General features: G+C 39.4%; 1 protein-coding gene across 3 annotated transcripts; it reads right to left on the reverse strand.

The window, feature by feature from the left end:
• Positions 1-22945: 22945 nt before the first annotated feature.
• On the reverse strand, positions 22946-168903 carry mvb12bb (multivesicular body subunit 12Bb). 3 transcript variants are annotated; one of them, XM_056237466.1, is made up of 11 exons: positions 168789-168903; positions 80518-80633; positions 72606-72713; positions 67786-67882; positions 66416-66545; positions 65570-65677; positions 52394-52485; positions 33966-34024; positions 33473-33532; positions 29530-29618; positions 22946-23256 (listed from the first exon to the last, which is right to left on the reverse strand). In XM_056237466.1, the coding sequence occupies exons 1-10, from the start codon at positions 168886-168888 to the stop codon at positions 29571-29573; spliced, it is 918 nt and encodes a 305-aa protein (XP_056093441.1). In that variant the 5' UTR covers positions 168889-168903; the 3' UTR covers positions 22946-23256; positions 29530-29570. The 3 variants fall into 3 exon arrangements, with proteins under 3 accessions (XP_056093441.1, XP_056093440.1, XP_056093442.1); XM_056237465.1 differs by lacking the exon at positions 22946-23256 and having other exon boundaries at positions 29464-29618; XM_056237467.1 differs by lacking the exons at positions 22946-23256; positions 168789-168903 and adding an exon at positions 107739-107761 and having other exon boundaries at positions 29464-29618.
• Positions 168904-288358: the final 119455 nt, after the last annotated feature.

The following is a 288358-nucleotide window of genomic DNA, read 5'->3' on the forward strand; positions in this document are numbered from 1 at the left end:
TCTAAAGACAGGAGGAGAATCAAAGGACGAACTGTAGCCTACATTTCGATAATAACAAGGATAAATTGTGGGCTGAGATAGTCATTAGGTGGACCGTACACCAACAACTGGATACTAGGGACCTATTTAAAGCTTAAAGTATATAAAATACAATAACCTAATAATAATAATAATAATAATAGCTATCACTATAAAAAAAGTTGCTGCCTTATTTTTTGAAGTAGCCTAAATAAATTACTTAAAACCACAGACAGCGGATGACAGAGTCAGATGAAATAAAATGCAGTCCTATTGGATGTCTGGGATAGAGTAATAAGCTACAATCAACTTGGGTGTTTAAGTCATTTCAACTTAAATTACATTAAACTGACTATTAAAATGAGTTGAATCTTGTATAACATAAAAAGGTTGAAAATTGCTTAACTTATTTTGATGAGTTAAAGCAACGTAAAAACATATGTTGTCATAACTTATTGATCGTGTAATTTTTTACAATGTAATAACACAAAAACAGGCTAATTTTCTTTAATGGTGCGATGTAGCTACTGTAAAACATGTAGGCTACTGTATAAAAAAAATCAAACAAACAAACAACTTTTACAACCAAACGAAAAATAATTCTGAAAATGTGTTTAAAATGATAAAGTGGAAGATTTCATTATTCTACATCTGGCAGATCGCCTGTCATGGTTGCTGCCATAATGAGATCACATGACCTGGAAAACATCTTTATTTAACATCTATTAAACATTTCACGTTTCAGAATAATTCGCTATTCGATCGCAGGAAATTCGAAAATGTTCACGTCTTGTTTATGCTGCATCCTTGCAGATATAGGTCTAATTCCAAGCAAATTAGACCGAGTACGGTTGGAACAGAGGGACAGTTGAAACACCCTAAATAACTTGCGTGCTCATCACTTCTATAACCCGTGATTTTTCATGTGTGGAGTAAAAAAAAATCACGAGTAAAAAGAGATGCGCACGCTAGTTATTTAAAGTGCTTCAACTCCCTCTGTTACTCAGTCTACCTGAGTGCATCTTTAATTAAATTACAAAAAAAAAAAAAACGTTTTCACTATTTCCAAATGTAATGTTAAAAAACCTTGTGACTCACCATCATTAGAAAAGATCGATGCATCATTTACCTTGATTGAGGTTCACTGGACATCCTTTGTAATGAAACTAGAGCCCGAGGGTCGTTTTTGAGCCTAAACAAGATTTGTGAAAGGCTCCCCCTTGCGTTTCAATAATGATCTGCAGAGAAACGGTTAGGCCTAATGACAGACAGATTGCTGAGAAAATGTTGAGAAAATCAAACTTATTATTCGAAAGACGTTTGTATAAAGATGTCTGGATTAAGAGCAATTAATATAGAGATTGCATAACTTGTTTGATGCTCTTGAGATACTGGACATTCACAAATATCTGCTCTTGCGTCACAGTTTAAACACAAGACATGTCTGTTAAAAATCAGCTTGCGAACCAGCTAAGTCCAGGAAACTAGCTTAGGCTTGGTTAAGATGTTTTCTTTCCCCAGCAGGGATGTGCTATGAAGAAAGTAATTGCCGCAGAGAGGAATTAACTGTGTCCAAGGCCGTCAGCAATGTGCTGGTGGCGTGACTTGTGTGTTTTAGGGACTTGGCCTTTTGTTTGGAACTCTGGTTTACGAAGTGTTTCATAAAGACGGATCTCATTGGACAAGCATGAAAGGCAATCAGAACGAACGCCTTACATGTTTCGAGTCCCTTAAAAGTCGCTCGACTTCCGTCACTGGTGGCGCAAAGGCCCAAATGTTGTGCCCACAAAAGTTGAAAGGGTTTTAGTGGGCGCACGAGATGGGTTCTGAACTTTGGTCTCTAAAGAATTTTGACAAGGAGGCCCAAAGCAAGAAACGCAAATACATGTGATTTATGCAATGTTGCTTGAGGAACTCTGTTTAATTGTTTTCTTTCAGACACCCCTCCCTCCCTCTCTCTCTCAGCAGCAGGTGTGTGGCACGTGCACCACAGTGAGCGAGAGAGAGGGTGAAAAAGCCAATCTAAACTCAATAAAGGTTTGCAAGCTTTGCTACACTGTTTTAGTTAAACAACGCGGATAATTCGACCACAAGGTAAGAACAACGCAACATGCATTAAGAGGACTTGAACTGCTTGTTTATAAAGAAACGAAATGAATGAAATAATGAAAAAAAGAAAAGAAAAAACAATGTTATTGCAGTTTCCTAGCATACTGTATCTTTGGCTAAAATAAAGCGGCAATGCAAATATTTATTAGGCTATTTATTATTATAATATTATTTATTTAATATAATATTTATTATAAAATGAATATGTGAAATTGAGTGTGCCTATATATGTAATAATTGATCACAGGACAATTAAGAAACATATCAGGGTTTGATTGTTGTGTCCGGTCGCAATAATGTGTTATTCCACTATGTATGAAAAACGGGTAAAAAGCTCGTATAGGCTCTCTCTATATCCATCCAACCAATGAGCCTACTGACAGATTAAAACATGTAATGTTACGCTCAAGAAACGAAAATATAAAATAAAAACGAAGGATAGGCCCTGTTTTGTTTTGTTAAGTGTAGTGTTTCTTTTTCAAAATAAATCAAATCAAATTGAGATAGCATAAATTAGCCCAATCATTTCGTTGAGGGGAGATTTTCCCTCAAGTAGCCTATAATGCGATATATTGAATTAACGGCGAGTTTAACATTGTTAAATTTGCTCTAACTTGTTATAGCCTATTAATATTAATCATATAGAACGTGTTACAACAAATAGCCTGATAAATGATGCAAACAAAATCAAAAGCAACGACAACAATATAGCAAAATTCCGACATCAGCAACAATAATAGCCCTTAATAATAATAATAATAATAATATAGTACTCTGTAAAGGAATGTGCACAAAACTAGTGTCAATTATGACTCTGTAAATGAAGTCTGAAGTGAAATATTGGAATCTGTTTAAGCTAGACACACCTCAGATGTAATCTAATATCTCATTGAAATGATAGCAGTGTTGAGAGTTGAGGCGCAGCGCGATGAGACGCGCTCTGACAGCATCACTGCCATCTAACGATGCAGACTTCGCTTTTGATCGCAACGAAGTAACGTCATCGAAATAGATTTAGATATTTATTAGTGTAGTATCAATCGACAAATTTAGCTAAATGCATTTAAAATGATTTGTAAAGGAAAAAAATGTATAAAAACAAAAATAAATGCTGGACTACTACTTCTGGACAGCGTTCTTTAGATGACAATATAATCAATAATAATAATAACAATACAAAAAATAATTCGTTTAATATAGGAAATGTACACAGAGAGGCTGATTTTGAAGAAGAAGAAAAAAAAACTTTGTCAAACTCGTGCTACAATTTGTTATCATACCGTGTTATCTAACCGATTCTGCGCTTTTAACATAGGCTATAGCAAAATTATGTCTTAAAGTGAAAATTATATATTTTTATAAATATTTCTGGTTTTAATCTCCCTATTCTTTCCTTTAAAGTATATTTTCATTTAAGTCTCACGATTTGCACATTGGCATATGTTAATATAGCCTATAATAACAAGGCTATAGGCTACTGCACATTTAGAACGTTGTCAAGAAACATATGCTAGACACAATCTGAGTTTCGTATCGGATAAATCTTAGAGCTGTTTGGAGCATGCATGTTGATCCTTCACTTATCTTAACAAATCCTGAAAAAAGCAACCCTGCTAATGGCAGTGAGAAATAGACATAGCCTACAGTAAATTGTACGTGGCAGTGAACTTTCATGTTTGGTTCCACTTTGATCTTTTAATGAGTGTTTGCTATAATGAACCATTTCACTTTTCAGAGACAAAAGATAAAAGGCAGCTTTAAGTTATTTTCACTCATTTGAAAACATTCATAACAAAAGCCACTGAACAAGAATTAAATACTAATTCATAATTGAACAATAATTAATTCTACCATTCGGCGCAGCTTTTGTAATACATTTTTCTTTACAAAGTTATTTTCCAGACATATTCGTTATAATGTAAAACCACACACATTCTTGTGTAAGATTATTTTAGGCTAACAATAAATAATAAAATAAAATAGGCCTAATATTAACAAACAATTTACATTACAACGAGTGTAACACTTCGTGTTGTGATGAACAGATCATTTAATGTAGCCTACATGTCATGACTCGTCATACAACTTTTATTAGGCCTAATAATATATATTTTTCTATATTTCAAGTTTTTAATTCACATTAACTACTAATTTACATTAAACATATTCATATTGATGAATGACTTGTATACTGTAGTTCTTATTTCTTCAGCACCGAGTGCAGTTCAGCTACACCGTTTACCCTTGGTGGACTTGGCATCTCAATTTTCAGTGTTATAAAGAGGGTCAATATCGCCCTCCAGTGGCAAATAGACTTTTTACTTGACTTATGATGAAACAAACATATTTTTGAGCCGTCTAGTTCAGATTTATTAATCACTGCACTAAACATATTTAACTTACGGTAGCTGTAAGTTACCGTCAATAGTATTAACAGTAACGTGGTTGTCTACATCTGAGTTTGCAACGTTTTTAGTTTTTGTTGCATAATCAGTATGCACTAGTGCAAAGAATCACATTCTGTGTTTTTAACAGAAAATAATAAATAGGTAACAACATCTTTGTATTTAGGGAAAAAAACATGTTCACAGATGGGGAATTCTGGCTACTTTCTAATGCCACAACCTTTTTGAAGACCAATTTGTTTGTAATATGAAAAAGATAGATAGATAGATAGATAGATAGATAGATAGATAGATAGATAGATAGATAGATAGATAGATAGATAGATAGATAGATAGATAGATAGATAGATAGATAGATAGATAGATAGATAGATAGATAGATAGATAGATAGATAGATAGATAGATAGATAGATAGATAGATATGAAATATAAATCAATATTAAATCCATAACTTATAATAACATAAGTTAGGCCTACTTTAAAGTTAGGAGAGAGACAATGGGACAGAGCTTTTTCTCTGGTCAAATTGACATGCTAATGCTAAAACATGGAACAATAAAATAGAACAATATTAATAATAATCTCAAATAAAGCTAAACTGACTAGCCTGAGAGGAGGACTAAGCAAGAGTTCTTTGCAGCTACTTTTATATTTAAATAAAGTTAGCACATTATGTCCATTCCAACTGTCTAAAATTGACTGTGCCTTTAAAAGTTGATGAACATTCTAAAAAAGTGTCCAAAGAAACAAGGTAAAAATGATTACGTTTTTAAAGGGAAAGGTTTGTGCCAAACGAATTTCACTTCATCCAGAGTCCTCTTATCAAAGGTCGGGATCTGAAGCAGATCAAAGTTAGCTTAAGATGAAACCGACTATTTTTAGGTAAAGCTAACAAAGGCACTGTATTGAGAGAAGATGTGTTTGATTTCTCCATTGAATCTGGAAAATGTCACATGAAAACGTTTGCAGATTTGGGCAAATTTGTATCCTTTTAATGCTAAAGAAATACATACAGCTTTGATATAGCAGAGAGGCAATGGCAATGCACTCTGAATCATGACAATAACACAATTCATCTAGCATTTGCATTGTTGTTATGGAAAAGAGTGTTACGATTTGTGTGAGGCCTGCAACTCCTTATAGAGCAAAGAAGGGATGGTAACGTTTCCCAAACCAGAAGAGATTTACGATGCTTTTCAGCAGATGGTTGTCTTGTTCATTGGGTTCTTCTCCAGACTGATTTATTCATCCCATGGCAAAGCAGGCTCAGTGGCGGCTCCGAGTCTGATTGTAGGATGCGTGCCATTTACAACATACATCCCCTGTTTCTCTTCTGTGGGAGGAATAACTTCAGTCAGAGCTCTTGAAATGAAACGTGTGTAACCAGTCTTGCGGCCTGAAAATTGAGATGTTCTAAATAGATTTAGAGTCGCCACACTGAGGGGAGCTGATGTCTGAAAATTTGTCACTGGTTTGTAATTATGGCAAACCAACAGTGTGCCGTGAAGATTAAAGGGGAAACGTGGGGATCAAGGTACATCAAGACTTCAAGTAAACATCTCAGGTGCTTTGATGAATGACAGCCCTTTGGTCTCTTTCTTTTTATTTTCAACCTACAGTTGGTACAACTCTCACACAGATAATAATAATAATATTAATAAACATAGTTGACGCATGTCCATGAACCATATACTATTATGGCTATATCTTATTATCATTATTATTATCTTACTTTAGATACCGTGGATGGTGGATGGTGATTTTTATTTATTTATCTATTTTTTTATTTTTGCCAATAGCTAATTTTAGATTTCGGTCTTGTGGTGTGACAAATTCATTTTTAGAAATACGTAATATTCCATGTAGTCTCTCAATGAACAGGAGGTTATTAAATCTATATGCATAACAATTTGGTTACACTTTATTTTAAGGTGATGTATTTACTTTTATAGTTAATTAACTATAGTGTACTTACTATAGAGTTACGGTTACAGTTTGTTTTAGGGTTAGTTACTTGTAATTATGCATAATTTACTGTTATTACAATAGTACTACATGTAGTAATGTGTATACATCAACTTAAAATAAAGTGTTTCCCAATTTAAAAAAAAAAAAGGCAAAATGCTGTTTAAAATAGTTTTAGATATTGTATGTCATACCTCAGGACATACAAAATAGTATTTCTTCGTCTTCTTCTAATAATAATAATAATAACAAATATCATTATTATTTAGTGCTGTCAAATCGATTAATCACGATGCATCTCATCTAACATTAAAGTTTATATATATAATCTTATACACACACACATGTACATATATATTATATATTTACAAACTTTTATGTTAGATGCAATAAATCGATTTGACAGCACTATTGTTCATATGTAATTGTAACAAATTCATAGACCGCATTCGCCATTGCCGTGCTACAAATGCAACTCGGAACACATCTCTCAAGGTCTGCGTCTGAGTGGGGATCCCTCCAGATGTTCCTCAGCTGGCTGGATCTGGAGATGAAGATCTGTGCAGCGTCTGTCAAAAGCCAGCGTTTCGAATCTATCCAGCACCCCCTCATCTCTATCAACACGTTCAATGCTCCCTGCATGTGCTGACCCGGGGGTCTCCATGCGTCCCAAGAGAGCAAAAAAATGACTTTCTGAGCACTGAAACCGGTCCAAACACTGAACCTTTTCCCCGTGTGTTTAAGATCACAGATAAATAATGACCTGCAGTGGAGCTGTTGATCTCTGTTTTATGTTGTAACTTGTAACCAAAAAAATGTTACAGAAAACACATTTGAATTCAGCTGAAATCAAAACTGAATGCCAAGATGAAGAGGCCTCTATAAGACTTACTAATGTAATATGAATGTTTGTGGAAAACATAATACAAATACGTTATAATAGTCCAAATTTCACTTCACATCAGAAGTGTGAGGGAAAAAGCCTTTCCAGCGAGCTATGTTTCATCTCACGAGCACTTAAACTCTTCAGATTTGTGGCCGTGTCTTGGCCATCATTTACTGGTCCATCTGCTCGGCTATTAGAGCCTGCAGTTTTGAACCCTCTGAATGGTCAAATGTAGTTACCGGGCTGAAACATGAAGGTGTGAGTGGATTCTGCCCAGGATTTATTGCTGAGGTCTCCCTCATCAAAGGTCAGCGTGGAAGATGGGTTACAGCCTAGAAAAGAACAGACCTGCGGCATTAAAGCTGTGAAGTTCTCAGTCTTATGTAGTTACCAGCTGTCTAATTAACTATTTGAAATAGAGTAGCTCTGTCAGAATCAAGACTTTGGGTAACCAAAGTTATATATTTGATCTATATATTACATATTATATTAAATATATATATATATAATTGAGTTTTATTTTATATATATATATATTAGTGCTGTCAAATCGATTAATTCCGATTAATCAAATCTAACATAAAAGTTTGTTTAAAAATATATATATACGTGTATATATATATATATATATATATATATATATATATTTGTCTGTACTGTATACACACACAGACACATATATACATATAGCCTACACACACACACACACATATATATATATATATATATTAGTGCTGTCAAATCGATTAATCACGATTAATCGAATCTAACATAAACGTTTGTTTACATATATATTTGTATATATATGTATATTCAAAGATGTAAAAGAATAAAGAGAAAAAAAGTATGTCTAATATGTATAGATGTTTGGTTTATTTCAGTGCAAAATGATTATGTAATTTAAAAGATAATAATTGTCTTTGCCATTAAATGTATGATTTAAGCTACAAGGTCTGACCACATAACTATATATCAATGAACAGGAAGTATGTCAATACTAATGAAGTTATTAGAGCACCCCCACCTGGATCTGGACACAAGGGGCTTTGACCCGCTGCGCTTTCATTTACAAACTTTTAATGGCATTTAGCTGATTCATTTCTTCAACTAGATCTCACAAACATGAGTCCCGTATACGAAATGAAACCTTAAACCGTACTGACGGTCATCAAATCAGCTTGAACCATCAACCAAACATAATTAAGCACAGTTTAAAAAAAACCCATCTAAATCAGTCCTGTTCTCTGTGTGGGTTTTAGTCAGGGAAAGAGGAGGGAAAACAGCTCTCTGGGGGAGTGTTGGGAGTAACAAGAAAACAAGCTCCCTCTACAAAATCCCTCTCTGTAGTTGTCAGTGTTTTCCCCCTGGACCACTTTCTGAATCATAAACATCTTAACAGGGCCTGCCTCCCCCGGGAGCCTCTGAGAGTTTCCTACAAGCAGGCTCAGGAGCTGCGCTCTTATTGCATCCAGGTGGCCATGCTAAAAAGCGCTGGTCTACCATAAATGTCCCATAAAATGCAAGTGGCACCTCCAGAGGTGGATAGGGTCACTGCACCTGTCTGTGGACTGAGACTCGATGTTTCCTCTTCCGACTCCACTCTCACGCTCCCTCATTCCTGTTCTGACACTTTGTTTCTCTCTTTTATTGCCTGGTATTGGCTATAATAATTAGTATTTACCTGAAATATAATATAACAATACCTCATACCCAAAGTTATCATTCTAAAAGAGCTAAACTATTATAATATAATATAATATAATAACGTTATTTAAATTGAATTTCAGGCTAAGCACATTCAAATTCAATAGTCTAAATTTAGATGTGAACGAATATACAATTTATTTGGGTAACACTTGTTACATATTACATGTAGTTATTATCGGTGTTGGGTAAGTTACTCTATAAAAGTAACTGATAACTAGCTACTAATTACATCTTCAACAGTGTAATTACTGTAGATTAAAAAAATATTTATTAATTACTGTCTAAATCCCATATCAACCTTGACCAGTTTGGACACTACAAGGATAGACACGAAACTGCTCTTTTATTTCTTTTAAGTAAACAATATAAAATTGAATAAATAATTCTTAAACTGACCAAAGTATTTAAAAGGAGATTACATTAAAACAACATACATTTTAACATTAGACGTTGCATTTTGATGTTAAAACTCACTATTCTTTCATATAGAATTGTCCAATAGTCCGTACAATATTTAATGCAATTACATCAGAAGTGACTGTAATGAAATTACAGACAAATTAAGATGAATCCCTTACTTCACTATTCCAGGGAAAAGTAATTAAATTACATTACATCATTACTTAAGCGTTACACCCAACACTGCTTACTATAATAACTATAAATTATGCATAATTACATGCAAATAACCCTAAACCAATCCTAATCCTAACCATATAGTACATAGTTAATTAATATGAATCAGTACACTGTAACAAGGACACCTTAAAATAAAGTGAACCATAATTGTCATCCACATCTAAAATATTTTATTAAATGACATAATAATAATATTTAGCCTTTTAAAATAAAAAAATATACAACATTTTTTGTTTAATATATTTGTATTTTTATATTAAATAAATATACAGAGGAACCTGCATTTCTCATGATATAACAACTATGACTTCTATAATAGGTATTGAGAAGTTTTGTGTTGCTGGCCTCTAAAATAACACTATTCATTGTATCAAATGATAAGTATACAAATTTGTGGCGTTTTTATAGCATATTGCTAAATCCGTAGCATGTGTCCAGTGGTGATTGGTCCATGGGGACCAGCATCCTTCTGGTCAGGTTTAATTGCCCCTCATGCCTGGACATGGGGCCATGTTGCTTTGATCTCACTTTAAAGGAGCTAATTGATCTCTGTGTTCAAACCACTTTGTGGTGTCCCAAGGGGGAGAAAAGAACGAACAAAAGAATCAAAGCTTCTTTTTTTTTAAGGAAATGGAAATTCAGACGAGGCTGAGGGAAAATTATGACTTTTTCTAGAGGAGAATGAATTAAAAGATTGGTGAAAAACATCAAATACCATGTCTTGAAAGTTAAACTTCCAGACTGGGATGGTGTGTGGGACAGTGAACAAAGAGAGAGAGAGAGAGAGAGAGAGAGAGAGAGAGAGAGAGAGAGAGAGAGAGAGAGAGAGAGAGAGAGAGAGAGAGAGAGAGAGAGAGAGAGAGAGAGAAGGATCACCTCACGCCTGGGCCCATTGCTCCTCAATTACTCTAATGTGACTCATATGGCCGAGGTATTCTGACAGAGAGCGAGAAAGAACCCTTGCACTTGCCTTGCTCTTTGATATCACTCTTTGCTCTGTGCCAGATCCAGACGTGATGGTTTACGTTCCCCCCTTGAGTCCAGTTTGAGCTTGTTAAAGGAGAAGTGCAGAGAAGACCACACGTTTCAATCTCCCTCCACGCTTCTCCTGCAACGGCATGCTGCTCTCTTAACCTTAGATGATGTCACCAACACAGAAAAGCATGGAAATGAATGTACATATGCTTTATGGCTTTTCACAATAACCCTTGTTAAAGGTGATTGGTAAATGAGGAGTCTACGGATGTGTGTGTTGAGCAACGAAGTCCACGGCAATCATTCAGTGCTCGATCCTTACATACTTCCTGGCGAATCTACGCCATTCAATATTAACACTATTTTTTATTTAGAGGAGAGAGGACAGGAAATGATGTGGGGGGAGAGGTCGCTAAACGCGATTTGAACTCTCTATATGTATACAAAGTGCTATAATCGGGTCCCCGGTGCATCTACCCACCCAGAAAACGTGAAAAGTGACAACCAAGTAACTTTGTTTTGGTAAGCCTTTCTCTGCAAGCATGTACAAAAATAAACCGATCAGATTTCGCACGCCTTCTGATTTAGGAAGGGGAACTTATTATAATATTACCGCCCCTTAATCTGCACGTTTCCACCCACGGCGCCATTTGGTTTTCGCAGGCGGCAACAGTGTAACCAGTTCTAAGGCAATGGCAAAAGTTTGAGCAAAGCATACAAACTGCTCTGTCATTGGCAGCACAGACGAGCACACAACACTATTTGACCAAAAAAATTCACAGCTGTCTTTTAAAGACCTCAGGGAACTGTGTCAATTTGTGTAAACATGACGGTACATTGCAAGTCGATGAAATGAATCAATGTAACTCCACAACAACTACATGAATGTATCCACTAACCATTCAGAAACGTCCAGGTGCAGTCTAAAAGTTGCAACCTCTTCCTGAGTCTCGTAAGGCTTCAACTCCGCTACTGGTTATTTCTGAGATTATGGATGAGTGAGAATATTCGCGAGAATCAGAAGCTCGTGTAAAGGATCGGCCCTCTTCTGAATGTGGAGAAACAGCTCTTTTGCATTTAAGGGACACAAACAAATAAACCTGGGGCGTATTTTGAGCTGAAATTTCACACATTCTGGACAAGGGGCATCATAGGCCTATGTCACGTTTAACCAAGGTCATGCAATAAAGTTTAACCCATGCCAACGCATTCTCATCCTTTGGCGTCATATAGGTGACGCCATATGACATTTCATCGAAATCTTACGCACATGGCATCCTTTTGCGTCAATATAACACGCACTGTTATGGGTAGGTTTAGGTCTGGGGTAGGGTACGGTTATGACGCCTTGGGATCTGCATCTCATATTGACGCTAAACGATGCCATGTGCATCGGATTTAGACGCGCGTCACCTGTATGACGCCTTGGGTTCTGCGTCTCATATTGATGCTAAAGGATGCCATGTGCGTAAGATTTCAACGAAATGTCCAAAGCGTCACATGTATGACGCCAAAGGATGAGAACGGGCTGGAAATGCATGGCTGTTTGGACCATCATTATTACATATTCGGGTTTTTAGCGACGCATATCTATATCTAACATGGATGTATCTCTACCTGTCACTCAGGGACGTGCACAGGGGGGTTGCTCAGGTTGCCCAGGCAACTGCCCATATGCCCTTCTCACTCAAGTTGCCCTTCCGAGAAAAAAATTCAATCGTACAATGGATGCAGAATTTCACGTAGGCCTAGATTAAAAAAAAATCGCAAAGCCTCATTTACTTCCATTCGGGCACCGAAAGTGAAAGTCAGTATGAAGGGCAAACGCTGCACGCGATCATAGACTGCACGCGACCGGCGTAGGGCCACGCAAATTACTTAAGGCCACGCCTCCATCTCGTGTCATAGTCATAGCGCGCCGTCAAATGTGTAGCTACAACATCCACGACAAAATGAAGCGAAACTATCCTTCTGGTCACGAAAAGAGGAAGAAGAAAAAAACCATGAGAGTGAATTGCGGGAACAACAATCAGGTAAACTTGTGTTCTCTCCTCTCTAAGTTTGATGTCAGCAAAGTTTGATGTTTTTCGGTCTTGCTAACCTAGCTGGGCAGGCAGTGCATCTCTTGCATCACTTTGTGGCTGACAAAAGTGAGAGTAAAATACAATTATTTATTACGTTTGATTTTGATAAACGACAAAGTGCAACGGTGTTTGTTTACTGCAGCTCGGAAAACATAACCGCGTCGCGTGTGTTATCGTGCGTTCATATGCGCGTTGCCGAAATGAAACTCGCATTTTTCAAGCAGAAATATGTGGAGACCAGACATACTGTACAATACATGCACGTGAATGATGGCACTCCCAATCAAAGTACACATTATACTTTTAAAACAAGACACTGGTTATCTAGTCTCAGTGTAGTTAAAAACTCTAAACAACTGCACTAATTATGCAAGATAGAAAGCAATGTATTGACAATTTGACATTGATTGACTATTGATTTATAGGCTATATTGAATTAAAAATGTTGATTAGCTGGACATACTGGTCAAAATGGATGCACATCCCTCAGTAAATAATAACCATAAATCAAGAATTGCTTCAACATGCATAATACAAAATTAAAAAAATCATACTGATGCCGAAAATGCCCAGGCTGTAGAAAGAACCAAAGTTAATCCCAAAAGCCAAAGCTCAGGGTTATAATTTATTATTTTCTTCTTATTTATGTTTACGTTAATATTCACTTACTTAATAATATTCACTTATTATCTTAACATTCTATAGAAAATACTCTATTCAATAAATACTGTGTGTTTGAACCTCATTCTGTTCTATATTGTTGTACTTATTCTTTGACTGTTTTGTTTAAAGAAGGGAGGATTGTATGGGGGCGCTGAAGTGTCAGGTGTGATTGTGGCAATGGCAAATGGTTTACATAGCTCACGACATCACAGGTCAGGTAGAGGCCCCTTAGCAGAATTTTGCTTAGGGCCCCAGGGAGGTCAGGATCGGCACTGGGTGTAGCAGTCGATTCTGTTCCTTACCGGAATTCCTGTTCCCTTTACGCAATCATACTACAAATCATGCGTAGTTGCCCAGATGAGCAAAAAGCACAATTGAATGTACGGGAAGCCAAAAGGTTAAAAAAGGATTGTGTTTTTTCCGAAATCTAAGCGTTTTTTTTTTTATTAGAAGCGAGTTTTTCCCCATCTGTCAAGAATTCAATCCAGATTATTTATTTTAAAAAAAAAATTTAAAATTAAAAAAACAATAAACAATAATATGAGGAACACTTTTTCTCATGTGTATTTTGGTGACATTTAACATATTGTTAATACATTTTGTATACTGTTTACAAAGTTACATATCATAAACCTGTCATCTTTGACGTTTGCAATCTTTATAAATAATAATAAGACCATAATATGAGGCATTGCGTTTGGACATAAACACGGTCAGATAAGGCAATTTGTATGGGCAAAATTCAACTGAATATATTCCTTCATATAGCCCGTGAGTTTTGGGGGTAGTGCCCTTTTTTTCAGGTCAGAGCAACTGCCCCACAAAATTCCTGTGCACGTCCCTGCTGTCACTAATATAAAATTCTCCTGATATTACAGTAAAAATTAAAGAACAATAAAATTAAGCATATTTTGTTACCTTTTGGAGCTTGTAAAGGTTCAGTTTGAGATGTTTTATAGTTATACCATCATCACTATCCTCATCATAGCTCATTTCCCAGGACATTCTGCATCTGGCTAATATTCACAATCTCCAACATATTCTTGAAACTATCATTTGCAACATCTACAAATTCAATATTTTGATTGCTGACAGCTTCTTCACCAGATCCACCATCAAGTGACATTGACACTAATATTTGATTGCGTTCAGTACTTTCTCTGCAGTAAATCTCTGAGCCATTTCAAGTTTTGCTGATGATATTTCCTATTCTTTTGTTATCTGCCTGCGGTAACTATGAGTGAAACGTCATTTCTTCATTGTGTATCAGACATCGCCACCCTGTGGAATAAAGGTGAATTGCACTTATTCTGTCATCAAAGATTCAGTTTTTGTTGTGCAGAAAAAATATATAGGCCTACTTACACCGTTACACACCTTGGGTCGTTAGCGACCTTAAACAATTTTTACAAAAAATTAATGGGAAAACAGGCATTATATTTTTCTTGTTATATTGTTTATAATGAATTGATTGAGGAACGTTAAGAATGTCTAACTTTAAAAAATTAATGAGGAGGAGGGTATGACGTCCAGGGTCACTATAAAGACCCGAGGTATGCGTTTAAGGGTTAAAGAGGTTTTCCACATTGTTTTTGTATGTATATAAAAAGTATAAAAATATCTATCTTTATCTTTTATTTATTATTATACACACGTTGGGGTTGTGGGTTATATCAAAACTCTCCATACTCCATAGACATAATAACTTTATACTGTAAAAACTTTACAATCTATCCCCTGGACCTAACCACTGCAAAAAAAAAAAAGTTCTGCATTTTTACATAAAAATAATAATAAGTTAGTATTGTATACTGTTTTCATCATGGGGACCGAAGTATGGAAGCTTGTTTCCGCCACAGAATGAAAAATAAAAAAGGTAATTGCGACTTTTAATCTCACAATTGCGAGTTTGAGTTTACATCTCGCAATTCTGACTTTATTTCTCAGAATTGCGAGATATAAAGTCAGAATTGCGTTATATAAAATCACAATTGCGTGTTATAAACTCAGAATTTCGAGATATAAAGTCAGAATTTATTGATATAAAGTCGCAATTGTGTGTTATAAAGTCAGAATTGCGTGATATAAAGTCGCAATTGCGTGTTGTAAAGTCAGAATTGCGTAAAAATGAAGTCGCAATTGTGTGTTATAAAGTCAGAATTGCGAGATATAATGTCAGAATTGATTGATATAAAGAAGCAATTGCGTGTTATAAAGTCAGAATTGCGTGATATAAAGTCGAAATTGCGTGTTGTAAAGTCAGAATTGTGAGATATAAACTATTCTGAGGGGTGAAAAAGTTAATCTTTTTTCCCTCTTAGAATTGGTCCGATAACTCGCAATTGCGAGTTTATATCTCACACTTCTGAGAAAAGATGTCAGAATTTTGAGATATAAAATCGCAATAATGTGTTATAAAGTCAGAATTGCGAGATGTAAACTCGCAATTGTGAGAAAAAAAGTCCGATTTGTGAGATAAAAAGTCGCAATTCTGTCTTTTTTTCTCGCAATTGCGACTTTATTTCTCAGAATTGCGACTTTATATCTCGCAATTGTGACTTTATTTCTCACAATTCTGACTTCATATCTCGCAATTGTGAGATAAAAAGTCGCAATTATTATTTTTTTATTTTTTTATTCAGTGGCGGAAACAAGCTTCTATACCGAAGTGTTCAGATTTCTATTTAAAAAAGTTCTGTTCTTTTGAACTTTCTGTTCATGAATGTGCCAGAAATCTACATGAAATACAAAAATGTATTTAAAAATGTATAGTGGTTTGCAAAAAAAAACCAAAAAAAAAAAAACCAGAACAACTGTTTTCAACATTGATAATAAACATTTCTTGAGCACAAAATGATTCCTGAAGGATTATGTGAAACTGAAGACTGGTGTAATGGCTGCTAAAAATTCAGATTTGCCATCACAGTAATCAATTATATTTTAAAATATATTACAATAGAAAACTTTTGTTTAAGTCATAATAATATTTGACAACATTCCCGTTTTTACTGTATTTTTGATCAAATAAATGCAGCCTGAATGAGCACAGGAGACTTGAAACCCCCCCATAAAAAACAATAACACAAGTAACAATGAGCAGTACATTTGATACAGTATATATTAACCTTTGTTAAAGTTAGTTAATAAAAACACAACTGTTCATTGTTAGTTCATTTTAGCTCAGGGTTCATTAAATAATATAATAATATAATTAAATACTATTTCAATAATGTATTAGTGACTGATTAAATTAACATTCAAATTAATAAATGCTTTAGATGTATTTTTTTAATGTTAGTTCATGTTAACTAATGTAGCTTCATTAACTATTAACAAATGGAACCTTTTATTGTAAAATCTTAACTGACATCAAAATTTGTCTTTTAACAGTAGGTATATATAATCTTCAAATGGGGCATTGTGCTAGATCTGATATCACATAAATGTTTAAAATATTTAATCACTGAATGAACACGACTACACCAACAGAAGTACTTTTTTAGGGTCAGGTAAAAATAGCTCTGCACACTTTTGACATCTTTAGACTGTGTCGCACCTGTAATTTGAAAGAGGAGTTAGCCCACATTTATTTTACAGACATTGGCCGCATTCATCCAAACAGTGCATTGATTCACGAGTTCACACTTACAAATGATCAGAGAATAGATGGTTATGCGTATTTGGCGTGCTGTCCGGGGGGAGGGCTCCGAGCTCGGAAATTGGGCCCGAACCCAGAGTACTCCCCCCGTATCTCTGTTTAGGAAGATAACTAGGCAAGTGTGAGGAGATGGGGTGGTGGAGGGATGCTGAAAACTGTCGAGGAATATGGGTGAGTCGACTGAGTATATTTATAGGCTTTACTCGTGCTGATTGAGTGGACCTGTTGATTACTGATTGCTGACAGCTGGCTGGAATGACTTGATTGTTTGATCATTAGAACGTGTTCCTCCCGAACCTTGTTAATAAAAACATCAATTTTATGATACACATCAGATTGCATGTTTCTTGAGAACCCACAAACGCAGCCTTACTACTAGGCCTATAGCGCTATACACTACAAGAAGAGCTACACACTGTAAAAACTAATATTCTTGATTTGTTATCACAACTTTTTATCTTCTGTCAAATCAACTTAGTTAATGAATGTGGTTCAGATAGCATAATATTTTGAGTTTCTATTTTTTAAACCAATCTCCTTTGTTGTATTAACTCAATTTTTTTATTTCAATGAACTCAAAATTTTAAGGCAACTAGGTAACTTGTTTAAATTAAACCAACAATATTTTTTTACAGTGCACAATCATTTCCACAAGCGTTTGTCATGTAGTACTATGAATGTCTAATGCATATACATGGAGAGTTTCAGCCTGTGTTTTATTAACGGTTTAAACTCTGTAAATTGCATTATAAGGTTCCTCCTCAGAGACCCTGTCCATCCGAAGGGATGAAAGACCCATCACGGGATTCCAGCTTATTCTCATGGACAAGTTTCCATGTATTCGTCTATGTCTTACTTTGTGTGTGAGTGTCTGTGAAAAGAAAAGAGAGACTAACAAGGCTGAGTCCACGTGCCCAGCGATGGATGGCTCCCTCTGCTCTTCTCTACATTGGAAGCAGATGACTATATCAGCGGCCTACAAAAACACAGTCCTGTCCGTTCATGCACACCGAGCCATGGTCTGACAAACCTCTCATCTCTTTCTCTCTCTCCATCTTCTATATACATAATACAGAATGATACAGAGAGAACAAGAAACAGAAACAAACCAATTTCTCATAATGAATGTGCTCATTGATCAACTAGACCTATATATATATATATATATATATAAGGGGTTTGTTTTCTAATTACAAGCATAAAGATAAATAGACTAGCCGAGAATAGTTCGCCTCTATATTTCATGCCAAACCATTCCCTTCAAACACACATGGATTAATCACACTAAACGCTCTGACCAATGAGAGAACCAGTCCTTTTCATTTTACAGTGCGGTCTCAGGATATTATTATTATTTTCCCTATCATAAAGCCATAGCACGGCTGAAAGTAAAACCATGTGAGGTGGTTGTTTGAAGAGGCAGTGATGGTGTGGGTGGGAGATGTGGTTCTGAGAAAGACCCCATATTCAGCCCCATCTGGAGGTGAGGGTCCATGGCGAGGTGACTGTTGACTGGATTTTCATTGCACTTATTTCATTGCAATAAGAGCGTTATATTTTCACCACAGAGTAAGAAAAAAAAAGTTGTTATGGGACCACTGACATAACTATGAGTACATTAAATTATGATGACCACCTATTACTCATCATCACTAGTACTCTGCAACAGTGTGAACAAGACTCATACATAGTTAACCAAACATAATAGAGAAAATGTAAGATTCTTAAAGGTACAGAAGCAAATCGTTGCTGCTGCATGGGCAAAAACCTTGTATCTCCATATTTCATCGTTTTTATTTATTTTCATGAATCATTACTATTGGTCAGCCTTTATATGTTTCTGTGGGATTTGCAAAAACTTAACCAATGAAAAGTATTAAAAAGAGCTTTCACGAAACCTCTTAAAGGTGAACTAAGTAACTTTTTTTACCTTAACCCAGTGGTTCTCAACCCTGTCCTGGCGTACCCCCAACACTACACGTTTTCCTTGTCTCCCTAATCAAACACACCTGATTCAACTCATCAGCTCATTATCACATGGGTTAATGAGCTGATGAGTTGAATCAGGTGTGTTTGATTAGGGAGACAAGGAAAACGTGTAGTGTTGGGGGTACGCCAGGACAGGGTTGAGAACCACTGCCTTAACCGAACAGCTTTGGAGTCATTGTAATGTTTATATTACTGATTTCGTGTTGAATGGTGGTCGTCTCGCACCCCCCTGGTGCCTGTGAGCCGCAAAACCACCCTTGCAACTTTGCGCCGGCGGGCCGCCGGACTCAGTGTTAGGAAGTATCTTGTAATATCAGGTCTCGCGAGGTAACGAATTGCTTTACGGCAGGGGTCTCAAACTCGCGGCCCGCGGGCCATTTGCGGCCCGCGGGGTGATATTTTGTGGCCCCCTACTTGACATTAAAGTGTAATGTTAGTGCGGCCCGTCGTTGCGTGTGCCGCGTTTTAAATGGGCTACCATACGGTGGGTTTGTTGTCAATAGTTGCCATAGACAACCGCTAAATACTGCGCGCCTGGAAAAAATGAGCGCGTCGCTTCAATTATGAGCGCGCTTGCCGCGCACGCGCACCTACATTTGAAATAACGAACTTGAGCTCGCAAAATATGTGAGCGCGATATGTGAACTGCCCCTTGTCGAGCTACCACCAACCAGGCCGCGAGCTACTGGTAGCTCGCGAGCGACGTGTTGGAGAGAGACCCTGCTTTAAAACAATGTGAGAATAATCATTTTGAGCTTGTAATATGTGTCTAACAGGTTGATAAGAAGGTTTGCTTTGATTTGTGCAGTCAGTAATTTGCCTGAGACACTATACATGTGTAAAAAGAATTCAATAAGACGGGCAGACATGACTGCAAATATTTGTATTTCAAAAGCAATAATTGTTTTTCTAAGTATATAATAAAAGGAAATGTGCCTTCCAAAAAAAACATTCAATATCATTAATGTGTTGTATAAAGAAAATAAAAAGGACATAAGCAAATATAAATATTACAAATATGTGTTATAGACAAAGAAAGTTTGTAAAATGAACTTCAACTGTCAGACGGACAGCTCATGAAGAACCAATCATGTACAGAAAGGAATGTTCAAATTCAGAGGAACAGTTCAGAAGAAACGTTAATAATAAAGATTGAGAAGATTGGATCAGTTGTGCTCCTTTTTTGGAATACTTGAATACTATTTTTTGTGGAATACTTGATGCGGCCCATCCTGACCCAGACTCTACCTCCAGCGGCCCCCAGTTAAGTTGAGTTTGAGACCCCTGCTTTACGGCAAAAAACAGATCTGATAAAATTCTGATAAAATGAGCATCAAACAGAAATAACCCGGCGCCGTATACATGTGGTGTTCGAGGCGCACATACAATACAGATTGCCGACAGTTAAACAGGGCGCACGCAGCTCTTAAAGGGGCCATACCTTATTTCCACTCGTTACAGCGTCCATACTGAACAGGTACCGGTGTACAGGGGGAGGGGATCCGGCCGTGAGTGCGAGCCATCTCTGCGTGAGTGCTATTCACGACAGTACAAGTACTCCACAGCGACTCTAGGGGTCGCTGTTTGACAAAAACAGAATTCCTACTTAGTGCTGCTTTAACTCCATTGGCTCCTCAAATTGCCAGTCAAACCTCAACTCCACATGCCTTTATCGTGAACGAACTGCCGCACGCAGTTTGGACGGTCTCTTCTTGTTTGTGGTGCAAGAGTAAATAATAAAGAACTGTTTGGTTGAACAAGTACAGCATTTTCTTTACTCAAGAAACAATATAAAATTTACTAATAATGTTTTATGTATTTGACGAACGGAGAAGAATGCCTTAGTCTAGCATTTGTCATCGAGTCTTAGCCAATACTGTCTTAAAGGGGTCATATAATGCCATTTTTGTACAAGCTAGTATGATTCTTTAGGGTCTAAATTAAAAGTTTGTAATATACTTTAATTAAAAATTCTCATTAGTATGGTAAGAAAACACTTATTTTACTTGGTCAAAAACAGCTCTGTTTTCAGCACGCCGTTTCAGTGCATATGACTTTAAATGATAATGAGCTTTGCTCACCCCGCCTCTCTGTTCTGTGCGTACACGTTTGTAACACAATAACACAATAACCATAACGCGTTGTTCAGTATAAACGTGGGATTATGAATTATATTGAGAACATCATACATAGAAAACATGCCGTAATGTACCCTAAGTGTAAACCTTAGACGCATTCATTGTGAAGCGTGCAGCTAGCGATTTGCAAAGATTAATATTAATATAAAGGTTAATAAAACGTTACACTCACTTCAGTTGTTTTAGAGGTTCAGCAGGAACACGAATAGCTGGTACCGATCCTTTTTTCATGAGCAACTTCGTAGCAAAACCAGCTTTATACTGACCCTCGTTTATAAAGCAGTCTGGTGAGAAATGATTCACGCAAACATGAGAGCATTGACATTGCTCGTGGGGAATATTCCCTTCGAAAACAAACTCAGCCACTGCGTCTTCAGCGGTTCGGATTTAGGAACATTAAAATGACTGCTGTGTTCGTTATTGCACCCAAGAACAGAATACCACAATCGCTTAGACGCCATTCTGCTCATAGACAGTGCTCCAGCATATCAACAATGACCACGCCGGTCCGCACAGACTATGATTGACAGCTGGCTCACAAGCGAGGGCGGGTCTGTGTTGAAACGATGCTGTCAATCAACACTCGTGGGAGGGGCTTCCGAGCGTGTGACGTCACAAAATCGAACGGCTCAATTTGAGGCAGGGGAAAACATATAAGGAGATTAAAACAAAAACACTGGATGGATTTTTATCATTTTATGATGGTTGTGTACAGGCACTGCCAACACACATTTCAGTACAATCAACTTGTAAAAGTGCATGTACCATTATATGACCCCTTTAAATAGCCTGTGTGAGGCACTTTGTTTTTAGGAACTTAAGATTTGGGTGAAATTACAGGAATACAGAAAAAAAACTGGATGATCGCATATCAGCTATGCGATCATCCAGTTTTTTTCTGTATTCCTGTAATTATGGCATAGCTAACAGTAAACTTATAACCTGGAAGTTGATGAACATAATGCGATGCACTTGCTGCCTCAGATCCGGCCGATCTAACGACGGACAAAACAAGCAGGTCCGAAATTCGCTTAACTACATTTGAGCATGATTTTGATAATATGACATATGTTAATAATATAATGACACAGGTAAGTGTCTGATTATAAAGCCACGATATCAGCTTTGACAACGCAGTGTTTAAATCCAGTGTTTTTTTCCATTTCTTGAAAAGTAGCGTTTTTGGAGATACAAGGTTTCTGCCCGTCAGCGATAAAATATAGCCTGATAAATTCTACAGGTCATAAGGAGGGTTAAAAAAAGGTTATGATAAACTAAATTACTGTTTTTGGTACAAAACACCTTTACTAACATAGTGGATAAAATATAGGGATGCATAATCGATAAAAGCCAATATAAAAATTCTATTTCTATTAGGGTTCAAAATAAGACTAAAAACTAATTGTTTTTAATGCCACAAGTCACAACATTATATTGTACAGTGTGAAAATGGATATTAATTTTGATATTCGCTAAAGATTACATTTAACGGTGCTATTAGTGTTTTTAAAGATTAAGTTTGAGTGAGCGCTATAGCTGATGGTGAAGGTGATCTAAAATTTATAAATACATGTGCAATTAAATACCATATGTTAATAACAATATACTAATTAGGATAACTAATAATATACACAAAAAGAAGCCCCACTACATTATAGTGGGCTGTGGTAAACTTCAAAGTAGGCGCTGTCACATATGCTCTCCATCTTCACCAGTCCAGTCATCCAGTCAAAAACTAGATTTCCCAGCATCCCTCCTGTCCCTCACCTCTACTCGCTTGGCAATCACCTGCCCCTCATCAGGACCTGAATAAAAGCACACACCTCACAGTCATTCTTTGTCTGGTCTCCAATACGGCTTTCACTACTTAGCAGTGAAATCTCCTTGTGATACTGTAGTGAACTCCTGTAAGCTAATGTTTGGAACATTACACTTACCTGTCTACTGACCCTACTCCGCCAAGAGGTGTGTGCTCTCTCGACTCTTCACGCTCCAGTCACCACCAGTCCCCCCGTTACCCTGGTAAAAAGGAAAGAGAACCTGTTAGTCAGTATTCATCTGCTCATTATACTGTCTGCTTCATTACTCGCCTGCTTAACTGTGCATATCATCTCTGTCAATGAATACCTGTTTGGGTCGAACTAACTCTCTCTGTCTCTGAATCTGGTATTCCCTGACTGCAGCAGAATGACTATATATATACACACAGTGGTTGGCCAATGAAACGAACACCTGGTTTTAGACTATAATTTATTAGTATGGTGTAGGGTCTCCTTTTTTGCAGCCAATACAGCATCAATTCATCTTGGGAATGACAGATACAAGTCCTTCGCAGTGGCTAGAGGGATTTTGAGCCATTCCTCTTCCAGAACAGTGGCCAGGTCACAATGTGAAACGTTTTCTGACTCGCTCCTTTAAAACACCCCAAAGTGGCTCAATAATATTCAGATCTGGTGACTGTGCAGGCCATGGGAGATGTTTAATTTCACTTTCATGTTCAACAAACCATTCTGTCACATGTTTTGCTATGTGTATTAGTGCATTATCATGCTGGTAGGCCTACATGGCACCACCTTCAGGGTACAATGTTTGAACTATTAGGTTCACATCCTCCAGAATGGTTCAGTAGTCCAAGTGATGCGCCCATCAAGCACAGTAGAGAATACTTTAGGGGTGCGTTTCCTGTACAACGAAATAACTCACTGCTTCACTACCACAGTACAATGCATCATTGAAGAAATCATCCAGCTACTCACGACTGTTTGCCGGAACCATATACTGTCGCAAAGTGGTCCTTCAACCACCTTGGTTAATGATGTCATGTACGTGCTGGAGTAATAACTACTTTTAATGAATCTGTTTGAGATCGAATTAATGCTAGATGTTTTGCGATAAATTACTGACATGGCATCTGAGGACTATTTCTCATTTTTCTCAGTTAGGCTATTTTGCTTTATTTCCAGATTCAATCATAGACTCATTCTTGCTTATTAGAGCACTTTCACACGTGCGCACGCTTAAAATCTCTTGACGAGCTATAACTGTCTTTTGTATGTATTCTAAATAAAAGATACTTATTTTGCTCAAGATAATTTATTGAGTCCACATGTCATGCAAACAAAGAACTATGATTCTAACCACAGCTCGAGAGGTGTCGTTCCAACCACACAACTTTGCGATGCTGTTTGCGAATGTTCATTGGAACTGGTTTCTGGAAACGCCGACTCGTTGAACTATGCTGATAACGACGGAACTTGCTATCGTAGTTGGCTAACGAAGCTTTTGGGAAACGCACCGCAGAATGGTTCAGTAGTCCTTGGAAATGATGCGCTCATCAAGCACAGAATGTTGTGAAATTGCAGCCCAAACCATCACTGATGATCCTTCCCATGCTTCACTCTGGGCAGCAACAGTCCGGGCCGGACTGTTGCTGCCCAGAGTGAAGCATGGGAAGGATCATCAGTGATGGTTTGGGCTGCAGGGGCGGATCTAGGAAAATATTTATGGGGTGGCAAGAGGGGGGCAGGAATTTTTGAGGGGTGGCAACATGGCAGACGTATATATACTGAATTTAATCACAGTTAACACAGTTTGATGAGAAATCGTATGTGTAACACACTACAAAAGGGCATTATTTGTATCTGTTTTGTGTGTGTGGGGGGGGGGGGGGGGGGGGGGGGGTTGGGGGTTGAACTATACTAAAAGTTGAACTATACTCAGTTGAACTATACTCCACAGTGATGAATCCTAAAACAAGCTATAAGCTGCATACCGGTTTTTCCCATGTAAATCTGTGGTGAGTGCAGAGTGCACCTCTGTCCCTCTAGGGGGGTTCGGGGGCATGCTCCCCCGTAAGAAAATTTTGTGCTTTTTAATGTTAAATTCATCAATCTGGTGCACTTTGAGAGTTCAAAATAAAGAGCTCCAACCCATATTCAGTGTGCAAATTGAACAAAAAAAAAACTCAAAACTCTTTTTAGTTGTGATATAGTGTCTGTCTACATTACACTACTATATAATAATAGTTATAATATTAAATAAAATACCCTGTGAACATTCACACGTTTGCTTTATCATAGGCTAAAATTTATCTCCATAAATATTAAATAATATTTTCTTAATTCTGCGCATGTATTTTTACTGGTAACACTTTAGAATACGGTTCCTTCGTTAATGAATAACTACACAGGAACAAATGAGTAACACAATATTAACAATCTAGTAACTACTATTAACTAACAAGAAATTCTGATTAACGAATTAGTAAGTAATAGCGCACAGATGAAAGTGGTAGTTCACTATTAACTAATTGATAACTACAATTTTTTAATGCTTCCCAGATAACTACTGAAAAAGATTAATAATTCACGCAAAACTAATCAATAACTGATGCAGGACAAATGACTAGCACTACATTAACATTAATAACTGCTACTGTAAACAAATACACAAGGTTTATCAATATGTAATAGCATAGCAGACTTATGATTTGGGAAATAATTAGCCTATGCTCTCTCCTAGAGAACTATTTATCAACTGAATCATTTTAAAGAAATGGCTTTTTAAATGCAGTTGTCGGGACCTTAATTGTCCTCTAGTGATTCAATGCCAGTCCAGAGGAATAGTCACGGTGACGGCTGGAACATATTGAGTTATCAGCCATCCAAATATCATATACAGTGATTTTATTATTTAACCTACCTCGCAAAAAAATATGTTTTTATTTATGTCTCCTAGCTCATATACGTGTGTGCAAATATCTTGTGAAGGATTAGAAGATTCTACACTTTAGGATTGGCTTTTCATGTAAGAATCATGATAACTAACTAGTAATGACTCAAGTGTTACTACATAGTTCTAAAGGAATGACTAATTATTTGGATCCGTATTCTAAAATGAAGATCATGGTAACTAACCAGTAATGACTCAAGTGTTACTACATACTTCTATGGTAATTACTATCTAAAACTTCACCAAAAACCTCAAAGCTTAAAAGAATTAGTAATTCCTTGTAGAAGTATGTAGTAACACTTGAGTAATTACTAGTTAGTTACCATGATCTTCACTTTAGAATACGGATCCAAATAATTAGTCATTCCTTTAGAAGTATGTAGTAACACTTGAGTCATTACTAGTTAGTTAGCATGATTCTTACAATACTTCTCTGGGAAGCATTAAAAAAAGTAGTTATTGATTAGTTAATAGTGAACTACCACTTTCATCTTTGCGCTATTACTTACTAATTTGTTAATCAGAATTTCTTTTTAGTTAATAGTAGTTACTAGATTGTTAATATTGTGTTACTCATTTGTTCCTGTGTAGTTATTAATTAACGAAGGAACCGTATTCTAAAGTGTTACCTTTTTACTTACTTACATCAATTGCTCGATCAATATTATTATCACATATTTTACTTTATATTTTTAACTGTACACAAACAACTTAATATAGCTAAGTTTGTGTATATTTTACACGTAGTAAAATACTGTAGGCTACTGCTTATAAACACCAGACAGATAATGATATATGAAACAGATGTTCTTTACTCATCTCACTTGCACAAAATAAATGCAGTAATATAAAGCATAGAAACGCACAGGTGAAATACACTGAAAATGATATATGCATTTAAAAATTTGGTCGGGTTGAAAACTTATCTCTCTGGTAATGGAACTCGGTCGCTGTTGTCTCTTGCTCTCGCTGTCTCCCGCTCTCGCGGTCAGATCACCGGAAGTATTTGCCCACACAATAAAGTACGAACGTCAACGGTCGTCATATTATGCACGGAGCGAATTCACTGCAGTCGGACATTGGAGATTCGCGTTCGTAAATTGTCAAATTGGCCATAACTTTTAATTCGTTGCCGCCAACTGGGGTGGCAGCAGGGGTGGCAAGGCTTTATTTTAGGGTGGCATTTGCCACCCTATGCCACCCCGGTAGATCCGCCCCTGAGTCCGGGTGTTAAAGGATTAGTTCACCTCGAAATGAAAATTTCCTGATAAATTACTCACCCCAAATGCCATCCAAGATGTTCATATTTTTCTTTCTTCAGTGGAAAAGAAATTAAGTTTTTTGAGGAAAACATTTCAGGATTTTTCTCCACACAATTGACTTCAATGGTAACCAAATTGTTCCAAACAGTTTCAAAGGGCTCTGCACGATCCAGCTGAGGAATTGGGTCTTATCTAGCGAAACGAAACGATCGGTCATTTTCTAAAAAAATTAATAGTGCTAAGATAAAATCACTTCTATTATTATTGATCCTTTATGTCGAACAGCGGGGTCTTCGAGTCAAAATGCTTGAAAACCACTGCTCCAGATGTACAGTAGGCTTGTGTTTACCTGACATGTCTTGGTTAGTGGATGAGTTGACTGGGAAACTAAATCCCGGTTTCACAGACAAGGCTTAAGGCTAGTCCCAGACTAAAATGCATGTTTGATTTGTTTTAACAGAAAGTGACTTGTACTGACAAATCTTAAAATATATAAATTAACTGAAAGTAATATAAGATAACTGTCACCAGTAATGTTTTTTTTTTTCTAAAGGCACATTTAAAAAAGCTACTTAAATGTCCTAATTGAATCCTGGCTTAATCTAAGCCCTGTCTGTGAAACCAGGCCTAAATGTTCTACCTTCTCAAAGGAGTGTGAAGTTAGTTGACAGGAAGGACAGCCATGAGACCGTCCTGTCTCCGTGGCTCATGATGTCTAAACGGCCCAGTGAGACAGAACCTGTGCATGTGTGTTTCCTGATGCAGCTGTGCGTTACTAAAATCATCAACACACCAGTGACTCTGACACCCACACACTCTAGAAACCCCTATTAGTTTGTCTGGGGAAAAGAGCAAGAGTGACAAGAACAAAGACAGCAAAAATGCATCTGTGGTCACAAATAAGAGAGAAGCATCTGGGAGAGCTAAAAGTCATTAACACACTTTTTTCTGTACAATTAAACACAAAAGCGGGTTTCTCTGGGATTAATGGAGGTTGATGGGCTGTAATGTTGTGCCAAGGGATGTGAGGGATGTTTTAGATGACTGTTATTGCCAACTACTGTATTTCATATGTCTGGCTTTACAGTGTTAAGCATAAAGTGTACCTCAAGTTACTAGAAATGAGACGGAAAACAAATCCTAGGACGAAGGCTCATAAGAGTGGGATTTTTTTTCTCAGGGTGGTTAATTGAAAAAAAAAAAAGAAAAAGAAAAAGTAACACAATAAGATGAAAGCACCTTCCACATATAGTTAAAAACAATTATATATCACTGAGTATGTTGTGGTGCAAAGTACAAATGAATATACATTCTAAAATGAGTTCTCAATGCAACTTTATTTTTTTGTTTTCAAAGAACTGAATAAACAACATTCATGGTAAGACATTCCTATTTGTGTACAATTGGACTAGTTACTGTTGTTTAAAAATCAAAATAATAAAAAAATATTTAAAAGAAAATCATAATGAAGTAGTTTAAAGGCTTTTTTGGCTGTTTATAATATTAAAATTACATTATTAAAACAACAAAACCACACCATCTGTTTAAAAAAGTACAGAAGCGACTTCTTGAAAGTCTCCCTGAGAACATTTATTAATATGCAAAAATTAAAGTAAAAAGAAACAGTGTTGCAGCCCCTTTCATTTGAAAAAGTATATTCAATAAGAAAAAAATAAAATACTGGATGTACTTGATTTTTTATCCATTTGATCATGTAAAATCTTTATATGGCACGGAGGAGGAAAAGAAAACTGAATGGTTCACAATAAGACGAGGAACAAGAAAGTAAATAAAATTGATGTGAAATATATGGACTCTATGGGTACGTTTACACGACAACGATGTACTAAAAAATTTTCCTTTGTGTTGTTTTTGCGTACAGACAACAATGTTGTCAAAATGATCCCTGTTCACAAGGATCTGCAAAAATGACTAAAAACGCTGTATTATGCTGCCAGGCCAGTAGTTGGCGATATTACTTTCTAAACTAAAGAAACACTAGGCGCCTATAGACTGAACGTGTAATACGCATGCGCATGACGCCACCGTTTCCACATTCACATTTTAATAGTTAACACGGAGACGATAAATAATATCATTTTCAAAAACTTGAACTTTGAAATCCGTTTTCAAAAGCGCTGTTGACTTGTAAATGAACAGTCTAAACGCATAAAAAGTTTTCAGTTTTTAGTTAAAAATTGTGTCGTGTAAATGGCCTCTAAGTCTGCATAAACTCTGATCTTTGGATTGTTAGATGAAATAAATGGAGGGGTTCACTACACTGTTTGCTTCCTTATACCAGTGTTACTGGTGAATCTTCACTCTCTAGAGTCACTGGGTTCATGGGAAGGCAGCAGCGCTGTGTTCATTGTTGAAACAATAGTTGTACTGTAAAAAAAAACAGAAAAAAAGAATTATGACTGGCAATTCAACAGCAAAAAACCCCAAAAAACAATGTCGACATACAATGCTACTAACAATGATAATATTTGTGTGTGTTGCATTGTATTGGTTTTTCCCTCTTCTAGAGTGAATGCAGCATAAACGTCACCATAATTTCATCTAATAGCAACACTTTTTTTTAGTTTTTTTTTACCCCTCTTACAGATCAAATTTGTCTTTACCCAGTAAATGCTGCTGAATGGCGCCCCCTTGTGTACGTGACCAAAAACAGCCATTGAATCATGAAGGCAAACTAACACACCTGTACTAAACAGCTTTCCACAAAACACCATATCTCATGACTTCTCACTCATTTAAGCCTTTTCCTTCCCTCATAAATAAATGTATTACATCTAAAGGCCCTGACATTATGTCCAAATACAGTGCAAATACATATTTAAGACTAGGCACAACTCAAATAAAGACATATCATAAAGGATTATGTTATGCACAGAGAAATCATGTGTCAGTTCACTCAATTAAAAATAAAGAATTTACACAATCACTTACCCCTGCTTTTATCTTCAGTTACATTTTGAATACATAATTATTATAAATTAATAAATATAGCCTATTATATAATTACTGTATAGCCTGTTGTGTAAATAATTATATCATGTTATATAAAAAAACCATAGTTTATAGTGACTAAAATAGGAGGATTGGGAATTACATTATATAAAAGTACATTAGTAATCACATCTAAAGTAATCAAATCTAAAATAAATAAATAAAATAAAATAAAGACAATGAATTGAATGCTTTTACGTAAAAAAAGAAAGCTAAATAAATATGATTTTGAGCTTCATAAAATGCCCTTGTAAGATGTTATGCAGAATCGCAGCACTAGGTGATGCTGGAGGATCACACAACAACATGGTTCTTCCTTTCAGAAATCTCTCTTTCTCTCCCTTTCATCTACCTCAAGGAAAACTGCAAGTTCCACCAACATGTCACATGTCACACGGCGCTTAGTTATAATAAAAAGTCACACACAACACCTGAGTAATAAATAAGCAAGTACGTGTGTGTATGTGCGCGCATGTATAAATGATGGATGGATAGGAATGGGCTGTTATCACAGAGTGCATGTATCACTGCCTGCCATTTTTACACAGGCCCGTGACAGGACAGTGACATGCGGAACATGGGCGGCAGCCTCCGAGATGAGCAGATCTTCATTTCCTGTTCCTGCTCAGAGCAGGTGAAAATATGTGACATGTTGTCTTCATTAATTCCCCCTTCATTTGAATTTCTCCCCGCCTGGGTGTCCTATCAGTCTCTTTCTCCCTCACATGACCATATGTACAGTCACACACACACTCACACGTCCGTTATAGCATGTTATAGGTCTGGTTTAAAGCCATGCATTAGATCACATATTGTGCATGTTTATATTAAATGTTTTATCGTATATTCTAGGTAGCTGAAAACACGCGTGCGCGCACACACACACACACACACATCCTGAATCATTAGCCTCCCTTCAATAACATTTTTCAGCTGTGCAAACTACATAAAGACGTCAGCTCAAATCACTAACTAATTAACACTTAAAAAGACACAAATTAGATATGCGTGGCTAAAAGCAATTATAATCTCTACGAGTTTTGCAAATCATTTGGGAAATGAAAAGAATGCGTAATTGCTGGAACCAACATCTTCAAAAAAAAAAAAAAAAAAAAAAAAATGGCTCAAGTGATGCTTGTTAGGGAGCGGTCTTATCGACGGACCCGATTGTGATTACGACGCTTTTCCGCAATTACATGTGCATATGTTTAATGTCACAAAATGCCTCTTTTTAATGAATGTGTTTTTAATAGAATTAGCAATCAGTCAATTACGATGTGCATCAAGGCCCCGAGCAGAGAAGTTATCATCCAGAGACTAATGAAGGAATACGTGCAGATTCCTACTGGAAATATGCATTCAGCTCCTGGTCTATAAATGCAACTGATTTATATTATACGCTCACTTAAAACTTTTGCAACACTTTACATGACAGAATCCATGTTATGCTCATTACTTATTTCAAAAAAGAATTACTGCATTAATGACAATTACAATATGTGATAAAAAAATAGCACTACAAAATAATTACATTACCATATATATATTTTTTAGTAATAGATCAGTACTGGCACAGAACTATAACGTAAAAAATACAAATACCAAAAATAAAACTTTTTTTGTCACTTCATTGCAGCTGCCTATTCTATAACCAATTATTAACATAATTATCTTTATTTTTGGAGCTCAATTACACCACATACTGAAGAGGAAATAAATAGAAAGATTTCGTATGATGTATCACACACACACACACAAATAACCATGTGACTTTTGGTGCTCACTTACACCACATCAACAGGAAATCAATAGGAAAATTACCTAAATATTTTCATTTAAATATGTAATAATAATTACTGATAATATTTATAATCTATAATTTTTTAAGCTGACTTACACCACATACCAAAGAAGAAATCAATAGGAGAATTACCTAAAATATAATATTATACACAAATACATACACACAAATGTATAGTATTTTATTATATATATAAATATATAGTATAAAATATATACATTTGTGTGTGTGTGTGTGTGTGTATATATATATATATATATATATATATATATATGGTATAAAATATATAAATTTGTGTGTGTGTGTACAGTGTGTATATATATATATATATATATATATATATATATTGCATGCATTTAAGCATGAGCATAAAATGTTATATAACTGTGTAAGAACAATAATAATAATATATTTCCGATTTTTCAATTTTATTTAAATTTTATTTTTATTTTTTTATGTCACAGGGTCATACACAAGCAATATACGACCAACAGTGACTGATTCAGAGCAAGAGCATCCCGGCTTGCAGTTTTGACAGGGTGGCAGGGAAACTGCGTTCCAGGTCGAAGATGCGGCTGAAGAACAATAGCTATGGATGCTCTCACACTGATTCTAATTATCAGGGCAGTCGCCGTCAGCCCTCGCTTCTCCATTAATCTTGTGCTGTCGCGCACCTCACTAAACCCAGTGCTGTTACACTATCTCTGCTTTACTTCATCTGCTGTAATTAATGAATCCCCCCTCCTCGTGTGGGTCTGCTGCTTCTAATCACAGCCTGCTTCGCCATGGAGAGTGTTGATGGGGAGGGGGGGGGTCAATGCGATAGTAAATATGTATAACTAAACAAAGAGAAACTGCCATTTAAAACAAAATCCTGTTGTTTTCACATAATTTATTCTAGATATTCTGTAATGACTTGTAATGAAATGAAAGCCATTATCAGTCTCGCATATCACCAAGTTCATTTTCTTTGAACTGTCTATAAAGTGGCTTGCACTACTGCCTCCTTGCACTACATTCTTATTGCATTATTGCTGTAACTATAATCATTAATATTACAATTTTTTTTTTACAATAATAATCATACTTATTTGTCACTTCATTGCAGCTGCCTATACGCTCTCAAAATTATCATGCGATGTTTGGAGCTCGCTTACTCCACGTCAACAGGAAATAATACTTATAATTTATCATTTTTTAAGCTGACTTACACCACATACCTAAAATGTAATAATAATAATAAAATAAATATCCATGTACAGTCAAAAATCTTGTCTGCTTAGTATGTTGGACGCTGATAATTGCAACAATGACTGAGAGCACATACAGAAAAGCGTTACAACACAAATGTAATACAATATAAAACAATATGCGCATGTGTATAATACAGTATGAGCACCGCAGTCTACCTGAGCATATTTGAACTTACTTCCTCCTCAATCTCTTGTGGTGATTTGATGGCAATGCTCAAGAAATGGACTGGCTCTATCTGAAAAAATAAATAAATAAAATAACATATGAGGAAACATTATGGTGGCGCTCATGGTTAAGTAAGCATGATTAAGATCTTTAATCCTCTCGCTCTCATTCTCTCTCTGACAATAAGAGCAGAGCTCTTGTGACAGGGGCCAAATGGCCCTCCGTGAGCCAGCTCTGTCTGTCTGCGTGTATTCAACAGCTGCAGATCCGTTTCAGGGTTGGGCAGCATCTGGGTGGGATGGGGGGTCTAGCAAAAGTTTGGTTGCGTAAGTAGCATAGCGACAGATTTGTTTGAGCATCGGGACCAGCCCAACATCGCAAGACTGGCTCAACCAATGAAGCTCAACCTATCTGTCTCTGTCCAACCAATGAAAGTCTGGGAAAGGGTTTTTGGAAATTTGTTAAAAAAATGATGATTATTATTTTCCTTTTAAAAAACTTACTTCATCTCTGGTTGTGGAGGTAGATTTTTTGGAGATCATAAAGGGTATATCATCCATAGCTGGAAAGAGATAAGTGATAATGAAGTGGTTATTACTGAAAAACCAAACCTGGACTGGACAACTGCAACTTATTGCATCAAAAACAAAAATTAACTAGACATCCCTGCAGAATCTAAAGAGATAAGTGATAATGAAGTGGTTATTACTGAAAAACCAAACCTGGACTGGACAACTGCAACTTATTGCATCAAAAACAAAAATTAACTAGACATCCCTGCAGAACCCCCCCCCCCCAGCTAAAACCAGCCTAAGCTGACCAGATAAGACCAGCCGTACCAAACCAGCCTGCTAAACCAGATATGACCTGGCTGGAATACCAGCTAAGACCAGCCAAACAGCTTATTATTTTAATAATTATTTTATCAGAGAAGAAAAAGATTGTAGAGACATGAAAGAGAGACATGAAACTAGTACAGTGCAGGGAATTGTTTGCCAGGGACAATGGTCATATACACACTTTACCCAGACAACAACATAGTGTCGGCCCAGATCCGGCCCACATCTGGGCCGACACCATGTTGCTCTCTGGGTAACTCCACTATGGACAAATTAGAGAGTACTGTAATAAAATTCAAAATAACAATAATAAAAATAAAACCAAACAAGTAATATTCCAAACAAACACCAGCAATATTCTGTACTGTTTTCTATGTTCTGAAAAATGCATTTGACTTAATCTAATGGCCGCAAATAGCAGAAGACGGAAAGTTCCCGAATCCCTTCGGAAACTCGCTCAGACAAAGCGAGATGAAAGCCTTTTTTTATCCTCCACTGTATTTGAGTGCCCCCCCCCCCCCCCCCTCACACACACACACACACTCGCTCTCCTCCCTCTTTCCCTGTTAATTACTCTTGATTATTCCTGATCCTGTCTTGTCAGGGAGACGTTCGACTCCAAAAACAAAGCCCCACTCGCACACGTCGAAAGAAAAAGGGGAAAGAGAGAGACAAAACATTCGCCGGATATCAATTTGCATGAAAATGAGCCAGAGTGTTCGGCTCTCGGAGAGAAAGCGAGAGCGGGAAAGAAAGAGAGAGGTGGATTGAAAGAGGACTTGCCAAGAGTGCGGTGGTATAATTAGCATTCTACCAAACAAACGAGCTTCAACAGAGCTATAATTAAGCAGGCCTGTAATTAAGTGTATGCCCTTTATCATAATGATCATGGTTAAAGCGCCTTTGATGGCTGCCAGTGGGTTATTAACGGCGTAACCCTGCGCCACACGGCGCCCACGCAAGAATCAGGGTGTCACGACTGTCAGGCTAAAGAGCGCCCCTTTGTTTATCAAATACATTAGAGCCCAAATTAACACAGGGTGACACGAGCGCACAATAGCTCCCATTGACTGAACTGAAGAAAATGTCCATCCCCTCAAAAAAAAATAATCGGAAAGTGCCTGAGTTTGCTCATGGAAAACATATTGAGTATGGCAACTAACAGCAGCGCTATATATTTACAACAGCACAAGGGATCTGCTGGCATGGAAGGAGGAAACCAGAGGAAATCTTCTCATAAGTTACCTGGAGGTCGACAGTGTAACATTTACTGCTAAAGGCTGGAAGAATATCTTAAACTGTCATACGGTTTCATTACTTTGGCAAAAGCTGAATGCTTCTTTGTCCCCAACTCTTCCAAAATGTGTCCATTATTCTTAATGAATATCTGAACACACATAGGATACCTTGGGGAAAAGGTGAACAAGTTATAAATGATGACAACGTCCCCCAATCATGAGCTCAGTCCACCCTGGCAAAGGTTGGCACTGCATAATTCAAGTACTATTTGTATTTGGGGTAATGATGTGATGCTTTTTTTGTATGCATTTATTCGAAAATAAAATAAAACGCAGTTCATACATACAATTACTTAAACACACCTCTTCTATGATGGGCATGTTTCATAATAAAATGAAATAGTTTTTTTTCATAATATATTATTGTTTTATTAAAAAAAGGGGGGTTACTTATATCAGTTGGATCAGTAAGGATAAGTAGTTTGGCATTATTTATTACAATTACAAAATAACAAAACAACTACTCTACTTATTGAAATATCATAAGTCATGTGATTAACCAAAAAATAAAAAACATTAGGACCTATGTATATATATATATACACTGCCAACCATACGTCTCACCCTAAGAAACCGAACACCTTTAAAGATAAAGGAGGGCCGGACTCATTATGACTAAAATCAAGAGAATGATATACAAGGTTAAACTACTTTACCACAGCCATCAACGACCTACTCAAATAGCCCCTTCGAGCTTCCCTTATGGATATATTTTTAACATCGTTTTGGATACTACCTTTACGGCCATTAGACAGGCCTCTGGGAATGTATCACTCAGCTCTAGAATGGACTATTGAACAACAAAGCGCTTCAAGAGGTCATTTTACCAGCAGGGCTCGGGTAATTGAAAGGAGGATGATAACGACTTGTTTCGGTCCATAAAAACAAGTGAATAAACATGTGCTAAAGCATCACTGAACAACAGCGTGGGGGGAGAGAGCAAGGCTGGCGGGGAATGCATTTGAATCAACATATAGTTGCTAGGAAGGCTTTGATGAAACGAGAATGCGTCGGATGGATGAAGGTGGGACTTGAAGGCCGGAGCATTACCTTTTATTGTTCAAGCATTGCGTTTTCAATCAGATCCCACTTAGTATTCTCCCGCCATTCATACTGGGTGTCCCACACTAATACACACATATATGCACACGCTTTTTGCACACGCTCATGGTCTGACGGTAAGATTTGGGGGGCGATTGTGAGGATAGAAAAATGGATGTGAGTTTGGGGTCATGTTGGGGAGGAGTGTTAAGGTAATGTTTGTCCAGACTGCTGCTGCCTGGACGGAAGTCGTAAAGGTAACGTATGGTGCCTGGCAGATTCTACTCAAATAGGTTAGACCACAGGCAGTCTGATATGTACTCTCCTCTGGAAGAGCATAACTGAGAAGCAGCTTGAAATGTCTGTAGGTACTAAAGCCCCAAAACGCCAGTGTTCAGGATATATACACCTATAAATGCGAAGTGTCGGGCGAGATCACATTATGGAACTTTGGGTCTTTTGTGGTCCAAGTAGTTGTAAAGCATTTAAAACAATTCACTTGCCCATCTAGCCACTTCATTTAATTTCCAGTAGGTACAACAGCAAACCCATGACCTTGGATTTTCCCCATTACAAGCACAAAGCTCTACTAGCTGTGACCAAAACACCTTGTGCAGGTCGAAAAGAGCTCATTGATCTTCACAAGGTTGATGGACACAGATGTGCAGTTCAATGTTGCATGATATCTGTTTATTCAAAACAAATACTACAATAGGGATTTTCAGTCTGCCAATACTTGATATGCGATTAGACCTGGTACACAGGTACCATCATTTCATTAATTGCTGATTAGAGTGGTGCGTTCAGCACTTGGATCGGTTAGAGTGAGTGAATGATGAGGGAGTGCTGAAGTGAGTATGAGTGTGGCTATGAGGATCATTGCCTTATTAATAGCAGTGTCAGGTGTTGTGAAAAATTCCGGCATTGTCATCCCCACAGCCCCCGAACCCTGACGGATGGTTGCTGCAGGCAGAGAAGACTTCCCTTACATGCTGCTATGAGCTCTAATCCTTCACACTTCCATTGTTGGATGCACTCTCACACAGGACTTCCGCCAGCCACACTCGCCACACTGACTCGCACACACATCAGATTTATACGTAGGCTAATGCTAAAAGACTGACAGATGGAGGACTCGGTCAGCCAGTACAGCACAGTTCATGAAACAAAAAAATAATTTCTTCCCCAGAGGATGAGGGTGGGGTGGTGGGGGTTCACAAAATGGTCGATGCAGTGCGAGGATGTCGCAAGGTGCGCCCCAGTGTATAAGAAGGGTTCCTGAGAACACATCATCAGCTTCTTTGTCTTCAGGAAGCCGCTTGTTTGAGTGCTGTGTGAAGATAGCAGTGTGTGAAGAAAGGATAGAAGGTAAGCAGAATAATGGCAAGAAGACAACACAAGCGCTGTGTTCCTGTGCCCCCGTTTGCAGTGAACGGCTCTAGCTCCACGTTTGCTGAGGCAGCTCGCAGGCTACGACCAAGGGACTCTCAGACGGAACTAGTAGAGGAATGTGAGGGAGTTCCCCTCTCCTCTCCTGCTGGCTCCATTGACTTTGAGCCAGAAGCGAAAGCCCTCTCAGCGGTTTCTTCCGTGGAAAGTGAGGACTCATTGCTTGTCTGTGATTCTGATATTGAATTGAATTTATTAAAGGATAGCCTCTTGAGAAGCATCATCTCATTTTCAAGAGGGTCCTATATAATAGATGTGGTGTCAGTAGAAATGGATATATTTAAAAGATCTGTTTCTTGCTCAACACAGCAAACTGCTGAATACGATGAGCTGGTAAAACTTATGACTCGTGCTACAGCCAGACTGAGTTTAAACTGGTCCGGCTCGAAGTGCGAGACAGCGGAAGGTCATTTAGGTCGAAGGTATCGTTTTGGTCGATTGGATCACAAGTAGACAAGGGAGACACATTCCTGTTTACACCTAGTGTTTTAATACGTCTCTTTTGTCCACTTTCAGACAGTTCTGTCATGATTTCTTTGAAGGGAGGGTCGATGGGCGGGTAAATGTATGGGTTTTTTCAGATCTTTCGATCTAATGGACAAAATAAACCCGCACAGTTTCCATATGAACGTGCCAGGAGACAACGGAAAAACATACGGAAAGCATCAGCTTTCAATTCTGCTCTGATAGCCGCAAGACCACACCGAACACTGTAAGTGCGTGTTGGAAATCAGGAATGGTGAGAGAACATTGTGCTTGGTTCAAACTAAACTTGGGTCTCCAGCCAACAAAGTTTAAATCCTGTCTGGCTAGCAAGCTTCCTATAATGTTTACAAATTAAGTCAGTAAGTAACACATTCAACCACATGAGCATCTACATTGAAAGCAATCCGGTCTAATGCGTTTTCAACTACCTCTGAAAGTTGAAAGGGGACAAGCTCAAAATGTTTCAGACCCCGTTTACCCCTGTATTTAGTATTGCCCACTTGTGATCTGATCAACCAAAATGCATCTCAATACCAGGTGTAAACAGGGTCTTAGATGAACGATATCTCCGGACCCCTTCTCCCAGACCTGTGGAGACATCCATACTCTGTCTGCATGGTCCATTCTGCTTCGAGTTATTTGAATCTAGAGGGGATGAGCGAGCAGGGTAATCGGTAGATGCCTTGGGTGGAAAGAAATTGAGAGAATTACCTTTCTCCGGGGACAAAGAAGCAATAGGAGAAAGACATACACATATTGGGGCGCTATTGGTAGGATGAAGAAAGTGGAGGATGGTTAAGCAGGGCTAAGGCCCAAGCTCTCTGCCCATTATTTTTCCTACATTCAGGCAATATAAGTAATTAATGCTCTTTCCATACAACTATTCAGTCCTTCCCCTAACCTTACCTTTTCACCCCATAACACGCATTTAATCTCCTCACACCCACAGCTCACACTGACAACATCCAGCCAAACCACAGGAGAGCAACAGCCGACTGCAGTCTGACTCACTGCAGCAGCAGGTCATGCATAAAGGACAATAGTGCAAGTGGATGTGAAAACTGGAGAAGTTGATAGGAAGGGAGGGATACCCAGTGGGTGTGAACTGCAGATTAGGCACAGAGATACACGGGATAACTAGAAGGACCAGGGCTAAGATGGGACGCTTTAACCCTATGGATATCCCAACAGCTCTCTCATCAAACAGACAGTCTACCAGCAGCAAACCTTCTTGCTTTTAAAGAAAAAATGTGCTTGCCGGCTAAAGACATCTTAGAGACATATTGTCGTTTATTTTGTCGCCTGGGTTTGCCATCTGTGCCGTTCCAATAGAGGCTGCTGCCTGGTGAAGCCAGAGCCTGGGCGAGGAGGTCTGCCCGAGCCCCTCCAAAGCCCAGCCTGGTCATTAGTCAAATTGCCTAATGAGAGAGAATACAAATGGCCCCCTGCCCTGACAGGAGGAGTTTTGGAAGTGTCAGCGCTCCTGACCCGTGCTATGAGAACAGATGATGGCTCGCTGCTATTTTCAGCACCTTTTAATGACTCTGTCGTGGCCCATGCCATTCCTCCTCTTTTTGTCTGATTTTCTTCATTTATTCATTTTCCATCTTAACTTTGTCTCATTGTGCATCGTACTCATGCATGATTGAAGTGAGAAGAATCAATATTTTGCTTTAGAGCAACATGGTACCTGAACTTGCAGAACAGAAAACCCAAATGAAATGTAAGACAGAGATCTTATAAACAAGTACAACCACATGAGCTATTCTTTTGTTGTAACTTAAGACTGTGTGAGACTTGTATACGAGCTATTCAGAGAAATACGGCAACATTTTAATGGACTAGTTTGGACAAAAACTAAAAATCTGTCATTATATACTCGCCCTCATGTCGTTCCAAAACCATTTGAGTTTCATTCAAACTTTGTATAAACATACTGGTTGCTTTTTTCCATGCCATTACAACAAAAAGGGCCAAAGGCTTCACATAGGAGACTATAATCCTATATATGTCTTTTAATAGCTTTGTGCGAGAAACTGAAAAATCTTCCACACCATTGGGCTGTTAACAGATGCAAATAAATCACTGAGTCACTGAGTTAAACTTAAAGGAGTAGTTCACTTTAAAAAAAACTTTTGCTGATAATTTACTCACCCCCATGTCATCCAAGATGTCCATGTCTTTCTTTCTACAGTCGAAAAGAAATTAAGGTTTTTGATGAAAACATTCCAGGATTTTTCTCCATATAATGCACTTTACTGGGCACCAAACGGTTCAAGGTCCAAAAGACAGTTTCAGTGCAAACTGCAAACTGTTCAAAGGGCTTTAAACGATTCCAGACGATGAATAAGGGTCTTATCAAGCGAAACGATCGCTCATTTAAAAAATAAATAACAAAGTTTAAGTTTTATAAGCTCAAATGCCCGCCTTGCTCTGTTCTGTGTGACTCTCCTGTTCGAACTCGTTCATCAAAATGAACGAATCTTTTTTCGAGTCAATTCGTTCATTTCGTTCGTTAAATGAATCAAATGACTCGAAAAAAGATTCGTTCATTTTGATGAACGAGTTCGAACAAGAGAGTCACACAGAACAGAGCAAGGCGGGCATTTGAGCTTATAAAAGTTAAACTTTGTTATTTATTTTTTAAATGAGCGATCGTTTCGCTTGATAAGACCCTTATTCATCGTCTGGAATCGTTTAAAGCCCTTTGAACAGTTTGCAGTTTGCACTGAAACTGTCTTTTGGACCTTGGACAGTTTGGTGCCCAGTAAAGTGCATTATATGGAGAAAAATCCTGGAATGTTTTCATCAAAAACCTTAATTTCTTTTCGACTGAAGAAAGAAAGACATGGACATCTTGGATGACATGGGGGTGAGTAAATTATCAGCAAAAGTTTTTTCAAAAGTGAACTACTCCTTTAACAATGATTTTGATTAAAAAGAAAAGAGTCGCCAGGAGATTCTTAAAAATTCACCTTTTGTAATGGATGGAAAGTTCTATAGGTTTGAAACGACATGAGGTAGAGTAAATTGTTGGGTTTAAATGTTTGGGTGATGAAGTGCACAAAAAGTGAAAGAGCGAGAGGGAGAGATTAGAGAGATAAGGGGGCGGGGGGAGATTTATTAAGTTTATTTAGAAGAGAATTGTTATTTTTCCATCTGGGTGACAAGTGGTCCTTGAAATCTGGTAGAGGGTTGGGTGCCAGCAGGCATCACCCACTGGGCACTGATCTATCCGTCTTCCAGAGTGAAAGAAGAGCCAAATGCTCCAACTGAATCCTGGCAATAAGCACATAGTTCAGAAATACTGTAACGTAATGCAATCCCAGTACCTATCACCTGTTCCATTCCATAAGAGAGGTCGAGAAACATTAGCTTTAGATAAAAATAATCTCTAATAATGTTTTTTATTCCTCCATGTAATGATAAAGAATGCACATTTACATAGAGAGAAATACTAAATACTAAAGGATGCTTTCACAGGATGCTTACAAGGTATTGGTGTCCAGTTCATATGGTTTCTAAGCAACTCTGTCCATTTGAAAAGGTGGTCTTGAGTATGGTTCAAGTGGACAGTACTGTTCACAGTTGGTATGAACACTATCTATCCTAATTTACAGAAGTGAGCCACTAATGAGGTATAATTTGCGTCGTTCCACCTGGAAACACACAGAATTATGCGTTTGGTCACACTTTAGATTAGGGTCCAATTCTCACTATTAACTAACTATTCACTAAGACTTTTGCCTCAATAAACCTCAATAAATTACTGCTTATTAATAGTTAGTAAGGTAGTCGTTATGTTTGGGTGTTGTGTAGGATTAAGGAATGTAGAATATGGTCATGCAGAATAAGGCATTAATATGTGATTTCTAAGTACTAATAAACAGCCAATATCCTAGTAATATATGCATGCTAATAAGCAACTAGTTAATAGTGAGAATTAACCCTAAACTAAAGTGTTACCATACATTTTTCTCAGCTTTTATCTCAGAAAAAAATTGTCTTCGAAGAGCAAGTATTAAAAATGAATACAATAACTGAGTAAATGAAAATGAAGCAATATAAAATAAAAGCAATATTAAAAAAACACAAAATAAAAACAAAACAAAACACAAAAAATAACATAAAAAACAATCAAATAAAATACACATAAAAACAATATAAAACAAATGACAATAAACTAAATAACACACAAAAAGTAAAGACAGTGAAATAAAAGAAACAAAATTAAATTAAAAACAGACACAATAAAAAATGCAATAGAATAAAACTCAAAACATAAAATAGACAGTAAAATAAAAATGCAAAATATAATAATAATAAACATTTTATATATAAATGCGGGTAGGAATTGAACTGATTTGGACCAAGTGATCTATGCATTAGTCTATTATACTAGAGAGATTAGTACTAGCTCTGGCATGTGAGAGGTCTAGAGGTGCTGTAATTCTAGCATAGTGATCTGAAGTTGTTTTGAGACTCTGAGCAAATGAGCTCGGCCTCTCCAGAGCATGCATGAGGGGCAGAGCTGGCAATGGACCCGCCGCTAAATTGCGTGTGCCGGATGGGCCGCAGCAGAAGGCACAATTACATCAAATCCCCTCTTAATTAGCGGTTCTGTGGGTATGCTAACTCACCATGCTGAAGCAGGAGGTAGGGCGTTCTTGGAAAGGGATGTTGAACCATAAAAGAAAGAGAAGCAAATTAAGGCAAGAAAGTGGTGTGAGGGTCACGCATTAGGGTCAGTGCCCGTATTTGTGGGCTACAGTCAGTGTGAGAGCTATTTTGAGCTGAGCTAGCATCCCATACCTCTACTTAAGTTGCACTGGCACTCTACAGTAGACAATCACTGGCATGGAGCCCCAATAGATCCCCTCAGAGCTGGGGAGTGTTATTAAGTTTTCCATGTTGGCGGCTGCAGGGCGATGTAAAGTGGCACCTCGGCCTGGTGAGTAATGATGTGTGCCAGGACTCAGGCAGGAGGGATGACAGCATGAGAGGCCTCGTTGGCAGCCACTGGTGCAGCCATAGGACCATTCATCATCTCTTTAAACCAATCTACCAATGCCGCACCGCCATTCCTCATTAATTATGCTAAGCATCGTAGCATTACGTTCGGCGTGACATGAGGCTCAGTAGACACTGTAGCTTAGATGTGTCATTGAGAGATGAGAGTATGTGCATAAGGTTTGACAGCTGCAGTTTGGCCTAACAAACGGCGCAAGCTACGACACTGAGCCCTGAATGAAGTAACTGTGTAGCCAATCAGGGATATGAAGCAATAGCCTGATTGACTTCAGATGGCTAGATGTTTAGGAACTATACATAAGTGCATGGGGCATAGAACACTGAGAAAACAAAAAACAACAACAAAAACAAAACAAAAACACCAAAAGCAAAGCAAAACAAAACAAAACAAAACAAAACAAAACAAAACAAAACAAAACAGGAAATTATAGAGACCCCTTGGAAAGCCTCATGACTGTCAAGGTCAAGTCTGTTAATTTTATTTTATTTTTTTATTGTAAAATGTCATGTGGTATGACCCCCCCCAAAATGAATTATAAATTTATAATCTAGAATAATAGAAAATTAAATAAATAAATAAATGCATACATACATATATAGGCCTACATACAACCCATAGCTATGACATCGAACAATAAAGAATGATCATAAATTTTGACAACACATAAAATAGCATGCTGACTACAATAAGCATTTATTTTTGAGAGCATGGGTGTGGGAATTTGGCCAGTGTTTTAGAGAATAAACTCTTCATACAGCTGTAGATGAGTCTCTTAATATATTTAGAGACAACGCAGGCAGCACACTTTCAAAACAGCCTTTGGGGGGCCCACTTCCCCCTTATCAGAAATGGCTCCATTCCCCGGAATCTCATTGAGAGTTTAAATCGCACTATGTATTAGGGGCTCGTTAATAACCAACTTAACGAGTCCACAGACCCATTAAAAGATCTTTAAGAGCATATTTGATCATAAATCTCCTTAACCTATATTTAATGGCTGGATTTCGAGGGAAATATTTTTATCAAGTTCTAATTAGATGTGCGATAACAAAGACTGCTGAACATGAGGGCAATGGGAAGGCTAGACAGGCCCATCTATTGAGGGCGGCCATGTTTGATAGGCTGGAGACTAATGAAGGAACAGATCTTATTCTGGGCTGGGAGATGGACGGATGAGGAATGATACCCCGGACTGTGATTAGGCCCACAGGCACGTGGTTCTCATTAGTCTTACGATTGACTTAAATCTCCAAGAAACTTACAGACACATTTAGAAAATAATAGAAGAGCGCATTTACATTTGTAGCATGAATAGAAAAGAAAAAGACTAAATATTTCTCCACTGATCATGATAAAAAGGGGATATCAATGGTATATTAATTGTAATGCTAATTGTATTTTAATGCTAAATAAATACATTAATATCACATCAGAGTCTCTTGTACCTCAAACAAGCTGGGGGGGCAGCAGTACTCTGTCAATTATTGTTGGATGGATGGATAAAAACTTGAGCCAAGTAAACCTAAAAGGGTTTCATTGTGTTTCATGTTTCATTACCCCCTTTCACACATACAGCCTTTACTGGTAAATTACTGGTAAATTACCAGTAACAAATCATGTGTGAACAGGACCTTTTCAAATATACCAATACATTGGTTCCGGCAATTTACCAGTAAGCGAAGTTGTAACATTACAGTTAATTACCGGTATATGCGCTGTGTCAACGCGGAATGAATATTACCGGTATCATGTACGAGGTCAGAACGCGCTGACGCAACAAGTGATTGGGCCAATCAGAAGCCGCTGAAAGAGCAACGTCTCTAAGCCATTCATAAAATTATGACGCATATGATGTGTTTACTCAGCACTGTTTACAATATGTCTTCAAATTGGAGTGATATCGAAACTAAAGCTCTTCTCCTCATCCGGGTGGATGAAGAGATTTGTCAACTACAGTTAGCGATACTGTCAGGTATGATAAAATAACTAGCCTTCTTCAGGAACAAGGCGTAAACTTACGGTTAATGACATCATCACAGAGTTTACCGGTATTTTGGAACTGATGTGTGAATGTTCTGTTACCGGTAAAAATCAGAACGCTGTTGCTTGTGTGAACAGCACATTTTTGAATTTACCGGTTAAGTCGTTCTGGCAATTGTATGGTAATTTACCGGGATTGCTGTGTGAAAGGGGCTATTGACACTACGGAATTAAAATGAATAGGGTAAAACTAAAATGTAAATGTATACATTTTATATGTGAATGTACTCTGACAATAATTATTCTAATGCCTTTGCAATGCCAGTTGCCAGCATAAAAAAACAACAACATGTAAACACAGATCAGACTTAAAATGCTACATACATGTAACAGACCTCGAAAAGGTCGAAGACTTTTGGTCTCCCCCTAAAGGAAGACTGAGAGTAAAGATTCTTAAAGCAACGCTAAGTAAGAATTTTTACCTTAAAATAATGTTTTCAAAATCGTTTCAGTGGTTCATCAAGTCGTGACATGGTGAAATGCACTTATGCCACCACTTTGCGGTCCTTTATCTGATTTATCCACGCTATGTAAGATTGCCAGATCGGGTCGCGTTTCTGTAGTGCGAATGAGACCTAAGAAAACTACAAATTTGACTTGCTTTTCGGCAAGCGGTACAATTGCCGATAGCTGGAGCGTACTCGACAGTAGACTACAACTACACTTTCATAAAATCATGCATCATACTCTACCTTGTCTGTGGCCATTGTTGATTCCAAAGCCGGTGCCGGATAAACAGAGAGCATGTGCGTGCGCGTGCGACATTAGGATGCGGTAGGCTAAATTATTTACGACAGCAGTAATGGACAATTCCGCTTCCAACCTGTGGGGCGACCGCAGAGGAAAAGTCACTTGGTGTTGCTTTAAATCTGGATTAATCCAGAAACAAACATTTGGAAGCAACATCCGTCACAGGTTTAGTGGTATATGCTATCATGCACACAAGCCAAGCAAGTTGTAAACCGACTCTACATTTTCCTCAGGCTCCCTCTACGTAGGCCACGAGAATAAATCATTAATGGCTTTTTTGGAAAAAAAGCTGTATGCAGTCTTTCATGCCCTGTCGCCAACCTGAAGTCCTTGGCTCCCTTTCAGAACGGTTTTATTGCCCCGAAATTGCACGGCTTAAATCGTGTACCCATCGAAAGTAAAACACAGCTGTAAATCTGGTCTATCTCTACTCCCTCCTAGTCCCCCCACCACCACCCATCAAATATCCATACACAATTCATTTAGGGCAATTTAGCTGATGCTAAACAGAATCAAGGTGAACTTTCAATGGGCCCTCAGCTATGAGAGAGGAGGAGCAGAAAAATGGTGGCCTAGCTTTGGGGGGTTTTAATCAACTAGCTCCTCAAGGCTAGCCATCCAGCCATGGAGCAGCCGCACTTAGCAGATGAGTTTTTGTGTCGCTAGCCCGAGTGCGTGTTCTCTAATCCTTCAGCCTAAAGTGTTTTGGTATTGTAAAATATGGCCACACGGGTCTAAAGAGCTGCTGGGCTACACGAGATTAGAGTCACGATTAAAAGCCTATGGGATCCTCCTCGACTGCCAAGCGCTAGCTGGAGCGCTAGTCACGGCGCAGTCTGCACCCGGAGATAAGATGGAACTTTTGTTTGAAACCTGATGAGAGGATTCCTAATGAAAGTGCTGGCCCAAAAATAATCTTTTTTCTCTGTGTTAGTCAATCAAAAAAACAGTGTGGTCGGAGATGGTTAAAAAAAAAAAAAGTGGGGAAAAAGAGAAGTCATTTTGCATAATCAGTGAGCACCATCTGGAACAATTAACGAAATTCCACAGAACTCGGAGGATCAGTCATATTGGCTTATTAAAGATCCTGAATTATAGGAGCAATAAATCCGTGGAAAAATGAAGCGTACCCCGGCCTGTCATCAGTATTTTAACTTCAAATACGCACGACTATTCGATAAGGCTGAAAAGAAGAGATTAATATATGCAAATTAAGTCAAGCATTTAAAAAAAAAAACCCAACAACTGTCTGCCATTTTTTTCCTGTCTCTTATTACGAGCCTTTATGTTTTATTCATACACCAGCTCACCTGTCATTTCATAAGCTCTAATATTATGGGGGTATTATTAAAGTGCGTAAAGTGGCGCTTTAATTGGAAAGCTCTGTTGCATTTTCCAATTATTTGGAGCAAATTAAAAGCAGATGCACATACTTTAATAAGGGGAATAATATCAGTTCCGGAAAATCAAAAAATCATTGTCAATTGCTCTGATATTTTGCAAAGGTAATACTGAAACATCTCTGTATTTATATCTCTCTCTCCAATTACCTCTTAATTGATCTTCCTTTAATGCACTAAAGAATAACTGATTGGCACTCTATATTATATTTAATAAAGGGCATTGTCATCCTTTTTTGATTAATATAATAGATATGGTAATGCAAGTTAACTAGAGGATATTGGATATCTGTGAATATTTTATTATGAGTAGTCCCTGTTTTTTAAAGACAGGGATGAAAATAAAAAAAGTGGCAAAAGTCAAGCTCCTAACCACATATAATACTTACAAAAGACGTTATCAATTTGATGTTACCATTTAGAGAGTCACAGCTCATATGACCACACAACGCTCATTTCTGAGACTTCATTAATACCCCCCCCCCCGCAAAAAGAATATATTCAAATCCGTCACCTCACAGATGTTGCAAACGGACTCTTTTTTCACACTGATTCCTTCGCTAATTAGGAAATATTTCTTTCAACCCATCAAGCTAAATGAAAAATAAATGACACCAAAAATCTGCTTAGCTTCAAAGAGGCGGTGGTGAAACAAAGTAAGAGGTTGAGAAGTCTAGAAAGACCCAACGTGTTAAAATGAGCGTGGACTGTCAAGTGAATGAAGGTTGCCAAATCTATGTGAATTAGTTTTTAATACTCTGGTAATAAATGTCAAAGCACCTGCACCTCAAATCCACACATAATGTGGCTGACGATGACAGATTCCCCGACATGTCGAGTCTCCTACGCTGGGATAGTCTTTAATGCGCTGGTCCTTTTTTTTTTTTGCATGTGTGTGTTTTGTTGGGAAGTGACGGAAGGTTTAATCAAGAAAGCAGGCAATTCATCAATCCTGAAGGAGCTGGTGCTACGAGCCTGACAGAGCGCACATGGTTTTAGCCCAGCTCAAACCTGGCCAGCTGTCAACATCCACACATACATATATGCGCATATGTGTGCATGCGGACTCCCCAACGATTAAGGTAAATCCAGCTGTCTGTTCAAAACCCCACATTTGCTCCTCAGGTCAACTCAATTAATGGAGAAATCCAAACAATATAATGCATAATTATATTGCATAATATATATATATATATATATATATATATATATATATATATATATATATATATATATATATATATATATATATATATATATATAATAATGCATAATTTTATAGAAAATATATCGATTTATAATATATAATTACAATTAAATATTATATAATATGTTGTATAATACTAGATATGTGTGTGTGTGTGTGTGTTCGATGGTAAAAACCTGTTAATTGGTTAACAGGAAGTTTCCTTACTATATACGCTAAATAAATGTAATAGATCTAACCTTACATTTAATGCACTTAAAGTTACAGATGCAGATGCAGAGTTAAATACTGTTACATTTACAAAAGTAATTATATTACAGTGAAAAACTGAGTAGGCCTAATACAGTGAAAAAACGTAAACTGACATTCCCAGGATTGCCTGCGTGACACTTTACAAGTGATGTATTTTCGTTGAAATAACTGTTTCTCCAACTGTTTCTCCTTAGTTTTCATGTAGGGGTTAGGGTTTTATATTACATCTAATGTTGTTAAATGAATGTTTATTGCATTATTTTAGTGTCATGTGTGTTACCATGATGGTCTTGTTACCACCTGTTTTTGGTGGTTGTCAGTGTATTACAAAGGTACAAAACATATATTAGTACTTCAATATGTTGATATATTAAGATTATATCAGTTAATGAAGTGGTTTTTTTTTACTTTGTATTTAAAGGGTTAGTTCCCCCAAAAATGAAAAATCTGTCATTTATTACTCACCCTCATGTCGTTCCAAACCCGTAAGACCTTTGTTCATCTTCAGAAGACAAATTAAGATATTTTTTGATGAAATCTGAGTGATTTATGCAGTCTTTGGGGGTCAGAAAGCTCGCTGATTTCATCAAAAATATAAAGAACAAAGGTCTTACAGGTTTGGAACGACATGAGGGTGAGTAATCAATGACAGAATATTCATTTTTGGGTGAACTAACCCTTTAAATTAAATCTTTAAAACCTAAAATGTTGCTACCATATTTTAGATTTCTGGCAACCACAGCTGCCGTTGCTTTTCCCCCCACTGAATTTCTTTTGAGTGCATATACACACATATATTCAAATTTATTATTATGTCTATCTTATTTATGTATAAGATATGATCCAAAAAAAAATCTACTTCATCAGAGCTGCTGCAGAAACGTTGATTCACATTCCCTCTCTACTATCTCCATTCAATAAAAATACCCAAATATCCACTCTATAACTAGACCACATACTGAACTGCTGCTGAGCTCGTCTGTGAACATAGTTACTGACGGTTACAGAGACGTTGCTAAAGGAGGATCAATAGAACACACTACTTGTGGTGACAGAGTGATGATTGGTGGCAGAGCATGTGTCTGCCTGTCAGTCAAATGGCATTACCATGGCGACATGGAGGCAGAATGCATCAGCCTTCGTGCTGACAGAACCTTTCCTTTCTCTTTGGCCTCACTTGAGAACAAGTCAATCTGCTGTCACTTTAACCACGTCAAAGGCAAGTGGCAGAGTTTAATGTGTCAGTCACTTATTTTAACCACTGAAACCTTGATATGATCGGCGTGCCTATAATCATGCAATTACAGTATGCATAAAATCTATACATGGCTGACTGAAATCTTTGAGGCTGTGTTAAAATCAAAGATGTAAAAAAAAAATTACGAGCGGAAAAAGTTGACGATCTCGCCTGAGAGCCCAATTCGTCAGTCGTTCTGACATAACGTCGAACGTGACTGGCTGAAAATAAACAAAAAGTGTTTCTGTAGAGAATCACCGATTGTACCTTTAAAAAATTATTTTCATGAGGCACGTGGAAATTTGTCTGATCCTTGACGAGATCGCAGTGCAAAGTTGATTCTGCGCTAAATTGTTCTTTTTTTTAAATGTAGATTTATGTAGCAAATGAGAATCGATCAAGTTTATGTCTATATTTTAAGACAAAGGACTTGTTATTGATTTTTCAGTTTTTTTCAGATTCAGATGGGAAATATCATATCTCAAGTTGGGTGTCCATCTTTGAGATAACCACCATATTTATAATGAAAGCAAAAATATTTCAAAATATGATATTATTCATATAATTTAATAAAAATATGTATTTGATACTACTGTAAAGCTTTATTAAATAACTATGGGATCTCATTCAATTCTTTCAGAATCTTTACTTTTTTAAATGATCTTGTTTCTGTATTTTTAAAACAAACATCTTTTAATGACAGTATATTTATTGAACAAAAATGAATTATTTTATATATCAAAATAAACCGAAAATAGTGCAAACTTTGCTAAAGTGATTGTTTTGAACAAGTATTAACTTAGACATTATATAAAACATTATTTAAGCTAAAGTATTTGTATAAATAACTTGTGACTTTTGCCCCATGCTGGTGAGCCTTCTACCCCTCGTGTGGGGTAAAAGACCCCCCTCGCCAACAGATTTTTAAACAAACCACTTTTATGATTTATTTTCACACAAAATCTGTTGCTCCATCAATGTTCAATACATTTTTTAAAAACAATCTGCAATCATAAACTATGGGAGTATTGAAAAGCACATTTTTCTTAGGGTGTGCCTTTAGCCCCATTGTACACTTTATTAAAAAAATGAATAACTAAAAATGAGAAATATATCGATAACACTTTACTTAAAGCCTTAATGTATAATGGATTATAAAGGTATTCATAATGTACGTTATAATGCATTATATCTTTTACTAAATAATTGAAACCAAAGTTAAAATGCATTATAATATGTGCAGATTCCTTGTTACATCTGAGATTGGCTGTTTGTCGTGTGCTTTAATGCATTCTACTTTCTAAAGGCGTAACATGAGTATAATAATATAGTATAACTGTGGTTACAATTATTCATGAGACAAAACAATGCATTATAAGGTCAATTACAAGGCATTATTCATGGTATAAAAATACTGCATTATATATAAAGGTGTTACCGAAATATCTGTGGCTCGTAAATTCACACCACAGGTGTGACCAAATGTTTCTTTTGGACCTGAATGTACCTCAGTACAGAAATATATCTTATCTTTCTCTGTACTATAGATAAGCTCATCCTCACCACATGGTGTCTCTCTCCAGCCAGAAAAAAAGCACACGAGCATGCCTTCAAAGCCAAAACTCAGTTATATTTTGGACCTAAAAGACAGATCTGCAGGACGGTGGTGGTCAGTGGGATTTACACAAATCTCATTCCCATAATGTTTGCATAGAAGTGCACACGTCGTGGTGTGACTGTGTAATTTTCCCCTAAACGTTAGCAATAGTCCTAGGGATGTTGCAAAACTTTATTCAAGACAATGGAAGGTTGTGTAGTGACGCTGTATACTCCGACACAACAGTGCTGACAAAATGTTGAACTCTCGAGATAAGATAAGTTACATTGTAGAGGGACTGACCTGATTTGGTGTATATGTTGTAGATTTGGTGTTCATAATCTGGCCTGACGATGTTCTTTTTAGTTGGACTGGCCGGAGACTCTGGGAATCGTCTAGGTAAGAGAGGCAAAACTCATAACAATGTGCAAAGACAGGAAATAATTAATACATATTTTCAAAAGAAACACTGTATTCAATGTAAAGATTCTAGAAGGAGATATCACACACAGTATTGTATAGAAAACTTTTTCATTCTAGAATTTCAGTGTTCATTGATATAACTGTTTATTTGCACATGCTGCCTGAGGAATTATGAGGGAATTATGCGAATCAGGAAACAACGCAAACACATCCTGCAAAATCTGTCATGAATGCAATTTACACTGTGCAGTTCAAAGTGTCTACGAAGTGCTAAGTTGTGAATGATGCATCAAACTGCTGAGATCTGGCATACTTTACTGGGACTGTACAATATCACTGCGATCCACACCTTAATCAGCTCTTTAAAAAGTTCTTAAAGCTCTTAAAGAGCAAGAATATAAATGTAATAGGAATCTTTGATGGTGGGTCTCCTTCTTTAACTACTGTGAATCACTGACTTCAACTGATCATTAACCTCCCATTTTCTCTCCCTCCATGTCTGTGGCTCTTAGGTGCCTGTGAGCGGTTGTCATGGAGTCATGGTAATAAGAAGAGTTTCCTGAGCCAGGATGCTATAAGACACACACACACACACACACGTTTGGTTTTCCATGTTTTATGGAGATTTTCCATAGACATAATACGTTTTATACTGTACAAACTGCATATTCTATCTTCAAACCCTAACCCTACCCCTAAACGTAGACATCACAGATTTCAGATATTGCCATATTTGTGGGGACATTTTGTCCCAATAACGTAGAGTTTACCACACACACACACACACCTTGGTATAGGTGGTTTACGGGGACATTCCATAGGCATAATGGTTTTTATACTGTACAAACTGTATATTCTATCCCCTTAAACTAATCCTACACCTAAACCTACCCATCACAGAAAAAATTCTGCATTTTTACATTTTTAATAAAAAATCGTTTTGTTTATTTTGGGTTTTGAATTACAAGGACATCGCCATGTCCTAATGTAGGGGGCGTGGCCTGAACCCTGAATACACCAAAATATTAGGACTTTGTATCCTCATAATGTAGGCCAGTGCACGCACACACACACACACAGAGATCAACAACAGCAACAGCCCAGAAACACAGTTTCTCTCTCTCTCTCTCTCTCTCTCTCTCTCTCTCTCTCTCTCTCTCTCTCTCTCTCTCTCTCTCTCTCTCTCTGACAAACACACACACACACACACACCGCATCAGTCCAAGGAGGGTGTATGTGGTTAAGGTCATTAGTGTCACCCTGCGTGGACAGCTAAAGTGTTGGACTTACTTTTCCTTGCAGTATGACACTGGATTCCTTTTATACCATAGGAGTGCTGATGAATCTAATAATTTTGTGGTAATGCTAAAAAGATTCTGCAAACCAAATTATCTGACCAAAATCCAACCAATAATTTACAATAATGAAATGTGATGAATTTAATTATATAAATATCAATAGTATATAGTAGTGGTAGTAATAACTAATAATAATAATTATTACTATTATTTATTAAATATAAAATATTTTATTTTATAATAAATGCTAGTCTTTAAAGCCCATCTTTCAAGTTGAAGATCCCTGTGAATAGATGTGTAGATAAATGGTGTAGGAACTCGATTTGCGTGAAGAAATTAATCATAAATGTGCATTAAAAAAGTTTTTTTAAAGAAATTGTGAGTAAAATTACTTCCGCTGTCAAAAACGCTCTGATCGGACGTGACGCAACGGCCGGTAAATCTCATCTCTTCGTAATGGAGTCAGCCATTGAAGAGGTTGCAGTAGGAGTTCATGTCAACTCTTCCGATGGGCTATTGCCGTATAATTATGAGCCACCTAGGCGAGAGAGGGGTCAGGCAGAGTTAAGGGGAAGGGTAAATGGACAGAGGAGAGAGATAGAGTTGTGGTGTCTGTGAGGAGAATCGGTGGAGAATTGGGCAGGTGTCTTGGTGAGTGACCACAGGCTATAGCTAGCTAATTGTGGCTAACGTTGTCTCCATGTTTATCACATTGCAGTATCTTTAATAAATCATATTTAGCAATATTGCTGTCGACTTTGTTGTTTTTCAAGCATCCATGTATATTGTCACCATCTATGCTAGCAACATGCGTCTTAAAATGTTTAATTTAGATCCCAGATTTTCCGAACTTAGCCGGCTGTTATACTACTCCCATAGTATTTCCGACGGACATTATGTAAATGAGCTCGCATGTACTGCGGAGTATGTGTATGAAAGCAGTTAGTGTTCCGGTTAGGACGGGAATAAGCTGTTCATGTAAATATAGTCATTGTTACAAGGATCTTTTATTGTCATGTGGACTGGGTGTAAGGCATGCAGATAAATGCCATTACCACCCGTTCCCGCCCACCGAATTTCTGACCATTACCACCCGTTCCCGCCCGCGCCCGCCGAATTTCTGACCATTACCACCCGTTCCCGCCCGCGCCCGCCGAATTTCTGACCATTACCACCCGTTCCCGCCGAATTTCTGACCATTACCGCCGTTCCCATCCGGTGTGTAGTGTTTTTCACATACCACCGTGTCTTGTCACCGAGGAGGCAGAGAAATTGCTTCTCTTTGCCTGGACGAAACGTATCCAAGCACGGAAATCTTTGTGTTTCTTGTTTGGAAATCGGTGGACCCGATGACCAGACAAGTTGGAGTGGTTGCATCCAAAACAAACACAAGAATTCACCATTGTGACAATTCAAACCAACTCAACTAACGTTATAACGATAACTACAAGCTCTATTTTCTGTACCACCTCTCAGACTACGTAAACCCACACTGAGAACCAGGGCAGCAACGCCTATTTGTTTGCCTGTCGTTGCGTCATATGACGCGTTCTCTGGAAAAGGGCGGTTTTTTGAGCCTAGCTTAGAATAGGTACACTTTTTCCTGAATTTCTGCCTGTGGGTGTTGTAAAACATATGTATTCTTATGTATGTCTTTTTAAATTGACATTTTCATACAAGATTCTGTATAAATTAAGTTATACAATTAAATTGAAAGATGGCCTTTAAATATACTAAATTTAATTGACCGTTCGCAAAAGCCACGCCCCCTAGTTATTGTTGCTACGCCCGTCAAACAAATGGTCAAACACGACCATAGACAGTAAAAGAAATGGACAGAGCGATCTCATTGGAACTCAGTTGAGACAGTTGAAGCCCACTTTTAGCGATTTTTGAGAACTTCCGTTCCTGACGCGCAGACTCAGACCGACTCAAACTAAGCTTGATGACGTGAGCAACCTGTCTGACAGACGTTAATCTTCTAGTAGCTGTGCGTGAAAACTGCCAACGTTAATCTTGCAGAGACGGGGAACTTGAGCAAAGAGTTCTTTGGCGTGAGTGAGCAGGAGTAAGAATTCCGTTGCTTTTATGGACTCATTATCTATGGGCTTCTCCCTTGACGGGACGTCCCCCCGATTGCCTGCGAGCTTCTCCTGCTGTCTGTACGGTAACTTCTGTACAGCGCGACAGAGTCGAGTGGTTATGACGCAATCGTTAGCCTATTTTTACTAAATCTGTTTCTACGGGGCCATAGTGTAACATAGAAGGTAATGGAGCCCTTTATACATTGTCGTGTTTCTTTAGAAATAAATAATGGACAAATGGAGTCTTTAAACGCCTCAGATGTAAAGTTATTCGCTGTCAAAGTGACGCAAAAAAATGAATGGGAGTCAATGGAAATGCTAACGCAAGTGAAGTTCTGCTACAACATGGCGGCACCCGTCCGGCTTCAACTTCCGGTCGATGGATTACCCCCTTGAACACGACCAGCGCGACAGATTGCCATGACGGGAAGAGGCATACCCCTGCGTGTCAGTGACCTTTTTTGGAGCAATACTTCAGCGATATCCTCCAGATCGAGGCAAAAGGGGTTACAGTATGCAGTGGAGGGATATATTCAAAACATAAAAATACGCAATGAAGGAGACACGACTACTATCGAGGCTAATGCTTACCGGTCTCAAGCTAAACCTGAGAAACCCCATGACCTGTTACCTCAAATTCAACCAGCACAGCCTTGAAGAAGATTTTATAAACTGGTTCAGTGGCTAATGTTTGGAGTTAGAAATATATAACTCGCGCTGCATATTTATTCATTTTGCCTCAGATACAGGATTATTCCTTTAACAAGCAGTTCATTACCACGGCAACCGCTTGCGTGTCATGCTGAATGCGATTTTCGTGTTTAAAAAGTAACTAAACATAAGAGACGGAAAGATGCAGATAACCATAACGGTATATTATTTACGGTTATTTCTATTCGTTACGATATTGATATATGAACTGATGTTGTCAAGTAAGCTTCATGCTTTCCCCGTTGCGAACGTGCACTAACGTTAGTCTACGGGTGCTTCACTGCTGCTCATTTTCCCCTGAGAATATCATGTTAACAACAACCCTTTAGAAAACGTAATTCCTTTGTGGATCCTCTTGATCTGGTTTCTCCATGTTTCTTTGACTAATCTCAGTGTCTCAGTCTCACGCACGCTGCACCCGAGTTAACCATGTTCGACACATTTAACTGGGAGTGGGGCCGTCCACACTGTTTTATCCATTGTAGGCACCGCTCACGTTGTGTTTTCGGCTTTGGAAACGGAAAGAACACAACTCCTCCAGACAATCTCTCGGGGTAACTAGTGTCCGATTTACAAACGCCGTAGGCGCACCGCTTCACCATCTTGCTTGGAGTTTGACGGACCTGCTCACATAGTAACGGTTGCTATGATGTGTGATTGGACAATGGCCGTTTTGTGGGAGGGGCCTGCGAACGGTCAATTGTAAACTGAACAAAAACAAATACTACTTCTACTACATGTATACTTGAAAAAATGCAATTTATTATAAAATGTTTGTAATAATATTAATAATAAAATTAGAATAACATTTGCATAAACAAAAGAAGCCTCTGATGATTTCAAGTCAAACTGCTTAACCATATCAAAGTTTTGGGGAAGAGCAAAAATAGCATGCGCTGCACTTCATGGACAGTTTGAACTTGCTCTCCTCATCAATCAGGCGCTGGTGAATTACACTCTCTGACTCACTCACGGGAATCAATAAATTCAGTGCCTCGCTGCCTGAGTCTCTCTGCATCAGGAGCGCTGCATAATTCTGCTTTAGACATGCTTTGAAGACCAAATGAGCATCTCCAACAGGTTACAGGATGCATCAGATGCATTAAAGTCAGACGGAGTCATGTTTGGAAGAAGATTAGGAGCAAAGTGACACTGCCAAGGGGAGTAAGATGTCATTTAGGCGGCGGGAGAATCCAGAGTTTGAGAGTAAGTTAGGAAGGTAAGTGCAGAAGTGGATGTTGGAAAAGCTTCTGAAATGTGATATCAATGCAAAGCAGGAGATGCCTAGATGTTGAAAATGGAGGGCGGGTATTTCTGAAATAAATAGATGAAATGCTTGAAGTGCTCGGGCCGGGCAAAGGATGCAAATGCAAATCTAGTTGGTTATTTTGTTGTCGAAATCTGCTATGCAAAGACAAAAGACAAATTAGAAAAGCAGTCATATATCCTTTCTGGAAGCACTTTTAGTCAAACACTGTCCACCAGAGATCAACTGTACATATTCATCCGAATAAATGAATGGTAATTGTGGGTCAGATCTAGTTTCCAACTCATGAGTAAACTGAAGACAGGTCTGCCCTGAGTGGCTACTCTGCATTTCTATCAGGTGTGATGAGATAAATAAATGCAGTAATTTCTATCAGAGGCAATAAAACATGCTTCCTGACAGCCTGTGGTATTTATGAACTGAAGCCTGCAACTCAGATTTATTTCTCTCGATGGGGCCGACTTCTCCCTGTTCATCTGCATCAGCATTTGCCCGTGTTCAATTCGGCCCAATGGTGAATTTTTAAAAGGTTGGCATCAATCTTGTGGAACCGATTGCCACATTTAATGAAGACTTCCCTTCGTTTGCAAAGGTTGACTCGAACGCAGGGGGAGAGAAAGCCGGGGACATGGCTCTACGCGCATCCAGACATTTCACAAACAGCCATAAACTGAAAGGAGATGGTCCGGATGCTCTTTCGTCAAAAATGGCCTCAACTACCCCAGTCACTGGAGCAAGCCAAAACAATAGCGAATAATACCGAGCGATACAGAAAATGGAAATGAGATATATTCAGTGAAAAGCCTGTTTACGAAACACAAATCTATTTGGACGTAAAACATCACCAATTTGATAAGGTCAAAATTGAGATAAGAGTTGGTCTTTAGAAAAGTGACCATCTTAAGATTATCTAACATCTTGTATGTTTAAAATGCAGTATTTATATAGAGCAACTCATTGTGCCAGTGTCAAGCACCCAGAAAAAAAACATCTCCAAAACTTTTTGTCTCTGTGCCTCTCAAAAAGTGAAATAAAATCTATGCTTGAATCAATGTAAGTTGCAGGAGCAAGCGTTTCCAATCTTCAGAGCTGTCAAACAGTGTAACCATACTCAATCCCAATTCTTTGCTTTTAACATTTTAGGGTACATTGGGTTTGGGTAGCATATGGCATATCAATTACACATCTAATTCTTAAAATATAAACACGGCTACATAATCAACGGCAGCGCGAGGCTTGCATTACGTCGGCCACTGGAGTTTTGAGTACAATTAATCATCATTCAAACCCATCAGAGCCACAGTGACACAAATCCCAATTTCGAATATCTAAATATACCATAATACCTCCCAGAATTACAAACAGAACTGGGATTAAGATGTAAACAATTGCAACATTTAGCTTGTACACAACAACACACATCAAAGCCTCAAACGGATTCTGTATCTTAAGACATTTTAGATGTTCAACATGCTCCACTTAGATCTACGGATGACGACGAGGCCAAGAAAGATCAGAGTTTGAAGACAGACGAAGGTCTCGAGGCACAAACTCAGAGGACAGTTGATGGTTGATTCCTAATAAGGCCAATTGGAAGACAAGTGGACACAAAGACAAGCGCTCAAGAATATCACAATGCCTGGTAGGAGGAGGAAGAGGCTTGACTTGGGATGAAGGACTGGACAAATTAGAGGAGACAGGCACATTCGAGAGGTGTAGGTAAGACTAAAAGAAGACCAAATTGTGCTCGGACTAACACTAATGATGAAACGGAACACAATTTCATGTGCTTTAAAACTGTTGCACGAACCAAAAGAGTTGCCACAGTATTTACAGGCAAGGCAAAATTACAGCCCGGAAAATTTCAAGGAGGCTCGTAAAAGGAGCCAATTAGTCAGAGTAATCTCAATATCAAAAGCCCAATCCCACATGCTGGAATCTCCACGGGTGGCTGATGAGAAACTCAAGAAGGCATCGACGTAGAAGCGGAAGCACGAGTCCGTCTCGGGGAGGAGACGTCTAGAACATCTGTCACACTGTGGACAAATTTGCCAAAGCCTTCGGTGAGGCAAAGACTGGGATAAAAACTATATATAAAAATAATGCGGCGCGAACTGAGAGGAATCTGGAAGCCGGTGTTTTGACACTCATCCGAGATCCTCGATGACAACACCTCAGCGCTCGCTCCGAGCAGGCAGCCCACACAACCTACGGCTTGTAGACAGCTGCTTTCTGCAGTGGCGGCTTTCCCGCTTGTCATTACCCCACTTAAAGTTCCATGTCAGGTGTGGAGAAGGAAGAATCTTGAAGAATTCCGTAGCGGAATATGGGAGTGTAGAATCTCTAAAGAGCCACAGATCTTTGCTGATGATTCTATTGTTTGTGGCACTGCTCAGTTTGAGTTTACTTGATGTGTATGGAAATTTGCACACTTTTTAGGGCTTTCCGGGAAAGGGTACACAGAAAAGTGTCTGGAAAACACATTTGAGGATGGTGTCACAACAGATCTCGTACAAGCCCTGCCTTCCCTGAGAACTGGTAGATCAGCCATTGTTTGGAGAGCAGATGTTGAGTAGGTGACACGGAGGTCACTGAAACCAACAAAGAGCGGAAACATTGACACCCGTCCATCAGTGCTACTCTAATGCTGCATAGAGTACATGCATTATTTTTTTTGCATTTTTTTGCATCTTGAGATCACAACTTTAATTCCTGTAATTTTGGTAATAGGTAAGTTATCTAAAATAAAATCAACATTTACTTGATATCTTTTATTATAAAATAAACAAAAAATGTATAAATAAAAATAAATTTAATAAAATTGGCCCTAATATCACAGAAATGAAATGGTTAACTTTTAAGGTTATCCTGTGATGTATTACAGATACAGTATATGGTACTAAACGCCTGTTATTACAGACCACGTAGACCTAAAATACAACACTTAATTTGATGCAATATGTCTTTTTTTTTCTTAAAGTGAAAGATCCCTGATCTAGATTGCACACTTTTTTGAAGTAATTTTTTGTTTTTAAAATTCTTCCAAAGTTGCCAATGTGGTTGTATATTTACTGACCTCCAGTAGTGAATCAGTGGAGTGAATCATGGGACGGCATAAAAAAAATCCTCCTGCTCACAATGGGGAATATGCTTGACCTTTACATTTATACCGTTCGGCTTTTGTATATAAAAACTTTCCCTGCCTTACTGTATATTGCCCTATCATTCAGAGAGAAATGCCTGAAACCTTGATTCTATGAAGAAAAAGAGAAACCGAAATATTAACACACGGCAACTTTATGTTCTCTGTCAATCCAGAGGTCAGATTTCAGAGCGAGAGATGACAGTTTTATCAGGACGACAAATGGCAGCAAAGAGGGGAGAAGAAGATCTGTTGTAGACTTTAAAGAGCTCACCCTGAAGAACAACAACCCTAAAATCTATGGTTCTGGAACTGGATTAAACGGGCCTAGTTTGAATGAAATGGGGGTCACAAACTTGACACCAGGCGATATGATGCCAGATACAGTATTCACAGTGCAATGCTAACACCTAAAATATAAGACTATCAGTAAAAATAAAATGTTGCACATTTAATGTACATACTGTATAAGCATTAATATTAGTAATATAAATATAAGCATTTCATCTCCAAGACAAAGTGGAGAAATGAAAAAAAAAAAAAAATAGATTCATGGAAATGCTTTGAAATTTCAAACAGGCAGCAAGGGACACTGAGATTTGAACAAGTTTTTACTCAGTAGTCTGCAAACACAGTGATTAGTGTCCTTGTAGCCTGAGGCAAAAAGGTTTATTTGCAGAACCACCAGCATTCAAAGTTAAATGGCGGGTCATTAAACATTTATTCCTTATTGACTATGCTTAAAACATCCTTCCTATAACTGTAAAAGGCATTTAAATTTGACGGCGTCTTAAAAGAGTCATACAAACAGTAAACATTGATGGGCCTGCAAGAGTTTGTGTGAAATGAGGCAAGAACAGCATCAAACCTTGTAATGCGACATGAACGCAGGCTTTCCTATTTTAAAGCCTCTATTTTGCCATTTTTTGACAACATATTCAGATATGGGCGGCAGTGGCTCAGTGGTTCATGTTGGTTGTCTACAAACCGGAAGGTTGTTGGTTCAATCCTCGTTTCCACCTGACCAAGTGTCGAGGTGTCCATGAGCAAGACACCTAACCCCAGCTGCTCCCGACGAGCTGGATGGCGCCTTGCATGGCTGCCGTCGCCCGTCGGTGTATGAATGAGTGAGTGAATGTGAGGCAAATTGTAAAGCGCTTTGGTGGCCATTGGGTCTGTGAAAGCGCTATATAAATGCAGTCCATTTACCAGATACCTTTAATACCATTTTTGGTTACATCACAGAGGGAAAATAAGCATATAACATATTTTATTTTAAATAAATTAAATCAAATCACAAAAAATCCCATCAAATCATTTGGTGACCTATATTTAACAAATTAAACATATTTTTAATGACCTTTAGCTTACTTAGGTATCATTTACTACTATAATTATTATGAAAGGGGTCCTTGATTATGATTTCACTTTTTTAACTTTAGTTGGTGTGTAATGTTGCTGTTTGAGCATAAACAACACCTGCAAAGTTACGACGCTCAAAGTGCAATGCAAAGGGAGATATTTTCTTTTACAGAAATCGCTTTTTAAGGACTACAACAAACGCCATTTACATAAACCCACGCAACAAAGGGGGTGAGGCCATGTTGGGCTGATTTAGAGAAGAGAACGAGTTGTAGTCGGTGGAAAAAGTTTGTCCTAAGGCTGACATACTTGGAGAAATTTAAATGTATTTTTAACACTGTACCTGTATTACAACCTCAACGTTTGTCATTTTACGGAGAACAGCTTCCAGAAGAGAGTACAATGCAGGCTATTCGCACAAAGCTTCTCTTGAAAGACGTAGCCATTCCCATTTTGTCGGGACAATCTGTTGTTTATGGATCACAACTTGTAAGTATGTCTTATTATTTGTAGTTGTGTTTTCTATTAACAGTTCCAATTATAAGCTTTATGTAGTTGCTATGATAGCTATGATGTAAACGAAGGGCAAAGCGTTGCCCCCGCTAGCCTGCTAACTAACATTACAGTATTGATGTAGTGCTTACTTTAGCTTTTGTAAGCTCTTGCTTTCGTAAGACTGTTTACCGCCCCTTAGGAAAATGATCCATGATTTTGTGATCAATTACTGTTTGCATTACCATAGTTTCCGACAAATATGATTGCATGGTGGATAACATCGTATCTATAAGAAAAAAAAAAAATTGTTAGCTAGAAGTGAGTGGTATTTAACTTTTAGAAGAACAATAAATTACCTCAAATGCTAATAGACATGCACTAAAAGCCACAAAAGTGTTATTCTTTAGCAAATACATTTAGTTTAAGTGGAAGCTAGCCGGAAAACATCTTCAATAAAGCACTTGGTTACCTCTTGTGCCTCTTAACCAAGTTCTTTTTCACAGATTCACATATTGCGGTTGGACATTCACACAGACGTAAGAGCATGAAATGTAATAACACCAAAGTGCACAGTCTGTGATCACAGCAGGTATCGGAGTGGGGAGGCGTGGATCCACGCTTGGAGGTACAATTTATTCTTCTCCAACTTGAAAAGTGGCTTCAAAAGAGTGAAGAATTAACAGGGTGAGACGGAAGTGTGTGAAAAGTGTGGGACTGGATGTAGGATGACTCAGAGACATCAAACGTTTCTCTCCTATAGCTGGCTCTTCCAAAAAAAATACACAGCACAAAGGGCTTTATTCAAGCCACGAAACCACGGTAGGTTTCAGAGGTCGGTTTTGAGCAAAGGTTCAAAGAGCAAAACTTCAAAAAATATTTCAAGTGGACCCCACTGTAAAATCGTATGCTCTTCGCGGGATAAAAACAACCAATGATCACAGAGAATTTATGTGAGAATTGGCCCAAGTCAGATTCAATGCCATATTTAATTTGAAGTGGACTGAAGGAAAAAGATAAAGTTCTTTAAATGTTGTTGGGTACCTGTGTGTTTGATCATTCACCTGACAATACACTGTTTTGTTCACTGAAGTTTGTAGAAAGACATATTTTCTATTCCAAAATCAAGCAAGATTACTACATAGGCAGCATTTTAAGGCATCACAGTCAATACCAAAGCAAATAATGTGTTTGAGTAATTTTTTGGAAAGATTGTATTTATGAGTGAGGAAGTGAGAAATTCTAAATGATCTTTTTTGACTTGTCAAGTTAGAGGCATGTCAGTGAGAAAACATTCCAGACACAATGGATCCACAAGTCTTGAGAGTACATTTTTGTTGAAACATACGTTGCATTTTTCATTAACAATAGAAATTGCATGTTGCATGTACAAAATAAACAATTACAAACGAATATATTAGAATTCAGTTTAAAGCACTTTCATAATTGATAAATAAAAAAGCAAAAACATACCTGATATGCATTTTTTATTTATCATTTTTAAGTATTTTTTGTAGAAAAGGTACATCACCATCTTGCTCTACCCAAAGTAATTTGACTGACTTCACAAATATGACTTCACAACTTGAACAAGAAACTTCCCAGGAGGTTTGAGTGCACTAAAAGGCACTTTGCAAGGAATGATGTACAAAATGATGCTGCTTTTTAAGAATAAATACAAATAAAGATGCATTTAAAATGGCAGAAGAGATGATTATTATGAATTATATACTGAATAAACTGAAAAGTATCGATAGTTTCATAAATACCAAATATTTGTGCTATGTATTTATGGTTCATTAATTAAGCATATTTTTATGTTCATTGGTATCACACACTGAGAGCTTAGCAACCTGCTAACAACTAACAACTTTACTGAAATCAGTTGCTCTGTCCAATTTGTGTTGCTGTCTATGTTCCAGATCAGTCACTTTCGATTCCATGGTTGTTAGGATGTTAGATGACTAGATCTTGGAACAGAGATAATGAGTTGTCGACTGACCAACAACTATAACTTCCAAAGTAGGAAACACTAAACAGACTATATTATCTCTCAAATCCTCAAGCACTGAACTGGTATTGAAATATAAAGTGGCTAAAGCTTGCAGAAATAAAACTCCATCTAAGCTTTATGTGCACTGGCCCTAACTCCAGTGCCAGGACCCTCATTGCCTTCTGGCATGCTTAAATCTAGCACTTTCAGTTGGCACCATCCATATGCCCCCTCCTACCAACCATTGGAGGGGAACAGGGATTGTTTATTTACTATTTACAGAGGAAAAACCCCTCTACTTCCTGCTCATAAATAATTGACATGTTTGAGTTGGATGAGGTACAAAGTCACACTCCCTCTCTGTCTTCTTCCCTTCAGGCTGTGTGTTTATGTGCATGGCTGCTGGGCAGACTGTGTGTTTGTGTTGTGTGTAAGAGCAGACAACAGACTGAGCTCTCCTCATGGCAGTCTCTCTTCACCTCGTGGCTTTTTTGTCTGAGCTAAACTTCGGGTTATCAATGGAAACACACTCAGTTATCTTGTGCTGCATTCAGTTCAACTCGAAAAGGTGGAACTTCCAACTTCCTACATACATAGTAACATTGGAATATCCCACATCCGATGAGACCCAATGACAATGAATCATTTCTCCTCATGAGTTAAGGAATATCCTATTAAAATAGGCTTTATAGTATATGTATTCTTACCTGACGACATCAAGAGCAGTTGTAGAGGAAGAGGAGGTTTTGTGCGTCGTCTCCTGCGACTTAGTGACTTTTCCCAGCTGATACCAAATCCCCAAACTGTTTAGCTCTCTGTGGACAAACCCAGCTGGTTTCATTTTCAAGAACATTTAACTTGTTGCATTGTTACTTAATCTAGTTCAGGTTCACTTGCATTTGGTCCTTTTGTCCAGCTACAATTTGTAATGTTATGATTATGTTGTGTATCTAGGATATCTGATTAAACTTATATAAGATGTGTAGAACGGGCTTCAGTTTACTGGTGTTCATTCACTCTTCAGCTTCACCTCATGCAACTATTCCTTTAAGATGCTTCTTTTTCCAAAATAAGTGTTTTAATTTAAATATTTTCATTTTCGCCACACCCCGCCCCAAGTACCCAAGTACTCGTTTTTGAGATCTATCAGTACTGAAAATGAAAAATTAACAAAAATGACCATCTCTAATTCAAATATTAAAATGTGTAAGACATATCAGGGGTGGCTTTAAAAGCTGTTGGAAAAGCAGCACAAGTAAAGCAAGCGCCCATAATGCCCGAAGCAGGCCGCAGGCACTGAGGGGCACTAGAGGAAACACAAAAAAAACAAACAAAAAAACAGACAGACTAGAAGAACAATCCACTTCGGTTAAAAAAATGACGATTCAGACAGCATAATAAACATGGCTCCAGGATATTTACTTTGGTACTTTTTTTCCCTTAGAGGGAATAGTGACCAAAACATCTACATCAAACACACAAATAATTCTCAGAAAACATGTCATGTTTGTGATATGGACTAACTCGATTTATCCAAATATATGATAGCTTACCCTATAAATGTATAATTAGCAAGGCTGTGCTTTGATTTCCCCTGTATAACCACATCGCATATAGCCGTATCGGTGCTGTTCCTGGGGACCAACTTCACACACAGCCTCTCCTTCTTCAAAGCCTGCTCCTCTGAGAGAGAAAGAGATTTAAGAGTCATAACATAAACAGCCCTAATTATGTCTTTCATTTATCAGCAGTCTAACTACATTTACACCAGAGTTCAAATGTGACTTTTTATGCCACAGACACATAGACTCATAACTAAAACCTACATTACGCAAACATATCGACTGACCTATTTGTCCTTGGGAAGCCTTATAAACAATGACACAACAATCTAACTACATATTATATATATAAACTACCTATTTCCTAAAGGTTTATTCAGACAGACAAGCTAAATTTATATATGCATTAATATTTGAACACCTTATAAATGCAACGTATATGTGCCTTCAGCCCCAAAACATCATATAAGTATATGAAAGCCCATCATAATTGCATAAAAATGTCTTTGGGGGCTAGAGGGGAATCTTCAGTGTCAAGTGTGTAAGAAGGATATAAGGGGCTTGACTGAGAGTGAAATGGCAATATAGTGGCTGAGGCATCTATTAAACATGGTTTTACTACAATAAAGTGGCACATTAAAGCCAGCGCCCAATGAGACTCCATCTTCTTTTTAGTCATTCCTCCAGAACCTGCTACCAGACTCGGCCATATTACTCCTGAGCCCATCCCATTCGTTTTGAGGAGGCGCCGGGGCGAGGGCCGTGTAAATGCAATAATAATGAAAATAATAAACATGCTGCCCTCACTCCCAATGCCAAAATAATATTGCGGCGTTCTCAAAGGCGCGGTGAGAGGAGAAGAGAGAAGACGAGAAGGGGAGAAATACATAGCACTCAAAAAGCACTAAAGCATCAAGGGAATGCATTTCATTAATATTAGATAACCACCATCCACTCCCGCTCTGCACAAATAAATACATAAATAAATAAGCACATCATAAAGAAAAGCTGGGTTCTGGCAGAGATAAACAATGACTCATCGTTCTCCTCTCCTCCTACCTTCGGGGCAAAATGTTTATTTTACTCTCTCGCACTATCATAAATTAAGCTAAACCTGAGCCCATGAAACATTCACATTCACAACCTCTGGAGAAGCGCTCCCTCAGGATGACTACAGAGAAGAGAGAGAGAGAGAGAGAGAGAGAGAGAGAGAGAGAGAGAGAGAGAGAGAGAGAGAGAGAGAGAGAGAGAGAGAGAGAGAGAGAGAGAGAGAGAGAGAGAGAGAGAGAGAGAGAGAGAGAGAGAGAGAAAGAGGAGGAAAGCAAAAAAAAAAAAGTTTATTTTTGAAGGAAACTGCTTACGGGTATCCGTGGTGTCCTGGATCGGAGTGAAGCCCTCTGGCAAACAGTCCTTCAAGTCAATCAACTTCATGTCCACGACCACGTTGCATAATTGCTTCTGCCACAAAATGCAATGATATAATAATGATTATATGAGTTTAAACCATTATAACAATGAGCCTGTTCAATAAAAGCACTTCACAGGGTTAAAATTACGCCTGGAAGTGGGCAGCATTCAATTATGCATGATTCGTACCTACAATGAAAGGCCGCTGTAGTATTTTGCAGACGCGCACACACAATTTTGTTGAATCGCTGCCCTCTTTTAAGCATGCGAGCACCTGTGTGCTAGCCATCATCTTCAGACATGGCAGCCCAGCGCTAGGGCCAGTCGGTGGCAGGCCAAATTGCTTGTGCTTCAGAACAGGGAGTACTTGAAAACAATCAGGAGCTGTTTAGCTGACATTTTCAAGCATGACTTTTCCCCTCAGCCTTGCCAGACTGGACTCATTATGGTTCCATTTTTCGCAGTAATAAATAGCAATAATCCAGCAAAAGCCCTGAAAGAGTGCAGCTAGCGTAGCATGACGTGATGAGTCCGACAATCAGGATGCCGTCGCTATTGTTACCCGGCAGTTATTACCACTACAGACCATTTTTATTCATAGTTCTGACTTGAGGGTACGAATATGGATGAATGCTATTACTATGCATGAGGCATGTTTTTTTTTTAACACTTTTTTTTTTAAATAAAAGACACGGGAGAGATTTTTTCCCATCAGGACCTGACAAAGGGCCATCTACCTCCAACCCTGAGTATGATAAATCACAAACTGTTTACTTCCCACCACATAATTCACTGGCTAATTCTGTAGAATCTGTTTTTGTCATAGACAATTACAGTGGGGGCCACTTTGACTGACAGACAAAATAGCCTTTGTTGATGGCGCTGCCATGTTTTATTAGCGTCAGGGACTTCAAAACAGTGCAGACACACATTTTAAGACTCCATGCTGGAGAGATGGCAGAGGGGACTGATGTGCTACATACTAAAACTGCAGCTCTCATTTAACTTGATCAACAGGCAGGAATTGTGTAAACCAGTCACAGTGGATTGCAACGTCCTCTCTGAATCTCATAATAGGGATCTTAGAAGATGTACAGTAGTTTTCCTGCAATAACAATATAGCACCATAAAAAGTAGGGCGGGACTTGATTTCTCAAAACGAATGTGAGTTTGCTAAAACAATTGCCCTGTTTTCAACCCAGTATTAAGACGAGTTTACGGCTTCACTGTGTTCGTGACACATTCTTCAAATGTCAAATGTTAATATCAGCTGGGAATCACTACCAGGTTGTTGGTAAACACCAGTGTTGGGGGTAACGCATTACAAGTAACGCAAGTTATGTAATCAGATTACTTTTAAGTCCCATTACTTTTAATAATATTTTGCAAGAAAATATTTTAGTTACTTTTTCAAATATAAGTAACGCAAGTTGCTTTGTTTTCCCCTTTATTGACTAACATCTCTGCTGTCCCCATGTTGAGAGAAATCGGGAGAAAGTGTAGAGGCGTTGTGTGCACTTTGTAAACATGATGGTCATTGTAGTTCTAATCTAGACTAAATGTGAGCATGCATTTACTCATCTCACCTTCACAAAAAAATATTTAGTATTCCTCAAAATGAATAAAACAGTGAAATTCAAACTTAGAATATTACACAAACCTGCAATAATTAAAACTATTAAATAACACAAAAATACTTTATGTATTTAAAGCTGCAGTCCATAACTTTTGGCGCTCTAGCAGTTAATAAACAGAACTGCATGAGTCTTCTGGAAGAACATTGTAGCCGGAGCTACTTCTCTCTGTTTATGTCTATGGCGAGTCTTGCGGGTACTGGGCTACTCCGCAGTGGTATGACCCGACCTGTCTAAATTAACCTGAAAATAAACACTTATTATAGGCAATGTTCCCTCTATTTTTTTTTCTTGCTGAGCAAAACTTTTTCTATTGGGCGGACATTTTTCGCCACCTGAGCAAAAATATTCTTTATACCTGACCTGTACAGCATGTAGAAACACAATGGTTTCAACATTCAGTTGTAACTTTTAACTTGAATGTGCCATTTCTATTTAATTTGACCCTTGATGTAACTTATTGGTATTAAATCATATTTTCGAAAAACAAGCTTCTTAACAAATTAAGAAGTCACTAAATGAAGCACATTTTAGGTTACCTGATATTTTTTTACAGTGCTGTTAACTGTACAGTCTTTACCAAGAAATCCTATGAAAAATAATTTACAAAATCTTCTGCAGGACAGTTCAATTCTTTACAATAATAGAATATAGTATAAAAGAAAAGTAAGCTGTTACACCGAGATGGTTTGGGAAAACCATAAAGTGTTTTTGACAGTCAATTAATTGTGTACAGGAAGCATTAAACCATCAAAGTTAAATGATTGTTTATTGCTTATGAATTTCCAATATTTTCTTTAGCAGGGGGTTTCAAACTTTTTAATGGCAAGGAGCCCTAAACAATACCCTTGTGAGATTCTTTATTTAGGCTTATAATATAATAAAATATAGGCATAATATAATATAAAAAAAACGAATTGAAGTATTTGAAGTGATATAATATATCAGTTTAAATGCTTAAATTTGTTAACATTTTATATTATTATGAAAACAAAGCATTTAAATAGATCTAATAGCTAAATATTTTCAAGAAAAATGAATATAATCTAATCTTTTATAATCTAACCATCCCTGAAACTCCCCCACAGACAAAAACATCTATTTAAACTATGTATTTTTAATTTGCACGCGGGTGGGTGTGTAATTGTTACCGTTCTGTGTCCATAACCGTTATTTCCACCACTTTAATCAAACCACTCTTCTTTAAAACATTATGATTTGATTTTATTTCACGTCTATGCGTTTCTCGTTGCCTCTCGTATTGAGCTATTTGGTCCGCACACACGACTCACTGCCAATCACACGTGCTCACATCATTCTCTTTCTATGAAACCTGTAAACTGCATTCACCAGTTTTCTCTCTATAGCGGTTGACCAGAGCACTGCAATTATTTCTCACTTAAACTACAATCAAATGGATTTCCCCACACGTTACGCGTCAGTCCTCTGTGTGTCATTTTATTCTTTTCTGCGCGGCCGCCGCTTAGAAGTGCGCGGCCGAGGCATCAGAAGTGCGCGGCCGCGCACGCGCACAGCTTAGAGGGAACATTGATTATAGGTGTACCGTAGTGATTCAGGATAAGACAAAAAAAAAAAAACGGTTTGGAAAATGGATTCATGATGTACTTGCTTATTATATAAATTTTGTAAATTTTGAACACAAAAAAGTTACAGACTGCAGCTTTAATCTAACTTTATAAGCCAATGTATTTGCTGCTGACCTTTGATGATTCCAATTTAACCATACGAATAAGCAAAAATGACTAACTTCACACTTTTTGTTTCTTTTTTTTTATTGCTGAAGTAAAAGTGTAGAACTTGTATAAACATATATATATATATATATATATATATATATATATATAAATTTGCTATTGATGTGGGATACGTGTAAGGTCAGGGACAGGTTTGGTGGAATGGGTAGGTTTAAGGGTGGGTTAAGGTGTAATTGGGACTACACATTTTATAGATGTTTGCATTCATTCATTTTTTTTTCCTTGTGGCCCCTGGGCATCTGTCTGAAAATCCTTGTAATAGAGGAAAAAAACGAGATTTTGATAGTTATATTATATACTGTATATGTATATATATCAAAATAAATATGTTTATATATATATGGGCTTAAAATAAAACATTTAAAAAATATACATACATTAATCAGTGAAAGGCATTTTGTGGCAACAAAAAGGAAAAAGCAGATGCACTGGTGAGATGCAACACTGAATAACAATGACCCACCAAAACAATCTTATTAGCCACAGCCTATTTTTGTCATCCTCACAAACACTACAAGCAAACCTATCAGCTGGTTAAACCCAATTATGAACACAAGGTGAGTTTCTTTCAATAAATACATAATTTTGAGGGATTTCAATCCAAGACAGAGATAAAGTATAGAATGTTTTCTAAAAAGACATGCTATATGTTGCCTTCGCTTACACAGCAAATTGAGGAACAATAAAGGTAGGGCAACTCAACTTTCCATTGTTCAGCTTAAATGAAGACCGATAACCTAAACAGCATGACTGGGCCACCTGTTTCACTTTCGAGACAGATACCTGCACATAAAAAGATGCTCATTCTCAATTTAGCTCAGCTGAATGGGAGGGAAATGTTCAAATAGTTCCAATTCACAGAGGAATATTTTAAAATAGGTGCTCTTTAGCAAGCATATTGGATGGCTGTTTGATGTGTCATATTTCATAAGCAAGAATCCCCATAACCAAAAGTTTGACATTTTTTGGATGCTTTTTCCATTTTTGATGAATGGCTGGGAGGTATTCAAACTGTCTATAGGGACCAGGTTAATTGAGCTAAATGAAATCGTAAACTACTAACGTGGAGAGTTGCGTTTATGAATAATCATAAACCAAATTCCTTCGGGAGACATGGAGATCATCAACAAATTTTCAAATGCAACCATGTTGGGACTTCAAACCATTCTAAATGCAGAGAAGTATTTGCATTCGGTTTAGATACTTCACTTTAAAGGACAGAACTTATTTTGAAGGAATTTGTGATCAAAGATCTGCGCAGAACCCTAATGAGGGATGGACTGAAGCGAACGGAGCAAACGCACTTTATGACGGCGTGTGAAGAAAAACTTGCAATGATGCTAAAACTTGCACGTTTTCACTTACATTTTTGGATGTGGCAGCTCGGGTGAAGCAGAGATAGCGTGTGACCTTGGATTTGAATATGCTGTCCTTCCACAGGTTGGCGTCGAAGCCATCTGTTGTTTGTGCAACCTACGTGAAAAGAAAAAAAAAAACAGAGAGGAGAATGCATTGAGGTGAGATCGAATTAATGTATGGACGATGTGCATGTTTCTTTTTTTTTTTGCCTTGCTATGCGCCTACTTGCCTACTTGGCTCGCTTGAGCTCTCACTCCATCTCATTAGAGCCCTACGCAAGTGCAGAAGAATCCTCAGCCTCCTAAAAAGGGTAAAAATACCATCGACCCCCCATGGGACAACAAGGATGAGACAAGACCTCACAAAGAAGGCCTTTGAACAAGCTAAATGAGACTTCATTGTGCTCTGCAGAGATCAAGCCTTTCTGAAATACAGTAAAATAATGGCAGTCACGATTTAGGAATTTGCCAAAGGATGTTGAAGTAGAACTGCAATGACAGGAAGTGGAATTTACTAAATTGCAATTCAATGAAATTCAACAATCACAAATTAATGTGTCCAACAAAATGACAAATTTCTGACAAAATTGTCAAAGTCAAATACTGTCAAATCAACATAGCCATCAAAACCACAAAATGTCCACTATATATGTATATGCATTTTTCAAATCATTAAAATTATAAATATAAAAAAATAATCAATATAATGGAATGCATAATTTATATTGAAACTTATAATGGGTATATAAATTAAATCATATAGATGGCATTTCAAGCATTTATTAAAATCACCTAATATTTCTATTAATACCTCATATGTCATGTGTATGATAACATGTTTATGGGTTATTAATACTGAAAAATCAAATGTATTATTTAAAAAAATACACTTACAACAACTATACGAGTTATGTTAAATTAGAATTTAAGAAAGTACATTTCTGCATCCAGTTTGCTACCTTAATTCAACTTTAAAGTGAACTAAAGTGATCTTATGTGAAGTCTTGACAGGCATACATTACGCTCTCAGAAAAGCTAACAGGAAAACAGATAGACTGGTGGACAGAGACAGCAAGAGTATGGTGGGGCTACAGCATCCACAGACGTTGGCTAGGACCAAAGCTCTCAGGAGGAGTCTATACATCAACCACAACATCCTCCTCTCCTTCCCGTCTCCCTCCCCCCTTTACAAGACAACCCGTCCTGGACACTTTTTCCAGGTCAGTGCCCCGCTCCTCCTGACAGCGTAAACAAAGAGCTGGAGCTGTGAAGCCCAAAGTCAAACAGGGAGGAACCAGGCACCAAAGGAGTCAGTATGCCACCGTGCAGCCGGGGCAGGCAACGCAGCCTGAATGTGGAAACAGTTGCTAAGCATTGGGACTAGTAGAGGGAGGGGAGACATCTCTACTTCCCAGAAAAAGAAAAATTAAACACAATCGAAAGACGCTTAAATATAAGTATTCTATGTCTTGTGGATTGCTGTCTGCTAATAGTTGCGTCTGTTTAGAGGTTGTTGATAACGTTCAGAAGCCTAGCTAAAACTAACTAAAAGTTTTGTTCATATTTAGTTGTCTAGCCTTAGTTAATAAATAAACAGATTTGTTTGAAAAAACAAAGTGAAAAATGTGTTTAGTTTAAAAGTCAAAATTCAGAACACTTGCTAAAACTAGCTCTTAAAGGGCACCTATTATTTAAAATTCACTTTTACATGGTGTTTGAACATAAATGTGCGTTGGCAGTGTGTGTACACGGCCACCATATAATGATAAAAATCCACCCAGTGCTTTTTTTAAAATCCCCATAAATCATAACCAGTGTCTCAGAACAAGTCGTTTTCAGATTCTGGGCAATGTGACGTACATTTGCACAAGCCCCGCCCACGACTGTTGACTGACAATGTCGTATTAGCATAGACCCGCCCCTAAGTGAGCTTGTTCACAGTCCGCCATTGTTTCGACGCTGGAGCATGAGCAGCTGTAGACAAGAATGTCTCCTAAGCGATTTCGGTGTTTTGTTGTTGGATGTAAGAATGAACATAGCAGTCTTCATTTACTCCCAACATCTGAGCTGCTGAAGACGCAGTGATTTACTTATGTTTTTCAAGGGAATGCGACCCTCAATCTACCTAAATGCGTTTATGTTCGCGCGAATCATTTTACACCAGACTGCTTTGTGAACGAGGGTCAGTACAAAGCTATGGAGGACCAACTCTACCATATTTAAAAATAAATACAGAAATAAATAAATGCTCAATAAATAAATAAGCATACAATTAATTGCCCCAAAAAATACAATAAACAAATAAATGTAGGTAGAAATTAAATTATACAGTGAGACATAAATGTATATACCTCTTTTAATTAGCTTCTTTATTTATTTACCTTTGTAATAATTACCTTATTTATTTATTGTCCGTTATAATCTTCAACTTTATTTATTAATTACTTATTTTTTGAAGTATTTATTTATGTGCATGTTATAATATTTGTGTCTGTTTTATTCTTCCTTTGTATTTTTTTACCCAATTTATTTCTTCAATGCTATTTATTTCTGCCTGTCGTTTTTACATTTCTGTATGCATTTCTGCCTCATTATGCAAATGAGGAGGGGCTGTGTCTTAAGGGGTCAACTTCTGCCCATTGGTTGGTTAGCATTTTACTGCATCGGTCGAATCTACATGCCACCGGCCGCGATTTTTTTTTTTTTGCAGGGTGGTAGCATAGACTGTAAAAGGGTGGTAGCATAGACTGTAAAGGGTGGTAGGGGAAGACTCGTTAATATTCATTAGGGAACTCATCCCTGATTGTCAATTTAAAAGATACATTTTAAAGTCAAGAAAGTCGCAGTTTGATGTAAAACTGTTGAGGTATAAGACTGTGAAAATACGTAATTAAAAAGACTACAAACCCAAAAGGCACACATTTTCTCTCAATGAATGAAGCTAACTTTACTGAAGCTAACGTCTGTCATTTGTTCTATGGTCTTACGTTATAATCGTAATGTTACGCCGTCATGCCTGAGTGTTTTGTACCAGACTGCACACACACGAGCAGCGGATCTCGCTCGTTGTTTCGCTTCCCGGGAGATGTAGTTCATTGAGCGATTTTCACGTCACTCTTCTGTTTTATGACAAACTGCGACTGTCTTGACTTTCATAATTATCTTTTAAATTGACAAACATCATATGTGTAATTCAGGGCACAGTTCAGACGGAATAAAAAGATAAGTTGTCTCTCACCATTGACTACCATACATATTTTTTCCGAAATAAGGTCCCATGAGCCGGAAGCGGAGGGGAGGGGCTTAGGCTCTCTATGGGCAGAAGTTGACCCCTTAAGACACAGCCCCTCCTCATTTGCATAATGAGGCAGAAATGCATACATAAATGTAGAAACGACAGGCAGAAATAAATAGCATTGAAGAAATAAATAGGGTAAAAAAATACAAAGGAAGAATAAAACAGACACAAATATTATAACATGCACATAAATAAATACTTCAAAAAATAAGTAATTAATAAATAAAGTTGAAGATTATAATGGACAATAAATAAATAAGGTAATTATTACAAAGGTGAATAAATAAAGAAGCTAATTAAAAGAGATATATACATTTATGTCTCACTGTATAATTTAATTTCTACCTACATTTATTTGTTTATTGTATTTTTTGGGGCAATTAATTGTATGCTTATTTATTTATTGAGCATTTATTTATTTCTGTATTTATTTTTAAATATGGTAGAGTTGGTCCTCCATACAAAGCAGGCTTTGATAAAAATGTTGATGATAATGCAAGGGAGAGAGAGAGAGTTTTTGAATAAGACTTTAATGCGCACTTCTTATACTGTTTATTCAGCTCTTACGGTGATTTTCTGGACTAAAACAAATGTTCAATAAAGTTTTGGCCATCATTCGGACGTGGTCTGCTACAACAGGCTTGTACTATTAGTGGATAAAAGCAAGATGAAAAATGAGTTATAACCGTAATTAAACTAAACTATACCTGTTCTATCTCCATGCAGCATATATTCTCTGGCTCTATAGGCATCAATGTCCGACTCTGGTTCGAACTGAACACTGCGAACGTTACTGATAGTTTTGTTTTGATATTTTCATTCCGTGAGATGAGATTGTCCTGACTGAAGCGTGAGCTCTTGAATCTCCGCCCTCTGTCCCGGGAGCGATATTTTTTTTCACAGGATGGTAGGGGAAGACTCATGAATATTCATTAGGGAACTCATCCCTGATTGGTCTTAACCCCAGTGACTGGTAGGTTTAGGGGCGGGGTTAGGGGTAGGTCATCAGACCCCCAGTGACGGGTAGGTTTAGGGGGGGGGTTAGGGGGTAGGTCATCAGACCAATCAGGGATGAGTTCCCTAATGAATATTCATGAGTCTTCCCCTACCATCCTGTGAAAAAAAATATCGCGTCCCGGGAGCAGCAGCTCATTTGCATTTAGGGACACACAAAAACAGCACGTTTTTCCTCACCCCCTAAAAGTGGCAAATTTAACATGCTGTAAAAAATCATCTGTGGGGTATTTTCAGTTAAAACTTCACATACACATTCTGGGGACATCAGAGACTTATTTTACATCTTGTAAAAAGGATGTACAATTTAATAAATAAACATGCTTGTTTACACAAACAAAGTGAAACAGTTATGGTAAATGGACTGCATTTATACAGCGCTTTCACAGACCCAATGGCCACCAAAGCGCTTTACAATTTGCCTCACATTCACCCATTCATACACTCATTCATACACCGACGGCGGTTACTTTTCAATAGTTGCAGTCTGCTGGATACTCAAGTACTGTTAGAAGGGTAAAAAGTTCAAACACTTGCTAAAACTAGCTACTGAAAAATCAGCTTTTGTTTATATTTGGTAGTAAAAAAAGGTTAAGTTTGTTTTTGCAAACAAAGCAAGACAAATAAGTGCTGTTTGAAGCTGTTGATAATCAGAGTACAACTTATTCAAAGTTCAGAACACTTGCTAAAACAAGCAGCTAAAAACAAACAGACCGTTTAAGTTTCTTTTATCTTTGGTTGCATAACATTTCTTTAATAAATAAACATGTTCGTTGTGCAAACAAAGTGAGATGCATTAAGCTGATCGTTTCAAATGATCTGTTTTTTTGAAGTTTGTTAATAAAATACGATAAATAAATGACGGCTGATATTTAGAGTTTAAGAAAACTAGCTACTAAACATCAAATCTTTCAATTTGCATATATATTTTGTTGTGTAAAGGTTGTTAATAAATAAATGTGTTTGTTTGTGCGAACAAAGTGAAACAGTTGCATCCTGCTGCGTGTGATGGAGGGAAAGGCCAAGCGGAACAGGGCCTCTGAGAACACGTTGATGCCATGTGGCGTACACCGGATCCTCAGCGCCAGTGGGCAGAACCCCAGCACCATGCCAACCCACAGACAAGCCGCCAGAGATGGCAACAGTTGGGGACTGGTGGGTGGGGCGGGAAGTGAGAGAGAGAGAGAAGAAAGAAAACGGAGGGAGAAGAGGAAAGCAGAGAGGAAGAACTCTAGCTGCCCGTAAGCTTAACGCAGAGTTGTTTTATACAGTGTTTGCTTTGTGCTTTGTTTTATTCACAAAACTTCCCCTCTCTCTTTCCGCCCCTGGATCTTTTCTCAGTCTTTTTGAGACACACCCACATACACAACAGATACACACACACACACAAAACATTTTCCTAGAGGCCATTGATACCGTTGTCCCAGTTTCCCCTCTCAGCGCTCTGGGATTGCTGAGAGTTGCAGAAGCGCTGGAGAACCAGCCACCCTTGTGTCAGTGCCATCTGAGTCCTAAACAAACACAGGGCACTGGTGCCAAGCTCTGTTGGAGGCCTCATCTGAAAGAGTTGTTAAAATCTATCCTCAGGATATAGGCCGAAGGATTCACGGCTCAGTGCCAGCCAGAGGAAGAGCCGAAATAATACCAAACCAAACCATGTCAATAAATAATGTCTGTGCCTTCAGGGAAGCAAAGTAAATAAAACAGTTAGTAAAACTGTAATTTGATACTGTATAATAAGGCTCTAGCAAGTTTAAGACTGAATCCAAATGCAGATTTATGAAGAACCATCCAGAACAACATGAAAAGATATTAACCACAAAAAAGAACTTACCCATTAATACCTGACAAAACAGAAGAATGCCTGATATAGAATAAGAGAAACCTGAGGGCTTGAATAAACCGAAGCTAAATGGCAAACAAACTAGATGGTGTGACAAACAAAATGATAACCAGTCACAGAAAACAACTAAACAGATAAACTAGAGTTAACCAAACAAATTAATCTATGACAATACTTGGCTGCATTTAAGTCCACGTTTAGGCATTTACTCGCAAACTCCCCTAAGCTCTTCCCCTCAGGGGAATCCCCACCACCATTTTGAAGTGCGTTCAACTTCGTCAATGGGCAAGTGAAGTTTATTTGGACAGACCCTTGACCCCTCAATTTTCAGATTGCGCTTAATTAGTCCCACCCCATACTAATTTCGTGTATGATATTAGCTGTTTTGTCATTTAACTGCATAATACTTGTAGCTACCTTAACCCTTTCCCTGCCATTGAAGGAACTTTCCGTCATTTATGAGACAACGCTTCGCCTCTGTTGACGAAATTTTCCGGCTCTCCACTGTTATACGGTAGGAGGCACTATTATTGCATCTTCTGAAGGAGTTCAGAATTTCCAGATTAAAACACAGGCGAGGAAGAAGCAGAAACAAGCGATAGCATTTGTAAGCAGATGCAAATAACGTGATCATCAACATTAAACAGCATATAAATCAAAACTGCCTAATGTTACCGAATTAAATGTTGACCCAGGACAAGCTATAGGACTGTATTGGGGTGTTGATGGACTCGATCTACGGCATCTATGTTTTGAATATCGTTCGGAATCCCATCCAGACATAGTCTTTGAAAAAACTTTTTTCAGCTTTTTGCTGAAAATGTAGCTTTTTTTTTTATTTTTTATGAAACTTACCCATATTCAGGTGTTAATAAAAAAAGAATGCAAAATTTAAAAGTTAAAAACAGTAAAATGTTATGTTTCTACTTATTGTCTTTATAATTTACTTATATTTTTTTTTTTTTTTTTTTTTTTTTTTATAACGTAAAAAAAAGTAAAAATGCTACAGTAAAAAAACTTTATTGGACAATAAGTTTTACTGCAAAATACTATAAAATGTAATGGAAGTACAAAAAATATGGATTATCGTTCAATTTACTGTGAAGATTTATATTAATTTTTAACAAGACAATTAAATATACTTTAACAGTACAGTATTGATAAAATAAGTAAAATATGGTGATACTTAAAATAGACAGTAAAAATAGACAGTAAAGGGACATTCCCAGATGTTCCTGCATGACAGATTACATTTGATTATATTTTATTTAAATAATTACATTTCTTATTATTTTCAGTTATGTTATTGGATTTTAATAGATGCTTTCTGCCACTGAATAAAAAATAAAAAAGGTAATTGCAACTTTATACTGACTTTATAATTAGCAGCTGCGAGTTTATATCTCACAATTCTGACTTTGGAACTAGCAATTGCAAGTTTATATCTCGCAATTCTGAGAAAAAAGTTAGAGTTGTGAGATCTAAACTCTCAATTGTAAGAAAAAAGTCAGAATTGTTAGATAAATTAACTTTTAACAATTAATTAGCAATTAACTTTTGTATTTTTTTCTTTATTTAAAAAAATGCATTTGTTTTTTTTTATTCAAGCTTCCATAGATGTTTAGGTTACATTGATTATTCTTTATATTTTTTGTGTTATTTTAACTAAATTTAAATTTAATTAATGGCTGCTTATTATATTCTTGTTTATAGATTGTAAGGTCCAAATCACATACTGTATATTTTTAGCAACTGCAAACTCACAATATAGTAGTCTGCTGGGGGTTCTTTCTTGGATGCCAGCACACCAATATCAGAGATGGCTTCAGGCTGTAGCTCTGTTTTAGCACCAGAGATTTCCGGAAGATCTGCCATGCTTGCTGCGAGAGAGAAATAAAAGTTAAAAAAAAACACATACACTTACAATAGTTTATTTTTTATAGCAAAACTAAACGTCGCACACATCCCACTAACACAAATATATAAATAAAGACTAAAATACAAAAAGACAGCAAAATACTTCAGAGCCATTATTAACATGAGAGCATCTATAAAGACCTAAAGTGTAACTTTTTTCAACCTGCTTTGTAAAGTTACGTTTCTTTCCATCCACACGTTTTTATCCGAATTAAGTGATATCGAATGAAAAATGCCTTATGGAAACAATAAAATTCGATTGAATTTCATGAATATCGACTCAAATGAATTACGTACGGTCTCATCGGATTTTATCTTGATCGATATATACGGCTTATGCGATAAACGCTGATGGAAACATTATTTGCCGAATAAATAATGAATTGCGATTAAGTATTAGGTAATTTTATGGTTGCAACACGCCACAAAACATAGAAGAAGAAGATTTAGTTAATTTCCGCCCAGTATTTCCGCTCTGTTTGCGCACACATGGCGGGTGTCAACAAAGACAGATGTAAGTGGACAAAGCAAAAAAAATGCTTTAACCAAAGGGTTTTCGTGAGGTGTCTCTGAACCACGATCTCCCAGAACTGTTTGGAGCGCTGTCGTTCCCACACCACAGGCCGCCACCGTTGTCGTCGGGCATTTACATGCATCTGCATCATCATACCAATGTGTTGATAGCATTGTTGTTTTCTTATTATAGCTTGTTATTACATGGCTTGGTTGAATTCTAATGTAGAATGCAGTCTGTTATTTCTTAATAAGAGACGCTGCTAAGTATAACACACCGTTGCCATGAAAAACAGAGCGTTGCCATGGACGCAGTTCAGAGACGGAACGGACTATTTTCTTTAGCGGAAGCCCTATGAGCGGAAGCAGTACAATCGTTTTTAATATTTTGTGTCAAATTATTGATTTATTTGGTAGGTACATTATCCCGCCATGTAATAAGCGAGATAATGTATAGAGCCTCGCTATACATTATCCCGACCCTTACATATGTCGCCATCAGCTGGCACATAAGCACTATTAGGCTACAACTTGTGCAATATTGATCATTTGTTGGTAGATGGCGCGATCCATTTTGTCTAGCAAAACTTTGTTCGCAAACTTTGCTTTATTCGCATGAGTTTTTTTTACCGAACTTTAGATAATTCGATTGACAAGTGGATGGAAACTTGGCTAATGTCGGTAGTATATGTAGCCTAAATGAACAATGTTTGCTTGTTCTCTGTGTTACATGGACCAAACTATTTACGTTTATTTGCAAAAAGTCCGCTGGATGATCATCTGCCAGGCTTTTCACAGCTTCGGGCTTTCATGAAAACTACAGATTATGCTTCCATATTTTTGTATCCCCACCGATGGACAGTAGGATCGGCAGAGGGTTATTAACAGAGCATTGTAAGGGTATGCTTATAAAAAAAAAAAAAAGATTATTGTACTATCTCTACTCTTTAAACAGAATTCTGTTAATTTGGAACACTATGGCAATAGATTTCATACCAGTACGCAACGCCGTTTTGCTTCAGGGGGTTGGGCGTAACTGACAGAATGGCAGTTTCTCCATTTCACCGGAAACACTGTGTTCCTGGTCATCCAGTTTAAAATGTTGACTACAAAAGATTTTCCATCGCGGCGTTCTCTCCGTATTTACAATTCTTTGCAGGCTTTAGCCACTGCTTATGGCGCGTTGGATACTTCACTCGAAACAGAAAATAACTACTCGGTTACTATCGTAACCTCAGTTCCCTGAGATAGGGAACGAGTATTGCGTAGCTATACGCAGTGGGGAAACTCCTTTTCCTCGATTTACTGTAGCCTATTTGTAAAACGCATTTGCAGCTGCACAGCTAGCACACTGAGCGTCTGACCCGCTCATAGGCTGTGCTGCAGCAACTGCACATCCAATGGCGCGGGCGAATCTGACGCACGACCAATAAGCTAGCCCAACGTCAGAGCCCGTCGAGGGGGCGTGGCCCCGCCTATATAGACCCCAGAATTCGCCATTATAGCAGGTTTATACGACTGAAGCGACAACTTCACCAGTTACCATAGTGCTGAGGTTACGATAGTAACCGAGTAGTGCCCTTTCGAACGGTCACTTCGTATTGCGTAGCTATACGCAGTGGGGACACCATGCAAAACGCCGCACCCTGAGTAACTGGTTGTCCTGCCACTCAGGACCCCTGAGCTAACAGAACAAGCCAGAACCCAATAACATATGCATATACATGTTTATATAACAGACCAGACACAGTCGAGTCTGAATAATATATAAATATAAAGTCAGTAACCACTAACAGAATATACTAACAAAACCAGACACCGTCGGGATTATTAGTATAACTTATTACCGGCCGAAGCGGGTTTATATAAATATGTATGTGATTATGCACAGTAATTTTTGTAGACAAGACCAGCCACTGTCAGGTCTCAATCATACCGAAAGCACCTTCGCCTGCAGGGAAGGTACCTCCATATTATAGAACTTCATAAATGTGGAAGGCGAGGACCAACCGGCCGCATCACAAATATCTTGAATGGGAAAACCAGAAGACCAAGCCCACGACGAGGCCATACCTCTGGTCGAATGGGCCTTGACACCTATGGGGCAAACCTGACCCACTGCGGTGTAGGCCAAAGAGATGGCATCCACTATCCATCTAGACAGTCTTTGCTTAGTGACTGGATCCCCCTTAGATCGGCCCCCTATGCAGACAAACAGCTGTTCTGATTGTCTAAAAGACGCAGAACGCTCCAAATAGATTCTCAACGCCCTGACAGGGCAGAGAAGATTAACCTCCCCATCCTCAGCAGAAGGGGGAAGGGCTAATAGCGTAATAACTTGTGCTCTAAACGGCGTTGAGAGCACCTTGGGCACATAACCATGCCTGGGTTTGAGAATGACTCTGGAGTCATCCAATCCAAACTCCAAACATGCAGGACTCACTGAGAGGCCCTGCAGATCTCCCACTCGCTTGATAGATGCCAATGCCAACAGGAGAGCAGTCTTTAGCGAAAGTGGTTTTAGATCAACCGACTGGAGCGGCTCAAAAGGTGGTCCCCTCAGGGCCCTAAGGACCGTGGAGAGGTCCCAAGGCGGCACCGAAGGGGGCCTGGAGGGGTTAATCCTCCTAGCACCCTTCAGAAACTTTACCACCAGGTCATTCCTTCCTAGTGATTGGCCAGCCACCAGAGCATGATGCGCTGCGATGGCTGCCACATACACTTTGAGCGTGGACGGGGTGCGGCCCGCGTCCAGTAGCTCCTGCAGGAAGGCGAGCACCACCGAAACCTCACATGACTCTGGGTCAATACGATTTCTCGAGCACCAGCTGGAAAAACCCGACCACTTTAAAGCATAAAGGCGCCGAGTAGACGGGGCCCTTGCTTCAGAGATAGTGCTTAAGACCCTGTCAGGCAGGTCCCCGGATACCCGTTTAGTGGCCACACATGGAGGGCCCATAAATCGGGTCGGGGATACCACATCGTTCCGTTGGCCTGTGTGAGGAGATCCTTCCTCATCGGAACAGGCCAGGGGGTCGTGTCTGACAACTGAACCAGTTCCGGAAACCATGGTCTGGATTTCCAGAGAGGAGCCACCAGAAGTACTGGGCATCCGCTCTCGCTGACCCGCTCGATAACCTGTGGGATCATCGAGACGGGGGAAAACGCGTAAAGGGGGCGGCTGGGCCAGAGATGAGCCAGCGCATCCCTGTTTTTCGAGAAGAACACCCTGCAGTGGGTGTTGGCTCTCGAGGCGAAAAGGTCGACTTCGGCCTCGCCGAACCTCTCCCATATTAGTCTGACCGTCTGAGGGTTCAGGGACCACTCGCCTAGGGGAGTGTTGCCCCTTGAGAGCATATCCGCGCCCACATTCTGGACGCCCGGGACATGCGCTGCTCTCAGAGAGCTCAGATTGGCTTGTGCCCACATGAGGAGGTCCCTCGCCATCGCATACAGGTTGCCTGACCTGATGCCACCCTGGCGATTTATGTAGGCCACCACAGACATGTTGTCTGTACGGATCAAGACGTGGTGACCCCTGAGGTTTGACAGAAAAGCTTTCAGGGCCAACCAACTGCTTTCATTTCCAGACAGTTGATATGTAAGCTCTGCTCTGTGCTCGACCAGAGGCCGGAGGCAGGCTTGCCCTCGTGCAGCGCTCCCCAACCCATGTTGGATGCGTCTGTAAAAAACACTTTCCTCCTGGAAACTATCCCCATGGTCACCCCCTTGCGGTACCAGTCCTGAGCCCGCCAGGGAATCAGTGTTCTCGAACACCCTTGATTCACCATAATGCGCAGGCTGACTGACTGCCATGCATGGGTTGGCACACGGCGTTTCAGCCAGTGCTGCAGCGGGCGCATGTGCAGTAATCCCATGTGGAGTACTGATGATGCAGCTGCCATTAGACCAAGCAGTCTCTGAAACCTCTTCAGAGGTGCGCGCTCGCGCGCCCTGAATGCAGCTACCAGCGTCTGCACCGAGAGCGCGCGCTCTTGAGTGAGCCACGCTTTCATTGTCACCGAGTCTAAAACCGTGCCTAGAAAGACCACAGTCTGGCTGGGATTCAGTTCGCTTTTGGCAACATTGATTGTGAGACCCAAGCATTTTAGATGGCTGAGAATCAAATCCCTGTGAACTATTAGTTCGTCTCTCGACTGCGCTAGCACCAGCCAGTCGTCGAGATAATTCAGCACACGCACTCCCTGGCTTTTCAGCGGGGAGAGCGCTGCATCCATACATTTCGTGAATGTACGGGGTACCAGAGCCAGACCGAACGGCAGAACGGTGTATTGATATGCCCTCCCCTCGAAGGCGAATCTCAAAAATGGCCTGTGACGAGGGTCGATCTGAATATGAAAGTATGCATCTTTCAGATCCATTGAAACAAACCAGTCCCCCGGGCGAACCTGCGCGAGAATCTGTTTGAGTGTTAACATTTTGAAAGGCCATCTCATGAGAGCCCTGTTCAAACGCCTCAAATCTAGTATGGGTCTGAGCCCGCCGTCTTTCTTTGGAATTAGGAAATAGCGGCTGTAAAACCCCGAATACATTAGCGCGGGAGGGACTGACTCTATCGCTCCTTTTGCTAATAATTCCTGAACTTCAGTGCGAAGCACGTGATTCACGCCGCTTCTCACCGATGTCTCGATAACCGCCTGGAATTTCGGGGGTCTGCGAGCGAATTGGAGCGAGTAGCCTCGCTTTACAGTGTTTATGACCCAACTCGACACACCAGGGATGGCTTGCCAGGCCATCACTTGTGTGGCTAGGGCGTGACACACTGAATGGGGGGGGCCGCCTAACATAGGGGGACCTGATACCCTTATAATGTGATTTGTGCACATACTGAGTGTTTGACTGACTATATAGGCTTTTGCCCGGGGGGAAGTCAGTGTTACAACCGGGCGGGGGCCGCCTAGTGAAGGGGGACCGTGAACCCGTGTGTTGTGATTGTGAAACATGCTCTTTTTGTGCTTTATTTTGGTCGCCGTGAAAACGGCGTTTGTTTGCAGAGACGCGCTCACTGCTGCGGGCCTGTTTACAATAATAAAATCCCCAGCCGCCTGAACTGAACAGGGAGCTGTGGGAAGTTTTGCTGGTTTCTTCGAGGGTGGTCCGGCTAGCGCGAGACACGAGCCCTCTCTCTTTCCCCTCCGTGCTAGGACGACTTCGGAGGCGCCTGGTCGGCCACGGCGCTGGGTCGAGGGCCTTGACGCCTGGGGAGCGGGTAGCGCTTCGCGGGCCTTGACTGGCGCTGGCTATCAGCCGCAGGGCGGGGCTGAGAGGCCTGTTTCGCCGGCTTGGCTGGATGAGGCGGAGGGACGCTTTCCTGTGCCTCCGTGTACCTCTCCGAGAATCCCTTCACCGCCGGGCCGAAGAGACCGGAGCTGGACACCGGAGCGTCGAGAAACCTCGTTTTGTCGGCCTCCTTGATCTCGGTGAGGTTAAGCCACAGATGGTGCTCGAGCACGACCAAACTAGCCATGTTTCTGCCGATGGCTTGTGCTGTAGACTTAGTAGCACGCAGCGCTAAGTCCGTAGCACTCCTCAGGTCCCGAAAAGTCTCCGGGTCCGGGCCAGCCTCGTCCATGGACCGGAGGAGTTTGGCCTGGTAGACCTGCAACACGGCCATCGTGTGCAGGGCCGATGCAGCCTGGCCGGAGGCGGCGTACGCGCGTCCAGTGAGGGCTGAGGTGTTACGGCAGGGTTTGTTGGGATGAGCGGCTCTAGCTCGCCAGCTAGCTGCAGAGCTCGGGCAAAGATGAGCTGCCACGGCCTCTTCGAGGGGCGGCAAAGACTCATAACCCTTTTCCGCTGCGCCATCCACGGAGGAGAGCGTCGCGGAAACTGCGGATCCCACACGTGCTGAGTATGGAGCGCGCCAGGCCTTGGTTAGCTCCTCGTGGACCTCGGGGAAAAATGGCGCCGGTTTGTGACGCGGGGCCTGCTGGCGCCCCTCCAGAAACCATCCATCCAGCCGACTACGAGGCGGCTCCTCGGGCGAGGCCCACTCGAGGTCGAGGTCCGCGACGGCCTTCGTCAGGATCCGAAGCATCTCGGCGTCGGAGTTCGTCCTGGTCGCTAATCCACTGGCCACCGATTGAGAAGCGGTGACGGGGTCGAGAGAGCCCGGCCACTCGTCCTCAGAAGCGGCGATGGATAAGCTGTCGTCGCGCTCGAGAGATCCGCCGAAGGAGACGAGGCCCGCCACGTGTGAGGGGGGGGGGGGGGGGCGCTGGTCTCCTGCGAACGTGGCGCAGGATGGACGAGGCATACTGAAAAGAATGTTAGCAATATAGAACAAAGGATATAAATGTCGCCGGATAGCCACAGGTGAGACGGCGTCAGGAGAAATCGACGTGCAGGCGAAGTCTGCTGAAGAGAAGCTCGCTCAGGCTGAAAGGCTTGTTCGACGGCGAATGCTACAGTAAAAAGCTCAGGGTAGGGGTGGGCGATATGGCAAAAATATCATATCACGATTTTTTTCAGGAAAATCACGATTAACGATTTTATCACGATTCTTTTTCATGTTGGTTTTACTATTTTGCAAGTGACTGAGCATTACAGACAAACTAATGTCCCTATTTAAAAAAAAAGCCTTATAGGTAACAAAAGAAAAAAGAATGGCAGACATTTAGGCCAAAGTGGCGTAGATAAAAATCTTTATCATTATTTTCTTTGTTATTAAGAATTAGGAACAAAGATACACATTAAGCATACACAACTTAATATACAAATGAAATAAACAGTGCTTTATTTTTTCAGCTACAGTAGGGGTATTTAACAGTAGCATTGAAGAAAGTAATTAGGCTAAATGAACAAATACGAAAATAAAACACAACATAGACTTCACTGTATAAATTATACATTGATTATTATTAAAGCTACAACTAAAGTTCTCAGTCAAGAGCAGTGAGTGATTTCCTCTTTGTGTTTTGTAGTTTTATTAACATTAAAGGGATAGTTCTCCCAAACATTTTAATTGTCATCATTTACTCTCTCAAGTTGTTTTAAACCCGAATAAGTTTCTTTCTTCTGTTGAAAATAAAAGTTATTTGGAAGAATGTGGCTAACCAAACAGTTGCTGTACTCCAGTGACTTCCATTGTATATGTTTTCCTACTATGGAAGTCAATGGGGATCAGCAACTGTTTGGTTAGCCGCATTCTTCCAAATAACTTTTATTTTCAACAGAAGAAAGAAATTAATACAGGTTTGGAACAACATTAGAGTGAGTAAATAATGACAGAATTTTTATTTTTGGGTGAACTATCTCTTTAAAGGGTTAGTTCGCCCATTTAAGACATGAAGTTGTATGCAATCCTTACCAGCACTATAGTGCATACACACTGACCCACTCTGTTGTCACCTCCCTGGTCAGAGTTCTGGCCGCTGGAAGTTTTTCAATAAAGTACTCCCGGTTATTTTCCGGGGCCACAAAACTGTGCGTTTTTACGTGAAAAAATGATTTGCGTTTCAAAGTTTGATTAATTTACCACACAAAAAACACGCCGGTCAAAATTCATACCTCAGTTTTAATCGGCACTATTTTCTATCCATTTCTATCAATCCGCGCTGCTGTCAACGTCAACCGTGCGCGCGTTCCGATCAGCTGTTCCATAATGTTTACACAATCGATTGACAACGACGTAAAAAGTATTAAATTAACAATGGTGCGAACTTGTAAATTCCCAGGCTGTGACCACAAGGATGTGCCGGGATCAAAGTTCAGATTCCATCGTTTTCCTGTTTCGAATATAACTATGAAACAGCTTTGGCTGGTTGCCATCGGCTATACTCTGCGGGAGCTAAAATATCCAGAATAAAGGATTTTCGTGTGTGTAGTGCTCACTTCAGCGAAGACGATTACATCCCCAACCAAGGAGGAAAAGGAAAATTAAAGAGTTTTGCTGTACCAGTACCACGGGTAAGCCCTATTTACTAACTTTATGATCCCATGTCTAAACTGTACGGTAAACAAGCTGATGTTTAGACTCCATTATAAAACACGTGAAAAGATGTCTAATATAAAAACAGTATATAGGGATATTGGTACAATTTGCTGAGAAAACTATTTGATTGAACACACACACATTTGAGGTTTTGTGTTGCAATCAATAACATTGTCGTTGTGCTAAAATTACTTTCATCATCTGATCCGTCTGATATTGTGCTAAAATTGGTTTCATCATCAGAAGTTTCGCAGTCAGACATGTTGTCAGGGAGTCGCGCTATCAACAGCTGATCGGAACGTGCGCACTGTTGACGTTGACAGCAGCGCGGATTGATAGAAATGGATATAAAATAGTGCCGATTAAAACTGAGGTATGAATTTTGACCGGCGTGTTTTTTGTGTGGTAAATTAATCAAGCTTTGAAACGCAAATCATTTTTTCACGTAAAAACGCACAGTTTTGTGGCCCCGGAAAATAACCGGGAGTACTTTATTGAAAAACTTCCAGCGGCCAGAACTCTGACCAGGGAGGTGACAACAGAGTGGGTCAGTGTGTATGCACTATAGTGCTGGTAAGGATTGCATACAACTTCATGTCTTCAATGGGCGAACTAACCCTTTAAGGACAAGAGGCAGCTTGTTTACTAACTGGCTACTGCCGCTTTAAGAGCTGCACGCGACGCGTCTAATATACACGCATTTGACAAGCAGATTTTCTCTCATTTTTTTCTGTTTGCTTTCACTTTAGACATAACCAACTTTGTTTATGTAAACCTTGTGTGTATTTGACAATATTAGCGCAATAAGACTCGAAAGATAACTTATAACGTAGTCCAGTAAACAGACGCTGTTAGACAGGCTTTTAGTGCCGTGTGCTTCGGGTGTATTCGCTCAGAAAGCACACGTCAGAACAGCGCATCAGCACGTGAATTACATGTTTAACCAGCAAGGCTTTAAAGCACATGCAAATAATGAACTTCTGTGAATTGCAGTGTCCCGTTCCTCTGCGTTAACATTTGTTGTATGTTGAGACGGAGCTCGGCGCCAGAACTGCAACTGATAAAATGCACGATACTACGATATTTCTTCAAAAGCAGATCGTGGAGACATTTTAATGGTCCACGATCAAAAACCGTTACATCGCACACCCCTAGCTCAGGGACATGTGTACTGTCGCTGAAGGAGTAAAATCTGCTATAATGGCGAATTCGGGGGTCTATATAGGCGGGGCCACGCCCCCTCGACGGGCTCTGACGTTGGGCTAGCTTATTGGTCGTGCGTCAGATTCGCCCGCGCCATTGGATGTGCAGTTGCTGCAGCACAGCCTATGAGCGGGTCAGACGCTCAGTGTGCTAGCTGTGCAGCTGCAAATGCGTTTTACAAATAGGCTTCATTAAATCTAGGAAAAGGAGTTTCCCCACTGCGTATAGCTACGCAATACGAAGTGACCGTTCGAAAGGGAACTGAGTCCCGGCCACTAAACGTTTAGGCTACTCTTTTTTAATTTTTGCACCTGGGAACAATAAAAGTCGACACCATTATGACTAAAAGTTTGCTAAGGAGTATTTCCTACAAAAGCAAGGCAGTATTTGACTGGTAAGCCTATCCATAGCAGAATGGTGGGAGTGGCCTTGGATGGCAACATGCCCTTTGCATTATGGGTGTTAAAAGTTTTCATGCCTATTTGGCAAAAGGGAATACAACAGCATTTTTTCTGTTTTCTCTAGTCGGGTAGCACTGGTTTCATTTTTTCCCCTACTTTCTAATGTAAAGACGGTCACATTTTATTGAAAGGCCATTTTGCCCGCAGTGAAGTACCCCTTTAAGCATGTAATTTTATTTTGATATTAAAACAATCTATAAATATTGGACTTTTTTTGTATTTCCAAGCCTTTGCCTTTCTGCTTGACGTAACTAGTTGGCAATCAGTGAAGAATTTCTCAAGTATATGTGCTTTCCAGTATTTAAAATAGGTTTGGCAGACAAAAACACAAGAACACAGACCCACACACATATGCACAGGTGGAAACAAAGACAAAGCAAGAGATATAAATATATAAATATATCAAAATAAACTCTCTGATGAAGGCGTTTCAGTACTGGACTGAACTCTCAGTGTCAGTAAGCTGAATGATAGTCATTGTGGTGATTGCTAGGCATATGAGTCTCCTAAAAGCAGAGAAAACAATCATGCAGCAGGTCTCGTTTGTACACTAAATAAGCAGAGCAGACACAGGCAATAATACTGCTGAGGGCCCAATTAGCAGGGTAATTAATTACTGCAAACCTTTTTCCCCTGTAATGAGCTCCAGATATATGGAGTGGGCTGACATTATGTTCTGAACTGTTTCAGATGAAATGGTTTTAGTGGCAGTTGTTTATAAAGATGAGGGATCTTCATTCTCGTATTAAAGAGTGGGAGTAAACTTTTCACTGCGTAAATGCCACCAGCAAATCTCTGGAAATGAGGTAGTGCTTGCAATAGTTATGGCCACTTCCCTATTAGGTGTTGTCTTGTACATTTATTGAGATCTTAAGGCATAACAGAATGCTGTTTAAAATGATTTCTTTTGGATATCCAAAAGCATTAGGACATTTATCTAACAAGCTTAATACGTTATGGAGGGAATTCACTAAGAATTAATTGTGACCGCTGACAATTTTGTTTATTTGCATTTAGCAAACACTGTCTGTTCTCTAAAAGAATTACACAAATCAGTTAAGTGTGCAAATGCATCCACAAAATAAGAATAAAACAGCTTTTTAAAATGGCAGAAATGTGCTTGTCTGCACTGCATTATAATGTGCTAATTTACATAGAAAGGACATGTTTTCCCTAAAAAAAATCCAGACTTTATTTACAGTAAATGCTATTTAAAGGGATAGTTCACTTTGAAATTAATTTTTGGTATGTTTTATCTTACCTCAAGGGCATCCAAGATGTAGGTGTCTTTGTTTCCGCAGTACACGTCCAAGTGATCTGAGGGCGCGGGCGCTTCGGTCTGTGGTTACAAGAGGTAAAAACGATATAAATACTGTTCGTTTTCTCACACAAACCTGCTCGTTTCGTGTCTTAGGCCATCAACGTGTACTTACATTTACGAGTCATTAAATCATGTTTAATTTGGACTTCTCTGTGCATGCTCTTTGAGGTGGTGACCATAGACCTGCATTATATGACTGACAGACAAGAACGGTTTGACCTAAAAATATCAAAATTGAAACTACTGCGGAAACAAAGACACCTACATCTTGGATGCCCTTGAGGCTTGAGGGAAGCTAAAACATACCACAAATTAATTTCAAAGTGAACTATCCCTTTAAAGGGATAATTCACCCAAAGTGAATATATTCATTCACTCATTTACTTCTATGCAACACAAAATGAAAGCATTTTTCTCCAATACAATGAAAGTCAATGGGGTCCCATTTTTTTGGACCTTGTTTAATTTAAAAAATTGTATATTTGTGTTTCACAGAACAGTCAATCAGGGTTGGAACAACATAAGGGTGAGAAAATGATGACAGAATTGTCATTTTTGGGTAAACTACTACTTTATCTGGTTAAACTGCGTTGTGGGCGGTTTATATCCAATACGAAGGTTTTTTGTGTTAAAATTCCACACACAAACATGGCATAACTGTCTTAGCTTATCTCTAAGACTAAGAACTAAATAGATAAATGTTGTGGTACACCTTTAAGGCTTTGAATGATAATAAGCCTACGTTGATACCCAGTGGACCCAACATAAATGACCTGAGATGGAGTAGCAATACAAACATAATTAGGCTTCACCAAGTGAAGTCTCTCTAAACAACAAGCCATGGCGATCAGATATTTTCTAGGAAATCTAGATCAATCGTTGTCTATTTTCGTCCCAAGATGCTTCAGCCTAATGTGTACGCATGGATCACCAAGGATTAGTGTACTAGCCTATGTGGAGGGTCCTTTGCGCTTTTATTAAATTACGTTTAAAGCAACCTACTGGAGTAAATGACACAGTTATTGCATTCAATCTAAATGTTTACCGAATTTATTGCAATTATGGTTATTAAATCTACAGGATTTACTGAGGCAGTGGAGGGTCTGTGTATAAAAAGTCTGTCGGAGGGACTTATTAAGGAGAACCGAGGACGGCAAATTAGCTTATGGAGGGAGAATGATTTCTTTCTTGTGTTAATTTGTACACTAATCAATGCAGCCTTTTCCTAACTGTGCTGGGCTATTTGATTGTAAAGCAACTTTAATTGAAAAATGGAGGCCAGGCTGTCGAGACAAAGGGCGACTTTCTGTGGCACTAATGATGCACACTCATCTTATAGTGTCTTTATGTTAAAGATCAAAGAGAATGGAGCGGATCCAGCTTGCATTGCAACAGATGAAGGGGAATTAGTGAAAGCAACAAACCACATATTTGAGAACACCATTAAGCCACTGCCTGTCATAAAACAGAATGAACCATGGCCATCGCGAAATCTACCTACTTATGAACATATTCTTACATAAATTATTAAGATAGGATATAACAATAACAACGTCACACTATTTACCTGACAACATTATTACTGAAGCATTATAGCAACCAAAATGTACTTTTGAGTCTTTTGTATTTTACACAGAGTTGTTAGTTATGAATAAAAATGACTGTTTTGTTACAATTCCAGTTTACCTAGGCCATTAGCTAACGAAATGGGCTGTATGTTACTAAATCAGGAATGTTAATATTTTGATATTAACAAATATTATACGTTTTCAAAGATTTTCATCAATATGAGTCAGCCTATAAAATGTTGTAGGCCTACAGAGTTATAAACCGTTTCAAAACAAGTCCAGTTGGTTAAACAGTGATTAAAACTATTCATTCAGCGTTTTCACGGTCACAGCGTAGGCCTACTGTCAGTCAACACAAGTTATTTAAAGATTAGTTGCGTATTTTTATCCGCACGCGATTTAATCTAGCTGAATGATTAAGCTGTGAATTTGTATGTTGCTTACCTGATGGAACCAAACAGATGCGTATGCTAGACTGATATTGTCCTTTTCACTTCCGCAATTAGTCATCGATGTGACAAATTATTAACTAGGTCTGTGGATGCAAAGATCAAGAGTGACACCTGTTGTAGCCTATATTACCTAATATAAACTTCTTTTAAATTAATCTAACCTCCTCGGTCCCGAGATGGAAACTTAGCCTGTGTTTTTGAAATTATGTATAGCATGTGTGTGTGTGTGTGTGTGTGTGTGTGTTAAACCCGCACATTAGGTCTGATATTGTTCTGGTATGAAATGAACGGTATTGCAAGACAAAAGCAGGCAAACACACATACTGTGTAATATGTGAGGATGTAAATGAAGAGATTTATCAGATAAAATATTAAAAATAATAATTCTGAAAATTATTTGTATCATCTTATTATTATTGCTAGTCTTACTCTAATTAAATGTGTGTAATATGTATATTATAGTATAAAATAGCCTCACATAAAAATATAACTTTTATTTAGCACACACACACACAGAGAGAGAGAGAGAGAGAGAGAGAGAGAGAGAGAGAGAGAGAGAGAGAGAGAGAGAGAGAGAGAGAGAGAGAGACCTTTTATATCATCAGGATGACTTTCAATGGGTGTAAAGGTTTTTGTATTGTATATTTTATCCTTAACCCACACAACCCTCACAGAGAACATTCAGCATTGTTATATATATATATATATATATATATATATATATATATATATATATATATATATATATATATATATATATATATATATATACCGTAATTCCTCAAATAAAGGCCGGGGCCTTTATTTACCTGAACTGCAGATGGTAGCCGGCTTTTATTTGAAGCAGGCTTTTATTAGAGGCAGGCCTTTATTTCTAATTCGCGATCCCCGCCCGCCCGCCAGCCAAGTTTCCATGGTGACGCGTCATGCTTGGCACGTGTTCACCACAGCCAAAATAGCGCTGTATGACAGATGTAGCGCTTTTATTTCTAAATATTAACAAACTTGCTTACCATGTCATCAACTATCTTCTATTCTGACTCTCAAATCCGTGTAAGTGAGTTTGTTTTGTCGTTTAAAACCCTTTATAAATGATCTTGATCTGTAACGTGAGATGGGCACCGCAGTTCGCAGATTCCTGTTGTAGCCTATTTGTTAAGTTACAGCGCGTGAATTCTTCAGTTTCTCCCGAAATACATGAAAGTAAGTGGCCGGTGAACTGGGAGAAGAATAGAGTAAACTTTATAGTTACTTACACACTGTGTAGCCTATCTGATATGAATAAAACACGTCGCCAAATATATTTGAATGGATTGTTATTGCTGCTTCCATAGACACCATTGTGTATTTTACAAACTATAAATTTATTGTTTTGCTATAAATCATATCTATTTAAATGTCTGAAACCTAAAATAAACATGTGGTTAAAAACACTGAATAGTTGTGATATATGACAAGTGCTGAGCGCGTCCGTCTTTGAGTGTACACTCATTTAAAGTGTACCTATTCACACTATTTTTTCCCCGGCCTTAATTTGAGACCGGCCTTTATTTGTCCGCGTTGACCACGCCCCCGGCCACTATCAGAGGCCCGGCGTTTATTTGAATACCGGTCTTTATTTGAGGAATTACGGTATATATATATATCGGATGATTTATAAGCTGTTTTACTCATGGGGACCAAAAATTACATTTCAACACTAATCATTAAAAATAACATTGTTCCTCAGAAAATTCAATTAAAACACACAAATCATATTATGTTTTCATTAAAAAAATGTAGGTAAGAAACTATTACATTCCAGAAAATAAAGATTCCACAATATCATCCTTGCATAGTAGAAGATGAATAATCTGTGTAGATGTGGAGGGAGGCTCGTATACCCTCGTGAAGCACAGCGAGGTGGAACAGATTACGCCACAGCCAATTGCGTGGCATAAGAATACATCAGTCTGCATCGTCTAATGGCAGTCGCACAGTGGCATAATCCTGATGGATTTGACTCTGTCATTCCCTTGAAATAAGTTTCAGAGAAGCGAAAGAACACAGAAACAACAGCAACAAAAGCATCTGTTATCAACCCAGTGTTCTGCTGGAGCTAATAATGCTCAATAAGATCAAACGCACAGGAACTAAACAAGATTTAATGAACATAATAAGGTAATGAGACCTCTTACGCTCATCATCATTCATGAAAAACTGACAATGAATCAATGCCCGTGGCCCAGAGCAGGCGCCCGCCACTAGTGTACACTACAGACGTGTCAATGAGAGACTAATGGATGCCATCTCAACTGAGACTTGCTGTGTCAGTTTGGCTCACAACCAAACCGCCCAAAAGCCGGAGAAAGACGCTGGCAGATAGCGAGAGCGCTACATGTGTTTCATGTCAGAGCGGGTATGCAGCGCCGAGGCACGTCAGGTCACGCTGAAGCAGTGCCACCTGCTAAGTGTCGCTATGCGTAGTGTGATATAATGAGCCTTTGTCAATATTTCCAAGAACTGTTGAGCTGCTAAAGAAACACGCAGTCATCCCGAAACAATGCGGCGCGGTAATACGCCGTACATTGTAAAAGATATTTCTTGGGTACTTTTAGCAGCTAACACGGGCTGTCAAGCGATATCTCACGCGCTTTCCGCAGTACAAACATCTCCACTAACTCCCCGAGCTGTTCTCCTTCATCCTGCTGTGTTATAGTGTCAGCTGAACTTCTCAATGTCACACCTGACTCTCCTGACAAGGTGGGGGGAAAAAAAGACTACAAGCTTTCCTCTAACACCTCAGCTAGATTTCACAGACAGGCTGAAGTTGATGAAATAAAACATGGAGTGTGGAGAGATGTTTTCAGAAGGAAGGAGGAAAGCGGGGAAGTGGCACACCTGTTAAAGTAATGGTCTAATTATGGAAAAGGTGGTGAAGCACTCAGCGCGAAACAGTCAGCGATCAGCATTCTCACACTAACTGTGAAAGCCGTCAGCCATTATGGACTGGTTTTAATGCGCGCCCGACGCATGCTGGGGATTTGCGGGTAAGATGAATGATGCCCGCATGTGTGAAAGCCTTTTGTGTGTGTGTATGTGTGTGTGATGGGGGTGGAGATGGTCCGCTGAGCGATGCAGATGGTACATGGGAGGGGGGATCATTAGATATGAGGGTGCTTTGTTTGCAGCGCTGCATTTCTTACATTCCAATAAACCGCCTCTTCAGGTCCAGTAAATGCCACCCGTACGGTACAGTTCACTTTCACGGCCTTAAACTTCCCACAAAAGACCTTGTCAAAAGTATTGGATAATAAGGAGTTGCAAAATGCATATAATGCTGTTTAAATGTCACGGGGCTCAAATAAACAATGAAATGCATGTTTGCATATATAAATCATGTGTTGTGGGAAACTGTGCCTTTAGAAAGTTCCCAGATTTCCATAGAATGGCAACACCCATCTTGCACAAATTTATAAAGCCATGTTGAAAAGTAAATGTTATTTTGGTATTATTTCATAATGTGCTTCGCTGATTATAAAAGCTTAGAACTCTGTCTAGCATTTTATCATGTGCAAATCAATCAATTCCAAAGATTGTTCGAGAAAATAAGTGAAAATACGGAAAGGTCTGCAGATTCCATCTAGGATGTATACTGTAGCTCAAAATGTATTCGTGTTCAGAGCAAGGAACTCCAGATCCAGGAGTCTATAAAATCAAGCTGAATCTCCATGTCATTTTTCTAACTTGATCACTGATATGCAGCCCTCAGTCACAGAGACAACATAATGTCAAAATATTTTATATATAGGGTACTTATCAACTGCTGATATCCATATACATATATATTACCTGTATACATTTTATAAGCAGTTTATATGCAGCAGAGACTTACTGGTGAATAACCTTAAATCATTTCATAACTTTATTGCATGTTTTCCAGCAGCTATGTTTAGGGAATGTTTGATGCTGTCAAGCTGTAAGAAAAGCATTTGAAAAAGGCTGAAAATGCCTCTCCTCCATATGTGTGAGAAAGAAAGGTCATTGGCTGTGTTTTCTAATTTACCAACACTTGTCTGGGGACCTGAAGGGATGGAGATTTCTTTGTTACCAGGCAGTGTAATAATATCCTTATCTCGACCTGGGAAATCTACAGAAGCCCTGGTGACCTCCGTCTCCACGCTCAAGCCATTACTTGCGGAAGAGTGAAAAATCCACCGCGCTCGCTTCAAATATGATCCCATCCTCGCTCCCTTGTCCCCCCTTTTACTAGCAAGCATATGAAAAGGCCCCGTGTCTCTTGAATAGCTTATAATAATGTGTTTTAAGAAGCGCAGCCTTACTGCACCCAGAGGACGCAGCCGAGTGCCTGGATGTAATATCAATGTATTTTCTGCAAGTAATTAAAGGTCAGCTTGGGTTAGGCTACAGTTGCCTGGGTTGAGAGAAGCACTCCTGCGCTCTTTTCCTTTCATCGGCTGTGATGCTTTGCCAAATGTGATTACGTCTTTTTTAAGCCATCTGTGTTCTTGGCACTACCAATGCATAAGCTTAAAACGTACCCTTAATACTATTATCGAAAACATCATCCAAACTCTATTTCCTTTAATCAGGCGAGCTATGGTGTTCATTTCAGCGCTAATGTTATAATGCTTAAGGAGACTAAACGCTTTGAATGCTATTTGAAAAGGATTCAATTGCATTTATCAGGACTCCACTCGAATCAAAATTAATGTGGACTCAACCTCGCGTAATATTTCCTGACATCCTCATTGCTTGATCTTAACCCGAGTTAACAAGGTCAGGTTTGCGACCCTGACTCCAGCAGGGGCCACCGATACTCTTTTGCTGATAGATTCAGCTGCCAACCTTGCCTCGGTCACACGCACAGTGACACGGACACATCGCAGGCGCAGCGCTCACGTATTTGCACACACATACGCACACGCGCTCTCCAGCGTCTGGCAGGAGGTCTGGCTCGCTTCGACTGGCTGCGCCTCGCTGCCCTTGTGCAGCGGTGTGCCAGTTGTGCCTCCCCCCCATTGCTGCGAATGCCACCATCTGGTGAGCCACGTGGACATCATAATCTCCCCTTAATTACATTAGCGCCGCAATCAGTTACTGCATTACAAGGCCCGGCGAAGAGCTTTTAAATCTTGGAGGAAATCATAAATAATTGCACTAAGTACCCGGCGCCAGATGTGAGTGCCAACTTGGCGGGCATGAGATAAATAGTCACCCCTGCCGATGACGCTGTTCAATATTGGTGTTTTTTTTTGGACGATGTCATCCTTTTTTAGCCTTTGCTCTCTTTGCTCTCTCTCTCCCTCCATCATCCCATAGTCCCCTTGGCTCTCCTCTCTGCCGCTGGCATAAGGAATAGCAAGCGCTTATGGTCTATTACCATTACGCTGCTGGACCTGTTGCTGCAGTTTTGCAGCTCACCGAAGAGTGGTCATCCGGACATGATCAAATATCGGATTTGTAGCGGTTGATTCTTTGGTTGTGGATAAAATGATTTGTGGGAAGATCTTATTTATGTGTTTTGAACAAATGTTGTCATCTGTCATTAATCTGAATTAATACATCAATGTTTTTAAGCATTGCTGCCTTGTCTTGAAACTCATCTTGTGGAGCTCTGTGTTGGTCTAAATGTTCAGACGGATGGGAAATGCTAGTTAAAGCCACAATGAAACAAGTAGTGACAGATATTTTATTCTGTATTGTGATGTACATCCAAGTGTAACGGATTATTGGGAAAGAAAAAAAGTAAGGCGGGAACTTGATTCTATGCATCTGTTGTTGATTGGATTTTGAGATGTAGGCGTTGCACTCAAAAGTGAAGGCTGATGAACGCGAGCGAGCAGGGGCGGCAGGGTTTAAATGGACTAAATGATTAGAGAAGTCCTGAATACATCACCAGAGAGAGTTTTCCCTGGAAGCTCCACTTATTGATTTTTGAGCAAATATTACGATATTAAATAAAGAGAGACATATGCACGGATGAATTGTTCACAATAAAATCTATAATATGCATTTAGAAATTAGATGGGGTACATTTTATTTAATGCTGGTGTTATATATTACTGGGCCACATTTATTAATAATTTTCTTCAATTTGCATATTTGCACATGTGTAGTTCTGTCATGAAACTCTAGATGGCGCAGGCTAGGTCCTTAACTCAACCTGCTTGAAATCACACAATCACATCATTCTTCTGCGGCAGAGAAACAAGCGTGTAGCCATCTTTAAAATGTTATCTTTGAACTTCTGTTTTTGCGGTAGCCCTGTATATTTCTCTGGCATCGCTGTCGAAGAGTAATTAGCTGGTGAAGTGGATTTACTTATTGTAGAGTTGACAAAAGTTATCATGAGCATTGTAATGTTTAAAGCAGATGTCTTAATACATGTCAGTAGACTGAGAAGATTTTAAAACGAGCAGTTCATTCATAAGCTGTAAAGATGTAAAATAAGTATTTGATGTCCCCAGAGTGTGTATTATGAAGGTTTAGCTCAAAATACCCCACACATATTTTTATATAACATGTTAAAGTTGTCACTTTTTGAGGGTGAGCAAAAACGCACAGTTTTTGTGTCTATCCCTTTAAATGCAAATGAGCTGCTGCTCCCGAAACAGAGGGCGGAGCTACAACAACTTGTGTCCTTTTTACCTCACACAGACATGCACTGAAAAAAACCCTAAAAAACTTTTAGCCTTCTATGTTCAAACCGAAGTCAGAAAGATGGAGAGACTCAAGAAGAAGTGACAACATGTAGACAACATTTCTGAATGGTTAGTTGGTGAATTTATGTAGCTTATGTGTAGTTATCTTTTAGTCATTAATTAGCATATTCTGTCTTGATAATCTATAAATCGTGTTCGGGGACGGGGTTTATGTAAATGTTAGGGTTGGTGATGTCACTAACCCGGGAGGAATGTCGTATAGTCCCTACCAGCCGTTTGTTGTAGTCCTTAAAAAGCGATTTCTTTAAAAGAAAATATCTCCCTTTGCTTTGAACTTTGAGCGTCATAATTTTGCAGATGTTGTTTATGCTCAAACAGCAACATTACACACTAACTAAAGTTAGAAAAGTGAAATCATATTCAACCACCTCTTTAATGCCTTCCTACCTTGGACTGCATCCTCCAAAGGCACCCCAAGATTCTTATCTTTAAATGATGTTTTATAAACAAGGTTCGGGAGGAGCACGTTCAAATAAATCATTCCAATCAACTCGTCACCAAACTATTACATGTCTACCCTATCAGCACGAGAGGAAGCATATATAAATATCCACTGTCAACTCACCTAACATTCCTTGACAGTTTCAGCATCCCTCCACCACCCCGACTCCTCACTCCTGGCTCATTCTTCCACAGTCAGGAACGGGGGGAGTACTATGGGTTCGGGCCGCATACCGAGCCCGGAGCCCTCTCCTCGGACAGCACGCCAAATATGCATTTATTCTATCTGACTTATTTGTAAGTGTGAACTCGTGAATCACTATTTTGAGTGTTTAGGATTTTTTCTTATACAAAGTATTATGGCTGCCACGATGGAAATGTATAGCTGTTCAAAAAAGTATCGTCCGGACCTCTGCTGAGAAGGAAATATAGCGACCGGACCTCTTGGAACTTTAATTAAATAGCCCTGTTCTATAGGTCACAGCTTATTGGTTCTTGGTGTATTAGTAGCCAATACAGTACTGAGACATGCTGCTGCTGTACAAAATACCATATATGAATTACCCATAGCAGATACAGGTGGAGCTGGGGAAGGTGGAGGGTTTCTGAAAGCGAGCTGCACTGCTACAGCAAATGCTGACCAAGTATTTGAAGGTTGACCTTCAAATGACCTTCAACCTTCAAATACTTGATCAGCATTTGCTGTAGCAGTGCAGCTCGCTTTCAGAAACCCTCCACTTTCCCCAGCTCCACCTATAGATCTGTTACGGGTAATTCATGTACACTATTTTGTACAGCAGCAACATGTCTTAGTTCACAGAACGTGTTTTTCCATTCCAATGCGCTATACTTTTCCATTGTTTTTCTATGTAAATGTGCTAGACGGACATGCATGACCGTTGTGCTCGTGTCTTGCATCTCACACATGGCATGGCATTCTAAAAACGCGGCGCTCAAATTAAAATCAGTTCAACTTTTAAAAAAGCATTTTTTTCTCTATTCCACTGCCCGCTTTGTGTGGATGAGCCCTTACATGCTCACAGCAGCGTGTCTTGTATGTATTGGCAGTAGCACCCGTACTTGCTCTGCAGCAGCAGCGTAGCAGATCTATTCCACCAAGACCAAATATATCAGCATTGTCAAATATAAATATATCCATATTCTGTCAAAATGCAAACTTAATTTAGAGGTGTATTGTACTAAAAAAGATGTGCTACATTGACAAATGGTCAATTATACTGTAAACAATTGTCTTTTCTAATTGCTTTCTTATCGCTCAGTTAACTAATTGCACAGTTTAAGGACAAATATCCAAATTTGCCACACTTGTCATTTTAAAGTCCTCATGAACTAAAATGTCTGGCAAGAAGAGGCAGCATGGATAATGATTCATTGGACCTGAATCGACTCATTCGCAATTGTCCGCTTATTGTGAAAACACAAACGACTGTAATATTCGTTTACTGCTTTTGACATTTGTGAGAAGAAAGAAAGAAAGAAAGAAAAAAAGAAAGGAAGAAAGGTGTAAATGCAGGCCCCTACTTTGTCTCTGTGATAGAGAAAGCAATGATGACCTGTGTTATGCGTTCATTTTCATCACTAGAGCAATATGGCTCTCAATTATGAAACTGATTATAATTCACTGTTAATTTAATTCAGAGCTTTTTTTAGTCAGGATGACACAGAACTTAATTCTGTATATTTAGCCATGTGGAGTATGTACAGTATGTGTGTGTGTGTGTGTGACCACAGGCACTTTACCTCCTCTCATTTGCTTTCATTCCAAGCAGACCCTTGTTAGAACAAAAACCAGAGGGGGTTGACGAAGGAGAATTCCAGGTATTGACTAAATATATCTTTTCATTTATCATAATTTCTCCTTCCCACTTTGTCGCAGCTTCACTGTTTAAGGAAGATGGATGACACAAGATGTTGTCTTGCCTTTCAGACTCTTTCTGCTTGGGTAAGTGTGTCCAATGCGAAATTATTTTGCCAGTTTATTACTCTCCAGTAAGCGGCTGTCACTGTGTTCCCACTCGTGTCACTTCCTGTTCAAGCCTGTGTAAGGGCTTATCTGAGTGGCGTCAACTGTCAGATGGCTTGTCAGCCATTGTGGGTCTATAGAATCATAGCTGGAGTTGATCCCAATTGTAAATCAGCATTTAAATGGAGCGCACTTTTAAATATTTGTGTTTTTCTGGTCTCCTGAGCCTCATACACTCAGGCTCTGTGCTTATGAAAATAGACAGTTATTTTTAGCGAACACTGAAATCAATAATTCTCATCTATCAAGATACCGGAGCGTGTAGAGGAGGATGTTTAATAGCTTTGTGTTGCTGGCGCATTGTAAACTAATATTATTGATTTGAAAATGCGGCATGTTCAGGTGTCAATCATAAATGGCATCAGAGATAAATGGGAAAGTGAATATCACCACTGAGATGCCATAAAACTGTAGTTTTGTGGAGTTTTACTATAGCTGAGCTTTGGTATCAACACATAACATTTACACTTGGGCATGTCATGAATTATTACTAATCAGATGCCAATCTGACCTAGCCTGGGAAAACCCAGACAACTTCCGGCAAATTTAGATTTGCTCTGAAAGTTAGTCTGGCAAAGAGCTCATTCAAACCCATTTCCAATTCGTCGAAATCGCGGCACCAATCAGAAACGTTGGGGCGGGCTTTACACGATGACGACAGCGCTGGGATTTTGAAGCAGATTTTGTAGCCTACATTACAGAGATGGATGCCGCCGTCGAACATCACTCGTTCGAATCAGCTATCGCGTCTGTTTTAAGCGATTTGAACGTTTCCTTTTTGTTAAAAACCGAGCAAAGAACAACACACGGAGATATTTCTCCGCCGCTCTGCATACGTCATCTCCTCCATCGCTCTGATTGGTTTTAGGTCTATCCGCGACGTCCGTTGGTGACGCCCCTCTGAAAATGATTTGTCTATGACGTTTTGCCAGACCATAACTCAGTTACAACTGAGAATGGTCTGGTTTTAACCAGACTAAATCTGACCTTAAAAACACCAAATTTCATCAAAGATGGACAGCAACTTGAAAAAGAAGTCCTTATTACAGAAATAATACACTTTAAAATTAGTTAAGTGCAAACTGAATGTAATGTTCAGGATACTTAATTTCATGTTATTTACAATTAAAGGAAAATGTATTAGTTTGTATTGTATTATACAAACTATTACAAATGTATTATAGTATATATTTCATATTAAATGTAATTAGCTGAACTTAAAGGGATACTCCACTTTTTTTGGGAATAGGCTCATTTTACAACTCCCCCAGAGTTAAACTGTTGAGTTTTACCGTTTTTGAATCCATTCAGCCGATCTCCGGTTCTGGCGGTATCACTTTTAGCATAGCTTAGCATACATCATTGAAGTGGACAAGACCATTAGCATATAGCATAGGAACTATACTCTCATTCCTGCGTAATAATCAAGAAACTTTACTGCCGTACCATGAGTGCAGCAGGCGCAATGATATGACGCAGCGCCTGAAAATAGGCTACCTTCCGTCAACACCATAAAGGTCAACGCAACGGAACTATTTTCAGGCGCTGCGTCATATCATTACGCCTGCTGCACTCATGGTACGGCAGTAAAGTTTCTTGATTATTACGCAGGAATGAGAGTATAGTTCCTAGCCATATCAGCCTAGAAAATCGCAACTTTACATTTTCCGTCGGTCTTAGTGCACGATGTAACTACAGAAGAGTCAAGTTTTAAAAAGGAAAAATATCGAAACTCTTTGGTCATTTTTTTTTTAGAAATGCTAATGGTCTTGTCCACTTCAATGATGTATGCTAAGCTATGCTAAAAGTGGTACCGCCAGAACCGGAGATCGGCTGAATGGATTCAAAAACGGTAAAACTCAACAGTTTAACTCTGGGGGAGTTGTAAAATGAGCCTATTTCCAAAAAAAGTGGAGTATCCCTTTAAACATACTTTTTTTGACCCACTTCAGTGGGACTTAATGTAATTTTTATTAAAACGTATATGTGTTTAAATATATTTGTAGTCACACATTTGTAATGAAGTTACAATTTAGTACATTTTAAATATATAAACTTTAAACGTAATATCAAATAAAACTACACTTAAAATTATAATCAAGTACTTTACATGTGATTTATTATGTTAGTCGATACATGACAAAATATTAAAAACATAATGATTTAGTATGTACTCTAAAGTAACATTTGAAATTATTGATATTAAAGTATTATTACAAAGTGTAAATATAAAGTTCTCATGAAACTCCAATGACGCAGGCTCATCCGAGGTCCTTAACTCTTGCAATCACATCATTCTCTAAAGGTCACACCTGATTGGTGCCTGCTGTCTCAGTAGCCAATGAGCTTGCTGCTCAACCTTAAAATACTTGGTCAGCATTTGCTTTAGCAGTTCCAGCGCGCTTTCAGAAACCATCCACCTTCCCCAGCTCCACCTGTATTGATCTGCTATGGGTAATTCATGTTGTTCATGTCTAGCTAGGTTGTATATGCTATACAGAAACATAGTGTACTCTCTTAAGTGTCCTTTTATTTTTTAATAATAAACTTTTTTTTTAATAAACTTTACAATTTGAAGTACACTACAAGCTCACATTCAGTACAAGTAACCACACTTCTTTTTTTACAAATCTGATAAATCCAAGAATCTGATAACTCAAACTTCAGGAAGTGATTTAAAACATACAAGACACAACTCGGCCAAGTGAAAATGTATATGGTTGTTAAGGCTATTTAAACTTTACTCCCCCAAACATAAGCATCAGCATCATCAAGTGAACAGACGCTGAGTGAAAATGGAATGTGTTTATGCAATCGGATAGATAAGTATGCAGGAAGTATAAACGCCCTATAAATAGTGTACACATCTGTGCTTCTATGCTTAAATTATGTATAACGTTGAGTCTGAAAACTGCAATGTTGCCCTTATATCCCTCCAGTGTCCCAGGCACTCTTTCGCCCTGTGCCACAAGGGCAGCCATTAATATCACAGGGGGACGATTCCCCTGGTACTTTGACTTATGAGAGGGGGTCTTGCTCGGCACTGTGACACAGACCCTGCTGGAATGGAGAGTTGTGGAAAACGCTGACTTCCTCATAAACCAGACATGAACCCCAACCATCTGCTCCAGCGCTAGTTACCTTCAACTACTGGTCTTACTGCTATCACCTGTAATACTTCATCACAGAGCAGCTCTACAGTCAGCAGTTCACAGCATTCAACTTTTATTTGAACTTCTAGCATTTTTTGGAGTGCACCTGTTTCTCTCAGAAGGTCAGTAACTACTGGAATATAAAGTTGAGCAATGTTTAACATTTAGCGCTTGGTTTTAAAGCAAATAGTAATTTATTCCTGTAAATAAATGTATGTAATAAATCAACTTTACTCTAGTCTTCAGTGTCACATGATCCTTTAGAAATCATTCTAATATGTTGATTTGGTGCTCAAGAAACATTTCTTATTATCATCGATTTTGAAAGCAGTTGTGCTTGTTTAATTTCTTTGTGGAAACGACATGTTTAGTTGAATAGTCAGTGAACTGCAAATTGTTACAACATATACAATTAAAAATTAAATTTATACCACAATATTTAAATGGAGGAAAGAAAATGTCTTTGTACTGTGCTTAATTGCCATATGTTTAGGATTGCCATGAAGTCTTGGATGAAAATGACCCCATTAACTCAAACTGGCAACCAGTCCAGGGTATTTGTCAATGAAAGCTTAACTTTATTGTATCTCATACCTCTGCAAAACTGCAATCTATTACCGAATCAAACAGCAGTAACATTTGGTAGCAATAAATCTATCAGCAAAACACAAGACAAACAAATGTTGAATGAAAACAAAATGATTACAGAAGAAATGCCTAACATTTGCCAGAGGTTCAAATTTTTAGTGGATGTGCACCATTAAACTCAAAAGGAACTTTGTTCTTTTTATGATATATCACTATCACACACATTAAGACTTATATATATATCATAAAATCATAAAATATACAACTATAATGGAGGTTAAAGATTTTAAAACCAGCATTTTTTATTTTTTTTGTTATTATAAAAGCCAAATAGATTTTGACTTCACATAGCATGTAATCTCTATCACACATGACAGGAACGATCTCAAATAGTCTGTCAATTAACATTCAATTTAAACGCTAACAATGCAATCTAAACTCATGGACAAACATTCGCACACATACACATACATCCACCCACTCACACTATCCGTAACCCCCTTCCCAAACTCGCCCAATATCTTCCCCTCGGCATTGTGTTATTTCCATTATTATTAATATCTGCCAGCTTAATTTTCAGCCCTGTCATAATGTGACAGCCTAAATGACTAGAGACAATCGCTTATTGATAACTTTCCCAGCAAACCTGCCACTGGAGCCAGCTGATCGGGCTGCTCTCTCACGCTGCGGGCGTCTCACATGGTTGAGATAATGGGCCACTGCTCCCATGCTGAAACAGATTGAATGTGCAGTCAGTCACTGTCTTACTGAATCATATTGCAGTCTATCAGACAGACAGACTCGGATTATCATTTTACAGAGGTGGGGGGAGAACGAGAGCCAGGGTGAGGGAGAGAGACAAAGATACCGTGTGTTATGTCATTCAATTTTGTGCTCATCCTGGTTTCACATTTAAGCCCGAGACATCAGAAAGAAGGCGTCCCCATGTTAACCGAGATTCCGATATTCGATATTCAATTCCGGCTCCAAATTCTTGATTTGTGATAAATGTCTTCCTCTGTCAAGTGCCCCGTCACTCACATCGGTGGAGAAATCTTTATTATGATAGCCGACATTGCTTCACTACTCTGTCAAAATCAAAGTTAACAGATCGGGTGTCAATAGGACACCATGCATCCGCTCACTCACTTAGTGTCAAACCTGAGAGCCTGTATGACAGATAGACAGACGTTTCTACTACTATACAGGTCCAAAAAGTGTCAGTCTCAGCAGTTGTCTGCTGGACTGGACCTGTAATGGTCCGGTTCTTCTGGTCTCAGGATTGAGGTGAATGATGCACCTTCTGCCCTGACAACTTTCCACTGAAAAAAAAAAAGAGAAAGTGCTGACTTTATAAAACATAAATAAACAGATAAACCAAAAGACAGTTAGACTCAGTCTTAGCTGAAATCCAAGGGGAAGGTTTTGAAAGTTTTACCACAGAGCGAAAGGAGATTAATAATGCATTAGGATTACAGATACAGACTGAATGCAAGGAGAGATATGGAAAAGGAACAAAAGAATGCTACATATTTATATTAATGTATAATATATATATATACAGCAGCTGGACGTTTGGAGGGACACCGTTGTACTTTACTGTCTGTCAGATGCTTCATTATGAAAGAGGGAGGCTTTTCATTCGAGAGAGAGAGAGGAGCTATGAGAGGGAAGTAATTGGCACGGAGGTGTAAGATTTCCCCTGTTTGGTGCCAGCTATTTAAAATATGGATGGTGTTGTTTGGGTTTGTTGGTTTTTGTTGGATTCTGCTGAGGGTGTGCAGCATATATTACTCTGACCTTTTAGAACACACTGGAGAAGTAAACAAAACTTTGCAACGATGGGTTTTTTTGTAGGATGAAGAAGTTATTTGAACAAGTTTTGTGAGATCTGAATTTTCGCTGAAGCTACAGGTTTCAAGATCTCTACAAGATCTCTGCAACAACATAGAGAACAACCTTTACAAATGCTGAATTTTAGCAGGTAATTGGTCAAATTGCTCGTTTGGCTAAATGTTCTTATTTGATATCATGATAGGTGGTTTCTTTTTCGACCCAGATGACATCACTAAACACTTTCCTTGTGCATTGGCAAGCTTTGTCACACCATTACACTAATCTTCATCTGCTTGATTTGATTCTCTCCTAGACATCCCTTTAAGTCTTGCATAAATGCATAGATAACAAAATTATTAAATTAAAGGAAAGGTCCTTGACGTTGCTCACTGTCGCCTTAAATCATGCATGAACGTGATAATTATCCAGGCAAGGCTAAGAAGGGCCCATCACGACTGCTTTAAATCCAATAAACGTCCTGACCCGATCATTAGAATTGACCATCTATCAGGACCATCGAGTTGCACGTTGTCGTTAGCCGCCGCTTATAATCCCTCTTGATCAGCACTAATTACAGATAGCGGGAGAGAGTGACCAATATTTTCAGTCGGCGAGCTGCAAGAGGCATAGATGTTTTTGGCTTTAACTTCAGGTTGGAGATAATAATGATGACGGACATATTTTGAAACTCTTTAGCTTGAAATAAGATGGTACTCTGCGGTGCTTGTATGGATTCTGGTGACAGCAGCTTGGCAGATTGTCTTTGTTCACAGAGAAGATGGCCTTCTCTGTGCCTTGGCTACACTTGTCTCTCAACGTGAAGAAAGAATCTCTGTTTTGACAATTTTGGATGTGAAACAGAGAAATGTACAGATAAATAGAAAAAAAAAGAAAGCCTGTAAAAATTTGAATACATCCCAGACTGTATTGCATGGAAATTCATATCTAGCACATTTTTACCGAACAGTAAAATTCATACAATATCAAAACAAAATATTTACATTTACGAGACTCACTATATTGTGCGGGGAGAAATCATTTAAATATCCATAAAGTACCAGTATTTTCCCTCATACGTTTTGTAAAAAAGTTGAATAGTTAAAAAATATATATATATATTTTTTTTAATTGTACTTTTATTTAAACGATAAATATATCAATTATTGTTTTCTTTATGGCTAAAAATAAAATATAAACATATACATATAAAAAGAAATTAATAGATTTTTATAAAATATGTTTTAAAGTCTTTTACACTGTCAAACAATAATGTAGACATGAAGTGGCCCACCTAAGAGGGCAGACATGTTGAGATCACATGACTAGCTGAATACTAGATTTATTTAAATAATAAAGCCTTTAAAAATGAAAATGATAGCTATCCAAAAAGTAGAGGGGATGAACCTGGACATTTTCTGTCCAATAAATTGCTCATCCATACAGAATGTAAAGGATCTGATTGTATGTAGAATTGCGTCTTTTTTGACTGTATGAAGTAACAAATATTCCAAACCTAATAATAAATAATTACCTCATGCCAGGTCAAAGACTATAACTGCTAACCTGTTGATCTAAAAGTAGCTAACACTTGAATGAACCTGAATATGGAGGTTTTTGGGGCCGCATGTGACCTAGACCTCGATAGACCTCATTAACTCCACCAATTATAATCCTGAAAGCTGGAAGGGTGAACAAACAAACTGTGGTTTCCATAATGATTCCTTCAGAGATGGAGGCTGACATTGTATGTTAACAATCTTGCGGGTTTGGCTTTTGCCTCGCTGGCTGGCACCCCCAGGCCTCGCAATGCAAACAACAACAGAAAACAACAGGAACAGCTGCAAGAACAACAACAACAAAGACGTGTCCCCATTTACCCTTCAGCTGGATTTGCGAGCTCGCTGCTTCAGTGCCATTAGCATCGGATCCCAGTCGTTCTTTTTTATATTTGTGGGTGACAATATTCCGCACAGCGCTGGCTCTAGTTATAAGCCAGAGAGAGCAAAGGAATCAAGAACAAAAGGGCCGAGATTTGTGCGGAGGACGAGTAGGGCCACCAAACTGGCTGCCGTCACACTGCGAGTTCCCTGCCAGCACAGGCTGTCCGACCTTGGTTTATTGGCTCTTCATTGGGCTTGCGGTCACATTAGATACACAACCGTTCTGCCGCAAACACCCGGAGGAATGCATGGGTGGCGCACAACGGGATTCCGCACACAATCCGGCTTTCATTTCACACGAGGGCACAAATCCCTGTTCGTCTCTGCCTCCTTTCCCTCATAATCACATAATAAAAGCTATGAAATCATACACAGGCAAAACTTGTTTCATTATGCGACTTTATTTTTTATTGATCACCAGAATGTGGAACTCTTAACCTCATTTAGTTTGGCTGTGCGGTTTATCTCAAATTGTCCACATATGTGACTCAAACTGATGTCAGATGGGGTTTAACTTACACAGATCAACCTGGAGTGGACTGGAGAGACTCCGAGTGGGGAAACAAGTCAGGTAAGAACGGTGTGAAACAGGAAACAATGGTCACACCATGTCTGGGACTTCATAGAGAACCCCCCTGAGGCTTTTTGGATTGTGAAAATCCACATATCTCTCTTTCTCCTTTCTTCTTCTCTCCTCTCTTCCTTAGAAACACTTAGGCAGCACACTATTCTTCTCCAGGCTTTGAGCATTGTTCACGATCTTTCTGCCTAACGCTTGAAAGCACCCCATTTTTCACTCGGCCACTTCCTCGTGGGACCCCAGCCCAGAGAGCAGCATGCAGAGGATATGTTTTATTGGACTGTTGCTGACAAATAAATCTAAATATGTATTTTGGTCATGTTTGCAGGCAGGCGGTGTCCTTAGGGGGTAGAAGAGGGTGATTATCAACCATAAATAAAAGTAGCAGGTCATTCACATGTGCATACTCTTAAAAGCAAAGAGTAAGACCGGGAGAGATAGAGAGATTTAGAGGGGGAAATTTTTTTTCATTGGTGTATTCAAAATACGGTATGCACTCGTATGATACCTCGTATGAGCTCAGTAACCGTGTTGTAAGTTCCAATAATCAATTTAAAGGAACGGTTTATCCAAAAATAAATAAATCTGTCATAATTTACTCTCATGATGTTTTAAATCCATATGGAGATATTTAGCAGAATGCTTTTACAGCTTTTTTCAATACAATTAAAGTGAATGGGGACTGGGGCTGCCATGACAAACATATGCATACAAGTAGTCTAAATGACTTGTGCGCAATGCTTCAAACCTTCTAAACCCATACATGAATGTTTGTGGGATAAACAGACCTCTCTGTCAGCCTTAAATCAAATTTCTGTCATGACAACTCTTAGTAGGTTTGGCATGGTAATGAGTATAACAATGTTAAAGTGTTTGGTCTTGGCGAAATAGATCGCTGCTGCTGCAGAGCAAGTAGCCTATGGAACTTGCCACTGCCAATACACACGACATGCTGCAATGAGCAAGCAAGACATGCTACTGCTCTACAACCATACATGAATCATCCCCATAGCAGATCTATAGAGCTGGTAAGTCCCGCCCCTTCCGCTTACCCCGCTGGACCTCTAGGTTGAAAGGTTGATAATTTGATAAATTGATAATTTTTCGTGTAAAGAATGCTACAATTTAGCGGGTAGAATTTTCATACGGTTAGACTTTGTGTGAGAGCACTTTGTGGACTACAACTCTTCGCTGCCTTCGACGCGTTTGATATACGTCACCACCACTAGCACACGGATCCCGCTAAACATGCCTTTGTTTGAATGGTGACATTTGGGTACAAAACACACTGGCATCTCGATCTAATTCCTTAGATTATCGCACCGTGATTTGTGGAGGGAAAATGTGTTATGCGGTGACGTCACATATGCGACGTGTAGTCTTTCTCGTTATGTCTATTCCACAACTGCTAGCCAAAGAATCATACAATATACTGTCAAACTCGTTACATGAGAAATTATATAAAAAATTCACAGACAACATATGTTCACATTCATGGCACAATTCAAACGGGATCAGAAAATAATTATTTTCTCTCATTCACTTGCATTGACGCTTTTTCAACCTAGAGGTCCACTTGGAGTTTTACGGATGGGCGGGACTTACCAGCTCTATACAGGTGGAGCTGGGGAACTGCAATCTGCTACAGCAAACAATGGGCAAGAATTTGAATGTTGAGCAGCAAGCTCATTGGCTACCAATATAGTGGGATCCAATCAGTTGTGCCCTATAGAGAATTATGTTGCAAGCAGACTGGGTTAAGGACTTCTTAAGCCTGCGCCATCTAGAGGTTCATGACAGAACTTTGTATTTCTGTTTGAGTATATTCAAATATGGTGTGAAGAAAGAGTATCACATATCATTGGTTCTTGCATTTTTTCATCGTAATTATAAGATATACTCTAAAACAAGAAAAAAATATGGTAACACTTTATTTTGATTGTCCACTTTAGACATTCTACTAACTATAAGTAACTTTGCAACTACATGTCAACTAACTCTCATTAGAGTATTAGTAGACTGTCTGCTTAATATCTGCTAATTGTACTAACTATAAGTAACTTTGCAACTACATGTCAACTTATTCTACGAACCTAAACCTAACAGTCTACTACAGTCTACTAATATTCCAATGAGAGTTAGTTGGCATGAAGTTGCAAAATTACTTATAGGTTGTAGAATGTCTAAAGTGGACCATCGAAATAAAATACATATTGCAAGATATTTAACATTACAATTAGGAGAAATTTTATTGAAATTGTGAGATATTAAGTCATATTGTAAGATATAAAAAGTCACAAATATGAGAAACATTGTGAGACATTAAGTCATGTTGTGTCATATAAAATCACACTGATGTGTGAAAACATATTTTTGAATCTCAACAGATCTTGTTCCCCATTCACTTTCAGTGTATGGCAAAAAAGCCAGGATATTCCAATAAACTTCTCCTTTGGTGTACTACAGAGGACAGAACACAATTCAGGTTTGCAACAGCATGAAGGTGAGTGAATGATGACATAATTTTCATTTTTCATTAGTACTCAATTACTTTAATTAGGCGTAATCATTCTTTTAATTAGGAGTAGTCGACCTATTGCACAACTGATGGAGCAAACAGTAACAGGACGGTGTAAAATGGACAAAGACCACCCTTTAACACAATGTTAATCTTTTATCTTTACAAAATATCCAGCCCGTTCTCATCCTTTGGCGTCATACATGTGACGCTTTGTACATTTCGTCGAAATCTTACGCACATGGCGTCCTTTAGCATCAATATGAGACGCAGAACCCAAGGCGTCATACAGGTGACGCTCATCTAAATCCGACGCACATGGCATCGTTTAGCGTCAATATGAGACGCAGATCCCAAGGCGTCATAACCGTACCCTACCCCAGACCTAAACCTACCCATAACAGTGCGTGTTATATTGACGCTAAAGAATGCCATGTGCGTAAGATTTCGACGAAATGTCATATGGCGTCACCTATAATGGCCAAAGGATGAGAATGCGTTGAAATATCAGGCATATTTCTTCCAAGATTTTTCCCAAACTTAAGTCTTAAGCGTGTAAATTCAGTCCCATCGTATCACAGAAGGAAGAGATGACCAAAACACAGAACAAACACACCCGAGGGAGGGAACAGGAAACTGGGGCAGGTCATACGAGTGACAGGCACATATAATATACATACTTGAGTAGATAAAAGTCAGCAGCATATTGAGCCCTGCCAGCCCGACACAAATCAAGCTGTCCATTACAGGAGGCCCTTGCAGGTCACGCTCTTAATGAAATGGTCTGGGCCTGCTGACGGGGCTGAAAGAAAGTCAATGGGAGACGCTGGACAGCGGCACGCCTTTGTGATTGACACATCCCGAGCCACCGGCCCATCCGGCGTGTCAGAGAGGAACGGCGGCTTGGCCTTGACTGGACGTCCCCTATCAGCGTGTCACGGGGTGGGGATGGGACTGTAAATTATGGCCGCTTTGTTCGCGAGCGCTAAATGTTAAGTTTGGCCTGATATATGAGGGTGGGGATAACAAATGAAGATCTCCAGCTTGTTCCCTACGTAGTTAAAATGTATTAATATACGTTATATGTCATTTCATACACGCAATATCAATCGCGCTTTTTATACACCACAATTACAGTCGTCGCATCACGTATTCACCGGCACCGCAGCGCAATTGGCACAATACGGGAAAAGTCTGCTAAGTTTTCAATCGGAGATGGGCGCTTTGAAGGTAGACAAAACTGCAGGGAATAAAAGCGGGGGCCTTCGGCAAGCTGCACTTCTGAAGGCTGGCGCGCTTCTCCAGCTGCCTGGCTTGACAAGCGAGCTCTTCCACGGCGCCGCTGAATTATATCGGTGTGTCTAATTATGTCTTTTCAACTGCTCACAATGAAAGACTGCGTGCCTTCCACTCGTGTGGAGTAGGACAGCGGGTGGAAGTGCCGCCCGAAAAGAACACACTCCCGTGCGTCTGACATAGATACCTGTCTGTGTGTCAACATAGCACATTGCATGACGTCCCGGCACCCTAATGAAAGAGATCTGTGTGAGAAGCTGCCATTCTGTTGTTGTTTATTATATATATATATATATACACTTTTTTTTTTTTTACATGAACAGTGAATCGCTTTTTACTCGTGTGTGTTTTATTTTATTTTCAAATCACTATTTAAACACAACTATCTCTCATTTGGTGTCTTTGTTAAGATCTCACTGCTTTTTCTATACAAAAGGCTGTTTTACAAAATTATTTATAGGCTAAGGCAACATTTAACAGAATTCCCAATATACTCTTTACTGTTTTTGGAGGTGTATAAAAAACTCTTCTAACTGAATTAAAAAAAACGACTTATTCTCATCTCCTTACTGCATGTTCTTCTTTCTCTCTTTCATTCAGACGAAGGCTGGTATCACTCGTACACCAAACCGGTCACAAGGGGGTAGCATTGACACAGCTCTGCGAGGCTCTCTGGCTGAAGACATGCTGTGGGACAAACTGCCTTTGATGTAATTGAGGTCTCAGACCTTTTACGAGAGCATATATTGGTTTGTACGTGAAAATGTTCAAGGAACAATGGATTTCCATAAGTGGATGTAAAATTGTGTTTGGAACTCACCTCTGCATGCTAACCGCTTCTCTAAACAATAACAAAAAAATGGCTGCACGGGCACCGGGTCTCGTAATTTCTCCGGGGCCGTGCTGAGGAAATGAAAGAGACTAAAGCATTAGGATTAAATAGGTGACTAAAAGATTCAGACACACTCGCTTATGTGTGCTGCATCCCCGTTGAGTCATCAAAATAAACATGCAGATTTTCATGAAGTCAAACTGTTTAAAGGAGGAGGGGGGAAAACAGAGTTTAGGAGCAAAGGAATCTGTCAGTGTTTGCTAGAAAATATACATTATTTTTAATGGGGGAAATTCCTTCACTGAAAGGGGGGCTGAAAAAACCTGACATGAACGTAGATTTTTATCCCGGCGGCCACATGGGTAGAGCAAAATCAGTAGGAAGAGGTAAACATGTTTTTAGATGGGCATATGATCCAAATAAAGCATTGCAAACACATGGCACAATTATTACTTCATTAATATACTAATTAAGCTTTGCTAATCATTAATCATATTAGAAGTCACCTAATAAGCATTTGGGTCTATTTATCTTATCATCCAAAGCGATACTTTAAAGCAGAGTAACACCGCAGGCTCATAAATAAAGGTTACGCATTTACATATTCAGTTTATCATGAATATTGCATACACTGTACATAAAAATTCAAATGCACTCTTTATGAAATATGATCTAGCAACCAGAGAGAAATGATGCACGCTGTCCGTGCACATTATTCAATGTTCCTTATTAACTCTCTTTGTTGATGAATAAAGAATGAACGATATTTGACCTGGTTTATTAATATAGCCTCGGAAGCTATCCGTATTTCCAGGTTTATTGTGTGACACGCGTAGCGTTTAAATAAATATTTTAGAAATTGTTTATACATCATCACTTTGCAAATGCCTGGCTAATCGGATATTGAACAATTGGTTGATTGGGGAAGTGGGGCACGGTCACATGGTACAACAGTGGTGACCCAATGGAATGCCACCTCACCTTACCTCTGCCAGCTGTGACTTAATTATGCCATCTCTCTGTGTGCTGATTAACTATATTCATTATTAATCTGAGGGTTAACTATAGCAGAGGCACAGAGGGGGAAGATGACACAGACTTGAGAGATGGTGTGTTTCTCCCCAGAGGTAAGTTGACTGACACTCTGTATAATGTAACATGAACAGATATAGTATGTCATGTACAACAGATAACATATCTTTGCACATTTGTGTTGTCATTTTCAAGGAAAAGGGATTATTCAGAAGGCTTCTTTTGCTTCTTTTGTAATAGTATAGCAAATTTTAAGAATGCTATTTTAACAGTGTGTTTATGTTTAGCCCTATTAAAATAATACATATTTGTGTGTGCGTGTGTGTGTGTGCGTGTGTGTGTTGCGATGCGTACACATGTATTTAAAAAATGTGAATAAAAATATATTTAAGTTTATTTATTTGCAATTTATTTACAAATTTAATTTAATTAAAAATCATCAAATTGTGAATTAGCTTCACAGTTTTGTCCTGAGTGAAATGGAAAACGTTTTAGTATATGCATGTTTTAAGTTTTATATGCATAACTTGAGTGCAACATGTTCCTGGATCAACATCTTTGTTGATCCTTGAACAACATTACATCCAACCATTTAGATTTGAGAGTCAAATTTACAGTTTATGTCACGTTTAGGCTTACAATCAGGGTTAGGTGCTGTTACATAAGAGTTATTCACCTATTCCCTCTGATTTTAGGGATAACTTATGGGTAGGGTTATAGGTTTAGGGGTAGGGATATAGTTAGGATTAAATTTTCGGACAGAAATGTTGTTCTTGGAACAAAATTATGTTGACCCAGGAACACATCTAACTCGGCAAAATCAGGATGTGATATATGCACATATAAAATAATGTTTAAACAAATATTTATTTAAAAAAAATGCAATACATATTTAATTTAAATATTTGCATTTTATAAACTTATTTACAATATTATTTCATTTAAAATCAGCAAACTGGGAATTAGCTTCACACTTCCAGTGCCAAAACCCCAATATCACTGTTCCGAAACACATCTGTCCTGAGTGAAATGGAAAATCCTCTTTTTAGATAATCTCCACAGTTTAAGCCAAGACAGAGGGTGTGATCTCCAAATGTATTCAGCAGGGGGAGAGAAAATGACCTGGGTTTGGTGGAGAAGAACTAATCTATGCAGGCCTGACACAGGACAGGAGAGGCCTCTTACAGTTATTATGATGTGTCGCCTCAAGTTAGAAGAGAACAGGGCATGATGGCCGGAGAGGAAGCCGTGTGTGTGGGGAAATACTGGAGGTCAGGGCAGGGAATGAGGGAATGCCGCCACAGGCACCTGCAGTCTAGCTGATTTCTAACCAAGGGGAGCTGGAGAGGAAGTGCAATGCAGGGACAGGGCTTTTTATATCAAGACCAGACCTTTTTACAATCAGAGTTGGCAACTACAACATATTATTTAAAGAAAAGGTAAATATATACATTCACCTAAAGGATTATTAGGAACACCTGTTCAATTTCTCAATGCAATTATCGAATCAACCAATCACATGGCAGTTGCTTCAATGCATTTAGGGGTGTGGTCCTGGTCAAGACAATCTCCTGAACTCCAAACTGAATGTCAGAATGGGAAAGAAAGGTGATTTAAGCAATTTTGAGCGTGGCATGGTTGTTGGTGCCAGACGGGCCGGTCTGAGTATTTCACAATCTGCTCAGTTACTGGGATTTTCACGCACAACCATTTCTAGGGTTTACAAAGAATGGTGTGAAAAGGGAAAAACATCCAGTATGCGGCAGTCCTGTGGGCGAAAATACCTTGTTGATGCTAGAGGTCAGAGGAGAATGGGCCGACTGATTCAAGCTGATAGAAGAGCAACTTTGACTGAAATAACCACTCGTTACAACCGAGGTATGCAGCAAAGCATTTGTGAAGCCACAACACGCACAACCTTGAGGCGGATGGGCTACAACAGCAGAAGACCCCACCGGGTACCACTCATCTCCACTACAAATAGGAAAAAGAGGCTACAATTTGCAAGAGCTCACCAAAATTGGACAGTTGAAGACTGGAAAAATGTTGCCTGGTCTGATGAGTCTCGATTTCTTTTGAGACATTCAGATGATAGAGTCAGAATTTGGCATAAACAGAATGAGAACATGGATCCATCATGCCTTGTTACCACTGTGCAGGCTGGTGGTGGTGGTGTAATGGTGTGGGGGATGTTTTCTTGGCACACTTTAGGCCCCTTAGTGCCAATTGGGCATCGTTTAAATGCCACGGCCTACCTGAGCATTGTTTCTGACCATGTCCATCCCTTTATGGCCACCCTGTACCCATCCTCTGATGGCTACTTCCAGCAGGATAATGCACCATGTCACAAAGCTCGAATCATTTCAAATTGGTTTCTTGAACATGACAATGAGTTCACTGTACTAAAATGCCCCCCACAGTCACCAGATCTCAACCCAATAGAGCATCTTTGGGATGTGGTGGAACGGGAGCTTCGTGCCCTGGATGTGCATCCCACAAATCTCCATCAACTGCAAGATGCTATCCTATCAATATGGGCCAACATTTCTAAAGAATGCTTTCAGCACCTTGTTGAATCACTGCCACGTAGAATTAAGGCAGTTCTGAAGGCGAAAGGGGGTCAAACACAGTATTAGTATGGTGTTCCTAATAATCCTTTAGGTGAGTGTATGTATACACACACACACACACACACACATACATATATATATATATATATATAGTACGGAATATATATATACATAGTACGGAATATATATATATATATATATATATAGAGTACTATACACACACATATACACACACACACACACACACACACACACACATATATATATATATATATATATATATATATATATATATATATAGATATATAGTACTATACACACATACATATAGACATATAAATACATATATATATTGTTTTTTATTATGAAATGATTATGATGAGAAGTCTACACTGATTTTTTTTCTTACTGTACTCTTGTATAGCGGACCTTTTTACAGCCAGTAAACAGTTACAGCTTTTTACAGTTGGCAACTAAAACATATTATTTTTTTGGACTATATGTAAGAATTGTCAAAATAACTTTTTATTGCCAATGTGTGAACAATTGTAACAAAACTTAAAACCGTCTTTCCCGTCTTCATAGTTTGACAGCCTGTATATTGATTTTTATGTGAAAGACTCAGGACAATTTTTGCCGGGAAAATCTAAAAGATTTGATGTTTACCAGCACTCCCGAGAGCCTTTCTTCCGTACTATGACACATGAAATGAATGCGTATTCAATGTTCAGAATATTGCTGAAAAAGCTTTTCTGTACCGTAACGCCAATGTGTTGCAACCAATGTGTCATGCTAAGAAAAGGGATTAGTTCAAACTATAATCTCACATAGCCAGATCTAGTCTCAAATGTAGGCCTACTTTATAATCAAACTAACATAACAGAGTCATTTTAATGACCTCATCTGTCAACATGATGCTCTTTGAATTGCAGAGGTTGTGCAAACATAGCCAACTATGATCAAATGTTTTCTAAACAGCTGCTTTCTCTTGTTCCTTACGTGTGTGAGCATGTGCAATAAGTTGACTTAATTGACAGTTCACTTAATGGCCACCGGTGTCGCTTTAAAGGCAAAGGTAAATAATAATAATAATAACAATAATAATAATAATAAATAATAATATACATGAATTTTATAATATCTATATTATAAAACTAAAAACTAATTATATATAATTCTTTTTTAGTTTTTATTTATTTATTTGTACTTATTGCTATCATGATGAGAAGCGCATACTTCTTTTTTCACTGTATGCTTGCATAGCACTTCCATCACTGTCTCTCATCTGTCTGTTTGCTTTGTCAAGCTGCGTTACAGTTGCACTGTCAAACAGACAACTCAGATAAGCTCTCATGGTCAACACCCGCAATCCATTCTTCAGACACTTGATTTAAGACACTTGATTTGAGAAACTCAGCAAAACATAAACACAGCCTCACTCTAGCTCTCTCTCTCTCTCTCTCTCTCTCTCTCTCTCTCTCTCTCTCTCTCTCTCTCTCTCTCTCTCTCTCTCTCTCTCTCGTCGTCCCTCACTTCCTGTGACACCCATCCATATCATTCTGCTACGCACATTTTGGCATACGGAGCCAAAACGTCAAAAGCGAGGACGTCACGCTTTGACAGAAACTAGCCCGGACACAATACCCTGCGCAAGCACAATCATCTAATGCTGTGAGCCGCGCTTTTACGGCCTTGTTAAGTGAAGTCTCTCTGGAGGCAGGGCAGATGACACACGCGTGGGGAGCGGAGTGTGTGATCTAACAGGGAGCAGGACCAATGGCTGAGCTGCTGGGGGAGGAAGGGACGGGCCTGCGTGCTGTCACAGGGCGTTTGTTGACCTTTGAGTGAATGGTGCTCAGAGGAGGCTAAATGACAGGATGAGTGGAGACTCTTGTGAGTGGGTGGTACTCTTCTGCACACACTACTACAATGCATTCAGCTTTTATAATTCACAATATCATATTCATAACTCATAACATAATACATTCCATAGACATAATGGTTTTTATACTGTACAAACTGTATATTCTATCCCCCAAACCCCTGAATCTACCCATCACAGAAAACTTTTTGCATGTGTACATTTTCAAAAAACATCAGTTAGTATGATTTATTTATAAGCTGTTTCCCTCATGGGGAACAAAAAACTGTCCCCACAAAGGACAAGGATTCCGGGACATTTTGTGGCTGGCGCGCACACACGCACACGCACACACGCTTAAAATATAATTTACTCATATTCTTATTAATTTTTAATAATTAAATTAATTTAATTTTCTTTTTTTTTTGAAAAGTTTGGGGTCAGTAAGATTTTCTTTAAAATAATATAATAAATCAGAATATTATAATGATTTCTGAAGGTTCATTTGACTCTGAAGGTTGGAGTAATGATGAAAATCAGCTTTGCCATCACATGAATAAATTACAACTGTTTTAGAAAACAGTTATAAAAAAAAAAAAAAAAAAAAAAAAAAATTATGGGTTTCATGATACAGTTGTTACTGTATTTTTGATCAAATAATTGCAGCCTAGGTGAGCAGAAGAGACTTCTTTCAAAAACATTAACAAATCTTACAAATCCCAAAGTTTGCTGGTTAAAGCAGACTAAAGGATTGGAGAAGTCCTGCTTTCCCAAAAGCTGTTTTTACCGGAAGGTCCAGTTTTGATGAAATGTCACAAGACCAATATATGTTTACAATGATACGTATGCATGGCCGAATTGTTTACATCTATGCATAAGACCTATGACATTCATTTAGAAAACAGACAGGGTGAATTTTTTTCATGCCAACCAAATACACTGTAGAATATTCCAGTGTGATCACCATTTTCTTAAACTGTGTCATATCCATTCAGCCATTGTGTGCACAGAAGTCATCCCTACACAGGTGTCTCATGGGATCCCCTCTGTTCTGTGGGTGTCAAGGTGTGAGTACTTAAGCAGTCAGAGAGTGGGACAGTGTGGCCTATTTGCTGCTTACTCTCCAACTGAACACACAGAGAGAGAGGAGAGGAAAGGTGCTCTGACATTATTGAGTATAACCCTGCCTACCTCCTCCCAAAAATGATGATTGATTACCCCATTATGGCCCTGCATTACCCCTACAACTAAACCCTCTTTTCGTTCATGTTCTGTGCTGCACTACAGCACAGTGAGGAGCAGTGTAAGGTCCGAGGTGATGGGGGAACCTTTCAAAAGGACTGTTTTTCACTGGACCTTGTGTGGTATCCTAAGGAAATGAAATCCATAAAAGGTTACATTTTTGAATGTTTGGCTATAGACACATAAGCATAGTTTAAAAACTAAAAAGACATATTACACATGAACTATTACCAGTGTCATTTTAGAATCATTGAGATACTATTAGTTTTTATTGATATTATACAAGTTTTTATTGATATTTCATTGATTATATTGATAATTTTACTGATATTTGAATATTTTGCAATGGAAAATACAAAATGGTTGTGTGCGCACATATTTAAAAAGTTTGGGAAACAGATATGCTTTGTTTGAATATTAAAAAAGACAGATCACACATGAACGAGATGTCACTGTAAAAAAATATCTTCAGGATTTGTTATCACAACTTATTTTACTTTTGTCAAATCAACTCAGATAATTAATGTGGTTCAGATAACATAATATTTTGAGTTTCTGTTGATTAAATCAACCATTTTTGAGGCAGAGAGGTTACTTTAAGTTAAACCAACAATTGTCTATTTTAGTTTCATTGAGATACTTTTTATTAATATATTTTTATTGACCAGCTTTTATTTTAATATTTTCTGGCTTTCATTATAAAGTTATAGAAAATGTGTTGTGTTTTTATCATCATTATTAAATTAAATATGTCTATGTATGGGTTTTATACATTTGATTTCAGTTTTAGATTTATTTATTTTAAACTAAATGATAAATGTTACCTTGGCAACTAGATAAAAAAAAAAAGTTAAATGTTTTAAATATTTTTTATTTCAGTTAAAGCTTATTTTATTTAAAGTAACAACCCCCCTTTTTTGTAGTTATTTTAGTAAATCAAGCTAAATGAAAATGAGGATGTTGCCTTGGGAATTAGATGAAATAAAATAATGTATATATAGTTTTTTTATGGTTTTAGTTTCAGTTCACTATAATAACCCGGGATGTTACTAATGAAGAAAGTGTCACTAAAAGTGAGAAACACTGGGTGTGGTTTGCATCTGGGTCTAAACAGCCAGTCATACGTTTGCTTTCAAATATTCACTTGCCCACTGCTAAAGTCTGCCTACTTAGTGTCATTACGCAGCTGAATGGGTAAAGAGGCACATTTTATGTGCAGAAATGTTTGACTCTTCCCTAAATGTGCACAAACTGAACCTTTAGAGGTACAACAGCTTGTCACTGGGGCAGTACCCTTAAAAGTATATCTGTGTACCTTATTTATGCTTAAAAGGCTAACAGTAATACATATTGATACTCTATATGCACCATTTTAGGGGTAAAAATATGTCATTTTAAGGGTACTTCCCTAGTGACAAGCTGTTCGCAAGCTACACGGAGTGTAGGTTTTTCTATATGCTTCCCGGTTTTAGAATGTAAGGAAATGGGGTTAGAATTCCCATCTTCCTATATGCATACTGTTTAACATGCTTAGCATACAGATATCTAAGCTCTTCCTTTGAGGGTGCTGATTCTTCCTGTTTCCCTCCCTAGTCTGCTGGCAAGTCCCCAGGGCTCGGCGGGAAAGTGCAGGTAGAGACGGATGGTGCTCCTGCTTGGCCTGGTAAAGATGGGAGGTGTGGCCCCCACAGTGGGGACACATGCACTGAGCTGCTCACTAGGGAGCACAGTCGGGCCCCTGCACCTGCATGAGCATCCATCTCTGTAACCCAAAGAGATTAATGGAGAGGAAGTCCTCCGAAAACACATAGCAACCAGAATTCGCAGGGTACGAGCAAAAGGTGCTTTACAGTGTGAATCACTTTTTAAAGACAAACTCACTCAGGTGTCCTCTGTTGTCACGATGCGTAACCTTCGCCAGCAGTTTAAGGAAGGCACGTAACCCTAAGCGCTTTTGATTTTAAACTCATTAACCTTTAATGTTTGATATAATACCCGAATAACACTTCACAGTATTTCCAAATGTGTAATCTGTCCAGAAAAGTTGTCTTCGCTTCACCTTCTGTACAAAGTCCATGATAGAAAACCCAGATTTGGACCTTTATTTTATCAAAATGATGTGATCTTTGGATTGCCCTTTGTCTTGGAGGAAAAATGAATTCTCATTTGCATTAGCGCGTCTAAATGTCAAGCTCAGATATTTTGTTAGACATTAGTGAAGCTGGCAGCCACAGGAGCAGGATAATTGCACACAGCCTTCTGCAGGGATTTACATAATTTCAGACAGCAATTAAAGAATCCTTGGGAATTTCATTCCTGGCCTGCGTCTCACTCTCCGTGTCTCTTTATTTCTCTCTCTCTCTCTCTCTCTCTCTCTCTGGATCTCTTGCTCTCTGATCTCCCGCCCCCCAGCACCTACACCAGTACAAAAGGAGCATTCGTTTACATTAAGCTCCATGCTCCGTGCTGTTCATTTGCATGAAATTAAAGGTTTTCATGATCTTGAACAGCAGGGTAACATTTAGAATGCTGTTTTAAAGCTTTCACCTTGGAATAATAAAATGCCTCTCTTTCTTTCTCTCTCTCTCTCTCTCTCTCTCTCTCCCTCTCCGTCTCGGGCTGAAAGGAGCTACTTGTTTCCTCTGCGTGGTAACCTTTCGCACTTCTCAATAGTCATTTGCAATATTGCACTTTGAATTAGGAGTGAGAAAACTTTCATTTACATGCACACTCTTGCAAGACCCTATGTGAAAAAGTCTTTATCGCATGTCATCTTCCATATTGTGTGTCAGCATTAGTAGTGAATATCAATTCACAAACCCACATTCACCGTTGGAGTTTATTTGTAAAGGACTGTTCAAAAGAAACCAGCCCTGCATTTTAATATGTGTATTTCTCTACAGTATATATAATATATACAGTACATCTAATATACATTAGTGTGCAAAAAGCAAATGAATAGGAAGGTCAAATTGTACAGTGTGTTAACAATACTTTAGAACTACTGCAAATGCTGATATACTGAAGTAAGCAACCAAAGACACATTCTTGAGACCACGGGAGCTGAGGAGAGTCAGATTTGTTAAAAAAAAAAAAATGGTGGAGAACTAGATGGTTGTTTTTCAATTGCTATAAAATTGTTCTTTGTGATTAAAATTGAATTACTTACAATAGATCAAAGATCAAAGGGAGAAAGAAAACAGGTCAAAGGTCAATTTCAGAATAGTGTGTACAAATCCATTTAACTATTTAGGGTTGTACCCAAAGCCTAAAACCTTATTCGGAAAGTAACGGATAATAATAATGGTTTAACAAATTCCACCGAATACAGGAAAAATATTCAGCAAACCAGCCTGTTCTCACGTAAATGCGTCTCTATAGCACGCATTGTGTATTATCGTGCAATTTATACGCGAAAATGAGTTTTGCTTATTTAAGCATAACCCTAACCCTAAAATTCTATCTATCTATCTATCTATCTATCTATCTATCTATCTATCTATCTATCTATCTATCTATCTATCTATCTATCTATCTATCTATCTATCTATCTATCTATCTATCTATTAATTTTCAAAAACATCAATTGAAATGGCATTTCAAGTTCTGGTTCAGTTATATGAATTTCTTTGAATTTCAATAAATTGTTAATTAAACTACCTTATATTTACATTTGAATCACGATTCTACATCCTTTATACCTTCAAAATTTAGCAACTGAATTTTAAAAATAGGAATTAAGGAAAAGCCGTTCTAAATGTAATTGTGGACAGAATCCATGTTTCCCATTCATCCTGCACAGACCTATTCACAAAAACAGAATTTTTGACCAAAACATCTACTGCCAGTCCAAGCACTTGTAGCTGAAGCACTGAATAAATTTGTCTGAAACAGTCCTCAATGCAGTGAATAAGCCCAGCTGAATATTTATACAGCAAAGACCTTGTGTGTAAATAACAGGGCTGAGGTGTCAAAAAAGCAGGCACACAATTTGAATAGATAATGTTATAATATTATAATCTCAGCGACCCTACTGGCACAGATAAAAACATCAGGGAGAGATGTGTTCTGGTGTGAAGATACTGCCTGCCTAGCTTATGCTCTCCAGAACAGTGCTTTAATTAAGTCCCTATAGGTTCCAGTCTAGCTGATTAAAATAAGCACTTGTGGAGGCTTTCCTCACACAAAGCCTTCTACCATGAACTGTTTTTTGCCCCCTTTTCTCAGGACCAAGGGTTAAGAATTACCGCTGTTGGGTAGACATTGAAAAATCACGCTGAGATTTTCCACTGAGGAATGAGGCGGTGCTGTTTCTTTGAATATAATCACATTTAAAGGTACTTTGGATATCTGGCTTCCTATTGGACACCCTGGGAAATTACTGCTAACCAGTGTGGTGGGATTGGTCGTTGTGTGAAAACCCACTGACTTAAATTACAACACTGGTGCTTGTGCAATTGCCCGGCTATTGTTGGTGTGAAAAAGATGACACATTTGTTAAGCTTCATTGAGCAGAGGGATTACTTATATTGAAGCTTTCTTTGAAAAGGAGATTCCGACACGCACACACTTTACATACCGCATTTCCTCGCTTCCTTAAGGCATCACAGGGCATTTTTTTGCACGCGTGTGAGCTTTGCCTGCAAAATAAATTGTGACAGTAACTCAATATGAAGTGAAATAGCTGAGAAAGCCCCGAGTTCACTTGCGCTGACAGTGCTGTTTAATTCCATCTTGTGCCGGCCCTGACATTTCTGCTGCCACTAAATATTAAACATGTATACCCCTTTCATTTGCATCCGGTAATGAGTATGAAGACAGCACCCAACTGGTCAAGCCTATGCTAGCACACTGGCTCCTATAAAGTCACGTGCCACAGAGATAGAGGGAGAGCGAGTGAGTGAGCGAGAGAGACAGAGATTTTTCTCTGTGACCTCTGGGTTGACATTTTGCCTGCTTTTGCACACATGTCTCCCCTAAAGCTCGAAGATACACACTGCTCTGTGTCCAAAACCCCTTTCCCTGGTGTTTTGGAACAGCAGTATATATGCCAGGAGAGGTAGAGTTAAACGCATTTGCTCCAAATGCCATCCGATCTTGATAATGCTATATATATTCATGACCTGGCAGCCATGAAAGAGCAGAAGCCAAAATACGCTTAGTAATTCCTCGTGTTTGCTTCAGATCTGGGGCTATCAATCTGCAGATAAAATTTCATATATTGGCGCATGAGCATCTGGGGTCATGACTGAAACAGTTTGGCATTAATGCTGGTTGTTATGAAGATGATTAAATATGTATTATATCATGTGCAAAATTTTGTGCACTATTTAAAATAGTGAACAATGGAAATGCCGCTGTAGAGAAATGCTGAATGCAAATTTTATGTCTCTGATGAACACCACTGTAAATTCTTTTTAGTATTTTTTTTACAGATAAAGAATGTAAAAGTCCTACCACATATGGTACACATAGCATTATATGTTAAAAGTGTAATTTATTATAATAAATTATATTATGATATAATATAATATTATGATACTTTTTTTCACATAATATATTTTATATAATAATAATTCTATTATATTATTCACACACTTACAAACTATTATAATTTTGTTGTGCCAATGCAGTTTTTTTTTGTAAATTAAACAAAAATAATTTTAGTGTAAAATAAGGTCATAAAGTAATAATAACGAAATTAAAATCTAAAGCATCACAAGCATAAATAGAAAGAAATCTGTCATATTATGCATCTGTACTAAATGCTGCTTTAAAGCACTTAAGTGCCTTTAATGTATTTACAGAATGCAAGGGAAAATCACAGCATGACTTAGAAAATAATAAAGAGCAGCTTAAATGAACTTCCATTTTTCATAATCAAATTGAACAAATTTTGTCTTTGTCTGCAGTGAGCTAAAACAATATCATTTGTTTACTTTTGCTACGTTTCATGTGAAACACACACAAAAAGGCACATGTCAAGTAAGACGAAAGAAAAGGAAAAGATAAAAAAGCCAAAAATCATGCCATTTTCTCTTCTCTATGACAAAATCTCCAGACAGCACAGGAATATAATGACTTTCAAAAGGAATCATCTGTCTCAGAGCTCTGTGAAGAAACTTTACAAATTAATTTCACTTGTGAGGCACTTGGCAGGATGTTTCTTTTCTTTTTTTATATGCTTAACTTAGAACGCAGCATTGTGCGTATCATTCCCCCTCACCGGCGCTGGATGTCGAGAGATTTTGAAGACCTTTCAGAAGAATTGTATCGCTTTAATAAAATGAATCAGATGTGTCAGGTTATCAAACTATGATCAAATGCAGAGCTGACTGTTGAAAAGACACAGGAGCACTTCAAAGCGTCGGGATACCGAAAAAACCAGGAGGGGGAAAGATAAGGGATATTGAAAAGTGTCTGTGGTACAGTTTGAGGTATTTCTTGTAGTTTCCTGCATCATTCACATTGTTTGCCACATTACACACAAAACAGCTGCAGTAACAGCATCAAATCCCGTCCACTTCCCAAGAGTCCAGTGATTCGTCCTGAAGTTGGCTGATGTTAGCTTGTCATGTCTGCGTCAAGTGCGCTTATTGCCTTGAGTCGGAACAACAGGATGTAGCTCAGGTACTTAGTCACAGGTTTGCTTTTCGCTGCCTCAGATTCCCTGTCACATACAGTTGCCTGTCATTTATAAGAGGTAGTAAGCATGAAGTAGCCTTGCAACAAAACTATCATAACACTGTCATCAGAATGCTTAGCTACAGATTATTTTCTTGAATTTTATTCTCCAGCTACATCTTAACAGGCCCATTACAATCTAAAATTGAAAATTTGCCTCACCAAAAATCCCTGTCAAACATGATGCTAACAGGAACATGCTAACACTTAGCTTTCATTACTCTAAACAAAAAACAAACAAATACTTCTAGAAACCACCCTACCCCGTTCCATTATCTGGTATGCCATACCAATAATTTCTGTAGCTTTCACTTTACCAGTTTCAACCAAGTTTCAAGCGAAAACTATTTATTTCTACTCCTCAGTGCGCAGCGCTTGACTTCCATCTAAGCTTTTTTGTTAACTCATTTCTCTTCCATATTTTTCTTGTCTGAAGCCTGGCAATAGTCCTCTATTATTTTAATACGCACTTGGTTTTAATACATTATTGATCTTTAGGTTGAACTAAAGGGCACTGCATTAGGACTGTGATTCTGAGGCTTTCTGCTGCATGACATTCATGTACTTGTGAAAAATTATACCAATTATGAAATCAACCAGCAGCTGCCTCAAAATGCAATCAATTGTCACATTGAAAAGCATTTTGTTCCATTGCTATCAATAGCTTTTTGGTTACACAGAGGGTGTGAGAGTGGGGGTGTGAGGTGTTTAATGGTCTACGAATGCTCGTTTTTCTTGTGCTTTTGTCTTTTTTTCGGGGGTGGTGAGTTGGGGGGGGGGGGGTCATTTTATTCTGGAATGTGCACAATAGGATTCGTATGTTTCCTAAACAAAACATATGGAAGCATGGTGCATTGTGTCCTATTGATCTCCTCAGTGTTTTAGCCTTTTTCTTCCTTCATGTCTCATATCTATGATGGCAATTAAGGGAATGCAGGAGAGGTGTGTTTGTCACTCCTGGGGAGCCTGTCTCACCACGACACATAGACAATTAGCCTGAATGTCTCTGCTGTTGCAAATGAAACATGGGGCAATTCCTTTGAAAGCAAGAGACTGTTCTACCTCCTTCCTGTGGAAGAATTGAAAATACAGTTATAATCAAAACTATTCAACCTCCATTGCAAATCAGGTTTATCGACACAATTTACAGACTTTCAGCTGTTTAAAATATACAAATCAAACAAAAGTAATTGAAATAGCTCAACACAACAAATGTTTCAAGTGGTTTCCCCAAATGACTTCTGCAGTCTCAAAACTATTCAACCCCATTATGGCAAGCATCTTTAGTACTTAGTATAACACCCTTTTGCTGTAATGAACTGTTGCAAAACGAGATGTATAACCAGACACCAGCTTCTGGCAGCGTTTCTGAGGAATCTTATCCCATTCCTCGAGCAATGGCCTCCAGTTCAGTAATATTCTTGGGTTTGAGTGCTGCAACCGCCTTCTTCAAATTCCACCAGAGATTTTCTATGGGGTTCAAGGCAGGTGACTGTGATGGCCACTGTAGAATCTTCCAGGACTTCTTCTACAACCAAGCCTTGGTGGAATTTGATAATTTGGAATCATTGTCTTGTTGGAAGTTCCAATGACGCCCAAGCATCAGCTTCCTCATGGCGGCATGACGTTTTCTTCTAGGATTTCCTGATACTTCAATGAATCCATCTTGCATTTCACAAGATGCAGGTTTCCAGTGCCAGAGGATGCAAATCAGCCCCAGAGCATCATGCTAAACTGTAGACAGAGTGTTCTTTTCAGCATATGCTTCATTCTTCATCACTCCACGGAACAGAATCCCAAAACTTCTGTGGCTTATTTATATGATTTTGAGCAAATTGGAGCCAACTTTTCTTGTGCTTTTGTGTCAGTAGTGGTGTATGCAGGGTCCGAAATTAACACCCGCCAAGCGCCAAATGCGGGTAGACAGGGTGCAGCTGAAGAACGAGCAGAGAGAGAGCCCCGGTCGCGCGCGCGCACTCTTTCCCTAAGTGCTGTCTTACTCTATCTCCTTGTCACATATTAAAGGTTTAGTTCGCCCATTTAAGACATCAACTTGTATGCAATCCTTACCAGCACTATAGTGCATACACACTGACCCACTCTGTTGTCACCTCCCTGGTCAGAGTTCTGGTCGCTGGAAGTTTTTCAATGAAGTCTTCCCGGTTGTTTTCCGGGGTCGCAAAACTGTGCGTTTTTACGTGAAAAAATGATTTGCGTTTCAAAGCTTGATTGATTTACCACACAAAAAACACGCCGGTCAAAATGCATTTCTCAGTTTTAATCGGCACTATTTTCTATCCATTTCTATCAATCCGCGCTGTAATTTTAGCACAACGACAATGTTATTGATTGGAACAAACCTCAATTGTGTGTGTGTTCAATCAAATAGTTTTCTCAGCAAATTGTACCAATATCCCTATAGGCTATACTGTTTTTATATTAGACATCTTTTCACGTGTTTTATAATGGAGTCTAAACATCAGCTTGTTTACCGTACAGTTTAGACATGGGATCATAAAGTTAGTAAATAGAGCTTACCCGTGGTACTGGTACAGCAAAACTCTTTAATTTTCCTTTTCCTCCTTGGTTGTAATCGTCTTCGCTGAAGTGAGCACTACACACACGGAAATCCTTTATTCTGGATATTTTAGCTCCCGCAGAGTAGCCGATGGCAACCAGCCAAAGCTGTCTCATAGTTATATTCGAAACAGGAAAACGATGGAATCTGAACTTTGATCCCGGCACATCGTTGTGGTCACAGCCTGGGAATTTTCAAGTTCACACCATTGTTAATTTAATACTTTTTACGTCGTTGTCAATCGATTGTGTAAACACTATGGAACAGCTGATCGGAACGTGCGCACTGTTGACGTTGACAGCAGCGCGGATTGATAGAAATGGATAGAAAATAGTGCCGATTAAAACTGAGGTATGAATTTTGACCGGCGTGTTTTTTTGTGTGGTAAATTAATCAAGCTTTGAAACGCAAATCATTTTTTCACGTAAAAACACACAGTTTTGCGACCCCGGAAAATAACCGGGAGTACTTTATTGAAAAACTTCCAGGGGCCAGAACTCTGACCAGGGAGGTGACAACAGAGTGGGTCAGTGTGTATGCACTATAGTGCTGGTAAGGATTGCATACAACTTCATGTCTTAAATGGGCGAACTAACCCTTTAATCAAAATAAATCAACACGATGGTAAAAGGTTGGATGAACATAGTTTCATGTGGAGTTTCATTCGGATATATTTTTTCCTGAATTACCGCTAGGTGTGAATAGTGCTAAAATCCCTTATCTTCTCTGTAAAGCGTTCCGCACATTCAGCTGACATAAACCAGACTTTAAATAAACAAAAAAACCTATCCAGTGATTAAATGTTTTCTGTGTTGACACAAATCTTGTGGGATGTCCTTGCTGCCGGGATATCACACAACGCGAACACATCCGATAAGGACACGTCCGATTCGCGAACTAATGACTCCTTTGAACCGGTTCATTTTAATGAATGGTTGAAACAACTGATATTTCCAGTCCTTCAGTTACTGATCGGATCAGTCAGAGTGAATGGAGTAAAAAAAATAGGCAGAGTAAAACTAAATATTTTTTTTGAAATAATTATAATATATTATTATTGCATATATTTTATCAAATATACAATTAATACATTTAATTTGTACAGAACTATTTTCATATAGGCACCACCACAAAAATATGGTGGTAAATACAATAAAATAATATAGTGTGTAAATTGTGTAATATGTGTGTAAATAAAAGTAAAAATGGAAAATAATGGACCAGAAATATGACAAAAATGTTTAAATATAGCCTATATATAAATTAATGTGACACAAAAAGGCTGTTTATTATTTTGGCCGGTAAAAAATATGCTTGGCTGGTGGATTTTTTCATCTACCAGTCCCCGTGGCAGGTGAGCCAAAAAGTTAATTTCGGAACCTGGGTGTATGTCTTGGAGTTCTGTCATGGAAACCACATGCGTTTAGTACGTGCCTTACTGGCAATTTCCACCAACTGCGGAACGGCGGCTGAGTCAATAGGTTTCCATTAAATGGAATGCGTTCCGACTCCGTCCCAGCTCCGGCCATCCACACCCCTCTGGAGCAGATACGCAGAGCTTCTATTTTTGCCGGATGCCGGAGAGCTCTGCAGCAATTCAGCATAGGGCAGATTGTTATATCGCGCGATCATATGTGAATTCGCTTCAGCTGTCAGTCATGGCCGCAGCCGTTCCGCAACAAATCCGGACCTGGTAGGTATTGAAGGACGGCGGAGCACGGAGCCGACACGCAGCGGAGCCGTTCCGCAGCCGTTCCGCAGTTGGTGGAAATCTGGGGAAATCTGGAAACCTCAGTGCTTGTTGCCACCAAGTCTTGCTGCAGGTCACTCAAGGGTTTTTCTGAACCTGCCTTCTCAGAAATCTGGTTGCAACCTTTGATGGCTTCCTTTTTCTGCCCCGTCCACGTAGTGTAACCACTGTTCCTTTAACTTTGAACTTGTGAACTATGCTTCCAACCGTGTCTCTAGGAACATTTAGTGCCTTCACTATCGTTTTGTATCCTAATCCTTGTTTGTGAAGGGTGATGATATCTTATCTTAACTTTTTGGACCATTCTTTTGACTTAGCCATATTTCTAACATGCAGTCAAACGTGATACTTAACAAACCAAGCCAGTTCAGATATTTCTAGCTCAAGCACACCTGGTGCAACTAATGAAGCCCTTGATTAGTTGTTGCATCAGGTGTGCTTGAGAGAACACCTGTTTTGCAGATTTGTGCTGTTGTGAGGGATTCTATTCAGGGGGTTGAATAATTTTGAGACTGCAGAAGTCATTCAAAGTTTCATTTGGGGAAACCACTTGAAACAGTTGTTGTGTTGAGCTATTTCAATTAGTTTTATTTTTATATGTTCATTGCAAACAGCCGAAAGTCTGTAAATTTTGCAAATAAACCTAATTTGCACTGTATATACAACTGTATATAACCCACTGTTCAAAAGTTAGGGGTCAAAACAATTGTTTATATTTTTGAAAGAAGTCTCTGATGATCACCACGACTATATTTATTTGATTGAAAATACAGAAAAAACAGTAATGTTGTGAAATATTATTACAATTTAAAATTACTGTAATTATAATTATATTTTAAAGAGTTCCCAAAAATGAAAATTCTGTAATTAATTACACACCCTCATGTTGTAACAAACCCCTAACACTTTCATTCATCTTCATTTGTGTTCAGATGACTTTTATAATGAAATCTGAGAGCTTTCTGTCCCTCCATTGACAGGCTATGCAACTACCACTTTTAAGCCCCAGAAAGGTTGTAAAGACATCATAAAAGTCATCCATGTGACTCCAGTGATTTAACCTCAATTTTAGGAAGTGACGCAAGTTCTTTGTTTATGTAAAAGAAAACATAATTTACCACTTTATTTACAAAATATTACTCTCCAACTGGAGATTAATTATTTTGTATTAAGATTAATCATTTTTAATAATTGTAAATGAATTCTTCAGAAGAATCCTAACTGGGCAAGTAAATAGCTTCTCCTGTCTCAAAGCAGGAGACAATCATGCCTGCATCAAAATTGAGTCCATATTAATCTACGCAAGGCTGAATAGAAGAACCCGATACTGGTATGCTTCGCCCCCTCAGAAATTTCCTGTGTTGAGGAAGGATGGAAATTTCGAAGTATGCCTACAAGGGGGTTGCCCTCTTGATGTGAGGACCTCTTTCTCAAAGCCTTCTTATAGAGAATAACAGTCATCAGATCAATTTTCTCCTTTCCAGGCTTCGAGCAAGTGTTGCTTTGACCCCCAGGCTCGCTGAGGGGGTGAGCGGGGCTAGGTTGGAGGGGGCTCGGGCAACAACACTCTGTTCTTGTTCCATTACCAGAGCCTGCTTGGGGCCGACCCCTGTGGGAAGGACCCCATTGAATAGAGGAGAACGAGAACCGATATTAATTCCATAGCCCCTCTCTACAGACTGCAGGACCCATTGAGTCACATTTGACAGAAGCTCCCATGCTGCCAAATAGTCTAAAGAGATTTCAGCCTCTCGAGATTGACCTCCAGTGTAGGTTGAGTAATTTGCCCGGTGCCCTGAAACGGCTCGCCAGCAGGGGACAACCGAACATACTTCTCCAATACCCACCTCGGAGGGAGTGAGCCTCCCAGTTCTGCGACATTCCTGGGCAGAGACTGGGACTACACTCACTGGAAACCACTGCGCACCAAAGCACCAGAGATGGTGGGATTGGCAGAACAGTCCAGAGGGCACCGAGGAGAAGCGGGTAAGATGAGGTGTGAGCCACTCCCCCCACACAGATCTAAAGCTGCATATTCGTTCTTAGTGGGACAAACACCATCAAAAAAAAATGTGAAATATGTTGCTGGCTTCCCTTTGTAGCTTCCACAGTACACCGTCACACATCACGAGGTGACATAGCACCAATCAAGATTGGACTAGTTGCACATGTGCTTCAGATGCAGTCCCGCAGAGGCGTTCCCCATAGTGTCATCATTTGAATGCAGCGTGAGTTCCCTCGAAAGCGAACCTTGCAAATTGTTAGCAATCATAAGAATTTGTAAGGGGGAAAAAAGCATAACTGTGAGTTGATCGTACACATTTTATAGACTGTCGATGAAGAAAAATACATTTAGTCAAAAAACTATACTCATTTAGCTGGTTTATGAAAAACAGACTTGTGCGCCCAAAGTACATTTCCTATCATCCCCTGTAGCAGCACAACATTGATACAATACACAGCTAAAACATCAGTGTTAAAGCAATGCTAAAGCATTAACACTAAAACGCTTCCTATCTTTAATAGGAATTGAAAAAAGAGAATAATACAGCATTTTATTCTGAACACATCATTTGAATGCACATTATGTTGCAATTTCCAAACTTGTGAAAAAAGGAACTTACCAGGAGGACTTGAACATAGCATAATTACTATGAAATCATAGGATGATTACGTCATGATAGCTCTGATTGGCTAGTGGCACCATAAGAACAAACTCAGTCCCAAACCCATCACTAGCATCTAGCCTGAACTGTGATGTCAAAGTCATCTAGATGTATCTGTGATTAGCACCACAGTTCTTTGTTGCATCAATCATACAACAGCAAGCCAATCTGTGTCCATGTTTTACATATATATGGGCCAATGCCACCTGGTGGTGTGTCAATGTCTAGTGCCCACGCTTTCTGAATCTGAATGTTACAATCTGAGGTTTGTGCTGTTAGCTGTTTGGCTAGTTTGCCAATTGTTTACATGTGGTTGCTTTATAATTTTATCTTACTTGTTTATGGTGGAGTTTGGATCTCTTCCTGGAATTTGTAACTATTACTCAGTTAACTGATTGTGGCGAGAAGCTAATCCACAGGTATGTCTGGGTGTTATCATTTAAGTTAAGTTTTGATCTGCCCAGGCTTGTGTTGTGGCTTTAAATCCATGATTTGTTTGCATCCTATGTATGTTTGCTGCTGATTCTTTTGAAATAGTTTGAGTGATATTTTCTCTTTTAGGTCAATATATCAGTATCCTTTCTATTTGGCGATGGGGTTGTTTAACTTTAGTATCTTGCTCGTTCTTAATAGTGCAATATGAATGCCAGAGTGTATTTTTCCATTGGCAGAACTTCATGTTCTGATAATGCTATTGGTTTGCTTATATTCTGGTGCTGTCTTGCTTCCTCTAAAAAAAAACAGTTTTGCTGTTCTCTTTCATAGGTTCACACAACGCTGCGTAGCTTTAAGACACAGTGGGAACACCCTCTGGGTGTGCCGATTGTCTGAAGCCCTTATAGAATCACGCCCATTCATTGGCCAATACTATACATGAGAGCTAGTCCGTCTGCGTTTTACACATGACATCATCGTTTCACAAAATATACAGATAGATATAGTTAGCTGAAATGGGTGCTACCTGTTTATTAGAATGCAAGCGAGATACCAATCTCTCTGTAGTTCTAGCTCTAGCTATATTTAAATATTAAATATAAGTCTCGGTCAAGTTCGATGCATTGGCGTAATGATGCTACTACTTTTTCTTCTTCGTCGTCTTCTTTGCTTTTATTGCGGGCGTCCGGTGTTCCCCTTTGTGTTTGGCGCCTGCCGGTTTCGCCATAGGGGTTTCGCCGGGTTCCGCAGGCGAGTTGACTGGATTGTTGAATGGATTGTTGACAGGGGATGCAGCTTTCATGAGGCACACACGCAAGGTCTCTCGCTCTCTCCCTCTCTGGCGTGCTCTCTCACCTTCACTTTCTCCTCACAATCATGACATAGATCCACAGCTAGATCAATGAGTATAGAAGCACTATGATAACAATGACCTCCGATTGAAGTCTCACAAAATTCTGAAATTATCGTACATTATGGGATTTTTTTCATTATTGATTGTACATCGTACAGAGGTCAAAATTATCGTACAAATACGATAATTATCATACGTCTGGCAACACTGGCGAGACGGTTTCTTTCGGGCTGAAGACGTAATTTATACTGCAGCTTCCGACTCCTAGGATTTCAGGTCTGCTTTAACCGACGACGTTATCCCGCCTAGCGGCTAGGAAAGGTGGCCTAATGCGGCTTACAGAGAACTTATAGATGTGCTTTCGCGCGCTACGGAAAAGCTCGCCATCGACTGACCTGACGAGCCCCGCGAGTCACAGTCGTCTAAACTCGACGAGAGATTTCTTAGTGGCCCTAATTCTAGGCCAGAGCGAAGAAAGCTGCCCTTTTTCAGTGATATGCATCACGAGATTTTCAGATCCTGGAAGCAGCCCTTCTCCGCTTGTCTGATTAATGCTGCAGCCACTGACTTCACCAACCTCGTGGGTTCTGTGGAGCAGGGTTATTCCGCCATTCCAGTGATCGAGGACACGTTAGCTAATCACCTCGCTCCGTCGTCTGCGCCGTCTTGGAAGTCACGTCCCCTCCTTCCTTCTAAAGCGTGTAGGACTTCTTCCTCCCTTATTGGGAAACCGATCTGGCCCGAAGAGCCACCAAGCACACCGCACGCGCTGTAGGCCGTTCTATGGCGGGTGCGGTTGCTGCGAAGCTCAATCTCACGGAGATCCGCGACAAGTAGAAAGTTTTTTCTTTCTATTTCACAGTCTGGTCTGTTTGGGGAGGCGGTCAACACAGTGGTTGAGAAATTCCAAGCTGCTAAGTCTCAGTCGGCTGCGTTTAAGCAGTTTATGCCTAGGAGGGTTAGGGAATCTTCTAACCCCTCCCCTTCTCAACCCAGAGAACGCCCCTCTCATAGAGCGGAGTTCCCTACTAGGAGGAGTGACCCGGCTCATCCCCCACCAACCACGGTTTGTGGATCCCGTGGTCGCCCATTTCCCTGCCAGCAACCTCACAGGCGTCTTCAGTTGAAGCGGTCCAACAAACCGGCCGCTCCAGCTTCCTCGAGCCGTTCCTGACCCTCTGGTCAGAAAAAGGAGAGCTCCACTCCATCTACGAGGTTGGGACAGACCGCGCAAGCATTTCTGCCCGCCTCTATCCCGCTCTCCTTTTCCACGCCACCCAGCGTGTTTCGAAGTACAGTCCCTATTTTACCCTTTTCACTCAGTCCAGCGCGGGAGGAAGGAGACGCATTTTGCTCTCTCCCCTCACCCGATGCATTGTATACCTGCCGATCGCATCCTCGGAGGCACATTTCGTTTTCCTCAGGAGCAGGCAGAGTCACCCAGTCACTCTGATCCAGGCAGTGGTACCTCCCATCAAGTGTCAGGACGCCAGGTGCCCTCCTCCACGGACAACCGTGCCACCCCACGGGAATCAGCGCAACACCCTGACTCGGGTATGTGCTCTGCACTGCAACACCCCTCCTCTATTACATTTCTTTCAAGAATGGGAGCGCCTACCAGGGGTATCGCCTTGGATCCTTCGCACAGTTCGACTTGGCTACACGCTTCAGTTTTGTTGCAACCCCCCCTGCTTCAACAGGGTCTTTCCTACTGTAGTCAACAGCGTCGCAGAGGCTTCTGTACTACAGCAGGAGATTTCGTCCCTTCTACTAAAAGGGGCGATAGAGTTCCTTTGGGGGAAATCGAACAGGGCTTCTACAGCCGTTATTTCCAAGTCCCGAAGAAGGGCGGCGGCCTGAGACCCATACTAGTCCTCCGCCGACTAAATTTCTCCCTTTACAAAGGGAAATTCAAGATGTTGATCATATCTCAAATTCGGTCGATTACCTGGACGATTGGCTCCTTTTAGCCCACTCCAGGGAGTTAGTGACTCACCACAGGGACATTGTCCTTCGTCATATTCAGTCTCTCGGTTTGAGGTAAAATACGGAGAAGAGCGTTCTTACCCCAGCTCAACACACAGTTTTCTTGGGGGTGCACATGGATTCCGTTCTTATGCAGGGCCACTTGGCTCCTGTGCGGATTTCTAGTTTGGTGACATGTTTGGCCCGCTTCACGCTAGGCCATCATGTTACTGTGGGCACTTGCCGCAGGCTTCTTGGCCTCATAGCCGCAGCCTCCCCTGTGCTACCCCTAGGTCTGCTCCACATGAGACCTTTTCTGTGGTGGATGAAGCTCTCAGGGGCTCGGCCCATGGGTCCAGCCCTTCGCCTATTGAAGATGTCGCGCAGTTGCTTCCGCGCTCTGTCAATTTGGTGGGACCCCCTCTTCCTTCGCAAAAGGGTCAGCATGGGAGCGGTATTCCGTTGCCAGATTACTACGACGGATGCCTCTCTGACCGGCTGGGGAGCGGTTTTCGAAGGCAGACCAGCATGTGGGATCTGGACTAGCGAGACCGTCTCTTGGCACAAAAACAGCTTGGAGCTGAGAGACGTCTTCCTGGTGTGCCATGTAAACCGGCAGGGGGTTCACGGTCGCGCACCCTGGACAGGTATGCGCGTCACCTCTTCCTGTGGTCCCAGGACAAGTTCCTCTCTCTGAGAGCAGTTTATGTTCCGGGGATTCTGAACCTCGCAGCAGATTTTCTGTCGAGGCAGAAGCTCAGGTCAGGGGAATGGATGTTGAACCACCAGACGGTGGCCCTGATCTGGAGGTGTTCGGGGAAGTGGACCTCTTTGCATCTCAGGAGTTGTCCCAATGCCCTTCTAGTTCTCACTGAGTCCACCAGCTCCGTTGGGGATAGATGCATTCACCCACCTGTGGCCGATGCGAAAACTCTATGCCTTCCCGCCCATCAAGTTGATCCAGACGGTTCTGTCCAGAGTGAGGGAGAGCGGAGTCCGCGTCCTCCTTGTAGCCCCATTCTGGCCGTCCCAGTCGTGGTTTTCGGAGCACATTCCTCTGCTGGAATCCTCCCCCTGGGAGATCCCGGTCAGGGAGGATCTACTTTCCCAACTTCAGGGCAGGATATGACATCCTTGCCCCGACATTTGGAAGCTGTACGTTTGGCCAGTCAGAGGCCGCTAGCTTTAAGCTTTGGTCTCCCAGCTGATGTTCAGGAAACCATTGCAAGTGCGAGAGCCCCTTCTACGAGGAAGCTGTATTCCTCCAAGTGGAGGGTGTTTGAGTCATGGTGCTCAGCACATGCTAAGAACCCAGTTAGCTGCCCAGTTGGCTCAGTGCTGGAATTCCTGCAAGAGAAGTTTGCTTCGGTTGGAGGAAATCAAACCAGCTCTTGGTATGTTTTGGTGCTGGCCGCCGCGGGATTCCCACTGGGTTACAAAAGCTATTTCACCGGCTTATGAGGTGCGTGGCCTGCCTTCACCTCTTAGCATCAGAGCACATTCCACTAGAAGTGTGGCTTCCTCTCACGCTCTTTTTAGAGGGGCCCTCTTGGAAGATATTTGTGTGGCGGCAGGCTGGTCCTCTCGGCACACTTTTGTCAGATTCTATAGGCCCTGTCCCAAATGGCACACTCCGGACTTGTGGACTTCCACAGAGTCCACACTTCGGTGACATCATGTAGTGCAGACCTATAGCCCGAGTCCGCGAGGGTGCATTGAGATGTATTTTTGGGACAGACTCGATCGTCACGCCGGAAACAGGAAGACAGTCGGATTGTTGTTATGGACAGGAGCTACAGATTCGGGGAAATTTGCTGCCTATTGTTGTTGTGTTTACATATGATTCAGTAAAGCCCTGACATTCTGTTCTATTTATTTAATGAATCATAATGCGATCGTATTATTCAGCTCGCTATTATTAGCCTATGTTTGAGACATCAACCACTGGTCGATGATCATAATGTTTGTATAAACTTGTCATAAAAACCGTAATGATAATTACACTTAAATATTTTCTTCTCAGCCATGTTAATATTGTCCGTGAGCGAAATCTCCTCCCGTCCGTTGTCTGATTGGCCTTTCGCAAGGATTCCTGGGTAGTCCTGCGTGGAGCCTGCACCTATGCGGGCTTCGCGGAAGACCGCTTCAAGGGTACAAAGGGGGCGCTGCTGAGCACACTTCAGAGCGTTAAAATGCTAAATGGGACGGCCTACGGACTCGTAGACTCGGCGAGCACGCGCAATTTAAGTCCACGAGACCGAAAGTCCGCATGAAGTGCGCCATTTGGGACAGGGCCATAGTTTGGATCTTGACATGACTCCAGGTTCCCAAGTTTTATCTGCTTGAACCGGTCGTGTAAAAATTTCTGGTCTTGTATTAGCTATGGCAGCGCTTTAGCTTGGCGAGTTTGGCATTTCCTTCCCACTGCGTCTTAAAGCTACACAGCGTTGAGTGAACCTATGAAAGAGAACGTCTCTGGTTACTCACGTAACCCATGTTCTCTGAATAGGGAACGAGACGCTGCGTTCGCTGCCCAGCTCCTTGTGCTGCCGACAAGTTTTCTTTGTCAGCAGAGAAATCTGGGGAGCAGATGGCGCGTGTGCGTATATAATAACTCCATTGACTTGACCTGGACAAAAACTACGATAAAACCTGTTGGAAAGCATCTTTTGCAGCGATTTTTGTGTGAGCATATCAGTGAACACCCCAGACCACTCGGTGAGTTTAACGTCTTTGTAAACTAAAGTTTAATGCGTTTTAGGAAGGACTGTTCCAGTGCACCTATGCAACCATTGTGGAGGTGGGTGGGTGCAACCACAGAAACCGAAAATTATCGGGCCAGCAGCATGTGTCCAAATCATAACCGTTCTATTTCATCAGAAACGATCTTAAAACAGGGCTGTAAGGCTTAAAACAAGTGTAAAATACCGAACTTGTCCTTTAAATAATGTGTGGATGTGTCCAACTTCATCCTAATCATGCTTAAGATCAGGTAGAATTTCTCCATACACATTATATTATGGACTAATCCAGAGTAATATACATATTTAAATAGTGCCTGTCTGTTCCTCAAACCTGTTGCCAATATATCTCATTATTTGTTTGTCCATCATGACAAAATTTTGTGTGTCAGTTAAAAAATTAACATGGAAACAAATTGTTAGCGATCAAAAGAAAAAATCATAATAATTGTCTGTTGACAGAAGAATTACTTTTGTACACATTTTATAGACTGTTGATGAGGAATAATAAAGTTTGCCAGTAAATTATACTCTGGTTTATGGGGATACAGACTTGCAAACAAACTATATCCATCATACCCTGTAGCAGCACAACATTGATACAATACAGAGCTAAAGCAGCATTTAAAAAAAAAAATCTAAATTAGCGTTTCATATTCGTAGTATAGGTAATCACTAGTAAAAAAAAACTTTTAGAGTAAACAAAAGGCATTGTTCTGAGAATAAAGCCTTCAGATAACTATAAATTCATTTTTTATTATTATTATTTCTGTTTATTGATCACTATACTGAAAGCATTATTCGGACTACCTCATATACTGTACGCTTTTGCTTGACTTCACCTGCAGAAACAGTAACTGAGTGAGACTAAACACAGCAAGCCTCCCGTGCGATTATTCAGAAACAGGGTATTATCTACATCCTCACAGAAAGAGTGGATTTACTTATTTACATTTCACAGAGCCCCAGGTAACAGGAAGAGCAGAGAAAAAGGGCAGGCTGCACGCTCCTGTGGAATAGTAATGTGGTCGAAATGCTCATGAGGTCAAGTGTAAACCGTGGCTTCGACAATGGCAGACTGTCTGAATCTCCAACCCAACAACACTCAATCATGCAGCCCTCTCATGCAGAGAGACTTTATCTCAGAGCCTGGAAGCTCTGCTTATGTTTACAAAGGAAGTTATTGCAAGAGGATGACACTCAAGAATCAAGTGAGAGAGATACAATCAAACAACAACAAAAGCTTAAACTATCAAAGATTTGACCTTCTGATCATGTTCCCTCCTCTTCTTCGCATCATTTCCTCAAGGGCGTAGGTTTAGGGGGGGACGCTAGGTACTAGTCCCAATCAATATTTTGAGATGACAAATTTGTCCCCACCAATATTTAGCAAGCTCCTTTGAACTGCTATTTTGATATTTGCGCTGCATTTGGATCTTTGCGCTGCTATTTGGATCGACTCCAACGGCCAACGACGACAGTACAAGATACGCCGTAATTTGATTGGCGGCGGGGTATCTGACAGGCAGGCTACACGCGCGGGCCGGGACTACTTTTTGTGCTTTCACTCACTGGCAGCGAGCGGGTGGTGTGTGCCTGTGTGCGCGTGACGCCGACGGTAAGTTACCAGGGCTGTCTCTCTGCCTGCAATATACAAAGGCCAGAGTAAAACATTTTAATATTACGTTTTTTTTGCCCCGTTTTGTACTTTGTAGATCAGCTATGTCACCCAAGAAGAAGAAAGGGGACATACGAAGCTTTTTCATAAAGCAGAGTGTAGGCAAAAATAACTAGCCACACAAATAACTAGTTGTAGTAGTGACTGACCAGGCTTTCAAATGCAGATTCTACTGTGGAAAATACTAGTGATCCTGGTTACCCAGGATATTGTTACAGTTAAACCTAGCTTCTGCAATCTTTCAAGGTTAGGAGCATTAATTAGGGGTGTGCAGCACGGATAGACTCATAGAAGTCGCGCTATCATGATAGAATGCTACGTTAGCAAGTCACTGAATGTTAATTAGAATCCTACCTTAACTTAGAATCTTGCAGTCATAAACAGTGGATCATCTGAGACATTTTTCGTTTCTACATTCTGTTTATGTAATGTATTTGTGAGTGTAGCCTACTTGCTAGACACATGTGCTGGAAAAATATGTTGGCAATGTTAATTGATGTTTTATTAACAAGGTTCGGGAGGAACACGTTCTAATGATCAAACAATCAAGTCATTCCAGCCAGCTGTCAGCAATCAGTAATCAACAGGTCCACTCAATCAGCACGAGTAAAGCCTATACATATACTCAGTCGACTCACCCATATTCCTCGACAGTTTTCAGGATCCCTCCACCACCCCATCTCCTCACACTTGCCTAGTTATCTTCCTAAACAGAGATACGGGGGGAGTACTCTGGGTTCGGGCCCAATTTCCGAGCTCGGAGCCCTCCCCCCGGACAGCACGCCAAATACGCATAACGAATCGGTTACCTAACGTAACCTCGGTTCTCTCTAGAAGAGGGAACGAGTATTGCGTAAGCTAGCTTACGCTGCGGGAAAGATTCATCTTTGCTGAGATATTGAAGCCAAAAAATTATTTCATAATTTTGTATCCATACACAACGCAGTTCCTCTGCGGCAGACCTAGAGCGGGCTAGCTAGCAGCTCATTGGATCGCTCAGAGAGAACTGCTTAAGCCTATGGGAGAGCGGGGCTGAACCCGCTTCCAATGAGAGGCGCCCGCGCGCTCATTGCGTCATGACCCGCCAGAATGGGCGTGGCCATGGTGTATATAAGGAGCTCTCCCAGGCTTATATGTTGATTTATTTCAGCGTGAAGCGAAACGCTAGTAGCGCAAGCACGGCCGGGAACGCAATACTCGTTCCCTCTTCTAGAGAGAACCAAGGTTACGTTAGGTAACCGATTCGTTCTCTTACGAGAGGTTCTCTCGTATTGCGTAAGCTAGCTTACGCTGCGGGAACACCTGGCCAACGCCGTGCGCGCTACGAATCCACTCATGAAAAAACCCAGGGATATACCGGGGGAATTTTTTAACGTGGAGTGAATGTACAAAGAGGCCGCAGAGCGGGCTCATGAAGTGTACACATAAGCATGTATGGGGCCAGCAGAGCGGGCACATGAAGTGTATAAGCATTACAGGAGAGCACAAGGGTCGAACCGGTTGTGAGGGACCTCCAGAAATGCAGCTTCTTAGAGAGCTGTTCGTCAGACAGCTAGTAATTTTGCCTGCAAGGCGGGAACTTCCAAGTTATAAAACCTGACAAAAGTGGACGGGGAGGCCCATCCCGCGGCCACACAAATGTCATGAACGGAAATTCCACAGGACCATGCCCACGATGAGGCCATGCCTCTAGTGGAGTGCGCCCTGATGCCCAGAGGGCAGGGCAGGCATTTAGATGCGTAAGCAGAGGCGATAGCGTCCACTATCCATCTAGACAGTGTCTGTTTTGAGGCGGCCAGACCCTTGGTGCGCCCCCCAAACGACACGAAAAGCTGCTCAGCGCGTCTGAACGCGGCAGCGCGCGTAGTGTACAATCTCAGAGCCCGCACCGGACAAAGGAGATTGGCATCGCGCTCACTATCGGATGAAGGCAGAGCCGATAGGGAGACAATCTGAGCCCTGAACGGGGGTACCAATCGCCTTCGGGACATAGCCATGCCTAGGTTTGAGAATGACAATCGAATCATTCGGTCCAAACTCAAGACACGCGGCGCTGGATGAGAGCGCGTGAAGATCCCCAACGCGTTTAACTGAGGACAGAGCCGTCAGGAAAACGGTTTTGAGCGAGAGGTATTTCAGATCCACAGACTCGAGCGGTTCGAACGGGGGTGCTTTCATAGCTTCAAGGACTATAGAAAGATCCCAAACCGGAACCGACGGGGGCCGCGGAGGGTTCATCCTCTTAGCTCCCCTGAGGAAGCGGATGACTAACTCGTCTTTGCCCAATGACTGAGCGCGTCGGGGTTCCGCGAACGCCGCGACGGCTGCCACATAAACCTTGAGAGTGGAGGGGGACCTGCCCTTGTCCAGCATCTCTTGAAGGAAAACAAGCAAAGACGGCACCTCGCACGACCGTGGGTCCAGCTGTTTGTCGGTGCACCATTTTGAGAACACAGACCATTTAGACGCATAGAGCCTTCTCGTGGAAGGTGCTCTAGCCTGTATGATAGTGTTTCTTACTCCCTCTGGCAAATCAACGAATAGTCGTTGATCACCCATGCATGTAGCGCCCAGCGCTGTGGATGGGGGTGCCAGATCGTGCCGCGAGCTTGAGAGAGGAGATCTGCTCTGACTGGGATGGGCCACGGGGCTGTCTGTGACAGCTGCGTGAGCTCCGGAACCCAATTCTGACTCTCCCAACGCGGGGCTATGAGGAGCACCGAGTGGCGTGTGTCCCTGATCCTCTGAATTACCTGTGGTAACAGAGCGATCGGAGGGAATGCATAGAGCGGGCGGCGAGGCCATTCCTGGGCTAGCGCGTCCTCGCTCTTCGAGAAATATATTGGGCAGTGAGCGTTCTCTTCTGACGCGAAGAGGTCTACTTCTGCTCTGCCGAATAGTCGCCACAGTAACTGGACCGTCTGTGAGTTCAGGGACCATTCTCCTGTGGAGATGAGGTTCCTGGACAGTATGTCTGGACCGTCGTTCAGATGGCCCGGCACGTGCGTCGCTCTGAGCGAGAGCAGGCGGCTCTGAGACCAAACTAGAATGCGGTGCGTCAGTAGACAGAGATTTCTGGATCTGACACCGCCCTGACGGTTGAGATAGAAGACCACGGCCATATTGTCCGAACGGATCAGGACGTGGTGTCCCTGGAAGCGCGGGAGAAAGTGCGAGAGCGCGTTCTCGACCGCCAGCATTTCCAGACAGTTTATGTGTAACGGGCTTTCCTGAATCGACCAGTGGCCGAAGGCCGGTGAGCCCTCGCAGACTGCACCCCAACCCGTGTTGGATGCATCTGTCGAGATGACTTTTCGGCAGGAAAAGGTCCCCATCGTGACGCCTAGACGAAACCATTCTGCTACTGTCCATGGCTGCAGCGCCGTGAGACACGTTTGCGTAACCCTGATCAGCTGGCGGCCCGTGTTCCACGCGCGGTGGGGTACACGGCTGTTCAACCAGAACTGAAGCGGGCGCATGTGCAGAAGGCCCAACTGAAGTACAGCGGAGGCTGAGGCCATGTAACCCAGCATCCTCTGAAAAGTTTTCAGAGGCCTGCGGGTGCCCATCTGGAACGAGGCGGCTAGACGCTGAACACTGCGCGCGCGCTGTGTAGACAGGCGAGCCGTCATCGTGACCGAGTCCAAATCTATTCCTAGGAAGGAAATCGATTGACTGGGATGAAGGGAGCTCTTTGTCCAGTTGACAGAGAGGCCCAGCGTTTCCAAATGGTCGAGGAGAACTGCGCGGTGCGACAGAAGCTCCGTCTGTGATTGGGCCAAAATCAGCCAGTCGTCCAGATAATTCAGAATGCGCAGCCCCTGGCTTCGCAGGGGGGCGAGCGCCGTATCCATGCACTTCGTGAATGTACGGGGCGCCAGAGATAAGCCGAACGGGAGAACGGCGTATTGATAAACAAGACCCTCGAAGGCGAAACGTAAGAATGGCCTGTGACGGGGATTTATCTGGATCTGAAAATAGGCGTCTTTCAGGTCTAGAGATATGAACCAGTCCCCCTGGCGCACCTGCGCGAGGAGTTTCCTGGTAGTGAGCATCTTGAACGGTCTCTTCATGAGCGCTTTGTTCAAAGACCTGAGATCTAAGATCGGTCTGAGGCCGCCGTCTTTCTTGGGAACCAGAAAATAACGGCCGTAAAACCCCGACTCGGTCATAGATGGCGGGACTCTCTCTATCGCGCCCTTTTGCAACAGCGTCGCAATTTCTGAGCGGAGCGTGCCGGCGGCCAGCGGGCTGACAGAAGATTCGAGCTGCGCGCGCGCACGAGGCGGCAGAGGGCGAAGCTTTGACGGCGGTCCGGCCGCAGCGGGAGAGCACCGTCGTTTTCTTGACATTGTTAGGCAGACTTCTGATGATCAGGCTTCAGCGTGATCTTAGGTCGCGGGCCACGGGGGGGCGGCGGTCTGCGGCGGCTGTCAGAGCGAGAGCGAGGGCGAGGGCGGCCGCTCTGACTGCACTGAGCTGTTTGAGTCTGCGGAGGGGGGCGCTGTGATGGGGCTCTGGCGGAGGGCTCGTGAGAGCGGCCCGCTGAAGAGCTAGCGCGGCGGGGTAGAAACAAGTTCATCGCCTGAGTAGCTTTCTGTACTTCAGAAAAGCGATCGACGATTCCCGTGACGGCAGATCCAAACAGGCCCGTCGGGGAGAGGGGCGCGTTGAGAAACGCGGCGCGCTCAGAATCTCCCATGTCGGCGAGCGTGAGCCATAAGTGTCTCTCAGCAACACAAAGGCTGGCCATGCATTTCCCCAGAGCTTGTGCGGCGGCTTTAGTGGCGCGAAGGGCGAGATCCGTAGCACTTCTCAAATCCGTGACGGCGGGGGGGGTTTTTCTACCGCCTTCGGCCCATTCACGGAGAATATCGCTCTGTAACACTTGGAGGACAGACATAGAGTGAAGCGCAGCGGCGGCCTGACCGGCGGCGGCGTAAGCGCGAGCATGAAAGCTCGAGGTCGCTCTGCAAGCTTTCGAAGGAAGCGTGGGTGAAGAACGCCATCTAGCGGAGGGCGGGCAGAGCTGCGTGGCGACCAAGTCCTCGACGGGCGGCATGGCTGCATAGCCTTTCTCGGCGGCTCCGTCCACCGAGCGCAGCGAGGCGGATATATCGGAGCGATTTCTAGCCGAGAGCGGTGCATTCCAGGATTTTGTCAGCTCTGCGTGAAGTTCAGGCAGGAATGGAGCGGCCCGGGTGCACGCGGGGGTCGAGCGCCGATGAAAAAAGCTACCGTCCATTCGGTTCGGGGCCTGCTCGGGTGGAGGAGACCACTCGAGACCGAGGCGTTCGACGGCCTGTGAGAGGAGGCGCATCAGCTCCTCTTCTATCCCGGCGCGGGTCCCCGTCGACTCTCTCGCGGATCCGAGAGATGCCCAGTCTTCACTGTCAGAAGCGAGCAGTGAACAGGAGTCCTTCTCCTCCGCGGCGTCATCGGAAAACAACAGAGCGGCCACTCGGCGGCAACTGAATGTCCGGCAGGGGCGGGGAGGGAGAGCGGGAAGCGGGAGGCGGCGGCGGCGGCCCGCATGTTTCCGCTGGGGGCTCCGGCGGCCTTTGAGAGCGGCGTTTCTTTTTACGCGGCGAGAGAATAGGCGGCGCGGGAGCGGTTTTCACTGCCAGAAGTCGTGCCCGCAGGGACGATAACGGCAGGCTTTCACAGAAGTCGCATCCTCCATCAGCGAGGGCGAGTTCTGCATGCTCGAGTCCCAAGCAGAGAGCGCAGATGACATGGCGGTCTCCGTCCTCGAGACGAGCGCGGCAAGAGCCGCAGGAAAAACGAGACATCTTTAAAAAGACGCTCGGCTCTTTTAGATATAGAGAAAAGGATACAATCGTCGGATGGCCTAGCTTGCAGGGCGGCTGAAGGTGGCGAAGACGGCCGGCTTCTTCAGGGTCCTTGAGCTCGCTAGAGGATGCCTTCTTCGACGGCGATGGCTTTTCTCAGGAACAGCAGAAGCGTGCAGCTTGCTGAAGATGAAATGAATCAACATATAAGCCTGGGAGAGCTCCTTATATACACCATGGCCACGCCCATTCTGGCGGGTCATGACGCAATGAGCGCGCGGGCGCCTCTCATTGGAAGCGGGTTCAGCCCCGCTCTCCCATAGGCTTAAGCAGTTCTCTCTGAGCGATCCAATGAGCTGCTAGCTAGCCCGCTCTAGGTCTGCCGCAGAGGAACTGCGTTGTGTATGGATACAAAATTATGAAATAATTTTTTGGCTTCAATATCTCAGCAAAGATGAATCTTTCCCGCAGCGTAAGCTAGCTTACGCAATACGAGAGAACCTCTCGTAAGAGAACCATCTATTCTCTGATCATTTGTAATTGTGAACTCGTGAAAAAGGCAAAAGTTAACACTGTTGGTTATTCAAATATAATGAATCATTATTTGATTGATAATATCCAAATTCCAAATAATAATAATTTATCTTAAATAAAATGTTTGGTTGTTCAGCATTACACAGTCTCAGGTGTTTATTTTTTGAGGGTGCATTTTTGAGATTCAGTTATACTAGCTCTTTATTGACAGTATACAGGATGGTGTATCGGGGTCAGGATACAATATAATGAGATTAAGTAGATTCACTTCTGTATTGTGATATTCTGTATTGCCAGCAGTCTGAAATGACAAAGGAAATCGCCATTAAAGCAATGTTACTTATCTTACAACAAAATAATTCCCGGGGGGGGGGGGGGGGGGGGGGGGGGGGGGGGGTGTTGTCCCCACCAAACCTGAGACCAAACCTACGCCCATGCATTTCCTGTCCTCTCTTCACTATCTCTCGCTGCATTCTGATTCGCAGGGTTCTGACACAGGTATGTCTATACAACATTTATTTATTTGGATCGCCCTGCTATTTCATCAAACACAGACAACACACATGCAAACTATCAGTTTCAGGTATGATGACACATCTCGGTTATTTTCTGAGAAATATTTCATTTCAGTTATTATTTGTATGTTATGGCCGATATTACAATTCTAACTAACATCTAACTAAACTGATAAAATAAAAATAAAAATCTATAAAATCAGCCGATAACCGATACTTGGTACTGATTGGATATTTATATATCACTCCATTTTTATATTTGTGTAAATAAATTGTTTATATATTACTAAACTTTAAAAACATTTCTACCCTATTCCTCTCATTTATTTTTTAAATGTATATGATATACTTTTTCCAGTGACATTTGCATTCTCACTTAAGATGGCTGAATAATACCATGTGAAGACAACTTTGCTGGGCAATATATTGCTAAATTTAAATTGTTATCATAATTCAATTTTTATGAGCAACCATAAACACATCGGTTTGTGTAGTGCTAATAGTTTTACCATTTTAGGCACTTTGTTATTCTTCTAGTTATTTACCTCTTGGCGCTAATTAATCGGTAGTCTCAGACACTTAAAAAAAATTATAATAATTACAGCTTACTTCCGCATTGAAAAATAATGTTGATTGAACGAAAACAACCGGCAACCACTTCTCATCAAACTTGCACATGAAACAGCAGTGTGTATCTGGGGAGTGGAAGGAGTGGCACAACATCCTGTATGTGTCGTGTGAAAGAAGAATAAATGAAGTGAAGGAAACGGTAATACAGTGTGTTCCACTGGAGACTGACAAGCCCGCCGTCTACCCTGAAGCAGCTGAGCTGGCATTAAACAGACAAGATGGGTGCAGAGTGAAGCGCTCACTCAGTTACGGGCGGCGGGAATAATGAAGGGACGGCTCGGCGGAGCAGAGCGGGGGACGAGGATGAGGACGGCCCAGCCATTCAACTGGAGAATTTAATTTCGCGCAGGGGGTCTCTCCTCAACCATGCACTCCCATGCAGACAGGCTACCTGTGCTGGGGACCCGCTGCACTCTTGAGGCATTATGGATCAGTGTTCCCTGGTTTTGAGTGAGTGGATGAGAGGGAAGGGAACGGATGGAGAAGAGTCTCTTGGGTGTCTGTCAAGAATGTTTATGACAAGACTATTCCTCTGAAGAGTATCTTAACACACTGTCACTGACACATTCACAGTGCCCAAACAAACGCAGTACACATTAAAAAGCAACAGTTGTTTTGTTGCATCACAGTGAAAATTATAGTTGTGTTTCCTAATATTCCAAATCCAACTTCCAACTTTAGACAGTTTGACATTTTTCCATCTCTCTATCTGTGGCCCTGTTTACACGTGGTATTAAGATGTGTTTTGGTCGATCAGAGAACAATAGAGGTGTAAAAGGGATCTAAAACATTCTGACCTTGTCCACTTTCGACCACTTCCAAATGTAGTCAAAAACACATTTGACCAGATTGCTTTCACAGTGTAAATTCTCATGTGGTTGAATGCACAGCCACAAAAGACTGCCAACTGTCTTTCTGTGTCAAAAAATATTTTTTATATATTATATCATATTTATACCACTTTTATTATCGATTGCTATCAGCATGTGAAGAAAGTTTCATCCAGTATGACAAAAAGTATTTATAAAAAAAATTGCCTACTGTACATTTACTCCTAGTCCCAGACTAAAATGTCTGTTTGAGCCCTTTACACTGAAAGCAACTTGCACTGACATATCTTAAAATATGTCACTACCATTCTTTTGTCTCAAGATAACTGTAACCAGTTTTTTTATCTAAGGCACATTTATAAAAGCTATTAAAATGTCCTAATTGAACTAAGGCCTAATCCTGGTTTAATCTAAGCCGTCTGTGAAACCAGGCCTACATGTTTTTTAAATGCATATTTCAAGTATATATTTTTGTTACATACAGCAGAAAGAAAATATAATAAAAATGAGTCATCCATCAATTCCATCAATTCATCGCAATTCCTCTTTGTGTGTGTATTTTTTTTTTCTATACAAGGAAACATTTTATATACGGTCAAGTTGGATTTTAGATTGGTACATTAAATGAAAACTGTACAACTACACATACTAATGTTTATTTATTTAGCTTTGGTCATGTCTCATCTCATCTGTAGGGAACCATGTGAATCAACAATGTCTGTGGTTCCTCTTTTTTTTTAAATAGGTCAATGATGCTCCTGCTTGACTTTGACACTTTATAGTTGCTAAAAAGTGCAAGAGGCATCGGTGACACTTTATTTTGATGCTCCCTTTTGAACATTCTGTTGACTACAAGTAACTTTGCAACTACATGTCATCTAACTCTCATTAGAGAATTATAGACTGTCTGCTTAATATCTACCAACACTTTATTGTGATGGTCCTCCAACAGACATTCTACTGACTATAAGTAACTTTGCAAATACATTTAAACTTCTTCTAACCCTACAAGTCTACTACTACTCTACTAACACTCTAAGGAAAGTTAGTAGACATTCTTCTGAAAATTATTCAAAAATCGGTCAGTCACATTATAATGTGAGCTTTTTCATAAAAAAATCAATAAATTCACAATCGACTTCAAAAAGAAAGATATCCGATATAACACAAATCAGAAACTGTCATTCAGAGACGCATGGACTAACATCTACTCAGCAGAATGAGATCAAACTAGAACTCCAATCAAAAGCACACATCATTGTCGGATGTTAATCACGGTTTCATCCTCGGCCCAGTTTCTCTCCATGAGTTTAAGATGATAACTATCTCATCATAGACATTCCCTTATCTGATCAGAGCGCTATGAAGGGTTATTCATCCAATTAGGGATGAGCCATTGAGATAAGAAGCAGATGCTGGGTGTCAGGGATTAGGAGGGATAGTTGTAGACTGCATCTGCAAGGGCTATCCTCACACCACGCCACGCACGTACATGTTGGCATCTCACGTACATGAGTGAGTTTTGCACGCACGCACACACAAATAAAAGCAGGAACACTCTTAGGCATCCAAGTGTTTTGGCTCAGGGGGACAGCTGTGGTCCCCCATGTGTGCACAGTCACACACTCACACTTACTGTGGTTCTGGGTCTGTGGTTTAGTGGACCTGCCAAGAGTTCAGGTCCTTTAAGTGGAAGTAATTGGGGAAGAACACGCTCCATTAAAAACAACTATTTAATACAATAATCATTCAATTAAAAAGCCCTTGTAGCAGCTGCCACCGCTTATTTGTGTCAACTGCATATTTTATTTGCAGAAAAAGGCACTGATTTACCACCGCTTGATCTTTTAAATATATCTTAACAGGCATCGCTTTACAAAATCTGAAGTACTTGACAAAAACATCTCTTTTAAAGACAAGGATCAATTTGTGTAAATCACAATCACCTCAAAGTGAAGATAGTTCGCATTCAATTGTTGCAATTGACTTGAATTGTAAGTGTTTGTGTTTACCCATCTGGCATTTTCAGTATCTGTCAGTACTTCAATGCAGGAGTTTTCAAACTGGGGACTACACTTTAAAAAAAAAAAAGCTTCTTTATTGGCATCTGTAGTTCCATGAATAACCTTTAACATTAGAACAACTTTCCATCTCAAATGTTCTTCACACTAAGAAGTTATTTTAAGAACAAATAACTGAAAGGTTCTTTTGAGGAACCCAAAATTGCATCGATTGTGAGATCATCGATAAGATTGTGTTACCTAAAAATGTAAAAGAGTAATAAATTATTGTTAACATTTATCAATTTGGATGTGGTTGTCCTTATAATATCATACTTATGTTTTCTCACACACTCTGAATGGGTTCTATACAAAAGCTGCCTTTATATTTTAGAAAGTTGTAAGAAATATTTGAGGGTCATTGGCATCAAAAAAAAAGTTTGAAAAAAAAAATCACTGCTTTGATGTAGTGATATTTGCTGATATGATTCAGAATAATTGACTAAGGCCATGAGATTTCATGCTGTACTTTTCCTGAACATGATGTTTGGTTGTTGTGACGTTTCACCTGTAACAAACCAACCAACCTTAGTATTTGTCTGACACCCCGATGTGACTGTGTGCCTGTGGACATGCCAGCTCACTGCAACACTTTCCAGGAAGCAACCCAGTCAACTTTCTCTGGCATTTAAAACTGATGGGCCCTCACAAATCACGCTGTGTTAATATAATGCCTGTGTCATATGTGTATGATATAAGCATGATTTTGGCACGATTCATTTGACGTAGGGTGTCGTGATGATTCGTAAATGACAACTGGCGTTGATATGCAAGAATTGATCGTTTCATCTCGCATAGTGCGTCAAAGTGGACGACAACCGACGCCGCGTATGCAACGCTTCATGATGTCATGACAGAAAGACTAGCATGTTACATTTTTTGGGTCCTCCACAATGAGTTCCGTACTCATGGTGAAACTAGAGAGCCGATGGTATAGACCGCTCTATATTTCTATGACATCGCAGTCAGAGTAATTAGCTGGTGAAGTGGATTTACTGTAGAGGTAACGCAAGTTATCATGAGCATTGTGATGTTTGAAGCGAATGTCATAAATGTAAGTAGACCGGGAAGATTTTAAAACGAGCGATTTATTTATAAATCCGTAAGATCTTATCTTCATGCTGTGGAACAAACCGTAATAAAGAGCACAACGAGCGTATAGGGCTGAAAAGGGGCAGGGCTACATAAGGCCTATTGGTGCTGCTAGTGGAATTATGCAATGGAGGAAAGGTTCGTGGAGCTATGGCAACGATACTTCGAGCGTTTGTGATGTTTCCTTGAGTGACTACCAAGAAAAAGGCTGGCGAACAACAGCGGAGGCGCTTCAGCCACCCTGTGAGCACTGGAATTAGCATTAAGCTAACATATCACTCAGTAGCAATTGTCTGCTTACACTCTTGTTTCCGGAAGTCAGTCGCTGTTCCGCCTTCTCTATGAAATCACACAGTATGTTAAAAACGGCAAGCGGTGATTGGTTTGGAAGCAACATGTGGTCTGACATGTTTCTTGTCCACAGAAACAAGAATTTAGGAGTCAAAATCACATAATCTGACACAGGGACTATCGTAACAGCCAAAAAAATATAGTGTAGTCTGAACCAGGCATAACACGCATAGCATTGTACTTCTTATAACATATCAAATTTGCAATACGTTAAATATGCAGTCTAATAATTCATAAGGTTTTTTTTTAAATGTGAATTTGAAAAAAGTCTGTTATGCTCACCAAGGCTGCATTTATTTAATGAAAAATATTGTGAAATATTAATACAATAATAAAAAAAAACTGTATTCAGAGTAATAAGAAACTTCAGAATCATTATAATATGCTTATTTGGTGCTCAAAAAAACATGTATTATTATTATCATCAAGAAAATATTTGTGCTTAATATTTAAGTGTAAATAATCAAACGCATATTTAATGATTAAATAAAAGGAATGCAAAAAGTGCTGTGCGGGGTGTAACTTTAGCATCTCAGTGTTCTTTGGGTGTCCACTCATAAGAAAAGAAACATCCAAGGCTCTCGCGTAATTGGTTTTTATTCTTTCATGGCATAGATTTTAAAAACAGGTGACAAGCAACGGCACACCTACGGGTTGCAGCCAATAAGCGTTCATCAGGGTGTGAGTAACAAACACAATCAGAAAACAGTTCTTTTAAATCATCTTTAATGATTATTTTTTGTAATATTATCAATGTCTCTAGTGTCACTTTTGATCAAAAATGTAGTATATAAATACCTTTATGATAAAAAAAACTATTAATAATATAATATTTAATATGATTTTGGCGAAAGGAGGGGCTTGTATTTTGGGGAAACGGTTAAAAACTTATTATATTTTTTGCAGTTTTGTTTGGTGCCCCTAATGTTATGTTATGCACTATACAATGGGACTTATACAGAGACAGAACAAGATAAAGCTCGATGAGACTAGAGAGTTTCTGTGGCAAAGTTCAATACTTCAAAGGGCAAAGAAGAGCAGACAATTTGCAGAAACCACATGGCATTTGCCAAGGTTAACATTGACAGCATATTAATCACCATCTAGGTAAATGAAAAAGTATAATCCACATTAAAGAGCTTCACATTTACTGTACTCTTAAGTGGCTCATTGTAAAATCTTATCGTGAGGATGATTTTAATCAGATATTAAATATCGCCGTGTCTTACAAAGATCACTGATGTCTCTGGTGGCGCTTTAGAGAAGGCCCGGTTAATTAAGGAAGCCTGGTCTCATCGGGCTCCTCCACGCTCCAACAACAGATGTTTTTTTATTTTTTTTTATGGCTGCATCCCAGTGAAAGGTAGCAGAGAGCTGATGGGCAACATTTACACTTTGCATCAATCAAAGCCTATTGAGAACCTTGGAGCTGTAAGAACATGTTTAGAAATTACACAGATGTAAATATTTATACACACAATAAAAAAGGAAGATCTGTGCAAAAATATAAATGTAAACTCAAATATACAACATTAAACTCAACCCTTATAGACATTCAATCTAAAAAGAACACAAGTTCACTGTCATGCTATTTTGTGTACAAAATCATCCCCCTCCCTGGTAAATATTTCAGTTTTGAGACGGTTTACTACACTGTGTTTTCATTCTCTGACTTGTATTATGTTTTGCCTGCCTCAGCAAAGAAGCTCATTACTTCCCTCCTTTTGTTTTATTATGTTCAGCAAATTAATAAATGGGGAGAGTGCTGAAAAAAAAAACAGATATGAAAATGTATACTTTGCATTATTAAAAAGGCACAGCCTCCAAAGGTTACACAGGGCTATTGTGGCACTACAGTGTGTGAAATGTAATTAAGGGGAGGGTGGAAGAGGGGCGCAGATAAAACCTCTGTGGCTGGTACCTCCTCCCTCTTGTCATCTTTTTCTTTCTTTTTTTTTTCTTGTGCATTCCCTCCTGAAACTTATTCTCTCCGAACTAATTTTGCATGACATATTGCGTTTCTGCATCAGCTATCATGAGGCTACCTGTGAATTAAACAGGGCCTTGATATACAGGCAAATACGCGGATTACATTTCAGACGTGCAGATACTTCATACTCCTGCTGTGATTTATTAATTCCAGCAAAACAAAACTCACAACATCGCTTACAATTGCATTTGTCTGAGACTAGACACAAGCAAATGGAGGATGGAAGAGTTATAGGGATGCTTTGGAAAATAGGAAAGGCTGGGAAGATGGATACGTGGACAGCTTCCGAGCCGGCAGTCAATCCGCATATAGGTGGATGAAGTCAGTCATGTGTCCTTGAATACACTACGTCTTGATATAAAATTTTCATAGCTCATAAATTTATGAGTTAATAGAGAACTTTTGTTTATTTCCTTTCTTTACATGATGATAAAATTATCTGTAACATATTTTCTTTCCTTAGAAGCTGGGACCATGCTGAGAATTATGGGTATCTTAGTTTTCTTTATCATCATTGAATGGTCATGTATTTGTTATCGATTATGTGTTTTGCAAATTAAACAAATATGGTATCATATTTGTCGGTAACACTTTATTTCGATGGTCCACATTAGACATTCTACTAACTAGAAGTAATTTTGCAACTACATGTCAGCTTATTCTACTAACCCTAACAGTCTACAGTCTAGTAATACATTAATGAGAGTTAGTTGATATGCAGTTGCAAAGTTATTTAGTTAGACGAAATGTCTAAAATGGACCATCGAAATAAAGTGGAACCTATTTGCCCTTATGTTCTAATTTTGAAATGGCTTGAATGATCCTTATTACCAGGAACATGATCACCATAACAGTGAGTTCAACAGCCCTTCACCATGGCAACAAATGTCAAAATTAATTGTTGTAAAGAATTCAGTTTCTATTTGTTAGTCTGTCCATGTCCACAGCCGTTTTCTGTTCTATTCTACGTGTTCATGACTAATGAATGAAAGCACAATAATCATTAGATCAAAAAACAGTGTTCCGACTCGACTGCAGTATCCAACTATATCATGTGAACTCCGCTGTCTGCGCTCCTATTGGAAGTTGCCCCAAGGTGTCGATGGACATTTGCATAAAGTTGAATTCTGTTCAGATTGGTTGCATATCAAATGGTCTCAAAATAAATGACTTTTATTAGATGTAAATCGTTGTAAGGGTGAACAACCCTTAGAGGTGGAGATTAATCCCAATATGCTAATTAGTAGGGCTGGGCCAATAAGTGACGATTTAGTAGGATTTCAGTCCCGCCCTGATCAAAGTTAGTATTGTTCTGATGGAAGCACCCTCCAACCACTGCACTGTTTAAGTTGTTTTAGTTGTCATTATTTGAGCTTAAAGATTTTAGGTTTTAGATTCACAAATGTCTAGATGTGTAAATCTTGATATAAAGTTTGAGATATCCTGCTAGCCGGAGTACAGAGAAAGACAAATGCTTCATTTACAGATTAAATATTCAATAATTATTCAATTGCATTTACAAGTATAGGTTTCACTCTATTTTGATGGTCCATTTAACACATTCTGTTGACTATAAGTAACATGTCTACTAACTCTCATTAGAGTATTAATAGAGTATTAGTAGACTGGTATAGGGTTAGAATAAGATGACATGTTCTTGCAAAGTTACTTATAGTCAGAAGAATGTCTGTTGGAGGACCATCACAATAAAGAGTTAGCAGATATGAAGCAAACAGTCTACTAATACTCTCATTAGAGTTAGATGACATGTATTTGCAAAAACTTACAGCCAAAAGAATGTTCAAAAGGGACCATCAAAATATAGTGTCACCCAAGTATACTATCTGCAATAGTTACTTTATAGTGCAGGCTTCAAGTAGCATAATAGCATCATTTCTGTTGCGCAGAAAAAAGTAGCCTTTTCTCCATTCTTTAGAGTAGGGAATTATAAAGAATTTGATGCAACCAATAAATAGCTGTAGTGTTTTTTTTAACACACAATGTAAGTAATTTTATATTCAATGTTGGAAAAAAAAAAACATGTAGCTAATAACCAATATGTGCCATAGACATGGCTGATCTGAATGTAGGTTCTAAAAGCATCATCAAAATAGCCAAGTAGCTATTTAATAAACAAAGATGCAAGGGATGATTCTGCAGAAATATGTGAATATTTTTGCAGGTAGAGAGACAGAACCTGATTTCACCAAGTACAACATGTTCATTGTTATTGGGACAACGTTTCCAGGATTAACACAATATTTTGTACCAGGAACGCATCTAACTCGGAAAAATCAGGACGTGCAGAGACCTACTCCTTTTAATAACATGAAAATGAGTATGTTCAACTGTTACGAAACTATGGAGATTGTGCACTTGTCATTTAAATAACTCGCAGAGAAAAGTGATACCAATCAGAACAATCAGTTCGCCACCTCTACATGATTTACCATCTTTTTTTCCAAATGAATTCTGTTTCAGCCTCATTAGGTTTAATCAAACACAAAAAGGTTTTCGACATCATCCTCCCGTTCCATCATTTTAGTGTAACTAAGGAGTCAAGACTCTTAGCATGGTGGCTAAAACAAGATTTCTCTCATGCCGGCTTGCCCGTCTCTCTATTACAATACAGCAAACCCCCCTACGTTTGCCTGATAAACCTTCTCTTCCATTTAATGACTCTACCTGGTACAAAAGCCAGTGATAATGGACGCCAACCGGGCCAAAAGTTGAGCAAAAAGAGGAATGATTAAGGAACCTTATTAAAAGCATCCGTGTGGAGTGGGGGGACACGTGATGGAGAACACATTAAGGGATCTGATCCTTTTCAAAAGCGACACCGTGCTTTCCCCCGAACATCGGTGGAGGAAGACGAAGAGGAAGAAAAAAACCTGATTAGGCTGACAAGCACTGAGTGATACTGCAAACCTGTTAATAACATGAAAATTAGAAGGGGCTCATGCAAAGAAAAGAGATTAATTTAGCTGGAGTCCATCTTCGCGGCAAATTGCGAAGTTGTGAATATGTTCGCAGATAATGAGCCTTCCTACTTGTCAGCTCACTTGTCATTTTCTGTAATTAATGTTAAGGAAGACTCCTTCCTGATGGTTGGTATTACTCATGTACCGGGGAAAATTTCTTCGGAGAAATAATTTACATTTATTATCATCAGTCTGTTTGTGTGGTTTATTTCACGGCGGAGTAATTTATTGCAGCACCGTTTCGAGCTCCTTGATTAGTCACTCGTCAGACTGAGATGTAATTTTTTTTTTTCTCCCCTTCTGATGTCTTGGCTGGGGGAAATTAAAGTGTTGTGCCTGGGCGGCAATGGCACCTCACGGCTGCCTATTGATATGTCTCTTTTTAAAAACACAAATCATCGTTTTTAGTGAAAAGGCTGATGATTACAAGACTTTGTAGAACATTTCTGCTTTCTTTTTTATGCCTAACTCACCCATTATTTTATGGTCCTTCTTTACATTTCACCTCTTGGACATGCAGATGTATTCAGAGAGGAATATTATTATTAATGCACCTCAGTTTTCCCTAATTTAGTCATTTTACTACAACATGCTTGGTTTGATGTACAGTAGTAATAGCATTCACTCTTAATGAAACAATGCTTTGAAGAGCTACAGTTCCCCAACTGATCATCAATATGTTTTTTTTTTTTTTTTTTTTGCAGCAACAGACAAGATTGACTGCTTGGTACAGATATGCACAGCAATAATAATAATAATAATACCCTGTGTGCAGACAAGCTATTATTTTCAGGAACTGAGAGTAAACATGACTTTGACCAGATCTTTAGTACAAATGTAAGTTTTTGTTTCCAGCCAAGTTAGCCTAATTTCAAATAGTACTTTTTTTTTTTTTTTTTACTTATTTTTTTTTTTAACACATTACAACAATGAACTAAACATTCCCTGACAACCACAGTGGCCCAAATAAAATGAAAAGAAAATACAAAAAAATACAAAATACATAAAACACTATGGGCCCTATCTTGCACTCGGCGCAAATGACTTTGTACACTGACGCATGTATCATTCCTATTTTGCACCCGCGCAAAGCGGACTTTTCCCTCCACAGACACACGTCGGTTAACTAAGAAATACACTTGCGCTCCCCGGGGCGGTTCAGCGCAAAGAGGAGGCGTGTTCCGGCGCAAACTTTCCCTCATGCTATTTTGCTGTTCTATAAAACAATTGCGCCACTGACCAGAAAAAACCTAGTCTAAAGTCAGTGGCGCGTTGCACGTTGTTCATTATGCTATTTTAAGGGCGCATGCTTGGCCATAATCAATGTAGCGTGTGCACAACGCGCATACACGTTGATTCTCTCATCTAAGCAGCAGTTTTCATTTTTGCAAATCATACATTATTACGATAGATAGATAGATAGATAGATAGATAGATAGATAGATAGATAGATAGATAGATAGATAGATAGATAGATAGATAGATAGATAGATAGATAGATAGATAGATAGATAGATAGATAGATAGATAGATAGATAGATAGATAGATAGATAGATAGATAGATAGATAGATAGATAGATAGATAGATAGATAGATAGATAGATAGATAGATAGATAGATAGATAGACAATTTATTATAAAAGCATACATGTAGCTTACACATTTACCCAAATTATCATACGCCTGTTTAACAGAAGTTAATTTGGGTGGGTTTCTCAAACTTTCTCCATCCCCAATGTCACTTCTCTGTGTTTTACGGCCCTGACGAGAACGTTGCTCTCCTCGGCTATGAACCGCTCCTGGCGTGCGCCTGCCAAATCCGCCGTTATAATAGGAATCCGCTTTAGAACAAGCGCGCCTGCTCTTAAAGGGAATGTGAGATGACGCTCTGATTGGTTTATTTCACGTTACGCCCAAACCACACCTATGAATAATGAGCTACTTCAGACCAACCCCTTTTAGATTTGCGCCAGGCGCAAGAGGCATTTATCCCGCCGGGAAAATAGCAAGAGCGCCGGGATCCGCCCACAAAGTTACTTGCGCTTTGCGCTTTGACACTTGCGTTTCAGATCGTTAAAATAGGGCCCTATATGGTCAAATGAAAAGAAATGGTATTAAATTTAGTTTCTCACCAATCAGTTCACACTCAATGCCTCAATGTATATATTAATAGGTGTCCATCTTTGTATGAAAGTGTCCAGTTTCAGTTGGAGTTGGGCAGTCATATGTTCCATTCTATAAATAGATACAAGTTTTTCTCTCCATTGACTTATTTTTGGTGGGTGTGGCTTCATCCAATGAATTGTAATGGTTTTTCGTGCACATAGTAGGAGGACATGCAGAATATATCTCTGGTTTTGACTACAAAAGTCTTGGGGTATTCCTTCAAGCAAAAAATACAAGGGAGTAAAAGGCAGATCTACATGCATAATTTTCATAATCTCATCCTTAAAGGAGAACTCCGGCGCAAAATGAACCTTTGGTCTAATTACACATTGTTACCTAGTCAACCGTTATCTGAGATTTGTTTTCATGATTATCGAATGTAAATAGTTTTATCTCTAAAAACAGTTTAGCCTATAACGCCAGTATAACGCTAGTATATTGGGCATAGATCAATGACAAATAAAAATCGCTTGTTAATACCACTAACAAGGCTCAAAATAGCCCCACATTAACACGGTAGCATAATGAGGGTCCCTACCTTCAAACCGAAGCATTGAGAACTTTGTCAGTGTCCAGACAGTTTAATAAGAAGATATTTTTTACATACAGTCAACTTCGCGTATACAGACATGGAGCCATCTTTGAAAAAGAGTCTCTACCAGTCGATCTACGAACGCCGATCCAAGCCTACTGTTCCCGCTCACCTTATCACAACTTATAGCTCATTCACATCTCACCAGCGCACTTGGATCGACGTTCGTAGATCAACTGGTAGAGACTCTTTTTCAAAGATGGCTTCTGCCTGTATACGCGAAGTTGACTGTATGTAAAAAATATCTTCTTATTAAACTGTCTGGACACTGACAAAGTTCTCAATTCTTCGGTTTGAAGGTAGGGACCCTCATTATGCTACCGTGTTAGTGTGGGGCTATTTTGAGCCTTGTTAGTGGTATTAACAAGCGATTTTTATTTGTCATTACTCCATGCCCAATATACTAGCGTTATACTAGCTTTATAGGCTAAACTGTTTTTAGAGATAAAACTATTTACATTCGATAATCATGAAAACAAATCTCAGATAACGGTTGACTAGGTAACAATGTGTAATTAGACCAAAGGTTCATTTTGCGCCGGAGTTCTCCTTTAACCTCTTGCCAAAATGTAACTACTTTTGGACATTCCCAAAATATGTGTGTGGCTTCCTACTTTCCCACACTCCCTCCAACATTTCTCTGCTTCTGGATTATCCACAAATTTTGATATCACCTGTGGTGTTCTAAAAAACCTGATTTTTGATTTTCGTTTTCCAGTCAAACTCTTTCCGTTATGACTGTTGATGCCCTTTTGACATCCTGTGCAAATGTTTACCCAAGTCTCATCCTCTATATGGTCATTCATTTCAAACTCCCACTTTGTCTTTATATGGAACGTATTATCTGTTGAATCAAGCAGTAATCTGCCGTATAGTGCGACATATGTTTTTTATGTAGTAGGTGTTGTTTCTTTATAGCAATGAAATACTGTTCCACATTAGTTGGGGCTTTTTTAATTATCTCCCTTTCCTTATGATTTGTAATATAGTTTCTTATTTGTAAGTATCTGAAAAAATCATTTGATGATAACGTAAACTTTTCTTTAAGATTAGAGAAAGAGCGCAATGTATTTCCGTCAAAAAGCTGATCAATCATGGTAAGACCCTTCTCAGTCCATCTTTTAAAAATAGCATCCCACCGGGGGGGTAGAAACTCTGGGTTATCTGCTATGGACCTTGATAAGGTTGCAAATAGTACGTTTTTGTTACATGCATAGGATTTTTTCATTGGATTACTGCAGAAAATAAGGTCTGTGACAAACTAAACCGATTCTTATATGTCTTGTTCATTATGGTAGTCTTCACAAATGAACGCAACTTTTATGAATTTTGAAGCGTATACAATCGGCAGAAGTCAAAAGCTAAACGTAGGTTATAAACGAACTACACCACGGTCGCTCGACTTCAGTGTCACCACCATGAAGCTTCAGACAACCCTTTCAGTGACTGTTTAAAAACATTCGAATAGTTTGCAAGAGCACAATTAGGCCTATAAACACAACGAGGACTAGTAGTGGACTTTGATGGACTAGTAGTGAGTAGATGAGTTTACCTGACGTTTAATGTCCCTGATAACCTCTGTAGTCCCATTTAGCCACTTGTTAGCAACCTTTTACAAGACAAGTACAAGATTTAAAAAATATATCTTATAAACGTGAAAATATAATGAGCTTGTGCTCACCATAGACCTAAGCATTTAAAAAAAAAAAAAAAAGTGACTTTATGATGATGGAACTGGAAGTGCTAAAAATGCTAACTCGTTTCCGGGTTTTGGCCTACAAAAATGTGTCACCCCTGCACCACTCTATATTGCCAGTTACTTTTTTTGCTACACCAACGAGCCACAGCAGAATTAATTGTTGCGCGGCTTTGAGCAATACACGGTAGTGCCGTACCTGAATGAAATCTGTATTCGTGTATGAATATTGGTTGTGTGAATGAGAGAGTAAATCGGTACTTTTATATCCGCCCATTTAATGTGTATTTTGGGATTTTTTGCATACAAAACGCTGGATGGAAACGCCAAGATGTGCATCAATTCTAAAAATGACATGCACATAAACTACAATGGAAACACATTTACTGAAAAAAAACCCTTGATGCGCAAACTTTACTTTAGAGGATGTGATTGGATAACTTGACTAACCAGCAGTACAATTTCATTGCACAGCATCTCAAATGTTGGTTTGGTTATTATTTTATGTCACTCCTTTATGAATGAATCTTTTGAATGAATGATTTAATGATTCACTCAAAGGACAGCCACTTGTCGCCATCTACTGGTGTAACGATGACCTGCAATATATATATATATATATATATATATATATAAAAAATTCAGAATATGGTGCACCATAGTTAACCAAATTATCCAGTCATAAGCTACTTTTTCATTAAAACATTATGCACCCATTTTAAACATTCTTCTTTCCCCCTCTTTAATCCTATGGCTAATATTAAGAGGTCATTTGTACAGGGAGAAATGTTTCAATTCTCCTGTGTTTTTTACACAGCTCCAGAAATGAAATGAGGGTCTCCACTCTGCCACAACCATAACTCAAGCAATATTCATCTGAGACATATATTCAAATCAGCCTCGGCTTGGGCTCTCTGCTTTGCTTTAGCTGTGTGTTGGCAAATTTATAAGCCTACTTCTTAAATGTATTATTCATCAGGGTGTGTAAATAATGCATGCTTGGTTCCATTGTAAATTAACCCTTTACCTTACCTAAGCTATCAGAGTCATTGTTTTGAAAGGCAATTATGTCATTTAATTCATGCTGTAATTAATACCGTAATTAGCTTAAATACTCGGCAACCCAGTGCCACTGCTAAGCTGTCTTAATTAAACAGATTGAAAGGTTTATATGTCTGTTTTTTCCTCACAATCAGATCGTCTCAGCTGCAGCGAGGGACACAATGAGACAATCTGAAATCCAGAAACGAGCAACGAAAAGAACGTAAAACAATGTGAAGATTTCTTTGAAGATTCACTCTTTTTTTTCCATCACTTTTTAAATGAGCACCCTCAAGTTCATTCAAACCAGTAATAAAACAATTAGTTGATTCATCAAAATGAGCTCAGATTCAAATCAGGCTCTGAAACGTTTTGCGATTCATGCCTAAAGATCCGAAACACAGTGGCCTGGAGCAGCCGTATCTCAGCTGCTCTAAGTAAATGTGGAGGACCCATGTAGGGAAGTGCACTCTTGTGTTTTATTGTTCTGAGACTGCAGGGAGGCAAGTGGACAGCTAATCCAGGGCTGGAGAGTTTTTATCCCTGCTCTATCTGACAGTGATAGAAAGTGTTTTCCCCAAAGTAGAAAAATAGTCAGAGGTAGATGAAATAGTGAAGTGGTCAGTGAATACTGAGGAAAAATCCAGGCCCACTAGCACTTTACACTGCTGAGAAGAGAAGAGAATAACGAGTAGTTTCATGAACAGCAAAGGTACGGTTGCATAAGCAAAACTTAAGCAAAATTTTGCAGGCAAAGACCATTGGCAGGTCCGTTGTCAATATCAATCGTGTAGCAAATGCATGAAGCACCGATAACTCAGAGGTCTCTTCCAAGCTAAGTGGCGTTTTTGGTGGTAAACACTGCAAATTTGTGTGCTCTTGAATCCGATGCGAAATCTGTTTGGGGAAATGTTTCAACTCACATTCAATTCCAGATTGCACAAATTCTTAATGAGATGATTGCCTTTTGCCAGAGGAATTTTGACATACAAAGGACAATGTGACCACACTATAGACGACTGAACAGCTAACATAGTGAGGTTTTCCTTTAGCTGGGCTTCTCTCTATGGTGTTGACACAATGTGTGGCCCTCCATGAGTGGGTTAACTGTATTTAGTTTGCAGTGATTTTATCAATGTCGTTAGAACATTCATTGAACTAAGTGAGAAATCCATCAAATGGTGACAGCACACTTTAGACTAATGGCTGTTAACGATAATAATTTTTAATATGATTTTTATTTCACTTAATTTCATCTCCTCTAAGCTAAGGTCCCATGTCAGAGATTTCAGAATGGGGGAGATATGTTGATGTGTTTTAGATGAGCTCACCTGCTGTCGAAGAGAAGAACATGAGATACACTAACGTTGATTTTCCATTCACCTTGTTACTCTCTTCACAATACATCAGATTCTTCTGAATCAGATTTTGGTTTCATATTGTGGAATATTTCTTCTCAACTTGTCTATCTGTGTAATATTGTATTCCCCCATGCAGTATTGCTCCCAGTTAATGTCAGTGTTGTTCTTGACTGAATGGTTAGGGACAGTTCACCCAAAACCTTTCATGATTTTACCTGTATGGCTTTCTTTATTCTGTGAAACACTAAAGAAGGGATATTACATCTTAAGTTATTATGCTTAATTAAAGGCCCATTCACACCAATAATGGTAACTGCAATGCTAACTGTATTTGTGCACACATTAAAGGGGACCTATTGTGCTAAATTCACTTTTTTATTGTGTTTGAAAATGTGTCGGCAGAGTGGGTACACAACCACCATATATTGGTAAAAAATCCACCCACTCCTATTTTTTAATCTACATAAATCATAAGCAGTGTCTCATAATTCTAAATTTTTGTGATCTCACAAAATGCTTAGTTCCCACCCATGGTGGCTGACGGACTCTATTAGCATAGACCACCCCACTCTCAGTAAACTGTACACAGTCCGCCATTTTCTACAGGCCTGAGCAGCTGTTGTGATGAGAAAAATGTCTCAAGTTTCTACTAAGAAAGCCAGATGTGTTGTTGTTGGATGTAAGAGTGAGCATAAGACTTTTCATTTACTCCAGGCAACTGAGCCACTGAAAACACAGTGGATTCATTTTGTTTATGATGTGAATGTGCCCCTCAAGTTACCTAAAATCATTAATTTCAGACTGCTTTGTGAAGAAGGTTCAATACAAAGCAGGATAAGCTAAAAAGTTGTTATTCAAGGATGGAGCAGTACCAACTGTTCGTGATCCAGCTTCACACCTTGAAGACGCAAGTATCACACTTTATATTTAATTAAATGATTGAAAATCGAATTTCCAAATGTGCTTGTTAGCAATTTTCACAGCTAATGCAGGCTAAAGTTACTTACCAGAGTTGCAAAATGTTGAAACACAACATTGGTTCATTCTCAAAGTTGTTGCTTCTGCCGGAGTCTCTCCTTCATCAGTGTCTGACTTAGATTCATCCATAGGGCTGAACAGCAAACACCTGTATTTACGTCGTGTGCTTCTCCTGATTTGTTATTGCCATAGGATCGGCACGAGCTATAAAGGCCACGCCCTCTTCTGGAAAGGGGGCGGGGAGCAGGAGCAGCTCAATTGCATTTAAAGAGACACACAAAAACAGTGTTTTGCTCACACCCAAATAGGGGCAAATTAGACAAGCTATAATAAATTATCTGTGGGGTATTTTTTCGCTGAAGCTCACAGAGCTTACATCTTGTGAAAAGGGCCATAATAGGTCCTCTTTAATGAACGATATTGTTTTGTTTATTATAGGAATGCACTGCAGTAAAAGATAATTGTGGCTTTTTATCTCGCAATTCTGACTTATTTTCTCAGAATTACGAGACATAAACTCGCAAGTATGAGTTATACCTATGCAGAAACATCTCATGGATGCACTGGGACGCATCCTCCGTGATGTATCCTGGGATCATTGGGTGTTTCGGGTCTCGCAACATCATACACCCTCACCCAGGCGACCCAGCCGGGGTTGATCAAACCCCGACTTGCGTCCCAGTAGCAGTCCACGGATCAGCCCCCTTTTTCTCAGAATTGCGACTTTATCACGCAATTCTGAGAAATTCTTCAGAATTGCCAGATGTAAACTCGAAGTTGCGAGAAAAAAAGTCGCAATTACCTCTTTTATTTTTTTATTCAGTGGCGGAAAAAAGCTTCCATAGACAAGTGGATGGTTTATTTTTAATGCCGTCCATCGGAGGAATATATGTTTGTTCAGAGAATTTGACTGCAGATTGTTTTGAAAACGAAGCACAATGCAAAGTTCACAAAGAAACTTTTGTTGACACCAAAGCAGTCAGCTGAATTGAATCTGACAGCAGCTACATTGTATATCGTAAGTAAACTGTTTAATAATGCTGAACGGTTTTCCACATTGGGCCCATATATGTTTTTGTTTTTTTTGCAAAATAATGTATTAACATTCAAAGTGAACCTCAAGGAACATATTAAAAAAGAATACAAATATACATGTCATGCCCCTTTTAAAGATTTTTGTATAAAATTCATGCGTAGCCCTTAGAGTCTTTTATAATATACATGTGTGTTCCTGAAGGGTTTTGGAGTACGAGACCCATAAAGCCTCACCTCTGACCATTAGCGCACCACGGGACGTCAGCGTTATCTGTGCAGACATTCAGCTTTGTAGAAGCTCTCATCTGTGAACAATTTCACAGAAACCTCTCCACAAAATATCCCTTAGAAATAGTACATGATCATTCCTTTTGTGCTCTGATGATCATTCCAAATGTTTGTTTGCTTTGTTTTTTGGTACATAAATGAGAATTATCATTAAAACATAATGTAGCTGTTTTTAATGGAGCTTTCTAGCTTTATTCCCCCTGTATCAGTAAATAGATGATGGATCTGATTAATTTGATCTCTCCCACTGCCAGGAATATATTGAACGCTGTTTTCAGTTCAAAGGGGATACATTTTGATTACAATGAAATGCGATTTTGTAATAGTTTAATTGTAACCGTGGCCTCTTCTACTCTATAATTATTCAGAATTTGATGCAGTTCTGGTACCAAACTAATTTTACACTTGCCTTCAGAAATGTCCCCCTCTCCACTCACACAGCCCCATATCTCCAGAAACAATCTATCGCCCAGCAGAAATTGCCTGAAACATAAAGAAACAAGTGGAACGGAAATTCATTTCGCGCAACAGGATTATCGGCCCCTGTGCCTCTTATCTCCTCCTGCCTGTTTATAGGAAGAAAAAGCAAAGAAAGATAATTTCACAATTAATGGCAAAAGATCCTGGACTCTCGCTCAGTAGCCATTAGACGAAACGTTTTGGAGAAATACTTCTCCATATTTCTTGACTTTAGGTTTCAATTGTCTTGACCCTGGCTGTATTAATGAATAGGCTAATAGCCAGCGAGAATACTTAATTTATGCCAGGGTGAATTAAGAAGAGGTAATGGATTTTGCTGCTTAAAAAAAGGGCCAGAGCGAGGCTTTTTCCATGGTGCTTATCAAGGAAATCAAATTATCATATTATCTCTCTGAGTGGCTCTTTTGAAGCCATTTTTCACATTATCTTTGGAGAATAGTTGTGACACTCCTAACACGAGGCTGGCTTTATTGTGGCTTGCTAGAACATTCAGTAACAAAAGCCGGTAATGATTTTCTAACTTTGAATGAGCGGATTGGCATTTTCTATCACGCCGGGGACCATGAAGGCAAATAACCTGCATGACAAAGATCCTATTAGAAGTCTTAGATGAGAATCGTGTAATAAGAAGTCTAAAGTTTTGTGTAGAGAAATTAAATGTTCTATTCAAAAGCTTCTTATGTATCCCTCAAATAATACATACAATGAAGCCAGTGGGACTCTTAACACAAGCGCGCGCACACACACATACACACAGTCAGACGCTGCTATACTTTCAATGGGACTTGTTTGCTCCAAAGTTTATTACACCATACATTTTCAGGTGAGTAGATGATGATGGCAAAAGGCAGCAGTTATTGCAAGGGATGCAGGGTGAAAAGATGGCAATAATATACAATAATCCATTCCAATTTAACAGCTTCCTTTCTCATATTCCAGCAGTCTTTTTTTTCTGGACCAGGTAGCTGCACAAGCTTGGCGGGTGACAGTGTAATGAGAAATATGATAATTTCCAAGTGCATTAATTTCATGTCCTGTGGGTTTTGCAAGATCACTTGTTATTCTCAACAAATTAAATCACCATTTTCCCTAGTATCACCCAGTGTACACCTATATATTCTGGCGTTAAATTAATTGTGCATATATCCTTTTACTACATGTTACAGTATGTTCAGTGGGGTCCCATGCAAAGTCGGAGACTAAAAAAATTTGGATTTTTGTTCTTTTAAGCCTGTGAATGAACAAGGTTTAGGATTTAGAAATAAATGTTATGACATAAAATAAATAAGAAATATTTCAAATTATGTATGATCAAAAGTCACAGCAAATACATGTATAATGTTACAAAGTAATTTCTTTCAAATAAATGCTTTTATTTTTATTCTACAACTATAGCAAACAGAACAACTGATTTCAATGATGTTGTTAATAATAATAAATGTTTCTTGAGCACCAAATCAGCATATTAGAATGATTTTTGAAGGATCATGTGACACTGAAGACTGGAATAATGATGCTGATAATTCAGCTTTGCCATCACAGGAAGAAATCACATGTGAAAATATATTCAAATAGAAAACTCTTATACTAAATTTTAATAATATTTCACAATATTACAAATAAATGCAGCCTTGGTGAGCATAAGAGGCTTCTTTAAAAGAATCTCACCGACCCCAAACTTTTAAACGTAGTACTGATTTTCGGATATTCTTCTGCTGATGCACAATATGCTCTTTGTATCATATCAAATCATACTAGAGAACATGAACATAATCAGGTTTTACACAAACTTGTGGCATTTATGTATCTTGACTGTAACATGGTTTTCTGTAAATTTTCACTCAAATTATGGCTTATAATTTTTAAAGACAAATGTATTAAACTAAAAAAAGTGATCTCAGACTTTAGCACCTTGATGTATCATCAAAGTATGTTTAGTAATAAGATTTTGCATTATTTGAAACATATTCCATATTGATACAATAGCTGTAAGCCATTCTTCCTATGCATTAGTCCACATTTGCAACATTGTCTTTACATCATCCCTTGGTCTCCTCTTCTTGATGAAGACACATTACCGCACTACGTTTTTTTTTTTTTTATTCCAGCAGAGGAAACAGATTCGCCCGTCACCCGATGTTGCTACACACCCGGGGGATTGCCAATCGGTGTCAGGAGTGAACTTGAGGCCCCCCTTCTGTCAAACTGCAGTGTAAGGTTGGCAGTTATTTGGGCTTTGTTTGTAATCTTTCTCGGCGCTTTGTCGGGGGGGTGCACGCTGATATTAGAGCGAGTGCACAAAAGCCCCTCGAGTGGTGTCACGCACAATTAATGTCCCCAGGTAGCGACTCCATTAGCCGTATGAACTCCGGCCGCGCCAGGGAATACTAATGGCTGAGGTGCCGGGGGGCATTAGAGGAGAAAGTGCCCCCCACCCCCACCCCCACCCAATATGCCAGTCCCCCATCACCCACCCAATTCACTTCACCCTTCAACCTGACTAGGACATGTTCCTCCATCTCACTTTAAATCCCAGCCCCCGTCACCCAGTGCCACACACTGAAGCACTTTGCTTCACCACCCTAGTGGATCAATGCTAAGAGATATATAACGTTTGGACAGTTCGCATGGCTTTGGCCTTCACCACATCTTCAAAAAATGTTGATGTTGACGGCCTAAGTTCTACGAACTTTGAATAATTTTTTTTGTTTGGTGATAAATCCCAAAATGGGTGGCCATCAGTCAATGGAAAAAATATTTTAATGTATTTTTAAATGTATTTTTTAAAATATATTTTGGAAAAAATTAAATGTTTAGATAGAAAAGTAGTTAAAACTAAATGAAAATATATGCACATAAATATTTACATACATATTAACATCTATATTGTCAAAATATTTTGGCATCTCCTGTATATTTTGAAATATACTTTGAAATTTTGAAAAACACAATACTGGTAAAAATTTTGCAATAATTATGCATGGTTGGTTTGTATTTGATCAAAAATACAGTAAAAACAGTAACATTGTGAAAATTTTCATGGGAATAATTTAAAATGACTGTTTAAAATGCAATATATTTTAAAATGAAATTTATTCCTGTGATCTGGGATGGCAAACCTGTATTTTCAGCAGTCATTACTCAGTCTTCAGTATCACATGATCCTTCAGAATCAATCTTTGCAATATATATATTACAATTGTTTTATAGATATATTTGAATTAAACTGAAAAATATATAATTTTTGATGTATGCAAGGCATGGTATGAAGTTAGTCATGTTGCTGGTGTCAAACATGTACAAAAGCAGCATCATTATGGGATTCTTGCCTGTAGCTTGATCTTAATGACATTGTACTTTCCATCTCACACAAAAATCCATGCGACGAATGATTCCACGATCCATTTATCCATCTGTTGATTTCTCCCTCTGTGAAAAGAGGGCCACCTTCAGCATGATCAATGTCAGTTTTCTTTCCACTACCTCTCTTCAAATCCCACATGGTCACATGACCTTGGACACTGATAATCGCCATGCCGACCTTGCCTGTGTTGCCATGTCCACCGGTTGAGCTGAACTAACAGGCTGCCTGCTGAACTTACCCCCGGGGCTAACACACACACACACTTACCCCACATTCTCACACAACCCCTGCTTCAGCATGGCTGAAAATAGGGATGCTGTTCGACTGGAAGCTACCATGTCTTATAGCACAGCTCAATAAAATATAACTGCTTATAGACTTACATGTCGATTTGTAGTCTTATTGTAAGGAAAATTGAAGGTGATGGAAGATGAAAAGCAATAAATATATATAGAACATTCTCTAACAGTCAGAATTAAGTAAGGAATAATTGACTCCGGGCCATTGAATTATTAAAAAATAATGTACACCCAAGGTGGTAATGCGGTCACGACGAGAAGCAGAGTTGCACCTTGGGTGTACATTATTTTTCTAATAATTCAACAGCCTGGAGTCGATTACTCTGCTTATACTATGGTTACCACACCTCAAGACATTGTTTAGCTGTTTTATTTCAAGACATTTGTCAGGTTTTTGTCGTTAAAATGCTCTGGTGTGTGGGACTAATTTCTTAACCAGCTCATCCCAAGCCTCCGTTGCTAATTCCAAATCGTTATTTTAGAGCTAATAATGGAGGCTTAAAGGGTTAGTTAACCCAAAAATGAAAATTCTGTCATTAATTACTCACCCTCATGTAAGACTTTCGTTCATCTGAACAAAAATGAAGATCTTTTTAATGAAATCTGAGAGCTTTATGTCCCTCCATTGACAGCCTATGTAACTACCACTTTCAATCCCCAGAAAGGTAATAAAGACATCATAAAAGTAATTAATGTGACTTCAGTGGTTTAACCTCAGTTGTATGAAGTGACACAAGTGCTTTGTTTACCCCAAAAAACATAATTTACCACTTTATTTTACAAAATATTGATTGCAAGAGCAGACGTTGAACACGAGTCTGTGCTTGGCAGCAGCATCTCTACTAAAAGCGAAGCTGTAAGTTGAACTGCTTCAAGAATAGCAATATTGTTACTACCTCGATACAGAGAAATGTCATGAAGCTTTTCAATTGCAAAACTATTTTAAGTTTCTCTGTGCATGTTTCCGTGTGTTTTTTTTTTTAGTTTTTTTTTTTTAGAGAGAGAGCGGGAGAAAGAGAGTGTGCTTTCCATAGATCATAAAACATCATTTTGTTGGGAAAACATGGCATTAGTTTGTCATTTTAATCCTACTGTTTTTTTATTTATTTGCATGGTCAGTGTATTTGTGGGTTTTATTTATTTAGCTGTTGTGGGCTGTAAGGACCTTTAAAAATGGAAATAATTTGGCGGAATGATATGGAACTGTAATGTAAAGACCTGAACTACTTTAGCTGTGTGTATCCAGAATAATAATTCCACACCTTAGAACATTCATCAACCAATTGTCATCATTTACTCACCTTCAAGTTGTTCCAAATCTGTATGAATTTCTTTCTTCTGCTAAACACAAAAGTAGATATTTTGAAGAATGTTGGTAACCAAACAGTTGATGATTAGACAGTGTTTTGCAGATGAATGCTCATCGTATTTTTATCATTCAGGTCTACTTTCCAGTAAACAATGCCATTCTGATAAGTAAACAAACAACCAAAACAACCAACATTTCTCTTAAATTTCTAATGGATATTATTTACTGATGAACCCATTTTTATTTACCTTAGGTCGACCAAATTAAATCGCTCCCATTTTTATATGAATAAAGCTGTTGTCAATGCAGTTTTCTAATTGATGTCAGATTTATAGGTAGGCCTATAGCAGAATCTCTACCAGTTGATACATTTATGCTGTCACTTGGTCTATACCGTCATGCCACCAAGCCTTAGAGCCAGGACCTGCCGTATGGACTCAGCAAGCCATGAACGCTTAGTGAAAAATGCTCTTCTCAGTCAGAATGCATGAGTGCAGACCTAAGGTAGCCTGTACTCAAACCCTTCCTTTATCGCATTACCAATTACACATTATAAATAGAGCAAGGCTCGCTTTGTTTTCAAGGCTTACTCCATCACGCCACGCAGTCATCACTCAATCTGAAGCCCACACGGCGTCAACCTGCCCTACTTGCACGCAGTCACTCAGCGTTTCCCCCCTCCTGAAAAGACGCATGCTTCATTATGCTTGGCAGTAATGGCACCAATATTTGACACACTTTGTTTGGACTTAAGAAATCCACGGCTGGCCAGAGAGAAAGCTGTTCATAGAAGCGATCAGAGCTGATTTCTGCCAAGTCATGCTGTAAATACCTGCTGTTTAGCTGTGTAGAGGAAAGGGCCTAGTTTTGGCAAGACTGCAAGGCCTATTCTTTAGTAATTTGACATCGACATCGTGATTTTGGCACTTGGAGAGTTAGCAAATCAACATTTAAAAAACAACAACTGATGATGGAATCACTTTCTCACAAATTGTGTGTTTATTTTCAGGACCCCATGAAATGAAAATTTGGGTTTTGTGGCTTTAAGTTCATGTGTGTTAGTTTCGAGGCTACTGCATATTAGGGATGTGCCCTAATAGCTTTAAAGCCTCTAAAGGGACATAGTGATGTATGAGATGGGAGGAAAAAATATATTTCAATGCTTTTGCGTTCTCTCGCAATTATATAGTTGGGTAATTATATTGTATATAATTTACGTGCATCAGAGAGCCACTATCAATATGTGGAGTATTGAAATAACTTTTGAATATATTTTTTCACTTTCCAGTTTGTGACGCATGCTCCATGAATAGCGACCAATGGTACTGACTAGGGGTGTCACGATTCTAAGGTCACGGTTCGATTCGATTCTCGATTTTTACATTTATTTTTTTAAAGCCGAAACCGGCCAATCAGGATGCTCTCTGTCTTACATGCGCTTCATGAGGCACATACGCAAGATCTCTCGCTCTCTCCCGTGCGCGCGCTATACGGTTTGGAGCACAGTTTTTTCTGTCTCGCATGTGCGATTGCGCGCTCTTGCTCGCTCGCTCACTCTAGATTCCGGGAGATTTTAACTAATTTGCGGGCATCAGGGAGCCGCTATCAATATGCGGGAGACTCCAGGAACTTCCGCGAGACTTGGGATGTCTGCAAAGTAAACTGTGGCTTTTTTGAAGCGCGAACGTTGTCAACATAACTCACTGGAAATCCAAATAACGTACACACCTGCGACTTCAATGAAAGAGGAGGGTTCAAGTTCTGTCGATGGGTCTCCTGCATCTGCAGTTGTATCTTTTGAATGGCTGTAGCTAAGTTAGAGGAGGTTGACCATAGACTCGCAGCTTTTCAACACGCGTGTTTTTTTCCCGCTTGGCACGCCACCGGACGTGGCATGGGGGCGTGGCAGCATCGACGATTCCATTTTTTAATTCGATCGATTCGAAATTCTTTTCATTTCGATCGATTTCGATTTAAGATTGAAATCGTGACACCTTTAGTACTGACCACACAAATTTTACAAGATAAGATATCTGTTAATGACGATCAGGATCTCCTGGGCACCAAATCCTCCAACATAGTCCTGTCATTCATCTCTTCTATACTATTTTCACATTATAAGTGAAATCTGTAATATAACCAACTTCCTAAGAAAGCCTAACCATGTCCCTTTAGAGGCTCCGTAGAATGCGTTAATGCATCCTTGCTAAATAAAAGAGTTAATTGTTTAAAAAAAAAACAAAAAAATCTTACTGGCCCCTAACTTTTGAACATTAGTGTTATTGACCCTTTGAAATGTCCCATACTGCTTCTTTGTGTAATACGGCAATACAGAAAATTATGCTTATTAAATAAATAAAAAGGAAAATTATTTCCTTTTTCCCTTTCCTATAGCATTTTTTTCCCCGTAGAAGAAAGTAAATGATTGAATTTTCATTTTTCAAGTTCATGTTTTTTTTAAATGGTTTATATTAATACACATCAATATTTATACCATAAAAGTCTGAATTTAAACAGATCACACCAGGTAATTGTGCTCATGGATATCGCTTATGGATCCACGAATCAATTCCATCTTTTGATGTTCCCTCATCAGTAAAGTCATTCACATATTTTCAGTGTGTTTTCACCTCATGTGAGAGGAGATTACACTGATATAACTGTGGAGGAGCTGGGGAGGTTGAAGAGCAGCAGTAGTTTTCAGGAGAGTTATAGCTGTTGGTGAAACTAGACGTGCTTAGAGCCCTCTGGGCTGCTGGGAATTAGACACTGCTTTAAATGGAGGGTGGATTCATATCCCTAACTCACCCTCGGTAAATAAATCTTCGCGAATTTCGCGAATACACTTTGTTTTCGTTGTCTTTGTGCTCTGTCTAGTAGTATATCTTGTGGAAGGCATGCATGTTGTCATGTTGCCCTTTTTCTTAACTGTTTTTCAGGCTGAATTATTTTAAGGGCTGCATTTGAATATATTTTTAATGATAAATTATCACAGCGAATCATGCTGATGCTACTAGATGCATTTAAAGCTCTTTTTGGCCTAGTGAAAGTTGAAGCTGAACTAAAAAGGTAGGTTGTATTATACAGCTTGGATTATTACTACTTACCCACAATCTTTAGCAAATGTGGCAGCCGTTAAAAAGCCTGAATTGTGTGTCCTTGGTTCAATACAGGGCTGTCAGATGAAAAATAAGATACGTGGTATCTAAAATCGCTCTCTCTCACCATGTCCATCCACCAGACAATTTAAACACAACATTAAGTGCATATCAGAGGAAATTAAGCTTGAATCTCAAGCAAAACTGCCCACTTTTTTTTGGCCTGGGCTCAGTCGCTGTACAGATGGCACCTGGGCAAACAGTATTGTTTGTTGTGTTTGATGAGTTGGACAGCTTCAATTTGATCCGGAGATGTGAACTTAATGGGGCCGGTTTGCCAAAAGAGAGGCTTCATTTAAAAACTACTGCACTGGGAAATAACCCTGCTTGGGAAGGCCCTGTCAGACGCTTTCATTGGAGATGGCCAGAATAAATGGCATCTCTTTACACTATTGCGTTACACATCTGCTCTGGCCCTCTGCTGAGCGTATAGCATTTCACTCCTGAGATGTTTGATTTTATTACTGTCTTAAGAATGAGCCAAACAAGTGTTCCTATTGATTTGCACATTAAATATATTAGTAATAAAACAACATCCTGCAGCTAAGTGATTGTAAAATCAATAGTAATTGGTGGCAAAATATTATGAGTGCTTGGTCTGCATTCTCATTGTCTCTCTATATAACTGACCACTAAAAACGGGAGATGTTTGCACAATAAATGTGATAACTATTGATGTCGGATACATAAAATGAAAGTAATTGAGCGAGCTGCAAACTTTGGACTCTTAGTTCAACTTTGAAGAGTGCTAAAATGTAAGATCACCAAGGACAATTCAGGACACTTTAGTAACCAAGATGAGGGGACAGAAGACATGTTACATATCTGCAATACGGGACAACAGGGAGTAACACATTGTTTCAGCATCTGAAAATCAGTGTCTGTGTCTCACACTTTGATATAATATTTGTATGTTTTTCGGCAGCAAACTGATGTGTTTTCGAAATCTATGACTTACAAGGATGAGTTGTACCACCAATTGAAGACACAGGTATGCTAAATGTTACATTTATTGTGGTAATCAAATGTATTTTATTTATACAATAAAAATATTAATAGTCTATCTATCTATCTATCTATCTATCTTAAAATAAATAGATTTAATGTGTAACCGGTCAACCTACTAGAGGTGTAGGAGGTGGGCGCACTAACAAGGACACTAAAGACCGCAGCCACTAGCACACCTCTTGAGGCCAGGGGAGTGAGGTTTACATGCACAGATCTTACTGGCCTACGACAGTTACACTCACCCCCCTAAACCTCACTCCTATCTGGGTCACGGCACCAAATGTAGCCATTCCTACTGGACCCAGTCCGAGTGGGATTCAAATCGGCATCTCCGGCGTGGGAAATGGACACAGTAACAAGGACGCTACAGACCGCAGCTGGCATCAGTCGCTAGCGTGCCTCTTGAGGCCAAGGGAGTGAGCTACACGCACAGCTCTTGCTGCCCTACGTTACAAATGGACAAATAATAATATTATGTTTGTCAGTGTCAGGATCATGTCTTTGTCATGTTAGGCCTAGAGTTCTAGTTTGTTACCATGGTTTTCTGATTAGTTATTGTTAGTAAGCATAATTTTGCTGCGATGTTATTTGCTGTGATGCATTTTTGTCTTATTTTTAGAATATTATTTAACTATGATTGTACAGCACATTGGTCAATGCTCGGTTGTTTTAATCGCGCTTTATAAATGAACAAACAGAAACAGAAACAGTTACACACCTGTTTCTTGTTTCATTGATCATTATCCCTATATAAGCCCTCAGTTTTCTTAGTTTCCTGTTCGTCATCGTTAATGGTAGTTGTGTTGCATTTCTAGTTCTTTGTGCTCATTGAAGTCTAGTAAATCTTGTTCATTCTGTGTCAGGCGTCTCTCTTTTGGATTCTACTTTACAGCCCCCTGACAATCTGCAAAAAAATAGAAGTGGTTTCAATATCTATAACTTACTAGGGTGTAGAGCTGCATGATTAATCGTTAAAAGAGCACGATCTCGATCTCGATTCAAACATGATCTCATTCCTATTTGACATTTAGCCTGTGTCTATTAAACCTTTGACAAAACCTCACCGGAACATTCAAATCTGTGTCTTCACTGCCACTGAGCCAGAGAGAGCAGTGTCATGTATACCTGTATGAAACTGCTTTATTCATAGTATCACAGAAGAACTATGACAAAAGTTGGTGGTAACACTTTATTTCGATAGTCCACTTTAGACATTCTACTAACTATAAGTAACCTTGCAACTACATGTCAACTAACTGTCATTAAAGTGTTAGTAGACTGTATGCTTAATATCTGCAAACCCTTTATTTTGATGGTCCCCCAACAGATATTCTACTGACTCTAAGTAACTTGGAAACTACAAGTTAACTTATTCTACTAACCCAAACCCTAACACCTAACCATAACCTAACAGTCTATTGACAGTCTACTACAGTCTACTAATACTCTAATGAGAGTTAGTTGACATGTTGTTGCAAAGTTACTTATAGTTAGTACAATGTCTAAAGTGGACTATCGAAATAAAAGTGGAACCTAAAAGTTTTCTTTCGGATATAAACATTGATGTTCACAGAAGTAAATCACCTTTTGAAAGTAATATGGCGCTTCAAATAACAATTGTATCGATTACATCATTACGCCACTAGGTTGTGACAAAAAATTTGTTGAATCGTTCATTCAAGAGCTTCGTTCATCCAGTAAAGAAACAAGGGAAGTAGCCTATTTATGAGTGAGTCATTGAATCATTCATTCAAACCGATTTATTTTAATATTTCATTTAGAGTCATTAAACATTTTTAATAGACCACAGCAATTAACATTAGTCAGAACCTCTAGTAGGCCTAAATTACATGTTATTTTGTTTAGTCGTCTGTTTAGAATCATGATCACTTTAGCAAAATAATTGTGATTCTCAATTTATCCAGAATTGTGCAACTCTACTAGGATGTGTTGTAACACCAACTGATGACATAGATGTTAAATGTTACAGTAGCCCAATTTTCTTGTCAATTTAAACAGGTTTAATTCCAAACTGAACATATGATTTTAAAATAATTTGTTGTTTAGTAGTAGATTTGAATCATTGTTGCTACTATTAGGAGTAGTAGTATTTCTTATTAACACTGACCCTAACTAACTCTCCCGTGCGTTTGTGAGTATGGGCTGTTTTTCTTTGAATCCGAGGAAAGAATATGCTTATCCCTGTAGTTTACAGCTTGGATAATGAAAACACATCGCATCCCAAACAGTTATGATCGGGCAGTTGAGGATAATTGCATGGTTAGCCTCTCCATCTGTTCTTTCCTACAGCTTTTTAGTGCTGGGAGGAAATCAGGGCCAGTCAAGCTTCACGCACACACACACTCAATATTTCTGAATACAATACATCAGGGTCCTGTTCACTCATAATCACAAATCACTAATCAGCATAACACATTACCTATAGCCCCAGCATACCACGTTGCAGATAATTTCAAAGGTTATTATTTAGTTTATGATTCCATAATGACCTCAGCTGTTCAGCAATGCGGGGTTCTGCATAAGCAAAGTGAATGGCTTATTGCATCACATGTTGCGCGCTGTATGCTAACAAGACATCTTAAGGTTTCTGAAATTCCATCTCTATCTCTAACATTCTCTCCGGGTGCCCAGGAGGCGATGGAGGAGTGAGCACTCTGCCATCCTGGAGGCCAACAGTGCTTTATAACCCTTCTCACAGAGGACCAGTGGCTACATACCCTACTCATTAGGCATCAGGGCCCGATCCGCAAGCATTGCCAGGGAGAGGGGCCTCACCCGGGGCCCAGCCGCTGCCACACCTGCTGCCCCACTCACGGAGCTCATACAGAAATCACAGGCATGAACGATGAGCCACTCGCCTTCAAACTCCAGGGACAAAAGATCCACTCTCAGCCAACGTGTCATTTAAATAATGCAGAGCTGGAAGGAAAAGGCAGGAAGAAGCAAGTTTTGGAGCCAAAATGGATACCTTTGGGTGAAAGCTTTGCAAACATATCTGTTGTTGTTCAGCCAGCATTGAATCAGCTTAGTGGGTTGGTTTTAATAATGATTTAATCACAAATTAGAGGATTGGAGTTGTGGCTTATCAGCTTGTAGCCATGGTGCTTATGATACAAGTTTGCAAATTTTCAAGAAAAGGTTTTGGTAACACTTTAATTTGATGGTCCACTTTAAACATTTTACTAACTGTAAGTAACTTTGCAACTAGGCCTACATGTCAGCTTATTCTACTAACCTGAACCCTAACCTAACAGTCTACTAATACTCAAATGAGAGTAAGTTGACATGTAGTTGCAATGTTACTTATAATTAGTAGATTGTCTAAAGTAGACCATTGAAATAAAGTGTAACCAAGTTTTTTTTTTCAATGACTCCAATAACGTTATAAAGTCATGAAGTAAAAAGCAATGACATATTTTCTTGATTGTACACAACTTAATCATGATGTTCAAAAAAGTTTAAATATATTTAAGTGTAAAGGATCCACTGAAGGCAAGTTGTAGAGAAGAACCCAAGTGCAGTTTATTACCGTACAAACAAAATTAAACAAAAAACATAAACATGTCGTGGCATGAACTCAAATCAAAAACATGAACATGACGCTTACCAACAGAGGTTACAGGGAAACAAAACTTGACAAAAACACATGGCAAACATGAGGGCTTAAAAACACACAAGACTATGACAAGACAAGGGACACCTGTGAACAATGAAGCAATGAACCAATGACAACATGGCAGGTTCACATGACAGACAGGGAATCACATGACAAGACACAGAAACATGACAGTAGTGCTGCGTCCCAATTCGCATACTATCCGTCCTAAATAGTATTCGAAAATAGAATTAGTACGTCCCAAATCGTAGTATGTTAAAATGAGTGTTTCAAAGATACCCGGATGGTCTATACTATTTCCGGTCAGAATCCGAAGTGCAGATCGATGCACACTCTAACGGCTGATATTGCCCACAGAACTTCGCGCGTTGGACAAGGATTCGGTTAGAACTACAAACACGAGTGAAAAGTGTTAAAAAACTACAGACATGGAGGACGCGCGAGTCCCGCGGTTATGTAGAGAGGTTTAGATAAAGAGGTTTGAGTGATTAATTATCAGTAGCCTATCTAACCTGACGAAAATTAATTTATTCAATGTTGTCCACATTATATTGCATCTGCAGCAGCATTGTGAACTTTTGTAAAGATACGTTTAGCCATTACCTTTTAAATGCATCATTATATTCAAATTGCAAACACGAGGAGAGTATCCACATGAAAGACCCACCACTGGCAGATGAACGTGCTCTCCGAAACGGTAGGAAATCAAATTAGATTGAATGGAGGATTTTAACTGTGACGAGATGATTGACAGGGCAGTTTACAGTGACAGGATGCACGCGACAGAGCTGTCCGTTAAAGATGACGTGATAGTATGTCCCAAAGCTTGCCTACTCTTTAGCCACACACTCAAAAGTATGTACTTTTTCTTCACAAAAAGAGTACATACTTTTAGGGCGTAGTATAAGTAAGCGAATTGGGACGCAGCATAGGTGTGTTCGACTTCATGCAGCTCTGCGCAGACCGATCGGCGGCTGACTTGAAACAGTGCATGCCTTTTGTCCGACTTGATGCAGCGCCGCGTTCCACTAAAGCTCACAAATCAGTTTTTTATAACAGTAAACACTCTTTTCATGTAGTCGCGATGTTATATTGTGTCATGTTTATCAAAATAAAACTGATTAAAAAACGTTGACTCTATTGATATAGGCTTATTTTGAACTTTATTCTTGTTCAAACAGATGCTGTATGAAGCAGTAAAGTATTGAATGAAAGTGTGTCTGAAATATCTGTGTATTTGGCAAATATTGCATTTATTTCACTTCAGCTGTGGTAAATATGCAAACACCACGTGAGCTGTCACTACGGGAACCAGAAAGTGTCCTACTTCACGTCTCCGTTTGCAGCTCCTCCTCGCCTGCACGCGGCAACTCTCGCCGATCGGTTACATCCAGCCGCAGCCGATGTCGAACACACCTAATGACATGAAACGTGACCAAGACAAGACCAAATCGTGACATTAAACTAAGGAACCGTTTGTAAGATTGTGGCCAAAACTGGTACTGCAATCACTTTCAAATTACTGCAGAGCGGTGTATCCCCTCCGCCCTGACTCGAGGTTGCCAGATAGGCTGCAGGATCCAGCAAATTCTTCTCCGTTTTCAGCCGTCTCCATATTTCAAAGGCATCTCCTATACAAATCCTTGTTGTATTTCAAACTTTGTCACAAAGTATTTCGGAATCATAATGAGTTTTTTTTTGGATTCGTAAAGTTTTTTATCCGACACGTTTGTAGCTGCAGCTGTGGTAACTACAGCAGAGCTGGCAACCCGGATGGCGCAGCAATACTACTGACTTTGTGATTGGTAGATAGGTGGAGGGTGGCGCATCAGACCAAAACATGACATGACAACATCAACATCAATTGAGGGCTGCAACTTCACTTTTTAAATGACAATATCCTGGCCGGACTACTGTTGTCAGTGATATAAGTATTTGAAATGAACATGATTTCTTAATGTCTAGTGACATATCAGGGCCATTTTATGATTAATTGAAATAGATTTCTTACGGTTCCTTTTAGTTAAAACTTTTTTATAAATATTAAGGTTTTCATAAATATAATAAAGTTTCTGCAAGCCAATTTTTACGGACAAAGTTTTCTCAAATATTAATAAGCAGTGAAGCAGTTTTGTTTATTTTATTTATTTATTTTGCGCACGAAATGATTGACATCAGGACAGTATGAATCACCCTGACGTTTTTGACCCAAAAAATATCTAACAGAATCCTAATTCAGAGATGTAAAAACATGCTTCTCATAGAAAAGATGTCAAGTTACTGTGTGTGTGTGAATTGCATTTTTTTCTGTATTTTCAAATAAATGAATAGATAGACGTAGGCCTATACATTTATTAAGAAACTAAACGGGGAGAGTTTTGATTAAACGATAACCAAAGGCCATAGATCTGACCTCAAAAATGCGCAGTGTTACTCCAACTGACAAGGTTTTCAAATGTCTCGGTATCCTTCAGCTAAACGGCTTTCATGGATATGAAGTTTCTCTGACAGGTTGACATCATTGTCCGGACTATACAGGCTTTCATGTTCGGCTTATCTGTATCATTCAAAGACAAGATCCGTCCACGTGTACTTCTATCCAAACCGGCGAAGGACAGGGGAGCTCCCCCTCTCTGGACTGACAGCAGAGGCTATGAGAAACAACATTTACTCAGCTCCTTCCAAGCCCCTTTCAGAAACAAACATCCCTCGTGCTATTTGCACCCCTGCGCTGGTGTTGATCGAGACAGATACATCAGCGGCTAGAGCAGGCTAAATTTTGATGGATGTCAGTGGTGTAGCTGCCGGATCCGCCAATGAGACGGGATGGGTGACATTTACTTACAGAAGGCGATCTCCGCCAAGGCTTCAGTGTTATGTAAATAGCACACCTGTCTGCCCATGGACATGGCTGGCTTATGGAAAAATCTGCCTTTCATTTGAAATATCGGCTTGCCGCTTTGTACCATCTGTGGTATTATTTGTTCAGCCGACTGAAAAGAAAAGGACTTCGCATATGAATATGTTGAGTGACAATTTTCCACGGATTTTCACGTTCGATATGAAATCCAGATATCGTCCTGTCACTGGTTATTTATTCACTCGATGTTTTATCATACATATCTGCTTAAGGGCAGGAAGCACTAAACACAGAGGACTAACCGCTAACCGCAGCCGTGATGGTTACATAAAACTCATATTTATTTATTAGCATTTTGTGTCTTCTTGACATCCCCTCTGCCTGTGTAAAAGCTTGAGACGGGATACAAAACTGCTAGGCCTTGTGCAGTTGTGAAGATGGTTCAGTTTAAATGCATTGCTCTCGTAATGCTGCATACTTCAAAATATTAACTACAAAACCTTATATGGTACTTTAGAGAAGGAGTCAGCAGATATTATTTTCTTTCTTCTGTGGAACATACAAGAAGATATTTTGAAGGATGTTTCACCTGTTTCTGTTGATACAGCGAAAGTCAGTGGGGTCCAAAACAATAGTGGATTTCAGACAAAAAATGTTTTACTTTATATAGTCTACTATATACGTATATATACGTAGCCTATAGTAGCCTATAGGCTACTATAACGAATGTGAGTGTGTGTGCCCGACAGGAAAAAGTCATAAAGGTTTGGAAATGCATGAAGGTGAATAAATGATAACAGTTTTAATTGTTGAATGAACTATTACTTTAAGTTAAATAAGTTACTAAATATAAAATATATTAGAGTCGCTCAAACTTTTTTGACATTGAAAATGAAAAGGTTTGGAGTCAGTACAATTTTTTTTTTTACATTTAGCATTTTAACAAATGCACCAAGGCTGCATTTACTTGATAAAAAATATGATAAAAACTGTATGTGAAATTTTGTAACAATTTAAAATAACTGTTTTGCATTTTTTTTATATATAATTTAAAATGTAATTTATTCCTGTGATGGCAAAGCTGAATTTTCAGCAGTCATTACTCCAGTCACATGATCCTTCAGAAATCATTCTAATATGCTGATTCGGTACTCAAGAAAAAGTTTTTTTTATTAAGCATATGCTGAAAACAGTTGCGCTGCTTAATATTTTTGTGGAAACTGAAAAATTATTTGATGATTAGAAAGTTTAAAAGAACAGCATTTGTTTGAAATATAAATCGTTTGCAACATTATAAATGAATTTACCACCACTTTTGATCAGTTTATTGCATTCTTGCTTTACCATTTGCTAGTGTACAAATGTACACGTATATGACTAAATCAGTTCAAATGATAAATGCAAGATTTTACATTTTTTAATGTAAGCATCCTAAATATATATAAAAAATGTGTTATATGACATGCTTAAAATGTGACACTCACTTTTATACAAGATGTAACATGGGTTGAAGACCTCTGGCCTAAGGTTGTCATCTATTTCTTGCCTTAGCTCTCACTAACCTCTAGCCAGACAGTCCAGTCATATTGGGCAGTCATTTCAAGTGCAATCCTCTGTTAGGCAGTCTCTCTCTCTCTCTCTCTCTCTCTCTCTCTCTCTCTCTCTCTCTCTCTCTCTCTCTCTCTCTCTCTCTCTCTCTCTCCTATTTTTTTTTTTCCTAAAGGAATGGTGAAAAATGAAAAAGGACAGGGTTGGAAAAAACGAGGTGATGGATGGTTGGGCCATCCATTTCTGAAAGCATGGTCTTCTCAGGCAAGCCAGGCAGTGAAATTTACATTATTAATCTTGTGTAATAATCTACGGCAGAGAGGGAGGAAGAGACAGCGGTGTGAGAGAGGGAGGCACAGGGAGAGAAGTGAGTGTGTGTTTGTGTAAATCTGTTTGTTGCCATCCTTCCCTTATAATATGGAATCATCCTAAATATAAATACATAAATAAATAAATAAATAATAGAATTGCGTTCCATATGAAATTCATATAGGACACAGTTTACCTTAATGTAATAAGCCAAACACCTGAGAACACTTTGAGCTGAACATTTGACTTTTGCAAGTATTATATAATCATTATAAAATAATTAATAAATCATTTAAAAAATGTATAAATATAATATCAATCAATATAATAAAAAACATAAATGGATAGTTCGTTCAATAAGGAAAAATGTATCATCCTTTACTCATTCTCATGTGGTTCAAAACCTGTATGACACACACACACACACACACACAGTACGTCATACAGGATTGGAAAAACATGAAAAAGCATTTAGGGGTGAACTATCCCTTTAAAAAATTAATTGAGTCTGTTCAATCTTGAAATATTCTTGACCTAAAAATATAAATGAATTTGTCCATTATGGCGTGATACTATAGTCTGACATTAAAATGAATTAATTTATATGACAAATGCAATAAAATTGAATGCAAAAATCGAAGTGAATTGTATTTCTCTTAATTCAGTCAAGAAGTGTCTCTTTTTATACACAGTTCAAAGCTGCAGATCTGCACTGTAACTCCTCCCTTTTTTCAGTTTTCAATGTGGTTTATTGTCACCTGCCACCAATATTTTATATAAATCTTTTGGCATACAGAAATGTAGTGTCCCTTGTTTTCCTCAGCTTTAATTGGCAACCCAATTTGTTTGTGTCCAAGTGTCTGTACATAGTATAAAAATGTATGTTTGTGAGTGTAGCATACAGGTGAATGGTGCAGGTCAACATAAATATAACTTGTTAATTACCCTTAGGTAAATATGGCCCACTTTCATCTCTCTAATTAGTTTTGTGTCATCATTGCTTTTTTAATTATTACTTCTTTTTTTTTTTTTGCAGGAATGTGTAGCAGAAGGCAGACAAAACAGAATCCACCGTGTTCCAACAACAATGAAATATTCATATTGTTTTTCCCCCTCTTGCTGCCACTCCTGTCCTTCCTTAGTATCTCTTTCTATTCCTCTCATCTTCCAGCACTGCTTCCCTCACTCTTTCTTATTCTGTGATATATTTAAATGTTAATAACCATTCATTCTTGACACCCTATCTGCTGAGCCCCGAGTTTAACAGGAAATCTATTTAATCTGAAGAATCTCATTACATGATCATGGCAGCAGCCAAAGGCATGAAGGTGCTTGAGAGAGAGAGAGAGAGGAGAGAGAGAGAGAGAGAGAGAGAGAGAGAGAGAGAGAGAGAGAGAGAGAGAGAGAGATGGAAAAGGCGAAAGAGAGAGAGAGAGAGAGATGGAAAAGGCGAAAGAGAGAGGGGGAGATGGAAAAATGAGTACAATTCTTTAATTTAATCCATAGCTGTGCATGGAGCAACAAAGAGATAGCAAGGAAGCCCCTTCTTCTCCAGCTCCATTTGACTAGATAATGATTAAATGTTTTCTATTGTGCCACAGCTGGTAGGTTTTATCATTCTGAGAGCGGGTGAGAGAATGAGTGAATTGATAAAATGAAAGAGAGAGAGAGAGAGAGAGAGAGAGAGAGAGAGAGAGAGAGAGAGAGAGAGAGAGAGAGAGAGAGAGAGAGAGAGAGAGAGAGAGAGAGAGAGAGAGAGAGAGAGAGAGAGAGAGAGAGAGAGAGAAATACACCCCCAATGCTTTTGACTGTCTTCCAAATATTAACTCCTTTTAAGGCCATTAAAAGATTATCACTGATTTAGCAAAATGTCGGCTGGAAACATTAGCAACAGCCTGTTCCTAGAGAACAAACCTCCGAATCCCACCCTCCCCTCCCGCCCCTATTATCTCATTCACCCAGCACTATTTAATTTCATTTCCATGAATATGCAATGAATTTAATTTTGAGCACTATTTTCATCTGCTCCTGTAATCACAAAAAAATGCCAGTGTAATTAGTTTCTAATTACTTGCTTTAATTGTTGTAGTAATCATTTTAATTACCCAAATGCACAGACATTATATGCTAAAAAGGAAATGATCCGCACGCGCCTCCTACCTTGTCCCTCTTTCTTCTCGAGTTTGATATCTCGATTTTGACGTGGGCCAAACGTGTATTGAAATACAGAGCGAACGAGAGCTTGTGTTTGTGGACGTCAGATAAAGCACAAGAGAATAGAGAGAGAGAGAGAAAAAAAAAACTAAATAACACTGGCTAGGTAAGCTGGCGTACGCCGTAGCATCCCAGCAATCTGCCGAGCGGAAATTTGCATGCCCCGGAAAAGCTATTAAGTTAAAATATACAGTTATTGTACCTTTCTGGGCCTAGCGCCATACAATTGCTTATTGCATGTGCTTATAGCTGGGCCCTAGCAGATGGTAAATCATGAAATTTTATGAAATTATTACACTGGCGAGGTGTTTTGAAAAGGAACAGCTGTGAGAGAGATGGGACATTATAAACACTCACAGGTGTTCCGTCTCTAGCCTCCGCCAGCCCTGACATCAAAAAATTAAATTATAAACAAACCAGCAAATGTTGTAATCTCCTTTGCAGACACACTACTTACAGGGGGAAATTGCTTAAACTAAGCAAAGAATTAAATTTTCATTTGCATAAAATATTTACAGAGGCGAAGAAATTTCATCGCGGGGCTCTCCTCAGTGCTCGGCTGCCAAGTTTTGGGGGGAAAATTGCGGGCGCGCTAGTCGCAGCAGGCTAATGCTAACATGGAGGGAGCTCCATTAGGGACAGCGCTAATGGGTACTTCACCCAATCACATATGGGCGAGAACACCTAATAAGAGCTGGCTGGCCGCTGCCAAACTCTGCTGCGAGCTTGTGTTTCTCATTAAGATTTTATTCCTACCTTAGTATTTAATTAGCCACTTCTACACGGGCACTGCAGGAGATGGCCTGGGAGTGCTAGCCTGCTAGTGTTTTTGGAAATTCAGACGTAGACGCTCTTGTAGCACCGCTCTTTGGGTTCTGGCACACTTTGTGTGACCTGGCTGGATTTCTCGGTGTGAGGGCTTGACAACTGTGGTGACAACTTTGGCATCTATACAGTTGTGTCCTTTTTTTTTTGTCTTGGAGCGCTGGTGTTATTGTGATAGTACTCCTGTTGTAGGAATTGCCATGGTGATCCCATATGACATATGATTTAAAGCTTTTTTTCTTCTCCGTATCCGGAGCTCCCATTATTAATCATTTCATTACTGCCAATTATAGAAGCATCTGAAGTGAAGTACACAATTTGGTTTGTACTAAAATGATAGACATTACACTCTATATTTTACTACAAACAAATTACCGGTAGTCATATTTTACGTTTTTGTGGCTGTTCAAATTTTTTTTTTTTAAATCATTATAATATTATAGGTCTGGGAAAAGACATGCAGGTGTGAGTGTACATTGTACTGACATTGTAATGATGCTCTGTTACATTTTCCCGGTCTTGTGTACCTTGTGTTTTCGCATTCTGCCCTGTTCTCTTCCTGTTTCCTGAGCCACATTTTGTAGTCCTTTGTAGTTTTCTTGATGATTAGTTCCCTGATTGTATCCAGGTGTGTCTTGTTAGTCTATTATTACCCTGTGTGTATTTAAACCCCAGTGATTCTTGTTGTTGTCCTTCAATGGCTGTAATGTTGGTGCTCAGATCCATTTTCAGTTCTTTGCATTTTTGTATGGTTCTAAAAAACCGTCTGCACTTGGATCCAGCTCACCCTAGTTTCTGATTTGTTACACATAAAATGCTGATCCCAAATTGTAATTCATTTTCTAAAACTGTTTTTTAATTGAATGTGCATATTAATAGAGGCAACAGTATTGGTATCGGTATCAGTGATGTTGGCCTTCATGCGTACTCAGTAAAAAAAGAAGCTATTAAACAATTAGTCAAAATACCAAATAAGAACAACAGGTTCTAATTCTAAGTGTGCCAATCAGGTTTTGCTTACATTATTTTGATCTTTCCCTGATAAATGAACATTGTGAGCTTATTAGGCAAAAACTATGTTAAGATTGTGCATTAACACAGTGGAAAAGTAAATGATAGCAATCAAGTGCAGGTCACTTGTTTGGTTTTGAAACAGACATGTGAGAGAGCAGGGACAAAATGAACTGCGGTATTCTGACGATATTTCAATGTTGCCAAATGCCAAAAGACATTTGCTGATCTGAAAGTAATATCTAATGCACTGCCATGGGCTAAGATTGACTTTGTCCTCAACCCTGCGTTAACCGGTTTCACACGGCTGTCATTGATATGATCCGAAATACACTTAGCATGTTGAAAATAATCCTGACATCAAACTAAGCTGTATTGGAATCTTAACACATTCAAGTCTCATTTAGTAAGTATATTTACAAGTACACTAGTGGTGGTAAACACCTACTGTAATGTGTAGCCAAATGTCAAATATAATGTATGCATTACGATAAGTTTGTTTTTTACATCCTGCTGTTTTTTTCCCAAATTATAATGTCCTTTCATGGCTAAGTATTTATCGTCTATGACAGGATATGCTGCTAAAGTATTCAAATGAGATGCTTGTTTTTCCATAGTTTTGTGAGTGGGCCAACGCGCACTAGGCACAGAGGCTGCGCTGCAAGGGATTCTGGGAGAGTCATGCATATTCAAATCCACTGCTGGACACGGTCGCCCTAAATAGGCGAGAAGCGTGCAGTACTTAGGGCGTGATTTGTGTATGTGCGCGTGTGGTTTTGTGTATGAGCGTTTGCGAGTCTGTGTTTTGCTTGTAATATCTTGTACCCCTGGCACGCATTGTACTCTTCCCCTCGCAGGCACAATTTTCACATAAGCTCCGGGCTGCTTTCACCCCGTCTTGCCATAAGCAAGACAGATGCAGTGAAAGTGAAGCAGTGCATGAAATCAAAGAGTCTCTGATTAAACACCACTGGCCTGGAGACAGTCTGACGAGGCTGCCCTCCAACCGGCACTACCTGAGATGTTAAAAAAAGGGGCGTAGGAAGAGGGAGGACGCAACCAATGAAGTAGGCAAAATTGTTCTTTAAGTAACAGGATTATATTGATTATTTATTGTACTTTATGGTGTCTGATTTTCACTTATTTGGTATGTAAACAAAATAAAGATCCTGTACCAGAAGTGTATTAATTATAAGAAGTCTTATGTGAACTTTTTTCCTCACAGCAGTCTTTGCAACTTTAGCTAATAAGTCCGGATACTTAGTAATACATAACCCTTAAAAGTACAATGAAAACATCCAATGTTGTGCAGTTGTTTATATTATTTTCATTTGGGTCATCCATATGCAAATCATTTCAGTGTGTAGATATTTTCCTAAATGAATTGGGCATTTAATTCCATGAATTAGACTTTTTTTCTTTTTTTTACAGTAGCCTAACTTAGTTTGTTCTGTGATACACATTTTATTATTATTATTATTTCTAAAGAAAAGGCTTTCTTTGCCACACACTTAAAGAGTAGTATTACTGTTTTTAAATGTGCTTCTGACATCATGTTGGTTCGCCAGCAATTGTGATCATGTGTACATTTTAAGCCAAAAGTCCAAATCAATACCACATTAGAACTGTACGCTCCCCTCACTTGAACAGAGGCGAGTGGTTTATTGGCAAACTAATCACAGAGGTCGTTAATAGCAGCCAATTCTACATATCAGCAGGCAGCATGACCTGTATCTAAATGTGACCGATTTTTCTCATAAATGTTCCAAAGGAATCGTACATACAAAAATAAAACAATTTGAGTGACATGATTCTTTATGATGACATCGCAATCATATTAGTAGTTAAAGGTGTTCTTTTTCAGATTGTTGGTCTCCTTAGACCTCCTCACGTCTCATGTTGGTGATATTGAGGTTGTGTTACTGGATCTTGAGCATTGTCTAAAGGTCATATCAATGAGTCACTGACACAGCTAGCTGTGTATTAGCGGTTAGCAGCTACGTATGTCAATGTATGTTTGCAGCCTTTGTGTTGTTCATAGAGAGTTTAAGGTGAATTGCCTTATATTAAATAATTTTACACATAAATAAATTAACAGTAAATTTGACATTTATCTATTAAACGACGAGAAATTGCACAAGAATGATCCCAAGTTACATAGTAGTGATTTAGCATTTGTTTTAAAGTATATAGCTTCTGTTGTTTTGAATGCAATTTCTCTTCTATTGTGGATTTCTTTAGGGTTTTTGGCATCAAATAATGTATTGTATAATGTAACTGTGTGAAGTACAACTTCACCAACATAACACATAACCTCATCAGAAACAAAGAACGATATTTTTGGGGTGTTTGAAATGCTACTGCCACCTGACTGTCAGGAGGCAACAGGCATTTAGACAAAATGCTAAAACAGCTACATTTATTTCACCTCCATGTATAACTCATGATGGATTGAGAGGATGTGAATCCAACAAAGCATCAGGCTGGTGGTAACCAAGGCATATGGTTAATCCACAGTGAAAGTTTTGTGAACACTCTACTGCTTGTTTATGGTGCTCTAAAGCTAAGCTGTAGCTTCTTTAGCTCAACAATGTTTCACTAGAAGTATCTCATTATAACTTCTAATGAAAAATTCAGCCTTTCCAATTGAACCCTTCTGGTTGCATGCTATCTTAGTGGAGAAACTGGGGTTAGTGTAAGACATGCTATAAACTATAGGAGCAGCTATACTGATTCAATTATATATACTCACTCAAGGTACTGTTAGTGATAAAATGTGCAGTGGGAGTAAATTACAGTTGATGCACTACACGCAGAAAGAGATTTGGTCTCGACAATGATGCATAAGACGGAATTGATTGTGGAAAATATTCCTTTTTTGGTATCTAAGTAATTAAAGTAGATTTTTGACCCTACGCACTGTCTCGTAAAGGTATATTTTAAATAGACAGAAAGGCAAAAGTGGGTTCTCAACAGGAGAGGATGCTGAATATAGTAATTAAATGTGCCGGCAAATAGCACCAAACTCATCAACGAGAGCGTTTTTAATGAAATAACACTCTAAATGAACACTGGGAGAAAATAAAAAGTGAGCAATGGCTTTTCGTTGTACTCTGAAATTTTAATTGCCTGTCTGGAGAATATTAGATAAAGCTTGATTAGAAATAAATTGGAAATCTCCGCTGAATGCATCTGCTGATGGGAGTATTATTAAAGCAGACTGCTGTAGAGGACCAGCCCAAAATAAATAAATAAATGAAAAGTGAATCTGGAACTGATTGATTGAACACCAGCCCGTTTTTCCTAGAGATTAAAAAACTTTGATAGACATGAATGGACTTTTCTCTCTCTCTCTCTCTCTCTCTCTCTCTCTCTCTCTCTCTGTATTCTTAATGATGAATCTTGCCTTTGTTTATTTAGTAGTTTGTCTGTTTTTTTTTATTTTTTTTGGGTTATGGATAACCATTTTGGTAACTGTCAGACATGGCCCATCAAAACAACAGGTGATAAAAGTATTTTAACTATATATCTGGCAGAAATGGTAAAAGTAGTATGCTAGTGTGCTATTCTGAATTCAGCCCAAGTTTCTGTTTCAACCAATCGCAATGGTGATGAGCAACACTACATTTTATTGGTTTATTGGTTGAATGGTTACTATTTCTGTAGAGTTGTGTTGAGTAGCTCTACCCACATTGGAAATTTATTGGACTAAAACAGAGACTATTTATATAGAGACATGCCACTTTCTGAATCCTTAACTATATAGGGAAAACCCGTAATGCCAAAGATGGCGGTTGTATGCACACGTCCTGCCCCTCCCACTGGAAAGCCAATCGTCTGCCTTTAACAGTCAAGCCGGGAAACATTTAAGCCTATCGTCTGGTTCCACTGATGCAGGCGCACAGTTGAGGTTTGCGACAGCGCAAAATACGTTACTGTTTGAAAAGGCGGCAGATTTGATATGCAGAGTATGTGTGAGTTGTGTAAATATCAGACATCAGAAGTCTCCCGCAGATTGAAAGCGGCTCCCTGATGCCCGCAAATTAGTTCAAATCTCCCGGAATCTAGAGCGAGCGAGCAAGAGCTCACACATACTGTGCTTCAAACTGTGTAGCGCGCACACGACAGAGGGAGAGAACCCTTGCACATGCGTAGTAAAAGTATAACCTGTGGGGGAAAGGCGTTGTAAACCTTATTTTGGTGCAAAGTCATTCAAACTTTTTCAGCGATTTTTATCATATTTTACTGCTGTTTCTATACATGCAGTTTTTATGTCCCGGTGACCAGTGAAACTGCAGTTCTGACTCTCTGCCCATTCATTTAGATAGGAGCCTGGTCTTGTTAGTCCGGAGGCGTTGCCAAGATGGCGGCCGAGTGGCATTACTGGCCTAAAAGGACTTTGACTAAAATCCTGATGCTAATGCTTCTCAAGCATTAAACCTGGACTGGCTAAAAAAGTTGGGAAACATTGTATATTAGAAGACAAATCTTTCAAGTTCTACAAGGAAAACTTTGTGAAGATGCCATCTGAAGAAGCATCACAAAAGCCATGCAAAAGTTTCCTATTTTTTTGCCATTGTTGTAGCAGAATTGGGTAAGTGTGCTAAAGCTAGCTGCAACACATCAGGTGCTTTTGAAACGTCATTTCCTTCAAATCAATGATGTTTTCGTCAGTGATGACGACAACGAAATGATTTCGTTGACGCACTTTTTTTTATGACGATAACGCGACGATGACTAGCTAAAAATGGCTCTATGGTGACTAAAACATGACGAGACGTTTTCGAGTTTTCGTTGACGAGACGAGACAGAACGAAAATGATAATAAGTCTGACGTTCACAATGCATGTCATTTCTGCCTGTTTTGCGTGCAATCTCTCTGTATTGAGCTAAAAAAAAAAGTATCAGCAATGCTGCCGCTTCCTATCCTTGTTTTGGGTAACGTTACGCGCAGCACCCGGCCGCCGCGCGCGCGCGCACCAGATTCAACACAGGTTTTATCGTAGTTTAGTCAAGTCAATGGAGTCGGACAAAAACTACGATAAAACCTGTTGAAAAGCATCTTTTGCAGCGATTTTTGTGTGAGCATATCAGTGAACATCCCTGACCACTCGGTGAGTTTCACGTCTTTGTAAACTAAAGTTTAATGCGTTTTATGAATGATTGTTCCAGTGCACATAGACAACCATTGTGTAGGTGGGGGGTAAACCTAAAATTCTCGGGACAACAGCATTTGTCCAAATTTCAATCTTAACCGTTCTATTTCATCAGAAACGATCTTAAAACAGGGCTTTAAGTGTAAAATACCGAACTAACCATTTAAAGACCAAATTGTTTACAGTATTCAGGAATTGTCTTATTTAAATTTTTATGTTCAACACACTTCAAGTATCATGTTTGTTTCATACTTTATATTCAAGTATGCATTCCTAACAACCTATGTTCAATGCACCGTATATTATTTATTTATTTTATTATTTTGTTTCAGAATGCACAAGGTAAAGATAGACAGGGTTGTATGATGTTTGTGTTTACAAATACTATGCATCTTGTTGTTGCACTGGCAGACAAGTTGAAGTGCAAGTTGTAGATCATAAGTATGTGTTCCTCAATAGCTTTTATTTTGGGCACGTTGTTCATTGCACTTTAGCAATTTCTCAAATAAAGCCACAATTGCCAAAGTAAGAATGTTTTTATTCCTGGCTTTTTTGGAGTAAAACAGTGATTTCACTGTTACCACTTTATCTGTGTGTAATGTTGTAGTAGCTCAATTTTTTTTGCTGTTTAAACTTTAAACCATTCCTTTATTACTGTGATTACTGGTGAAAATAGCATTTAATATTCATGGAAAAACTATAACTTGAAATATGGGGATAAAAGGTTTCTGCCCAATGTGACAATGAAGTACAGCTTGGCAATGGCAGCACTGCATCTCCATCAATGAGAAAGTCTAGTTTATTATGCAAAGATTTTAAGGTTAGCTGTTGTTTTATGAATTGCAACACTTGCTACAACCTGTCAAACCTAAGCCAATTTCCAATACTTTTGACCTAAATGAATTTGTTAAAGACTCATTTTTTTTTTTTTTTTTACTAAAATGGACTAAAACTTGACTAAAACATTTTTGTGTTTTCGTCGACTAAAGCTTGACTAAAACTATTAAGTTTATAAGTGACTAAAATGTGACTAAAACTTAAAAGCATTTTCATCCAAAAGACTAAGACTAAAACTGAAAGGGCTGCCAAAAACAACACTGCTTCAAATGAACAACAACAAATGCTTCCATGTAGTAAAAAAAATGTTTCATTTGAGATGTCACTATTGTTTAAAAATTCAGATGGCAAAGTAATGTACAATGTAACTGTGCAACGTATGCATCATTTGGTGATGCAGCTTTACAATCTTCAGCAGTGCAATGCGAGGCTTGACAGGACCCACCCACACATAGTTCTGATTGGCTGAGAGGTTTGCTTTCAGTGTCTGGTCATGTTGTGCCTGGTTAGGATGCGATGTAAAAGACAAGTCGGTATTTACATAAAACTAAATGGGTGTGTACATCCATGAAGAGGTCAAATTGACAAAGAGGTCAAGCAATTAAAAGACATAGACCTTAAAAGTATCTGAGAACAACGTGAAGAGCCTCGTTCTCTCTTCCTCCTCATTACATATGTCTTCCTCATGTATAAGTGCGACCTCTGACTTTTCCCCCTGATTTATTTCCCGTGTCTGTCGTCATCATTGGTTCCTAGCTGCCGTTAGCACCCAATTAAACTTAAAGGTCTGTGTGAAGAATCCGACTGAAAAATTATTTGAGCCCCCTAATTATATAATTTCCACCTCTGCCTCACATAAATTCCAGCTACGCTTTTAATGGCCTTTAGTACTTGTTCAGCAACTTATAAATTTCAGTGATCCTTGGAAAAGGAGTGAGGAGATGTGCTTTGTAGACGAATCCCGCCATTGCAGAGACTCTGTAATGCTTCCTGCTGACCTTTGGGTGGTAAAGCAGATTTATTAGGCAGTGAACTGCATTTTCCACTGCAAGAGGATGGCGGGCATGTACACCCACTCTTGCCAAGATGTCATCACTGTATGTGAAATCATTTTAGTATGGAGTAATGCAAACTCTTTCAAAGTTTTGCATGTTCAGAGTATAACATTTAATATAAAATTAATTATAAATTAACATAAAATATAAATTATAAATTAATTTTATGTATTGTAAATACATTGGTGCAATTGTCCAGCATGATTTAATTAGAATTCAAAAGTGTTTGTATGAAATGCTTACATTTATGTTTTGTCATTTTGGATATAATACAATATGGACAACAATAAACCAATCACTTCTATTCAAGCGAGGGGAGTGTACAAGTTGACAACATCTAAACCATTTTTATTAGACAAAATCCAAGAGAAACTCATAGGAGAATAACTAGGAAATAACTTACAACCACTACACATGAACACAAACAAGACCGAACCCTGCAAAAAGAACTCATGGCTTAAATACACATGAAGGGTAATCAACTGAACAGAAACAGGTGCATGGAACTAATTAACAACCAAGGTAACTAACTAGGAAACACAGGCAGGCAAAACAGGGACAGAACACAGTGAAAACTAAACAAAATCGTAACATACACGTTACAACTACTATATATATATATACACCCCTACCCTAAGCCTAAGCATTGCTATAACTTAAATGCATACCTCAGGGTCTTTAGTGAGCCAGGACGTCATTCACTACTCTCCTCCTCCTTGAAGTTAGACATCAACCTTCTTAGGATTCCTCAATCAATTCATTATAAACAATATAACAAGAATTATTTTCTTTTATAAAAGAATGCCTGTTTTCCCAGTCATTTTTTTTTTTTTGTAAAAATTGTATAGGGTTGCTAACGACCCGAGGTGTGTGTAACAGTGTAAGTATATATTTTTCTGCACAACAAAAACTGAATATTTGATGACTGAATAAGTGCAATTCACCTTTATTCCACAGGGTGGCGATGTCTGATACACAATGATGAAGTGACGTTTTACTCGTAGTTACTGCAGGCAGAAAACAAAAGAATAGGAAATATCGTCAGCAAAACTTGAAATGGCTCAGTGATTTACTGCAGAGCAAGTACTGAACTTGTTAGTGTCACTGTCACTTGATGGTGGATCTGGTGAAGAAGCTGTCAGCTATCAAAATATTGATTTGTTTGAATTGTATTGAATATGTTTGAGATCGCGAATATGAGCCAGATGCTGAATGTACTGGGAAATGAGCTATGATGAGGATAGTGATAATGGTAAAACATCTGCTCAAACTAAACCCATCCAAGCTCCAAAAGGAAACAAAATATTGTTTATTTTATTCTTCTGTAATTATTACTGCAATATCAGGAGAGTTTTATATTATCGTGACAGGTAGAGATCCATCCGTGTTAGATATAGCTCCGGTAAAGACCCGAATATGTTATAATAATGATTGGCAAAACATGTATCATGCAATTATAGATTTCTATTACTCAAATCAGTTAAATGATTATTAGGCTGCATAGATTAGGTCAGCCGGAACCGGGGACACTTCCTACAACACCTGATGTACTCGTTACATCATAAGAAGAATGGAATCTACGCTAATGTTAGTCTTTCCATTTATTCCGAGGTTAACTGAAGTCAGCCGCAGGGGTGTAGTACCAAATTTTGGGCCCTGGGTACAAACCATCTTGCTGGGCCCCCCGCGACGGACTTTTGACTTGAGCTCGGCGACTTCTCCAACGTGGGGGGGGGGGGGGGAGGTGGGGGGGGGTTGGAGATGGAGACAGACTTTTTGACTTGAGCTCGGCGACTTCTAAGGCACCCCCCCCCCCCCCCCCCCCCCCCTGGGTACTCGGTACCCCTTTTCCCCCCGCTACCACGCCCCTGGTCAGCCGGATCCGGGCCGGATCCAGAACAGACGGTGAACCTTCGCCTGGACACGACCACAACGCATCTCTGAAGTGCCAGCCTCATCAGCCCTGTGAAAGGCTCCTGGACACCTCAACAAACTCGTCTCCATACCGGCGTGATGACTGCGATGTGTTCTGATCTAATCTGACTTCTGACCTGTAATGTTGCCTGAATAATAATCATACACTGTTTGTTCGTTGGCCAGGGGAGAACTGGCCCCCGACTGAGCCTGGTTGGTCACCTGATGGAGTTTTGGTTCCTTGCCACTGTTGCCTTGGATTTTGGCTTGCTTAGTTGGGGACATTTAATATTCAACAATATTATTGATCTGCCTTACTTCAGGTGGACGATGACGCAATTTTCTTCTAGAAACAAACTTGTTGTATTATTTTCATGTTATCACTGTGAAGCTGCTTTGATACAATCTGTATTGTAAAAAGCGCTATAGAAATAAAGGTGACTTGACTTGAGTTGCCAGGAGCGCGTAAATGAGGCATGAGGAAATGAGGTAAAATGAAAAATGAAACACCTTGGAAATGACAGGTATGTACATTGTTTCAGGAATGGCTCAAAGGTGTGTGACTGTTCAAGTCTCTGTCTTTAGACCAGTGTGTTCAATAATGTGCTTTTATGTCCTTTGTTGCGTATCTTTGGATTATGTTGTGTTGTAAATAAATCCAAACAATCTAAAAGCCATTCCTTTTTAAATCTCTCCTCATTGTTTGTGCAAGGCTCCTCATAATGATAGGGCCTGATAGCACCTGATAGGGCCATTAGGGGTCTTTGTCTTTCTCAGGTGTGAAACACATCAATATTCATGATGTATTCACACCTCCTCACATAAAGCTTTCTCACACAAAACATGTCTTACAAATTTTAAATCAATATATTGACTTATCTGAATGAGTATGCAGGATGATTTTCACATAGTTTTGGAGCAAACTTTTAAATAAACTGCATATTATTGTAGCAGAGATTGTGCTGAATACAGTGTAATAAGACTTTAGCCATGAAAATGTTACAAGTAACAGAAATAAGCACAAATTTCGTGTAGTAGGCTAGTAGCATAGTGGTGGTGTCTGTAACGTAAACAAGCGTAACGTAACTTACAGTATATAAAAGCAAATTCGGGCTGTCCAGTAGATGCTGCACTGCTAACATTGGCTATTACTAGCTTAACATGATATTTCATACATATATCACAGTAAGACTGCAAAATTAAAGAAATACAAACAGATCCAACTAAAAGCACGTTTTATTGAGTCAGCAGTTATATACAAACAATACGAACAATAAGGAAAGCTTCAATACTTAAGGTTGTTGGCGTAGTGGACCAGCTCACCAATCTGGCTTTCTGCCTATGGGATGCGCACGCACCCTGTAATGTTTGTAAAAAGGAAACCCGTGTATACATTTTTTTGAGTTTTGAATTGAGTTGACGTGATGTCATTGTGCATTTTTAATTATTCTCATGGATTAAACAGAACAAATCAATGTATTAATAGCATGAATTCGATATTTTATGAACCTAAAAAGATTTCAAATAATTTATGACCATATAGTTTTAGTTTGTTTTACATTCTTTAACTGTGTTGTTAATATTGTATTGTTCAATGTCTCTGCAAGAAATTAGTGAACCTGGTGCTAAAACAATGCAGACAGCACATGCAAATAATCAGTGGCCGCCATTACTTTTCAATGAATTCCCATCTGAATCTTTCTTTTTCTGTCAATTTGTAAGACTGATTCGATAGATCAAAACAACACCAGCCAACCCCCAACAAACACACACAAACAAACAAACAAACTCACCTTTCTAGAAATGACCGGTCTGTTTATGCCTGTAATTGGCTTGGCTTGATGTTTTCAATACAAGGAGGAACAAAAGGCCGTTTTGGTGAAATAAGTAGCCCAGGATAACAGTAGCCATCAGGGTGACAGGCAGGGCAGGAGGTCAGCAGACTGCAGAGCATGTTCAGTGGGGCGCTGGGTAATAGAGGACACTGGGGACACTCCAGCCCAGTCGGCCATGAGAGAGAGAGAGAGTCTGTGTTTTAATAAGACAGACACACCCAGAGGTATCAGCGCAAAAAAAAAAAAAGAGAGAGAGAAAAAAGAAAGTTACTTTTTTTTACTAATACCAGCCATGTATTCCTGCTGATGAGTACAGTTACATGATTCTAGACGGGTGTTAGGGTGTCAGTAATGTGGCACTCCCCCCCCCCCCCCCCCCCCCCCCCCCCCCCCTTCTGACATCTAATGACATCTAATTGGGTCAAAATATAATTTTTCAAGTTATAAAACAAGACAGCAAAAGAGAATCATCATCACCACCTTCTCACATGCGTTTTCTTCACAAATATAACTCACAGTCTGGATCAAGTTAATGTGATTCTCTTGTTGGTGTGAGAGTGAGATATAGTTATTGTGTCTCAATGTTTTTCCTTTTCCCTTTTCCTCCATTTTGATAACATTGATTAGACTAGGGGGAAAAAGGAGAGATAGAGAAGGAGAGAGAGGTGAAGATGCCGACATTCTATCACGGCAGACACATATTGACTGGCAGTCTGAAACTAGTCACTCACTCATCAGGGCTGGCTGGGCTGATTGAGTTGCCAGGAGCGCGTAAATGAGGCCTCCATCCACTGCGCTTTGAAATGAACTGCAATCTTTTTCGGGCCTTGTTGTTTGGGCAGCTGAGAGAAAGAAAACGACAGAGAGGGAAAGAAAGAGAGGGGGAAGGAGATGGATTTAAAACCCTAGAGTATGGAGGAGAATAAGTTTGTTGAAAGAAAAGGGTGAGAGAAGGAAAAAACATGTGCAATAATGAGCGAATCTGAAATGGTGGAGCTGATGTGTTTTGGGTTGTTGGTGTGTACGGATTCTTCGAAAAATTAATTAACTGAGACTACAGGATGGGTTTTTAGTTCCATCTTTTAATTTGCTACAATATTAAGACATTAGAAAATCTCATGATTAAATCATAATATTTTTCATTTCATTCATATATTAAACGCAAATGCCATTTTGTTGATTTAACTTCTTCCTTCAGTCAAGACATAGTAGTAAAGTCAAATTTATATTTATAACTTAAGATTAATATACATATATTGTCACACTTTAGTTTGGGGAACACATAATCACTATTAACTACGAGTCTACGACATTTACCTCAATACACGACTAATTTACTGCTTATTGTTAGTAAGGTAGTTGTTGAAGGTTAAGGTATTGGTATAGGTTTAAGGGATGTAGTATATGGCATTAATATGTGCTTTATAAGTATAGCCTAAAAAAGCCAATATGAATATGCAAGCTAATAAGCAACTTAATAGTGTGAATTAGTCCCCAAAGAAGGGTGGATTGTGCAGGATAATTCAATATCCTAGTTTTGTTAAAATAAAGAAATAAAGGCACATTTATATTATTAACATTCATTTATGAAATTAATTTTCTACTTTGACAAGGAACTAAATCAACTTGGACACCTATTGTTTTCATAATACTGAATAGATCACTATAACATAAAAACATTGATGTGCATATAGAGCCCTTAGAAAAAAAGAAACACATGGATGTTTATATTTTATGTGTATTTCTCTACTTCATTTCTCTTTTCCTCTAGGAGTCACCATAGTCTGCTTTCTCTCAGGTCCTGGACTGTGCCCTCACATTTTACCTTCCACGACCTCACTAACACTGGCCCAGACCCAGCCTGGTCTCATTGTTAATACGTATAGGTATTAATACGTTATTTTCAAAGATAGAAAACGTACTTTTTTATACGTTTGGATAGATGCTGAAACGTATAACATGGACGTATCTGCAACATTTAAACGTAACATTATTACGATTTTACAGCAACAAAACGTTAACTATTTATGTATATTCCATATCATAAAGATATCTGTATAATTTCCCTTTTACAATTTTATAGATAAATGTAAGATCCCTTAACCCTATTCCCAAACCTAAACATACCCATTTTATACAGAATATAAAAAGGATAAAACGTAATGGACAGAGATGTGTAACGTTAGGGAAATGGCAGTTTTATTAACAATATAGCATTAAAATATATTTTGAGCCACTAATCCTACTCCTAGCCCTAAACCCATAACCATTCCTTAAAACTACGTAGACTACAATTATGAAGAAAAACATAACAGACAGGCAAGTATAATCACAATAATTTATTTATTGCGAAAATGTCAAAACCGGTACCAAAAGTCGTTCACATGATGATGTGTTGCAGTCGCAGTCCTCTCTGGCAGTATTATAATAGTTTTGTATGAGGAACAGAGCAGAATTTAAGTTAATAATCCATGAAAATGTTAATCCGGCTTCGGTTCCCTCTGTGAAGGCGGCGGCGCACGCGCTTCTCCATTTCAAATGTACTACACATAGACAGTAAAAGAAATGGACACAATTATTAAATTAAATTAAATTATTATTTCTTTTTTCTTTCTTTTAATCTTTTTGACCCCAAATCTTTGAACGGTAGTGTAGAAGAAAGTAAAATAAAAATAATGTATTGCAATGCTACTGTATTAAAATGACATATCAATAGTGCCCCATCAAAATCAAAAATAAATTCAAGTTAAAAAACGGGTGCAGAGTAACAAAGAAAGTAGCAATTAAAACATTTAAATATAAATAAAGACACACACTGTGCTACCACACAGCTGTTTTGTTTATTAACCAATGTGTTTATCTGTTTAATTTAGTGGTAAAAAGTTTTCCATATATCAGTGTACTTCATGTATTCGGCAGGTCTGTCTCGATTTACCTTGACCGCAGTGTGGACACAAGCTTTCTTCCTGTGGCAGCCATGTTTTCCTGCGTCCGCCCTTCTCTATAGTGAGGTTGTTCCACTGAGTCTCTCTCTCTCTGTCTCACTATCTCAGCTCACTGGAGATGCACAGACTGAGTGCAGCTAATTATAGTTAATGAAAGCTTGTTGGTGTATGAGATAGAAGAGCAGAAAAGAAGAAGAGTTCATGCTGAGGGTAGATGTCAACTGGCTTGAACCGGAGGGTATATCGCACAATTTGTTTAAACCTGGAGAAACTCTCTCTGCATCAACATTTTCCTTTGGGGTCCGTTTCCGATTTTTTGTCTTCTTAAAAATATTGTAAATTGACTTAATAGCTCATCAGTGTGCTTTGTCTTCATTAGGTTAAATGAAAGGGCTCCTGTGTTTATCTTTTAAACAGATAATCGAATCGCTTACTTCCTGTCTCTGAAGATCATTTCAACACGAGTCGCTTACAGTGAAATGTTTTTTTCATTTGCGGGACGTGCGGTGAAGTATGCAAGGTGTATGTGCGTGTCGTAGCCATCCGTGACTGATGGCAACACTTCCTGTGTTCTCAGTAAGCACGCAGGGGGTAAAGGATTAGGATAAACACACTGACTCCAGGGCATTGGAGTGTGTTTTCCAAACGGGCGGTCCATAGGGCAAACTAACTGTGCTGTAATGTGAACAGTAGGGTGTTGATGGTGGGGCCGGGGAAGGAGTGAGGTGAAGCTCGGAGGGGGCCGTAAACCCTGAAAGCAGGAGGAAAACATGGATTTGTCTGGCCATGTTTTAAAAAAGCCAGTGACTGCACTATAAATCAGCTGTGCTTGTGAAATGTCCGTGACATTGGCCTTCACCCCTGGGCCCTATAGAAATCAGAGCAGCAGTAAAACTAAAGTACCTACACACACTGTCCGCCGGAACCCCACTGCAAACGCACACACATACAGTGTTTCAACACTGAATGGACTTAAACATCACACTTAACACAGTAACTTCTTTTTAAAGGGATAGTGCACAAAAAAAAATGAACATTCTGTCATTATTTATTCGTCCTCAAGTCATTTCAAACCTGACCTGACTGATATGACTTTTTCTTCTGTGTTTTTTTTAATGGAACATTTTCTGAAACAATTCAAAGAAAACACTGAAAAACACCACAAAAGCGTGGATAATCTCTGACTCCAGTGAGCTGTTAATTCAACAACCGCTCCAACTGAATCACTGAATCAGTGAGTCATTGACGAGTCCGTTTGATTTGTGAAAGAATCATTCATTCCAATTTTTTGAACCAGATCAGATGATTTGTTCACTGATCAGAACTCTCTTTAAAACTTTTTTTTTTTTAATTCTGGTGTTTTCTTTGTCTCTTTTTTATAGCAGTGAAGCATCTTCATACTCTCATTTTGTGTTCCACTAAAGAAAATTAAATTTTTTGAGTAAATAATGTCAAAGTGCACTGTTGATCAACAGCCTTTGACTTGGGAAACCAACTGTCACACATCCGCATGTTTCTGTTTTGATGTGTGCACATTTCTGACGGCTTGTACTGGTGTATTTGAGCTGTTGGACATTTGCAACTTCAGCTTCCATTAACAACTGAATTAACATGTGAGAGACAAAGCAAATCTGACATCACAGACTTGATTAAGAAGTTAGGGAAAAATTGGCACATGCCCAGAACAGTCTGACTCTTGTGACTGGACTCCTAGGCATTCAGATTGGATGGGTAATAGACATTACACAACATCCATCCGTTCATCCATCCATCCATCCATCTGTATTTATTTTTAATATGTAAGGTGATGCAATGTTTTTTTCATTACTTACAGTAAATTAATTTAAAAAAGTGCTTGATTGCAGATACAATTAACACTTTTTATCAAAATAAATACAGTATTTGGAACTCTGTACACTAAGAAATGTATTGGATAAATGCTCATGTTATTATTTTTTCATAAATCTTAGTGATAATGACCCCCTCATGTTTCAGTTGATGAATGCTACCTGCGCTGGCCTGACCGCGGCAACATGTGGCAGCTAGAGGCACACACTTTTAGCTGATGTCCCTATAGAGGCCTGTAACATCTGAAGTTTTACGGGGCAGCCTGTAAAGCAGTGGTCTCAAACTCGCGGCCCGCGGGCCATTTGCGGCCCGCGGCGTGATATTTTGTGGCCCCCTACTTGACATTAAAGTTTAATGTTAGTGCGGCCCGTCGTCGCGTGTGCTGCGTTTAAAAAAAAAAAAAAAAAAAAAAATATATATATATATATATATATATATATATATATATATATATATATATATATATTTATATATAAAAATATATATATTTGTATCCCTTATGGGCTACCATAGATAGTCTCATGACAGCTTACGGTGGGTTTGTTGTCAATAGTTGTCAACCGCGAAGTACAAACTTACTGCGCCTGGAAAAAATGAGCGCGTCGCTTATGAGCGCGCTTGGCGCGTGCCTACATTTGAAATAACGAACTTGAGCAAGCAAAATATGTGAGCGCGATATGTGAACATGCCACGAGCTACTGGTAGCTCGCGAGCGACGTGTTGGAGGCCCCTGCTCTAAAACAATGTGAGAATAATCATTTTGAGCTTGTAATATGTGTCCAGCAGGTTGATAAGAAGGTTTGCTTTGATTTGTGCAAAGTCAGTAATTTGCCTGAGATACTATACATGTGTAGAAATAATTATATAAGGCTGAATTCACATTTAGCGCCCAAAAACGCGTAGAAAACGCTAGGCGCGCCGCGTTCTCCTTTTTCCAAAGCGCTAGGGCGGTTGCGCTCCGTAGGCATCTGTCGTTGCTAAGCTACGGTGCGCTTGCGGCATACTGAAAAGTTGAGATGTTTTTATCTCGATACGGCGCGCACGCGCTTGGAAAAAACGAGCGCGTCGCACCACGACCGCGTCGCTTCCATTATGAGCGCGCATACCGCGCACCTACATTTGAAATAACGAACTTGAGCGCGCAAAAGACGCGATATGTGAACAGGCCCTAAGACGGGCAGACATGACTGCAAATATTTGTATTTCAAAAGCAATAATCGTTTTTCTAAGTATAATAAAAGGAAATGTGCCTTCCAAAAAAACATTCAATATCATTAATGTGTTGTATAAAGAAAATAAAAAGGACATAAGCAAATATAAGTATCACAAATATGTGTTATAAGGAAAAGAAAAAGAATGTTTGTAAAATGAAGTATCACAAAGATTTTGTGTATAAGGAAAATGAACTTCAACTGTCAGAAGGACAGCTCATGAAGATTGGATCAGTTGTGCTCCTTTTTTGGAATACTTGAATACTATTTTTTGTGGAATACTTGATGCGGCCCAGCCTGACCCAGACTCTCCCTTCAGCGGCCCCCAGTTAAGTTGAGTTTGAGACCCCTGCTGTAAAGTGTAACGTGGCTCTTAAAGTAAATCAACTTCCATTTCCACTCCTCCCTCTCCCTCCATCTCTCCCTCAGACACACATGCCGGACTAATTCTTTCCTCACAGGAACACTTCTGAGCTTCAGTTAAGCTTGGCCACTGTTTGATTCTATATCCATGTGTCCTGTCCTTTCTATTTCCTCCCTCGGATGCTGTCCATCCACCCCGCATCTGTCCTCCAAGTTAGTGGACACATCCAATAAATCACTTGACCGAAACTTTTCTTTTTGCCCCAGATCTCAACTCCAACCTAAACACAAACACACGCACACATACTCTCTCTCTCCTTTCACCCCATGCTTCGTTTTTCCTGCTGAAGTCACTTAAATAGAAGGATCGCAGTGGGAGACATAATGTGCAGGAGTAATAAGGTGATCCCGGGTGGGGTCACGGCTCAAGCGCTCTCTGTGCTCGGCTGCTCGGGCTCTGGGCTCTATGCGAGTTAATGGCCTGTGGTCAGTGAGCCAGAGGGCCCATAAAGACCCCATGCACTCCGCGCTCGCACCCCTCTGCCGTCGTAGACACTGCTGATCCCATCCAGATAACTACACTACTGCACACAATCTCCGCTGTGGATTTCACACAGTGAGCACCAGTAAATCAAGAAGCACTTATCAGCTCATTTCACATGCCCTTCAAGTTTGATCACGATCTGCACACCTGTGCGTCAAAAGGCATACACGCACATTAGCGCATTATGAGACTCAGTGTATTATTAACTCTGCTGAATGCAGGCAGTGTAATGCTTTAAACATTCTAAGAAATTTTAATAAGTAAGAGATAAAACTACTACTAAAAAGGTACCTTTCGGAAAGTATCTTTAGTCTAGGGCTCTTCTGATTCAATCATATATATATAGCAATATGGTTTTCTAACAATATCACATCAATTCTTCAGTACCTTGAGACTATTTATTTGTTTGTTTGTTTGTTTATTCGTTTATTCATTTATTTATTTATTTATTTATTTTTAAATATATACAATATGTATTATTATTATTATTATTATTGTCATCAATATTATTATACTTTTCTCCTTATTTTTATATTACTTTCTACTCTGTCTTCTTTTCTTCTTATTATTAAATTGTTAAAAAACGTATTACTTGGGATACTACTACTACTAATAATAATACTAATAATATATTATGAGTAGTAGTTGTAGTAGTAGTAGTAGTAGTAGTAATAGTATACCATCCCATAATTAATAACATAATAATTGGGAATTAATATTATTAATAGTAAATTAGAAGAATATGATGAAGTAAAAGAACGATTACTATTTCCTATTATTAATATTTATTGTCAACTATTAAATTATTAATTATGGGATGATTTGATTATAATTACTAGAAATAAAAGTAAATAAAATGGCTGAAATGATCTAAAACTAAATTGAAATTAAAATGAAATAAAAAATTAAACCCAAATCTTAAAGCCAAATTGTAAATGTACAGTAAAAAAAAAAAAAAAAAAACTTAACGCAGAAATGTAGCTGATTATTTAGAATGAATCTCAATGTGGTGTATTTGGAGAGTGGAAGAGAAGAACAGGAGGAGGGAGGAGTGTCTGTTAATGGCTGTATGTAAGGGAGGGGGGTAATGAGGCCATGCAGGGGAGGTGTGAGAGTGGCACTGCGGTGAAACAGTGGGGTGTAGCTAACACTTCAGCATTTACAGTGATTACATGTGAACCCCTGTCACACAACATGAGCCCCCTCAGGGTACCGAATTAAACTCCACTGTTTTTGCTTCACATTTCTTGCCATTTCCTAGCCGTCCCTTGCTTTAAATTTGCTTTCATTTTCTTTATTACTTCTCGTCTTTTGGTCAACACTGGCGTATTTAGTTTGCTTCATTTGGTTTTCCTGTCAGCCGTCCTCAGCGGTGCATTTACAACTTAACTCAAATTAGCATGCTTGTGCTCACAAACATGCCAGGGAGTCCACAATTCATATGCAGCAACTTTTTTCTTCTTTTTTTTAAAGAAACACTGTAACACAAAAACAGACAGGGTCCAAAATATTGTATACATATACACACAAATATATATATGGTGTGTGTCGTGTTTGTTGTTTATTTCAAATAAAGTAGCTGTATACAATATATAACATATAATATGAATTTAATAACATAAATACTTGTATTAAATATTCACTCTTTTTGTAAATAATATATTTATGAAAATTATTTAGCTGTTTTGTCCTTGTTTCTGACCAACAGTGCAGGAGAATTTGTCACCTGCAGCATCTCCCTCATTTTCTCACTAAAGTTACACAAAAACATGATGCATCTTGACTTTGTCCCTCATATTATCAATTTTGGTGGCTTAATGCGAGGAATATTCCACGCATGGAGTTCTGGAGGAAAAAGCCTTTGGGCATCCTAGATAAACCTTATGATACAATTTCAACTGTGGTAAAAGTTAATAAAGTTACCAGCCAACTGGCCAGTTTTATTTACTCGCCAAAGTCAATTGTTACTCACATTCCGGCGCTTGGCGAGTATTCATTTTGGACCCTGCTGATAAAAAAACACACACACAAGATCCCAGCAATCGCTCTTTCCTGGTTTATTTATTTGTTTGTTTTCAGCAAGAAACAAAAATCTACCTCCAACCGAAAGCCTCCCGACTAAACGCACACACAAACACTTAAAAACCCTGACAAAGGCATCACGTACAACATGTAGCGCCTTGGGTATCACAACACTTCTAAAATAAACCATAGCAACAGCGGCTTAGAGAGTAGACAGGTGAATTTAGCCCCATAAAACCTTTACTAATAGAGTTTACTCTCATTTACAGGCCCAAAACAATTCAATTGTCAGCAGGGCTCGACAACTTCCACAGTCAGAGCTGAATGAGGAGCAACAGTAATGCTTCTAATGCAGACTAGTCCAGTTCACTCCCTCCTGAGGGCCACTGCTATAATAACAGACCTGATATTGCATTCAGGCTCTAGTGACACAAGCCATTTAGATTACTCACACAGAACTCCTCTCTGGGTCTCTGCTTTAAATGAAAGAGGATATGAATGGAGAGTGTAGGTGGTACAGTCAAACGTTTGAATAAATCTTAAGGACACAGTCAAAATAAGGGACAATGAGGGCTGTGGAAAATACATATACTGTGTATGTATGTTTAGTGGATTCATTTCAAGCTTTCATGCCCTTAGCACTGGATTTTTCGGTGAAAACGCCATTAAACTGGGCTGGATTTGCTGGTTATTTTATTATTGCTATGTATCAGTATAACCAAACTGGATTACTAAGGCTTCTAAATTTGAAAAGGCAGAATGCCTTCAATATATATACAGTGCTCTCTCTGAGGTGTCTGAATGAATATATACCTCTATATGTCTTGATTTATTGCTGACTCTCATGTATTGAGTTACCCACTGCCAGTCATTACATTTTAGCATGCTCTCTTACAATACACCCAGGTTGCCAAATGAGCCAATGGAGAGTAAATTCATTTTCCTGATAATAATATTTTGTAATGGCCACAAAGTATTTAGCAATTTTCACAATGTGTCACATGATCCTTCAGAAATCATTCTAATATGCTGATTTGGTGATCAAGAAAGATTTATTAATATTATTATTATTATTAACAATGTTGAAAATAGTTGTGCTGCTTAATATTGTTGTAGGAACCATATTTTTTTCAGGATACTTTGAATGTAAAGTAAACCACACAAATAATTTATGTAAAATAAAAACATAAGTAAATCTAAATAAAAATGTATGACTTTCTTTAAAGAAAAAAAAAAAATCATACTAAGCCCAATATTTTGAACGGTAGTTAAGTGTAAATGTAAGTAGAATCACAGGTAAAAAAAAAAAGAAAAACTTAATAATAGAGGCCTTAATAAATTGTTTACTCATATTAATGCACATGGTGAGCATCAGAAATCGTAGTTTCTCAATTATTTAAAACGTTTGTGACCCGTCAGCTTATACTGTATTTACTACCAAGCATTTTGTATGCTTTCGTAGTCTTCATAATTCATTTTTTGGGGGATCAGCAGCAAACTATCACTTTGATTGATCTTGCCTTTCATCATGGGAGCCTTAATTGTTGATCTTCATTGAACATGATCAGCGCACATCGACATGTCATCTCTGGATTAAGTGATGCTGTCAGCTTGTGGCAAAAAAGAAAACAATACATCCATGCAGACATGATTCCATCGACCTGCTCCTCTCTCTCTTTCTCTGTCTTGCTGTCTTTCACTCACTTGTTTAAGCTCCTAACACATGTGGTACTTGCATATCATCACTGTAAATCTGCAATTGATTTGAATCTGCAATTGATAAAATGGTGAGTAAAATTTTAACTTCTTACTTTACATTTATTTTAACCTGTCAATCTACCCTTGTTCCACTCTCCATATTCAGTAAGACACACCTGGAATAAATGACAGAAAACTAGAACTAGACTAAAAATACACAGGAAACAGGAACTGAATAAATACTGTCCAAAACCATATAAAACAGACCAAAACCATGACCAAAAAAGTGTGGTAAAAACAAACAAACAAACAAACACACACACACATGCACACCTGGATGTACCAACGCTTTTTTTTTTTTTTTTTTTACTACGAAAGGCATTTACAACATAATTACAAGCTTTTAATCTATCTAAAACTTGGAACTTTTTCAAAATATGAGCATGTTGCTCCCATTTTCTTTTTATCTGTTTTAGCCACATCCTCTGTTCCACACAAAAACACTTCCATCTTCAACAGAATGGCTATAATCACTTTCTTAACACCCCTGCCTCCCCTGCCCGTCCGGTGAGAGATATCCTTGAGCCTCACCTCCATCTCTTTGCCAGGTCAGGCAGTGATAGTACTGATAGTGAGCTATAGTTTAGGTCCAGATCTGCTATCTTGCCCTTGAATGATGGAGGAAAGCGAATGGGGAGGTGTTTATTGTCACCCAGACGGTCCACAATGCGGCCGGTTTGCGCAAAGCCCCTCCGTGGCTTCCTCCTCCCCCCCCACCAATATAATTCATGGGGTGGCACCATTGTGTGGGTGACTGATAAGGCCTTCACTTTGGACCGTTCTGGTCACTTGTCTCAAGGAGACTCCAAAGAAACTTCACTCAGTACAAATGGTGGTGAAAAAGTGCTTTGCTCTCTCTCTCTCTCTCTCTCTCTCTCTCTCTCTCTCTCTCTCTCTCTCTCTCTCTCTCTCTCTCTCTCTCTCGTTTCAGAGAAGTGGAAAGCTACTAAAACCTTCACAGAGAAAACTATAGTATTAGCAAATATTCAAGTGGGGCTTTGTTCTCCTGAGTCATTTCACTGTAGCCTATAGCCTACATTTCACTGTACAACTTGAACTTCTGGTGCTATTCAAGCAGAAAACGGAGACCTGAGGGCAATATTTAAATACATATAAATATAATAATTGGCCAGTAATCAATCCCCTAAAAAACCCAAAACAACATAGCAACGGTATAGCAACCACTTTGAAACGACACAGAGCGGTGTGCTAAAACTCACTCAAAACACCTTAGCAATGTCATGGCAACACCCTGGAAACGGCACAGAGATTTGCATTTGCAAAGACATAAACACATCTACCACAACAAATATTTATGAAACAATGTGAGTTGAGCATCTGAGCAAAGATCATAGATCCTGCTATGGATCTGCATGGATGGACACATTTATGGCTTCTTATTGGTGTTACAATCACATGAAGTACAGTCAACAAATAAATCCCAAAAGTTGTTTTTGTCTGTTTCTGTTCTTAATATGGAGTTGTTTTCCTCTGCATTGCACCATCGATCCACCCTTGACAAATTTTGATTCAGTGCTCATATTTTTCCATCTAAGTAAATGTCTAACAAAACACTTGACGAATGGACTCACTAGTTTATCGAGTAAATAATGAAAAGATCATTTGGTAGACTGGATGTCGGGAGCAGGACCAGTCAATGGGGAACTACAGAATGAGCTACGTCCTTCTGAAAGCCAACAGGAATTGTTTTCCTTTTCACTTTCACTTTCACATAGCATTTCATCTAAGAAAGCCCATACGTGTCAGCCAATCGATGTCACAAAGCATAATCAGAATGTCAAATATCTTAAGTGCTCTGATATTTTCACGAAAACTTTCCCGGAGAGAGCAGTACATTAATTAGCATCAAACTGCAGTTAAGAAGACACTGTCTGGCACATTTTAAAAAGTCTGAGAGTAGTTTTTTTTAACCAAATGTGGACTGTCATTGAATATGAACATAACAGTGTGTGACCACTCCCATGTGTCATGGAAATATCGATCTGACACATAGGAAATGTGTGCGTGTTCAGGTTTCCCACATCTGTTCTTTGTCAGGATATCTGTGATAGGCCTCGTGGTCTCCAGAGGCCCTTTGTTTCAACATGGAAAAAGCATTACTGCATTGCAAGTGGTTCTGTAATCCACTCCAGTAATTACAAGAAGCACAGAAGCTTGTAAGTATGTGTGCATGTTATGACCTAATGTGCTCTGAGGTGACTTGTGGTGGGTTTGTAAGAAATGAAAAGGATAATTTACCCAAAAAATTATGTCATAAAAAAAAAAAAAAATTGTTGTCAAAACAGTAAAAGTTGTCAATCGCTGTTGGATTCGGTTGTTGGGCCAATGGGTGATCCTTACAAAAGGTATTGGGGTCCAAAATAACACTTAACCCAATTGACTTTTGTAAGGATCACCCATTGGCCCAACAATGGAATCCAACAGCGTGGGCGAAGGTATAGTGCTTTCAGGTCTCAGATTCGAGTCAAATTGTTACTAAATTGTTACAAATTAAGGGATCTTTGCAGAAGAAAAAGTAAAAGACCTAAGCGCGTTATACATTCACCCACATCGATACAGTAGATTCCGTCGTTGGGCCAATGGCTGATCCTTACAAAGTGGTGACCCCGACGTGATCTTTTCTCTAGCTTTGTAGATTAATTGTTTTATTGTATGGTATCTTTGTTTGTGAAAGCTCTTGTGTTCATTCTTATCAGGAATTGCGTTCTTTCACTTTCTTTGAATGTTCAAAAGCACTTTAAACTTTTAAAAAATTTCAAAAGATCTCTTTTTTGTTCATCAGAAGAAAGTCAGTTCTTCAAGTTTGGAAATGACATGAGTGTGAGTAAATAATTAAAATAATTTTTATTTTAAGGTGTACTATCCCTTTAAGTGCTTCTGTTTGCTATTTGTGAATATAAAAGAGATTATTTATTATTCTGATTTGGTTTTTGGTCATATGGACGGTATAACGATGTGTTCACTTGCGCTGGTCTACCGTCAAAACGAGCCGGGCACTCAACATAACTAGCCGAGAGCAAGAACTCTTTTCTATGAGACTGGCCTTAGACTGTGGATGACTGGACTGCTGCCTATCGAAGCAGCATCTTTATTCGGTCGGAAAATGAATCCTCAAGGAACATGGCCAAAGCTCTTTATTGTGTATGCAGTGTGTGGCCAGGTTCAAATTGGCAATCAATTATCCAATTAAGACTGACAGAAATGCACATCAGGAATTCCAGCCCATCCGTCCAGGCTCGCGATTGGAACACGATTAGAGGGACTTAATTAAACCCTAGGTGCAGGGTGTTTAAACATCGTTTGTGGGGCGTCAGAGGGGTTTGAAAATATAAAAACCGCTTACTTTAGATTCTCCACACATTCTTCTGTTTGGTCTGTGGAGGACACTTCTCAGATAAAAGGTGACGTGTGGAAACAGAGTTAATCGGAGAGAGCTCTGACAAAATTTTAGTCTTACAATGCCAGAGAGAGGTGTAGCCAGTCAGGAAATGTTTTTAAAATGTGTAACATTCACATTTATGGATTTGAAAGAAGTCTTAGGAATTGAACCCACAACCTAGTCACTATCAACATGCTCATCCAGTAAAGCTTCATAAAAGAGTAAATCATAGAGTAAATCAAATTTTATCATAGAAGAGACCCCTGCCCTGGAGACCTTATTGACTAAGTCTCTTAAATTTTCCCCAAAAAGTCACCAAATTTAGATCCCTGACTCACCAAAAAACGTAATGATATTTTTGAATTAAATAATATAAATAATTAAAATATGCTGTTAATTTTTACACCACATGACACTGTTAGAATAATACAAAAATGTCCCTAAACCATCATGAATACATGAGTGCATTTGTAAAAAAATTATTTTAAATGCTTTTATCTGTCATTAACCCTTGTAAGAATGAATAATGAAATAAATGAGTGATTAAATGAAAGAATGTATGGAATAAATGGGTTGACCTGTTATAGTCAATAAATAAATATGCATAATTATGAGTAATGCAATAAAAGGGCACACAAGTTGTTTGCGTAAATTGCTTTCAAAGCAGGATTAGAAGTGAAGGGTGTATTATGTTTCATATTGTTGAATAAATTGTGAGTGTAAATCAGATTTTGCCCTCGTCCCAGCAGGAAAACAATGAATAAACATCACGACTTGAACGAGAAAACTTCAATATCACGGGCAGCGCTACTGATGCTGAAGCAACACAATTTGCTGAGAACACTTCCCGCACAGCTCAGAAAAGACTTGAATAATTCAAGATCATCATCCATTATACCACACCCCACATCCGCCTGGCATTTGAAATGTTGAATATAATGTGTTGTGAAGCTTCAAGATTCTGTCGAATATATTCCTCCTGGCCGGCTTCTTGCCTTCCTTAGCTGCCCCATTTGATGCCTGCATTGATTTCTGAGCGGAATCTTCTGCCTTATTCCTTACATGTCAGTGGATGTGGAATGAGAGCCACTGCATTTTAATTTTTAGGGGTTTGTGAATTAATCATTTCCCTGGATAGCTCAAGCTCAGCCTGGCCCTTTCAGGAGAACACCTTATCACAGCAAATAGGATTCAAAGGGAGAGGGGCAGCATAATCCACAGCTAATTGGATGAAATGGCTCTCTCCCCCTCTCTCTCACTGGCTGGCTGTCTGGCTCCTGTACGCTCGACTCCACAGGGACCAGGGAGCCACTGAAGAGGTTATTACAGCATGTCTTGAGGGAGCATTAATACCTTACCCCTTGTTCAGACATGCAAATAATCTAATTCAAGGTCTAGCTAATTAACAACCCCACTCCAATCTGGATAAAGAGGTGCAATAACAAGCCCAGGACTTCTTCAGGGAGGCAAAATCACACCTGGTCCAGAACACCACAATTACATGTGCCAATACAATTCTGGTTTAAAAGAAAACCTTTGGTTAATATGCAGTAGGAGTCATATAATTATGTTTTATTGAAGTTTATAGGAATCCTTATTCATCTCCAATATTGTAAAACCAACATGGTATGGCCAAAAGCGACTCCACAATGACGGGTGTGGCCACCTGCACACTATCAGGATTATTAGCGTTTTGCATTTTTGTTAAATAAAATGTTTAATAAAATTAGTCATTATTTGTATTATTGTTATGTAATTTAAGATTTTAATATTTAATTTATATTTAAATTAGGTTTTATCCTATCATTGTTAGTTTTTTAATTTTAGTTTAAATTTTTATTTTCATTTTTTTTAAATTATATAATTTGAAAAATGTTTAATGCTGTTGAATGCTATCTAGTGACATGTTCATGCTTTTTGAAGGTTTTATGCCATGCATCAAAAATTGCAATTTGTGGTTATTTGAATTACATTTTAATTTTGAAATCAAATGCATTTTTAGTTGAGTTTTTTGTTATTGTTGTGAACAAACTGTTCATTTAATCATGTATCATTTTAGTTTTCATTAATGACAAGAACACTGAACAGTACTCCTCATTGCAGCATGTCACCATATGATCTCATCTGCTGTTTGATATGTTCTGTATCTTTATGACACCCAACATGCTTTGAAATATATTTTTCTCCTCCAGTGATCCGGCTGCTCAGTGAGGGCCTTCATTAGTATTTGTTGTGGCGTGATGGGAGGCAGCAGGCTGAAATGTAACATGCTTTAAGGCATCTTGACTCTTTACTTGCAGGCCCCAAATGTTAATCTGGCCCTAGCAAGGTTACGCAGTCAAGGTTGTCAAATAGCAGCAAAACACTAATCTCTCGGGCCTCAGGGTTAGTTTGGCCCAAGAATGAATATGGCCCCTAGCTCTTGTTTCTCCTCATTGTTGCTTTGCCACTTCATGCAAATCCTGCGTATAAAATTGTTATTTACTACAGCATTTTACATGTGCCAATATCCAATAGCCTCGTCTTAAATATTCTTGGTTTTGAGTGTTTCCAGTCCCCACGTCCTCCCAGAAAATGCACATTAGGCTGAATGTATTAAAGTTTTGTTTGTGGATCACACTCGATAAGCATCAACATGGCTATTGACCTTTGTAGATCTGCAGAACGACCATTGCATTACATTTAGTTTAAGGCTGTATGCGCAGAAAGAATATACTTTAACTTTTTTTGCTACATTAAATTATCCATGCAAGTAACCAAATGTATTCTTCATCTGTAGTTAATGTTTGACATTTAGAAGTAGAAATAAAAGTTTAGTGGTTATCTGATGCGTGCCATGCCTCAAGTGTTGGGCGTTGCAGGATCAAAGAAAAATCTATTTAGTTTATTCCCTTGAATATTTAATTTCAGACAAGTTTTGGACCATTTCATCCAAACCCATGGCAGGGATGTTTTTATGGTGAGGCCATAAACAACACATTACATAACAAACCAGCATTTAGTTTGAATCATTAATAACCTGTCTGGAACTATAATCGAGCAAGTGATAAAGTTGTCTTCACAAAGCCCACAGCCTATATTTTAGTAATGCATGGGTAATTCCGTGCTGACATTTTCAAAGCTTGTGTTGAAAGCATGTGCTTTTGTGCGGTATGCATGACTTGTGTGCACATAGCTAGAAAATGATTTGAGAGTGCAAATTACAGAAACAGAGCTCTGCTAAATTGTTTGGTCGGCATCCATGAGAATGTTAAAAGCGTAAATTGCTCATTTGGCACCAACATGGAAAACATTATAAAGTACAACTAAAGTAGCGCTCTAAGCTATTTACTAAATCAAACATTCTGAGGAGGCTTCAATGCGTTCAGCATGTCCAGCAAAGAAGAACCGAACAGCCCAGCTGAGGATTCAGGCCTGACTCGTGCAGATCTTATATTGTATAAGTTTTATCTTCCTTTCCATCTCCCATTTCAGCCATTCTGCATCAACAAAACTCATTATACACAAAAGGCTCTTCACCCTCAAAAGGGTGAAGAGCATGCATGCAAAAAGTCCTTAATGATGGTCCAACATAAAATATAGTATACTTAGTCTTGGAGTCCAATCACTCTTTTTAATAGCTTTATAGCAGTCTGAAAATAAAGTATTCATGAAGATTGAGGAAGATGATCCGATGAACTTCAATTTAATTGGCGCAAATTAAAACAATCCATCTTTCTGTGGCTGTCCATCTCTCTGCCAGCTCCTCTTCACTGTTCATCTTGCACCTTGATTACAATTATCTTTTAATGGCAAAACTTGTCAGACGGTTTTCTCCCTCTTTGCTGATTTACACCTGCTCGGCACAATATAGATTTACAGAGATAACTCATGTGTAAGTGTTCATTTCTGACTATACTTGTCTCTCAGGCCCTCAGCGTTCTCACACCATGACCAACGAATTTCCATGACTTTGCTGTATTTTTTTCTCCAGTTGTTAGTGATTGGATAAGGATTTGTGAAAAAAAAAATTGGTAACACTTTACAATAAAGAACTAATTGTTAAAATGAATTGTTAATCCGAGCATTAAATAAAAATGAAAAATACTTAATCCACATTTTAACAGATTTGAGCTTAGGTTAATGTTAATTTTCTACACATACTAATATATTTTTAATATTTCTAATAACATTAAGTATAAAATAAAAAGTATATAATCAATAATATTGTAAAATATATTATTAACAATAATTGTGTTTAATTTTGATTAATAAATGCTGTAAAAAAAATGCTGTAAATTCCATACCTGATGCTTTAATTAAAGCCTTGTTATAAAGTGTAAAGAAATAGTACTAAAAAGCTATTTCTATCTTATGATTTTTTTTTTTTTAGAACATGAATACAAAAACATATAGAAATGTCTATGAAGTTTTCCCAAACTTTTTAAGATTAAAATTTCCAGGCCTGGAAATCACAATGTTAAAATTCCCTCATAAATAGGTGTTCCATGACCGTCGGGACCCTGAGGCCTTGTACAGATTTATCAGTGACATAATTGGTTAAGGCATTTTCTTCTCTGCGTTTTTATTGTTTTCATTGATGTACGCTCAGGATGAAGTCCTAGTGGATTAAGTCCACAGCAACAGATGAGCAAATAAAGTGCATGTGCAGTGGTGTTTTCTTCAGTGTCCGATAATCTACCCAGGCAATTAGGAAGAAAGATGGCATTTTGACTTTTAATTTGGGGACAATGTGGTGTGGCTTTTCTCTGCAGATGACTCTTTCATGCTCTCTTGGCACCAGACTGAAGTGCTGAGATTGGACTTACCATGAGCTAGAGTCTTTATTTTACCATAAAGCACCTTTTCATCCTGTCTACTTCCTTCTTTGTGCTGCGCTGTCACTTTTCCAGACCAAAGTGCTTATTCCAAGTGATGCGAGATATGGAGATGGAGAACAAATGTGTCTCTGGGAGTAGCGAAAGATCAATAAGACATTGCGACTCACCTAAAAGGTAGTGGTATGGGGGAGAGGACAAGGAACAAAAGAGCGACACTGATAGAATAAGCGGATTTGGGCAGAAATAAGTAGTAAACAAACACAAGGCAACCTTAACACAACATATATCAGACTATGAGATATCTCTCGGCACACTTCATAACTGCTGTTTGTTTTGAATGAGATGATATTATTGGGCCGTGGAATGATAACCTCTCCTTGCAGTTCTCATCAGAACGTGTGTCTGGGAAATTGATGCTTGCTTTACGATTAGAGCAAGTGTATTGTTCGCGGAAAGGCATCAGCGGCAGGCCGTATTGCCTCAGCTCAGCAAGCAACTATAAAAGGCATCAAAGCAAACGGGAATGCAGCGCGTGAGACCATGTGCATCGCTCAATGAGCCATGCATGGCCAATTATTGTTGCCCGCCGATGAGGAAACACTGGACAAACTAGCGAGAGTGAGCCATTCTAGCATTGCATCCCACAATTGAGATGAATACATTTCTTCCCCCCAACACACCACCCCCATCCCCCCCCAGCCTTTCCACTTTTTATATCCGTTCTAATCGGCAGAAAAAGGCTTAGAGAAAAAGGGTGCAATTACCTTCAAGAGTCTTCAAGCAATCTTTGAGTTTCTCACTTGAACTCTTGCAAAAACAGCTTGTGTAAGTCCCATGTTTTGTCAGATAGCCTACTCTTGTGAAAGGTGAAATGGATTTTTTCTGACGTATTTAAATGCAGACAACACTAAAACACTAACAGTGTCTAATTTAAATATATTATTCAGTCATTTTAAATAAAATAAAAAAACGGTTTAAACAATCATCATATTTGAAATCTAAAATAGTCAGTCTGATCATGTTTAAGCTGGTACTGAAGATGAAAAGTATAAAACCAGATGTGAACAACTGGCATGTGCCCCCTGGTGGAATTCCATTTAAAAAAGTATCAATAAAAGATCCCAGATGTGACTATACAAGGGAGGGGAATTGTAAATAGAAATGCATTTTTTTAATATAAATAAAAGGTAATTGTGAATGTTTCTCCTTGCGATTTCGCATCTCACAGTTTTTAAGATTTTTTTTCTCATACTTGTACTGTATCTTAATTTCTCTCAAAATGACTAAAATATCTCATCATTATTTCTTCTTATTGTGACTTTTTCACTCATAATTGCAACTTCATGTCTCACAAATACGGCTTTGTCTCCTAATTTTGACAATCTATATCCCACTTTATGTCTCACAATTTAACCTTTTCTTGTAAATTTTACAATTGTAAAATTTTTTCTTGTAATTTTTTCTGGCAAATGCGTATATATATATATATATGCATTTGCCAGAAAAAATACTGTATATATATATATATATATATACAGTATATATATAAATTAATACTGTTCACAGTTTCAATATTATATCTCTCAGTGGCTATATTTCCATCCATTGCCTTTTACGGAATGTCTATTTACACTAAGTGCAAATAGCCAGCTTGTTCGCAAACACTATTTACACTAATTCCACCCACTGACGTCTGGTTGGGCGATATTAAATTATAGAAGACAGCGGGGGGGGGGGGGGGGGGGGGGGGGGGGGGACGACTTCCATTTTTATTAGATATTTTGCACCAATTTCCCAGGAAGTGACGATTTTGTTCTCTTGAACACATGGGATGGAAACGCTGCTTTCTTCGCAAATGTTTTATGTGATATTCCAAATTTGCGCATGAGTCAAATTCGCAACTTTGAGTGGAAACATAGCTACTGTGACTTGATTTATTATTTTAAACTCTGTGAGGCTGAAATGTGCTTCCATATGTTTGTTAAGTCCCGCATATACAAGTTTTCCAAACATTTCCAAAACCCTGCTGTAGACGTGGAGCTTTCGCCAGGCTGTCCCCTTTGTGTGGTAGGATTAAGGAATGGAGGTGCAGGAATTCGTCTCACCCTTGCTCTGTTGTATGAGTAATTATGACCCCCTCACGCTGACCCTCAGCCCCACATTGGGCGCCATGATGATCTTTTTTTAAAGGCTGCACAGGGAGCGATGGGGAAATGGCTCTAGCGTTTTCCACTTCTGCCCCAAATAAACTATGATGTTCTCCATCCATCAGTAGGCTGGGTGGCACACTGACCTGTCATAAATTCACCCTGCAGGAAAAGGTGACAGGGCCTGAGCCAATCTTCATGAAAGAATTAAAAAATGGTACAGGACCCCTCCCCTCCCCCTCTCTTCAGCCCTCTCCAACCTATGCTCACCCTTTACCCCCTTATAAAAAAGCCCTCTCCGTATATATTCCCTCTTTCATCCTTCCCCATGTGTCTCAGTGTCTCCCATCTCTTCTCCCCCTCAACCCCCCATTTTTCTCTCTCACCCAATACCTTCTCTCTCTCTCTCTCTCTCTCTCTCTCTCTCTCTCTCTCTCTCTCTCTCTCTCTCTCTCTCTCTCTCTCTCTCTCTCTCTGTCTTTTTCTCTCTCTCCCTCTTTCTCTCCATGGGTAAGCAGGTAATCATGAGCTGTCACAGAAAGGTGACCCATTAATGTGATGGATACGGTGTGAAAAACAAATGGTGTGAAACGTGTGGATTGCTGTCCTTACTGCACCTTGGCCTTTTGTTCTGTCATATCAATATCCACACAGGGCCTCATTACACTGCCGCACTACACAATGAGCGCCGCGCCAGGGTCAGGCTCCCAACGCCACGCTCCCGCTCGCTGCCTGCCACAGGCACCCGCGCTGTGGGCCTCCTCCTCCTCTCCTTTTCTCTTCCTCCTCCTCCTCCTCCTCCTCCTCCTCCTCCCCCTCCCCCTTCTCCCCTCAGGACCCACAGGTAAACAAGCAGCTCAAATCGCCAGTATATTCAACCTCGTGTTGTTTTGTTCATCGACTATTGTCGAGCAGTTTTGAAAAGGAGGAAGCGCCATCGTTGCCAGCATGCGTCGTCTGGAGACAATGGCAGTGGTGTTGGTGATAAGCAGATGCAAAAGCTGGCTTTTGTTGATGGTCTCTGCTCTATTGTTTCTGGTTTTGTTGTCCAACTGAATTTCATTAACAGTGAAAACAGAGGATGTGCAGAGATACTCAGCTGGCATTGTGTGAGAATGATTTGGGTAAAGAAAGAAAAGGAGAGAAAGCTTAAATGACTGTTTTGTGACTAGCTTTTATTTTAGGATAAAATTGAAAACCACATTTACTCAAAATGTTTAAAAAATGTTTATTTACTGTTAAATGTATGTATCTATATTTAGGATGCAACGATTCAGTTTCTATTATTTGTTAATTTATTGAAAATAATAATAATTATTATTATTATTATTATTATTATTATCCATACATTAATAACTGACGAATTTAACTAAATTAATTAAATTAACAATCATTTTGCAGAACACCCTAATATGTAGATACACTGGACATGCATTATGCAAATTTCAGATGTCGTCCCCTTGGAATTATAAGGTTCTATCTGACATTTTTGTCAAAATTGAGTTATTCACATATTCTTATTCTGTGACAACTTATTTACATTATGTGATGTGTTTTTTTTAAATTGTGTACATTGTGGGACTTTTTATTGAAAAAACAAAAAGGTTCTATCTACAAAATCGAACTCTAACTTGGCTCTATAAGGTTCTATCTGCGTGAGCCAATCAGCACTTCGAATGCACAGAAGAGGACCAATCAGAATCAACTTTATATGTCATGTCGCCGGCTTTTTCCTTGAAGACAAAAAGAAACCCCATAAAGGCATAATGCTATACATTTACAGTAAATTAAATATTCACTAAATTGTGTAGTGTTATGAAGTGGCTTCAATTTGGCCATTTTCTTTATAGTGTATTGGTTATTATTATTAATTATCAATGAGGTTATTATTAATAACTATTATTATTATAGTTATTATTATCTGAATTATACAAATATGCAGTGAGTAAATTTAATATTTTAAAAAAACATTTAACATGCAAGTGTGTGTGTGTGTGCGCGAGTGTGTGAAAATGTGTGTGTGCGAGTGTGTGTGTGTGTGTGTGTGTGTGTGTGTGTGTGTGACTGTGTGTCTGTGAGTGAGAGAGAGTGTGTGTGTGTGTGTGATTAAAAAATTAGTCTGACATTTTTTGTGATCATATAGTCAGTGAATCATTTTTCAATGATTATTAAACTTTATGAATTAATTTGCTGAAGCATGTCGATTTTCTTGTAGTTTTTAAAGTCTTAAAATGTCTTAATTTTTTACAATTTTAAGCCTTAAAGGTCAAATAGTTAACAATTTCATTGATGGGGTCTTAATTACAACAATAAACGTTAGCATGTTATTTCAGCCATACTGATGTCTAGAGAGAAAGCCATTTCACCTGGCCCACTTTAGCTGGAATAAAGTCCTGCTCAGATGTATTACAGTAGCTGCTTTCTGTCTAAACAAAAGAAAGATTAAAGTAACAATTTCTGCAATAATGTGTTTAATTACCCACCAAATTGGTAACGAAAATTAAGATTCTGCACTGGACAAAATATTTAGACCTACCTTGCTTAATTTGAAATGTCCTAAATACATGGAAGTGCTAAAAAATATGAAATAAATGTCATAGAAAGGATAACATTTTACTTTCTAACACATGTTGAGACATTGTTACAACATTAATTTTATATTTAATGTTCAAATAATGTTTTGGCAGATAGAACCTTATAATTCTAAGCGAAAAGTGTTTTTTTAGAATTAGAAGGTTCTATCTGCGTTTGACCCATTCCAAAAAAAAACATTTACAAATTTGAGAGGATTTTGATATTGCATATTTAGAATACATTTAGGGTCCCTGTTATTTTCATGTTTGAAAGAAACTTGTTCCCCATATAAATTTTCCTATATGTAATGCAAAAACTTTGAAGCTCAATATCTCAAAACTGCTCAGAACGCAGATAGAACCTTATAATTCCAAGGGGACGATGTGTAAAAAAATAATTGCACAAGTGTACTAGCCTGGGTTTCCCCATACTGCTTTTGCGCAGCGCGATTTTATTCACGCTGCTAGGTAGTCTGGATACCATGGACCAAATTTTCGCCTCAGCGAGGGGACCAATCACAGAACGGGGAGGAGCAGCAAGACGATGACGACGTCTATGCGACACACCGAAGCAGTTTGTTTATACCTATGGATCAAACATAGCCTGGTTAAAACCAGACCATTCTCAGTTGTAACTGAGTTATGGTCTGGCAAAGCGTCATAGACAAATCATTTCCAGAGGGGCGTCACCAACGGACGTCGCGGATAGACCTTAAACCAATCAGAGCGATGAAGGAGATGACGTATGCAGAGCGGGGGGGAGAAACATCTCCGAGTGTTGTTCTTTGCTCGGTTTTTAACAAAAAGGAAACGTTCAAATCGCTTAAAACAGACGCAATAGCTGATTCGAATGAGTGATGTTCGACGGTGGCATCCATCTCTGTAATGTAGGCTACAAAATCTGCTTCAAAATCCCAGCGCTGTCGTCATCGTGTAAAGCCCGCCCAACGTTTCTGATTGGTGCCTCGATTTCGACGGATTGGAAATGGGCTTGGATGAGCTCTTTGCCAGACTAACTTTCAGAGCAAATCTAAATTTGCCGGAAGTTGTCTGGGTTTTCCGAGGCTAGATCAAACATGGCAGCAGACACGAAGTTACCTTTCGATGCAGCCTTAGATATTGTTCTAAGTAGTTTAGAACGCAAATAAAACTCTGACCCATCGTCTTCTTCCTCGTCTAATTTATTTCGCTCTACAAACGTCATCTGGTATAATTGAAATGACTGGCTATGAGCTACGTACAGGCGCATTTGATAGACATTCGTAGCACCCAATAAACGGCTCTGCGCATTCGTAAACCACGTCTCAAATACGAGAAATGAACATGTGGTTCCCAGACCACGTCTCAATGTCAATGAGAAGTGGTCTGACGTTAGCCAGGCTACAAGTGAACTCCAAAAACGCAAAATTCAAGGTTAGAGCTTTGGTCTTGTGGTAAAGTCTAGTCATGTTGTTCATGTTCCCATCATCCTCCACTCCCTGCTATGCTGTCTCATTCAGTAAAATGTTAAATGCTTCCCATGAAAATAATTTGAGGGTCTGTGATTAATGCATGTTAACTAAACATAACTTTTAAAAAATAGCCTGAATGCAATGTGAGAGAAAGAGAAAAAGACACAGACAGATACTTAGAGAAAGCGCTAAGCTAACGGCTAATCTCTACAGCAGCTATTACATCTCCACAGTGGCATGTGGTCAGACGTTTATTAAAGGCAGAGGCTAATTTTCCAGCCAGGACCTGTGATCCACAAAGTACCTGCTAATCACCAATTAAGGAATATTATAGATTGCCCAGCATTGATTTTGAGGGCTGGATCCAGCCCTTGGGAAAGAGAAGAGGAGTGAGGGATATACTAGCGTCTGACAGGGCTGAGTGGAGAGGTCTCGCAGCTGCTGATGGGCCATCAGACGGTACATGGGAACACTGACAGCCCACAATTCACCTCAGAGCATTACCTGACTGAAGCTTTACAACAGAACGGAAGCCTGTAAGTGCGGATTAAACAGTAAGGTATGTTAATGATATTTCTGAGTGCTTATTTTGGATGAACACACTCTCGGACTGACTCTGTCTTTCCCCAGAGGTTGTAGAGGTGGTCCAGTGGACATTTGAGCTGAGCAAATGGAGACTCTATTAAGGCCAGTGGTTACAGGCCACAGACTAATCTAGTATGACAGACCAGAGGTGTCCTGTTATTTCTTCTGCTTGTGATGAATGGACAGCCAAGGTCCCACACGCTGTCACGTCAGGCCATACCTGAAACAGATTGAGAGAGAGAGAGCGGAACGGCCAGATTGATGGGCCCGAAGCCTCACTATTCCCCTCATTTGAGCACACACACATGCACAAATACACACGGTTTCAAAAGAGAGTCATAACTCATTTGCTTGATTCCTCTTTACCAAATAAGAGAAGCCTGCATGGGGAAGGAATCACAGCAACTTGGAAACATATCATGGCATCTATTTTTAACTGAGATTTTAAGACAAATCAGTTCACGTGGCAGCCATCTTGGTATGTAATAGGCATACAAGTACATCTAATATCTACTTGGATGGTTAAATCATTTAATCATCTCCTCTTTAAATGTTATTTGATTTTTACATTTTGAGTGGATCTTTTTAATTTTTTATAATCCAGCCAAAAATATGTTTTCTAAAAGAAAAGAAAAAAGTGAACATGTTTGCCACCTACTGGACTGGAGTTTGAAGTGCTGGATGGCGCATATGATGGCTGCTGCCACAATATTACTTAAATGTCTTAAATAACTTAAATGTCAGGATGTTTTTCATCAAAACCAATCAAATCACTTCAGTGAGTTGCATGAACTTATATGCTAACACTCATATGCTAACACTCTCTTTTTGTGTTTCACAGAAAAAAAAAAGGAAGTCATACAGGTTTGGAATGGCATAAAAGTGAGTAATAGATGACAGAATTTTTATTTTTTGGTTTCAACTATGCATTTACAACAAGTTCTAGAGTAAACAAACTCTATGAAATGCTTATTTTTCCTACAGCTGCTATTGAAATGCACAATTTTTTCCATTTATTTGCATCACAATTTTATGTTGCGAGATCGAAGGTCTGCTGATTGGTCGGACCTGGAACCCAGCTAATGTAATGTTCCCAGACTTCCCACAACTTTCATTAATGTTTTGTAAAGTTTATGTAAATGTTAAGATAAAATGTTCTTCAAATACAGTTTATAGAATGTTCTTATAACATTAATATTTGAAATGTGTTCTCATGATTTTGAGAGAAATGTTCTTAGAACAAGGTTCTTGGAATGTTTTTTTTTATCTTGATGACCATTCTGATAACATTGAGATAAAACACTCTGAGAAAAACATTTTCAGAACATCCTTATGATGTTCTTGATATTTGCTAAATGTTAACGTTAATGAAATACCATAAACGTTCAAAGAATGTTGCGAGTAAAAATAAGGGGTGAGCGTGATTTCACCAAGTACATGTTCCTGGAACAACATCCCAATCAACCAATCAGATTTGAGGGACACGTTTACAGTTTAGGTCAAGTTTAGGCTGACAACCAGGGTTAGGTGCTTCTACATCAGTGTTAGTCACCTATAATTTCTCTCTTATTTTAGGGATAACTTATGGGTAGATTTAGAAGTATATTTTTGGACAGGAATGTTGTTCCATGATCAACTAAATACGTTGATCCAGGACCATGTCTTGGCAAAATTACAGTGACCAAAAATAAGGTATGAGGAGAATGTTGTACTAACATTAGCATATAACCTTTTAAATAACATTCTAATCACGACAAGAAAACTGGACATTTTAATGTTTTAATGTTCCCACAGTGTTTTAGAACATACATTTGCTTTGCTAGCTAATCTACTGTTGATCTCCAAGTTGCTGAGTCCAGAGAGAAGACTTAGAAGAGATGAAGAGGCACCTCTGAGGCTGGTGCTGGGCTAATGGGAGTAATGAAGATGGTGACACCTCCACCTGTCACCATGGTGACCCTTCAGGTCCACATGTGAGTCTGTATGTGTGTGTCCCTCATGCCCTATGTCCCCACTGACCACATCCTCTGTAATATACCTGTGAGTGTGTACGTGTGAAGGACATTGTGGCCAGCGGAGCTATCACAGACACAATCTCAGCCTGACACGCACACGCACACACACACACACACACACACACACAGACTCTAATAACTTTGAGAGCGGTCAGCACCCTGTGCTTTAATAACACCCGCTGTCAGCTCACCGAGCGCTCCACAAAATTGTCTCGTTGGAATTCTTTATGGTGTAGAGGCCAAGCAACTCGGGATGGGAATGGAGCACAGCCGCGCTCAGACTATTCGCAGCTCCAAGATGGCTTTCCAAGAGCATGCTTTTATCTCTGGGGGGTCAAAAACACACAGGTGGGAAAAAAAAGAAAAGACATTTACTTGCTCTGCCATGCAGCAATAAGCTTTTAAAATCAGAGCTTGTCCGTCGCTGCCGGTGGATGGGGTTATTGTAGAAAAGTCGACTCGAAATGAGCGCACCTTCAACTGTGATGGAGCTTCTGGGTTGACAGGGCCCCTCACACATGACGTGAATGCAGTAGAAGAAGATCTAGTGGGATGCATGCAAAGCGGTGTGGAGAACATCAGGAACGGGAAATTACATGGAAGGTGACGTAAGACTAATGTGGATCCATCAAGTCATATCTGCAGGCCAGTGGACTGTCTGAAATGGGGAATACGATTGTAAGACTGAAGAAATGGTCACAAAGTGCATCACCGACATATATGTTTAATAGGCTTTCTATCTATTTTTCTACAAAATTCTTTGGTGAATATACACAATTCGAAATCGAAAGCACTGCTGTGATTGGCCAAATGGCATCTGTGCTCATGTTCAGTTAACAGCACTCTTGCTAATGTGATATTGCGTATGTTATTGATGCAAGCATATTCAACTAATGAACTCTTTTTAAACACTAATTTGTCCACTAATTCTGTGAGAATTCTGTCCATTTTTTTTCCCCGGAATGTCTTGAAATTTATTTCTACCACCTCAGATCATGTATTGTTTTTAATATCATTCTTTGTTGGAAATCACTTTTTTAAAACCTATTTGGAATAAAATTGCTCACTCCTTTGTCTTGCTGATGTTAATTTCATAACTGACATTATATTTAAAACATACACTGGTAATGGTAAGATTTTTTTGATATTTTTGAAAAATCTCTCTTAAGCTCATCAATATATTTTAAAATATTATTTATTCCTGTGACGGCAAAGCTCAGAATTTTCAGCATCATTACTCCAGTCGTCAGTGTCACAAGATCCTTCAGAAATCATACTAATATGCTGCTTTGGTGCTCAAGAAACATTTGTTATTATTATCAATGTTGAAAACGGCTGTGTTGCTTAATGGGTTTGTGGAAACCGTGTTACATTTTCAGGATTATTTGATGATTAGAAAGCTCAAAAGACCTAGTGTTTTTAGGTTATTGTTTTATGAGTGACAAAGTGTGTTTGTTGGATGACAACCTTTGCTATGGAAGAATGACTTGATTTGAGACACGTATAAAATCTTTTGGTTTTAGTGCATTTTGAATGTGAAATTAATTGCGGTGCCAAGCTGAAAGTTCGTAAGGAGAACTATGTGAAGAGTTTTGAAAAGTATTGAGAAATGTGTCCAATTGTGTAAAAAAAAAAAAAAAAAAAACTGTAATATGTTATGATTGCACAGCAACTAAGAAGCCTTGGCATTTTTCAGGGGCTCCAAATATAATTTCAGAAAATCTTAAGTGCTACTACCTGCTCCCCTACTCTGAGCACATATGCACATGTCTATTTAATGCAAATCTGAGGTGGATAAAGTCAGCATGTTTATACCCTCACACACAGTATGAAAAAAAAAAAAAAACAGTACTTTAAGCCTACAGTATTAGGACTAAATAAGCTTGTGTTAGCTTGGAGCTGTATGGATGTGGGTGGGTAGTTTGGGTCAGGCCTAGTGCCTTTGCTTGGCTCATGTGTGTGTTTGAGCGTGTCTGTTTGTTTAATAATGGGTTTGGGGCTCTGTTTGGAGATTCTGGGATTATTAGACTCTCATCCTGTACCACGGCAACACTCCTGGTCATCAGTGCTCGGCCCCCGCGATCGCTGATTAACATAATCAGTCGTGCATTAGTTATTCATGCGCAACGTGGAGGCGCTCAGGGGGTCGCAAGCTCGCTCTGTCTAATAACGTGTGTTAAATATTAAAGAAGAACATGCAGGGGAGAAAGCATTAACATGGCTATTCGCTCCGGCCCAAACAGGCACTGGCTGCTGGCCTGGAGATGTGTGGCTGAGAGGGACTCAAACCGCCCGTGGCAGTTCTATAAGCTCATAGCTTTGTGAACTTGCTCTGGCTATGTTTAGAAGGGTGCGGGGTGCATGGTAGGCATGCTAATACAAATAGCCTTGTGTGAGGAGAATTGCAGGTAATATTAGGACATGGAGAAACCCTGCTAAGTCGCTAAGGTCAATTAGCATGTGTATGGTGTGTTTAGGTCATTTCTACAGTGTGGTGGATTTTATATCCATGAAACCATACTGCATATTTTGCATAAAATGTTAATCAACTTTCATGTCACATGGTTTTCCATGCATAGATGTAGGCCTACCTTAACAAAACAACAAAAAAAGAATCATAATGATCATAGGGCTTGACATAATGTTTTGCTCACCAGCGACTGTGGCTAGTGGTATCCCAAAGTTACTTGCTACTCAGCTTTTTCACTAGCCACAATTTTGACATCGATACTATGGGATAAAACTGCCATATAGATTTGTTTTATACTATCTCATAATTTTGCAGCAGGTATATTAGGCTGCTGTCACTTTAAGACGCACTGATTCTTTATACTGTTACACATGCATTTTCTTTCTCAACCATTTACATCCACTTAAAACATAACTGAATATGTTTATGTGAATACTCGCTAAGACCGCATTTTGACATTATTTGGTGTGTATTTGACTGTTTAAGTGCAATAAGTACTGAGAGGTGGCTTTAGTACTGAGAGGTGGCTTTATGTGAGCACACTGTGGAATGAGTAAAATTATGCCCAATGCGCACAATCCCACAATGACATTCAAGCCCTGTAACACCAACAATATTAATCCAGAGCATGCTCAAGAGGAGATAAGAGCGCGAGAAATTGCAGCTGGTATCGTGTTTATTCTGCAGAAAATTAGTTTTGGAAGAGTTTTAGATATTTCAGTATCAATATGTATTAAAAAAATCCCTATTTTTGACAACACCACATTGCAATGAAAGCTTTAGCGTAAGTTCTGCCAGGAAGACTCAATCAACGATAAGGTACGTTGAAAAGTTGATAAGTTAAAAGTTGATAAGTACACTTTGATATGTGACGATCAAAGGTAACGTCACTTATTACCTTCACATCTAACCAATCATGTTCTAATACTTGCAGTATAAAAGATCGGTACTTACACATGTCTGAGTTCGCAGATGCTGACGCCTACATTAGCCACGTTTCCACTGCCGGGCCAGGGCTGAGCCGTGCTAGTGCGTGTGTTACGGTTGGTGTAGGCAGAGGAAGACGAGGAGATCAGGATTTCCAAAAACAATAGACTTTACTTAAATAAAGCAAAACAACAAACGGATACAGACAGGCAGACGGGCAGAGGATAACACACCTAACATCAACGTTACATAAACGAGAACCGACAAGGAGTGAGGGAGAACACAGGGTTTACATACACAGAGAATGGATCATGGGAACAAGACACAGCTGGGGCAAATTAACTAGAAACAGGTGAATGAACTGAACACAAACGAGGAGCGGGAAAACTGGGACACTGGACTGAACCAAAAATACTAAACAGGGGGAAACACAGGACATACATGTAACATTAGCTCCCCCTCCTGCAAGGCGCGTCCTCGCGCCGAGTAACATCAATAAGGGTGGGGGGGTGGGCGCCCTGGAGGCTGACGAGGGAGTGGCCTACCCGGAGCAGAAAGCCTCCAGGGCGGAGCAGGACGTGCAGGAGGCCAGGGCGGAGCAGGACGTGCAGGAGGCCAGGGCGGAGAATCCCCTTCGGGCGGCCATGGCGGAGAATCCCCTTCGGGCGGCCATGGCGGAGACGCACCTTCGGGCGGCCATGGCGGAGACGCACCTTCGGGCGGCCATGGCGGAGACGCACCTTCGGGCGGCCATGGCGGAGACGCACCTTCGGGCGGCCATGGCGGAGACGCACCTTCGGGTGGCCTATATCCCCCCCCCAAAACTTTCTTGGGGGGAATCACAGGCTCTGGGACAGTCTCTGGGTGGGCAGAAGGGACATGGAAAGTCTCTGGCTGGGCTAGCGGTGAAGGCCCGGCTATGCTGGATGGAACCAGCGGTGAAGGCTCAGAAGGGCTGGACGGGACCAGCGGAGAAGGCTCTGAAGGGCTGGACGGGACCAGCGGAGAAGGCTCTGAAGGGCTGGACGGGACCAGCGGAGAAGGCTCTGAAGGGCTGGACGGGACCAGCGGAGAAGGCTCTGAAGGGCTGGACGGGACCAGCGGAGAAGGCTCTGGCTCGGCCGGCGTGACGCGAAGCTCAGGCTCGGCAGGCGTGCAGGGAAGCTCAGGCTCGGCAGGCGCGCAGGGAAGCTCAGGCTCGGCAGGCGCGCAGGGAAGCTCAGGCTCGGCAGGCGTGCAGGGAAGCTCAGGCTCGGCAGGCGTGCAGGGAAGCTCAGGCTCGGCAGGCGCGCAGGGAAGCTCAGGCTCGGCAGGCGTGCAGGGAAGCTCAGGCTCGGCAGGCGTGCAGGGAAGCTCAGGCTCGGCAGGCGTGCAGGGAAGCTCAGGCTCGGCAGGCGTGCAGGGAAGCTCAGGCTCGGCAGGCGTGCAGGGAAGCTCAGGCTCGGCAGGCGTGCAGGGAAGCTCAGGCTCGGCAGGCGTGCAGGGAAGCTCAGGCTCGGCAGGGCTGCAGGGAAGCTCAGGCTCGGCAGGGCTGCAGGGAAGCTCAGGCTCGGCAGGGCTGCAGGGAAGCTCAGGCTCGGCAGGGCTGCAGGGAAGCTCAGGCTCGGCAGGGCTGCAGGGAAGCTCAGGCTCGGCAGGGCTGCAGTGGGGCGCTGGCGGGCAGGCGACGTGAAGCTGCTGTGCAGGCTTGGCTGGGCTGGACGGAACCAGCGGTGAGGGCTTGGCTGGGCTGGACAGAACCAGTGGTGCAGGCTTGGCTGGGCTGGACAGAACCAGTGGTGCAGGCTTGGCTGGGCCGGACGGAACCAGCGGTGAAGGCTTGGCTGGGCTGGACAGAACCAGTGGTGCAGGCTTGGCTGGGCTGGACGGAACCAGTGGTGAAGGGTCGGCTGGGCTGGACGGGACCAGCGGCGGAAGCTCTGGTTCGGGATCTGTGCTAGACGGGACCAGCAGTGAAGACTCGGCCATCTTGGGTGAAGTAAGGGACACGGAGTTCTTGGAGAGGTATGCAGAGGGTTCCGGATCGAGGTGAACTGGGGCGCCTACATACTTCCGGATAGGAACTGAACGATGATTTTGACTATCTTCTGCATAGTCAACGAGGAAATCAGAACCATGTAATTCTAGGACATAATTAATAAAGTCCGGGACGGATTTATAACAATTCTCCACGGAGATGAAATGGAATAAATTATCATCGTCCAGTCCCAACCGGAAGCAGCCGTTAATAGTGGAATCACCCCAGTTCACTAGATGGGAAACCTCCAGGAACTCCTCTACATACCTCTCCAACGAACGGCCATTCTGCTGCAAGTTGAAGAGTCTGTCTTCAGCCATCACGCTTGTCTTTTGGTCGGTTCTTCTGTTACGGTTGGTGTAGGCAGAGGAAGACGAGGAGATCAGGATTTCCAAAAACAATAGACTTTACTTAAATAAAGCAAAACAACAAACGGATACAGACAGGCAGACGGGCAGAGGATAACACACCTAACATCAACGTTACATAAACGAGAACCGACAAGGAGTGAGGGAGAACACAGGGTTTACATACACAGAGAATGGATCATGGGAACAAGACACAGCTGGGGCAAATTAACTAGAAACAGGTGAATGAACTGAACACAAACGAGGAGCGGGAAAACTGGGACACTGGACTGAACCAAAAATACTAAACAGGGGGAAACACAGGACATACATGTAACAGCGTGCCAGAGCCAGTTGTGTTTCCACTGTCACTTCCGGGGCTTGATCGGGGCTTACTCGGGGCCAACGGCCAGGATTTCTGGCCCGTCGAATACCTTGGGCCAAAGCGGGCCAGCTCGGGCTAGAGGCGTGGTCAAGGTAAAAGGTGGAGTTTATCGGTGTTATGGAACGTTATGATCTGAAGCAAGATGCACATTTCACTTTTTTATATCGCGCAAAATAATCGCTGCTCAAAATGGTGAATTGCCTGTACTGGTCTGTTGAAGATACCAAAGCTCTTCTGAGCATTTGGGCAGAAGAAAGGGTACAACGTCAATTTGACGGCGTGTGAAGAAACGAAGACGTTATAAAATACATCGATGCTGAACTTTTTAAGCTAAGCATTCAGCAAGCAACGCTTCAAGTTCAGGAAAAAAAAAGGTTGCGGGCGCAGTATTGTACAAGGCGATTCAAACGCACAATGGCCAAAGCGGAGCTCAGAGAAGGAACTTTCCAAATCCCATGGTTCGACTTGATGGACGGTGTGTTGGGTCACCGTCCCTCTGTTAGTGGCGACTCGCGAGACAATCTGGACACTATTGCAGGCTGCAGCCACGGCCGGTGAGTTAATATACACTCACCTAAAGGATTATTAGGAACACCATACTAATACTGTGTTTGACCCCCTTTCGCCTTCAGAACTGCCTTAGTTCTACGTGGCATTGACTCAACAAGGTGCTGAAAGCATTCTTTAGAAATGTTGGCCCATATTGATAGGATAGCATCTTGCAGTTGATGGAGATTTGTGGGATGCACATCCAGGGCACGAAGCTCCCGTTCCACCACATCCCAAAGATGCTCTATTGGGTTGAGATCTGGTGACTGTGGGGGCCATTTTAGTACAGTGAACTCATTGTTATGTTCAAGAAACCAATTTGAAATGATTCGAGCTTTGTGACATGGTGCATTATCCTGCTGGAAGTAGCCATTAGAGGATGGGTACAGGGTGGCCATAAAGGGATGGACATGGTCAGAAACAATGCTCAGGTAGGCCATGGCATTTAAACGATGCCCAATTGGCACTAAGGGGCCTAAAGTGTGCAAAGAAAACATCCCCCACACCATTACACCATTACACCACCAGCCTGCACAGTGGTAACAAGGCATGATGGATCCATGTTCTCATTCTGTTTACGCCAAATTCTGACTCTACCATCTGAATGTCTCAACAGAAATCGAGACTCATCAGACTAGGCAACATTTTTCCAGTCTTAAACTGTCCAATTTTGGTGAGCTCTTGCAAATTCTAGCCTCTTTTTCCTATTTGTAGTGGAGATGAGTGGTACCCGGTGGGGTCTTCTGCTGCTGTAGCCCATCCGCCTCAAGGTTGTGCGTGTTGTGGCTTCACAAATGCTTTGCTGCATACCTCGGTTGTAACGAGTGGTTATTTCAGTCAAAGTTGCTCTTCTATCAGCTTGAATCAGTCAGCCCATTCTCCTCTGACCTCTAGCATCAACAAGGCATTTTCGCCCACAGGACTGCCGCATACTGGATGTTTTTCCCTTTTCACACCATTCTTTGTAAACCCTAGAAATGGTTGTGCGTGAAAATCCCAGTAACTGAGCAGATTGTGAAATACTCAGACCGGCCCGTCTTGCACCAACAACCATGCCACGCTCAAAATTGCTTAAATCACCTTTCTTTCCCATTCTGACATTCAGTTTGGAGTTCAGGAGATTGTCTTGACCAGGACCACACCCCTAAATGCGTTGAAGCAACTGCCATGTGATTGGTTGATAAGATAATTGCATTAATAACAAAATTGAACAGGTGTTCCTAATAATACTTTAGGTGAGTGTACATGCTATCTTCCTAACTTAAAAAATAAATAAATTCATAATACCCGCTGAAATGGGTTGGGTTGTATGACGATCCAGAAAGGCGTGTTAGGGGCGGGGTTTAGGACAGCGCTGCGAGGCCACTGGCTCGGTTCGGCTCGCTGTTAGCCCTGGCCCGGCAGTGGAAACGCGGCTATTGACCTATCCACCACCACCAGGATGGTCCCTTCCCCTCCATCCTCCCCACCACCACCAGGATCGTCCTTTCCCATACCTACCCTACCCTCGGATTGCGTGCTACGCCAAAGAACGTTATAAATTTTGCTTGCTGGGCTTTTAATAAATATATGCTTTTGTTACATAATTTTATCTCCCGAGTCTTTCTGGTAGAACTTAGTTTATTTTTTTCAAATGCTCTTTTAAAAGATTACATTTGAAAAATTTACATATTATATATTCAACCTGCCAAAGTGCCCAGTAGGAGTGCTGAGATCCACCCCATTTGGAGAGGTGACGGGTGTTAATGTCAAGCCCTGTATACAAACACACACACACACACACACACACACAGTACACACAGTAGTTTTTATGTTTGATGTGATTAATTGATTTGACAGCACTATATACATTTACTTATTCTATTACCCTGACATAAAATTCAATTTATTGTGAAACATTTTCTTTTCATGTAAAAAACCATTAGATTACTTTGTCTGTCAAACTCCAGTCCACCTTGTTATTTTGTTGCTAAACTTGCCATTTGAAATCAAAAACAGATGCCTTTAATCACATGACTTCCTAAGAGTAACATCATTTCTTTGGAGGGAAAGTAACTCCAAGAACAAAGAATATCATAAAATGTTTTCTTTTTCCTTGTTTTTAGAAGACTTATCTAATAGCATAACATGTCCACCTTGTTATTTATGTCAATTTATACTGGACATAAACAAAGTTTACTTTTTAAATAGATTTTAAAATTCTTTCTAAATGTTAATTGTCCTCTAATTTCCCTAACTAGTAATGGGCTTCATCAGCTTAAAAAAAGTCCACATATCCTAGGCCACATGTCAAATATTTGGTCGGGTTTGGTAGGACAAGATTAATAATAAAAAAATAATAGATTTCTTATTAATTTTTCAACAAACCTGGGGTGCATTTCCCAAAAACATTGTTAGCCATCTATGGTCCCAAGTTCCATCATTACCAACATAGTTGAACGCTTTGGCATTTGCCGCAATCACAGTTCCAATCAAACATCAAATAAAGCAAAATGACAGGGTCCTCAGTTTATTACAGCAGCATTTCAGGAAAATGATGTTGATGTATAAGAGGGTTTATTTTCCTTTGCCTCTGCTCCGGCGGGCAGGGTGAGGTAAGACACACGCTGTCTGAGAATAAAGACCCTGCTGGGCGTTTAGGAGCTCACTGGCCCTGTCCTTCTGCCCTCAATTCTTGATTAAGGCCAACAAGCAAGCAGAGCGTTAAAGCTGAAACCAAGCGAAGATGGGGGGAAGAGGGAATTTGGGGGGGGGGGGGGGGGGGATTCTCTCTATTTCGACCAGAGAATGGCAAGAAAAAAAGGTGTTAGAGTAAATAAGAAAGAAAAGGAGATAAAGTCTGGAGAATTGAGGCCTGAGAGGAGTGCAAGGGGGAGGCTGCGGTCGAACCCTGAGGAGGTCATTAGGAGACCAGTGACCTCACTGGTGTAGCCCTCCGATAGGCCACCCACTGGCATGATGTCATACTTCACATGTCAGCCTTCATCAAATATCCACATGACCGCTGGGAACTCCAGGAAGTCATGTGGAATTCGGCACACCTGATTATCTCACTGTAGCCTCCAGCCTCACAGATACAATCTGCAACGTTCCCACCACTTGGGGAAAACAAAATGGGCCCATTAGAAGTTAATTCAATCAACTTGTCATGTAACCTCTTCAACGGCGAGGCTGCATTTCACGGCTTTTGAGGGGTAGTGGAATGATTTCAGCGTCTATATGCATCGGAGTTATTAGAATTATGCTAAGCAGCTAATAACTGGCACATTGACACATTTAAACAAGTTTAGGTTATAACCAGAATTCCTATTTTTGAGAATGAGACAATTAGGATTAATCACATCCAGAGTGTGTTTTGAGGATATCACCTCAAGACAATGGCAAGTGCGGTGGCTGGGTGAGCAAGGGAAAAAGTGAAAGGAAGAAGAAAGTCCTCATTAACAACAGTGGCTTCGCAAATTGAACGGATGCACAATTCATCACATCCTTTCTCCCCAGCCGGTAGAAGCAGGAAGGCCAGGCGAGCCAACTAATGACCTGGAAATAGTTCCTCTAGGCTTCCTGTAATGATGCGGCTGCTTGGGATTTCTTTTTTAATTTGGTCCTTAAGAAAATAACAATCCTCGGTGGCAAGTGCTCATTATGAGCCGGTTGTCGTGGGTGACCATTAGGAAGTGAAAATAACCTTGCTCGTTTACGGCCAGCAAAAACACTTAAGTTGGAAGGCCCCGAGGCCAGGCATGTGTGTAAAGGATGAAATGTCCGAAAATAACTGCACTTTTTCAATGCTAAGACCTGCCAGTGTGATTTGAGTGGAAGGAATGAATGTGTGTATTGAGCCCATGTGGTATCTTTAAATGATTCCAGTGAGCATTATGAAGAAATGTTGAGACACTTGGCATGAAAAATATAAACATTTGTTCATTTTATTTTTAGATGTTTAATGTATTTTAATACGTGATTAATTTCCAGTCAAAAATGCCATAGGAATTCTGCCATCATTTACTCCCCATGTAATGCCCATTTCATAATTGTTGTGTTTGAAAAAAAAATAGTGCCAATTAATAATAATAAAAACAAATTCACAATCATTGTGTAAAAAAAAATGACATGTAAAAAAGCAGCTTGCACATTATTTCTTCTTTTGCATTTCATAAAAAAAAAAGTTTGTAATATAATATAATTCAGAAATTGTGGCAGCTGGTCTACATTAAACAGATTTAAAGAACATTTAAGATTAACATACATTTCCTATCATGAATAATCACTAGTATTCTCTATAGTAATAAAGAATATAGTAATAATTCACAAGCAATATCCTAAATTCCCATGTGGTTGGATGAAAAGCCTAGTGATGAGGTGAGTAGTATTGTGGTCCCCTCATGCTGGTGGGAGGGGGCAGCTAGGGGCCGTTTAGAATGAAGGACTGGTCACACTTGGTGTGTACAGGAGCACTGAGGCATGGTGAGCACAGAGACGCTTTTCTCCAGCCACTGTTCATACCCATGGGCATGCTAATCAAATCTCAGCCCATCAAACACACTTACAACACTTACAGGCCAGGAGGACACCCACACATGAAAACATGCATGCAATTCAATTCCAAACAAAACGACACAGACACACACACACACAAACAAACTAAATAACACACACACACACGCACTCATAAGCACACACACACACAAACTATATAACACACGCACATGCACACACACATGCCCTCACACATACACACACACAATTTGAATTTCCCTTTCCTCACCGTCGTGACATTTGAGTATTTCCATAGGTTCTGTTCCTGCAAAAGTATCAACAAATGTACAGAGAGCCACTTTTGAATTTGTTAGGCTGCAATGTTTGGGTAATCTGGGCCTATACTGTACATGATTTACTGTTTGTTTGCTCAAGTATGCTAAACCTTACCTTTCCTGTAAGATTGAGGGATAGTATACTTTAGGTGTTGTGTTCCTCATGTTCTGTCGAGACTGACCTTACGGTCTTTATGTTTAGGGTCCTGATGTATAATGTGCAAAAATAATAGTATTGATGTAACCACATATTTTTATATCAAATTCCTCCATGATCCTCTGACCTAATCAAACCCCATCTGGCAGATGTTGTGCAAACGTGTTTTGTTATGACAAAAGCATTTCAGACTTTCCAAAGTGTGACTGATATCAAATAATGTTTATTCTGTCAATATTAACCAATAAAACGCAAAAGTAATTTAAAACCTGAAAATTCATTGGCTTTATTCATGTTTTACATCCAGGGTCTCTAACATTTGAAGCATGTTATCAAGTTGAAATTATTTATAGGCATAATCACTTTTCATAAGATTAGGAAAAGTCTAGATACTTTAATGTTTAGTAATTTTTGAGATATTAAAATAGCCTCTGGTCTCTCAGACTCCACCATAAAGGTGAATCAGACTAAAATAAGCTAAAGACACTCTGATTAAACAGTTCACTTGTGTGAAGGTTATAAACTGACATCAACCATAATCAATGGACCAAAACATTTTAAAAAAAGAAAGAATTTAAAAAATATTAAAACATCCTGAAATGAACTTCCACGACATTTCAGGCCCAGCCCACTGAGTTGAGTGTTGGTTGGTTTATAATTGGTCTTTGAAATTTCTTTTTCCATTTCCTGTTTATCTTTTCACATTCCAGTCTGGCTTTTCAAGCACTTTAAGCGACAGCAGGCGGTTCCTGTCATATATATTAAATGAAAAACCTTAATGCACTGCCGTTACTTATACACGCAGTAAACATAATAAAGTCAAAACGAACAGACACTAAATTGTGAGAGCTCTCTATTTGAGCCATTGATCTGACCCTGTCCCCTCTTATCATAAAGCATGTCCATAGTGTCTCTGTCAACAGCTTCCTCCTAATGTGATATCTCTGATTACAGTATCCACTCCCCGGCCCTCCCTCCAAGCCTTTAATGCACACAGCACTTTCAAAAAGCATTTGTTTCTCTCAAGATCAAAATAACACCGGCCCATCCGTGGGGAAAGAGGCATTATGGTTCCTTTTTTAAAGGGGCTCTCCAGGGACCGACATTGATTCATTAATGAATGGAAGTGGGCAGACAAAATGGATCTCTTCCCCGTCGCGGATATGTTTGCGCGCTTCCCCTTTAACATGCTCCCTCGTAGCATTGCGTTGCATGTGATTACACAGCGGGAAGGCCGAGATGTTTGCATCTTCATAAAATATTCATCGCCAGGGCTAGAAGGGTTGCCTGCGTGGATCAAACCACACGGAGAGGAGGATTAAGCCGAAGATACTGTGAAGGATAGCCTATCTATACGGTTCAATCACGTGACCTCTGAAGAATCACTACTGGAACTGATAAAAATGCATTTATCTGCTTCTATTTGACGTGGCTGATATCTGTGTGGTTTATTCACAATTAATAGACTATGATCGCACATAACACAACTGTCAGTGGATTACGGAGAATTATCACGCATCAAAGCGTTCGAGTCTAACGTGTGTAAACCTATTTACAGCACTATAAAAGCTGAAAACATAAACTCTCCGATTAAACCACATCGCGTCCTTCCATCCATATTCACTCATTATAGCACATCATTTGGCGAATAGACGTCATCATTAATTAATTTAAATAGTTGCCATGTAACATGTCTATATGTGCCTTTATTGAGTTGTTAATTATGATGAATTCTTAAATGTGAAACGTAATTAAATTAATTGCAAGTTTCAAGCGGATGACTGTAATTAAAAGGAATCAGACTGGAATCGTTTGACAAAGAGAGACAGATGAAGTTGGTATATTTGCATCATTTTAGAAGAGTCTGGAATTGTTTACCCATGTTCTTAATATGAGAGAGTTGTATAGGAACACCTCCTTTTATGATGGAGAAATTATATGAGCTTTGTTTTTATTCACACTTTAAAGATAAATACAATGGCATCTGTTCTAATTGTTATATAACTTGAGTTTATTTTAAAAACCGACTCCATCAGCTCTTGCTTTATTCCCATAAATGTAGCTGTACTGTGGGTGGAATTAATTGTGTGTGGGTGTGTTAAAAACCTCTCTATTAAAATGACCTTTGTTCCATATTTTGTCTTGTGCTATATTTGTTTTGAAGACGTGCCAGTAGATGTCACTGTTCCAATAACAGCAAAACGTGTTGTCCTGTACTGTACGTGAACCTTTTGTGTTGTAAGTCTAATCTAAATGGATACTGTGAGGTAATTATTTAACTTTTATGGGCTTTTGATGAAAATAATCTTTAAAATTTGCTTTATAAATCATGAAACCGACTTGGTGGAAAACAAAGATATCTCATCTCAGCAGTTACATCACGGGCCTCTTTGGACAATTTCCCATTATCATGACAATCTCTAAATGAAGCACTTGACAGCTAGCCCTACTATCACTGCATATTCTTACCTTTGACAGTGAAGAGAGGGAGATATGATGGAGGGACAGAGCGAGAGTGAGAGAAAGAAAGCAAGGCAGAAAAGCTTGTCAGAGGAATAATACTGCTGCCTTGGTATCTTCCAAATTGACTGGGTGACAAACATGTCTGTCAGAGCTGTGCCAATATAGTTTAGGGCCTCTCGTGATGGGGCACACACCCAATGACAGAAACAGGTCATTTCCACCGGCTGTCCACATAAATCCACAGTCTGGCCCCTGTCCTAATGCTGAGACTGCAGAACACAAACTCGCTTTAAACACATGTACACACACAGACATAGTAAGGAAAGGACAACTGTAAAGCATCGCTCAAATACTCAGTTGGACTTGTAGATCGAGACAGGAAATGGTGAAAGGGTCAGTGGCATGACTTTTTTTTTTTTTTGTTGCTCAGATCTCTTAAATTATTCAAAAATGCATGAAAAGAAAATGCAGTTCATACATACTATAGAATGACGTGAAAAGACCTATAAGATCAGATTTTTTTTTTCTGAATTAAAAGTAATTTTGGAAACAAAGTAATTTTTTTTTTCAATAAATTATTATTATTATTATTTTAAATAATACTACTTTTTACTTCACTTGATGTTACACCACAAATGGCGTTTTAAGTGTCAAAAGTTCTCTTGAAAATGGGATTTAAAAAATAAAAATCATATACAGATATAACCCACATGAATGCAAAGAACCAATACATTTTGAATTAGATTTTTTTTTAATCGCTTTTCTTTATCTCACTCTTATTTGTCATTGACACAATTGGTTAGGTTGAAAAATATCAAGCAGGGTGACTCTTCAAAAACATTTATGATTTAAAAATTCATGATATTTGTATAGAAAAAAAGCATTTTTTTTTAATAATGTGTTTTAATAAGATATTTAAAACTTTTTTTTTCCCTATCTTGGACAATTTTATTTGTCATTTACCCAAATGTACGCACAAACATTTGAGATAGCATAGAAGGCATATACTTTGATTTGAACCAGTAAACGGTGTGTATGCATATATATTTAAAATACACTGCCAGACTTATTTTACCGTTGCAGAAAAGAGGCATAATACACAAAGACGTGCTAAATTTGAATTGGAAGGCTATAAAAAAGCTATTTTTTTCCATGTCAAGGTGACCAAGCAAACCTGAATCAGAATAGTTAAACCAGACTCCTTTATTCAACTCAAATAATGCATGATTGAAAAAAAATGAGTACAGATAGACCCTCTAAAACACACACATACCCTACTGCCTTTCTCTGAAATGCTAATACCTCTCCAGGTCTCATCCCCCTCCTACAGTAACATGCATTGACAGTCTGCATAGCCCCTTTTCTCCGGAAGGCAGAAAAAAAGCCCAGTGCAGCGCCTGTTTAGAAAGGAAACGTATTAATGTTTCAGTATGTACGAGCCGTGATCAAATATGCGCTTAAAAGATGCCTGAGCCAGGGACTGGTGTTGAATGTTAAAGCACCATACATCTTCAAGGTTATCTAGGGGGACGGAGACCCTTTTCCCGTATCCGCTTTTGCCTTATTCCTTTGAACGCATGCATTAAGTCGGCGGTGAGGTTTTGCGCTTGAAGGTGACTTTTAAAAGGCAAAGCCAAGTTGCTGTCTGCGCCTGCTGTCTCGCGCACTTTTTTAATGGCGTGGAGACGGCGCGAGCGAGTCGTTTATGGGGTCGGATTGCTGTTATGGGGTTTAAGGGTGGGTCAGCTTCAGGCGGTGGCACGTACAGTAACTGTGAGACTTTCGCCCACAATAGCTGTCATCAGAGCGGGGGTCATTTTCTCTGCTTGTGCCGCGATATTAAAATTAGGTCATCATCTTTGCGGCACGGGCCACTTTCCCTCCGCCATAGATCACCACAGGCCCACTCCCGGCTCCTCATTACACCATATTTGGTCAATAAGCCATTAACATGCCGCAGAGGATGTTAATAAGCATTCCGCACGAGATGAGAGCGAAAAATGTGCTTGTGTCAGTGTGTATATGGGGGTGTATGCGTGTGGACAGAGGGCGGGTGCTGAGCATTATTCCCTGTAAAGGAGAAGCCTTGTTGTATTTTACAAGAAAGCGTCCCCTCTGCGTGGTCGAAATCCCTCTGACTTATCAGGCCTGAGGCCACGCAGTACATTCGTGGTCAAAGCGGTCACATCTTGTGACTGTCAATGTATACAGTTGACCTTTAAACCTCATCGAAGCGATCCATGACACGTGTCGGAATCCGGCGTCCCAATCAAATCCTCCGATTTTTGGCATTGTTATCGAGAGTGTCTTTGTAGCATTTTAATTTTTGTCTTGGAGGAACAAAGTTCTGCATAAACGAACAGTGCCGCGGGCTAGTGAAGACTGCCTACACAACTTTACTTCACTATACAACACTTCAAATTTGGATGAAAAATAATCTCGAGTGTACGCTTACAGGATGTTTCAGCAGTCTAGTGTTTGGGGGGCAGAACTTTAGTAATATTAGATATATGCAATTTTCAAATCATAAGGCCTTTGGGAGTTCATGCATTATTGACTAAAATTGCCAACCCATTCTCACTCCCAAAGTGTCAAAAACCTGAAGCAGAGTCAAGCGCCTCTAAAGGTACAGTACCCCTAGGCGTCACTATATTGACTATAGGAACCTTTATCGTCATGAAATTACATATTGGGCTATCATTTTGTCATTATGATATACTGCATGTTGGTATATTGTGTTCTATATTTGATTATAGAATGTTCCAGGTTAAAAATAGGTTTAGCGTCTCTGTCCTACTGTCAATTACTACAGATGAATTGGTTTATAAAAACAAGCAAAACTGTCTCTACAACAACACACTTATAATGCAAATGTGGAATGCCATTTCCATATATTTGAAGAAGAAATGTATAGGTTGTAGTTTTGTTAAAAGCACCTAAAGGAGTAGTTCACCCAAAAATGAAAATTCTGTCATATTTACTCACCCTCAAGTTCTCCCAAACCTGTATGAATTTGACCAATATTGACTTCCATAGTATGGAAGAAAAAAAAAACAATATTAAGGAAGTCAATGGGTGTTACACTATCCACTGGAGGTGAGCTTGAAATACCCAAGTGGAGTTTTATTTACAGCCAATGTGAACAAATAATAAACAAACAAAGACTTGACATAAAACTCAACAAACAGCAGTAGGGAACAACATAAGACAAGGGACTGTGGAAGAGGTCAATAAATACACAGAGACTAATGACTTGACAAGACACACCTGTGAACATGATTAAACAATGAACCAATGAGTACACATTAAACAAGGAAGCACATGACATGATCACATAAGGGCTAGGGAATCACATGACAAAGGGGAGCACATGATACGATAACATGACTGTGAAAACCACAAAATAAGACATGAAACAAAACCAAAACTAGATGTGACAACAATGGGCCAGATAGAATTTTCATTTTTGGGTGAACTATCCCTTTAAATGAATTCTTCCATAGAAAAGGATCCTTTTAGCAGTGGGACAATAGTAATAGGCAGAATAATTTAGGGTTTTGATTTAATTTCTGTAGGTGCATATTTAAATAGTCCTTTGTATCCTTTCACAAATAATCTAGATATTACCATGTTCATTGGTTTTATACGTCATCACAGAATAAGTGAATTTAATATAACTTTAAATAAGAATTGTAAGCGCTTTCATCACATTTGTCAAATTTTAACACTTAGCTTTTAGGTTTTGTGGTGAAACTTTCAAAACGGTGTGTACCGGTATTTTAAAAAACAATCCTGATGCAAGGTCTTAGCCAATAAACTTCCATTGTGAATAAGTTACTAAACACAATTACTAAAGAATGAGTTGAAATTATGAATGATTAACTTTGTGTTATGATATGGTTTTTAATTTTTAGTGGCTTTGTACAGTGTGTTAGCATTCTCGAGATGTTTTCATGTCAGATGTCACAACAACATACATACATATACAGAGGGCAGCTGTATGAATCAGTTCAGAGGCAGAGATGGCTGTAACAAAAGTCATTGTCACGAGTCATGTTCTCGTTTACTGTAACACACTTACACACGTGTAGCATAACATTTACGACCGACTCCATCCAGCGCGGGTGGATTACAGCAAAATCAAGCCAAACCTGGTTTCCCGACTCCCCTCATCTGATGACTCGCTCCCAGAACACAACACAACAACGAAAAAGCACATTATGAACACTGGCCCGTTATTTTATTATATTTTCTTCTCTTTGATTTAATTTATTTTTCCTTGCTTTTTTTCTTGAGTGCCTTCTTCCTGCTTGTGAAAATGGGGTTTATATTGATGAGCTGGGCCCTGATATTGATTTCCCATCACTCCCGGTGTGGACATTTTCTGGTCTATTATACTACACTTGCAGCATATTCCCACAGCAGTTGTAAACTGGATATATGGACAACCTGACCTTGGCAATATGGAGATAATGAAATATCCTTAATGACCCTCTTGCAAAGATTTTACAGGCAGCACTATAGACTGCCTGCCCATGTACAATAATAGCAGAGGCAAAAGAGGCTTTCTTTTCTAAAAGTCCTACAAAATTCAGAAGCTGTAAGTACACTCATAACACTTGTTCCTCTATTTGTGTCTTCCGACTGCCAAGTGTTAATGTTAACTATTAAAGTTGGGAGAACAGGCCTGAATTGTAAATAATGGTCAAAAGTTTGGAATGATTAAGATTTTTTTTAATGCTTTTGAAAGAGCTGATTACAGATATTGTTAAATATTATAATACATTTAAAAGAGCTGTTTTCTGTTTTAATATATTTTAATTTATCCCTGTGATGGCAAAGCTGAATTTTCAGCAGTCTTCAGTGTCACATGATCCTTCAGAAATCATTCTAATATGCTGATTTGCTACTCAGTTATGATCAGTTATTATTATTGGTGCTCAATTAATAATAATTGTTCTTATTATTATCAATGTTGAAAACAGTATGTGCTGCTTAATATTTTTTTGGGAACCGTATACACTTTTTTTCAGGATTTTTTGATGAATAGAAAGTTCAATGAAAAGCATTTATTTTAGTAAAAAATGATAGATAGATGATAGATAGATAGATAGATAGATAGATAGATAGATAGATAGATAGATAGATAGATAGATAGATAGATAGATAGATAGATAGATAGATAGATAGATAGATAGATAGATAGATAGATAGATAGATAGATAGATAGATAGATAGATAGATAGATAGATAGATTTTGCTTTTAAATGTGTTTAAATTTATTTCAAATAATCCTTTTAATTTTCAAAACTGCACAATAGAAGCATTTTGACAAGCTGCCTTGAGACTTTTGGACCCCATTGTGGCGAATACACATTTGTATAAACTAATAACCTGATGTGCAAATGAAATGGCCAAATTGTCAAAATAATACCTCATCTCTTAACAATTGGTTGAAAAAAAACAAAAAACAAAAACAGGGTGGATCATGATAAGGTATCTCCAATCCTGAATCTCTGAATGAGCAGCATGTTGAACGTGTCTGTGTCTTGCTGTGAGTTGAAACCTCGGCATCGGGTGTATAGATCATTACTTGTCTGACTGTCTGACAGGCCCCTTCACTGCTCTGTGCCTATGGAAGATAATCATCGGCAGAGCCGGGTAACAATGAACTCGTTCCTGCACTCCAGTATTTCCAGGAGAGCACTTCAAACGCACCTCTTCTCCCAACACAAAAGAAGCCATCTCCTTTGATGTCACTGTCAAAGACTGAGTTTTGTTTCCGTCGCCTTCAGAAACTCCACCCCTTCTCTCTCTCTCGTTCTTCGTCTCAACTATAAAAAAGAGGAGAAGTAAGAAGTGCGTGCTTCTGAATCGTGAGAAAAAGATTTTCACATGAAAAGTGCACCTGCGTTGTTGGCGAGGCCCTGTATACTCCGCTGAGAGGCAATCAAACAAATACTTCACTTTTAACGTGATCGTCTGGGGACTGCGCGAGCATCTCTGTCATGAACGGCGTACAGTTCAGCAAGAGATTTTTATTTTTGAGCCAATTAAACCTTCTGCTAATTACTCTCAGTGTGTTTTGGGTGGGGTGGGTGGGGGGTTCTTAGATTATTGTGGTGGATTTTTCCTGTCTTTTGAAGGTAATGACAGGAAAAGCCAATTAATAGTGACAACTGACTGAAAAGAGTCAGGATGCATGTAGGCCTATCCCCTCAGAAGATCCAATGGTGTTACCATCACAAACAGCAGACAGCTAAAAAAAAAAAAAGTCAAGGAAAGAATTACTACATTATTGTATAGAGTGCTGCAGTGATAGGCCAACTCGGAAGTTAGCCCCACACTGGATCCCTTGATAAAAACAGAATAGGATTTTTCCATAGGCTTTTGAACTATCGCAAAAAACAAACAAAAAAAAAGCTCTGCGATTAACAAAAGTTTATTATATTTACACGGTTTGGCCATCAAGATAATTTTCACAAATGAACACAACTTTCATGAATTTTGAAGCCTAAATACAATCGCCAGAAATAAAGACTATAAACAAACTACACCACGGTCGCTCGACTTCAACGTCGCCACCACCAAGCTATGGAAGCTTGTTTCCGCCATGGAATAAAACAATTTAAAGGATAATTGCTGGTTTTATTTCACAGGTCTGACTTTTTTTCTCAGAATTGTTAGATATAAACTCCCAATTACGAGTTATAATGTCAGAATTGCGGGATATAAACGCGCAATTCGGACAAATATTTTTCGTATTTGCGCAACACATTCTCATCCCAAGGCGTCATCTAACTGACACTTTTGACCATGCTTCAACATGCCGACTCACATGAGACCCCTTAAGCGTCAATGAGAGACACTCATCCTCGGGCGTCATCGAACTGACGCACTAAATCCGACACACATGGCACCCTTTAGCGTCAGTTAGATGACGCTTCCGATATGGGTAGGTTTAGGTCTGGGGTAGGGTTAGGGTTAGACCACTAGGAGGCGCGTCTCATATTGACGCTTAAGGGGTACCATGTGCGGCGGTATGTTGACGCATGGTCAAAAGCGTCAGTTAGATGACGCCTTGGGATGAGAACGGGCTGATTTGCGAGATTATATTTCGCTATTCGGACTTCTTTTCTCCGGAGTGTGAGATATAAACTCGCAATTGCGAGTTATAAAGTCCAATTCTGAGGAAAATTATTTTTTCTCTGAATTGCGAGTTTATATCTTGCAATTCTGACTTTAAAACATGCAATTGCAACTTTATATATCGCAATTCTGACTTTATAACTAATTCTGACTTTATAACTCGCAATTGCAACTTTATATATCGCAATTCTGACTTTATAACATGCAATTCTGACTTCACAACTTGCAATTACGAGTTTATACCTCACAATTCTGAGACAAGACTGAAAGCAGACTAGTGCGTATGCGTTTTATCTGTTGGGTTTTTGATAATATTTAATGTCCCCGACAACCTAGTCTTATTCAGATACTTGTTAGCTACCGCCTTTTTCAAGAAACGTAAAAGCTTAAAAAAATCACAAGTGGGGTATTACTTGAGTTTTATGTCGTAGAATAAAACGTGAAAATATATTGAGCTTGTGTTAACCACAGATCTTATTTCAGACTTTTAACCAAAATCCCATTCAAATAAAGCCATTGACTTCTGGATGATGGAACTTGAAGTGCTACAATTCTAACTCGTTTCCTACAAAAATAGGCCCCTACCCAAAGGATCACACCTCTAACTTGATAGCTCCGCCCACAAATTCACAAACATGCAACAAAGGCATCTCCCCCATAATTAGTGTATACACCTCTTACTGCTGATTGGCTACAAGTGCGTTTTGGTGCTCGATCCGATCCCCCTTCCCAGCATGCTCTGTCTAAAGCATGAATGTTTAGTATGATTGCATGCATTCCAGTTTTATTTACATTGTTGTAACTCATATGACAGTCTCCTGGATACACATAATTACAATGTAATTACTATGACAATAACAGTATATTTTTCATATTGGTTATGGGACAAATAAGTAAAAAAAAAAAGTTGAGTTGAAGCCAATAGCCTTGTGGGTACATGGGACACATAGAGTGGTTGTGCTTTGGATGTCCCAGCTTATGGTCCTTTCCTGATCCCATCCGACTTTATTTTATGTCAGTTCCCTGTACTGTCCCGATAAAAGGCAAGATGTCCTTGGCATCTTTCATGGACCAAATGTGGAGATCTGTGCTTTGAAGTATTTTGAAGTATTCAACTAGCATTTTGTTCTACATGGTATGTACACTTCTAATAGAATATATGATATAAAGCACATATAAACAACTTGAACAACTTGTATAAAGTCTATATATATATATATAGAGAGAGAGAGAGAGAGAGAGAGAGAGAGAGAGAGAGAGAGAGAGAGAGAGAGAGAGAGAGAGAGAGAGAGAGAGAGAGAGAGAGAGAGAGAGAGAGAGAGAGAGAGACATGGGGAAAAAAACAGAAACAGGAGAGAGAGAGGGATAGGTAGTAGATTAATTGATTCTTTCATCCATGGTTTAGGATGAAAGAAGAGGTTTTGAGAGCAAATAACATTCAGATTGCATGGGTGCCCTGTTCTTGCCGGAGTAGATATCACAGTGAGCACAATGGAGGCTCTCAGGCTTAGCATCCGGCTCAAACAAGCAAAAGACTGTGCTCAACCCAGCAGGCTGCAGGGGCCTCAGCTAAACTGGGTATTATCTCAGATAACCCAGAGCAGTGATGTGTGAAAAATAGCTCAAATTAAACATTTATATATATAACTTTGCCTTGCATAGCAGTGGTGTGTGGTGGACTTCTGAAACGAGGAAGCAAAATAGTTTGGCTTTATTGTTAGTCCAAGTTAAATTCCTTGTTCCTTTTCCAATTTATGCGCACAGAACACAATTTATCTTGCACCTTTATAATGCTGATACTACATTGTTGTATATTCACACTACAATAAAAAACATTTAATAATTAAATAAAAAATCTTCAAAAAAATAATAATTACATGCAATAATACACTAGTAAGAATATGTCCTGCAACTTTTTAAACATTTTTTTATTATTTAAAACGTTTAAAATATTATTATTTTAATTTTGCACGGGCTAATTACGAGCTACAGGCAAAACAAGTGAAAAATTTTGGTTGAATTTGAGGTTTTCACAAAATTTTGTTAAGCCATCGTCTAGCAATCCCAGTGCTCCAAATACTAAAGCAAGGCAAGGCAAGTTTATTTAAATAGCACATTTCATACACTATGGCAATTCAAATTAAGCGAACGTTTGGTTAACTGTTGGGGGAAGCATCTGATGTGTAACATTATATTAGATCCGTGCGGTAGGTCTTAATATATAGACAGTCTGTTTCATTAATGTTAATCAAACAATTGTGGTATCATGGAAAAGTTGAACATACATTTTTTCCTATAGATATTTGGTTTTGACTTGGTGTGCACCAACATTGGTGTTATTACTAGGGATTGTAAGGTATAGGTGATTTTGTTTTGGAACCTTCAGAAAACTTTAGCTTGCTTTTTCTCAAAATTCTCTTTGCTGATGGACTTCAAACAGGTGTAGGTAGCTCATTATTATTTTTTTTGTATTATTCCAACATATCATACATCATTTTGAAGGTTTATTAATAGAGAATGTGAAAATAACAATTACTAATTTTTGAAAATTTGCTCATTGTGACTCATTTCGCCAGCACAGGTGTCAGGGACCCATTGGAATGTCATTTTACTGTTTTTAAGTAAATTCTATGGGAATTCAAAGTTTTTACTTGCAAAAACCCTACATTTGGCAGCATTTCACAGTAAAATTTTATTTAATGTGATGCTAAACCATGTAGGCTTCAATTTTTCACAGAATATGTTAAGGTGTCGTCACAAGAAGATGTACTTTTATTTTAACCAAAGAGGTCACTAAAAACTAGCTCATTCACAGATCACTACTTTAAGTCATTTCAAGTTAATTTCAATTCAGACATGATTGAAAGTTGGGATGTCTGAGTTGTTTACTCTGTTGTTTACCAGTTTGACTCGCTCAGGCCTATTCGTAGACCAGTTGCAAACATGATAGGTGGACACTGACGCTTACTCAAATGGATGTCGCCTGGCTACTATAAGTAGACCCTGCTCCCAAACAGCACTTATTAGTCTGTCCGACACACACTTTCACCTCCATTTCTCTCTTTCTGCACCCCCCTCCACCTCAGCCCTTCTCTCTCGTCGTGTTTTGAGCGTAAAACACCCCTCCGCTGATATTAGAGAGATCACATATCGGCCCGCTGACATATTTCAAATGTATCACAGATTAATAGCGTATCACTGTGAGAGATCTACAAAAACCATTAGTAAGCCTGACACTTTGACGTCAGATTTTTAAAAATTCCCAAGTAATCTTTTTGATTTATGGAAGTGTGTCCAGGTTCATCGAGAGTGATTTCAGATTTATCACGTCCTGGTTAGAATTATTAATGATTTTCAATTTGTAAATCTGATGCTGGCGGTGTCCGTGGGAGCTCGGTTGAATCGGTAAGAGCTGACACCGGGGTCTGCTGCTTGTTCCTGGAGCGCCGATTACTTTATCAAACTATCGCCCGCTTTGATTTACATTTCACTTCGTTTCTGCCGCCTCTACCTCTCTACGAGCTTTCCGTCGCTCTCAAGCTCCCGCTCTTTCATTCATCCACCCACCACCTCGGTGTACTTTCTCTCTCGTGCTGTAATTACAGTGTCATCTTTAATTGTATCTCTGGAAGCCTCCAAGTCTGTAAAGTCAAATTTCATTCTTCTGAGCCTTGAGGAAAAAGACCGGCTTTTGAATTCTGTGGACATGTAATAATACTGATTTTCTCTTGAACAAACTCTACTTACACGCACATGTGCATATGAACTGAAATCTGCGATGTGACTCAGTTGAGTGGCTCATCGTTGCGACAACAACGAGTTTCCTGAGGTCTGTAGTTCATGGGTACTGAAACTAAGATGGCAGCCAGTGGCACAGCACAGAGTCAACAGACAGACGATGATGCTTATGACAAGTTAACACATTCATGTTTCACTGTGTCTCTTTCTATCTCCCTCCTCAGTCTGTGACTTAGTGGTGTATTTACTGGTGATGAAACATGCAGTGCAAAAGTGTTTACAGTGAGGCTTCTGACAGACGTGAGTAGGGATGGCACTTTAGTGAGGAGACAGGGCTTTTTTTATTTTTTTCCATTCTGAAGCCTTGCGTTGTTGTGACACTCCGGCTGGAATGCACGTTTGGAACCACACTGCTAGTTGCACAGAGCTAATCAAAAATAATCTTGCTTCTGGTTGTCTTACACTTGTATTTCAGAATTAACTGCAGGGAAGATATCAAATATCATCAATTTAGCCTTTGACCTAAAGAGATAGTTCACTTTTTGTAAAGAAGCCAATACAAGTATGGCATCAAGTTGTTAAGAGACTCTTGACAACCAATCACGTTTAATGACATCCAACTAGCACCATAGGCATGGTATTTTTAGTGTAGAGACGCATTTAGTGTCTACTACTTTAGTGTATCTACTGTTTACCCAGTCACCCAAGTTCAGTTATAATGCAACAGCCAATCAGAGAATTCATTAATTCATTTTTTTATCATTCTTTAATAGTGTTTTCTTGTCACAGACTATTTGCCCTTGACTTGTTCACTGGATTATAAGACACCATTCTGTTCCATGTAAAGCTACTATAGAACGTTTTATATTTTGAAAAAAAAAATTATATTTTCATACAGTACCATTTAACAGTTTGGGGTCAGTAAGGATTTTTTTTAAAATAAATTAATACTTTTATTCTGCAAGGGTAAAGACTTTTACATTACTATGAAAAAAATAACTATTTCAAATAAATGCTGTTGTTTCTTTTAAACTTTCTATTCAATAAAAGGATCCTGAAAAATAATGTTTCATGGTTTCTACCCAAATATTAAGCAGCACAGCTGTTTTCAACATTGATAATAACAATAAATGTTTCGTAAGCACCACATTTTTTAATGATTTTTGAAGGATCATGTGACACTGAAGACTGGAGTAATGATGCTGAAAATTCAGCTCTGCCATCACAGGAATACATTACATTTTAAAATATATTAAAATAGAAAACAGTTTTTAATTTTAAATTGTAATAATAATATCAAAATATTACTGTATTTCTGTATACTGTATCATATGCAGTCTTGTTGAGCATAAGAAATGCTTTCAAAAATATATAAAAAAAAACTTTCATAACCCAAACTTTGAATGTTAGTGTATATATTAGCATGCGTTTTATACTATTGCAAACGTTTTATTTTATTTTAAAAATGTTTTTATAGAAGATATCTATGTGACTTTGCTTTAAAAACTTATGTTCATATGCATACATAAACAACGTCATGGTGAGGGTAAATAATAATAATGTTAAAATAGGGAGTAAATAATGACAGAATTATTTTTGGGAAAACTATTTTTTTTTTTCTTTATTTAAAACAGGTAGTGTTTTTTAAAGTCATACATAAACAAAATCAAGGTTACAGCAACCTGTAAGTCTAATCAAGCAAAGTGTTTTTACTAAAACCATCATCTGTCAAGTCGTGGCTGCCGTGAGAGGTAAAACTATGTGATGTCCAGCTGTGAAGAATTTCTTCACTTTCTTTTTTTCGTATGTGCCTTGCCTTACCATCATCATGTTTTTTTTCCCCCTGCCTTGCATTCACTCTGCAGGAAGTGATGAACAGCCTCGAGTCTCAGGCTGTGCTGTTGACGTGAGCGGCTCCTTTTTCTGCTACCCTGCTCCTCCTCCCTCTCTTCACCTTTAAAAGAAATATGGCCTCATAGTTGCCCAGCAAGATGTTTGTGAGTTCATCCTGAACACATTTCCTCTCCTGCCTTATTCAAGACTCAAACTTAGGCCAGGGTCCAAATCTAACCCGGTAATATTCTTGAGCAAGTGTCCAAATCCTCTCATACACATTCTAAGACGCTTCACACTGATCAAGAGAACTTTACTGACAGTTTTCACGTAATAATCATCCACCAGTCCTCCAGTACCACCGCATCTTATCCCCCCCCCCCTCTCCCTCTATCTATCTATCTTTGTTTGCCTCCATGTTAGTAATTCTTGTCCTTTCTCACTTTTTCACTCATTTATTTTCACTTTCAAGTGAGCCTTCAGCCTCATATACGATATGACAACAAAATCTCATATAATGAAAGGCAGTGCCATTGACAGTTCTCTCAGGAGATACGAAGATTACATGAAATTGAAAGCATATTACCTGCTAAAACTGACTCTCATTGAGTTCATTGGCTAATTGTTACGCGGCGCATCATATGTCAATGTTCATGTTTTTTTTTTTTTTAAATGGAACAAATATGGAAATGCATTTACTGTGTAAAAATGAAAGCACTTAAAACTACACTCGTGCAGTAAGGAGCCGTAACCTATATTTATTTGCAATCATCCTGACTCGTGAAGATGAGAAGCACTTTTGAGGCCTCAACATAGCAATTGAAAATGGATTAGGCTATTGTTCAGGATTTTACCCTTTAATGAACACAAAGGAATCGCATTTAATGGCTAAAAAGACTTTCAAACCACTAAAAGAGAGTCGAAATTAAGATGTATACTGTTTGACAAGTCAAGCTTCTCTGTACACACTTTCTGTGAATTTAAACATATAAAAGAAATGGTTTAATGGGTTCAAGACCAGATGCACTGAGATGCGTATATATAAACAAACAGGTGTTTCTATGCCAGTGCTGCAAGATAATGTAATCTAATTATTTGCCATATGTTGCACTTATTGTTCCAATATAGTACAATTACGAAAAAAAGTTAAGGGTTGTTTTTGATTCTATATGCTTGACTAATACCAGCACATGCTAAAGTGTGTTTGATGCAAATCTTGCACATTCCACAATTGATTATATGCCTAAAACAAACATGAAAATTGAACGTGCGAGAGATCGAGTGAAAGCATGCTTTTCGGTTGTTTACTTGCATTAGCATCTGGACATGTAGATGCCAGTATAGCAGAGAGAGAAAAAAATTCTATATTTACCTGAGCTATAAATATAACCACATCATCTCCTGTAACACTGTAGGAATGGAGAGCAAGGATGATAGACATTTTCTCGTTAGGGTGAGCAGACTCACTCTTCGTTAGCGTTGGGTTAATGAAATACTCTCAGCCTTCCTCATATCCTCCATGCAATCAACTATTCATGAGACTAATTTGTAATCCTTAATCTACATGCAATTCATTTCACATGACAAGGTGATAGCGATATTTACATGTAAATATAAAAAGCCATGCTATTTACTCAGAGGTATTATTGATGAAGTGCAGATCTCATTATTATTGACACATAATTGTGAGGGGAAAATCACATGTGATTAGATGCTGCAGTTTACTGTCACATTAATAATTTACAAAATTGTGTTATATCTGCATTCTAAGCTGTAAATAATGAACAATCTATGCTGCCATACAACTAAATGTGTTCTATTCATTATTATCGTTTTTGTTGGTATCTTTAAAATATAATGAGCTATACTGAGATTAAAGAGCAGTTGAAATGGGATTACAAACATATGTTTCTGTCCTGGGTTGACATATTTTCTATTTAAACAGGAAGTTGAATAACGTGTATTGAATGGTCCCTTTTTTTAATCAGACAGAAGCCTTTAGTTTATGTCACAACTGTGAAGCGTGATTTACTAGCAGTATTTTCTTGGACAAAAACTTACTCTGGTGACTGCAGGATTTATCATAATATTTTTCGTCAGTTTTGCAATTTTACAATTTTAATTACAATCATGATATGCCAACACCAGTCAAAAGTGTTCTGGATTTTTTTGACAATTTCCCTCATTTTAAGTATGTCTTATTAGCAACACCAGTAAAACAAAATGGCTGCTGCTTTTTGGAAAGCAAAATAGGTAGGCCTATGTTTTGTCAACGTTATCAAATTTTCTGTCTTATCGTATAGTGACAATTCAATTGATGGAGCTGAAATTGAGTTTGAAGCTCTGAAGTCTAAGTTCATTCAATAAGTTGAATGAATGGTAGATTTGTTCAAATTAATTTTAAATATTTGACACAATATTGACAGTGACCCATATTAAGTGAAACTTAAACTTGAGGAAGCAGGAGATTGAACCCAAACAGGTGAATCTCAACAGATTCATTCAAAATAATTCCTTGATACATAAAAAAAAAATGTTTTCAGTTCCAAAAATGTGCGAGCTGTTGTTGTTGTTGTTGAATGAATCATAGTAATTTATTCTATGGACTTCTTTCGGACTCTCATTCACAGACGCTTTGCTTTGGCGTGGAAATTTGCATTTGTACTGCTTGATTAATATAAGCAGCACGGCACAATGGTTCATGTGCTCATTTTCTCCAAATTAGAATCCGAAATCAAAGAAAAGAAGCAATTTAGAAGAATAGTATGCGCTAACAGCGGGAAACTCTATATTCGTGCAGTGTGCACATGTCATGAAAATTAATTTCCGATTTGAAGCTTGTGATATATAAACACGCACATCAAACACTTTATTTAGCGTTCATGTAAACACTACGTTCAGATTCATCAATCGGAATAAATTCATTCCAACTGAAACAAAAGGTGTCCATGTAAACGAAGATACTGTTAGATATGAAAATCTTGTGTCAAATATTTTAATCATGTCTCAAGAATCCGTGAGCTACTAAACTAAGAATTTTATTAGCATGTTCTTTAATGTTACAATGGCATCTCATGTTTAACATTTAAACAGAAACAGAGGTATTTTAAACATTAGATTGACTGACTCCTGTGTGCCTTGAAGTATTCACACTGGGTAATGTGGATTCAGGTATAACTGTTCACTCTCTCTCTCTCTCTCTCTCTCTCTCCTCTCTCTCTCTCTCTCTCTCTCTCTCTCTCTCTCTCTCTCTCTCTCTCTCTCTCTCTCTCTCTCTCTCTCTCTCTCAGTCAGCCTGGGGACATGAGGCCATTAACCTCCTGCAGCCGACGCCTTCTATCCTTAATGAGGGGCTGCTAGTATGACCCACTATGTCGTTCATATTTCTCCTTTCCTCAGTCCAGCACTCTTAAGGTGATCTGTCGCTCCACTGAAGAGGGGGATGGGATGTGTGAGTATGTCTGTGAGAGAGGGAGAGGAAAGGAGCTCCTTTCAGTGTTGGAATGAGGGAAGATACTTTCTATACACGTGGACTTTGATTAGTAATTGACTAGTACATTAATGTTCTGTTGATTGAGGATTAATTGTGTCATGTTTATTTGGGAATTCATCATGTTGCTGCATCATGAACGTAGAGTTTCCTCTATATCTAATTTCGCCTTCCATGATGGATGTCCCTGATTTGTCCTTTGGTGTCTGCTCTAGGGACCACACACAGTACAGAAACATTCTTATTTGAATAGTAGATGCTTTTAAAGATACATGTAGAGCAGGTTCGTGAGGGGAAATCAGATATGTTTTGTATGGAGACGGCAAAGGCGATCCACTGCAGATCAGTGGCTGCAATTTCCTTTAATCAGAATTTTTGTCTTGTTTTCCAGTAAATATATTTTAAATAATATAAAATTTACCGTCACAAGATTAGGGTACTGCCTATTTATAGTTTGTAAGGTAGTTGTTAAAGGCACATTGTGGAATTTTTTGGCCACTAGGGTGCGCTCGACCTGTAATTTTCACGTCTAGTGCCCCTAGAGGCCACAAGCGCCGCAGCATTGTCGCAAAAGTCAACAAACAGTCTACCGGTCAACCTACCGTGTCTTTATGTGTGTGCAGACGGCATTTGATTTGTATGTCTGATCAGGTAAGTCGCATTGACAAGGGTTGCCCAATCCTGCTCCTGCCGATCGTATGTCCTGCACAGTTCATCTCCAACCCTAATCAAACACACCTGAAGCAAACAATTAACGTCTTCAGGATCTCTTTGCAATGGGTTGGAGATGAAATCGAGTAGTCGGGAAATCGTGTAACAAAACTGACATAACTCACTACATATTTCCGTTATTTGTAGTCTTCAGTTTGTTTTTCCTTTTACACAAATACAAACATATATGAGCTGAAAGGAAAAAAAAAACATTTACATTTACATTTGTATACGGCAGTATGTTGTGACTTATATCAGTTTTGTTACACGAATTCGCAGTAAATATTACATTATATATACACTTTTATGCCGATGTTTATTTTAAACTCTCCCTTTTTCTTTTTTTGGTCTCCTCTGACAAAATCTTTGCTTTCTTCGCTTTCTTCCGAGTAGCTGTTGATTCAGCCATGACGACAACATACAGACGCCGGCAATCAAACGCGAGTTGAGCTCTCAACGTTAGAATTTGAGGAAGTTGGGGTGGTGGGGGAAGTGACGTATGCCGTAAAGCGGTCGAATTTTGTAGTTCTTTTTGTGCTCGGGTTCCTACCCGAAACCCGAAGTTACATAGTGCTAGTAAAAGCGATACAGACACCTTCAGGCTTCGGCAGACGTGTCATTCAACCTATTGTAAGTCGATGTACCATCTCAATGGGTTTTGGTAATATATTATAAAGGTTGAAAAGTTCCACAGTGTGCCTTTAAGTTAGGTATTGGTAGGAATTGGGTAGAATTAAAGCTGCAGTCCGTAACTTTTAGCGTTCTAGCGGTTAATAAACAGAACTGCATGCGTCTTGTGGAAGGACATTGTAGCCAGAGCTATTTCTCTCTGTTTATGTCTATGATGAGTCACGCAGGAGCTACTTCGCAGTGGAATGACCCGAACCAGTCTAAAATAGTCCGAATATAAACACTTATTATAGGTGTACTGTAGTGATTAAGGATAAGACAAAAACAGTTTGGAAAATGGATTCATCATATACTCGCTTATTATATAAATTTTGTACATTTTGAACACAAAAAAGTTACGGACTGCAACTTTAAGGAATGTAGAATATGGTCATGCAGAATATGTCATTAATATGTGTACTAATATACAGCCAATACCCTAGTAATATGCATGCTAATAAGCAAGTCTTACCAAATGTATTAGAGGAGGACTGGGAACTGAGAACAACTTTTTAAAAAATACCAACATTTAAAGCTGCAGTCCGTAGCTTTTTTGGGGTTAAAAATTATCCAAAATACATATTTGAGAAAATACATAACCAGCCAGTGTTCAAAACTATCTGCTTGCCGTAGCTCGATTCAAAGCGGTAAGCTTGTAATAATGTTTTTAATTCCAGTGGTACTGGTGGATTTCCGCGGGAGATTCGAGCATGTCATTATGTCACATACATAAAGAAGGAGTCTCGGCTAGTAGGCTATATTGCGTGTGAGGATGTGGGAGGTGGAGATTTATAGCCTTTTCTCACAGCACTTGATATAATTCAACTTATCAATTGTTTCTTACTTGTTCAGATGACATTTTCCGGTGAAAATTCTTATGTTGGTCATACTTCCAAAAAGAATAATCTGTTATTCTGAATGCCAGTATGCACACCGGCGCGGTGACTGACAGCCTCACACTCTCCTCAAACATTGTGTTCATCCGCGCTGTGCCGTGTCGAGGGTGTCGAAGTACAACTCACGTAAAGTTGATAATTCCGCGAATGACTGCAATTGCAGATTTCGAACAGAGATGGCGACAAAGAGGAAAAACGCCGGACTGCAGCTTTAATGATATTTTCTTCTGATAACATATTCTTGCACATGTATTCTCCTGCTGATATGGACAGAATGCCATACTAAGATACTCTGACAGAGGCTAAATTCAGAAAAGCATAGGCCTACTCTTACTATTTCTTCCATATAAAGATGTGAAAAGAAAAAAGGTTTTCTGTAGCAGTCTCTGCTCATTCAGTGGTGCCAAATCTACATCACAAAACTTTCTGAATTTACCGCCCGAAACAGACAACACAGATAGTGTAGTCAGTTCTTTTTAGTAAATCAAAACATTCAACATACCAGTGTATCATAACTCATGAATGAATGAGTCATATGAGCCATTCTTTTTAGGGACACAAAAACTTACATTGCAAGCAAAAGTACGATTCCCAGAATAAATTACCCCAATGAGTCTTTTTTGTTGTTGTTGATTTTTAGTAAATCAAACACATATGCCTATACAGTACATCTTGCAAGTTACAGTTAAATTACTGTACTGATTAGTTGTTCATAAAACAAGTTAAAGGAAAACAACAACATGTGTTTTGTCAGTATATGATATTTATGTATTGCAGTTTGTGCTTTTTAAGTTTTTGAGAATTCACCACTCTCGGTTGATGAGAAAAGGTGAAGCTGACCCCTCTTTTCGCCTCTCCGGCTCCTTGACAGAGAAACAAATCTAAGATGGCTGATGATAAAGTATTGTGGTTTGAGAAGGTAGGCTGCAAGTGCCAGGACTTCATTTGTGTCAGACGCTCTATGATAGTAATGCATTTCTGTGGTGAACCTGAGACTGAGAGAAACAGAGGCTGGCGAGCAGTACGTCCAAGCGGTACCAGTCAATCTCTGCAATCCATTTCAGATTTTATCTGCACAATCCTGTCAATCCCTATAGCATCACTGCCACAGCATATACTTGTGTCATGCTTGCAAAGTATCACCCATTTTCGCCTTTTCCAGCTTGGCCAATAATCATCTACCCTGCCAAATCACTCTCAAAACTACATTTTAGACAAAGCATGTGTGATCGAAAGACTTTAAAAGGTCTATAAGGGCAGAGAGACTGGCTCTTTTATCCATCTCATAAAACCCTTTTGATTCATAATGTCGATGGAGCATATCTGGTTACTTAGGTGGAATCGGAGCAGCGGAGGAGGCTTAATTGCTCCCAGCGAGTGCAGCCAAAGGACTTGATTAGACCCCGGACCACTTCTCATGTTCTTCATTTGTGCGGCGACGACCTTCTGCGGTGATGGACTCAAGCAAGAGGTCACTCAGTGAGGTTCTCCTCTGGGAATAGGCCCCTGCTAAAAAAGAAGAAGTTTAAAAAAAAAACAGTAGCTTACATTTGGAGCATTTAGTTAAACTCACTTATAGAGTACATTTCTGACTTTATTTTGTTAAACAATACAGGCAATACTTTCATAGTTAAGAAGGCTTAATGCAGCTCTCAATTATGTTTCTTTTAAATACTTTTTTCTCTTCTTAAATTGAGAATTAAAGATGGAAAAAATGAAATGAAAGTAAATGTGGATATATATATATATATATATATATATATATATATATATATATATATATATATATATATATAAAATGTTGTTTTGTGAAAGATTAATGTGAAGTGGAAGATTTAGTAGTGTGTAATGCTTTGTTATGCTAATTTAGAAGAGTTTCTGTTACGCTGTGTTTTTTGGGAGGTTACCATCATGGTGACGAGTGGAGCATGCTTGGTTTGAGAATAGATAAATGTTAAATATTCCATATTGCCATACTCATTTAGCAATTTTAATGCTATTCTAATGCTATCAAAGCATTGCATTGGCAAGTTGGTATTTACTGAATTGGCTATTATGTAAATTGAGATTAGATGATAATTTTAAGTTAAATAAATGGACTAGCTTACTCAGCTATCTCAAGTTAAGAGCAATAAAGAATAAAAATGAATGAGTACAAACTTTTTTAGGTTAACAGTGCATTTGAGACAGTGAAATGATAAAACTTGAAGATACATGATTATATTTACTGTATACTGAGAAACTTTTGAAAACGGGATTCAAGGTGCAAGTTTTTGAAAACGATAATGTTGTTGTCTCTGTAAACTACAAAAATGCGAATTGTGAAAATGTTAAGATATTATGCGTTTAGTCTACAGGCACTTAGTGTTTCTTCACAAAGTAACATTGATAATACAGCATTTTTAGTTGTTTTCGAGGATATGTGTGAAGGGAAATCATTTAACAGTGTTGTCGTCTGTACGCGAAAAGGCAAAGGAAAAACTTTTCCATTTTTTATCACATTGTTGTTGTGTAAATGTACCCTTAGACTTCTAATGAGACTTTTAAGACTTTTTGTTACTATCTGCAAGGCAAAATTAAGCTAACATCCTGAGTTGAGTTGTAACTCCTGAATTTTTAATATGCGCCATTACATGCAGAAGTGTCTAGGAAAAAAAAAAACTCTTTAAACATCATTTGATCATTATTGGAGGCTACACACACAAACAGCTTTCAATGACAGTTTAAAATTACTACTTAGATTGCTGAGGGTTCCTTAACATTTTGTTTTTAGGAGTAATAGTGATAAAATGTGATATATCAGTGGTAAAACATTGGGGGAACAGTTGCTTATGTTGAAAATATTAAGGAAAAAAGGAGAAGGTAAAAAACAATAATAGTTCTCAACTTAGCCACAAGCCATTAGCAAGATGAATCAGTCAAATCCATGCAAGTGACAATGGCTACAGAGGGAACCTGATCCTGGAGCCTCTACAACCTAAAGTCCCAGACGCCACCAGGAAGCAGACGGAGTACAGAGCAGCCCTCCAGAGACCCGATCATCACACACACACACACACACACATGTATTTACAAAAGCAGACACGCACAAATATGCACATCTGCAATACATGAACACAGATTCATGGATTTTAGCAGACCAGAAGAAGTTTTAAAAAATGGTAGGGAGAAAAGCATTCTGTATTATTAGATAAATATAAATATATAAATACTGTATATTAGGGCTGTCAACATTAATGCATGCGCTTAATTCAAAATTCTTAACACTTTAAAATAATTTAATGCAAATACATTACTGAAGCATTTGAAATTGCATAATTCACGTAATTTACGTCAGACTATTTTAGAAGTCAGGGGTTTATCATACTGACCATCTACAATGGCAAAAGCACCTGTAGCCCTGGTTGGCGGAAATTTCAATTCTATATTGGGGTATATAATACCCCAGTGCGGGTATCAATACAGAAGCGGATGCACGCACCACTTGTTTTTTGCCGAGGAGCCGAGCAGAGCCCGGGGTCAGCGGTGATCCAGCACTAGTGGCAACGGGACTACGTCTCCGTTACCACCTTCAGGGAACGAGGGTTACATATGTAACTGAGACGTTCCCTTTCAGTTTGGTCACATTCAACGTAGTCGGACTTACCGTACTGATTGGGATCCCAATTAAAACGCCACCTAGTGCTGCCACCTTCCAGTGCCTAGCAGAAGCCTCCTGATCCCCCCGCATATATTGAGGCGGAGATGGGACGTGGGCTTAGGCCAGGGAAGTCCACTGCTGTTCCGCATGACGTGGAGACGCTGCGGAAGCCACATCTTGCCCGTAGGGAGGTAACATGTGGAGGTTACACATATGCAGGGTGCGATTTGTGAAAAATACAGAGGGGGGGATGTTTTGAAAAGTGTTATTCATAAAAATAAATCATGAGAACATGAACTTCATCACTGCATTTGCAGGAATTGTAAAATCTTTTTTCTTATTAACTCATGAAGTAGCCTAACGCAATATGTTTTACTCTAATAGCTTATATATGAACTGTGATCACGCACAACGAAAAACAAGTAGCCTAAGAATTAAATCCCCCTCCCAGTACCATGGATAGTGCCACTCGGCTTGACATGTCAAAAGACTTATTTATGAATGGCAAAATTAAATGGCACAACGTAGTGTCAACTTAAACATAAATAGACTATAGTGTAGGCCTCATCATACTAGGAAAACAGTCTTTTTCTGCTTTCCTGCGGGAAAATCTGCAGCTTTCCAGTGGGTGGTCCATTTCGAATTTTATTGTTCTATCGCACTGACAGTTCACATTACAGCGCTTTACTTAGTTTAGGCTAGGCTACTTCTATCAGTCTGCTGAACCATGGATTGATTGCAAAGTTAAACCATCACAGTAGAAAAGTTGTACAACTGTTAAAGTAACAACGTTAACGTTACATCGCGATGCTGAGCTACAGTGAAATGATAGAAAAGACAGATGCATCATCTGTGTCAGTTCGGGTCTACCGCGCCGCGCTAAACGCCTCCGACACACAGCTCTACTGCCCATTCTCGCAAGTGTTGATAGGCTATTACTCGTGAGGAGTAACCAATCAGATAGCGCCGTGGGCGGGACATTGCGCAAGTCTGCAGAGAGGTGATTACAGAGAGGCTGCGGCCGCTATACCAGAGCCAGCCGAAGGAGCGGATGTTTTAAATAAAATTGACTTTAATCAAACCACGGACCCGTGATAAGTTTTGTGATCCGTCTCGCCACTATTGTAGTAGCACTGATCACTTTGAGGGGGGGATAAATTTATCCCCACCGGGGATAAAAATAATTAAGCAGAGGCAGGGATACTTTGACCAGAAAGGGGGAAATCCCACGCATCCCCCCCGGCAAATCGCACCCTGCACATATGGATTGGGCGTTTCCGGGCAGTACAACATATGGAGTGTCACGGGGTGGCTCCGGCCTAAGCAGAGATGGCAGAGTGGGCTCTGCTAAGGGAAAGACACGGGCTCGCCGCAGGGACCCGTATCGTGGAAGAATACACATATGGGATCGGCGCAGGGATCACAACATATGGGACCCAGCCTAGCACAGGTTCCGCAGTGCATACGAGTGATAGGCCTGGCAACAGACGCTCTGCCACGTCCATTGCCGAGGGGCGTGGAGGAACTCAACAGGGTTCGGCTGAAAGGAACTCTACTGGAGAAAGAATTGAGCACGTATCCAGTCCATAGGAGGGGAATGGCACAGCAAGCCGACACTTCGAGTGGGGCTTACAGTGTTGACTGACTTCTATGCGAAGAGAGCATACGGGAAGCTACCGGCTCGACACGAAGGCTATAGAATCTAGCGAACGTGTTTGGTGTCGCCCAGCCCGCAGCTCTACAAATATCTGTCAGCGAGGCACCCAGTGCCAGCACCCAGGAAGAAGCTGCACTCCGAGTGGAGTGGGCTCGCAACCCGGGGGGCATGGTGCGTCTTGGGATTGATACGCCAAGACGATGGCATCCGCTATCCAGTGGGCCAACCTATGCTTGGAGACAGCCTTTCCCTTCTGCTAGCCTCCGTAACAGACAAAGAGCTGGTCTGAGGTCCTGAGGCTTTGCGTTCTGTCGGCCGGCCCGAACTCCAGGGACGATTCGTCGACCGAAAATGCGTGCAGGTCCCCTACCCCTATTTTTAACTCTGCTGCCTGCAATGGCTCAAAGGGAGGTCTCTGCAGTGCCGTCAGCACCAGAGATAAGTCCCAAGAAGGTATAGAGGGGGGGGGGGGGGGGGGGGGGGGGTTTGGATTCAGTCTCTTCACGCCCATCAGGAACCTAACGATCAGGTCGTGCTTCCCCAAGGATCTCCCATCAACTGCATCGTGATGTGTGGCAATATAGGCAACATACACTTTGAGGGTGGAGGGAGACAGCCCTCGCTGTGTGCCAGTGCATCCGAGCCGAGGGTCCCCTCGGTCAGGGAGTAAAACGACTGGCAATGGGACGAGTCTGGAGAGGCAAACAGATCTATCTGTGCGTCCCCGAAGTGGTCCCAAATCAGCTGGACCGCCTGGGGATGGAGTCTCCACTCTCCCTGTGCCACAGGCTGTCGTGAGAGCTCGTCGGCGGCACGATTGAGCAGGCCAGGGATATAAGTGGCACAAAGCGACCTCAGATGCTTCTGACTCCATAGGAGGAGATGGCGGGCGAGTTGTGACATGCGACGGAAGCGTAGACCACCTTGATGGTTGATGTACGCAACGGTCGCAGTGTTGTCCATACAGACCAGTACATGCTTGTCGAGCAGCGGCGTTTTGAGGCGTCTCAGAGCAAATTGTACTGCTAGCAACTCGTGGCAGTTGATGTGCCAATGCAGGTGGGGGTCCGCCCAGACCCCCGCTACTGCATGCCCATTGTACGTGGCCCCCCAGCCGGTGTTGGAGGCATCTGTGGAGACCACAGCATTCCTGGACACTTGTCCTAGGGGCACTACGGCCCAGAGAAACGAAGGGTCTGACCACGGGCTGAGGTTTTTCCCAGTTGACCTGAAGACCCAACTGACTGATATGCTGGAGCAGCAAGTCCCTGTGCCCGCACAACTGCTCCCGAGACTGGGCTAGTATCAGACAGTCGTCGAGATAGATCCTTCACAGGAGCAATGGCCGCCTCCGCGACCTTCGTAAAGACGCGGGGCGACAGGGCCAGTCCGAAGGGTAGGACTTTGTACTGATATGCTCGACCCTTGAACGCAAAGCGCAGGAATGGCCTGTGTCACGGGAGGATGGAGACATGAAAGTACACGTCCTTCAGGTCGATTGCTGCAGACCAATCTCGGGGACGGATGCATTCAAAAATGCGTTTCTGTGAGAGGCGTTGGATCCCGTGGGTGCAGGTCTCTGGCTCAACCTACTTTAAAAGCCGACATCTGGTCACATTTCGGCTTTTATGAACAACCTGGTAAGCACGACCTGGAGAAGACACATGCTGTGTATAAATCATGTCACGCACTAATAAAATATGCAGGGGGTAAAGTAAAATTGAAAATTGAGGATGCAGTGCATCCTCAATGTATCGTGAAATCGAATTGAACTGAATCGATGACATGATAATCGTCATCGAACCAAACGGTGAAACCAGAGTAGGTTCACACCCCTAGTGGCTAGGCTTTACAGGGTCGCACACCGCCAGTCTGGCCCTCTTGGGACCCAGGAACAGAGGAATTTGCTCTTTCTTTAAAAATGTGGGTGCCGCTGGACTCAGAAACAGACACAAAATAAAGATTCTCCACCCGGCCCTCCTCCAGTGGAGGGAGTGGTTCGGTCACCATCTCCCGAAGAGCTCGTTCCTCCATCCCTAGGTGGCCCGTCTCAGGGACGCTTGCGCTTGCCACCTGGCTTGGCAGTGCCTGAGGCGGGCTGGGCGCGCTGCTTGAGGCTGGCTCCATGCTGAGGCCTGGGTGAAGGCTGCTGCTGTGGCCTAGCGGGAGCGGAGGCAGGGGGATGCCCTCGGCGACAAGCAGGCAGAGGATCTGCCTCCGGCGGACGGGTGGAGGCAGTAACGGCTGCCGGATCGCCTCCGTCTGCTTCTGGGCGGCGGAGAATCTTTAGAATATTCAGCTAATCTTCTAGCCTGGGAAAACCCAGACAACTTCCGGCAAATTTAGATTTGCTCTGCAAGTTAGTCTGGAAAATAGCTCATTCAAGCCCATTTCTAATCCGTCGAAATCGCGGCACCAATCAGAAATGTTGGGACGGGCTTTACACGATGACGACAGCACAGCGACGGTGAAGCAGATTTTGTACATTTACAAAGATGGATGCCGCCGTGGAACTAGGGGTGTGACGGTTATAGTTGAACACCGTCATTAGAACTCTATAACCGCCAAAACCATGTTATTAAAATATTTTTTTCACAAACATTTTTTATCAAAGAGAATGTTTAAATACTAATATCAGCTTACGAGGGAAACGGAGGCGGAGTTAGTGGTGCTTCGGAGGCTGCTACTGCTGGAGATGATTCATGAGAGGTCTCTGCCCCTTTACCGATCAGAGCGCGCGCTGACACGGAGTTAAGCCTTGTTTATATTCGACGCGTCCGCACCCCGGTCCGCACGAGCACGAAGGTGGGCGGGGCAAAAATGGCGCGTTTGGTGCGCAAGACCGGCAAGACCCCATTTCGCTTGGCTGTGTGCACGGCTTTTTTTGTAACAACGCACGCGCCGCCGCGTCCGAGGATGACCGACTTCAAGCCGAATCTGCCCGAGCATGTACGCCTCACCGCACCGGCACCCAGTTTGCGCGTCTAAATTGCAAAGTTCATTGCAAAGTTTTTTTTTGTTTTTTGTTTTACTGTGTGTGTTTTATTTAATGGAAAGCACATTCACTTCTAGTTGTCTTGCTGTTAATTTTAAATAAACGTAGAGCAAGTAGCTAATCAGTGTCTGCTCGTTTATTCAAACTAAGTTGTTCTAAAACAGAACTAGTTGTTCTAAGTTGTTCTGATTCAGAGTCATTTGAGCTACGTCCGTTGGTGACGCCCCTTTGGAAATGATTTGTCTATGAAGCTTTGCCAGACCATAACTCAGTTACAACTGAGAATGGTCTGGTTTTCACCAGGCTACTAATCTTCAAGAAATGCTGTAGATTAACAGGTTAAATCATTCTGAATTAATTTATTGCATCCTTTTTTCTGCTATTTATCTATTTTATTCTGGGCAAAATGCAGTGTAAAACTTATTGATAGCATTTGCGACCGGCTATCAATTAAGCACCAAAGTTAAAATAAGTTGTATTTGACCCAAAATGTAAATTTAATGTTACACTTTAGCATACATTATGTGCTGTACTATGTGTGTCTGTTGCTCTAAACCGAAGCTTAAGTAAGTAACATTGGTTCTAGGGTTTTCCTGCTGCTCTGCACCGCTGCACATGCAGGGGTGGTGACATTGACTACAAATGAGTTTAAATATTGGATTCAGGGCTGGCAGACCCTGGACCCCACTCCATTACCCTTGGGAGCCTGGAAGTCACATGTAGACATGTGTATCAGATCACATAGGAGAGGATTTAGAGGGGAGAAAGCAAGATAGAGTAAAAAAAAGAGAGAGAAGTGGGCAGTGAAGTGAGTCAGATCTAGGAGTCGAGACTTCTCCCACAAGTACTGATCAGTATGACCTTTCAAAGGAACTCATGATAACTTCACAAATATTATTCCTGTGTTTTTTACATGCCTTTAATGTTTCTTGAATATTATGATATTCTTATACTGAAATAGACGTCTTTGTTATCAATTGCACCTTGATTGGTGTATACCTTTACACACAATGCATGTGCTAGCTATCAAAAAAATTACTTGATAAAATCCCAGCACAAAGTCTCGCACAGTGTTTAGATTCTGACACATTGTGTCTCGGGGCCTGAGTAAAGCTGCTGTTGTCAGTTGCAGCGTGTTTGATATTAACACATTGTCTTTGTCATAATGGCATCCTCCTGGTTTGTGCCGTGCTGCTCGATCGTCTCCAATGGCCAGCAGAGTGCTGATGAGGCCTGACATGTGAAGTATGACATCATGCCAGTGGGTGGCCTGTCGGAGGGACTGCACCAGTGAGGTCACAGGTCCTGTAATGACTTCCTCAGGGTTCAGCAGCAGCTGCAGTAGAAAGCAGTGAGCCTTAGATGCTTCTCTCTATGTGTCTTTCTCGTTTTTGTCTCTCTTTTCTTGTAGGTGTTGGGCTTCTCCTTATTATCTCATTCTCTCTCTGTCATTCAGTCATCAGAAATAATTATCCACCTATTTGTACACCTTGCATGGCAAAAGTGTTGCGTCGGTAAGGTTTTTTTCTCACAAATGCAACATTTATTTGATGAATCATACAGTAAAAACAGCAGCACTGTGATATTATTGCATTAGAATATTATGAACTTTCATATATTTTTAAGATGTAAATTATTAGAAACCATAAAACTTTTGAAAACTCAAACTTTTTGATGTTAGAGTGTATTAAATGAAAAAATAATTAAAATGTAACAAAAATCAAACACCGAATAGGGTCGCTTAAGTTAAGCTGTCAATCAGTAGAGGCTAGCTAATTTTGGAACAAATTCTCATTTCTTATATTTTCCCAAGCAGAAAGTTCATATTTGAACATAAATATTTGTTAGATATGTATTTCTACAACAACAAAGTTGAATGGCTGAGCTTGGGTTACAGGGTTGAATGGCTGAAACTGCATAGTAAAACATATTTAATGTTCTCAAGACAAAAAAAAACAAAAACATTTTGTGCATTCAATTATTTGAAAATGTTTAGTCATGAAACGTGCCTAATATGACATTTGAAGTAAATTAGCTGCTTGTCTTGTTTGTATATATAAAATAATTCAAAATTATCTAAAAACATCCAAACTACATTTCACCTAAATGCTCAGCTTTATGGTTTACATGTCAGCAGGTTCATGTGACATTTGCAGTGGAACTGCAGCTACAGGTCACCGTTGTGGGCTCTCATCTGGATTTATTCTGGGCTGAATCATAGCAAGCCCTGGGCTGTCTTGATAAATAGCTACTACAGGCAAACGGAAGAGTGTGCTCTTTGACTTCGTAGGTCATGCTGCCTTGTTGTGGGGACACGGACTAATGCGATCTGAAGTGTTAAGTTATTATGGTGAAAACTAGACCAGCGCTCTGTAAGCAGGGATGTCAGGTAGGAGGAGAAAAGCGGAACGAAGGAAGAGGAAAAAGAGAAGGTCACTGAAGAAGGAGAGAGAGTGAACAAATGAGCCGCTGAAGAGGACAAGTATCACTGAGATGGTATTAGAAGGAGGTGAAATTGCTACCTGATGACTACGGGGAGGAGTAAGAGAGATGAACAAGGAAGGAGAAAAAAAAGCTTTGTTCAAGCAAAATCTTTTTATTAGTCTCAAATCTGTTTAGTTATTTGCAGTAAAAAGACAGAGGATTGGATGTTTACAAATAAGAACCAAAACACATTCATAAATAACAAAGTATAAATCAGATTTAAAGTAGGTCCCACACAGTCAGTGTTTGAAATTGAGAACCAACAGGTTTGACTCTCAAACTGCCCCTTTCACACAGTAACATTCAAACAGTTTTCAAATAGCTGTAAGACGCAAGGTGGAATAAAAAAAATGCAAGGTCAATGCATTTTTAAAGAAAGTACTTTTTATTTGTATTTCTATGTAAACATGAACTAGACAGAAGTGTCTGACCATTGCGCATGACTGTGTTCTAAAAATGCGACACTTAAGTTAAAAGAATTAAAAATTTTGTAAAACAAAAAAAGTCACTTTAGTAAATAACCAAAGGATTTACAACCGTAACCATATTAAAGGGACACTCCACCCAAAAATGAAAATTCTGTCATCATTTACTCACCCTCAAGTTGTTGCAAACCTGTATGAGTTTCTTTCTTCTGCTGAACACAAAGGAAGATATTTTGAAGAACGATTGGAACTTTGGCACCATTGACTTCCATAGTATTTTTTTTTCTCTACTATGGGGCGGCAGTGGCTCAGTGGTTCATGTAGGTTGTCTGCGAACCGAAAGGTTGGTGGTTCAATCCCCGGTTACACCTGACCAAGTATCGAGGTGTCCATGAGCAAAACACCTAACCCCGGCTGCTCCCGACGAGCTGCATGGTGCCTTGTACGGCAGACACTGCCGTCGGTGTATGAATGAGTGTGTGAATGTGAGGCAAATGTAAAGCGCTTTGGTGGCCATTGGGTCTGTGAAAGCATTAAATAAATGCTGTCCAGTCCAAGTCAATGGTGCCAAACAACTGTTTGGTTCCAATCGTTCTTCAAAATATCTTCCTTTGTGTTCAGCAGAAGAAAGAAACTCATACAGGTTTGCAACAACTTGAGGGAGAGTAAATGATGACAGAGTTTTCATTTTTGGGTAGAGTATCCCTTTAAAGGGTAACTAAACCCCTGGTCAGAGTCTGACTCCACACACTCGTGCACCTGAGGCCGCGTCCACACTACTGCGTTTTAGTTTAAAAACGGAGACCTTTTGCTACGTTTGCACCTCCCGTCCAGACTAAAACGGAAAAAACGAAGACCTAAAATGGAGAAGTTTAGAAACGCTGCAGCTCCGTTTTGCGTTTTGAATCTCCGGAGGGCGTTTTAGTGAAGACAGGACAAAACGGAGGACTTTAGAAACGATGACGCACAGGCTCACGCTCGGCTCTATGATTGGGTGTCATCAGTCATGACGTATCCTTCCCTGATTCGTCAGCCACCCATCACATGTCAATCCGTTTCCTGTTTACACCGGCATGCGCATGCCCAGTGTTGGTGAATGGTCACGTGATCCGCGTTTTCAGGCGTTTTAATGTGGACGGAGATCAATTCTAATACGCAGATAAAACGCTGGTGTGGACGGAGATCGTATTCGTTTTAATTCTCCGTTTTTAAACGAAAACGCAGTAGTCTGGACGGGGCCTGAGACCCGCAATGACGGATTATTTGACAGCTGCTGTCAGACTCGCTGAAATATCTATATCTATATATAAAAAAATATCCAGCAAAACGCGCCGGTGCGTTTGTAGACACCAGAGGGTTAACTTTAGCCTAATAGGAAGGAACATAAATTTCAGTTTTTTATACTGCCAAGGGCGTGGTAGCTCGTACCAAGGGGGTGGTGAGCTGGAACCTGCTTACATCACCTGCCACCGCTTACATCACGTACCACCGCAAACATCCAATAGGAAAATTCAACTGCAGTAGCCACCGTTCAACCTGAAGAGGGCAGCACTCAGACGTTTTACACCATATATTGTAGAATTAAAACACTTTATACCCAAATGTCAAAAAAGTTACTCGAATCAATGAACAGCACTAATAAAGCCCCATTCTTAAAAATCATTAACTAAAAAAGTTGGTTTAGGGTTACCCTTTAAGCACTCAAATAGAAGACTGACAACTACATTCTGATAGTCTGTTATGCTGGTTGATGTTGCAGACTAATTTTGTTAACGTATTATTTTAGTTTGTTATTGTAAATACAGTGCAAATAGTTTTACAGTTTACTGCCCTTTGTTACTCTAGTTATTTACTTGTATTTCACTGGAAATAGTTTATTTCTGCATTTAAAAAAAACAAGGTGGATAGACCTATGAATATGTAAAATACAGCTTCTAGCTTATGTTGTTGCATGCACCTTGCGAGCTTTCCATTCATGATGCAAATAAGCAGATTGCAAATTTTCCGTCTTCTCTTTCCACAATGACAGATACTCTCGTATGTTGTTTGAGTCTCTTAGCACCATGCTGAGCTTAAGTCATTATGGCAACCCATGTAGATATACCAGATATAAGCGACACAGTCTGAACAAACAGATTGGATTTAATCGCTTGCAAAATGACAGTGTGGACAGCCAGTCCTAGAGATCGGATTTAAAAACAAATTGGGTGCAGTGTGACCAAAGCCAGAGAAGCCAGGATGTGGGGAGAGATGGGGATGAGGGGAGAGGGGGGACTTTCAGTAATATCTACAGAGAAGGGAGGACTTTTTTTTTTTTTTAAATGAAAATTGTGACTACAGTATATAGCACAGGGGCCTGTACTACACAGTGTTGCCTTGTTAGAGCGCATTGTTTGGTGGAGGAGCCTTGTTTGTTTATCCAAGCTCAGTTGAATAATGCAGTAGTAACTCAACTCTCCAAGTCTCCTGAGCAAAAGCCTCAGCACCTGTCAGAGATCTGCTTCGCCTGTCGAGAGAGATGCAAAGACGAAAACACGCCATCGTTACAAAGCCAAATAAAGTCCAAGTAATAGCTTACAGATGGCAAAAACAAATCACAGCTGTTAATTCCACGTGAAACACAAAATATGAAATATAAATGAAGCGCAAGGGGAATTCGGAAAGCAAATCTACGGATCCCACCACCAATATCTCTTTATCACAAAATATGTAAACATGCCAAATTGTGAGAAACACTATATTGCCATGCAGACACTCCTGGTACAATAAATGTCAGTGTCCTTATTTAGTTAGGAAAGGGAATAAATTGATAGAATGATATATTTGATTATAGGGATAATTCACCTAAAAATTTAAATTACTCGCTCATTCCACAATGTCTGTGAAAATTTAAGTCTGTGCTGTTATTGACATCAGATCTGTACCATAAGTACTATATTTGGGAGGCAGCTTGACATCATGTCGCCACTGTGAACTACAGTATATGAAAAAAGATCTGGGAAGATTTATACATATATTTCATGAGTTCACATCTACATATAATTATTATGGTAAAGGTTATGCGTGCTTGGCGTGCTGTCCGGGTGGAGGGCTCCGAGCTCGGAATTTCTGCCCGAACCCAGAGTAGTCCCCCCGTTGGTAAGAGTAGATGGAACTAAAAGTGAGGAGATGGGGTGGAGGTGGGATGCTGATAAACTGTCAAGGAACAAAAGTGGGTTCTGCTGTTATTTATCTAGTCCTGAGTTGATTACTGATTGATCTCCTCTTGTGCTGATTGGGTTAATTATCTGCACCTGCTCCTCCCGAACCTTGTTAATAAAACATCACACATATATAGTTATCCTATGTCTATTTTATTGTATTTAATAAATATATGTATATATATTAGTGCTGGGAAACGATTAATCGCGATTAATCGAATCCAAAATAAAAGTTTGTGTTTACATTATATATGTGTATGTATGTGTATAATTATTTTGTATATATAAATACACATAAAATACACATGCATGTATATAAGAAAAAAAATATGTATATATAAAATATGATATATGTGTAAATATATATAGTATATACATGTAAATATTTCTTAAAATATATACATTCATATGTGTGTATTTATATACGAAATAATTATACACAGTAAACACACATATATTATGTAAACACAAACTTCTTTTATTTTGGATGCGATTAATCACGATTAATCGTTGCCCAGCACTATATTTATTAGTCTATGTAATGTCCTCACTAACAGTGAAACAATAATTGTGTGTGTGTGTGTGTGTGTGTGTGTGTGTGTGTGTGTGTGTGTGTGTGTGTGTGTGCGCGCATGCGTGCGTGCGTGTGTGTTCCATGGAAAAATACTAGCATAAGTTTAAAGCGAGGTTTAGTAAATAATGACAGAATTTTCATTTTGGTGTCAACTAATCCTTGCTGAGGAAAAAAAATCTAAGCAAATATAGGGCAAAATTGAGATAGAAAGGGGGAAAAGTCAGATTCAGTGATGTGTCTGTGATGTCACTGCACTTTAAGATCACAAAAGCGTTGCTATGCTGCCTGACAACCCTGTGTTGAGAGGTAAAGGGAACACCTGTCTACTGTCACCAGTCTTCACAGATCTGCCATTGCCCAAAACTCACAGATGAACGGTGTACACTATCTCCTCTCCCTCACACGACGTCTGCAGCCTTAGCATGTAGGATAGCTCAAGGTTGGAGGTGAGAGATACTGGATTGTTGTTGAAGGGTTTTGTTGAAAACGTTGCATTTAGAGAAGGGGGACTGTGGCATGTGATAATTAGTCCAGCTATTTACATAAGCGTGAAGAAAACAAAACGTGGTGTTTCAGAGCTCAAAAGTTTTAATTGGATTCTGAAAAGAGAACTTCATGTTAATTGTGTGGACATTAGCAAGTGTTTCATAACTATTTGTATTGCAGCCTTTATTTTGAAGCTGTGAGTGAATAACTAAAAACCAACACAGTCTCATGAAAGTGCGTATCTATACCACGAATGTCATTTCTCGTGCCATTTATACGCCAAAAATGGTTTTTGCGTGCATATGCTACGCACTGAAAACCCCTTGGGTAGGTTTAGGGGGGAGGGGGGTGGGGAGTGCGTGCGTATTACACGCCATAAAGTGCGTATCATATGCACGCGAAAACTGCGTATCATATAGACGCAAAAAACATTTTTGGCGTATAAATGGCACGAGAAATGACATTCGTGGTATAGATACGCACTTTCATGAGATCGGGCTCCATACTGTATCGCCATTGAATAGCACCTCATTCGAAACCTTCCAGAAACATGAGGTTAAAGAAACAATGCACCCAAAAATTCAGTATGAAAATAGACCGTTTCAAGAATTGAACAGGTTGCTCTTTTCTATGTAATTGCAATAAATGGGGGCAAAATCTTTTGAAAACAAAAACAAGCATAAAAGTCGTCCATACAACTTGTGTTGTGCTCTATATTTCAAATCATCCCATTTGACATAACCCATTTGACATAGCTTTACATGAAGATTAGATTGGAATGTAACTCGATTAATTTAAGTTGTTGAAGTGCAGAGAACAGACTCAGTGACTGCAGAACTGCATCAGCAGAACCTGTGGCAGGTTGTATTTGTTTAGCTGGTGAAGAAAGTACAACCTCTGCTGGGCCTTTTTTGCAATAGAGCAAATGTGAACGTCCCACTTCAAGTCTTCATTTAGGCAGAAACAATGAGCTCATTAAAGCAATTATTACAAGTTGTGATCATAATGATTACAATATATGGGAGATTTGGCAGTTGTGTATGTTGATTCAGAGTTGGTGTCATCTGAAGTGTTATAATAGTACAAAATAAATAGAAAAATGAAAAATAAAACGTGTGCATTAGAAGCATACCTGTCAAGTTTTGGATTTGAAAATAAGGGAAATTTTCCGGCGCCCACTGCGAGCTGTCCCACCACCCCAACCAAGCTCCAGTATCCCTTACATTTTAAGACAGGTGTTATAGCCTAAATGAAAACACACACACACACACACACACATACATATAGCCTATATATATATAGGCCTTTGTATGGTAACGTTATAGGGTATTAAGAGCATTTATTTAAAGGCTTATTTGCATATTTTCTGTTCATTTAACATTGCTTGTCTTTACATTAACATTTTATTTTCATTCCACCCATTATTTTCATTTCATTTTGCTTTTCTTTTACAGTTTTTCTTTTCATTTCACATAACTTTTCTTTACTCTTTTAGTGAGTTATTGAACAAATTTGTTGCAGACTTTGTATTAACTGTTTTGGAAGGAGTGTATTTGTGGGCTGGGCCAGAGTGGTTCATTTTACATGAGAGTAGAGCAAACAGTTATGTTGTCTAACGTCATCCTATTCTCTGTAACAATCTTTCGTACCATGCTAAACACCCTTTCTCGTGCTGATCGACATACATCATTCCTTCCCCGTGTGAGATGCTAAAGTCGCAGTTACAAAACGCGTGACTGTCCCCCACCCTGCTCCTCTTCAGAAAAGTAAATTCGCTATCCCATTGATCGCGGTATTTAGTACATGAGGGTTTTGGTTTTTTGGCAAGAGTGCCTTGCTCTGTCATAGCGTCCAGTTACAGTACCTGTAACGTTAGTTATCACGAGCCTAGTGACAGAGCTCAGATTGGGAATTTTTTTGTTGTTGTTTTTTTTTACTCCGCCCGGGGTATTATTATTTTTCAACAACGCTGGTTAAAATACGGGAGATTTACGGGAAAATCCTAATACGGGAGGACGGCGGGAAAGAAGGGTTAAATACGGGACTTTCCCGGCCAAAACGGGATACTTGACAGATATGATTAGAAGTGATATAATTTGCTCCACTTAAACTACATTTATACATTCAAAGCTTAAGTCCAACCATCCTATACTTCATTTTCACGCTCCACGCTGTTTCACTGAGTGCGTTAGTCTTTCAAAGTATAGGCCTACTCCTTTTTCCGTGAGCACAGAAAGATGCATTCGACGCATGCTCACTATCTAGACGTCTTATTTTCATGTGCTGAAGTCATTCGCACATGCGCTGTTCTTCTTTTGCTCTTTTTCCTGTTGTGACGGTTAGCAAACAGCATTGCATTACCACACGCGCCCAGTTCTGGATTGTAGTGTGGATCGCCTGTGACTGAATGTATTCATCATCTGACTGTATGCACCAAACCATGACGGTTCGGGATGAATACATGAACCGCTACACGTCACTTATATATATATATATATATATATATATATATATTTTTTTTTTTTTTTTTTTTTTTTTTGAAAGTCCGTTGCACACTGGCTCTGAATAGGACATAGGCCTACAGTCAAACCATGGATCACAGGAGGGGTGGGATGTTGGTCAGCCAGCAAATAACCCACCCAAACCAGCAGTGGAGAGAGGCTTTGGCAGGTTCTCTCAGGTGAACAGAAAGGGACGCTCTATGGATAGTAACCATGGCAACGGTTTCTGTGCGCTACGCAGCTGTAGTCTTTTTAACTTAAATTAAAATGATACATAACTTTACCTGATGTGCCTGCGTGTAGTTTAGCGGGGATGCTCTGCAATGTGAATTCCCTTCTGTTGATGTCCTGATAACTATTTAAATATTGGAAACTCACTAACAGCGAGCCGAGGATCAGTCTCTCTTCCAATGATTTGTAGCCTAAGGCGCGTCGTGTAGGCTACAAAAAGTTATAGACAATCAAAGTCCTTTTAGACAATTCAACTTCGGCAACGGGCGGGCGCGGGCGCGTGCGTGAGGCGAGCATGACCGCAACAGTTTCACAGAACGCACCCGCTTGTCGCTGCACCTTGTGCTCGACCAATTCACCTCACTAATGCAATCTTAGTGTACGTGGGAAACCATGGCATGACCAAACCTAAGCTACTATCAGAGAAGTAACGTTGGTCGACTTATATCTCATGACCTCTGACTACATAGACTGTTTCTGCTGCTAAAAGACACCTGTTGATACCTGTTAAGGAAAAAACCAAGAAAACTGGACTCGTTTTAACAAGCTAGATAAAAGGTAATGCCCTGGCAGTGGCAAATAGCTTTGTTTTAATATTTGATTTGATTACATTAATGTTTAAGTTGAGATTTACAATAAATATTTTATTGCTGTGTAAAGGGAATACTGCTGGTATAAAGCAACTTATTTGTTTAAAGTTTTTGCAATGCAAACCACATGTTATTACACTTTTGTGTATATAGCAGTACATTTAAATCAAAAGTGAGTAATACACTACTTTAGAATTCATTATTAAAGTTTGCGTTTAACAATGTGATTAATCGCAAGAAAATCATGCGATTAATCGCGATTAAAAATTTTAATCGTTGCCCAGCACTAATATATATATATACGATATATATAATTTTTGAAGAGCAACCAGGCTACAGTTATTGTTGTGTTCCACAGAAGACATTCATACAGGTTTGGAACGACATGAGGGTGTTTTTTGGTTAACTGTCCTTGATCAAGGGTAAAATGATAACTCAAGGATGACCCCTTCTACATAGTCTTCTTCGGATAATGCTTTCTGGAACCACGTGTCCATGTGTCTGTAGCTACACACCACCCAAATATGATCATATTAGACATTCAACCATGACAGAAACTAAGGGATCATATCCTTCTTATCCAGCAGCCCGGATGTCCTCCGTCACATTAATCAAACGGGTGACATGCTACAACAGTGAGCAAAGTGTGAATTGAACCACAGCGGCAAACTTCAGAGCTCAGTCGAACTCCCAACCCCAAAGTATACTTAATTTGACAAAGTATCAGTAATAAATCACACACTCATTCTAAAATAACCACTCCATTTATATTCAGATATTAAAGGGCTGGACATTCTCCTTTAAAATGTAGAGTTCACTTTGGTTGGAGAATAAGAGAGACCACTGTAATGACTTCCAGATAGCTGTACTCTCCGAGAGGGCCATACATCATACTTTAACAAGTACCAATCAACACATCTCCACTCTGTTCGCCCTCCCCGTCCCCTTCCTCAGGCTGCAGGGTAGCTTCTGGAAAATTGTGCGTGGAATACTTACATGTGGGCAAGTGGGAAGTCTGACTATAGTGTCCTGTGTGTCATATTGCTGTTGATGTTTTTATAGTTCAATAAAATCGTACGAGAGGTGAATCAGCACCTGTCAAAGATCCGCTCGATCTGTCTAGACTCGACAAAATAGCCGGATGAAAAAATAAAAAAAATAAACACCTTGCTCTGAGACAAAGTCAGAGTAATCGATTACAGTAATCAATAACTGATCAATTTCAAACATTTGTTGCTGATTGGTCAATAGTACGGTGGCCGAGAGAGCTCAACGCGCTGCAACTGAAGAAAACGCATGCAAATAGAAGAAAACACATGCAAATAGAAAACAACGCGTGCAAATAGAAAAAAACACATGCAAATAAAAAAAAACACATGCAAATAAAAAAAAACGCATGCAAATAAAAAAAAACGCATGCAAATAGAAAAAAACGCGTGCAAATAAAAAAACACCTTTCATCAGTTTCACAACACACGTGTGCTCCAAATACTCACAACACCACCAAATACATAAACGCGCTGCAAATAACACAGAGCACAACGGAAATGTTTCCAGGGGAACCAAATAAGTGACGAACCCGGCTGGGACGTGCTGGCATAGATATCCATAAATCTATGCGTGCTGGTGCTTACAGCTTAAAATTATACTTTATTTATTTGTTTATTTATTTATTTGTTTGTGCAAAACATACAGAGATTACATTTTTTATGACATACAACTTGTATACAATGTACAAAATGTATTAACAATATGTTCAATATCATCAGAATACAAATGAGAAAAGAACAATGAGCTGGAAACTAAAATAAAGAAATAAAAAAGATAAAGAAGAAAAACATGAAGGAAAGATATTTATCTATACATCAGTTACACTGTACAAATTGTTTCATGTTATTACATTTTCATAAAGAAAAGTTTCGTAAGAAATGTTAGGTAATGTAGGGTCCAAAATTTTAAAGTTGAGACACAGATATATAACGCATATTTTAAAAGCTTTTTTTGTAAACTAAAAATAAAAATGTATTTGCATCCGTTATGTTAACAGCATCATATTTCTGTCGTAAGACCAGCTGATGGACACCGTGCTGCGTTGTCATGGGAACATCCCACGTTGTCTTTAGTTGCTCCCTTCATCAAGTGCGCTCCACACGGCTGCCTAACAGCCCACTAGAGCCTTGCTCACTCCAAAAGGGCTCTGCAATCTGCCCTTCGAAGGGAGTATGGCATAGGGAAGCTCACGAGCAATAAGCACGTCTCAGCCGGGTTCGTCACTTATTTGGTTCCCCTGGAAACATTTCCGTTGTGGTCTGTGTTATTTGCAGCGCGTTTTCTGTATTTGGTTGTGTTGTGAACTTTTGCAGCGCGTTTCCTTATTTGGAGCACACGTGTGTTGCGAAACTGATGAAGATGTTTTTTTTAATTTGCGGGTTTTTTTTTTTTTTTCTATTTGCACGCGTGTTTTTCTATTTGCATGCGTTTTTTTTCTATTTGCACACGTTTTTCTCTATTTGCATGTGTTTGCTTCAGTTGCAGCGCGTTGAGCTGTCTCGGCCACCGTACAATAGCCATGTTTTACCAAGGGGGTAATGCATCGACCGGAAGTTGAAGCCGGCCGGGTGCCGCCATGTTGTAGCAGAACTTCACTTGCGTTAGCATTTCCATTGACTCCCATTCATTTTGGCGTCACTTTGACAGCGAATAACTTTACATCTGAGGCGTTTAAAGACTCCATTTGTCCATTATTTATTTCTAAAGAAACACGACAATGTATAAAGTGCTCCATTACCTTCTATGTTACATTATGGCCCCGTAGAAACAGATTTAGTAAAAATAGGCTAACGATTGCGTCATAACCACTCGACTCTCTGTCGCGCTGTACAGAAGTTACCGTACAGACAGGAGGAGAAGCTCGCAGGCAATCGGGGGGACGTCCCGTCAAGGGAGAAGCCCATAGATAATGAGTCCATAAAAGCAACGGAATACTTACTCCTGCTCACTCACTCCAAAGAACTCTTTGCTCAAGTTCCCCGTCTCTGCAAGATTAACGTTGGCAATTTTCACGCACAGCTACTAGAAGATTAACGTCTGTCAGACAGGTTGCTCACGTCATCAAGCTTAGTTTGAGTCAGTTTGAGTCTGCGCGTCAGGAACGGAAGTGCTCAAAAATCGCTAAAAATGGGCTTCAACTGTTTCAACTGAGTTCCAATGAGATGGCTCTGTCCACAGGAACCTGTCAAAAGATTGGAAGCATTACAACATATGCTCACTAGGGCTGCGTTTATTTAATCAAAACTGCAGTAAAAACAGTAATATTGCGGAATATTTTTACAAATTAAAAGAACTGTTTTATATTTGAATGTAATTTATTTCTGTGATGGCAAAGCTGAATTTTCAGCATTATTACTCCAGTCTGCAGTGTCACATGATCCTTCAGAAATCATTCTAATATGCTGATCTGGTGCTCATGAAACATTCCTTATTATCAATGTTGAAACAGTTGCTTAACATTTTTGTGCAAATGGTGATACTTTTTTCAGGATTCTTTGATGAAAATGCTTTGATGCATTTACTAGATGTATTTATTACATTTATTAAATCATTCATTAAATAGAAACCTTTTGTAACATTATAAATGTCTTAACTGTCCCTTTTGACCAATTTAATGCATCCTGATGAATAAAAGTATTAATTTCCCTCTTTTTCTCTCTTACCACAAATGTTTGAATGGTATCATTGTTTCAACAAAAATGTTAATCAGCAAAAACTGTCATGTGACACTGAAGACTGGAGTAATGAGGCTGAAAATTCAGCTTTGCCATCACAGGAATAAATTAAAATTTTAATGTATTAAAATAGAAAACAGTTATTTTAAATAGTAATAATATTTCACAATATTACAGTATTTTTTATTAAATAAATGCAGCTTTGGTGAGCATAAAATAATTCTTTCAAAAACATAAAAAAAAATTGTAATGTCTCCAAACTTCTGAAAGGTGTTGTATTTATTTATAAATTGTTTATATTTTATGTGTGAATTTAGTATATAAAACACTGCTATTGCCTAATCAGCATCACAGACTGGAGCCGTTTGTTTTTAGTAACTTTTTTTTCATATCTTTACATTCTTTTAGATGTTAATATCAGAGGGCTGCCCATTTAAAAAAAAAGTTGACTGATTAAATATGTGTGGGTTTGTGAAAGAGAGAGAAGTAGACGAGAAGAAATAGCATCAGTGGAGTGAATGAAATATTAAAGCCCTCTAATGAAAAATAGGAGGTTTGCTTTTTCTTTCTACACTTTCAAATGTATTTTTTAATTTATAGTTTTAAATTACAGACATTTTTTTTCTAGCTGAGGAGCAACTAGATGGATGGAGCACCGAGCAAAAGGGATGGTTTAAAATTTTAATGAATAAACAATGTCCTTTCGCTGAAATGTTACATGGGTCTTTGAACAATGCACCAGCAGCAATTAATCAATACGAGAAGAAAATTACATTTCATATTTAACAGAATATGAACTCCAGCTTAATAAATGATATCTTCTTTTAATTTAATTGGCGTCAGCTCAGATCTAGCAGATTGCTAATAAAATTCAGGATTTCCATATTTAATGATGCATGCTTTTCGTGCTAAATTTTACAGGGGAAATGTTGTCTTTAATGAACCTTAGAGACAATCCTAATAGACATTGTCTTTAACAAATGTAATTTCCCTTACATTAAAGGTCCTTTGGTTGATTCTGCTGATTTAAACACATTTAGTTATGGAGGACCAGAGAATTATGATGTTCTCCCTACTGCTTTTGTTTGCTGTATTACTGCGACATTATCCATTATTCAGAGTAGTACAAAATAAAAATAAAAAGGACGTTGCGATCTACTGTTCCATCTCCGCGGTTGAGTTAAAAGGCATGGTTCATTTTGGAGGAGTCTGCAGCGAAAATGGGAATAAATGGATGTCAATTTCCATTTTAAATTGGTAGCCAATGACCCATGGAGGAAGCCCTTTCCACCACAGACAGACAGAATAACTCGAATTAGAAGCGGCTGACATTTCAGTTAATTGCTGTGAGTGTGGCCGGCTTCTGCAGTCACCTCCAAACCAGGTTCAATTAAGTCCTCACCTTTACAGCCGAGTGTTTGGAGGAGAGGAGAGACGGAAGACGGCGAGGAAGAGTGATGCTCAGACCGAGGATGCTGACAACTCACAATGAAGTCTCAATAGTTGTTATGAAGTGTGAATTTTGGCAGAGGGCTGACTCTGGGTGGGGATGAAAACTGATGGCTTTGATTTTTGCAGCCTTTTTAATCACATCTTATCTTTTTTGACAGCATGTTTCAGACACAACAACTTTCATCACAGTTCTCAAAATTCCAACATGGGTGAAGTTGAACACTATCCATAAGTGGTACAGTGATGTTTCCCTGGTTCAAGCTGCAGTAATGCAACAGTTCACATTGTAAAGATCTGCACCATCCATTATGCTTAATAAGCCATTGCACTGCTTTAAAATCAAAATTCAAAATGAATTCAAAATTGACAACTCTTATTTTCAATGGAATGTTGCAGTATTATAAAAGATTTATCTGTGCACATCTTTATTTTTATTTTTTAAATGAATGTTTTTCTAGTTTGAGAAGTCATTTTATACATGGCAAAAAGTAAAAGTAAAGAAAGACATTACAAGTGAAAGATATAAAGTTTCGAAACTATTGAAAAATATAAAGTCTTAATTACGAGAAACAAAGTCAAAGCCATAAATGAAAGAGAGAAACACTGCATGACATTCACATTGTGAAACAGTCACATTATGAGATATAACATTTAATTGTGAGATTTAGCATGTTTGGTTAGATTAAAACAAACCCTGGTGCGATTGCTCTGTTAGTGTGGCTCATTTGAATAAGTGTGAACGCAGCCATCCGAACCCTGGTGCGCACCAAACAAGTAGACCGAGACCGCTGAAAAGATGCGTCTCGGTCCGCTTCCAAACAAGCTCGGTGGTTCGAATAAAATATGAACCTCACTCCCCTGGCCTTAAGAGGCTTGCTAGCGACTGACACTAGAGGCCGCGGTCTTTAGCGTCCTTGTTAGCTTGCCCGCCTCCCACGCCAGCGACCAGGTCGAGTAGGAACAGCTACATTTGGTGCCGTGACCCAGGTGGGAGTGAGGTTTAGGGGGGTGAGTGTACGGACGTAGGCCAGTGAGATCTGTACATGTAAACCTCACTCCGCTAGACCTCAAGAGGCACGCTAGAGGTTCCGTTCTTTAGCGTCCTTGTTAGCGCCCCCGCCTCCCTCGCTGGAGAGGGTCCACTTCTACACTCTTCTACACTTTACACTCATTTATAATTTGTGCAACCTCGTTTCCTTTCCT

The sequence above is a fragment of the Rhinichthys klamathensis genome, unplaced genomic scaffold, assembly GCF_029890125.1.
Source record: "Rhinichthys klamathensis goyatoka isolate OS25496 unplaced genomic scaffold, OSU_Roscu_1.1 h1tg000487l_1, whole genome shotgun sequence".
NCBI lineage: Eukaryota > Metazoa > Chordata > Actinopteri > Cypriniformes > Leuciscidae > Rhinichthys > Rhinichthys klamathensis.

Excerpts from the sequence above, each read along its gene's own strand:
- mvb12bb (XM_056237466.1), bottom strand. The coding sequence starts at position 168,888 with ATGGATGAATCTAAGTCAGACACTGATGAAGGAGAGACTCCGGCAGAA. Across the intron at positions 80,634-168,788 it reads TTCAACATTTTGCAACTCTG|CAAGCATGGCAGATCTTCCG; the intron begins GTAAGTAACTTT and ends TCTCTCTCGCAG. Across the intron at positions 72,714-80,517 it reads CCCCAGCAGACTACTATATT|GTTGCACAAACAACAGATGG; the intron begins GTGAGTTTGCAG and ends CTTTTCACGTAG.